The 288,358-nt window shown below is 42.0% G+C and overlaps 1 protein-coding gene across 1 annotated transcript; it reads left to right on the forward strand.

Annotated features, from left to right (window-relative positions):
* Window positions 1-26,980: 26,980 nt before the first annotated feature.
* LOC308626845 (uncharacterized protein) lies at window positions 26,981-181,352 on the forward strand. Its single transcript, XM_081252341.1, has 4 exons — window positions 26,981-27,113; window positions 50,236-50,405; window positions 61,204-61,346; window positions 181,092-181,352. The coding sequence occupies exons 2-4, from the start codon at window positions 50,241-50,243 to the stop codon at window positions 181,288-181,290; spliced, it is 507 nt and encodes a 168-aa protein (XP_081108467.1). The 5' UTR covers window positions 26,981-27,113; window positions 50,236-50,240; the 3' UTR covers window positions 181,291-181,352.
* Window positions 181,353-288,358: the final 107,006 nt, after the last annotated feature.

Raw genomic sequence — 288,358 nt, forward strand, 5'->3', positions numbered from 1 at the left:
CCACCTCCATCCACCAAAACGTCAGAGACAGGCTCCTGCTTTTTTCCCACTAACTCAAGGGGAAATCCACACAGTCCTTCCTACCAGCTGCATTCAACCTGCTCCAGGGGCTGATGGCTGCTACAAGACAGTGATAGGACCCCTATTGTAATCATTCATTTTCCTCATCTCTAGCTGCAGAGAAGATTACATTATTTTATCAGATGCTGTTTTAAATGGGTTCGGGTGTTCATCTTTAAGGTAATGTGACACGAAATATTATTGGGAGGAAACTGGGAGGAAAAAATGAGAGGTGATTTCTTCAGGGAGAATAAAGGAGAACCAACAGCGACCTACTGTATAGCATAGGGAACTGTACTCAATATTTTTTCATAACCTGTAAGGGAAAAGAATCTGAAAAAGAATCTACATATGTATATATATATATATATATATATATATATATATATATATATATACATATATATAAAACTGAATCACTGTGCTGTACACCTGAAACTAACACAACATTGTAAATCAACTATACTTCAATTAAAAAATGTAAAAATAAAATAAAATTAAAAAAATAAATAAAGAGAATGGAGACTGGGGAAAAGACTCCTCTTGGGAGGAAAAGCCTTTCTCTCAGGGCAATATATGGATCCTAGCGTCCTGGGACCCACTGACCTAGGGCTGCCAAATAATGAAGCCATCTGTGCACAGGCTGGGTTTAAAAAGACCCCAGGAACTTCCCTGGTGGCGCAGTGGTTAAGAATCCGCCTGCCAATGCAGGGGACGCGCGTTCGAGCTCTGGTCCAGGAAGATCCCACCTGCCGCGGAGCAACTGAGCCCGTGTGCCACAACTACTGAGCCTGTGCTCTAAAGCCCGTGAGCCACAACTACTGAGCCCGCGAGCCACAACTACTGAAGCCCCCGCGCCTAGAGCCCGTGCTCCATGACAAGAGAAGCCACCGCAGTGAGAAGCCTGCACACCGCAATGAAGAGTAGCCCCTGCTCGCCACAACCAAGGAAAGCCTGCGTGCAGCAACGAAGACCCAACGCAGCTAAGAAAAAAAAAAAAAAAGGATCACCAGTCACAATAAATATAACCGACACGGAGCCTTTGGTCCAGTCCAGAATGCCCCCGAGCTTCGCTCAGATCAACTCAGTTCCCAGGGAGAAGCTAACTCAGGGCTGCCCTTCAAGACAGACCTCAGCCTCTTCCCTGCCACCACCACCTCCCACCCGGATGACGACAGAAGCTTCCAAAGCAGAATCCCACCTTCTACCCTCTCAATCCTCCAGCTGCCTCCCCACACAGCAGCCGCTTTTCCAGACTGAACTGTTTTAAGTAAACAGAAGTAAGATAAAGTCACTCTCCTGCTTAAAATCCTCCAGTCACGTCCTACTGTTCTTAGGGAAAAACAAACAAACAAACCAAAAACTTGTTCTAGGGTCCTGGGAGGACCGCACGACAGGGTATCTGCGTGCGTCCTTAATCTGAGTCTGTTCCTTTCCAGCATTCACCGCGTCCAAGCCTCAGGGTCTCGTCCTAATTCCTGAAATAACGGGTTTCCTCCTGTCTCCAAGCCTTTGCCCACACAGTGCCCACAGCAGCGAGCTTTTCTCCCACACGTCCTTGTGCTCAGCTTGTAGGACACAGCTTAAAGCCATATTCCCATAGATTGTTTCAAACTGTTGACTGCAATCTGAACGCAAGTACTTCCTCTCCATCCGCACGGGGGTCTCGTCAAGGAAGAGGTCTGCAGAGCAGAGCTGCAGTGAACGGCCCCAGAACCTCACTCCCCTCTTAGGAGCAAGACACCCAGAGCCCACAGCCATCCCCGACCGATGTCCCAGGGGGCCACATCCTCCCCAGTATTCAGTTCCTTGAGAACAGAACAGGAAGAAAAGAGGAGCAACAAAGGAAGGGGAATAAAATCGTTCTCCTTGTCACAAACGCAGTGCGATGCCCTCACTAGATGTACTTATTCAATATCTACCGTGTGTCAAATGTTTTTCTAAAGAATTTTATTGAGGTATACATGATGTAAGATAGAATGCATGTATTTTAAAAAATTATTTACTTTTTATTTATTTTGGTTGTGCCGGGTCTTAGTTGCGGCATGCCTGCAGGATCTAGTTCCCCCACCAGGGTTCGAACCTGGGCCCCCTGCATTGGGAGCTCAGAGTCTTACCCACTGGACCCCCAGGGAAGTCCCTGCATGTATTTAAAATATATAATATTTTGTAAGTTTTGATCTATGTATAAACCTGCAAAATAAGGACTAAAATTGAGATAAGGATAAAGAAGTTTACTGGTACCACTTTGTCATCCCTCTATCCCACCCCTCCCTGGGACACTCACCCCCATCTGCACACAACTGCTGATCTGATTTCTGAAGTTATAGATTTGTTTTCACAGTCTATGATTTCATAAAAATTGAATCATACATCTTCTGCATGACTTCTTTCATTTAGCATAATTATTTTCAGACCCGTCCTCGCGAGTCAGGTGAGCTGAATAGGCTGCCCTGACAACAGGGTGCGTGTCCTACCCGTGGTGAGGAGAAGGGACGGCCCATGAGACTAAAGACAGCAAAGGCCTCCTCCTAGAGGTCATCCTCCTCCCCACTGGAAGGCAAATGTTACCCAGGAGAGAGCCAGGTGTCTGGAGACGCAGATTACCTGGTTGTTTAGTTCTTGACTGGCTGAGTGAGGGTCAGTAAGTTCTCTCAGAACCTTGGGAACGGCAGGATAAAGACCTGGAACTCGGAGGTTAAAATTGATTAGAGGATCTCCAAGGTCTCCATCCAAATCAGATACAGTCTGTGAACTCTCTGCCTTTGGATTCCACCTGCTAGAGGCAGGGATAAAGGCTCTGCCTTCACAGAGAGGCAGGTGGGTGAGTAGGTGAAGCAGGTCTGGATACGGTGTGGTGATGTGGTGTGATGATGGAAATGGGCATGCTGGTTCAGACTTCTGCTTACTGGATGTCTGACTTTGGCAAGTTCTTTAAACTGGGTTTCAGTGGCCGCCTCTATAAAATGGGTAACGAACAGCGCCTGCTCCTGAGGTGTGATTATCACCATGACCACTGGAGGGCACTGTCCTGTATACAGGGGGCTGCAGCTCCTGGGTTTCAGCTGCTTGCTCCCATAGGGGAAGGCAAATCCATTTCAGCAAGACCTTCATTTTTTCTTTTTCCCCAAGATAAGCCAGAAACTTTGACTTCATCTAACATTCCTAAATTCAAATCTTCAATGTACAAAAGCTGTAAAAAATATTGTGTGGGCCCAAATGCTTTGTTTGTCCAGCCTACAGATTGCAATTATATGTTATATGAAATGAGACAAGCATCCAATTTTAATGCTCAGGATAACTACAATTCCTGCCACTATTGCTCTATGACTTCTCATGCATTTACTAAAAGGCAGGGTACTCTGCTCACCACACCCTCTTTATTCTCTCAACAGTATCACCTCAACTTGGCAGATGGGGAGAAAAAAGGCTCAGAGAGGTTGGAGGATCTGGCTGAGGTCACACATCCAGGAAGTGACAAAGCGGGGATTTGAACCTAGGTCTGCACATCCCAGGAACAGTGGCTGGATGCACTCTACTCTGGCATCTTTCTTCCTGGTCTTTCTCTGGTAGATCTACCTCTTCGACCTCCCCTGTCTGTGGACAGATGATGTTAGTCAAACTAACTAACATGGGACCAGAGATCTCCACTGAGGACTGAACAATCTCGGGCAGGGTTTATGGCCATCACCCCAGACAGAAGCATCTGCTTTGCACACTCAGGTGTGTGGAAACAGCCAATGATGAAGTGGGTCTGAGTCTAAGGCATCTCATTCTGGCAGTGCTCCTGCTTTAGCATCATTAAATAGGGGCTGCTGTTTCTCCCACAGATGGGGCTGCTTTGGTGTGGGTACATCTATGTGCTGTATTTAGAAATCCCATTCAATTGAAATGTTGCAGTCTGGTTCAAAATATTCCCAGTGGCTGTAAGGATGCAAGCTCCATCTTTGTCAGCATCTTTACTGCAAATTCCCAGGTAGACACTGACCACATCAGTTTGCTCATCAACTTTGTACATCTCTCTCTGTCTCTCTCCTAAATGGACACAGGGTCAGGGACAGCACCAGATGGGATGGAAATAGTGGTTGGTCTACAAATACCTTGGTAAACCACAGAGATGAGTCTCTTTGTCAGTGATGATGCCCAATCCTGGGGGCCATTTCAATGGCAGGATGTGTGCCCTAGGATGTTTGGAGTACCACTGGCCAACCATAAAGCACTGGGGCTCATCTGAGATGCAAGAAGAGGCAATGGAGGCAAAGCTGACCTTGCTTTTGGAGTTGAATTCATGGTTCCATCATGGCATCCTCTTGGAAAAGTAATTTTTTGTGTTGTTGGGTTTGTTGATTTGTTTTTGCTTCAAAGGATATATCCTATTATAATGCGTCCCTTCTTGGGAAAATTTTTTCAACTTCAAACCATTTAATAGATAATAGATGCAGAGAAGAAGCAATCGTAGAACTAAAGAGTATGGGTATCCTGAAACAAATCAGTCTCAACACTGGTAGTGCTTCATTTCTTGAGCTGTGTTAATGACTCACTTTATTGCTGTCCTTTTCACAACATGGGTTTCTTTATTAGACTGTATATATTTGGTGTATACCTCTCACTCCTCTCTGCAGCCATCTGGCATCTCCATGCAGCAGAGATGTACACAGATTTGAGGGACTCTGTTCTGGGCCCCCAGTGCCTTCATTCCATGGCAGGTGGGGTGGGGGGAAGCAGAGTCAGGCAAACCGACATCTAACAAGCAGATTGCAGGGGCAGTCTCACACACTCAGAGGCAGCTCCCTCCCTCCCTGCGGAAGCGAGCTTGGTTTTACAAAGCTGCTTCCTCAATGGGAATTTTGAACAGCCCACCAGGAAGCCCCAAATGGGAACTCTGATTGGATGTCAAGTCACAGGGTGGCTGGCGGGCTTTCCCAGAAAATTAGACCGTGTTCTGTCCCATTAGGTTCCCTATGGCCTGGGCAGCTCATGGCACTGAGTAACTGTCTCCATCTGCCAACTTCCCTCCCCTGGGGAGAGACTGGGGCCTCGCAGTCATCATCCCTGAATCAGCTGCCTCATCAGCCAAAGGTAAGTATTTTCCAGAAGCAAGATGATTCTGTAGAGAGCAGGAAAGGCGCCCAAGTCTGCCTGGAGGTCCTCTGCAGCCCTTTTCTGGATCTTTCCCAAGCTTCCCTGTCCCTTTTTTCTGCTCTCAATTAAAAGCCTATAGCTTCCTTCATCTAATCTTGAATAGGGCACTTCTCTTAAGGGCATCAGAGTTTTATGCATGATCTTTAACTGTGGGGTAAAACCTACAACAGATTGATTGACCAAAAATGTCTGCAACAGTCACATTATCTTTTTATGTTTTTTAAAAATTTTATTGAAGTGTAGTTGATTTACAATGTTGTGTTAATTTCTATTGTATAGCCAAGTGATGCAGGGATACATATATATATATATTCTTTTCCATATTATTTTCCATGTTGGTTTATCACAGGATATTGAATATAGTTCTCTGTGCTATACAGTAGGACCTTGATTTTTATCCATCTTATAGATAATAGTTTACATCTGCTGACCCCAAACTCCCTATCCTTCCCTCCCCCACCTCCCCTCCCCCTTGGCAACCACAAGTCTGTTCTCTATGTCTCATTCACATTATCTTAATGTGACATTGACACTCTTACTATCCCAAGGTGAGGTCCACAGACCCTCCCCTTGACCTTGGACAGACTTGTGGCCCCGGTAGAAGTTACACTAAGTGACCTTTGAGGCTTAATCATAAAAGACCCACTTCATTTTTCAAAGGAGCAAAGTTTTGAAGCTCAGCAATGTTATTTGGTTTCTTGTTCTCCTGATAAATATAAATTAAAATAAATTTCCTGAACAGACTCACAGACATAGATGACACAGCCACAATATGACACCCCCAGAATCCACTCCACTCCTGCGCTCAAGGCAGACATTGCTCATCACAGAGCTCCTGGGTGCAGCCAATTAGCCTATGAGACAAAACCTGTCTTCCATCTTCAAAATGGACCCAGACTTTAAAGACTGCAGTGGGGAGGCAAAATTGGAAATGTGGATAAATATCCACAGTATGGAGTATTATTCAGCAGTTTTAAACATACGAGGAAGAACTATTCCATTGACTTGGAAAGTTATCCAAGACAGGTTGGAGTGTGCAAACCAATACACACAGTACACACAACACACACAAGAAGCCTCATCCAAGTCTAAAGACAAACAAGTAGGCGCCAATCTCTCTCGTTTCACTTCAAGCCCTGGCCTGTGTCACAAGGTAGGAGGTAGGTTTGGGAAGAAGGATTCACGCACGTGCAGCCAGACATCATATGCGTCTAATTAGCTGCCTGGGAGCCAGAAAGCAATATTTGGAGGATGCTGCGGGGAGCACGCTAATACACATTTACACAGAAGCCTTTGGATGGGATGTTGGGCGACAGATGAAAGACTGAGCTGTCATCACTGGTCTTCTTTGGCAGATCAGAGATCTGACAAATGTGCTGAAAATAGCCGTTCAGTGCGCTGGTTCCGTCAGGGTGTGGGGAGGGTGATTTCATGAACTATGGATCCCAAGATTCTCTCGAAGATGGGCCACTTTCGACCGGAAGGATGATTGCTCGGTTACTGGCCTCCTTTTCTTGTAACTTTCTGCCACTCCATTTTTTTTTTTTAACTTGGATGGATTTCCATCTTGACGGCTGTCTTTAGAGTTCTCTTTTTAGTCCGACCCTGTTTCACAGAAAAAGATGTTTCTCTTTTCATTTCTACCCCTTTAATGTGATCTTCTTGAAGTATTATGCTGTTTCATCCAAGGTGGGCTCAGAGAAAAAAACATCCCTCCACTTTGGGGCAATTGTGGAGCATTTTCAATTCTTCAAGGATTCAGCCCCCATCGACACCAGAATAATAAAGTGTTATTTAGCCAAATTCCCCATAAATCCCTGAGAGCAAATTACTGTTATATTCACTTTCAAAGCAAGCAAATTAAAAATCCAGAATGCCCAGATGATTACGTTTGAATTTCCACCCAATGCTCACTAGTTGATCGATATTAACTCACACTAATAAGAAAATTTAAGACACCCCCTATCAAATAAATCTTGCCTCAAAAAGGAAAAGATAGGGCTTCCCTGGTGGCGCAGTGGTTGAGAGTCCGCCTGCCGATGCAGGGGACACGGGTTCGTGCCCCGGTCTGGGAAGATCCCACATGCCGCGGAGCGGTTGGGCCCGTGAGCCATGGCCGTTGGGCCTGCGCGTCCGGAGCCTGTGCTCCGCAACGGGAGAGGCCACAACAGTGAGAGGCCCGCATACAGCAAAAAAAAAAAAAAAAAAAAAAAAGGAAAAGATAAATTCAGGTTCTGTTAGAAAAAATACATGGATTTTACTGAGAAAGATAAAGCAAGTGGAGTAAAGAGTTACTTATTTTAGCTAAATACTTTTCCAGAATTCTCCCTCTCAGAAGGCAAGACAACGGATTAACAAAGACAGAATATGCACCATAAATCAGAATAATTGCATTATTTCACTACCTTGTTGGCTCAGTTTTCTCCTGACAAAATGTTTAAATTAGGAGGGGGATCCTCTTTTGCATTTAAATCTTTTTTAATACACTCAGCCAGTTCTGAATCGTCGTAAAATATGTATCATTCTAAAAAGAAGGATGGGAATTCAGGTTTGATTCCAAACTCAATGGTCAGTAGTTCAGACCATTAGGACATAAATTATCATTTGCATGTGGTTGAAGAGGGAGCAGTTCTGGCAGAGATGGTAGTAAATCTGAATTAGAATAATGGCTTCTTGAGTCTGACTGTAAGCAGGCAGCCCCTTCTGAAATACACTCAGCTTTCCATATACGGTAAGTTCCCATCCACCAACAAGTATAAATTTGGGTGAAGAGGAAGATTAAATTTTATGACGTTCCAGACAAATCATTTCCAAGTCCTAAAACGGTGCACGTAATTAGATTGAATTCTCAGATACTTTCTAATCAACTGGGGCTGTTTATGAGAAAATCAAGCTTTTAACAGCAGGGGAGCCTAAGAAGTAGGCTTCAACTGGCCTGTGCATTAAGCTATCGATTTTTATAACTATTTTCAAACATTATTCCTTTTTGTCTTTTACATTTAAAAAAGCCAAATAGGCTCACATTATCATACTTTTAAATTCCATTTTTATTACCACTCTGTCCAAATCTTAACTCAAATGCATTGTGCTTGAAATATAAGATAGGCAGATAGATGGCATTTTTAAGATATCAGTCTAAAAAGAGTCTAAAAACTAGAGCTATGTCCATTTGCAGCTATTTTACTCAAGATTTATGAAAGCAATATTGGATAAAGTTTAATTAATGATGCAAATGACAACATAATGCTTTGGAGATCTTTAATTCCAACCATCTGCTTGGCACTAAAAAAAATTAATTTTCATCATCACAAAGGAAGGTACGGGGATCATTAAGATATTTCTTCAGTCTTTCTTCTTGGTCCAACATCTCTTTTAAAAATATGGACTGTTGGCAATTGGAACTAATTAAGATAAAAAGAACTAACATTTAATAGACATAGAAAACAAACTTATGGTTACCAAAGGGGAAAGGGGGGGGAGGGATAAATTAGGAGTTTCAAATTAACAGATACACACTACTATATATAAAATAGATGAACAACAAGGACCTACTGTATAGCACAGGGAACTATACTCAATATCTTGTAATAACCCATGATGGAAAAGAATCTGAAAAATGGTATATACATATGTATAACTGAATTACTTTGCCCTATACCTGAAACTAACACAACATTGTAAATCAACTATATTTAAATTAAAAATAAAGAATTAACATTTATTAATTGCTAGCTATGGATGTTCTATATACTTATTTAATGAACCTTTCCTCCATACATATTAGACAGGTATGGAGGACATCTCTCAGCATCCCCATGCCCCCCCCATCCTCTTGCTTACAACAGGGGGACGGATTGCATCATTAACCTCAGTCTTCATACCTGTTGCCATGGGATGATGTCAGTTCATCCCCCTGAAAGGTCCTTTTGACTTGGAGTTCAACCACGAGCCTTGCTTTGGCCAACAGAAGGAGACAGAAGTGTCAGTGTTCCACTTCTGAGCCTCGGATTTAAAAGGTAGTGGATTTCAACTGCTCCCGGGGCCTCTGCTGTCTCCATGAAAAGAGCATGACAGGGCTAGCCTGCTGGTGCCAGAGGAACACAAGGGACACAGCTGGAGGGGTCACCTTTAGCAAGAGCACAGCCCGCACCAACGGGACCCAGCCAACACACAGACATTTGAGGGATAGTACATTAATAATTTAAATATTTTTTTTAGTTTGAAATATTCACAAAGTTATATAACAGGTTTTTTTAAATAAATAAATTTACTTATTTATTTATTTTTAGGTGCATTGGGTCTTCATTGCTGCATGCAGCCTCTCTAGTTGCGGTGAGCAGGGGTTACTCTTCATTGTGGTACGTGGGCTTCTCATCGTGGTGGTGTCTCTTGTTGTGGAGCATGGGCTCTAGGTGCATGGACTTCAGTAGTTGTGGCTCACAGGCTCAGTAGTTGTGGCTCGGGGGCTCTAGAGCGCAGGCTCAGTATTTGTGGCGCACGGGCTGCGTTGCTCCGCGGCATGTGGGATCTTCCCAGACCAGGGCTCGAACCCGTGTCCCCTGCTTTATCAGGAGGATTCCTAACCACTGTGCCCCAAGGGAAGTCCCCTATAACACTTTTAAGTATAGTATAAGGAACTCTCTTCTCCCCTGAACCACCTGAGAGGAAATTGCCAATCTAATGCCTGATCACTTTGAATTACTGAAGTGCCTTCCTACAACAAGAATAAAACCTACAAACCCTCAGAACAGACATAAAATCAACAAATTCACATTGATATATTACTAATATTTAATTATGAAACCTCACTCAACTTTCACCCCATGTCCCAAGACTGCCTTATACAGCAAAGGGCCCAAGTCTGCATTATGGCTGTTCACAGGAGCCCTCGAAGTGTCTCTTTCTATCAGAGTTGCTAAGCTGGAAGGGAAACCTATAGATGCTGATGGTCATCTCTGTCAACACATGGGGAAAACCTGGAAAGGAAGAGTCTGGCACAGACAGTAGCAGAGCTCAAAGATGGAAAGAAGGAGAATGTAGTCCTACTGCCCATTCCCTGAACATCCAGATCCAAAGACACCCACAGGCGCTGGAGCCAGTGGCCACCAACTACCCTACTCAAGACCAGCTTCTCACCATATGATCCAGCAATCCTACTCCTGGGCATATATATGGAGAAAAACATAATTTGAAAAGATACATGCACCCCAATGTTCATAGCAGCACTATTTACAACAGCCAGGATATGGAAGCAACCTAAGTGTCCATCAACAGGAATGGATAAAGAAGATGTGGTAAATATATACAATGGAATATTACTCAGCCATAAAAAAGAACAAAATAATGTCCTTCACAGCAAATGGATGGACCTAGAGATTGTCATACTGAGTGAAATAAGTCAGACAGAGAAAGACAAGTGTCATATGATATCGCTTATATGTGGAACCTAAAAAAAAGGGTACAAATGAACTTATCTATAAAACAGAAATAGAGTTACAGATGTAGAAAACAAACTTATGGTTATCAGGGGGTAAGGGGCGGAGAGGGAGGGATAAAATGGGAGATTGGGATTGACATATACACACTACTATATAGAAGACAGATAACTAATAAGGACCTACTGTATAGCACAGGGAACTCTACTCAATACTTTGTAATGACCTATACGGGAAAAGAATCTAAAAAAGAGTGGATATATGTATATATAAAACTGATTTACTTTGCTGTACACCTGAAACTAACACAACGTTGTAAATCAGTCATATTCCAATAAAAATTTTAAAAATTAAAAAAAGAAAAAGACCAGCTTCTCCCTGGAATCCTAGAGCTGTTCCCTGGAGGATGGACCTGGATAGAACAATGTTCCTTTCTATTCTACTCAGGGAGTCTGAGTTTGCTGCTTGGGGTTTTATCCATTCTCTATCCTTACCAGGCCTATCTACTTATTTACCTATCAGGAAATGTTTCAAACTTAAAGTTACAGATACAAACCCTAGCTCAGCCTATGAGGTGGTAACTTCACTTTTCAGTGCCTCTGTTTACTCATCCATAAGATGGGTGCTGGAAGGACTGAATAGCCATATGAAGCCCTCAGCAGAGTTACAACCCACCATAAATGTTCTCTGATGTTGCATGTTATATGGAACATGATGTGTCCCATATAATTACTGGTATTATTATCCCTACCCCTCCTCAGGTCATCCAAGAAAACCACAGGCTCATGGAGCCTTGCTGTGCAGGACAGGATAGAAAACAAACAAACAAAAAGAGTAGGGCTTCCCTGGTGGCACAGTGGTTGAGAGTCCGCCTGCCGATGCAGGGGACACAGGTTCGTGCCCCGGTCCGGGAGGATCCCACATGCCGCGGAGCGGCTGGGCCCGTGAGCCGTGGCCGCTGAGCCTGCACGTCTGGAGCCTGTGCTCCACAACGGGAGAGGCCACAACAGTGAGAGGCCCGTGTACAGCAAAAAAAAAAAAAAAAAGAGTAAAATTAGCTTCCAAATATGCGGATATTTACTGTAAATTAAAACTGATCAGGGAATTCCCTGGTGGTCCAGTGGTTAGGAATCCGAGCTTTCACTGCCAAGGACCTGGGTTTGAGGAACTAAGATCCCACAAGCTGAGCAGCTCAGCTAAAAGAAGATCAAATCAGACATTTCTGAAAGAGAAGGGAAGGCTAAATCTGGACTTTAATCATCAAGAAGGGAGTCTCCCATGACTTATTCATTCCATGTTGCTAGAGGGAATTGTTTTATGATTAACTCTGTTTTCCGTTAAAACAATATTGGTCTGCAGAAGGATCATTAAGCCAGTCATACTTTTGATGCACATAACAGAAATAAACAAGTGTGTTAGGTCCTATTCCCTTCCGTTACTCCATGAAAATATTACATTTGCTTAAGTTAATTAAGCTTATTTAATTTTTGTTGCATTTTAATAAGTTCATTTATAAGAAAATAAACTAGAGGACAGTATATTTCATGTATCAAAACAAGGAAAACAAAAGACTTCCAGATTAGAATCCACAGTCAGGTAACAATCAGCAAATTCTTATTAAATTCATCATCTTATTATTTTTAAATTGCTTGGTATTTCAACTAATTTCAAGGATTAGGATCCAGATTAGTGATTCACATGCCATGTCTTCCAAAGCCATGAAATGATGCTTCAATTCACCATTGCCTGATCTTCCTTTTCCACTTTCAATAATGATTTATCAGCCCTTGAGTGGGATAAGCTATTCTAGCTGTTTCCTCACATCCTCCTTCTCATGGAAGAGAGGAGGTTCATAACCCCACAAAACCTAGATCTCTCCTGCTGGTGTCTACCAGGTTTCTGTTTAATCTGAGCTCAGCAGAGAAAAAGAAGGTGGTAGAATTCCCTGATGTCACATGATGGCATGTAATAATGTAATATGGTCTATCTATAATCCTTAGCATATCAGAAGGACTTGATTTTTACAAAGCTCAACCTGGTCTTGGTCCATGAGATGGCAGCCTAAAACAGTGATCCAAATTCTTTTCCAGCTCATTCTCCAACTGTGAATAGGCCAAGAAGAGATAAAAATTGTCTGCATCATCCATCTAAGTCGGCCACTGGTCAGTCCCTATAACTCAACTTCAGCCTCCTGGCATAACAGACTGTGATAATGTTGATTTGTTTGATCCACATATATTTATTAAGCACCAGCTATATGCCACACACTTATCTAGACATGGACGATCCTGCAGGGAGGAAAGCTAGACTTTGATGATAAAGAAGTTGTTTTATTTTTTTCCCCAGAGTGAAACAGACCACAATAAATAAATATACAACATGTCAAATGGTAATAAATGCAAAGAAGCCAAATAAAGCAGGATGAGGGAATCGAGAGTGAAGAGTTGTTTTTTTTCTTAAATTTGTTTTACTGAAGTATAGTTGATTTACAATGTTGTGTTAATTTCCACTGTACAGCAAAGTGATTCAGTTATACATAGATAGATTCTTTTTCATATTCTTTTCCATTATGGTTTATCACAGGATACTGAATAGAGTTCCGTGTGCTATACAATAGGACCTTGTTGTCTATTCATTCTGTATATAATAGTTTGCATCTGCTAACCCCAAACTCCCAGTCCACCCCTCCCCCACCCTCCCTCCCCCTTGGCAACCACAAGTCTGTTCTCTATGTCTGTGAGTCTGTTTCTGTTTCGTAGATATGTTCATTTGTGTCATATATTAGATTCCACATATAGGTGATATCGTATGGTATTAGTCTTTCTCTTTCTGACTGACTTCACTTAGTATGATAATCTCCAGGTCCATCCATGTTGCTGCAAATGGCTTTATTTCATTCTTTTTCGTGGCTGAGAGTTGTTATTTTAAATTGGGTGTTCACAGAAAGCTTTAACTGAAAAGGTGACAACCAAGGATGAGGATGATGAAGAAAACTGATAATAACCATATGGGTCCTTCATTGGGATTATATTCACCTAAGCCTTAGGATTCCGCAAAGTAGATTGTTATTACCTCCTATTTTAAGGGGAATGCAAAAGTTGAGTTGTCTTTTTCACAAGGTCACCTCCACAAGTAACTAGCTATCATGTTGCTGAAGCATTTTCTTTCTGAATCATGGATTGAAAGGAGGAGCACATTTCCTGGCTCCAAGGTGTGGGGTGATAGCAACCAGACTCTGACTCTTTCTTGTTGACTATTTTGGAATGGGCTGAGTTGAACCAGCCATTGTTACAGATTGATGTATTTCTAGATAACAGGTGGACCCATCATAGCATCATGCATCCCTTCACAGACTCAGTGCCTTACCTGATCAATGTGTGAAATATGTATTAGCTGCCTTATTCTAATCATCTCTATCAATGTCGATTTTATCAGTGCTATCTAGAAGTGCTGGGACATTTCTTCATCATACCTTGCTGTATATACTAGATGAATGACAAATTTAAATTTGATATACTTTCTGGGCAATTGCTGGTAACCGGGAAGGAATCGGGACACCAGGATCTACAAGGATTGAGCAGCAGGGTTTTCTTGTTCTTCTATGCTTTTGTATCAGCTGGCTAATCACACTAGGAAACTGGCAAGGAAGGTGGTATGTGCTAGATTGGGAATGGTGGAAACAAATTCCAGGAATCTGGGGAGGAGTCATAGGCACATTTAATTAATTAGATGCAGTCAATTCATAAGGAGATCACTTGAATGAAAGTTCAGTCCAGATAAGGACGATTAAGTCCAACCCATGACAATGGAGAACCCAGGATGCTACAGGTGGGACACTGTTTTGAAATTTCTGCAAGAGGAGATATCCCTGAAATTTATAATTGAAGATATTTTAAGAAATCAATACATTCCCATCTCAAGGATCTTTGTACCATTCTGTCTGCCTGGAATGTTCTCACTCCAAATTTTCTTTTTTAAAAAAATTAATTGATTAATTAATTAATTAATTTTTGGCTGCGTTGGGTCTTTGTTGCTGTGTGGGCATTTTTTAGTGGCGGAGAGTGGAGCCACCCTCCACCGTGGTGCGTGGATTTCAGTAGATGTGGCTCGCGGGCTCTAGAGTGCAGCTGCGGTGCACGGGCTCAGTTGCTCCGTGGCATGTGGGATCTTCCCAGACCAGGGCTCGAACCCGCGTCTGCTGCCTTGGCAGGCAGATTCCCAACCGCTGTGCCACCAGGGAAGCCCTCACTCCAAATTTTCTAGAGCTGACTCATTATTCAAATTGCCACTCCAATGTTACCATTCTCCGAGGGGCTTTCCTCCCAAAGCCACAAGCCCCACCTCAACTATATCATCTGATTGTATTTGCATCAAATTAACCTTTGTTTTATTATTCATTTATTCATTCATCTATGTGTTTTTTGTCTTTGCTGCTAAAATATAGCTCCAAGAAATTAAGAATCTAGTCTACCCCCATGGGCTGCTCTTGTCCTAATGCCTAGAAAAATGCTTGCACATAGGAGTTACCCAATAAATGAATGGCTCACTTATTTTATAAGTGAGCAAGTGGGAGAAAAGGAATGTTAAATAATTTGTCTAAGGTCATGTTGTAATAGGGAAGAACAAATCTGACTCCATATTAGATCAGTTTCTTTTACTTTAACCTTTGTATTCCATCGTTTTGCTACAAGTTAAGAATGTTGCCTATAGCCCAAAATATACAGGATAGCCCATCCTCAAGGCTGACCTTAAAGGTATAACACCTTTCCATTCACACAGAGATAAAAAGTTGCAGAACAGAGAATAACATGTGTCTTGTTGGAGGCTTACAGGAACGTGGTGCACAGCTGACCTGACCTAGGTGCACAGCTGCGAGAACAAAGGATTCCTGCACCAAGAAGTTAGCAACGACCAACCACACCTGCCCCTCACCTGGTCTTTAAAAATGCTTTGCTAAAACCCTTCGGGGAGTTCAGGGGGGTTTCAGGCACAAGTCACGTGTCTCCTTGCATGGCCCTGCAATAAGCCTTTCTCTGCTCCAAACTCCAATGTTCTGGTAGGGTTGGGCATTTGGTAACAATGCCTGATACCCAGAGGCAGAGTTAGGACTCAAATGTAAGACCCTTGACTGTTGGTGGATTCAGCTTTCCAGACTCCTAATGAAAAAATTCCTCAGAGTTGAATGTTTAATGGTGGATATTAAACTGAATGCTCATGCTTTGGAGATACACGAACATTGGAAAGACCATACTTGTTTTTTGTTTTCTTTTTTGGAGCAGTCAAGCCTTGTCACCCATGAAAGTTTAGTGTGGAGATTTTTCTGAAGCCCATACATTTCACCTCCAGAAGGAAAACTGGAAATGTTTTTTTTTCCACAGACAACATGAGCAATTTAGAAAATAATTTGCTACATAAAGGCATTTTACAGTAATGCCAATAAGATTGAGCAAATCTCATTAATGTAAAATATACTCACTTGGAAATTATCCCAATTCTATTTCACAGTGCAACTATTGTAATTAAGTCACAGTGTGTCTCTGTTATTTAGGAAAATAAGCAATTACACTATGCGTCCTTGTGACCTATTGCTAATTGAGTGCATTGAGCTTATACTCTTGCAGTCTTGTCTGGAACTAAATCTGATAATCTAATTCTGAGGACCCTGCTCAGGGCAATGGACTGCCTCATACAAAAGCATTATTAGTGTCTCAGCAACACTGCCTGATCCACTGCAGGTCACGCAGCAAACTGACCGCGGACATAGACTCAAGTTGTCTTTGATTATGAAACACACAAGTATACTCATTCAACAGAGAGTGACTGAGGAACTCCTACATGCTAGGCCTGTGAGGAACACAGGCCACACTGTGGAGCTTGCTACATAAGGGATTATAAAGAACCCAAAAAATCAACTCAAAGGTGTAACAGCATCACAAAATAGGGTATCTGAGGGCTGAAAAAAGAATTTCACCCTGTTATTCAAGGCAGACATGGCACACAAAGGGCAAGCATGTTAGAGATCTACAGAGCTAATGCACAGCGTGATGACTATACTTGACACTACTGGATTGAATAATGGAAATTTGCTAACAGAGGAGATTTCAGATGCTCTCATCACACACACGTCAAAAAATGTTAACCGTGTGGGGAGATGATACATGAATTACCTTGACTACAGTAATCATTTTACTATATATCTGTATCTATCGATAGATAGATAATTATCAGGTTGTACACCTTACATATGTAAGCAGCTTTTGGCAGGAAAGAGCTCTCTGCAGGAGGCCCCTTTTTTTCTCAACACTAACCTTCAACCAGGCACCCCCATGCTCCACTCATCTCCCACACAAGCACACTTTTCCAATATTTTGATCACACAATACCTTGCCTAACCTGTTGGTTCTTTCCGTAGATCAAAGTAGAAATGAAGAATAAGTAATTAACAGTTGACCAGATTTCTTTCCTCGCTTCCCTTTCAGTAATCTCATGAACGAACTGTGTGAACAAGAGAGCATCTAAAGAAAGATCACAAGAAGTCAACAAGCCTGCCCACAGTGGGGGATGGAGATGACTCTGACCCCCATCTCAATGATTAACTGAGATGACTTCCCTGTTTCCCTTTAAAAACTTTCATGGCTGAGCAGAATCTTCAGAGATGGTTTTTGGGGGACACTGAGTCCACCGTCTCCCCAGATGGCTGGCATTCTGATTAAAAGCATCTTTCCTTTCTACCAACATTTGTCTCTCTCTCTTGAGTATTGATTTTTGAGCAGCAAGCAGCCGGACCCGAGTTTGGTAACACATATATACAATTTTTATTTCTTAAAAAAAGAGGAAGGTGACCTGGCCAAGGATCTAAAAGACAGTCAACCTGTTGAACCAGTCAAAGAAAAGTTCAGACTCAAACTAACACTACCAGCTCTTGTCTCACTTCTGTCCAAGGCTTTCTAAGGTCTTGTGTCCCAGAGGAGATGATCCCTGGGGGTAGAAGAAGTTCAGCTTGTTTCTGGTTGATATGATTCACCACTAACATTGGGACAACCTTTCAATTAATGGGTATTAAGAGCTTTTGTCTGTGACTAAAGGGGAAAGAGGTAAACAGGCTTGTGTTCACCAGCCCTTCTAATTATACTCCTCCAGACGTTTTGGGCAGGTCATGGCTAGAAATCTTCTTTTTCAACAAGGAAAAGATGAGATTTCAGTGTCTCTGCCTACATGGAGCCAGATCTTTCTCATATTAGTTTTCCTATGAATTCATAGCCATGGAATGACTAGGCATCTCAATTACATACAGAGAAAATTGATTTCATAAATACGAAGAAAAATGTCCTATGATATGGGACAAATATCATATGAAAGACAAATATCATATGCTATCACTTATATGTGGAATCTAAAAGAATGGTTCAAAGGAACCTATTTACAAAGCAGAAACAGAGTCACAGATGTAGAAAACAAACTTACAGTTACCAAGGGAGAAAGGGGGGGAAGGATAAATTGGAAGATTGGGATTAACATATACATGCTACTATGTATAAAATAAGTAACTGATAAGGACCTACTGTATAGCACAGGGAACTCTACCCAATACTTTGTAATGACCTATACGGGAAAAGAGTATAAAAAAGAGTAGACATATGTAAAACTGATTCACTTTGCTATACACCTGAAACTAATACAACATTGTAAATCAACTATACTCCAATAAGAATTAATTTAAAAAAAAGAAATATGAAAAGGGCTCAAATGGAAGAAAGGGATATCTATATCTATAAACAATCAGGAGTTCTTATTTTAAAGAAGAGGAAATGGCATTCTGAAATGTCCATAATAGTGTAAACATTACCATCTATCCCTATTATGATAATATTAATAAGGGGGTGTAGACTATAATGTGAGTTCTCTTGCCAGTATCATGAATACTGGCAGATTACGAATATGCATTGAAAAAATATTCTTCCATCAACGAAAACCCACTTGTTACCCAAGTAAGATGTGAGTTAACTACTGTGGATCAGGATGGGATTGGAAGAGTTATCAAATGGAAGCTTTATTGAACTCATCATAATAACGCTCTTCCCTTTTACAATTACTCAACATATAAGAGCTAAATTCTTACCTTGTTGTCTTTAAGCCAGGTGGAGCATGACACTCCTGAGACCAAGGTCTAAAATTTCAATCACCATGATGAGCAGTGAGCCTTATAGAGGAAAAGTTCAATCCTGAAGCACAAATTCCACTCCTAACCTTGGCTAGTTCATTCACTAACAAGGGACATTGGATCTTAGGCAAGAAGATGTAGACAGTCCCACAGAAGAATCACCACCATCCATGGGAGGCCCAGTTTGAAGTACACAAGCTGCTGATGGTGAGGTATTTAAGCTTTTCATGCAGAGAAAGAAAGCACAATCGTACTGGTGGTACTCATATTCAGGAGTTCTCTAGAGTCATGTAACTCCTTTATTTATATATTACATATATTAATGTGTTATGTTATTATAATATACATGTTAAATATATATGTAGATATATGTAACATTTGATACATAAAATGATCTTTTTGGATAGCTTCTTTTGCTATGCATTCAAGTTCAACATTCTGCCATTAATCCCATCCAGTGTATTTTTCACTTGTAGTTTTCATCTTTAGAAGTTTGATTTGAGATCTTTTTTTATATCTTTCATGTCTTTAATTAACTTTTGAACATATGGAATACAGTTATAACTACTTCAATCTCCTTGTCTGCTAATTCTCACATCCATGCCAATTCTGGCTTGGAATTGATTGATTGCTTTTTCTCATATTGGGTTGTATTGTCTTTCTTCTTGGCATACCTGGTAATTTTTTTTTTTAATCCAGTAATTTTTCACTGGATGCCAGACATTGTGCATTTTATCTTATTGGGTGCTGGGTATTTTTGTAATCCTATAAATATTCTTGAGGTTTGTTTTGGGACACGATTAAGTTACTTGGAAATAGTTTGGTCCTTTGAGGTCTCACTCTTGATAGTTTGTCAGGAGTGGAGCAGTGTTCAATCTAATTATTCACCACTACTGGGACATGACCCTTCTGTGTGCATTATTCAATCTCCATGGGTCAGGAGGTTTTCCAGACTGGCTGGTAGAAACAAGAACTATTCCCAGCCCTGTGTGTCACCACTGTTCTCATTAATCCATTGTGCTGGTTCTTTCTCCAGACTTAGGTAGCTTTCTCACACCTTGGTGCTGATACCTACTCTTAAGAATATGCAAAGGAACCTTCTGCAGATCTCTGGAATTTTATCTTTGCGCTTCTTTCTTCTCCCCCATACTCTGAAAAATGTAGTTGCCTTTGTCTCCCTTGACTTCAAACTCTATTTCTTCAACTCAGGCAGTCCACCAGGCTCTGTGTGGCTTCTCCTCTCCCATGCTGTGGTCTTGGAATGCTCTCAAGTCAGCATCCCGGGGCAACTGAGGTTTTACCTCCTTTGTTTTTTCTCAGGGATGAACTTGCAATAATGACCGGTACCCAGGGTCTTGAAAACTATTATTTCATATATATTTTGGTTTTGAGTGTTTCAGGTAGAGGGTAAATTCATCTATATATTCCACCCTAGCTTGAAGGAGAAGCCTTCTTATCATAATTGTAGTTAATTATTTATGTCTTTAAGAACTTCTTTTTCTACTAGAATTATCCTGAATACAGGAACCATAGCTGGATTGTTCAGCAACATACATTATAATTCAGTGGAGGGGCCGGCACACAGTAGGTACTCAAGTTTTAAAAAATGGAATAAATAATGAATAAGAGACTAAATGATTACATATCTCTTTGGGAATTTAAATGATTAGATTAAACATACCAGTTTATAGACTCTAACTTAGCATTACTAATTTAGATGATGATTCAAGTGGACAAAGGTCTATAGTTTTAGCCCACCTGGCAACCCATTTACTTTCTTCTGACAGCAGCATATTAAACTTCCCATGGCAAATGGCCCCTTCCCCATTCTCAGTCCAGGAAACTAAAATGGGAAGGACACCACTGCCAGCTTTGGGGTTAGGCTGGAAACCCCGGATACGCCAATCAGTGGGTCCCATTCTATCATCACAGTTCAAAGAGAGACATAGGGTTCACCTGGATCCATAAAATTAAACCTGATCTTTTAAGTAATTCTTGAAAAAGAAAAGCTTTGCTTCATTCTGACTATACTAACCTGGTTGAAAGAAAGCTTGGAGCTTCTGGGGGCTCACCTTCCCACAGTAAGGAAAAATAATAAACCCCCAGAAAGCTGAGCAAAAGAAGATCCTAATAATATTATCTCAACATCTTGATCCACATGAATTTCTTATCATGTGAGTTAATGAATTGCCCCTCTGCATTAAGCCAGTTTTAACTGGGTTTCTACCATTTACAGTCTTAAATAATATATTAATGAAGCTAGAAAATAATATGAGTTAACATATAAACTGTTTCTAAAACATGTTGTATACATAGTGAAGGGTAAAATATTGAAGAGACAGTAGAGATCAATGTGGGTGTATCAGTTAGCTGTGGCTGAATAACAAATCACCCCCGACAAGTTGGCATAAATAATAAGCATCTATTATCATGATCACTGGTCTTCATAATAGCTAGAGCAGCTCTTCAGACTACAGATCTATGCATCTGTGGGTCAACTGAAGATGCACATATATTGATACTTTGACCCAGTAATTTCATTCCTGGGAATACTCAGGCATATCCAAGGCAACAGGGGCAACAATGTTCATGTAAGGAACAACCCCATTGCCAAGCTCTCTGGAGGTATCTAGTCCCCAGGCAAGAAGTCTGTTAGCTCAACTCCCACTTCCTTTGGCGTGGCATTAGCTGTTAGAACACTTTCAAATGAGCTCATTCTTCTAATCTCTTCTGTCCTCCTCTGTAATCAGGTGGTTTTCAAGTTCATTTACTCACATGGTCTCACAATGAATGTTCATTACAATACTATTTAAAAATCAAGATTTTTCTGCCTTTCTAACCCAATGCACTGGGTTTTTGCATTGAACAGCTTTTAGAATTCTTATCACAGTATTTCAGGCGGTTTCTATGTTATATTCTATTAAGATGATTCCACCCAAGGTTGTCACAATTCAGAGATTACAGCTTTTGCAGGCTGTTTTGTTAGGAATATATTCATATACTCACTCTGTCAGACACATCCCATGAGCCTGCGTTTAACATCTCATCCGATAGCATAATTCAACAAAAAGGATAAAATAAGCAATATTTATTAATATTATGGAATAGATTTTGCAGGAATGTTAGATAGGCACACACTGTCTTCCCAAAGCAAACGTTTCTGCATTTCTAGCAGCACAAGCAAGGACAAAGAGGAAAAGAGAAGGAATAGAGGTAGGGAGGAAGAGGCATGAAATGTGAGGACTTCTCCTAATTGTATAACTCTGGTTATAGATTTACTTTTTCTCGTGCACTCTTTCTTATCTCTTCTAAAAAGAATGCAAAATTTATTCTCACAGAAGTAATAAACACCATCTGGGTTGTCCTCTGAGTTTGACAACATCACTACTTGATCAAATAGTGTAAGAAAATATATCCCCTATGCAAAGTCCACAGATATCACGATTTTGTACCCAGACAGTATTTTCTGAGGGTGTGGAGTTGGAAAACCACATTTGGACTTCTCAGGCCCAATACCTGGATCGGTAAGACCACAGTGACCGCCTGGCCCCCTCTTGTTTCTGACCTCCTAGTATCTTCCCAACTAGAACACCTCTGCTGATTTCTAAGCCCAGGCAGGGTCCATCTACCCCCCGCCCACCTCCCTCCACTTCCAAGGCTGGCTACAGAGATTGGTTCTGGGTGCGCCCATAACCCAAGTTACTCCAAGCAGAGCAACTAATAAGCAGCCCCAGGACTTGTGCTGGACCTGATGAAGCAGAGCAGTGATCTCCCTGAAGTGACCAGGCTGGTCGGATGGACGCTGGGAGCTGCTAGTGACCAACTTGCCACCAGGAGGGAAGAGCCTGCAGGAGATGATGCCAACCCAGAGAAAAGACAAGGAGACCGGTCGCTAAGGATACTGCATCCAGACACCCCTGGTACCAATCCGCCCTTTCTGCTTGGGTTTTATTCGTGCAGTACCTAAGGCGTCAGTCGGACCAAGCCCACAGGATAAACACCGCAACAACCAAGAGGAAGTGTGGAAACAAACACCGAGGGCCTTTGTGAAAAACAGAGAATCAAACAGATACAACCTTTGGAGAGAGAGGAAGATTAGTGGCTACCTATCTAGCAGTCGATTCTTTCATTGACAACAGGGTCTGCTCCCGGCTACAAATCCTGCAAAGGTCCAATATTCACCTTACTAAACTCCTTTTAATCCAGGACAGTGGGATCCGAAGACTAGTGGAAGGCTTCGTGGAGAGGTTTTCTTTCCTGATAAAGAGATATACATGAGGAGAAACATCCTTCTTCCTGCCTTTGGATACAGCTGGGTGAGTGTGTGATATCCAGAAGAGCTGCAGCTATCTTGTGATCATGAGGAAACACACTGGAGAATGACAGCCAGTGCACTGGGTATCATGGAGTGGAAAAACAAAAACATTTGGTGGATGCTGGTGTGCTACTGGATTAACAAACCACAGAACCAACCACCTCTGAACTTCTGGGTATGAAATATAATAAACTCCTACCATTTTAGACACTTTGGGGTGGTATTATACTAACTGTGTCTGACATCATGGTAAGTAATACACAGATCTCAAGCCCTCTCCATGTGTTTGCAACCGAGACTCGGGGAATGCTCATCAGATACATGCAGGTTTCCAAAAACCCCGTGGCATAACAAAGATGCTCAATGATCTTACTAGTTGAAAGAGATCTTCTAAAGCAGACAGAAAACTGTCCCAGACAAGATTCAGTGGAGTCAGCCAGGACATAGCCCTGCTGTATAATTCCACCGGGAAAGGAAGCTCCAGCCAGTCTCGCATGCTCTCATTCACCTACCACTCACAAATTCCTTCATAAGACAAGTACCTGCCAGTACTTCTTTGTGCTTTACCTCGTACAACTCAAATATTTTAAGGATGGAAGACGAAAAAGAGAAGTTTAAGACTCTGTCACAACTACACAGCTCTTGTTGGAGCAGGAAATCAGCCAGAGAGAATGAATAAATGAAAATGTGCAGCTGTATTCTAAAAGTTGATCTACAAAACAGATGATGGGCTGGATTTGGCCCCTAACTGTCGTTTTCTGACTCCTGATCTCAGAAAAAGGAGGTTTCTGCACTTCTTACATGAAGATCCCTGGACAGGTAAGGTTGTGATGAGGGAAGTCTGTATGTGGATGGTGACCCCTGGGGCCTCTGTTCCCAAAGGGGAAAGGAGGAAGTGAAATTCTATTCAGAATTATGAATAGGAATCTTGGAAACTGAGTTAGGTCCACAAGTAGTTTACAAATGAGCACTATAAATTCTGAACTCCATTTGGTTTGAAATGTCATATTCCTCTTGGGAACTGCCAACAAATGACTCTACAAGATCCAAGGGCCTATCAGAGTTTGGATGGGGCCATTCTTTTTTTTATTTTTTTGCGGCACGCGGGCCTCTCACTGTTGTGGCCTCTCTCGTTGCAGAGCACAGGCTCCAGACGCGCAGGCTCAGTGGCCATGGCTCACGGGCCCAGCCGCTCCGCGGCATGTGGGATCTTCCCGGACCGGGGCACGAATCCGTGTCCCCTGCATGGGCAGGCAGACTCTCAACCACTGCGCCACCAGGGAAGCCCCTGGATGGGGCCATTCTTGCCCATCTTCCTGATCCCACCTCCCTGGACTCCTCCTTCCTCTGCTCCAGCCACTTGTTCTTGCAATTTCTCCAACAGAGCAAGCTTAGTCCATCTCCACTTGCCCTGCTGTCCTGCCTGGACAGCTCCTGCCCAGTATTCACAGCTCACCTCCCTCACCTCATTCATGCTTCCCTTCCAAAGTCTGCTTTCTCAAGGAAGCCTTCCAAACCACCGAATCTAAAAGAGCCAGATCTGGGAATTCCCTGGCGGTCCAGTGTTTAGGACTCTTAGCGTCCACTGCCGGGGGCCTGGGTTCAATCCCTGGTCGGGGAACTAAGATTCCACAGCCTCGTAGCACGGCCAAAACCAAACAGATAAAAATAAAATAAAATAGGGATTTCCCTGGTGATCCATTGGTTAAGACTCTGCGCTCCCAATGCAGGGGTCCCGGGTTCAATCCCTGGTCAGGGAACTAGATCCTGCATGCCGCAATGAAGAGCCCAAGCCACGTGCCACGACTAAGACCCAGTGCAGTCAAATAAATAAATTAATGTTTTTAAAAATTAAAAATAAAACTAATAAAACAAAATAAAATAGCCGGGTCCTTCGCTATTCATTCTCCTTCCTTCCTCTGCACCCTGATCCTGGAGATCTTTGCCTTTCAAGTTAACAGAAAAAAATTGCCTTCTCCTCACCTCCCCGGCCGGCCCCCAACCCACTCCTGCATACCTGGAGTTCCAGGTATTTAAATTTTCAATTTAAAAACGGTAGTGAGGATGTTTCCAAAAAGTGGGTCTAGTCACGCTGTCTGAGAACCTGCAGCTTCAAAGAAGCTGGATTTCCAGGTTATTCCCGGCTGTGCCTAGTGACCTTGGGAAAGCAAAAGCAACTTTTTCATTTCACTTGGCAATGCCCCTTCCAATGCGTTTATAGGCCAGCTTTAGGCAGAAAGGCCCCCGGGAGAGAGGCCGTGATTCTCACGATGTGCTCTAGGCTTACAGCAATCAGCCCATCCTAGGACGGGGGCGGAACATGCAGCTGCCCCGAAGAGGGCGCAGGGCGCAGGCAGTAACCAAGTGGGTTGAGCCTCCAGGGCCCCTCGCGCACTCGGAGTCCAGACCTGCAGGCCCTTCACCTCGGCGTGGCCATTAATCTCCCTTTTTCTGCACTTGGCCGGAACCCTGAGATCCCGGACAGGCGCCTGCATCCTAGGGGAAGGGCGCCCTCGGCTGACTGCTCCCGGGGCTCAGAGGGTGAACCCCTCCCCGCATCGTCTCGCCGCCGGCCCTGGTGCCCCCGAATCTACGCGGCCACCCCCGCCGCACGTGCCCATGATACAAACAGCAACAGTCACGCCACCAGCTGGCCTGCTAGTGGACGCTCCAGGCGCTGTGCTGTGTGCCCGACGTGCCCATCAAAATCCCTCTACTACACTTGGTCCATTTGCGCCGTGGAGTCCGGTTCCGGAGATTCGCACCCACCTCCTCCCAGCACAAACCACCTGGGAGCCCCCCAGTCTCCACCTGCACCCCCAAACTGCTTTGATCTCAATCTCAGATGCCTCCGGACGGTCCCAGATTTCTGGCAAGAGACTAGCGCTGTGATCGTGCCTTCCTCCGTGGGCCAACATCGGCTCTTGGGACCCCAGGGTTGGGGAGAAGGGGGCGCAAAACATTGGATTTCCAAGGGGCGATGGAGTGAGACCCCACGGCTGTAGGAATGGAGGCGCACAGATTGGCTCCATCCCCCGTGCTGACAGGTGGACTGAGCTGGGAGCAGGGCAGGGACCCCTCGTCTGGGGTGAAGATGAGCAAGAAGCCAGGACACTCCTACCCCAGAACCGCAGTTTGACTGACCCAGGGGTAGGCAGCTGGGAGACGATCCACAGAGCCTTCCCCTTGGCCACACCCCCTCATCGACCCTGGGGCACCACTTAGAGATGCGGGAGCAGCCATAGTGGCCCCCAAAAGCCGCAAGACTCCGGACAGGACCCGTCCATCCAGGGAGGAGGAGCTGTCCCAGCACAGGCGCTCCCGGGGCGACCAGCCAGCTTCGCCAGATTCCCGCGTACAAACTCCCGGTTCAGGTGCCCTCCACCTGGAAGCACCCGGAGATCGGAGGGAGCTTCCCGAGCCGAGAGCGCCACCGCGACGGCCGCCCGCCCTCGCCTTACCTCTGCCCGGGGGCGACCTCAGAGAGCGTCCTGCGTCCCCCGCCGCTTCCCCGGACTCCGGGGAGCCACCCGCAGCCGAGTCACCGGCCCGGCAGCATCTCGGATGGGCGCGCCCGGCCCCGCTCCCCTCGGAAGACCCCCCTCCCCTCAGAGCATCTGCCCGCGCCCCTCCTGGCCCACTGCTTCTGGGAGGCTAGGCTTCGCGCGCTTTGGACCGGACCGCCCCCCGACCACGCCCATACCACGCCCCGGGCACGCCCCGGGCACGCCCACCAGCTCCGCCCCCCGCCTACCTCGCCTCTCCGGTCAGCCTTGTCTCAGTTCCAACGGACCTATGACTCTCCGTCCTCACCGCCTCCGGACCCCACCCCTCTCCCCACCTCCCGTCCCGCTCCGTCTCCGGAACCGTCCCTCCCCACCTCCCTCTGCCCAGTCTGTTACTTCCGGTCCCGCCCACCCTCCAGCCACCTGGTCCGGCGGTGAGCGCCAGGGCGCATGAGGTGAAGCAAGCAGAAAGGAGCATCCTTCCAGAGTCTGAGGTAACGATGCCTACAGGGGAGGACGCGGTGCTCCAGTAGGATGGGCTCCTCCGACAGAGGGACTTCATGTGGCCACTCCCTTCCTTCCCGCTCTGGGTCGCAGCCCTAGAGAGTTCTACCCAGATACCCAGGGACTCAGACCTGGAGATGGCCCTTCCACCTTCCCGCGGCCCTTCAGGGCGAGTGATCAGCACCTCGTAACCCCCAAATTTTGGGTGACACCCTGGGAGCGGGAAAAGTGTGGGATTAAAAGTCCCATGCAGGGACTTACCTGGCGGTCCAGTGGTTAGGGCTCTGCCCTTCCAATGCAGGGGGCACAGGTTCTGTCCCTGGTCGGGAAACTAAGATCCCACAAGCTGGGCAGCGTGGCCAAAAAAAAAAAAAAAAAAAAAAAAGTCCCATGGGGCTTAAAATGAAAAGAGTTATAATTGCATTTTTTCACATTCTGCTTTTTAACAAATTATCATTATTGGGCATAATTGCATACAACATTATGTTTAGTTACAAGTGTACAACACAAAGATTTGGTATTTGTATACATTGTGAAATGATCACTGCAATGTCTGGTTGGCATCTGTCACCATACATAGTTAGAATTACGTGTGTGAGAATTATGTGTGTGTGTGTGTGTGTGTGTGTGTGATAAGAACTTTTAGGATTTACTCTCTAACAGTTGCATTTTTTAAAATAAGTTTATTTATTTTATTATTTAATTAAATTAATTAATTAATTTATTTATTGGCTGCGTTGGGTCTTTGTTGCTGCACGTGGGCTTTCTCTAGTTGCGGCGAGTGGGGGCTACTCTTCCTCGCACTGAGCAGGCTTCTCACTGCAGTGGCTTCTCTTGTTGCGGAGCACGGGTTCTCGGCATGTGGGCTTCAGTAGTTGTGACATGTGGGCTCAGTAGTTGTGGCTCACAGGCTTAGTTGCTCCGCGGCATGTGGGATCTTCCCGGACCAGGGCTCAAACCCGTGTCCCCTGCATTGGCAGGCGTATTCTCAACCACTGCGCCACCAGGCAACATTCTTAACTGGGAGCAAAAGCAATAGAATACAAAGGTTAAAGTAAGCAACTAAGGCCGCGAGCCACAGCTACTGAGCCCACGTGCCACAACTACTGAAGCCCATGCGCCTAGAGCCCATGGTCCACAACAAGAGAAGCCACCGCAATGAGAAGCCCGCACACCGCAACAAAGACCCACTGCAGCCAAAAATAAATAAATAAATAAATTTATTTATTTTAAAAAAGATTAAAGTAAAAGAAACAAATCCAATATGGTGTCAGATTTGTTCTTCCCTATTACATTGTTAGAGGTAGAAGGAGCAGATGGGAAGGCAGAAACCTGCCAAGAGAGGCTTAGACCCAAGTTGCTGCCACCTCCCCAAACCAGCAACACCTGGCCGTCCCCCACCCAGGGTCCCTGCTTCTCACCCACAGGGCTCGGGTGGCCCCGCTCCCACTGAGTTGGCTCAGTGGAATATCAGAAAGGTAGAAAGGAAGACTGATTTTTGCATGTGTCATCCTTCCTGGTTACTAGAGAACCCCCAGGCATCCTGATTTCAATTGCTTTAAAAACAAAACAAAAAAACAAACAAAAAATCCAAGAAGAAACAATAAAGAGATCCAGAGCAACTGCAGATCCATTTCTTTTCCCCCAGACAGGTCCTCCTAGAGAACCAGGGGCCAAGCCTGGGAGGAGGGATGGATTTGAAGAGCTCTCCCCAGCATCAGTGGCCTCTCTCAGCTCCGTGGGGCTGGGATTCTAGACCCAGGCTGGGCGAGGAAGACAGGGCTGGTACTGTGCCCTTATCACTTTAAACCTTGGCAGATCAGACAGAATCCAGCCATTGGGGATTTCCAGACCCAGGGCCCCTGTTTCCTTGTGGCCGAGTGTTCAATCTCTAGGAGGGCCCAGTGAGAACTGCTTCTTTTTATTATTTTTTTAAGTGTTATTGGAATGTAGTTGATTTACAATATTGTGTTAGTTTCAGGTGTACCAAAGTGATTTAGTTATACGTGTGCATACATTCATTCTTTTTCAGATTCTTTACCCATATAAGGTTATTACAGAATACTGAGTAGAGTTTCCTGTGCTCTACAGAGAGCTGCTTCTTAAAATGTATACAGTATGCTGCTTTGGGTGGCGTGGTTTTGCTTTAGAATCCCAAGAGCCTGTGTTGTGATTCTCCCACCGGGACTTCCATAAACTTCATGCTGCATCTTCTTCCCCGTGGTTACCTCTGGGACCATGGAGTCTGCCTGATGGTTCGTCCCAAACATTAGAACTGGTTGCACCAAAGCCTGGACTGACCGCAGTGCCCTTTCCTGTTGTTGACTCCACTCAGAGCTGGTAGCCTTGCATGTCACTTGGTAGATGAGCCAGAGTAGCACTCCTGAGTGTGAAACGTGTTTCCTCTAGAACCCAAGGAGAGACCAACTAGACCCTGTGCTTTCCTCGTTGTGACATTAGATGCAGCACTTTGCCTTTCACTTCAGAGAGGATGTCTGCCTCCCTGTGACCACTAAATGTGGTACAGCTTCCCTGAAATGCGGGTCCCCAAATCTTCTTGCCCTCTGGAGCACATGTGTCTCTCCAGGGCCTCCAGTAAAAGGTACTAGCCACCTTTTTTACTCATTCTGTGCAATCAGCACGATGTCATTGATGTACTAGACCAACATGATCTTCAGTGGTGATAAAAGAAATTTTCACATATTGAGGTATAGGGAAGTCATTCTGGCTTACAGATGAGTTAACTTGAATTTTCTGCTAAGTAAAATAGCCCGTTTGTGGCCTATGAAACAGACATTGTACATCTGTTTTAGTTATTAGACCAAAAGTAAAGAATGTCCATGTTGAAAGTAAAGATTAAATGGCACTTCCCTGGCGGTTCAGTGGTTAAGATTCTGAGCTTCCATTGCAGGGGGCATGGGTTCGATCCTTGGTCGGGGAACTAAGGTCTCGCATGCTGCACAGTGTGGCCAAAAAAGAAAAAGATTCAATGCCTCCCTTCCTAGGACACCGATCTGGTCCTCCTTTGATGATAAGACTGCCTTCCAGGTGCCAAGGCCATGCTGACACGTTGTGTATGTGCTGGTCTGTGTGTGTGTGTGTTTCCCTTGAAATGTCACCCTGACTTGTTTAGTGTTCTTTGTTCTGACAAGACATAAAACTGTGCTGAAAACCCTGCTTCTCTGGAGCAGCTTCTCAGAGTAATCTGGGAAGCAGGCTTCTGGGCTAGTCCTCAGTTTGTCTCAAATAAAACTCTTTTCTATGCTTATTATAGATTGTTTATTGATTATTTTCATTGACATTGCAGTGTCCAGGGAGTCCAGAGCTCCGTAGGCTGTATTTTGACAGCAAGAAGGACTGTTAATCTAGTCCTGAGACCACACTGTCATTTCATATTTTTGTCCATCCACATGAATATAAAGATTTGCATGCGTGTGCACGGGTGCATATGTGTGCATTCTGAGTTGTCATGCAAAATCTTTTTAACAACGTGAGTTACAGTAGAAAAGGTGATGCCAAGACTTTAGTGTCCGTACATAGCAGTAGAATCCCTGCATCCTTAGGTGTACATGCATTTAACTTTCTGCGTTGCCAGATTGCTCCCCCAAATGCTTGTACCAGTTGGCAAGTTGTATTTGAAGTTAGAAGGTTTCTTTACTCTCTGAAATGAGAGTTTTCTGGAAGCAAGGGCATGTGTGTCTTATTTTGGGGTGATGCACATCTGGCTGGGTTTTATAGTTCTGCAGTTGTTGTTTTATTTTCCAGAGTAACACTCATGTTTATGGCTCACCATTTAATTTCCCTACTGTCAAGAGGCAAAATGAATTTATTCCTCTTTTTAAAAGAATGATATAAGTAGGGAATAATGAATGCAAAATGCTGTAGTTAAACATCAGCAGATAAGCTGATGGATCGGCTCTCACTTAGATGATGCTATAAACAGAAAGAAAGTAATATTTACTCGTTTGCAAAATAACAAGAACGGGTGATGGATTTGGTGTTCTTTGACTCTGAGTGACTCATTACAGCAAATTGTTATTTTCCAGTTAATAGAGGGAATAAAAAGTACAAAGCAGAGAAAAGGCATTGCTTTCAAGAGCACGCCGGGTCTCTTGCACTGTTGAATCACGTGAACTATTGCAAAGTTAACTGTTATGGGCGGACCTGTGTTCTCGCCAAATTCACCTGCTGAAGTCTTAACTCCCAGGACCCTCAGGATATGTCTATTTTCGTAGATAGGGTCTTTAAAGAGGGAATTAAGGTAAAATGAGGCCATGTGAGTGGGCCCTGAGCCAATCTGACTGATGCTTTTAAAAGAGGAAGACATACGACACAGATACACACAGAGCGAAGACCACGTGAGGACACAGGGGAAAGCCAAGAGGGGAAAGTCCTGCCCACAGGAATCTTTCCTTTCCTTTTCCAGTTTCTGGTGGCTCCTGGCATTGTGTGCTGTGTCAGCATACTTCAGTCTCTGCCTCTATCTCTATGTGGTCCTGCCCTCTCTTCTCTGTTTTTTTTTCTCGTCTTCTTACAAGGACACTTGCTATTGGATTGAAGGCCCACCTGGCTAATCCAGGGTGAGTGCATCTCAAGATCTGTCACTTAGTTACATCTGTAAAGACTCTATTTCCAAATACGGTCACATTCATAGGTTCCAAGTGGTCATATCTTTTAAAAAGACCATCCAACCCACTACAGGACCCACCTGGATAATCCAGGGCAGTCTCCTCATCGGCAAATATTTGATTGCATCTGCAAAGACCCTATTTCCAGAGAAGGTCACATTCACAGGTTCTTGGGATTAGGAAATGCATGTGCCATTGGGAGCCATGCCCATCACATCCCCCAATAGACGTGCTGGGTGGATTAAACTATTTTATCCATGTAAAGTGCTTGCACCAGTGCCTGGCACGGAGTGAGGGACTTATATGTATTGACTAAATTAACATTTTTATTATCCACACTGAATCAAAAGTGGGGGAAGGCTAGACAGGAGAGCAATGCATTTCAAGATAAATGAGAAAGCACATTTCTTAGTCACAAAGAAGCATATCCCTATATGATTAATATGCAAATGCCGAATAAAATGTTGAAAGAATCCATTTATAAACCCATTAGAAATAAACCTTCGCACCACTGTGATAAATACTCAGAAAAGATAGTTGATGAAAAACGTAATGAACCAATAAAAAGGCTGGGATTTCAGCAGGGCTGTTTTCTAAATGCAAATAAGTTGAGTGCTGTTTTCGAGACCCACACTTGTGTGTTGTATATGCAGGGGTCTCACCCTCTGAGGGTGTCTGCTGGCCCTTCCGGCCTTGAGACCCCCTGCACACCACCCAGCATCCTGCTCTGACAGAAGCAACCCCCAGTGGGATCTGGAAAGAATCTCTCAGATCCAGGGAAATGGGGGCTTTTTAGAGGCAGGTGTAGCCTGGGGTTTGAAGGTAGAGAGCTGTGTTCCTTGGTGACACCTCTGTCTCTGAACAGCTGTGTGAAATTAAATGACAAACTCTCTGAATATCTTCTATGAAGTGGCAATTTCCTTGCAGGTTCACTGGGGATTAAATGAATTAAAATAAAAAGAGCGGCCCAGCCTTCAAAACATTGTTCTTAAAGCTTTCTTCTTTCAGCAGAAATGGACCCTAAAGAATTGACTCCAAATGCAGTGTTTGTTTGTTTGTTTGTTTGTCTGTTTAATTTCTTTTTCAACCATGAAGAAAGAAATTACCAAAAAGCTGATTTTGTAATGAAAGCACACAATTAGGTAAATGAAAATAGAGCCTCAAAGATAACTGCATGCTGTATTTTGTTTTTCTTCCCAGAAACCCCTTTGGGTTCTCATTTTACCTGCTTCAAGGCAACAAATAAAATAATTGCTTTGTCAGAGCCCAGACCACAGTAGAGTCAGCCCTTTTTTAAAAATTTCATTGAAAAGGTAAAAGCAGTTTGGGTTAAGAGCAGAGACAGTGTCTGATGAGGGGCTTCACCCCCGTGAGCTGAGACCCTTGGAGGGTGTTTCTCTGTGGCAGCTTTTGATCATCATGTGTAAGATCATAGTGTGTCCTGTAACAGAGTGAAGTTTCTGACCAATAGAAATGCATAGCTTCATATGACATCTATAATTTTGACTTTGACAAATGCTAAGTAGGCTGAATGAAGAAGATCTGGGGGTCAGAGTTGGCCTCTGGTCTTCATTTGTCATTTCTTAGACACTGGCCAATTCCTATGTGTCCTTGACAGGGAGGAACAGATTTTCCTCTGCCCTTCTGGGTTCTTCTGGCTGGTCTAAGAATTAAACCGACATAAGACAGATTAACAGGAGAACATCAAAGTTTAAAAACATGTATGTATCCATGGGAGAGACCCAGGAAAACTGAGCGACTCGCTAAAATGGCTGAAACCCTCACCTTAAATACCATCTGCAGCTAAAGGCAAAAGAGGATATTAAGGTAGGGGTTTGGGACCTCACAGGGGAGGAAGGCAATTCATGTGGAGATGGGAAAGCAAATGTTTGGTAAACAAATGTTTGCTGGGCCAGGCAGCAGTGACAAGGGGGCACAGAGTGGACTCTGAACTCTAGCCCCTGCTGAGTTTGTCACCCATGCTAAGCAGCCCGTGCCCCAGGCAAAGAAACTGTTTTTACTTATACCAGCTAGTGGTGTTTTATCAACAGGATGCCCAGAAGGCCTGGGGCAAAACCAGACTGAAGCAGCTAGATCTGAGATAGAGAGAGAGAGAGGAAGGGAGGGAGGGAGGGAGGGAGAGAGATAGACAGACAGAGAGAGAGAGACAGAGAGGGAGAGAGAGAGAGAGGGAGAGGGAGGGAGGGAGGGAGGGAGAGAGACAGAGAGAGAGAGGGAGAGAGAGCGCACGAGAGAGAGCAAAGTAAGCTAGAGATCACTGCTTTCCTTGCCTTGATTTACCTCTGTGTTTGTTTCAAAAGTACATGGTGTTTGGCAAAGACGCTTTGCAGCTGTCCTTAGAGAGATGCAGTGGCTCGGGCTTGACCTCAGGAACGCACCTGCGCAGATGCAACCTGGAGGTGTCCTAAAGTCACCTTTGCTTCATCACCATGCTGAGGTCTCTGCCCAAAGCAGGGTTTACACTCTGCACAATTTGTGCCATGTGGAAAGGAGCGTGCAAGACTGTGCATGCCCCAACTGCCTGCTGGAAATCTCCACCCCTTTGCTAGAGCCCTGATGACCTGACTGCCTTCTACTCCTTAAATTCCCTTACTCCCCTTCTGATAGGGACCAGGGCTCTTGGCCTCCTTAATCAATAGAAATGGACTAGAGGCCAGGTAAGAAATTCAGGCAAGGCTTTATTGGGGCCCCTGCTGCAGCAGTGGGGAGTGAGAGCAAACAACAGCTTCCCTTGCTCACCTCAGGGGGGTGAGTTTATTCCTTATATGGGGTGAGGGTAAGGGTGTGTCCAGGGGTTGGGCTGGAGGCGTGGCTTAGGTGGTCTGCCCACCCCTTTGGTTGAGTTGAGTGCAGGGGGCATGTGCAGTGCCCTGCTTTGGCTCCTGCCCCCCAGCTTTTGCTCCCTGGCTCTTCAGAAGTGGCAGCTGAGTTTTTTGGTCTTTCGTATCTTTTCGTCCATAATTTGCCCCAACTGCAGATGCACACAGTTATTTTTAGTCCCATATACTTTCTTTGTATGTTGTGGCTCAAGGAGAGATTTGTCCAGGTGCAAGCCCTGCAGCAAAGGGTCCCACGTCCCAGGCCCCAGCCTGCCTCCTTCCCTCCCGGGAGCTGGTGCCTTTAGAGCATCAATTCCCCTTCTTCATCCTCTGACCATTGAGTAAAAACCCGCCTTGCCTGTGGCAAACTCAGTTTCCTTCTTGGCAGCATAAATCTGAGCAGGAAAGAATCCCTGACTGACCAGGGGGGATTCAGTTCAGCTGGGGCCCCAAGAGGTAACCAGTTTCCCTCACCACACCAAGCCCATATTCTTTGCAGGTATCTCTGGGGATAGCTCTCTTCCAGGAATAGGTTCTTTATCTAAATTCTTTAGCCAGCTAAGGGGGAGGTAAAAAGAAAGGCTTCCTGAGTCTTCTCTTTCTTAAAAATAATCAGCCTAAAATAATCCTTATTCCAAGTGTTGCAGGAAAAAAAAAAAAAACAGTGCAAAAGGATGGTCACACCCCATGTCTCAGGCGAGTCCCTGGGAAGGCCACCAAGTGTGGGTTCTTGGCTTTGTGCAGGAAAGAATTCAAGAGCCAACTATACTAAAGTGAAGGCAGGTATATTCAGGGAGACACATACTCCATAGACAGAGTGTGAGCCGTCTCGGAAAGCAAGAGGCCCCGAAATATGGGGTGGTTAATTTTTATAGGCTGGGTAGTCAGTGGGAGGATTATTCCAGCTATTTTGGGGGAAGGGGCGGGGCTTTCCAGGAATTGGGCCACCACCCACTTTTTGCCCTTTTATGGTTGGCCTCAGAACTGTCATGGCGCCTGTGAGTGTATAATGAGGTTCAAGGTCTAGTGGAAGCCAATCATCTGCCATCTTGAACCTAGTTTGTTCTAACCAGTTTATGTCGTGTCCTCAATGGCTATGTTATTCTTTTAAAGGTTGTGCCCTGCCCACTTCCTGTCTCACAAAGAGACAAAATTTGATGGCAAATTTTGCTGCCTCTACAGGGCTGAGCTAGTACTTACACCCAGATTTCATCATTATCCAGACATCATTCTCATTCCTTTGTGATGCACTAATGAATCTGTTTCCTCAAAATGAGGTTTTCCAGTTCTGCTAATGTGAGCTGAGCATCAGGGCTGGTTCACAAGCACTGGTCCCTGAACCCTTCTCTGGACCCTGCTTCCCTTTCCTGGAGCCTAGAGAAGTAACTGCTCTAATGATGAACACCGGGGTCATTTCCAATCCTGAGCCACCTCATTTTGGCTTTCTTTCACTGGCTTGAACAGGTTTTGCAAGACAAAAGAGAAACACACTTTTCTTTAATATGGTTTACCATGTCCTCCTGCATGATTCTAGCTGATACTTGATGAGCCAGACAAAACAATATCATAATCAACACATTCTAGATAAGACCACGTTTCCATCAAAAGAATGTTGGGAGCATTCGCATAGATATAATTAGCAAAGAAGAAGTTAGAGAAATCAAATGCACGCAATCCTTTTAAGTATGGTTGACTTAAGACCTAATTACTTTGGAGTAATTGGCCTATACTACCAAACATAAAATAGATAGCTAGTGGGAAGCAGCCACATAGCACAGGGAGATCAGCTCGGTGCTTTATGACCACCTAGAGGGGTGGGATAGGGATGGTGGGAGGGAGGGAGACGCAAGAGGGAGGGGATATGGGGATGTATGTATATGCATAGCTGATTCACTTTGTTATACAGCAGAAACTAACACACCATTGTAAAGCAATTATACTCCAATAAAGATGTAAAAAAACAAAAAAATAAGGTAATAATAGAAAAAAAAAAAAAGAAAGCTTTGGAGGCTGTTGCAGTGAATACAATGGGCCAAGTAGGGGACGGGATGGAATCATTGAGTTTTAATTAATTGGATACCAGGGAATGCACACTTCCTGACAGAGAGCTCTTCACTTATGCAGATTTATACAGTTTGGGATTTCAGGAGCCTATAAAAGTTTCTTCCATTGAATTCCTGCCCAACTGAGAGGTATTGAAAACCAGCAGATGGGTTGAAAGTTACAAAAATAACTTCTGGTTTCTTACTGGTGACACTCAGCATGTAAGTGTGCTCCCAAAGTTCTCGCTCTCTCTCCCTTTGTGTCTCTCTCTCAATTTTTTTTTTATTGTGGTAAAGTAAAAATGTGATAAACTTTTAACCATTTTAAGTGTACATTTCAGTGATATTAAATACATTTATAATTTTGTGCAACCATTATCATGCTCCATCTTGATAACTCTTTTCATTTTGTAAAACTGAAACTCTATACATATTAAATAATGTCACCTTCTCCACCCCATCACTCCAACCTTTGGCAATCACCATTCTAAGTATCTCATATAAGTGGAATCATATAGTATTTGTCTTTTTGTGACTGGCTTATTTCATTCTGCATTATGGCCTCGAGGTTCATACATGTTGTAGCAGATGCCAGAATTCCCTTCCTTTTTTTTTTTAATTTAACATCTTTAATGGAATATAATTGCTCTACAATGTTGTGTTAGTTGCTGCTTTATAACAAAGTGAATCAGTTATACATATGTTCCCATATATCTTCCCTCTTGGGTCTCCCTCCCTCCCACCCTCCCTATCCCACCCCTCTAGGTGGTCACAAAGCACGGAGTTGATCTCCCTGTGCTATGCAGCTGCTTCCCCCTAGCTATCTATTTTACGTTTGGTAGTGTATATATGTCCATGCCACTCTCTCACTTCATCCCAGCTTACCCTTCCCCACTCCCCGTGTCCTCAAGTCCATTCTATATGTCTGAGTCTTTATTCCTGTCCTGCCCCTAGGTTCTTCAGAAGCTTTTTTTTTTTTTTTTTGGATTCCATATATATGTGTTAGCATACAGTATTTGTTTTTCTCTTTTGTACTTACTTCACTCTGTATGACAGACTCTAGGTCTATCCACCTCACTACAAATAACTCAATTTCATTCCACTTTATGGCTGAGTGATATTCCATTGTATATATGTGCCACATCTTCTTTATCCATTCACCTGTCGATAGACACTTAGGTTGCTTCCATGTCCTGACTATTCTAAATAGAGCTGCAATGAACATGTGGTCCATGACTCTTTTTGAATTATGGTTTTCTCAGGGTATATGACCAGTGGTGGGATTGCTGGGTCGTATGGTAGTTCTACTTTTAGTTTTTTAAGGAACTTCCATACTGTTCTCCATAGTGGCTGTATCAATTTACATTCCCACCAACAGTGCAAGAGGGTTCCCTTTTCTCCACACCCTCTCCAGCATTTATTGTTTATAGATTCTTTGATGATGGCCATTCTGACTGGTGTGAGGTGATACCTCATTGTAGTTTTGATTTGCATTTCTCTAATGATTAGTGATGTTGAGCATCCTTTCCTGTGTTTGTTGGCAATCTGTATGTCTTCCTGGGAGAAATGTCTATTTAGGTCTTCTGCCCATTTTCGGATTGGGTTGTTTGTTTTTTGAATATTGAGCTGCATGAGCAGCTTGTATATTTTGGAGACTAATCCTTTGTGAGTTGCTTCATTTACAAATATTTTCTCCCATTCTGAGGGTTGTCTTTTCATCATGTTTATGGTTTCCTTTGCTGTGCAAAAGCTGTTAAGTTTCATTAGGTTCCATTTGTTTATTTTTGTTTTTATTTCCATTTCTCTGGGAGGTGGGTCAAAAAGGATCTTGCTGTGATTTATGTCATAGAGTGTTCTGCCTATGTCTTCCTCTAAGAGTTGTATAGTGTCTGGCCTTACATTTAGGTCTTTAATCCATTTTGAGTTTATTTTTGTGTATGGTGTTAGGGAGTGTTCTAATTTCATTCTTTTACATTTAGCTGTCCAGTTTTCCCAGCACCACTTATTGAAGAGGCTGTCTTTTCTCCATTGTATATTCTTGCCTCCTTTATCAAAAATAAGTTGACCATATGTGTATGGGTTTATCTCTGGGTTTTCTATCCTGTTCCATTGATTTATATTTCTGTTTTTGTGCCAGTACCATACTGTCTTGATTACTGTAGCTTTGTTGTATAGTCTGAAGTCAGGGAGACTGATTCCTCCAGCTCCGTTTTTCTTTCTCAAGATTGCTTTGGCTATTCAGGGTCTTTTGTGTTTCCATACAAATTGTGAAATTTTTTGTTCTAGTTCTGTGAAAAATGCCATTGGTAGTTTGATAGGGATTGCATTGAATCTGTAGATTGCTTTGGGTAGTAGAGTCATTTTCACAATGTTGATTCTTCCAATCCAAGAACGTGGTTTATCTCTGCATCTCTTTGTATCATCTTTAATTTCTTTCATCAGTGTCTTACAGGTTTCTGCATACAGGTCTTTTTTTCTCCTTAGGTAGGTTTATTCCTAGGTATTTTATTCTTTTTGTTGCAATGGTAAATGGGAGTGATTCCTTAATTTCTCTTTCAGATTTTTCATCATTAGTGTATAGGAATGCAAGAGATTTCTGTGCATTATTTTTGTATCCTGCTACTTTACCAAATTCATTGATTAGCCTTAGTAGTTTTCTGGTAGCATCTTTAGAATTCTCTATGTATAGTATCATGTCATCTGCAAACAGTGACAGCTTTACTTCTTCTTTTCCAATTAGTATTCCTTGTATTTCTTTTTCTTCTCTGATTGCTGTGGCTAAAACTTCCAAAACTATGTCAAATAATAGTAGTGAGAGTGGGTAACCTTGTCTTGTTCCTGATCTTAGTGAAATGTTTTCAGTTTTTCACCATTGAGGATGACGTTGGCTGTGGGTTTGTCATATATGGCCTTTATTATGTTGAGGTAGGTTCCCTCTATGCCTACTTCCTGGAGAGGTTTTATCATAAATGGATGTTGAATTTTGTTGAAAGCTTTTTCTGTGTCCATTGAGATGAGCATATGGTTTTTCTTCTTCAATTTGTTAATATGGTTTATCACATTGATTGATTTGCGTATATTGAAGATTCCTTACATTCCTGGGATAACCCCCAGTTGATCATGCTGTATGATCCTTTTAGTCTGCTGCTGGATTCTGTTTGCTAGCATTTTGTTGAGGATTTTTGCACCTATGTTCATCAGTGATATTGGCCTGTAGTTTTCCTTTTTTGTGACATCTTTGTCTGGTTTTGGTATCAGGGTGATGGTGGCCTTGTAGAATGAGTTTGGCTTGTTCCTCCCTCTACTATATTTTGGAAGATTTTGAGAAGGATAGGTGTTAAGTCTTCTATAAATATTTGGTAAAATTCGCCTGGGAAGCCATCTGGTCCTGGGCTTTTGTTTGTTGGAAGATTTTTAATCACAGTTTCAATTTCAGTGTTTGTGATTGGTCTGTTTATATTTTCTATTTCTTCCTGGTTCAGTCTTGGAAGGTTGTGCTTTTCTAAGAATTTGTCCATTTCTTCCAAGTTGTCCATTTTATTGGCATATAGTTGCTTGTAGTAATCTCTCATGATCCTTTGTATTTCTGCAGTGTCAGTTGTTACTTTTCCTTTTTCATTTCTAATTCTGTTGATTTGATTCTTCCCCCTTTTTTTCTTGATGAGTCTGGCTAATGGTTTATCAATTTTGTTTATCTTCTCAAAGAACCAGCTTTTAATTTTATTGATCTTTGCTGTTGTTTCCTTCTTTTTTATTTATTTCTGATCTGATCTTTATGGTTTCTTTCCTTCTGCTAACTTTGGGCTTTTTTTGTTCTTCTTTCTCTAATTGCTTTAGGTGTAAGGTTAGGTTGTTTATTTGAGGTGTTTCTTGTTTCTTGAGGTAGGATTGTATTGCTCTAAACTTCCGTCTTAGAACTGCTTTTGCTGCATCCCATAGATTTTGGGTTGTCGTGTTTTCATTGCCATTTGTTTCTAGGTATTTTTTAATTTTCTCTTTGATTTCTTCAGTGAGCTCTTTGTTATGTAGTAATATATTGTTTAGCCTTCATATGTTTGTATTTTTTACAGATTTTTTCCTGTAATTGATATCTAGTCTCATAGTGTTGTGGTTGGAAAAGAGTCTTGATATGATTTCAATTTTCTTAAATTTACCAAGGCTTGATTTGTGACCCAAGATATCCTTTATCCTGGAGAATGTTCCATGAGCCCTTGAGAAGAAAGTGTATTCTGTTGTTTTTGGATGGAATGTCCTGTAAATATCAATTAAGTCCATCTTGTTTAATGTATCAGTTAAACCTGTGTTTCCTTATTTATTTCCATTTTGGATGCTCTGTCTCTTGGTGAAAGTGGGGTGTGAAAGTCCCCTACTATGAGTGTGTTACTGTCGATTTCCCCTTTTACAGCTGTTAGCATTTCCCTTATGTATTGAGGTGCTCCTATGTTGGGTGCATAAATATTTCCAATTGTTATATCTTCTTGGATTGATCCTTTGATCATTGTGCATTGTCCTTCTTTGTCTCTTTTAATAGTCTTTATTTTGAAGTCTATTTTGTCTGATATGAGAATTGCTACTCCAGCTTTCTTTTGATTTCCATTTGCATGGAATATCTTTTTCCATCCCCTCACTTTCAATTTGTATGTGTCCCTAGGTCTGAAGTGGGTCTCTTGTAGATAGCATATATATGGGTCTTGTTTTTATTTCCATTCAGCCAGTCTATGTCTTTTGGTGGGAGCATTTAATCCATTTACATTTAAAGTAATTATCTATATGTATGTTCCTATTACCATTTTCTTAATTGTTTGGGGTTTGTTTTTGTAGGTCTCTTCCTTCTCTTGTGTTTCCTGCTGAGAATTCCTTTAGCATTTATTGTAAAGCTGGTTTGGTGGTGCTGAATTCTCTTAGCTTTTGCTTGTCTGTAAAGCTTTTAATTTCTCTGTCGAATCAGATGAGATTCTTGCTGGGTAGAGTAATCTTGGTTGTAGGTTTTTCCGTTTCATCACTTTAAATATGTCCTGCCACTCCCTTCTGGCTTACAGAATTTCTGCTGAAAGATCAGCTGTTAACCTTATGGGGATTCCCTTGTATGTTATTTGTTGCTTTTCCCTTGCTGCTTTTAATATTTTTTCTTTGTATTTAATTTTTGATAGTTTGATTAATATGTGTCTCATCATGTTGCTCCTTGGATTTATCCTGTATGTGACTCTCTGCACTTCCTGGACTTGATTATTTCTTTTCCCACATTAGGAAAGTTTTCAACTATAATCTCTTTAAATATTTTCTCAGTCCCTTTCTTTTTCACTTCTTCTGCTGGGACCCCTATAATTCAAATACTGGTGCATTTAATGGTGTCCCAGATGTCTCTGAGATTGTCCTCAATTCTTTTCATTCTTTTTTCTTTATTCTGCTCTGCAGTAGTTATTTCCACTATTTTATCTTCCAGGTCTCTTATCCGTTCTTCTGCCTCAGTTATTCTGCTATTGATTCCTTGTAGAGAATTTTTAATTTCAGTTATTGTGTTGTTCATCATTGTTTGTTTGCTTTTTAGTTCTTCTAGGTCCTTGTTAAATGCTTCTTGTATTTTCTCCATTCTATTTCCAAGATTTTGGATCATCTTTACTATCATTACTCTGAATTCTTTTTCAGGATGACTGCCTACTTCCTCTTCATTTGTTTAGTCTGGTGGGTTTTTACCTAGCTCCTTCATCTGCTGTGTTGTTCTCTGTCTTGTCATTTTGCTTAACTTACTATGTTTGGGGTCTCCTTTTCGCAGGCTGCAGATTCGTAGTTCCTGTTGTTTTTGGTGTCTGCCCCCAGTGGGTAAAGTTGGTTCAGTGCATTGTGTAGGCTTCCTGGTGGAGGGGACTGATGCCTGTGTTCTGGTTGATGAGGCTGGATCTTGTCTTTATGGTGGGCAGGACTGTATCTGGTGGTGTGTTTTGGGATGTCTGTGACCTTATGATTTTAGGCAGCCTTTCTGCTAATGGGTGGGGTTGTGTTCCTGTCTTGCTAGTTGTTTGGCATAAGGTGTCCAGCACTGTAGCTTGCTGGTCGTTGAGTGGGGCTGGGTCTTAACGTTGAGATGGAGATCTCTGGGAGAGCTTTCACCATTTGATATTATGTGTGGCTGCGAGGTCTCTGGTGGACCAATGTCCTGAACTGGGTCTCCCACCTCAGAGGCTCAGGCCTGACACCCAGTCGGAGCATCAAGACCCTGTCAGCCACACGGTTGGGCAACAGAGGTCTGTTACTTCAGTACACAGCATTCCTCTCCCTGCTAGTGTTGCAGGGTCTCCTGCAGAGACGGGGGGGGGTGGTGTGTGGCTCACCGTGGTGACAAGGACACTGGCAGAAGTTCTGGGAAGTACCCCTTGGCGTGAACTCTCCCAGAGCCCGCCATTGGCCCCACCAAAGAGCCCACCCTCCTTTTTAAGGCTAATAATATTCCATTGTATGGACAGACCACATTTTGCTAATCCATTCATTGGTCTCCGAGGACAAGGACGCTTGGGTTGCATCCATGTTTTATCTCTTGTGAATAATGCTGCTATTGTTCCTGGTGAATTTAAGTTTCTTGCTTTGTCGAGAAAGAATTGGGAGACTAAGTGATAGGTAAGAAATGGATTTACGTAGAGAGAAACACACTCCACAGGCAGAGTGTGGGCCATCTCAGAAAGTGAGAGAGCCCAGAAATATGGTGTGGTTAGTTTTTATTGGCTGGTAATTTCATCAGCTGAGTGGGAGGATTATTCCAATTATTTTGGGGAAGGGGTGGAGATTTCCAGGAATTGGGCCACCACCCACTTTTTGGCCTTTCATGGTTGGCCTCAGAACTGTCATGGTGCTGGTGGGTGTGTCATATACTTGCTAATGTATTACAGTGAGTATATAATGAGGCTTAAGGTCCACCGAAAGTAGGATCATCTGCCATCTTGGACCTGGTTGGTTCTCACCAGTTTTTGGCTTGTCCTATGGCTATATCATTCTTTTAAAGGTTGTGCCCTGCCCCGTTCCCTCCTGTTTCACTATGGATATGAGTCCACATGTATTTCTTTGAGACCTTGCTTACAATTCCTTTGGGTATCGAACCAGAAGTGGAATTTTGCTGGATCTGATGGTAATTCTAATTTTTTGTGGAATCACTATAATGTTTTCTATAGCGGCTGTACCATTTTACGTTCTCACCAATAGTGAACAACAGTTCTAGAAGGGAACAGAATTTACCACTCCAAAATATTTCTTTGGCATGCAAATTATTTTGAGCTGAAAACAATCAAGGCCCATAAGACTCACACAAAGAAACTTTGATCTTCCCTCTAGCTGCCTAAAAATTTTAGACAGAGGTTCTAGTCCCAGAATAGAGCTATCACCGGAGATGTCTGCAAAGAATATGGACTAGGTGTGGTGGTGGGGAAACAGGACCTAGAGATCAGAGTCCACTCTGTGTCCCATTGTCTCTGTCTGGCCCAGCAAACATTTAGTTACTAAACATTTGCTTTTCCATCTCCATGTGAATTGGCTTCCTCCCCTTTAAAGTCCTAAACCTCTACCTGCAACTTCTTTTGTCTTTAGCTGAAGATGGTATTTAAGGTGAGGGTTTTAGCCATTTTGGCAAGTTGCTCAGTTTTTCTGGATCTCCCTCATATATATATAGTTTATTAAAGTTTGATTTTCTCCTGTTCATCTGTCTCATGTCAATTTAATTCTTAGACCAGCCAGAGAACCTGTAGTGTAGAAGAAATGTTATCCTCCTGGACAGTTCCTGCCTCAGCCAGGGCTGCCTTGTTCCCAAGTCCTGAGTGTGGCTCACCCCTTCCCCTCTGGACTCACAGAAGGATGGTCCTTGCTGGAGCCCGTGGTCAGATGGGGCCATGTGACTTGTTCTGACCTCACTTCCAGACCATAGCACTTCATTGCCAGGGAGAGAATGACCAGAGCTCTCCTTTCCCTTTGGGTGAGAGATCAAATATTCTAGAGATAGAACAGAGTGTGCAGTGTACACCATTTCTGTAAAAACAAGGCAAAAAGAATCACTCATGTTCAGGCTTGTAGGTGCCCAGACTATCTGTGGAGGACCAATGAGAAAATGAATAAAAGTTCTGTTTGGCTGATGGTTTGGAGTGTAGCAATGAAAGGGAGCATTTTCAGTTATCTTCTTTTAGGCTTTTGGATTTTGAATCCTGAGAGTGTATTATTTTTATTCAAAAAGTGATACTACAGTATACAATTAAAAATACAAATCCCCAGCTCTGCTCTAAGACAAACCCCCAGACCCATGAATAGTCACCCCCAAATTTTTAGCCCAAGATCCTTAAGGAGAGTTAACAAGATCTGAAAGCCCTTTCCCTGTGCATGTTGCCAGCTTATACTACATCATTGCTTAAGTCACGCAGACTAGGATGTTTTTCTGACTTAGGGAGATTCATTCGGAAATGGATTCCATAAGTCTTTCTACATAATAAGTATTTTTGTATCAAGAGCAATAACAGGAGGAAACAAAAAGAAAGAGAGCTTCCAAAAATTGTATTTAGGGAGTTCATTTTCAATAATTTTGAACCATCACTTTCTGGGGAGGTTTGGGATATTGTCAGAAAGATAGAGGCAAAGAAAAAAATAATTACAGCGGTTGTCTTAGCTGTGTCAGGACTTGGTCCTGCTGCTGCTGATGAAATCAGCTAGGCTGGAAGTGAGTGTGAGTTGTTATCATGAGAAATAGCTGTGGATCTGGCAGCCAAGAAAGCAGAGTGTTTGTTCATTATCAAGATTTATTGTTTTCAGCTCTGGGAAGTGTTGGCAAAGCAAAAATAAAGTCACAAGGTAAAGTTTACTTAAAAAAAAAAAAAGAGCGTGAGAGAGAAAGGAAAAAGATTATTTTCCTGTGGTTGGAAAGTAGGGCAAAGGGATGGATTACTTGTTAGGAGATAATTAAAGAGTCAGATGGGATATTTCATAGAGTACACATGCTGGAAAACTGTATTTGATATTAAAATAATAATAACAGAATCCACCAAACAAGAGAGATTTGGCGATGCAAGCTTTCCCTGTAACTACACATGGCAGAAGGGGCTTGGGAGCTCTCTGGGGTCTTTGTAAGGGCACTAATGCTACTCATGGGGGCTGCACCCTCGTGACCAGATCACCTCCCAAAGACCCCACCTCCTAACACCATCACCTTGGGGGTTAGGATTCAACACAGGAATCTGTGAGAGACTCAAACATTCAGGCCATAGCACCAGGCAGCCATGAATCTGTTCTTTACCTCTACAATGGTGTCATTTCCAGGGTGTTATATAAAGAGAGCCACCCTGTATGTAACCTTTTAAGATTAGCTTTAAATTTTTCTTTTAGTCACCCTAATTCCCTTGATATCCATCCAAGCTGTTGCTTGTATCAATGCTGCTCCTTTTTGTTTCTTGGTGTTCCCTGGTATGAATGTACATACTACAGTTTTTTTTTGTTTGTTTTTTTTTTTTTCTTTTTGCGGTATGCGGGCCTCTCACTGTTGTGGCCTCTCCCGTTGCGGAGCACAGGCTCCGGACGCGCAGGCCCAGCGGCCATGGCTCACGGGCCCAGATGCTCCGCGGCATATGGGATCCTCCCAGACCGGGGCACGAACCCGTATCCCCTGCATCGGCAGGTGGACTCTCAACCACTGCGCCACCAGGGAGGCCCCATACTACAGTTTTTATAACCATTGTATTTCAGCAACGTTCTAGTTTGGGGCTGTTTCAAATAAAGCTGCTATGAACCTTCTTATATAGGTTTATAAGTGATTCATTTTCTTTGAGCCCTTGACAGCATTTGGTTCTATCTATCTATCTGTCTATCTATCTATCTGTCCATCTATCTATCTTTAATTTTAACCATTCTGATCGGTGTGTTATGGTATCTCCTTGTGGTTTTAATTTGCTATTTAACTTTTTAATACAAATTAAACTCCTCTGTTTGATTTTAATGATAACAGTTACTGCTATTTGTGATTAATTTACATGATTGCTAAGGCAGGGACTGCATCTCTTTTTCAGCTGCATCTGTATTTCCATTTTCTGGCACTTAGCAGGTGCTCAGTAAATATTACTGAGCAGGGAATTCCCTGAAGTTCCAGTGGTTAGGACTCCACGCTTTCACTGCCGAGGACCTGGGTTCAATCCCTAGTCAGGGGACTAAGATCACACAAGCCGCGGTGCGGCCAAAAAAAAAAAAAATTACTAACCAAATAAATATACCAGTTACTAAGCTAAACCCTAGAGTGACGAAGGTGTTCATAACAGGCTCTGACCTTTGAAAAACACAGTTCAGTGTAGGGTTGCTCAACCCTGGCACCATTAACATTTTGAGCCAGAACATGATCACGGAGGGTGTGAGGCAGCTGTCTTGTCCTTCCTAAGATATTTAGCAGCATCTCCGGTCTCTACCCACCAGTAGTGTTACCCAAACTGTGACTCCCAAACTCATCTCCACACGTGGCCAGATATTCCAAAAACTGCCTGCAGTTGACAGCTAATGTTCTTTTTTTTCCCCTTTATTGTAACTTATGTAGTGCTTTTATTTTTTTTAAAACTTTTTATTTCATGTTGGAGTATAGTTGATTAACAATGTGTTAGTTTCAGGTGTACAGGAAAGTGATTCAGTTATACATACACATGTATCCATTCTTTTTCAAATTCTTTTCCATTTAGGTTGTTATGTAATATTGAGCAGAGTTCCCTGTGCTGTACAGTAAGTCCTTATTAGTTATCCATTTTAAACATAGCAGGGTGTACATGCCAGACCTAAACTCCCTACCGTCCCTTCCCCCACCAGAGAACTAATGTTCTAATAGGAGAGACAGAAGTCTCTCCTGGGAAGGAAAGTGTCTAAATATACTTACCAGCCATGCACAAGGATAGAGTTCAAGACTCAGTTGGCTGGTAGTTCCTTGCCTCCCAGAATGTAAATTACATCCCCAGAATTTTACAGGATGTTCTGCCAGAACTTTGAGGATATTTAATTAATTAAACAAATACTGAATGAATTCCTGCAATTGCCAGGCACCATGCCAGCCCTTGAAGATGGAACCGGGAACCACACAGACACACTTTTGTTCTCATAAAGTTACTGTCTACAGACAAAGTCAGAGGTTGAACAAGTTACCTTGAGGATGAGGATCATTTGGGACATGAAGTCAAGGATGCTTTGGGTTCGTTTGATGTAAGTCATCATTCAGTATTTACCTTGCTTTTGGTCAGCTCTTAAGTTTAATGCTCAGGGAAAAACACTAAAAAAAAAGAAAGAAAGAAAAAAAATAGTCCTAAATACCAGAAGCAACCTCTCTTGTCCCATTTCCAGGACTATGGAAAGTAGGAGAACCTTTGTCATCTCAGCCTCAGCACGTCCTGAAATCCATCAGAGTGAAATAATCTATTAGAGGACGTAATCATTAGATCATTAGAGAGCAAGGAACGTTTTTCTCTCTCTGTATCTCTCTCCCTTTTCCTTTACAAAACAACCTTTATTGTCACTGTGAGTGATAAGCTGAGTAATGATGGCTGGAAGGGGTCCCTGAAGACAAGCTGGTGGGTTTGGCTGTGGTACCCACATCTTTTATTTTCTGTTTCTTGATGCTGTGACATCTGGGCCCTTGCTGACATGGAAGGGACCGCCCTTCCCAAGATCAGCCTATTTCTAAGATAGTAGGGAGCCCCGAAGGGTGCTTTACAAATAAAACCCAGTCCCTCTGGAGCCTCTACCCCGACCACTTTCCTTATTGAGCTCTCACACTCAGGGCCACTCTCCACCCGCCTTCATCACCCCAGGGACAGGTGCCAGGCAACCTGGACAGTCTTTTTGTCCCAGGTCCTCTGAAATCGTTCGAATTAGTGGAACCTAAGCCTGCTTACTCTGCGTCACCCATTCCTTCCCATAGAAACCAGAATAAAGGTCCTTGCTGTCATATTCCTTGGATCTGGGTAAAGCTAGAAACATGGTGATGGACACAGACTTACGCAACAGAAATCATTCACAAATCCTGTGCTGGGTGGCTTTTTGTTTGAACTCTCTGTTCAGTGCAAGAGTCAGCCTACAATTTACAAGTCCATGTCCATGATGAGAGGCTCTCCCTATGTAGAAAGGTGCTGAGAAGGACACTGGCCCTCTTCACGTACACGTGCCCCGTCTGCCTCCTTCCCCCTCCTCCAAGCACACGTACAGTGTTGTCACTCCATGAATGAAGGCAGGCGGGGGGTTCTTTTTATTTATTTGTTATTAACTTATTTATTTTTATGAAGTAGAGTTGATTTACCATGTTGTGTTAATTTCTGCTGTACAGCAAAGTCATTCAGATATACATATATATACATTTTTTAAAATGTTCTTTTCCATGATGGTTTATCACAGGATATTGAATATAATTCCCTGTGCTCTACAGTAGAACCTTGTTGTTTATCCATCCTATATAGAACAGCTTACATCTGCTGACCCCAAACTCCCACTCTATCCCTCCCCCAACCCTGACCCCCCTTGGCAACCACCAGTCTGTTCTCTAAGTCCGTGATTCTGTTTCTGTTTCATAGATAGGTTCGTTTGTGTCATTTTTTTAGATTCTACATTTAAGTGATATCATATGGTATTTGTCTTTCTCTTTCTGACTTACTTCATTTAATATGATAATCTCCAGGTCCATCCATGTGGCTGCAAATGGCATTATTTCATTCTTTTTTATGGCTGAGTAATATTCCATTGTACATATGTACCACATCTTCTTTATCCATTCCTCTGTTGATGGGCATTTAGGTTGTTTCCATGTCTTGGCTATTATAAACAGTGCTGCTATGAACATAGGGGTGCATGTATCATTTTGAATTATTAGTTTTGTCCAGATATATGCCCAAGAGTGGGATTGCTGGATCCTATGGTAGTTCTATTTTTAGTTTTCTGAGGAACCTCCATACTGTTCTCCATAGTGGCTGCACCAACTTACATTCCAGGTGGGGTTTTCTTCCATTACATCCCATCCCACTGCAGGCTGAGGACATGAAGAACGCAGCAGAGCTCCTTATTCATGTAGCTCATAGTTGGTGTCACGGACTATGCACCTTATGGGGTCCTTTCCCATCCTTGGTCTCACGATGCTTTCACAAGCCCACGTAGGCACCAATATTCTCCCCAAATTCTAAAGCTCAGAGTTTGCACCACGGGTCCACAGCCACACAGGTAAGTAGAAGTAGAAACAGCCAGAATCCAGGCTGTGCCTCACGACTGGAGTAATGGTGGCCCTAGATGAAGGTGTCGGGCCACGTCCCATGTGCGGTGCTTGGATTGTGGCATCTGCAGGCGTGGGGTTGGGGAGGACTGAGCGGTGACGGTGCCCAGAGAAGCAGTGCTGTCTGAGCTGCTCATTCAGGGAAGGACAGGGCCCTGAAGACGGATGGTCTGTCCACTCGGAGGTGTGGGCCGTCTGTGGGCAGCCTGTGAATCAGGCTCTATCGACACCGCCTCGTGAGCTGTTGAACTTGGCGAGCCTTCTTTGGGTTGACAAAGAGGAATGTGGCAATTGATCGCGTTCTTGACATTCTGCTGAGTCTCGGGTTTTAAACTGCACTTTCCTGTGTGTTTGTTTTGCAGAACAAATGGCTCCTTCTATGAGATCTTGCAAGTGGACTTTGGAATTGACAACAGCAGTGGCCTGGCCGGCGCCCCGCAGATCACCTGGCAGGTGGAGTACCCGGTGGAGGACGCACAGAATGCATCTCTGGCAACAGCCCAAGGATGCACTAAGCTGTGAGCTGGTGCAGGTAACGGCCTTGGGGAGTGACAGAAGAGCAGGTGTTGAGGGGAAGGGCGTGTAGCTCTGAGCAGCCTGAAGAAGGTCGAGTGGGAGAGTTGGGGTCCTGCTCGAGGCAAGTGAGTCTCATCCAGCTGGCCAGCGAGGGTTCGGCTTGTAGACAGACCGTTCACTGAGCGCCAGCTGTGTACGAGGCACCGCACTAGGTGCTGGAGAAACACCTGCTGAGCAAACAAGCAAAGTGCTTGTGATCCAACAGGGAAGCAAACAGGTAAGCATGCATTACAGACTGTGATGTGATCTATGAGAGGGAATTACAAGCGAGCAAGAAAAGGAGGAAATAATTTAGCCAGGTGGTCAGGAGAGGCCTCTCTAAAAGCTGGCCTTTGAGGCGAAAAGGGACAAAAAATTCAGCCAAGCACAAAAAATCCGGGGCCAAGGGGCCCTTATATATTGGGTTGGCCAATAAGTTCGTTCGGGTTTTTCCTGTAACTTTTCTGAACTTTTTGGCCAACCCAATATAAAGAACTCACAAAACCCAGCAGAAAAACAACAACGACAACAAATCCTTTTAGAATATGGGTGAAAGACATAGATATTTTGCCAAGGAGGGGATATGGATGAGAAATGAACACATGAAAAGATGTTCAACATCGCTCGCCATTAGGGAAATGCAAATTAAAACCACAATGATATACCCCCACACACTTATTAGAATGGGCTAAACTAGAGAACACTGATACCACCAAATGCCGGTGAGGGTGCAGAGAAACCGCTTCTCTCTTACATCACCAGAGGGAATGTAAAATGGTGTAGCTACTCTGGAAAACAATTTGAGAGTTTCTCACAAAACTACACATTCACTCACCAGACAACCCAGTAATCATCACACTCTTTGGCATTTAACACATAGAAATGAAAATCTATGTTCACACGAAAACCTGAATATAAATGTTTATACATAGATTTATTTGTACTGGAAAAATATAGGAAAATAACCCAAGTGTCCTTTAGTAGTTGAATGGAACATAGGCTGGTACATCCATACAGTGGAGTACCAATTTGTGAGGCAAAGGCATAACTAGGGACAAAGAAATGCCTTGATGGACATGCAGGAACCCTGCTTAGTGAAAAACAAATACCAATCTAAAAGTGTTACATACCCTAAGTTTCCTTTTATGTAAAATTTTTGAGGGGGATTTACTATTATATATTATATTTTATTTTAAATTATTTTTATTTTAATTTTACTTTATATTATTTTATTGACCATGCCACACAGCATGTGGGATCTTAGTTTCCCAACCAAGGATCAAACCCTTGCCCCCTGTGTTGGAAGCATGGAGTCTTACCCACTGGACCACCAGGGAAGTCTCTATGTACCATTCTTGAAATGAAAAAACAACAGACATGGAGGAGGGATGAGTCGTAGCCAGGGGAAATGGGCAGAAGGTCGGGTGGTTGGTGGGTGTGGCTACAAAGGGGCAACGTCACAGAGATCCTTTGTCATGATGACAGAGTTCTGCATCTAATTTACTGTTGGGTACACAGATCTGTACACGGGATTGAATTGCATAGAAATGCACATGTATACACACCAATGAACACAGGTTAAAAAATGTTGGAAGTTGAATAAGGTCTGTAGTCAAGTTAACAGTAATGTTACCAATGTCAGTTACCAAAATGAAAGGGGTGAAAGAATAAATTAGGAGGGTGGGCTTAACATATACCATATACCACTGTACAGCAGAGGGAACTATACTCAATATTTTGTAATAACCTATAAACGAAAAAATTCTGAAAAAGAGTGGGTATATATCTATATCTATTTCTATTTTTTTTACATCTTTATTGGAGTATAATTGCTTTACAGTGGTGTGTTAGTTTCTGCTTTATAACAAAGTGAATCAGTTATACATATACATATGTTCCCATATCTCTTCCCTCTTGTGTCTCCCTCCCTCCCACCCTCCCTATCCCACCCCTCCAGGCGGTCACAAAGCACCGACCTGATTCTATATCCATCTATTTATAAACTGAATCACTGTGCTGTACACCTGAAACTAACACAACATTGTAAATCAACTATACTCCAATAAAAACAAACAAACAAACAGTAATGTTACCGAAGTCAGTTTTCTGGCTTTATGTATTTTACTTTGGCTATGTAAGATGTCACCGTTGGGGGCAGTGTACACAAGATTTTTTTTTCCCATCTTTCAACTTTCCATGCGTCTATAGTTACTTCAACATAAGAAGATTAATTGTAAAAAGTAAAACAAGGGTACAGAAGTCACTTAACTCTAGCTACAATAGGCAGCATCTTCCAGAAGGCTACCATTCAGCAGTTTATGGGATTTGGAGACAGCCAAAAGAGCTGATTAAAAATTAACCAAGTTAAGAAGCAACACTACCTACTTTGGTCTCACTTTATTGAATAGCTCCATTGACTTGCAGCCATGTCACAGCCAGTTTTCACAGTGAACCCAGCAATGCACTGTAACACACATCGCCACCCCAGCACTGGGTACTTCAAACTACACGCAAGCCCGTGCTCTCTCTAGAGAGCCTCCCTAAGTAAAACTCAGCCCTGAAATGCGACAGAAATGCAGTGTGCACAGCACACATAAAACTGGCCTCCCCAGAGAAGCAAGAAACTCAGACAACACTGAAGCAGGAGGAATCATGCCTGAAGGGTAGAGTCAGCCTGTGGCTAGGGCAGTGCGGTTGTAAGTGATTCACTATGTCAGGTCCTTTTTAAAAATTCTGTTCTATTCTATTTTATTTTTTTTTGCCCCACTGTGCAGCATTTGGGATTTTAGTTCTCCAACCACCAGGGATCAAATCTGTGCCCCCTGCATTGGGAACTCGGAGTCTTAAGCCCTGGACTGCCAGGGAAGTCCCCATTATCTTGTGGTTTTTAATCTACAAACTTACGTTAGGCATTCAGGCTGCTGGACCAGCAACTTGAGCCATCCCATTCGACATACTGAAAATCGTCTTCTATCAGCAGGTTTGTTTCTTCCCTCCCTGAGCCCAAGTCACCCAGTGAATACTCTGTGCAAATAACCAGCATTAACCAACATTCTTGGATGATCTTGAAAACCCTGCACTTTGTAAATGCTGCTGTAGAACCTCTGCACTTGGAGGTGTCCCGGGCGATTCAGCTACCCACAGCTAATGACCCAGCACGTGGACACCAGTGAACACATTCAGCAAAACTGTTACTCCAGTGTTCACTTAACGGGGGGTGGGGAGAGGGTGAGGAACGGGGGATGGGGAGAGGGCGAGGTTATGCCATATACTAGCCCACAATCAAAAACTGAGGAGTACAAAGGGCTGCAGAGCAGAATGCAGGCGAAAGTCAGCTAAATCAAAAAGAAAAAGGAAAAACCCATTGAGATGTTGAATTCAGGTGACCTGTGTCCACTCCGGAAAACCTTTGCTGATGGAGAGTTTCTGAAGGTGATGGGAAAAACACAGACCCAGCTAAACAAGTTCAGGAAAGAAAGTGGTGGCTGTCAGTCGGAGGAGCAAAGTGACAGAATTCTGGGTGTTTCTGTTGCAGGAATGTGACATGACAAATTTCTAAGGCTTTGTCAATACTATTAATATTTATGACGTATCTCACAAAAAAAGTCTGTCAGGCGGTACATACATCAAAGACTCCTCTCAGGAATTGTTCTGTTGTTGGGTGATGAGCCCTGAATGACAAAATTGAGAGCGATTATGTGAAGGGTTTTATGTTTCTGTTTGACTCGCCCTCAAAGGTGGTAAAATCATCAGGAGGCTGTATTCTGAGAAAATAATTTTCCTTTTGAAAAAAAAAATCACCTTGACTGTTGAGGGAGAAACTGAGTTATTTATCACAAGGTGGAGTCATAAATATGCAAATGTTTATGAGCGCTGAGAGACATCAACTCTCTCCCAAATCCACCTCGTTCTCCTTTAATTTAGGGATTCTGCTTAGAAATGCCAAACCTGGGCGCTGCCTACAGTTTCTTTGCCCCTCTGTGCTCATCAGTAGAGGAACTGTCCCTCCTTCTCTGCAGCTGGGAAAGTGAGGCTGCCTGTGTGGCCAAGTGAGGACATTTACCGATGCCATGGGATCTAAGACAGCTCATCCTTCTGGAGCCCTGCTTTCCTTCTCTGTCAAGGGGGTAATAGGACAACCTCAACAGGTTACTTTGAGGATGAAATGAGGCAACATATGTACACTTCTTGTTACAATGTAAGAATATCATAGATGTCATCAACTTTGTTTTTTATTAGTATGCCAGCACGATTAAACGGGAGACACTTAAGAATAGTGGTGAAATTAAAAATATAACGGGGTGGCATTGTCACGTGACCCATGGGACTAGATGCAGCTTGTAATTGTCGAAGTCCCTCCCCTCCCCCCAGGGCACACCAGCTATACATCGGCGCCGCCTGAGAGAAACGGCAAATAAATGTTGCAATGCTTTTTTATTTTTTTGCATAGCTTATCGCAGAGTCCAGCACATCTTTTTCTAGATAACTTTAATTTTGCAAACTGCCAGGATGGCGTTTTTGATGGGCTTGAACTCTTTCCGAGGAGAGGGGACCACAGGCGGCAGTCCCCAGGGTGCCCACTAGATGGCGCTCACAGACCGACCAGCTCTGGGCCTGCGCTCCCCTCCCCCAGAAGGCTCCCGAACACACCTGCCCCCCCGGGCCCAGTCTTCTCCCCAGTCAGCTGACTGCTTCATCCAGCCCTTTGCTCACTTGCGAGTCCCGGTCGCCTCAAGTGTGAGAAATGAAGGCCCCTCCCGCAGCCCCACCCAGCGCTCAGCACAGCACCTGAGACGCACCTGGCCCGCACCTGGCCCGGGGCCTCCGGCCCCTTGGACAGGTGCTGCCTCTCCGCCAGCATCACCGCCCGCCCTGCTGCTGGATGGAGCCTGCGAGTAGCTGCTTTTCTCGAAAGGCTTTATCATTTTAATGTGAAATAATACATATTCATTATAAAAATGTTAAACATAATTAAAAAAGCCCAAATCCCAACATCCCCCATATGACATTAGTTATATTGGAGAATCATCATTCTGGGCGGTCTACATCCATGAATCCACAGCGAGAGGAGTGGCTGGCTGGATAAGTAGATGGTGGTTGGACACCATATTTTATAGCAACGAAATCCTACTCTAAAGCTGTATTTTATTCGTGAAGGTGTTAAATTCCTTTTTATTTATAGATAAAGAGGACAAAGAATCCAAAGTAGGGTTGTCGTATTTCATAAAAGAAATGAGCAAAAATAGAAAAATTAGCTGACAAGAAGAGATTTTGATTTTTAAAATAGCTTGGTAAATTTAAGAAAGAAAAGTTTGTAGAAAAAAATCATACCAAGGTTTGGAACGATTATTATCATTACTATTCTTCTTATTACTGTCACTATAGCTGCTATCGTCGCCTCCACGTCCATCGCCACACTGTCTCTATTTCTTCCATGACACAATTTTAGCCGGTGATGGCGGCTCCTTGATTTGAAAGTAGAAGAAACGGCACGCTGAGATTTCTTGCCATTTCCCCCATCCGGATATTTATTGGTTTTGCAAGTTTTACATTGTTAAAGTCTGTAACGTCGATACCCTCCGTGGAGCCTAGTTGCTACATTCCTTCATTGTCAACTCTCTGACTATGGGAAGCCGGTCTTGCTTGCTTCATCTGCTTCATCGGTTACCCCCCAGCCATCTGCTGCTTTCCATCCTCAGAGACGGTGCATGTCTTTTATCTGCCGATGGCCCTTTCTTCTTGTTGTTAGGGGATTACATTTTAATGCATTTATTCCCGCTGTAATGCGATCTAGAGGATAAATGAGGTTAGTCCAGTGGTTCATCCACCATAATCCCAACCTTCTTTAGAAACCGTAGCGTGCGGTTCCGGTTTAAGGGGTAGGTTGTCGGTCACTCCTTCTCACACCTGCCTGTGTGCCAGGCACGGGTGGTGGGGGGGAACCAGGACGGATGGAAGACACAGTTCTTGGCATCAGTGGTGTCAACAAGGACTTTGTGCCCAGGAACAGAATTCTGTGAGTGTGTGTGTGTGTGTGTGTGTGTGTGTGTGTGTGTGTGTGGAATTGCTTTAAAGAAGGATGAAATAAAACGAGGACGACCCTGCCACGTCCTCCGCGGGGGTGTGATGCGCTGCCGCTGGGGGGGGGGGTGTGATGCGCTGCCGCTTGGGGTGGTCACACGTCAGAGCAGAAGCGAAGCTGCTGGTAATGAGGAGGCATCGTCCCCAGGGAGGAGGCCATCAGTCTGCATCTCCCAGGTGGAAAGGGTAAAGAGCCAGGGAAACAACAGGAGGCGCAGCACGTGGCCAGGTGCCCCCGCCCAGCGGCTCCTCAGGGTTCTTGTCTTTGGGATCCTAAGCCTCCTGAGGACAGGCACACAGTCACACGTTTATAAAACGCTGCGGTGCCTGCAACGGCACTGCCGGTAGTGCAGGTCATGGGGCTTAACATCAGATCCTCCAGCACCTGGTTCCCACCTGGTTGGCTGGGCGGTGGGCGTGAGAGCGCAGAGCGCGGATGGGGACAGAAGAACAGGGCTTATTCCCACAGAAAGCGGGCGCCGCCACTCAGCTCCACTCTCTTCACGTGAGAGTCGGAGCCCAGGGTGGCCCGACATTCCTGATGTCCATGACCAGCCAGAAACCTGAAGATGAAAAATGTTTCCAAGTTTTAACTGTTATCTAAAACTTTTAAAAAGAAGTAAAGTCCAGTGTGGCCAAGTGGCAACATGTCCAGGCAGGTGGTTGACAATGGATGGTGCCCTCACTGAGGACAGGGACTATCCAGTTCTTCATTCTGTATCCTTCCTTCTCCCTCATTGGGAAAGGAAGGAGGGAGCTAGAGAGGGATTGATTGATTTCATCCCTGGCTGTTTCCATGAGATACAGGCAGAGGGAGGAACAGAGGTGGGGGGTCCGGTCCAGCTGCTGTTTTGGCCACTTTGAGCAGAAGAGGTGAAAGACGGGATCTATCAGAGAGACAGTAGATGGCAAAGCACTAAATTACAACGATTAAGAGCATCGGGACCTGGGGTCAGACCAAAACACAGGTTCAAATCTTGCCTTGACACTTCCTGGCTGTGTGACCTGGGGCAAGACCCTGGACGTCCCTGAGCCTCAATGTCCCCATATGCCAAATGGAGATGATAAATCAATAAGGCACAATTACTCCAGCCAAGGATGTCCCCAGAGGCGGCTGGGAGGGTCCAAGGCAGCTTGGCTCCAGAATCCATGCTCCACCCCTGCCGCCCCAATTTTCTGGTTCTCTGCCCGGCCAACCCCACCCCATCCCTACCGGGCCTGCTTCACTCACTTTCACACGCAGCTCTTGCTGACAATGGAATTTATATCCGTGTCTCAGTCAGATGTATTTCAATAGCTGCAGGTTGACAGATGGTATTTGATCTGGATGTGGCATCATTGGAGACCATCTGATAAGCTCAACCTCCCACAGAAACTGAGGCATGGGGGGGTGACTTTTCCTGGTCACTTATTTGTTCTTCTCCAGATTCAGAGAGTATTTGTTTATGATACTCAGCTAGGCAGAGCTGAACTGACCCCAAAATTCCTATCTCCCAAGTCCCAGATCTTTCCTGGGATGAGGAATAGCCACATGGAGTCATGTGTGAAGAGGACCATGGCTCTGCTGGGTGGTTGTCCCTCCTTTTAGAGGTGCAGCTCCTGGATGCCACTGTCCCAGGCAATGCACACAGACCTTCATCACATCAGACCAGCCAATGCCTCACAAGTCATTCATTGTTAAGACAGTCATTTGGACAGAGGCGATTTGTGTTTCCCCCAAAGTTCATTCTCTTTCCACTGCCAATTGATTATGTGTTTTATTCCCGGTCCGTGAGTGATTACTCCGTGATGCTGATGTGAGTTCCAGTTCAAAGGGCTTCATTTGTAACTCAGAGAACAAGCCTCTAATAGAGTGAAATTCCTGTTAATCAACCCTTTCAGTAGCATTGAGTTTTGGAAATCTAATTTGTAAAGGGTTTACTAAGCTTTTGGTCATTCCAGTGTTGACAGCGTTCTTCAAGTCCTATTCTTTGTGTTGACAGACAGAATTTTCCCACCAGTTTTCCCTGTCTCAGGAAATGGCGCCTCCCATGTGCTTGGAATAAAATTGAGTCACAGAAGTAGAAAACAAACTTATGGTTACCAAGGCGGGTGGGGGGGATAAATTGGGAGATTGGAATTGACATATACGCATGACTGTATACAAAAGATAACTAATAGGAACTTACTGTATACACAGGGAACTCTTATTTTTTGCTCTGTAATGACCTATATGGGAATGGAGTCTAGAAGAGATTGGATATATGTATAGGTGTAACTGATTCACTTTGCTGTACTAACACAACATTGTAAATCAACTATACTCCAATTTAAAAAATTAATTTAAAAAAAAAGGACTCAAAAATCAAGGAGACATCCGTGACGGTTCTCCATTTTTAACCATCATGTGGAACCTCAAAGATCTATCCAGAATCCAACCATTTCACTCCATCTCACCTGGCAACACCTGAGCCCAATGGCATCATCTCTTGCCAGGGTGACCACAGTGACCCCCTGGCCAGTCTCCTTGCCAGTTCTATGACACCCATCCTTTTAATTTTCTTCATAGCACAGCACTCCAAAATCATCTCGTGACCTTGTTGGCGAACTTATCTCTCTCCTCATGGGAATGTTTAGTCTCTAAGGGAAGGTCATGTTTGTCTTTATATACTTCTGTCTTCTCACTACCTGGAAGACAACTTGACATCTGGTCAGTGTTCAATTAATATTTGTTGAAAAAGAAGCATCAGAGAGAAGGACAGAAATAACTATTTGAGCCACTTTGGCTTCCTTAAATGGATATGGTCTTCTGAGGAGTGTCCACCTCCATCTGTCTCCTTTTCTACATCTTCCCACTGCTTTTCTTCCCTTCTTTCTTTTGCTTTCCCCCCTTTCCCTCCTCTTTATGCTCTCTGCTCTCCCATCGGTTTTTTTGTTTGTTTGTTTGTTTGTTTTTATGACAGTGCATTTTGGTTTGTTCCATGGGTGGTAAAAGGAGCAAAAAGAATGTTCTCTTACAAAGATGCACACGGGACTCGGACGCAGAGAGTGCGTGAAGGGACATCATTATATCGTCATCTCAGTAAACATACGATCATAAACAGACTTGATGTCCTGCAGATGGCTGTTGAATTAATAAATGGAAACAGGACAACTAGACAAAGGGGATGTGGGACGAGTATTCAAGGCCAGTGAGGATAAAGACGAAGGTAGAGAGAGAGACGGGGAAAGACTATGTCGGGCCTGGTAGGTCCTGTGATGGGCTCTTGACTTTTTTACTTATTTTATCAGTATTTTAAAAAATTGAAGTATAGTTGATTTACAACGTTGTGTTAGTTTCTGCTGTACAGCAAAGTGATTCAGATATATATATAGATGTATATACATCTATATATACATACATTGTTTTTTTGTTTTTTTGTTTTTTTGGCCTCACAGCGCCACATGTGGGATGTTAGTTCCCTGAACAGGTATTGAACCCGTGTCCCCTGCAGTGGAAGTGCAGAGTTTTAACCGCTGGACCGCCAGGGGAGTCCCTACATTCTTTTTGAAATATTCTTTTCCATGATGGTTTATCACAGGATATTGAATATAGTTCCCTGTGCTCTACAGTTGGACCTTGTTGTTTATCCATTCTGTATATAAACGCTTACATCTGCTGACCCCAACCTCCCACTCCATCCCTCCTCCGACCCCCTCCTTCTTGGCAACCACCAGTCTGTTCTCTATGTCCATGATTCTGTTTCTGTTTCATAGATACATTCATTTATGTAATATTAGAGATTCTACATATAAGGGCTATCATATGGTATTTGTCTTTCTCTTGACTTTTGATAAAGACCTTATGTTTGTGTGAGATGGGGTTTGAGGAGAGAAAGGCCTGACAGGTATCTTAATGGTCTTACTCTGACTGCCGTGTTGAGCAAAGACTGAAGGGGAATAAGAGCAAAAGCCAGATTCCCTAGGACTGTGCTGCAATAAATGGTAGCTTCGGCCAAGGATGTAGTTCTGGAGGTGGAGTTGGTGAGGACGGTCCTATTCTGGATGTGCAAAGGGAGATCTGAGAAGATTCACTGAAGAATTTCATGTGGGATGTGAAAGAATGATAGCAGCAAGATTTAGAACTCAGAAACAACAGAAAGGGTCGTCCATGGGCGGATGAATGGATAAAGAAGATGTGGTATATATATATATATATATATATATATATATGTATGTATATATATATATATATATATATACATACAATGGAATATTACTCAGCCATCAAAAAGAATGAAATCATGCCATTTGCAGCAACATGGATGAACTTAGAGATGATCACACTAAGTGAAGTAAGTCAGACAGAGAAAGATAAATATCATAAGATATCACTTATATGTGGAATCTAAAAGAAAGAAGAAAAAAGATACAAATGAACTTATTTCCAAAACAGAAAGAGACTCATAGACATGGAAAACAAACTTATGGTTACCAAAGGGGGTGGCAGAAAAATTAGGAGTTGGGATTAACATATACACACTACCATATATAAAATAGATAACCAGTAAGGACCTACTGTGTAGCACAGGGAACTCAATATTTTATAACAACCTATAAGGCAAGAGAATCTGAAATATATATATATATATATATATATATATACCGCTGGTGACCCCTCCCGGGGCTCACGGGTGTGCCTGTGACTGACACACGCCCTCTTTTCTCCCTCGCAGGACACGGAGGTTCTGAACACGGCCATTCTCACCGGAAAGGTTGTTTCGGTTCCCGTCAAGGTCGGGCCGTTCAAGAGGATGGTTCGGTGGTGGACGTGTCGGAGGCTGTGGAATGCAGGTTTGCGGATGAAGACGTCGTCAAGGTACTGCGGGCGTTACCTCCAGATTCCCAGGTGTTCAGTCCTTTCCCTCCCCTTCTGTCCCGGGGCTGCCCTGAGCATCCCAGGCTCGAAGGGCTGAGACTGGGATGAGGATGCTGAGGACGGAGGGAGTGATGCCAGGGACTCGCCTGGAATCAGAGGAGGCTGCACGCACCGTGCTGCTTCCTTCCCCCGGTCTTAATTGTGAGCGGAAACAATTCTCTTCCCCTTCTTTTGCTCATAGGACAATATTTCCTGAATTTTAGCCAGCTACCTGCCATCTTCGCAATTTTTGCCAACTTCCTGTGCCAAATAATATAATTTACTCATTATATTTTCTTTAAATGCCTCACTTTTCAACCTTAAATATCTTAAATGTCTCATTAGAAGACAATAAAATCCATGAGCTTGATGTACTAATTTTTTCTTAATACACATGAAAATAAACGACTATTAACTTTTTAAAAAGTCCATCCATGTGCCCCCTAACTTCATTTGGGTGCCAGTGGGACACAGCTGACAGTCTGGGGAAATCTGGCCATGGCACATTTCTGCTGCATCCTCCATCCTAATTAGCTGGATTTAGGACTCCATATTCAGCCAGGAACCAGCCCATGATGTTTTCTCATATCTTTTCAGGGGTCTGTTTGAATCACTGAATTTAGAGTTTCTGCCCGTTTTTTCTTGGCGCCCTGATTGGCAGTTTCCTCTTGCAGCAGAGACCCTGAGAGAAAGACTTACATCTTTAGAATGATCCTTTCTCTTTAAGCTGCTAAGAGAGCTCCCAGGTCCTATGTCTTCATTCATTTTAGAAAAACACTGTAATGCTGAGTTCTGCCTTCTTTCTGCTCTGCTGGCTCCTGTTCAGAGGTGAAATGAAACTTGGTCCCCGTCTGAAGAACTTTGTGGTGGACAGAAAATCCTGCAGGGTTTTCCCTGTGGTTGAAAAGATCTGGAAGGGATTCCTTCCTTCTTACAGTGACCTGCAGGAGGCTGTGCCTTAAGCTGGAGATGGTTTTGATAAGGAAGAATTGATGTGTCTGTGAGGCCTAATTAAAAAAAAAAATTAATCCTTAGGAAACCCCAATTTGGCATCGCCTGCTTTCTGGATGGAATGCTAATTCTCCCCTCGAGACCGAAGGTGGACTGGCTTCAAAGTACACACAGCCTTGCCCTGAGGCTCCTGGCAGCCTCAGACTCTGTGGGCAAGTTCGATTAAACAAATCTAAAGCCTTCGATATTCTGAGTCTAGAAAGATCTGAGCCAAGTCATACAAACTCATCTGCACAGAATGAAAAATATTGATTCATTGCCCTTGGTTGCCTTTGAAAATGCATGTTATTTACCATCCCAGGAGGGAGACACTGGTGTGGCCCACGGAGGTGGCATCTGTGTGATTATGCCACCCCGGGCTCAAACAGATGGCTCAGCTCTCTAGACCCCTCAGCCTTGTTCCCTCCCGCGAGCCTGGCGTGGAGCCGCCCAGGGCGGGACCTCCACTGCCCTGCCTGGAGAGCTCTACCCACAGAGGCAAGCCCAAGTTCATGGGTCCCATTGCTGCCGTGTACTTGGTTGTCTTCCCTTCGCAGAAATATACTAAAAGTATCCTCCCCTGAGCCCGAGAGAGAAATTGCTTTGGAGGACAGTAGTTTCTGGCTCAGCGGTCGCGTTCGTGGCCTCATGAAGCTGGGGCTGTCTTCTAGCGAACGGTGGCCTGATCTTAGGAAATGAGAGCCTGCAGACCCCCAAGCACAGAGCTGCTGTAAGACGTTTCTAGGGGAGCCCAGGCTCTGTTGCAGATCCCAACGCCTGGGTCAATTGAGGGGGATTCACTAAATGGCTGTGATGTATTTGTCATTGCTTTCGTGCCAATATTTGTCATAAATTTTGTCATAATGCTAAGATGTACAGCGTCATCCTCAGAGCTGTCCGCTGGCCTGGGCGTCACCCCAGGGGCACCTAAACACGTGGATGCTCATTAGCACCCCAGGGAGAGACCCCCTTGGTCTGTGGATTTGTCACCCGGTCACTTCCTCATGGTGCAGGAAAGGCTGTGTGATTCCCCAGTGAGGGTCTTGCAGGTTTCACCAAAGGTCGTCATGCGATGGAAATTCTGAGCGTTGGCATTGTGACTTAGGTAAGGGACAAAGTATAAATTTAGGATGGTGTAAATTGTAGTGATACACAAATTGGCTGCTTTGACTTGGGACCGTATGACATCAGGGGGAATAAATCTGAGGACATAAAGGATTTTGAAGGGCTGGAGCCTTGGCAAGATTGGAAGCGATCTGTGTCACATTTTAAGTGGACAACTACTTTTACGTTAAAAAAAAAACATACATAGAAGATGCATATTAATTGCATGTGTGTGTGTGCAAGAAACCTTGGCAGTTTTGTTCACAGTGAGATCTGATGAACCAGCTGTGTTTTTTAATTGAAGTATAGTGGATTTACAATATTGTATTAGTTTTAGGTGTACAACATGGCGATTCCATATTTTTACAGCTTATACTCCATTAAAAGTTGTTACAAGATCATGGCTCTAATTCCCTGTGGAACCACCTGTCTGAAGCAGCTGCCACAGGCTGATATGATTTTTGTTGGCATTAATGGGTGTGTGACCCCAGAACAGAGGTCACAGGTAGGCAGACTGCAGGCTGCATCTGGTTCAGAGGAGTGTGTGTGTGTGTGTGTGTGTGTGTGTGTGAGTGTGTGTGTGTATTTAATTTGCTGCCATCATGTAAAAGTTGGCAAATCACATAGAAATCTGGATTTCCAGCTTCTGAAATTCACAAGGTCGAGTAGCCCTGGGCCCACACTGCTTCCTGTGACCCTCAACCTGGAAGTGACCAGCGGACGCCCCTGTGCGTAAGGCTGATGCATCCAGATCACCGCAGTCTCCACCCTTTCCTCTTGCCTCCCACATGGAGGTGGAAGGATATTTGTGATTTCTCATCACACTTGTGCTGCTGGTTTTTTGATAGTAGTTTTCAGAGGAAAGGGAGCTATTTCTTGTCCCCTGGTCTCTATAAGTCAAAGATGGTACATGTCACTCGTTCCTCTGATGGAGAATTCTGTATCTTTCTAGGCATAAGAGGAAGGCTGGAAATTGGATCGTATTGGATCAAAGAGCGTCTGAGGGGCTGAGGGCCCTTGAAATCAAATCACAGGAGAAATGATTGAAGGAAGTGTGAGTGTTGAGCCTGGTGATGAGAAGAAAAGGCCCAGGGAGAGGTGAAGAGGGAAACATGACAGCTCTTTTGAAGTCTTTCAAGGGCCATCCTTTGGAATGCGGAGTAGATTTGTGCTTCTTAGGTTCCAACAGTGAAAGTTAAAGAGGAACTTTTGGTTCCCTATAAAGAAAAAGAATGCAGGGGGAGTGAATTCCTTGGTTAAGCTTTCAGGCAAATGATGTTGGTTCCAATCCTGGTTCCATCTTCTTTTCTATTTGACCTGGGGAAAATGACTGAGTCTCCTTGAGCCCAGTTTTCTTCTCTATAAAATGGAATGATAATAGGACAGTGGAAAGATCTGCAGAGACTTGTTAGCACATGTAAGGCAGAACTACCCATAGTCAAAGTAATCCTTGAAAATCCTTTAAAGAACACCTGAGCTTTTACAAGTTCAAAAGACATTTGGGGTTTGTTTGTTTGCTTGATTTTGTTTTCAATTTCTTGCATTTGAGCCTTGCAAACTTCCTGTGGCAATGTGTGGCGAGGTCTACTTTTACAGGTGGTGTTGAGGGGAATCTTAGATAAGATTTGGGAGAAGTTGAAGATAACTCGAATTTTTCCTTCTTTATTCTAGACTTGTCTTCTTCATATCTTCTGATGGATGTGTTGTCAGATGGAAATCTACTCTTATTCTTATTTATTCTTATTTATTACTCTTATTCTTATTTATTAACACAAATAATTGAATTTTCATTAAATGGTTGAAATGGTGTGTGATACAATCTCAATGTGGAATTTTGGAGGAGGATAAAATATACTTTTTTTAATTTTTAAAAATTTTATTGAAGTATAGTTGACTTACAATGTTATGTTAATTTCTGCTGTACAGCAAAGTGACTCAGGTATACACATATTCATTTTCATATTCTTTTCCATTATGGTTTATCATAGGATATTAAATATAGTTCCCTGTGCTATACAATAGGACTTTGTTGTTTATCCATCCTATATATACTAGTTTGCATCTGCTCATCCCAAATTCACAATCCTTCCCTCCCTCACCCCCCTCCCCCTTGGCAACCACAAGTCTGTTTTCTATGTCTGTGAGTCTGTTTCTGTTTGATATGACAGATATGTTCATTTGTAGTATTTTAGATTAAACTTATAAATGATATCATATGGGGAAAATACCATTTTAGAGCGTGACTATATTGTAATTTTTAAGCATTTTATTTATCGATATTTATTTATTTATATTGAAGTATAGCTGATTTACAATGTTGTGTTAGTTTTAGGTATACAGCAAAGTGATATATACATATTTTTTCTTTTTCAGATTCTTTACCCTTATAGGTTATTACAAAATATTGAGTATAGTTCTCTGGGCTATAGAGTAGGTCCTTGTTGGTTATCTATTTTATATTATATTGTAATGTTTGAGTGCCTTTCTTGTTAGCCCATGCTGGTGGGCTCTTGTTTTTCTGCAATTAATAACTGTATTGTTTGTCAATGAACTGTAGTTCCCAGAACCCCAGAAACCAGTCATGCATCACTGATAGGGGATGAACTCTTTACTCTGGGAGAGAAATAAAAATACAATCATGTGTACTGGTGGGGTGGGTGTACCGTCTCAAGGATGCTGCCCTCCGTCTTATCCCTGCAACAGTTCAGTTTCTCAGCTTCCAGCATCAACTGGACTAGCAGCAAAGAGAAGCAAAAGGACTAACAAAAGGGCATTCACATCCTAAAGCCCTCCCATCCCCTGGGAGGTATCGTATGTTCAAACTTGGCCTGCTAACATTGAAGGCAGAATCTTCTGATGGATGGGCTGTCAGAGGGAAATCAAAATTTCCCTGCTGCTTACACACACTGTGCGGTTACTAGCGTCCCATGTCACCTCTGGAAGAAATATCAGCTTTGATAAATCAGCAGAATTTCCTGGGCTAATTTTCAGCAGCTGCCAAAGGGCTGTGGGACTAAGTCTTCCTCAAATTTGAATCTGGAGAGTTATAATATTATAGGGAACATATTTCTTGGAATCGGTGCTCTAGAGAGCCATAATTGAACTACACTCATTGCGTGAAACATAGCGTTATCCAGTGGGTGGGACTGCACAGTTGTGATAGCCCATGGGGTCTGGCAGTTATAACTTGAATTCCCTCCCTAGTTATATCTGGGCATTTTGTTTGTGGATAAGGAACAGAAATCCAAATCTCACTTACTTGAACCAGTAAAGAAAGTATATTGGTTCATGTAACTAAAAGTGGCCATAATGACCTCAAGCAAAATGGATCAGAAGCTCGTTAGGTTTTGGGTTCTCTCCATCCCTTAGTTCTGTTATCTTCTATCTTGTATTTATTCTCAGATGGACTCTTTCTATACATTTAGTTTTTCTTGAAATATAGTTGATTTACAATGTGTTCATTTCTGCTGTACAGCAAAATGAGTCAATTATACATATACATATATATATACACATATTCTTCTCAGATTCTTTTCCACTATAGTTTATCGCAGGATACTGAATATAGTTCCCTGTGCTGTACAGTACGAACTTGTTTTTTAGCTATCCTGTAGATACTACTTTGCATCTGCTAATCCCAAACTGCCACTCCATCCCTCCCCACCCCCCTCCTCCTTGGCAACCACAAGTCTCTTCTCCATATGTGTGAGTCTGTTTCTTTTTTGCAGACAGGTTCATTCATGTTGTACTTTAGATTCCATCCGTAAGTGATATCATATGATATTTGTCTTTCTCTTTCTGACTGACTTCACTTAGATGATCATCTCTAGTTGCATTCCCGTTGCTGGGACTCTTTCTATATATGGCCTCCGACGCCTAGAGGTTTATGTCATTTCATATTCAAGTCCAGAAAAACGAAGCTTCTCTTCCCTAATGCTTCCAACAAGATCCCAGAAGTGAATGGAACTGACTCTTGTGTCCATTCTTGATCCTGTAGTTCTGTGGCCATAGAAGAGAATATATGCCTTGGTCTTGCTTGGGTCAAACGCCCACCTGTGGGTCTAGAGGTGGCACCACTTTAGCCGAAAGCACCCGGTCTAAGCATGAGAGAGCGAGGGAGGGTTTATTCACCAGGGATATTCCTGTATCCCAAGAACACTGGACTCCTACCTAGGTCCCTAAGCAGGTGGAGGCTTTGCGCATCTTTTTCCTGGGCCCGTGCTACTTCCTGGGCCCAGTATCCCTCCCCGACTCCCTGCATCTGGACATGCCCCAGCTGTCCTCTGGACTCTGGCTCAGGTGCCCCTGCTCTGTGCAGCTACCTCCTTCCTGCCGTTCTGCATCCCGCCTCCCACACCGGGGTCCTCACCTCTGTGCTTCTGTGCCCTGTGTAGATGCACGTATTAGGGGCTCAGCATGTCGTGTGCCCCTGTACAGGTGGCAGGTTTGCCCCTTGAGGCCAGGTCCGTGTCTCACTTCTCTTCCTGCCCTGAAGGGTCTGTTAGAAGGAGCAGCGAGAACAGCCACAGCCCACGGTGACACCGTGCCAGACTCTGGTCCACTGGTTCTTTACACATTGAAGCCTCCGACCCGCCCAGCACCCCGACAGAGTAGGTACCACTCTTATGCCCATTTTACAGCCCAGGAGACTGAGGCGGGAGAGGTTTAAGTGTCTGGGCTCAGTGGGTGATGAGTAAGCATTAGTCCACTGCATGTGCAAATTCATGGTACCGAAAAGTGGACAAACAGTCCCTTCCTATTTCCTCTCTCCTGTGAAGACAGAATTAAAGACAGGTGTTTCTGAAAGTCCACATTTTATGTAAGACTTTTGGTTGTTGGCAAGTCATCCAGTTGAAAGAGATGTGCAGACGCGTTTTGCCCGGGGGCTGTGGTTCTCACCTTCCACGTGTCCTGCACTGTAGGAGGAGATAAACCTAATGGAAGGTGAGGCCCAGGCACCTGGGGGTGGGATTGAAGACCTCGTGAGGATCCCCGCAGTGTTGATGAAATAGGTTCAGAACAGTCTCTCTGCACTGACTTCTCTCCAAAGGGTCCTTGTCTGCTGTGGGCTCCAACGGGCTTCCAGAGAAACCCTCAGACGGATCCTAATGTTCCTAGAAGGAGATGGAGAAAAATCCAGAAGTGGCTTAAGCCCATTTCTTTCTCTTTTGGCAAAGGCTTGGCACACATTCCTGCAGAAAACACTACTCTTCTGTTTCTCGGCATGAATTCCCTCCCCTTCGCCCATCACCGGGAGCCAGGCAGCTAAGAATAAGTTGTCAGGCAGTTTGGATGTTATTGCCTAATTTTGTCCTTCTTGATGCTGGTAATTTGGACTCTCATTGTTCCATTCTAATGGGAGATGTGTCATATATTTCCTGTTGGCCAGAGGATAGATACTGCTCCATCCCCAACCTTTTGTTCCTGTCAGCATCGTTCAGATTTCAATATTAATGAGATCTTTTGTTCCTTTCTGTCTTTAGCATCTCTAATGAAGAACTAACATTCTGGAATTGTTTGGGCATCATGTGGAGAGACCTTGGGACTAGCCAGTGTAGATCTGCAGGCGCCGGGCTTTGAGCCCTCAGTTGTCAGAGCTGCAAGCTCCCTCCTCCTCTCCTGGCTGCCTCTCCCCTGCTCTTCTCCATCAGGCCTGCTCGGGGAAAGGCCGGGGGCGGGCGGTTACTGGGGTCCTGGTCTGTGACTATCTCAAATATCAGGCAGGGTCAACTACAGATACTACGCCTGTGTCCCCTGGAGACACATTTATCCTTTTTTTAAAAAAAATTGAAGTATAATTGATTTAAAATATTGTTTGTTTCAGGTATACAGCAAAGTGATTCAGTTATTATGTAATATAATATTAGTATAATATAATATAAAATGAATCTATTCTTTTTCAGAGTCTTTTCCATTACAGGTTATTACAAGATATTGAATATAGCTCCCTGTGCTATGCAGTAGGACCTTGCTGTTTATCTATAGTAGTGTGTATCTGTTAATTCCAAATTCCTACTTTATCCCTCCCCCTCCTTTCCCCTTTGGTAACCATATGTTTGTTTTCTGTCTGTGAGTCTATTTCTATTTTGTAAATAAGTTCATCTGTATCCTTTTTTTTAGATTCAACATGTAAGCGATATCATATGGTATTTGTCTTTCTCTGCCTGACTTATTTCAGTTAGTGTGATAATCTCTAGGGCCATGCAAGTTGCTGCAAATGGCATTGTTTTGCCCCCTTATATGGCTGAGTAATATTCCAATATATATATATGCCACATCTCCTTTATCCATTCTTCTATTGATGGACACTTAGATTTCTTCTCTGTCTTGGCTATCGTAAATAGTGCTGCTGTGAACATTGGGGTGCAGAGATACATTTATCCTTGATGCTTTGGAGCTTGGTTCACAATTTCAACTCCTGACCTTCAGCTTTGATGGTGGGTATCAGTTCTCCTGATTAGGGAGTAGAAGAAAGCAACACCAGGACTGAAGCATCCGAACCTGGGCCCAGCGAGAGGGCAGGGCGGGGGAGTGCTCCATGGGTGATGTTTGTGCCATCAGTTTGGAGAATCAGCACCCTCATTTTCCAGTGGAGGAAACTGAGGCTCAGAGGTTAGGCCATCACATCAGCATTGCACAACTAGAGAGGGATGGACTTGGACAGGAACCCAGTCTTAGGTTATCCAGAGTCCTTCCAGAGGGCACTGTGACCTTGCTCAGCTGGAGAAGGGCTCCATGAAGGAAGGTGGACTTGCCTTTGACCAGAGCCTGAGGTCAATCAGTGCCGGGCACTTTTTCCTTGATAACATGGTCCCTGGGGACCTTGGGCTCCAGCTGATGGACACCTCTGGCCACCTCCCTCTCTGCAGGGCTTCCGGCTGGGACTCCAGCTGAAAGTGAAGGTTGAAGTTCACGTGCCCTACCCTGAATGTCACCACGTGCTGACCCTTGTGGGAGGAATAAGGAGTAACTTGCCAAGGTCATGTGTAGGCAGTGGCTGAACTTAGGTCCAACAGAGGACTTTGTGAATCCATGTCCCCCCATTGAGGCTGGCAATGGCCACTTTCTCCTTCCTCGGACCCATGAAAATACCAGACTCTTCTAACAGGTAAGGGAGAACCAGGAGCCAGGTCATCACAGCTGCAGGAACCAAAAGGATGCGAATCCACTGACCTCCTTGTGTCCAGCTGAGCACACATTCAGAGACGGAGCACCCCACTGAAGTCACACGGGCAGAACCAGAATCGGAACCCAGGCCGCCTGCCTCCCAGCCTGGGGCCTTTGGGCCACATGGCCTTTGGGGTTACCCTTGAAGAGGCTGGCTTTTCTTTCTCTTTCCTGCAAGAAGCCGGCAGGAGTCTTTCAAACCAGCAATCCTGAGTCTTCATCTGATTGCTCTGCCCACAGAGGTGTTCTAGCCAGATCGATTTAACTGGGGTGAAGTTCTGTGGCATGGGAGTACATTGCACAAAACCAGAAACACTTTAGGCCCTTGGATAACTTTTAAGAATGGAAAAGATTAAAAAGTTTTAGAACTACGTGTTCTAACCAAAGGAACAGGTCTTTTGAGACAGATATCTAGAATGGCCAAACTGCAGCCCAGTGTATAAATACAAAAATATAGTAATACAGTAATAGTAATCATATAGTAGTAATACTGTAGTAACAATGATAGGTAATAAGAGTAACACTAATAATAGTAAAAGAGTAGTTTGAGGATTTACCCTGTACCAGATGCCCTGCTATGTGGGCGCCTGCAGGCACAGGGTCTCATTTAATTCTCGCCCCGGCTGTACCATCTGGGCACGTCATTATCCCCATTTTAGGGGCGGAGGGAACCGAGGTTCAGAGAGGTGGATTCCTTGTCCAAGGTCACACAGCGAAGGGAGGAGTTGAGATCCTAATCCAGGGACACCTGCCTCCGAGACACCCCGAGACGATTTTGCAAAGGTCACTGGACTCAGTGCAAAGCTCCCACCAGCGACCCCAAAGCAAAAGGCGGCCTCGGGATTTGGAAGAAGTGCGCGGGTCGCGGGGCGGGGGGGGGGGGAACCTCCCTCCGGCCCTCCGGCCCCGCCCACCAGCCCCAGGGCCGCGGAGCCTCCCTCCACCGGGAAGGTGGCCGGGCTCAGAGTCTCCGGGTTGGGCTCCGTCCGTCCTTATATAGCGCCCCCTGTCGGCCCCTTGGAGCGTCTCCGGGGTCCGCGCGGGGCGGGCTGTGCGCGGGCGCGCCCTCTAGCGTCGGCGGGCGGTAGTGCACCGCGCGGCGCCAGGACCTGCAGGTGGGCGCACACCTGGGGCCGCAGCATCCGGATGCAAATTCCCGCCTGACCTCACAGCGCTGCCTTCTCTCACCATGCATGCGCCTCTTTCTTTCCTGTTCTGCCCTTTCCAGCCACTTCCCATGATCTAATTAAAGCAATGGAAGTTTCCCCAGGAAAAGGCACAAAATCATACAGAATTCAGCCTGTAATTTCAGGATTTCATAGGCCCTTCTTTATCTCAGCCATAAATGTCCTCACTCAGTACCTTAGCAGAGCTTCTTGGATGTAACAAAAGAACGAGGGCATTTTAAATACTGCTATTTCCCCCCCAAAGTCCAGTTTCAATAAATAAATGGAGAATAGACAAAATCAGGTTTCAGGATATTGGTATAGCATGACTGCCCACAATGAACAAGTGAATGCTCTCAAATGCAAACGTTACAATGAAAAGATGTGTTGGAGATACAGTTGGCCCTTGAACAACACAGGTTGAACTGCACGAGTCTACTTATACATGTTGTTTTTTTTTTTTCAATAGTAAATACTATAATACTGCACCGTCTTCCCTTGGTTGAATCCAGGGGTGTGGATACAGATAAACCATTTATACCAGGGCCGACTATAAATTCTATGCAGATTTTCGACTGCGTGGAGGGTCAGTGCCTCTAATCCCCAAATTGTTCAAGAGTCAACTGTTCCAGTTTCAAGGGGAAATTGGGTCTCGTGATGGGTGCGAGTTTTAAGTAGCACGATGAAAGGATTTTGCAGCAATCCACCCTGTGTGATCTGTCACTGGGCTTGCAGCCTCCTTTGGAGACAGATTCAAAAGTGTAATTCTGCCATCTTTCATGAATGTGAGGCACAAACCCAAACTTCTTGACGTCTCCAGGCAATGTGGTCACAGGATGAAGGAGTCTGGGTCTTGACTCCCGTTGCTAGCGGGGACCCAGCACGGGCTTATGGGAAGCTCCCTAGAAAATATGAGTGACCTCAGTGGAGCTTGGGGAGCCTTTGCTATGGGTCAGGTGAGCCCTCGAGTGTTTCACCTGTGTGACACCCTGTAACCTTCACAACAGGAGGTGTTATTGATGAGGAAGCCGAGGGGCTGAGAGATATAGAAAACTGCATCACCCCCCATCGCAGGGGCCACAGTGGGGTGAGGACTCGGACCCGCCTCTCTCTTACCCAAGGGTCACCCCGTGAGTCTTCAGGAGGAGGGGAGAGGGAAACACAGCACCTCACTGAGCTGCAATCTGAGCCACAGGAGGTGGGCAGGGGGCAGCTCCCCATCCTAGAGCCCAGAGGCAGACAGGTAATTAACAGAAGGACCCTGCTGGCTACTCTATTGGCCTGAAGAATGTGCCTCCACTTTCTCCCTGGGATGCAGGGTCCTGGGAATAAACTACCAACTGCCCTGGGATGCAGGGTCGTGGGAGTAAACTACCAATTGCCCTGGGATGCAGGCTCGTGGGAATAAACTAAAACTGAGGCATAGGGAGTGGGGCTGGCTGATCTCACGGCAGACAGAGAATCGGCACCACCAGCAGCCATAGGCCCCTCGCTGGGGTGTGATTGGCGAGACTGTCAGTCTTGTTAGCGCTCCCAATGCAGTACTGATGACCAGGCGTTTTTTCTGTGTTGTTATTTTTCTAACATAATCACTATTGAAAACATCTGTTGTTGAACTCGGCACTGGGTGCAGAGCCTCGCTTGATTGATCTATTAATTTCATCCATAAATTATGCATTAAGGTGGTTGCAGAAGCAAAGAGGAATGGGGCAGGAGCCGGGGGAAAGTAAGTCAGCCACGGCCCCGGTAAGTTGCGGGAACCATGCTTCTGTTGGCTGATGGCTTTCCCTTAATTTGCATTTTCCTCCCAACTCAAGACTGATAAAAATCACAGACAACTAATGATCCATTAGGAGTCCAGGAAACACCAGGTCCCGGGAGGCTACTTCCCCAGCCTGCACTGTGCTCTGTGCAGATCCACCCAGATGCTGGGTCCTGAACCCCATGGGGAGGGCCCCTCCCAGCTGAGCTCTGAGCTACAGACATCACACTCAATATCTCAGTTCATCCTCCTGATGCTACTGGGAAGGACCAGTCAACTCCATAGAATCAGCCACAGACTCTTCCTTCCTATTGGTCAAGGCCGAGGACCGGGCTCCCTGCCTGGGTGATGCCAACCTCTGCTGCATCCTGCAGCCTGCAGATCCAGCCTTGCCTCAGGACACAGACGCCTTCATTCAGGGAGTCTCCTTACTTGCACTTTCCAAGGCCTTACCCCGCTCACGCCTCCTCCACTGCCTGCTCTGGCCCCTCCAGCCTCTGAAGTCCGAGTTATCAGGCCCCCTCGGCGTTCTGCGGTTCATTTCTGGAAGAAATTCCGCACAGAGCAGAGCTGGGGGCCACGTGCAAAACCAAAGCACCCATTAGGCAGCACGTTATGGAAAACTAGGTGTATGGTATCGTCCTCAACTCTATACGGAGCTCCTAATTTATTTATTTATGGTACCTTTGTACAGTTGATGAACATACATGGACACATTCTTATCTCCCAAAGTCTATAGGAGCTTCTTTAGACTGTGATGGAGTAGCAGCCATGGGACACGAACCCCGCAGCGCCTTGGGTCTGACGCAGCGATGAACAGCGTCCTGGGATCTGTACAGTTCTTTTAGCACTGTCTTTTGCGTGGGGCATTACTCTTGTTGATGTATCTTCATTTTTCAAAGTGTGGGGTGACAGCCCAGGAGAGAATGAGAAGACAGATGTCCAGCCTGAGGGTCCCATCATGGGAAGGGCTTTGTCCTCGGGAATGAAACTATTAGCTGTGTTTCACTAATTATTAATGGAAATGTTAACTAGCACAAAACAGGGGAACTGGTGCTGTCTGGGAAGCAAACTGTCTTTACTGTTGTCAGAGCAGCAATTCTTTTTATTTTACTGCAAAAGTATATATCTATATACATATACATACACATACACTTATCTCTACAGGAATAGACAGATAGATATAGTGTACAGGAATATGTATATCTATATGAATGTATATATAGGAGTATATATATATTTATGTAGACAGATAATAGGAATATATATTAGGTACATATTTAGGAATATATATATGCATACATATGTACACATGTATGATACACACATATGTGTATGATATAGGTCTCCCAGACACTGTACATATGACATTATCCTGGGGAAGTTGTGACATGGCAGCCAGGCACTCGTGGAGATGAGTGATGGCTGGGCAGAGGGAACCTTGACCATGAGGCAACCTGGCCAAGGGACCACAGTCTAAGGTCCCTAGGGAAGCCTTAATGAGCCTTAATGGAAATCCATCCTAATGATGCTTCCCTCTCTGTGAATGAGTGTGGGAATCTCCCAACACATGTCAGTAGGCAGATAGCATTTAGGCAGCTGATATGTGATCAGCATTTACTGATCGTCTAACACTTGGACCATCTTCCCCCAGGACCCCCATCCCTGCTGCTCTTAAAAATGAGTGATAGTGGGTGACCTGAGGTTTGACGTGGGCAGACGTGGGTGCGTGGCATGGCCTGCAATCTATCTGGTAAACAGTGTGAGATCCTTTCACCGTCCTGTGTAGAAAAGAACATTGTTTTCATTTTTAAAAAAACGGTTTAAATGGATTTTTCCTTATTACAAGGAATGCCTCCACACAGATGGATACAAACATTAAAATTGAACATTTTCATTGAAACAGAGTTTCAGTAGGAAAGTTCTAAAGGTAATATAAAATATTAAAATTAAACCGGAATCTAATATAAATAATTCAACTTGATGTGTCTCTACCTTATCCTAGCGCCCAACTGAGAGATAACCATTGTTGGCATTTTTGTGGGGATTATTCCAAATCTTTATCTGGGCATTTCTGCACATATATGGGCCTGTAGAAAACACAGATCATCGCTGTGCACCTCTGCTGGCTTTGTTTTTACATAAAACACACAGAGAGCATCCGTCTGTGTTTCTCTCCACCTGGCTCTCTCCACGTGGCGTTAGGGACAGAATTGGTGTCCTCATTCATGGCTGGTTATTACTCTACGCTCATTACTTGCCCCAGCTCTGCTGTTTCTATGAGCACCTGACATCAGGAGGTGTGTCTTTCCTCCCTGAGTCTTATTCCAGGGCAGGGAGCAACAGAGAGGTTTCTCTCTGGAGCAGGATGGTGGAATCACTGGGGAGGATGCCAAGTGCCCTCCAGGCCTGGCCCTGACCCAGCCAATCAGCTTCATCTTCACTCCATCATCCATCTGCTCCCTCCAGGGGAAGAGGCTGCCCCTGAAGCAAATTCACTAAGGAAGGCTTGGGTTAAACATTCAAGATCAAAGCACCCTTTTTAGTGACCAAGCAGGTTGCAGAGAAAAGAAAAACACACACACACACACACACACGCACATTATAGTTATATTGCCTCTGGGAAGCATATAGGGGTCCAGGATTGAGAGCTCTGGTAAGAAGCATGTGTGGACCATCTGTCGCGTTTCCTTTTCTGTGGTTTGCTTGTATAAATTGTCCTTGTGACGTCATGTGTCATATTGCAATGGAAAATTAAAATGCGCTTTCACAGTTGAATCCTGCCCAGTAAAGAACAGCATCTCGATTCTGTGTACCTGCAGCTACCTCACTAGTAAAGCAAGAATGGTTTTACTAAAGACTCAGGCGAATCAATTTTGAACTTTTTATTTTAGATTACTTTATTTTTATTTTTTTTTTTTTTGGCCTCGCCGCACGGCATGTGGGATCTTAGTGCCCCGACCAGAGATGGAACCCATGCCCCCTGTGGTGGAAAGGCAGAGTCTTAGCCACTGGACCACAGGGTAGTCCCCATTTTGCACTTCTTAAAGTGAAAGGCAAACTATTTGGGGTAATGAATGGATTGAAAAATCACAAGAAACGTTTTTAGATTCTTCATCTTTTCTCCTGCCTGGGGAAGTTTTCTGTGATGCCACAGGCTCCCTGACCTCAAGGTCCTATTCATCGTGTGATGTCACCTGCCTGGTTCTGAAAGCCACTTAGGTTCCTGGCCTGGCCCTAGGTGTGAGGGGGCATGAAAGTCGCTTCCCTCAAAGTAAGGGGCTAAAAGCAACAGGGCTGTTCAGGTGCATTAGGGCCACAGAATCAGACCTGGGACAGGTCAGATTTCATGACCTTAGCCTTGAGGTCTTTCCGATTTAATTTAATTAAAGTCTATATGAATTCATTCAATGAAGTGCAATTCATAATTGAAACAAACTTTGAATGAGTGCTTGCTCTGTGCCAGGCCCCATGTCCCCAGCACAGAGATAAATAAGGCTCCATCTCTGCCCCTAAAGTCCTTCCAGTCCGGGGAAAGCAGTGGCCACACAGATGGAGAGCCTCTGAATGTTCAAATTCCACACCGTTTGCAAATCACCACTGGCTTTCCTACTCTCTGGAATAAATGCATAACCTTCTCCTGAGCAGGGTGACCCACTGTCCTGGCTTTCCCACGATGGCAGTGTTCCCCAGGTCTCAGGAATTTCCGTGCAAAAAAAGAGGAAAGTCGCAGGCAAACAGGAATAAGTTTTGCTCTATTCCTGAGGCTGTATTATAGTTCTAGTAATTTTTCCAGTAGGGGCTGGTTTGTAAGACATATGGCCTGATCAGTCAGCCTCATTAAATCATCCTTGTTGTGAAACAGTTTCCTCGATCACAGCAAACTGTCAACCATGGGGCCAAGGCCATTGGCTTTCCCTTGGTCATTTGTCCTTCTTCATGATTAATTTCTCTTTCAACCAAGGAATCTATTATAGAAACAAATAAGAAGAGAGACCTATTATGTTGCTCTCTCTGTCCATTTGATTGTGAATTTTCTTCCCCTCCGCTACCCCAGTTCACATCCTCAGAGAGCCCACATCGTGGGCACTTTTGAGCAAAATCCTAATTATTGTTCCCAGGCTTGCAAGCCACTTTTTCCTCCTACGCTGTGCCACAAGGCTAATTTTCTGATTATTATGTATTATTCCAGAACACAAAGGAGACAATTAGGTGAACACGGGATGTGGCATGAGCAACATTTAATTATTACTGGGATAAATTCCCAGTAATAAGAGCCTCTTATTTATTTAATTTTTTTATTTATTATTTTATTTATTTATTTATTTAAAGAGTCTCTTCGAAAACCATCACAGAAATGGTGCAAAAGTGGATACACATTGAAGAGAAGAAAGAGAAGTCCCCATTTGTGAATCTTAGCTCGAGAATATGGCTTTCTTACCCACACTGTTCTCTTTAGGTTGGGGTAAAAGCATGGGTGTAATCTTTCTACAAACACAGTGGTATGGAATCATAATAATTTAAATAATTGTCATAATAGGTGAGACCTGTGAAGCATCTTCCTCCTTTGTGCTAGGAGTTTTTTAAATATTTTAAGGTGTAATAATCATACCTAATAAAAGTCATGGCTCATATGTGTCACCTGCTGTCCAGCCAAGTGGACTCAGGTGAGAAATGACCATGGCAGAAGAATCCTGGGACCCTGGATGACCTCAGGGGGCAGTCACTGACCATATTAGACCCTGATATGAATGAGAAATGAACCTTTCTGGCGTTCAGCCATTAGCTTGAAGGCTTGTTATAGCAATTCATCTAGGTTGATTGAGATCATTATTATAGTCAATTTCCAGATGAGAAAATTGAATATTGAATAGGGTGAAATTTATTGAACCAAGGATATTTATATAGTAAGTGGACGTGTTAGAATTTAAATTTAGGCTCACTTCAATCCAGAGTCCACACTCTACCAAAATTTGAATCTGGTTTCTGTGCCAATGAGTGGCCTGTTTCATTTAATCTTTCACCTTTGGGTTATACTACGGTTGCAGATTTGGCCAGTAAAACTACTAGATGCTAAAGTAAATTTGAATTTCAGATAAACAATGCTTTTTAGTATAAGTATGTCCTATGTGATGTTTGGGACACATTTATACTGAAAATGCATTTGCCATTTAACTGAAATTGAAATTTTACTGTGTTATCTTATATTGTATCCAACGATCCTGGTACCATGTCCCATTAATTCTGGTTTCTATATCCCAGAAACTTGCTGAATCCAATATTTGCCAACATTCCTTCCCTGTGGGTGGAAGTGTTGCCAGAAGCTGTGGAATGGAAACATGGGGTTTCAACAGTTGTGTACTTCTGTTTCCACCTCGAAACCTACTGCTGAGACCTCACTGCCATGTGGACTTTTTTGTTTTGTTTTATTTCCTGCACTGCAAATCCTCCACATCTGCCTAGGGCAGGAAAGAGGGAAACTCCTTTGACTTACTGTATCCATATCCTAAGTACCGCCAAAAAATTCCCTTTTGAAAACGATGCCCACTATAAACACTCGGATGTTGTTCTTATTATTTTAGATAAACAGCATTCTTAGGCTGCCCATGAGTTCTGTGCCGTAAATAGGCTAGTGAAGGCACTTTATTTGTGGTGTTCATTATAGAGGATGTCTGATGCAGATGGTGACTCTTTGGTACTTAAGTCTTGATGCCCCTAATTGAGACGGAACTTGGGGACAATGTGGACTTTTCATGCAGTGTGGTCCAGCCTAGGGTTGCAGCTGCTCTGGTTATTAATAGACAACAGTCACATGGGACAGACCCAGGGCACCTATTTGATCAGGAAGAGAGTATGATCATCAGTTTGTCATTGGTCTTGTCTGTATAACATCTACACACACTCCACTAATGACAAGCATTTGAACTTGGATTTCAAGAGGTAAAAGATGAGCAGCAGATGGTGTTTAATAGCATCCTGCAGGGGTCAGAGAGGCTGTTTCCTCTCTACCTACTATCTTTTCCCCCAGCCTCAACCCCCCTCCCACAACTGCTGCTGAGTGGGTTTCCCATCCAAAGACAATTTAGGAGGGTTTGACTCTGGGAAGGGGCATCTCTGGGCAGAAGTGCAGTGGGAAGTTAGGGAAGCTGCCCACAGCTGAGACAGTATTTCCTTGTCATGCTGCTGTAATGCACCACCCAGACCCTCTCTTAAAGATGGAAGGAATTATTGTCCCAGATACCGGGTGTGCATCTCTTCCTGGGGAGGCCTGCCTCAGAGCTCCCCATGGGATTAACTGAGGCCAGTATTGATGTTACAAGGTAGCACATCTCTGCTTCTTCCAAATAATGCCACCATCCTTCTGCAGGTGTTCATCCTGGGGGCACTTGCAGGTAGACTTCCTCTGTGCTGATCTCCACCTGAGAGTTAACTTCCCATGAAACACAACCTTAACAGCTCGTTACTATTTTCTTCAAGCAAAGCTTTTATCCTCTTGTTATCTTTCACTTTTAGGTATTTTATTCTTCTTGATGCGACTGTAAATGGGATTGTTTTCTTAATTTTTCTTTCAGAAGTTTGTGATTTGTGTATAGACATGCAACAAATATCTGCATATTAATTTTGTGTCCTGCAACTTATAGAATTTGTTGATGAGTTCTAATAGTTTTTGATGCATCTTTAGGATTTCCTATATATTGTATCATGTCATCCTAAGCAGTGACAGATTTACTTCTTCCATGCCAATTTGAATGCCTTTTATTTCTTTTTCTTGTCTTGCTGTGGCCAGGACTTCTAATACTATGTTGAATAAAAATGGTGAGAGTGGGCATCCTTGTCTTTTTCCTGATTTCAGAGAAAATGTTTTCAGTTTTTTACCATTGAGTATGATGTTGGCTGTGGGTTTGTCATATGTGGCTTTTATTATTTTGAGGCCTATTCCCTCTATACCCACTTTGTTGAGAGTTTTTACCATAAATTGATGTTGAATTTTGTCAAAAGTGTTTTCTGCATCTATTGAGATGATCATATGATTTCTATTTTTCATTTTGGAGAAATTTTGCTTCTAAGGATGAACATATTAGATGAAAAAAATTAAGATTTGCAAATGTGTTGGGGTCATTCAGCTTGACACTTAGCACAAACACTTAAGAGGGGCAGTAATTAAATCACAGTGTTGTATATTTATATTGAACATCTCACACTTTCAAAATCATTTCATATCAATTATCTCATTCGCTGGCACATCAAGGGCAGCCTCTTTATGTCTAAGGATGACTCCCTTTCAGGTCTCTCATAGCTGCTTTTATGCTGCCTTCCCGATTTCATTACCTGATTTTTACCTGGCTGAAGTAAACAGCAAAGGTATCATTACCTTCGTTATAAGATGAGGAAAGTGAGACTCAGAGGCTGACTTACTCAGATCAGAGTCCAGCAAGGATTGAACCTGTTTCCTGTTCCCTAGTCAACTGCTTGCCTTCCATCCTGTGCCACCTTCATGCAGATTCCTGACCCTCACACTACAAGGACTTGGCCAAGGATTGTCTTATTTTTTGTTCCCACCTCAGTCTTATGAGCTGAACAAGTATCTATTTGTGGTGGAGATTTCAGAGGAGAAGAGGCAGGAGGAGATCATATACTCTTCTGAAAAAGACTATGGGAGTCAGGGCTTTGGATTCACATCCTCACCGCTCCACACACAATGTTGGGTGAGACATTTAACCTCTCTGAGCATCTGTGTCTTCTCTTGTAGCTATAGACTGTGACGACCACATCCAGTTCAAAGTGCTGTTGGTGAGGACCTGAGTGCAATCAGAAAATGAACCCCACCATTTAAAATACATCCCACAGTTTTTGAAGCAATGGAATACAAATCACAAAGTATATTGTATAGGAAATCTCTGAAGCATGAACTACAAATGGTCAAAGGATGCATTATTTAAAGTTCAAATTCAATAATCATTAATTAAATATAAATGAAAGCAATTACTAGATCTCAATTTATGCTAACCAGATTGCCAATAACTTTACAAAAATGCAGAAGTGCATTTCAAACCTTTTTGTTGGAAGTGCAAATTTCAGGAAAGAATTGTGACAATCTTTGTACCTATAAGTGAGCATGCCTTTTAACCAAGTAATTTTGTTTCTTTGGAATTATGCTAAGAAAATAGAGATGTGTAAAGACATGGACAGAAAGCTTATTTGTAGTGCTTTCTTATAATTTTGTATGACAGTACAAAATTTTAAGCAACATAAATGTCTCAAAATAGAGGTTTAGTTAAATATTATATTATTGATGTACATACATATCAATCAAGAAAAATAAAGATCTATCTAAATATATCTGGATAAATAGATAGGTGGATAAATTGATAAGTAGATAGAAAGATGATAGATAATAGATTGATAGGTAGATAAATAGATAATAGGTAGGTAGATAGATAATAGATAAGAAGATAGATAGATGATAGATGGATGATAGGTAATACACAGATGGATGATAGATAGACAGATAATAGATAGATAGATAGATATGATGGATGGGTAGATAGATAGATAGATAGATAGATAGATGACAGATAGATATGGAAAATGATACCACCACCACAAACAACAGCATGGACTGTCAGGTTGTCTTCTAACCTGTGCCCCCATGGCATGACTGTCCCCCAGTGCATCCTCTGGCTGAGTCACCCAGTCTAAGACCCTTTGCAGAAGCTGCACCAAATAAGTCCACATATTCCTGTGGCCAGCTCTCAGCCCCAAACCTAGCTGTAATGGAGACTGGGAAATGAAGTCTATTAGCTCAGCACATCTCCCTTCTCACCAAATAACTTTAATCTCAGTTACAAACGTAGAAGAGGAGAAGGGAAATTGTGGGACCAGCCAGCAGGCTCTGGCCACTCCTCTTTTCTCTGTTCTCCTGGACAATCAACATTTTCTCCACCACAGAGACCACCCTTTGTTGTGATGTTCTAGGTTTCTGAGGAGTTGCATTTAAATCAATCATTTTGTTAATCAAATTAGGCTTTACAGATACCCAAAAGGCTTTAATGAATAAGGATATTTGGCCAAATATCTTCTAATTCAAATTCTCAAATTGAAATCCACAAGTACATTCCCCATAGCCCATTGTTTCTATGATGATTTTTAGTCACACTGCCATTATTAATTTTTCCCAGTAATACAAGCACATTTTGGATCACTTTGTTAATCTTTGTGGCAGATTCTTCTGGTGCCCTTTTCTGAGTACATAGCAGATTGATTTCTCCATTTTCCCTACACTCACCAGAGCCCTATCATTAGTTCTTACCAATGGGATGTGAGTAGAGGTCATGTGTGACACCTTGGGCTCAAGTAATTAAGAGCAGGTCTGAACTTTCCATATTCTCTCTCTCCCATCCATTGGCTGATTGTAAAAGAGGGTGAGTCCTAAGGACACAGCAGATGTACAAGATAAAAGGTGCCTGGGTCTGTGAATGATGCTCTGCAGCAGGAAACCCCACTGCCCTGCGCTGGACAGTGATGTGCTGAGAAACAGACCTGTACTGTGCTACGCCCCCAAGGCAATACAACCCCATATAACTGAGTACTGATGTGTGATTTCAGCACCCAAATTGGTATTTTATTCTACTAAGCATGTGGCTAGACCCAAGCAGTGGACTCTTGGGCTAACAAAATGTTAAAAAAAACTTTTGAATAGTTGTCAATAATTAAAAATTCAGAATTTTACATAAAATGTAGATGTCATTGGGTTTCTCAGAAGTTTGGTTCCTATGACTTTTTCCCCTGATGTCTCACCTGGGACTATGTTACCTTACATGCAAGAAAGACTTTGCAGCTATAATTCAGGTTACTAACCAGTCGCTCTGAAAATAGGGCAAACAGCCTGGAGGTGCCAGGTGGGTCCCGTGTAATCACTGAGCCCTTAAAAGCAGAGCTTGCTTGGGACTTCCCTGACGGTCCGGTGGTTAGGACTCGGTGCTTTCACTGCCGAGGGTCCAGGTTTGATCCCTGGTTGGGGGGCTAAGATCCCACAAGCTGTGTGGCTTGGCTGAAGAAAAAAACAAAAAGCAGAGCTTTCTCTAGCCTGAAAGAGAAAGAAGTCGTAGGACTCGGAAACACGAGAAGGATTTGATGTGTGTGTGGTTGCTGGCTTGGAGACACAGAGGTCATGTGGAAAAGCCCAAGAGGGAAATTAACTCAGCCAACGTTCCAGATGAGCTGGTGAGCAGATTCTCCAGTAAGGAGAACCCCGCTGCCGACATCTTGACTTTTGCCTTGTAAGATGCACAGCAGAAAACCCAGGTGACCTGCCTGAGCTTCTGACCCAGGGAAGCCATGAGATGATAAAGAGGGCATTTTAACCCAGGTTTGCAGTAGAAAACTAATACATTTGTGATAACACCTGGCACACCTGGAAAATACTCACGGGTGCTAAGTAGTGGTCTGACTTAAGGTGAGTCCTGAGATCCCTGGATTATCACTTTCCCTGGCCAACCTCATCGCTCATGCTACCTGCCTGCTCTTCTGACTTGCTGGTATCCACCCTAAAATAGCACGGAGCTACGATGCATTCAGTGTTTCCAAACTGTGCCTCTGAAAAGTGATCCTGGGTTCCATTTTTTCTCAGCTCATAAAAGAGGGTAAAAAAAAATTCCTAGGGGTTTCCCTGGTGGCGCAGTGGTTGAGAGTCTGCCTGCTGATGCAGGGGACACGGGTTCATGCCCCGGTCTGGGAAGATCCCACATGCCGCAGAGCAGCTGGGCCCATGAGCCATGGCCACTGAGCCTGCGCGTCCGGAGCCTGTGCTCCGCAACAGGAGAGGCCCGCGTACCGCAAAGAAAAAAAAATTCCCAAATTTGTAAAACTGGTCTTCATTCTCCTCTTTTCCATGTCTGCCTTTCCCCACCTTGCCTCTTTCAAAAACCAGGGATGCCCAGACATTTCTAATTTTCTAAAAGAAGTTTTGCTTGAATACAGACCCAGAATCCTTCATTTCATTTTGCTCTGTGTGGTCATACAGAACTGAAATTTTAGGATCAGTGAGTTAGCAGTGGGTTGCCTGTGCTGAGGTTATAAATATCTCCCACCTGGGTCCCCTATGAGACCTCCACGGAGGGTTCTCTTGATGCATGAATAAAGCAATTCATTTTTAATTGTTCTTAGAAATGGTTTTTCTGGTGTATCAGTTTAGAACAAGCTTGTTTATCAAAATCCACTGATCCAAATAATTCACAATCCAACTAAAATTACTTTTTGAAACAATAATGAGATTTTAAAAGAAGAGGTTTAGGGCTTCCCTGGTGGCGCACTGGTTGAGAGTCCGCCTGCCGGTGTGGGGGACACGGGTTCAGGCCCTGGTCCGGGAGGATCCCACATGCCGCAGAGCAGCTGGGCCCGTGAACCATGGCCGCTGAGCCTGCGTGTCCGGAGCCTGTGCTCTGCAACGGGAGAGGCCACAACAGTGGGAGGCCCGCGTACCACAAAAAAAAAAAAAAAAAAAGAAGAGGTTTAGATGTAAAACACCCATAGGACTGTGATATAAAGCTTATAAACAGTGCCTTTTATTTCATGGGCAGCATCTCTTGGGGTAGAACAAGTGTTTTTGGAGATTATCAGGCTGCCAGCTTATATCCTTTCTATTTCTTAGTTTGCCTGTTCAATTAAAATCTAAAAATCACTCTTGCTACATCTTCCTTCCTTTTTTTGTCTTTTCTTCATCATTCCCTTTTTTCTTCAATATTTTCTCATGTTTTAAAAGCCAGAGAGACCAAGATAAATATGTGGTCCTGACTTTATGGTATCATGTAACTGTTTTGTAAGTGACACACAAAAATAGATATGGCTTTTAAAAAGGAGGATTTTTAGCTCAGGTCCTGGAACATCTGTTGGCAACCTGGATTGCAGGCACAGCTGTATCCAGGGGCTAATGAGACATGGTTTCTCTTGTTCTGTCTCCCAGGTCTTCCTTCTGCTGTGTTGGCTCCACTGTCAGACAGACTCCTCCAACATGTGGTAATCTGGGCTGTATGCAGATCTGGGCTTATGTCCAGTGGAAAAGAAGCTATTTTTCTTCCCTTTCACTAGCACCCATCAAATTCTGGGTTTCACTCTGATTGCAGTATGGGTCCGGCCTTCCTGGGCTTAGCCCTTCTTAGGTCTTGAGGTGGTGGTGTCTGTCCACAGACTGGGTATTGGAATTAGTTGCAAATCATCTGGGAAGATGTGCTGTCAATTAATCAGTGTCCATCACATGTGGGCCATTTAGAAAGATGGTACAGGAAGGGTAGTAAGAAATGGAGGGCTTCCCTGGTGGCGCAGTGTTTGAGAATCTGCCTGCTAATGCAAGGGACATGGGTTCGAGCCCTGGTCTGGGAGGATCCCACATGCCGCAGAGCAACTAGCCCCGTGTGCCACAACTACTGAGCCTGTGCTCTAGAGCCCGCGAGCCACAACTGCTGAGCCCGCGTGCTGCAACTACTGAAGCCCACACGCCTAGAGCCCATGCTCCGCAACCAGAGAAGCCACCGCAATAAGAAGCCCGCGCTCCAAAATGAAGAGTAGCCCCCACTCACCCCAACTAGAGAAAGCCCGCGGGCAGCAACGAAGACGCAATGCAGCCAAAAATAAATAAATTTATTCAAAGAAAAAAAAACAGTTTATTTCTGTCCTTCAAGTGGCAGCAATTTTACTTTGTTGTGTCTTGTTGTTTATACAGCTTATGAACATAACTTAGCATCCTTCCAATAAGAGTCATTTCCTTCTCACTGAGGATCTTTTTGCTGTTGTTGTCTTCCGTTTTGTTCAATGCTGGAGCCTTGTAGTTTGAAGAAATTTTCTGCTTGTTAATAAATTCGTGCCCATTCTGCTTCTTGATCCCCCCAGCTGTGCCCAGGCCAGGTTCTGCCGCAGGGCAGCACCATCATTCAAGAAAGATTTCCGTGACACTACCACAAACTACTGGCTTCAGAAATAGTTTTGAAAAGTCCTCTGTGTAGAAACTTCCTTTGAAACAAACAATTCAGTTTATGACTTTAAATCAACTGTGGAAAACATCAAAACAAGCCATAGAAATATTCCTTTTAACGGCTACATTTTCTTGCAGTGCAGCAGAGAATAATTTCACTACTTTGCCTCTCTTTACATCTCATCATTCCTAGTAAAGAGATTTCTTTGAAGTTTTTGCTGCATTTGTATGCGGAATCAAGAACAGTTTTCTCATTCCTAATATGGAATGATTCTTCATGACTGTATCATCAACTCTTTTGAGATCCACATGACTATTGGTCTTTGTGCAATTAATTTTATATCTTGATATGAAACCATATATTTTTAAGATAGTTTTGAAGTTGATTTTGTTGAAAAGAGTCCAGGTTATGAGCTCACACCCATGGATTGATGACTCAGTTGTCTGATTCACTTTTTCATCTTTGAGTCAACTGTGTTCTGACAGACCTTCAGTTACCTTAGTGGAGATTCCACCTGAGAAGGGAAAGAGATTAAGAGAGACAGATGAGTTCGTCTGACCCATACAGGGCTTTTCTGGGAGACTGTTCACATTAAACCCTAATCAACACTAGGAAACATCTTTCATATGATCATGTATGTGAATAGAGCCTTCTTAGTTGAGCAGTGCATGACCTGTACAACTGTTTATGTACAGTTACAACACCTCAATTTCAGACCCTTCCTCATCATGCTCTTATTATTTCCTCAGTGATAAGGTGCTTGGGCATTAAATTCATAAGCAGTTACTGAGAACCTGCCTTGCGGTCATCTCTGTGTTGGAACCTAGTGACACAGCCATGAATACAATATCGCCTCTGACTTTAAAGATTCCCAATCTGTTGGGAGAGGTGGACTAGTCAACAGAAATTTTCTATGAATTATGGTAACAGAATGGTTTATTGGGAGCTTGGACCAAGGTACCCAGAAGGGATAGATACCAGATCGCCCGGTGAATTTTGAGACAGTCCACCATGTGGACGTCTCAGAGTCACTCACTGATGACCAGTGAGATGACTCTCCCTTGTTGGAAGTGGTAGTGGGCCAGGATGGGGTGATGGAGGAGAGGTGGGGAAGGTTCATTTGGACAAAGCTGGACTGTAACCCTAACCCTAACCCCAACCCTAACCTGGCCTGGGGAGAGCATCTTGACTAGGCCACTTGCAGAGCTGGAGGTGTATTCCCTGTGGGGAGGCGGGCATAGTGAACAGGGGTCCTACACACTGAGAAACCTAAAGCAGCCTTTGCTGGCAGCACAGAGAGCTGTTCCTGAGGAAGCAGAGGAGAGAGGGTGCCTGTCTCTGATGGGGGCTAAAGTTGTGCAGGTCCTGGGACCCATAATAGGTCCCACATAGGGGTAGGGATACTAGCCTGGGAATATTTCATATGAGACCCTGCCCAAGGGGGCAGCATGCCCAGGTGAGAGGAGCCCATTATTCTTCCTGGGACAGAGCTGAGCGGGGTTAGGTTTGAAGCGATCCGCAGAGAAAAGACCTTATCTGCTCCAGCGGGTACATGGCCATCTCCCACTGGACCAAAGGAGTAAGGGGCTGACTTACCTGCCTCACCTCTCTGAGTCATTCTGGTTAGCAAGCTGGGCCAGGAGGGGTTTGCTTATTGGGTCTGTGATCTGTAGAGCCCTGGAGGGACCTGGTTTGTTGTTTATTTCTTTTTAGGGTCTCCATGAAATAAACTGGGTTTCTTCTTGGACTGCCTCACATTTGGCATTTGCTTTAGTTTCCCAACTGTGTCCCTCTTAATCCCCTTCTGTCCTTATATATTATATTTGGCCCTAAAAGAAAAATAAGATTAACGTATGTTCCCCTTAATCTTCATTTGGGGAGAAAGTGAAAATCCTGATTCCCTAAAGTCTTCACATTTTTGTTTGAATGATTTCAGTTATGTAGGTGATCTCAAAACAGCACCAAAAATGTGAATATCTAAATGACAGTTTGACTCACTGGTAGTTTCAAGCCTCTTCTTTCAGCTTGTCAAATTTCTTAGATTTTAGTGCCTACGCATCAGTATAAAGTAAAAACAAAAGAAAAAGAAAAGACGAACAGAAATAACAAAAATTCAAACCATGGATAAAAAGGAAAAAAAAAAGGAAAAGAAGGAGGAAAAACAGAGCTAGCAAGGAAATAAACTCGGGTGCACTTATTAATTTTCTGTCTAGGCTTGCTAGAGTGTGTTCCCTATACACTCCAATCTGCTAAATAGACAGGCAAATCCGTGTCCAGCAAGCTACTCACGTGACTTTGCTCCCTGGAGGCTACAGAACAGGGGCAAGGGGTAACTGCCTATACAGATTGCATTTTCCACCTAAAGCTCAGTTGGCTGGATGAACTTCTGTGTCAAATAACAATTAATCCCAAAGTCTTCAATTGCTAACACCGCACAATGATGAATGACCCCATGTTAAATAGCAAACATTTGCATGGTCTGTAGAGATTCATCTTAACAGGGAAAGGAGATCACATTTGAATATGGAAACTGTCCAGGGAATAAACTGTTCATTTTACTTGAATAATTCAAATGATTAATTCTCTTGGCATCTTTTAAAGATTTTATTTGACTGTTATTACCCTATTAGTGTACTCAATCCATACAGATTGATACATTCCATATAAGATGGTGGATTTGCGTATATTTCACAAGTTTAATACTACATTATTTCAATTATTTACAGGATTATTGGCTTTTTATTGACAAGATTAAAAGCAAAACATCAAAGGCGATGCATATATTTCTCCCTTATTTCCTCCCACACTCCTCTGCCACCACCTTCTTACCAAACACTTAGGTATTTGGTCTTTTTCCATGAAAAAAGTAGAAGTAGATGAGAGAGGGTCTAAGGAACCCTGATTACCGTTTTTTATGACTAGTTGACCTTGTGTCCTCTAACCCAGCTCTCACCTTTAATTTCAATTTCTATTTGAATTTTGGAAGGTCACACACTTTCTCACTCCATCTACTTTACCCTTTGAATACAGCCAGGATCTGAAATTCATTTTCATAAGAGTCACCTTTTTTCCTCTACTTGACTTATTTGTGCAGTGATTGCTTTCTGCTTCCCTGGATAACAGAGGAGCTAATGCAATCTCACACAGTTAGGACTAATTGGTACCAATCTGGAGGATGCGGGTGAATGTGAGATGAACCATCCCCCAGAATGCAGTTAGCCATGTGTCTGTGACGTCAAGAACCTGGGGTTTTAAACATCCTCATCCTGGGATTGGTAATACGTCGACCAATCATCTGAATACTGTGCTGACATCTGTACATTTCACATGGATGTCTGGAGTATTACAGAGACAGATTTTAGTCCTGCTCACATTTCTGGGTCAGGGTAGTTAGCAATGAATGTTTCAGAAAATTCAACGATATTTTACACATTGCAACAGTGGGCTTCTGCCTACCTTATAGCTAGGTGTAGTTCATCATTTTAGAACTCTTTTCTGGATAGCAATGTTGGCACTTAGCTTACCCCAGCCTGAAGATCTGTCCCCAGGTTGCCATGCAGGCATGGTTCTGCTTTTAAAAATAAGTTTAGTGATTTTAATTCCTAAAGGGAATATGCCTGACTGCCATCTGTTTAATTAAGTTTCCAATTCTTCTTCAGTTATAAACCTATTCCTGGAAACAAGTCCTCAGTTCCTAGGATTTGTTTTCTATTTATACACTTTCTCTGAAATGCCATTATATCCTTTCAGTCATCTGCAGCATCGGGGCAGGGTGTGTGCGGGGTGCCTTCACATGCATGTTCCTCTGGTCTCAGAATGCAGGTTTGTGCTTACAGAACAAACATGGGGCTGTGGAAGGGTCTTCCAACCCTCATCTCAATCTTCCCATCCTTGATGTGGTGAATCAGTGGACACGATGGTATATCAGAGCCACTGGCCAAGTTGGATGGACAATAAAAAGTGGTCTAGGTAAAATAGCCATGGACCTGGCATGCCATGATGACAAAAAGAACTAGACTCTTGTCAGATAATGATGAGAAATCTCCTGTTCCCAGCCATGTTAAAGCTGAGTGATCCCACCATGAACTCATTTACGAAACAGAAACACTCACAGACATAGAGGACAAACTTATGGTTACCAAAGGGGAAAGGGGTGAGGGAGATAAATTAGGAGTTTGGGATTAGCAGATACACACCACTACATATAAAACAGATAAGCAACAAGGTTCTTCTGTAGAGCACAGGGAACTATATTCCATATCCTGTAATAAACCATCATGGAAAAGAATATGAAAAAGAATATGTATATATATGGATAACTGAATCACTTTGCTGTACACCAGAAACTAACACAACATTATAAATCAACTCTCCTTTAATAAAAAACTGAGTGATTCTATACCTATTATAACAAAAGTGAATGCCTTTGAATATTAATCGTGTTTCATGGAGCGTCAACCGACTTAAACGCATTCCACTTCCTTGCCATCTTCGTGGAGGGAGGATTTAAGCTAAATTCAGGTGCAGGCCTGAGGGTCACCCTGTGGGCACTGGTTACTGCTGTGACCCATGCAGAAAACACTGACTGTCACTGGAGCCGTTGGTCTAAGCCAGCTTGTTGCCTTGTAAATGACCCAAAGGACGAGCTCTTTGGAATTTCACCTTTTTGCTGTTTATGGTGTTGCTGCCCTCCACTGTCTGCTGACACTTCTCCCTACCCCTGTTTGTTTTTTCCCCACATCAGGTCCTACACTGACTGTCTAACTTATAAACCCCGTTTGCCTAGGAAACCACACGACCTCTATCTAGACTGTAAGCTCCCCAAGGAAGAGTCTGTCCGACTGGTTGAGCCAGCACCCAGTTAGTACAGCACCAGGGCATTTTTAATTCATCAGTAAATGTTTGTTGAATCAATAGTCCAATGTGTCCCAACTGTGTGTGAAGTAAGAATACATGGGTCTCGGGCTTCCCTGGTGGCTCAGTGGTTGCGAGTCCGCCTACCGATGCGGGGGACACGGGTTCGTGCCCCGGTCCGGGAGGATCCCACATGCCACGGAGCAGCTGGGCCCGTGAGCCATGGCCGCTGAGCCTGCGCGTCCGGAGCCTGTGCTCCGCAACGGGAGAGGCCACAACAGTGAGAGGCCCACGTAATGCAAAAAAAAAAAAAAAAAGAATACATGGGTCTCAAGAATTCAAAGGAATGCCCTTTGTTCAAAGTTCAAGGGTTTAAGACACAAATTTCTTTGAAGAGGTTTTAAAAATGCTTGTTGATTTTTAGCTCTTTCCGGGGGGCGGGGGATGTGATATTGCACACCATGGGTACCACAACTTTGCTGCACCCTTCTGCTTTCCACATTTCTTGGGCAATTATTTTTCCCTCTCCATCTATGCAATTCAGTACACATCTTCTGCCTCAATATCCCCAGACAACAATTACACTTTCCTCTGTGTGTTGTTTTGTATTCAGACTAGGGAGAAGCCCTCACAGAAAAATAATCACCCAAGCTTCATGGTTTTTTTTTTTCCTCCACAAAACATGACCTTCGTAACCATTCTCATATTTTAAAGTTTCAAGTATTTTAGTGTCTTATTTGCTGCCAGTTACATCAATTCAAATTTCTCCAAATCAACAGAACCCTCTTGCTTTCTTGCCAGTAATTTTCTGAAAAATTTGAAACTGATAACAGCATCAGCACCCGAGTTAAAACTTTCTTGGGTTCTCTTTCAGAATGTCCATTTTCAGCACAAATGTTTTCTGCTAAAAACAAGGCCCTAGAGATAATGGGAAAGTTGCAGACTTGAAAATTGGCATGAAATCCAGCCAGTGTTGCTTTGACACATTGGGCTGAGAGTCTGCTGGGGAAAAAAATGGACATTATATTTTGCTGAATAGGTTCAGGTTCTGTACTAAAAGATATAAACCTGGAAAACGTTTATTTTTTCCAGAGCTGTTCTTTTTTTTTTTTTTTTTTTGTGGTTTTTGTGGTACGTGGGCCTCTCACTGTTGTGGCCTCTCCCGTTGCGGAGCACAGGCTCCGGACGCACAGGCTCAGTGGCCATGGCTCACGGGCCCAGCCACTCCGCGGCATGTGGGATCTTCCCGGACTGGGGCACGAACCCATGTCCCCTGCATCGGCAGGCGGACTCTCAACCACTGCGCCACCACGGAAGCCCCAGAGCTGTTATTTTAACCACAAATAGAGACACTTTTCAGCAAGTCCTTTCTTAGGGGTGGGGCTGAGTAGCAAAATCCTGGAAGGGACAACGTTCAAAATTCGAGAAAGCCGTAAATTAAGCCACTTAACGTTACTGCCGGTGGTTGATGCCAAGCAAACGAAATCACACGAAAGGGTGGAAGAAAAATGGCCAGTCAAGATATTCAATTATCTTAAAATCATGCGCCATCATCAAACTAAAATATCTACCATGTGTCCCTAATTCACATTTTCAAATGTCATGGTTATCTTGCGAAGAGCATATTTACAAAAAAAAAAATCTCTATGTGTTGAATTATTTTGGGAAATGTGTATATTTAAAATGTACCACGGTTTCTTAAACCATCGATTGCCATTTCTTCACTGAAACATTACAATATTTTCTGTCTTTAAATTATTGAAAATATTACTGCATCTTCAAAATGGGATTGTCCAGACCTCTCTAGACCCTGATATAGAACACAGCTGCTCACTGTGATATAATGTATGTGTGTAGATGATGTGGATGTCATGCTAGGAGAAGGTCACCATGAGGATGGATGAATCCAGTTGCCAGCAACAACTTGACCAATCAACAAGCAGGGTGGGCCCATGTTCATAGCAGCACTATTTACAAAAGCCAAGATATGGAAACAACCTAAATGTCCACTGACAGATGAATGGATAAAGAAGATGTAGTGTATATATATATATATATATATATATATATATATATATACAATGGAATATTACTCAGCCATATAAAAGAATGAAATAATGCCATTTGCATCAACAGGGATGGACCTAGAGATGATCATACTAAGTGAAGTAAGTCAGACAGAGAAAGACAAATAACATATGATATCACTTATATGTGGAATCTAAAAAAAATGTTACAAATGAACTTATCTACTAAACAGACTCACAGACATAGACAACAGACTTGTGGTTGCCAAGGGGGAGAGGGGTGGGGGAGGGATGGATTGGGAGTTTGGGATTAGCAGATGCAAATTATTATATATAGGATGGATAAACAACTAGGTCCTACTGTATAACATAGGGAAGTATACTCAATATCCTGTGATAAACTAGAATGGAAAAGAATATGAAAAAGACTATATATGTATAACTGAATCACTTTGCTGTACAGAGGAAATTAACACAACATTGTAAATCAACTATATGTCTATAAAATTAAAAAAAAAGCAGCACAGTGGTCAGGGTTCTATTCTTCCCACTCAGCAGTGAACTAAGGACACCTTCCCTCCAAGCACACCATGAAGCTCAGCTGGGCAGCCCCTGTGTCCATCAGGCTCAGAGATACCTGCTGGACCTCGATCCATAGACACAGGCAACCCTGGTCAGAGTCCACTGGTCCCTATACCACATTCACTTATTGATTCCTGAAATATCTCTCTCGCAGAAATCAACATATGTTGTGAATTCCATTTGCGTTAAGAAGAAGACTTTGCCTATCTTGGAAATGTGGACCATTTCCAGTGAATAGAATACTGACCACAGAAGCTTTTCAGTGTAAACTTTTAGCCTGGTTGAGGCTGAACAGGTTGGAAAGTGACTAGTGAGTATTGGTAACACTCTTATTGTTTTTTAAAGAATATTATTTCTAAGATCTGAAGAATTAATTGGGAGTTGATCCAATGGCTTCTGAACATGAAATGTCTAAGTGTAGAGTTGTTTGATCTAGATTTTGCCACTTTAAAGCATTTTCGGGCTGTTTCTATATAGCTCTCAATTACTGAATAACAATGTCTCTAGAGAGAAACTATCCTAGCCATCACACCCCATCCTCCAAAGAGGAATATATTGGTTTTATGATCACATTTTTAATGAGAAAGTACTTGTTATCGTCTCTGAGGCTTAAATGTGTTGTTTCCTTTGAGTTCACAAAATAGTCAAATATTTTTAAAGGTATTTTTCACATATTTTCAAGGAGGTTAAGTGCTCCAAGGGGGATAACATACATATGTGGTCTCTGTCAACATTGAACAGGTCCCTGGATTGCTACTTCCCATGCCTAGGCTCAATAAATAATTCTTGGGTTAGAAAGAAAGAATGAAGTCAACACAGCCCTATTTATTCCAAAACTGCAGCAGTAATTCATGGTGCTAAAAATTCCCAGAGCTTTCAATTTACCTATCTGAATACCTGAAATAAATTGCAATTTTTGACAAAAAAAGTTACTCTGGGTCACATACCACCAACAATCATAAAGCTGAAACTAACATCTTTTTGCTGAAATAAGCAATGGGAATTCTCCTTGTAGCTTCCTGTTACTCAGACACGTTTTAATTTTTTTCCTCTAAAAGTTGTTTATATTTCCCCTGGAGTATTTTTATCTGTTTATTTTTATAAATTTATTTATTTATTCATTTATTTAATTTTTGGCTGCGTTGGGTCTTCGTTGCTGCACGCAGGCTTTCTCTAGTTGTGGCGAGTGGGGGCTACTTTTCGTTGCAGTGCGTGGGCTTCTCATTGTGGTGGTTTCTCTTGTTGTGGAGCACGGGCTCTAGGCATGCGGCCTTCAGTAGTTGTGGCTCGCGGGCTCAGTAGTTGTGGCTCACGGGCTCTAGAGCACAGGCTCAGTAGCTGTGGCTCACGGGCTCAGTTGCTCTGCAGCATGTGGGATTTTCCCAGACCAGGGCTCGAACCCGTGTCCCCTGCATTGGCAGGAGGATTCGTAGCCACTGCGCCACCAGGGAAGCCCCTTCCCCTAGAGTATTTTTAAAAGAGTGGCTAGCAATGGCCTGTCCTTGGAGAACACCTACCCTCCCCCCTTTATTTTTGATGGAAGTGTGTGTGTGTGTGTTTGCGTGTGTGAGTGGTCAGCAAATGTTGCCATTTTACAGAATCAAATACCTGTCACGTTTGAAGGAAACAGTAATTATGAATTATGGATCATTTGCAAGAAGCGATACAAAATTAGCTTCTGGGCCTGTTTCCAAAGTTGGAGTGAATTTATGAGAAACTGGATATTGATGAACGGTTTCTAAAATCTGTTGAATTTGTCAGCCTAGCCTGTGAATGAGGATTTTTTAGGTCAAATAAATGAAATGGTAATGAAATAGATTGTTTCTTTATGAAAAATGAAAATGCATGAGATCTGGCCATTGTTAATTCTGTATTTGAAATTTCAACTTTATGGGTACTTTTTTTTTTTTTCAAATTGTGAGAGATGTGTTTAAGCTCTCATGCCAAGAAGCCCACCAAACCCTGAAGTTAAAAGAGCTACGAAAAATGACAAATATCAAATTCAGGATGGTGATGGACAGACAAAGCATATTCAAGTGGCTATATTTGTATCGTTTTATTTATGAGTCACTATGGAAAGTCGCTACGTTATTCTGACACGTCTTATAGAATATTATAAAGGGATGCTTCAGGGTTCAACAAAGCAATGGGGACGTGAGAACCCCAACTTTCCAAAGAGAGATGCTAGACCATCTTTGTAAAGATGGCGCCTACAAATCTTGAGGGTGCACAAAGAGTGACAGTCCAGGAAGCCAAACATTAGAGGGGATTCCTCTGGAGAACATCGTGTTGTAATCCCTGCTTCTCCCTGCGCTACCAGCAGGGGGCACCTGCCTTTCACCTTAAACTGGGAGTCAGATGGATTTTTGCCTCAATTTGCCCTCCCTCAAAATCAAACCTTGAAACAAGTATTCCAATACAAGTAATTTATGTGGGAGGTGTTCCCAAGAAACATCGGTGGAGAGAGGAGTGACTCAGGGAAGGGAAAGAAGACAAGCAGGGATGCTTTAATAACTTCTTTTTTAAAAACTGAGATAAAATCACCATTTCATAGGATTCACCTTTTGAAGTGGACCATTCCATGTGTTTAGTATATACCTAAGGTTGCCACCATCACCGCTATGTAATTCCAGGACATTTTCATCACCCCCCACAAAAGGAACCTCACACCCATTAGCAGTCCCTCCCCTCTTCCTCACCCCCTCTGGAAACCACTCGTCGGTTTTCTGTGTCTCTGGATTTGCCCATTGTGGTCATTTCATATGCATGGAATCACATAACATGTGGCCTTTTCTGACTGGCATCTTTCACGTAGCATCATGTTTTTAAGGTCCATTCATGTTATAATATGTATCACTAATTCATTCCTTTTTATGACTGTCTACAATTCCATTGCAGGGATACAAACTTTTGGTTTATTTTTCAGTTAATGGACATTTGGGTTGTTTCCACATTTTGACAATTATGAATAATTCTGTCATGAACATTTATGCACAAGTTGTAGTGGACATCCATTTAAAAATATCTTGGGTAATTACTTAGGGGTGGAATTTCTGGATAATAGGATAACTATGTTTAACTTTAAAAAATTTTAAATATAGTTTAAAAAACAAAAAATAAATATAGTTGATGTACAATATTGTGTGAGTCTCAGGTATACAGCAGTGATTCAGTTACATATATATATTTTTCAGATTCTTTTCCATTATAATTTGTTGCAAGATATTGTCCTGTGCTACACAGTAGGTCCTTGTTGCTTATCTCTTTTATGTACAGTAGTTTGTATGTAAACCAAAATCTGTGCTATTTCTACCACTGAACTCTCCTACTGATCTCTGCACCCCACGAGGCTTTAATCATGATGGGCTTATGACAAAAACCCTAATGAAAGCGACAGCTTAAAACATGTCTCAAATGTCAACAAAAATGACTCCTTCCTCTATAGGTACAAGTAGACAACACATCACCTGGGAGCAAAGGTGTACTTTTCCCTTCCACATGGTACAGTTGAGGCACAAATCCCCAAACAGCTCTCTGTTTTGGTGTCACTGTAAACACAAGGTTTCTGGAAGATTCAGATTAGAGAAAAACCAACCTTCGCTGAAAATAGAGAGACATCGATAAAATGGCAAGTGACTGTTTTAATATTCCATATAGTCCAACATTTCTCTCTAATCCTTTATAAAAATGTGTTGGAGGAGGGGACACCCAAAAGATACAGGAAAAGCCTGGTGTCTATAGGCTATCTTAAAACACACATTAACATCTGAAAATTCAACACTGGAGAATTTTTCCAATGTCCTCAGCCTGATACCTGCTTTTCCACAGAGAGTGTATTTTATGATGGAACTACCTACAACACACAGTAACAGAGTCAGTTATGGACCAAAGTGAACTCAATTTATTAATTATGTATTTAGCATACTGTTCAAAATTGACTTGCTGTAATCTAATGATGAAGTCCCTTAGAATAAAATTTTATTTACTCCTTTGTATTCTAATTAAAGAAAACCTGAATTCCCAGGGTCTTAGTCTTGGTTTTCACAAAGCTATTAATTTGAGAATGGATTCCAACAAAGTACTAAAGGTAGAATTCAGTACCATTATTGGAAATTTTACTGAAAAAGAGTATCATCAATCATGTATCTAACATTTTCTCAACTATTATAATATATATATGTATATATATACACATACATATCCAAATTAGGATATGTATGGTCAAATATATGTTATTACCAATTTGGATACGTATGGTCAAAATTTTATATATATATATATATACATATATATATATATATATATATATATATATATATATATACATATATCTGTATATATTTAATATGTAATATATATTGTAATAGTTAGTTGAGAAAATACTCTTTTTCACTTTAGGGTTAAGTGTTAAGGGCCAAATGTCAAGTCCAGACCTCTTTTCAGGAAAATTAGTGGTATTCTGGGTATTCCCTCTTGGTATTTAATTTAGCTGTTTACTTGAGCCTATTGGCAGACATTCATTCCTGGGCTAGAATTGCTTGCTGATTTCATTCCATAAAAGGCCATCAGAAGCATCTTTTAAAATAAAAAGGACCAGGAAACTTTCAATGTGAGTAATCAAATCTTATCAGAAGTCTCTGTATCAGTGTCTCACCCATTCCCCAGAAGGCCCAATTGAACATTCATGAACAGCTGTCCAAAAAGGTTTAGAGATTAGTTTGCAGGCAACATGAGGGATTTTCTCCCACGAGGCTCTGTGTGTGTCTACATACAAGACCAAACACCTGGGCAACTGCCAGTCCCAGCCATTCTAGAAATCTTCCTCTTGCTCGCTTAAAAAAAATAGTAATGATCCAACCTATAGCAGACATACCGTCTAATTCAGAGTCTGGGCTGCCAGGATGACACAGGGTATGTATTAGTACAAAGAGGTAGTAGGTGTGTTTTTCAGCTTTATGTTTGCAGAAAGGAAACCCACTTTTATTCTCATTTATGAGAGTAGAGAAAGGGTGTGCCACACCCCAACTTGATTGGAACCAAGTGTGTATGGAAAGTATAGTCCCTATTCATGAGCAAAGCAAGGGCATCACGGTAGGGAAAGTTGTCCGTGCACAGAGAAAAAATAAGTAACCTTGGTTGTCTCTACTTTTATTTTATCACATATGGCCCTTGGCCAAATTCTTCTGACATCTAAGTATCAATTCTCTGATTGCAAGGGGTGAGCAGTGATGCTGTCTGTCTGTGCAGGAGTCATTATGGGGAGGAATGAGAGGAAAACGTTGTTTATTACCGGTCATACTATTGGACTCTGAGATCTTTACTTGTTACTCAGGAGTTTAAAGCTCTTTTCAGCCCTGATGGATTATCTCACCACCCTCTACATTAAATCATTTGCTTGTTAGAATGGTATAAGGGCTCTCACAGGAAATTTGCCTTTGTTAGCTTTTAAAGCTCTTCTCTTTCCCGGTCACCACCTTATCAAATGCCCTAGTTGGAAAATCTGACTTCCAGGTCTGATGTTTAACTCAACAGGTACCTTTTTTTTTTTTTTCAAACATTTGAAAATCGAAGTATAGTTAATTTACAATGTTGTGTTAGTTTCAGGTATACAGCAAAGTGATTCATTTATATATATCACTTTCATATTCTTTTCCATTATAGGTTATTAGTGTGTAAGATATTGAATATAATTCCCTGTGCTCTAAGTAGGTCCTTTTATCTCTCTTTTTTTCTTTTATCTCTACAGCAAAGTGATTCATTTATATATATCACTTTCATATTCTTTTCCATTATAGGTTATTTGTGTGTAAGATATTGAATATAATTCCCTGTGCTCTACAGTAGGTCCTTTTATCTCTCTTTTTTTTCTTTTATCTCTTTTATATATAGTTGTGTGTATCTGTTCATCCCAAACTCCTAATTTATCCCTCCCTCCCCACTATCCCCTTTAGAAACCCTAAGTTTGATTTCTATGTCTGTGAGTGACTTTCTGTTTTGTAAATAAGTTCATTGGTATCATTTTTTTAGATTCCACATATAAGTGATATCGTATGATTATTTGTCTTTCTCTGTCTGACTTACTTCACTTAGTATAATCATCTCTAAGTCCGTCCATGTTGCTGCAAATGGCATTATCAACGTGTATCTTTCTGATTGCCAGATTCTACAGCTTTCAAACAGTGATGATGATACTTTTCCTCGTGTGTAGACTGGTGATCATTTCATACTTATCTGAGTCTCTGGAAACATTAAGCATTCTTTAAGAAATGTTCACGTGAGAGCACGTCCTCTTTTACTGCTTATCTCTTAAGGATTGTCATTAACTAAATGCTTCAGTAAGATGCACCTTCACATCCTATTACAGCTGGTGGAGGGAGAGGAGATGATGGAAGTGGAAGATATGTCCTCTCCTTTTAAAGCTATGACCCAGAAGATGTGTGCATTGCTTTCCATATCCAGAGGACCAGAATTTCATCACATGACTACATATAGCTGCAAGGGAGGTGGGTGAATGCAGTGTTTGTTCTGCACAGCCAGCTAAAATTGGGGATATTGTTAGTGAAAAAGAGAAGACCAAGGATGTGTGTATGATGGGGTGGCAACAAGCAGGCTACCACAACAATACATCAGCGTTGAGAGCATAGGTGATTGCTGGGTAAATACATGCTGAATGAGATAAATTATTATTATTAATATTATTTTATTACTATGATTATCTGATACTGGCAGACAATCTCTGGTGTTAAACAAACCAGGAACATTTTTCAAGCCACCCATTAGGACTGCTTACATCTACTATAAACCTGTGGATTTCACTGCACAGGAAGTTATTTTCTACATACTGAGAAAGCTACTATTTTCTATTTTCCAATGGTTGGCAGAAATGAAAGATAGTTTTCCAGCTCATGATTAATAGAAAGTAGGAAAATTAAATGTGAGTTAATAAGATACAAATTTCAAAATAAGCTGTAGCCTCATTATTTTTTATACACTTTCAACACCACTGCTCTGTCACTGAGGAAGTGATAGGATTTCGAGAATGAGCTGAGTTCTACTGATTCTCATGATTAGAAATGCTTTCCTCAAGCTGCAAAATTGCAAGAACGGATAAAGCTAAACATGGAAGATGATGCATAACAGAACAAATGGACCAGATGTGTGCTTCCTGGACTTATATTTAGAAATAAGACTCTTGTATCAATTCTCCCATCTTAAAAAGAGACCCCTCTCCCCACCAAATAAAAAATTCCATGTTCTGTCATTGTTTGTATGCTCGTACACACTAGTCCTTTTCTCCTTTGAGCGTAAGTGCAAAATTTAATTTGTGTGCCAAATTTAAATCTATTTCTATAAATTTAAGTAATATCACTGGAATGAAAAACAGATATTTTAAAAGAGGGCTTAACATCATTTAAATGCAGAAATAAATTATTATTTAGGAATTTTAGACTTATTATATTTTTAGTATATTAATTAATTTATTATATTATTATATATGTAATATATATTATATATAATTAATTATATTAATTTAGGAATTATAGGAATTTTCTGACAAACATGTGACCCTATTTAAAATAAGAAAACAGAGTAACTGATTTGCTTAATCTAACTTACTTTATAGTTTATCAGATTAATATTTTCCATAGGCTACTTGTTTCCTTTTTTAAAAAATATTTATTTATTTATTTATTTATATTTTGGCTGAACTGGGTCTTAGTTGCTGCATGCAGGATCTTTAGTTGCAGACTCTTAGCTGTGGCATGTGGGATCTAGTTCCCTGACCAGGGATCGATGCAGGCGCTCCCCTGCATTAGGAGCGCCCAGTCTTACCCACTGGGCCACCAGGGAAGTCACTACTTGTTTCTTAAAAGAAAGACAATCAAATAATTTTCAGCTTAGGGTTGGGTTGACAAGTTTACCTTTCCGATGAGTTACCTAGGAACATGATTTTCATCTATGAACAGCTATGCAATTACATTGATAATATTACAGTCAGGGTTATTAACTGGTGTAGAAACACATCATTAACTTCTCAAAACATGCAGCCTTTGGCAAATATCAGTTAGAACAGCAGTCTCTCAGCTGTATGAATGCCATCATAGTATTCCTTTTTTTTTAGGATTTTATTTATTTTTTAAAAAACGTACTTTATTGAAGTATCGTTGATTTACAATGTTGTATTAATTTCTACTGTACCACCAAGTGATTCAGTTGTACATATATATACACATTCTTTTTCATATTCTTTTTCCATTGTGGTTTATCACAGGATATTGAATATAGTTCCCTGTGCTCTACAGTAGGACCTTGTTGTTTATCCATTTTATATAATATATACTAGTTTGCATCTGCTCATCCTAAACTCCCAATCCATCCCGCCCTCATCCACCTCCCCCTTGGCAAGTACATGTCTGTTCTCTATGTCTGTGAGTTTGTTTCTGTTTCATAGATAAGTTCCTTTGTGTCATATTTTAGATTCATAGAAGTGATATCACATGATAGTTGTCTTTCTCTGTCTGACTTCACTTAGTGTGATCATCTCTAGGTCCATCCATGTTGCTGCAAATGTGAATGCCATCATAGTATTCTAAACTGGAGTTGAGAAGTCATAGGATGAAGGCTCTTGTTCAGCCCTCCCTTGGGCCCGAGAGTCACCACCAGTCAATCACACACTCTTTGAGATCAAACCTGCTCTCAGAACCCCTCTCATCACCTAGCCTTAGGACAAGTGGACCAGAATGTGCCCAGGAACTTGTCCTGACTGCCTGTCCTAGATGATTCTGCTCAGGTTGCCTGCTCTGCCTGTATGCTTCTTGGTGTGAAAGACGTGACATCTCCTAGATCATTAGGACACTTAGTGAGAAAAGCATTGATGACAGAGTTCCTTCAACAAAAATCCTTTCTTGAATACAACAGTCACATATATCATCTTTGGAGAAGAAAATATTCATTGCTTTTAATCCCACCACTAACCTGCTGTTGCCGTCTCGGTGTCCTGGCTTCCAGTGGGACGTGGTGGTGAGGGATGATTACTGTGCTCGTTTCGGTGAGGAGGGGCTGTGTTATGAATCTCACATTTCCTTGGGAGAGGTCACCTGTGAGGAAGTAAGTAAAGAAATAAACCAGGTGGTTTCAGAGAATAATATACATGGGAAAACAGTAACATAGGGTCATGTGATGGAAAGCGGCTGAAGCAATGGGGCTGCTCTTATGTGGGGTTCTCAGTGAAGGCCTCTCTGAGGAGGGCATTGGAGCAGAGACCTGAAGGATATGAAAGTCAAATATGCTAAATTCAGGGGAAGAGCGTTTAGACACAGGGAATAGCAAAGGCAACAGCCCTGAGTCAGCCACAGCCTGATGTGTTTTAGAAAGATGAAGTAGCCTGTTTTTCTGGCCCCAGAAGATGGTCAGGGTAGACAGGAGAGGTTGGCTAGAGTTGATACTTTAAAAGTGTATTGCGAAGCTGTTGATGGTTTCCCAGCAAGAGAGTGAAGTTAAAGACACTTTACAATTTACAAAGATCCCTGTGACCCCTGTGTGGAGAATGGTTTGATGGGACCAGAGTGGACTGTGATAGAACGGTTGGGAGACTACTGCACTAGTCCAAGCATAAGAAGATGAGAGCAAAGAGTAGATGGAGAGAGGAGGACCTTTCACTGGTTCAAATGATAAAACTTGCTGCTGCCTTGGATGTGAGGGATGCAGGACTCAAGAATGACCCACAGACAGACAGGAAAGTGGCACAACAGAGCTAGAGGGACCTTAGGACGTGCTGTGGGTGTATAGAGGAAGGAGCATGGAAGATTCCATGCCAGGGAATTCCAACAGGGTTTCCCAAAACTTCATGCTGTGAATTAGGCTGAAAAGAAGACCAACAGAGACACTAACACACCCATCACAGCACTGATATTCACATTTTAGCCACACATGATACTGGTCAGTGTAGGAAGCAAAACTGGGATTTGAAGTAGAATCCCTGTGTGAGAGAAAGGAAGAGCCCTGAACTCTGGGCCACAATGTCTTATCAGCTCCTTGTTGTAGGCTGGCCTGTCCAGCCGTCTTCTCTTTGGGCTCCACAGTCTTTTTATCCTGCTAGGGCCTGGGGGAAAGCCTGTTGGCATGTACCAGCTGAGAGCCTGCTCTGGGGTCCTGGGAAAGATGGTGGGATGGCACTTTAGGATGTCATTCATCTCAGAGGGGGGACCCCAAAGCAGAAGAGTAGGGCAGGTTCCAAGTAAACACCTACAGCCCCCAAGGAGGAGATGAGTCAGGTGTGACAATAGGGAGGAGTGGGGACTGTGGCATCAGAAAAGCAAATCCCCATCTGACTGTGGCCGCTGCTCGCAGCTCAGGATTATCCTGGGAACGTGAGCCCAGAGCACCAGATTTTCCTTCTTTTTAAGAGAGGCCTGAAATGTAGATTTTTATGTTAAGCAGTGTGGTTTTCCAATGTTGGCTAATAATTGTCTAAATTAATACTCATAATGGAATGGAAAACACATGTCACTGGATGACTGAAGACCCCTGAACAGTCTTTTTTTTTGCAGGTAATGTCATGATCACTCGGGGACCGTATGGCCTGGTGGGTGGAGGGCAGCCCCAGTGTACAGCCACCATCCTGCCGTGGTTACTCAGTGTGGCCCTTTCATTTTCACAAGTGTCCCAGTTTGGATGATGAAGCATTTGGTCATCCTAATTATAAAGTTCTTTCTGAGTCTACCTTCCTCAGTGAGTTTAGCATCATTTGACGAAAGAGGCTTTTCAGAAATGGGGTCTTAGTCTGTTTGGGCTGCTATAACAAAACACCATCAAGTGGGTGGCTTCTAAACAACAGACATTTATTTCTCATAATTCTGGAGGCTGGAAGTCCAAGATCAAGATGCCCAGATGTTCCATGTCTGGTGAGAGCCTGTTTCCTGGTTGATAGATGCCATCTTCTCGCTGTGTCCTCAGTGGGGAAGGGGGCAAGGGAGCTCTCCGGGATCTCTTCTATAAGGTCACTGAGTCCCATAAGGCGTGGGCTGTGCTGTCACTTGCTGGAGGTGGGATTGGAATCAAGGAAATCTTGCAGGTGAGGTTGGAGACTAACAGTTCGGGGGAGTGGCGTTAGCTCTGGGGGCTGGTGTATTTGTGCAGGGGTTGGTGTTATCCCTAAAGATGCAATGGCTTAGCCAGGCCACTGGGAGCATCTGCTGAGAAAGCGGTGATGATGATGGTGGTAGTAGTGTGGGTAGTAGCGTGGGGTCATGTTTCTGCCTTGAAAATAGAAGCTACGCCAATCCATCCCACTCGCACTGGGGAGGAGAAGATGCTCGTTCCTGCTGTCTACAGAAGTGTAGACGAAGTGGCTGCTTCTGCTCAACTCATGCCATGACTTTTACCAACAGCAACTCAGGCCCTTCAGTATCTCTGCAAGAGGATGAGTAATAAAGTTACCAGACAATGGAAGATCTCCTTACCTTTTGTAACCTTTTAGTCAGTGTCATCTACCCATCTAAAATTTCCAGGGAATTCCCTGACGGTCCAGTGGTTAGGACGCGGCACTTTCACTGCCCGGGGTCCCGGGTTCAGTCCCTAGTGAGGGAACTGAAATCCCACAAGCTGTGCGGGGCGGCCAAAAAAAAAATTTTTTTTCCATGAGATTATGCATTTCTTACTATCTGCCTCCATCCTGCACTCCTTAGAAATTTAGAAATTTCATCTTGCTTTTTGAAGAAGAAGAATTTCGATTATAAGAAAACGCAGGGCCTGGCAGAAGAAAGAATCACACAATTCCACAATGAAGAATCATAATCTGTCCTTGTTCATAATTTTCCACAAGTGATCTATTTATATATATATGTATTTTTTTCTTTCAAAAAAGGACATAGTTTTGTTATTTTGCTTGTTGGGTTTTCCAGTAGACTGCTTACATTTCTGATGAAAACTTTCCAGGATGGAGGCAAAGAAGCACATGGACATGGAAAAAAACAAACAGCATAACTACTTGTATATTAGCAATTTGTTAAAAAGCTGTCAGCCAGGGAGAAAAAGAGAAAAAAGCAGGGAAAACTGAATGGATATAAATTGCAGCCACCTGCTTACCCATTTCCAAAGCGTTTGTGAAATACAGATCAATTTCTTAGAAGCAATGTTGTTGAAGCTTTGCTGTTTAAGCCCCCATTGCTCACCTCTAACCTGACCCAGCCACGTCAGTCTGTGAACAGCAAGTGGCCGTCTGTAAGTGGTCAGCTTTTAGGGCCAAAAGGCGTCTGGCTGAGACCATTTAAAATAGCATCACATTGCCCAGATGTAGCGAAGCCAGACAATGCATTGTGTTAATGGGTTACTGATTTCAATCCTGGGGACACATTTATAAGATGTTGATTTGGCCTGTGACTAATTACAGAATGGCTTATAAAGCTGAGTTAAAGATGCATAAAGCTGCAGAGAGTCATGCCTTTTAAAGCTGCTTCCAGAGATGTGGTTGAGCTCACACAGAAAAGGCAGAGTCGGTCTGTAAAATATGCATTTGTCACATCGACACCAGCCCAGAACCCATCAGTAGGAAAAGTGAGAAACCATATCTGATTATTTTGTATTTGTGATATTATTCTTGAAATGCTATTTGTACACACCCTTATTTTAGTCACTGAAGGCACCCTGTGGTTAAAACACACATTTTATATATTTTATATCCATCCACATATCAGTGAAAAAGATTACTGGCATATAAACATCTTTTCCCCTGGATGGTTGGAATTTAATGATTTTCATTATCTTTTCTAATCTGTGTTTAATGTTATTTTAAAAATAAATGTGTATTTATGTATTAAATATTTTTTAAGTAAAATAAAAATATTTTTCAAAGGAAGGATAGAGGTCACTAATTTGCAGAAGGGAAGTTGGAGGCCTGTCTCTGTGGATGTTCACATCTAATGTCTCCCCTGGAACTGAGGCTCATGGGCAAACAATGCTTGCCATGACCGTGATTCATTCAGGTCAATTTCCACCACCCTCCCCTGGGCTCATGCTTCCTGTGACCTCGCTTAAAAAAAAAAAAAAAAAAACTCCCTTATGGGCTTCCCTGGTGGCGCAGTAGTTACAAATCCACCTGCAATGCAGGGGACACGGGTTCGAGTCCTGGTCCGGGAAGATCCCACATGCCGTGGAGCAACTAAGCCCGTGCACCACAACTACTGAGCCTGTGCTCTAGAGCTGGCGAGCCACAACTACTGAGTCTGCGTGCCACAAGTGCAGAAGTCCACGTGCCTAGAGCCTGTGCTTCACAACAAGAGAAGCCACTGCAATGAGATGCCTGCGCACCAAAACGAAGAGTAGCCCCTGCTTGCTGCAACTAGAGAAAGCCCGCTTGCAGCAACAAAGACCCAACACAGCCAAAAATAAATAAAAATAAAATAAATAAATTTATTTTTTTAAATCCCTTAAAAGTTGCAGATACATGAATCACTGACTTCACAACTGTTGCAGAAAGATCTGAATGAGTGTGATGATTATTTCCTGATGTCTCTCATCAGTGATTTAGCTATCCCCGTAACCACAATAAGCTCATCAAGGCTCGATCCATGTGGGTGAATTCCACATCCCATCTGAGTCATCCAGGAAAAATGAATGTGATCCTCCAAAATTAGGACCACCACAATGCATGAATTTTGCATATTATTTGTCAGTATATATTTGACTTAATTGCGAAGTTTATCATCATGGTTGTGTTTCCACTTCTCAATGAACCACCCTGAACTCCTTACATGACTATGCTATATGCTTTGTCATGGAGTGATCAGAATTAATCTGGAAAACTCAACTGATAATGTAATTACAAATCATATCTCTTTGTTTGAATATAAAATAAAATTTCCCCCTCTGCCTAAAAGTGCTTCATAGTTTCTTGGTTTGCTCAGGAAATCATGAAAGAATTTTATTTGTCCACACTTCAAAATCAAACTTTATTTTTAAAAAAATTTTATCATTTCACTCCTCCAAATCTCTCTGACTACTACTATAGACTGAATGTCCAAATTCACGTTTTGAAGCCCTATTCCTCAAGTTGATGGTTTTGGGAGGTGGAGCCTTTGGAAGGTGGTTAGGCCATGAGGGTGGAGCCCTCAGAAATGGGATTAGTGCCCTTATAAAAGAGACCCCAGAGAGCTCCCTCACCCCTTCCACCAAGTAAGGACACAGAGGGAAGGCAGCTCTCTATGAACCAGGAAGCAGGTTGTCACCAGACACCAAATCCGTGGGCATCTTCATCTCGGACTTTCGGCCCCCAGGAGTGTGAAAAATAAGGCACCCAGTCCATGGTATTCTATTATAATGGCACAAGGGGACTAAGACAGATGTTAATGGATTGATGTAACTTTGGTGATCACATTTAATTTGAACAAAGAGCTCAGTTTTTTTAGATGAGACATGGCCAGAAAGGGAACTTCTATGAAAATGCAGGCTTAAATTAAGAAAGCAGTTCATTACCACCTGTATTGTTTTTCTCCTTGAGGGCAAAGAATGACTACAGGCAATGTTTTATCTTAATTGGTGATCATGAATGGCCCTTTGGATAGTTAACACTCCTAAACATCTTTCTTCATCACCTCCCCATCCATCTGGAAACGAAATTGTGTTTAAAATTATTCAAAGCTACTATCCACCTGTGGCCAACTCCCAGAAGCCATTCTTACCTTCTCCCAGTTTACCAAACCTGATCAAATAAATTTTGACATGCTGCATGTCATTGTCATTCAGTTCAAAACACTAATGTCTGGTTTGAGTTCATCTTTAAAATTGTGTTATTTAATTCCCAAATATCTGGGAATTTTTCATAGATCTGGTACTGATTTCTAATTTAGTTCCATTTTGGTCAGGGAATAGAAATCATATTATTTTAAAGCTTTAAAATTACTTGAATCTTCTATTAGGATCCAGAATATGATCTATATCCATAAATCCATGAATACTTGAGAATACGTTTTCCACTTGTGTCAATCATCAAAAGAGTTACTGAAGCATCTCTCTCTCTTTTTTCATCTCTCTCTTTCCTGAACCCAGTCCACAGATAGATCTAAATGAGGCCAAAGGGAGCACCGTGTTTAATCGTCTTCTTGTGCAACAGAGATAACTCTTGTGATGAAGCCCAGACTCGTCAGACGCCAGGCCTCTAGACTCTCAGCTCTTTCTTAAACCCATCCTGATCTTCTGAGTCTCAGTCCCCCCTTTTATCTCATTTTCTTCCTCATTTACCATAATGGAGAGTCAAAATAAAAGATTAAATTATTTATCATTATATTATTGAGCAGATTTATGTTCCTTGCTCTTCATTATGAAAACTAATGAGTAAGACATTTTCTAATTCCCTAAGCGTATCAAACTAATTTGATTTTTACTTTTATGAAGTCTATAATTATTCTCTTCATGGTTAATTGTCCACGGTAGGAAAAAAATGATTTCTCACACTATTACTAAGTTGCAAAATCTCATTTATCAATAATCATTTACATTAATATTAATTCCTAGCTTAAATATGCCAGCTCTTACCAGTCTTATGCTAGACTTCAGTAAGCCTATTGCTTCCCAGGACCAGCAACAGGGTAGGGATTCATCAAATGAACTGAATCTAATTTCCTTTATGGATTCTGGTTCTTAGGAGACTTCTTTTATACTCTGATGGGCACTGAAGCACATTTGTAAATATTAAGCAAAGATAAGAAGATGGCTATTCTTGGATCAGCTCTTGCCTTTACTTAGAAATGTCTCATCTATTGTCTTGGTGCACAGCTGAAACTTCCATTTTTGGAATCCTGTATCATTTACACCATTATTTAGAAAGGTTCATTTTCCTGCTGCCAAAAGACCCATACATGTAGTTTCCTTGACTTACTGTGGCCACATCTGCCCCTGATGGAAGGTGGGATTGAGTTCCCAGTATGTCAATGTGTCAACATCAAGGCTGTTACATCTCCCACCAGAGGTCAGCCTCTGAGTCAGGATTTCCGGGACAGTAAATTCTATGCAAGGTGCATAGTGTCTTCTCTGAATTCTCAGAGAAGGAGCCTTCCCAGCAGCTCTACGAGGAGTGCAGGGATTGATGCCTTTGCTTTTATCTGTCTGTTCTTTCTGGAAGGATTTTCATGCACAACCCTCAGACTGGGGGGAAAAAGCCATTCTAGTAATCGGATATCAGCATGCACGGATACATAGAAACAGAAAAAAGGTACAATTTTCATAAAAGTTCCAGGGGATGGAGTGAAATTCCTTAATCAGGTAAATTTACAGTGGAAAAGGTTGACAGAAGCTGAAAGGCGTTGTCAGTTTCACATGGTCTGTGGGTGTCTGCTGGTGGCCTGGGACTCTGTGTCCTATACCATCACCTCCCCAACAGCAGCGAACCCTCACCTTATAAAAGGCATCACTTATCTTGGACAGGATATCAAGGCGACTTTCTTTACTTTGCTTCCTTTCTTTCTTTCTCTCTCTCTTTCTTTTTTGCCATGAGGTGTGGGATCCTAATTCCCCAACCAGGGATGGAACCAGTGCCCCCTGCATCGGGAGGGCAGAGTCTCAACCACTGGACCACCAGGAAGTCCCCAGGGTGAATTTCTTAACTGACCAACGAAGAGGGAAGTAACCTTTGTGAGACTACTCACTATCATTACATTCAATTAAATTTAATAACACAGTTGCTTCCTTGAACGATTTAACACAAAGAGACACAAAACAGATGGGTGCTTAGAGATGAGGTTATTCACCTGCAAGCTGATCATGGCTTCATTGTCTCGGCCGTGCTATGATTTCCATGTTACTGCCCTGAAAGGTGATGATCACACCTGACAGATAGCCAGTGCGTTCCCTGAAGATCGTGCACCTTGAATGTCTTGTCACTGAGGAAAAAAATGATCGCTGTGCCGAGTTCACCGTGGCAAGGTTTACACAGGCTTGCTGTAAAACCAGCGGCATGCCCACCTTTAGGTAATTAGCTAAACGCTGCTTCCAATGCCCTGTCCATTGATTCATCAGGATCGGCCCCTGTCCAGTGCCGGGTACCATGTGATTCCCAATTGATACCATATGTACAGGATAGGCATGGGACATGCTTAGACTAAAAATATATTCTCTGTTTACCTGAGATTCAAATTGAGCTGGATGTACTGCACTCTTATGTACGAAAGCCTGCAACCGTAGCCTTCCGTCAGTATGCAATCTATCGGGGACGGTCAAATACACAATCGAAGTGCCGTGCAATCAGCAGTATGATGGCAGCTGCAGGTACAAACGGAAGTAGAAATGACAATGAGAACTGGTCCAGACAGAGGCAGTGAAGCTGGATCTTTAGGCAGAGGGAGAAGGTATAACAGACCCCGTGGGTCATCGGTCCATCTGCACTTCACATCACTCCTGGACCTTTCAGCCTGTACCATCCACTCTTGCCCTCGACTTTCACATTCTGGTACATGCCCCTCTGTGCCCAAGGGCTCTCCCTCCTACCCACAGCTGTGAAAACGTTTGCCGTGTGACTGTGGGCTGGGCTGGGAGAGCCGGGCAGTAATTGCAGCCCCCTCCCAGGAGCATCCCTTCACCAGTGAATCTTAGGAGTGGAGTATAAATACCCCTGCCCCCTAACACCGCAGATTGGATCATTCTGAGGGGAGTGTGTGTGTGTATGTGTGTGTGTGTGTGTGTGCTGCAGTTTTCCCCAACATGTCACCACCCGATTAAGGTCCAGTAACGCCCCGGGGCAGCTGGCTCGAGGGAGCACCCTTAGTGCCTGCCTTTCCTTCAAGCCCTCAGTTTTCCACTTCTCATCTGCTGCTTCCAGAACTTCCCGAAGAAGCCCTCTTCACTTGAATCCACAGTGTTGGATTTTATAGCCTAGGTGGAGAGCGTGAGGAAGAGAGCGGCCCCATCAGTGAGTTCCTTCCGTCTGTTTATCATCCATCTCTGGGCCAGGGAGGAGCATCCGTGTCACCTGCGGAAGCAGACGCTCCACTGCCCTGGAGTCTGGAGAAAAGACGACGCCAGGATGAAAGTCCTGGAGACTCTTTCATCTCCCTGTGCTCGCTGCTTAATCAGCATCACGGCCTCGCTGCCAAGATGGATGAGATGCTTAGAAGCGTCCCAGCTCCTGCGCTCTATGTGCTGTCTGCGCTCGCAGCTGCCACCTCGTCCTACCTGTGACCCACGCGTGTCTTCCCGGAACGGCCAAAAACAAACTTTCTCCACCCATTTGGCTTTTTACACAGAGTTGCTCAAGACAATCAGTCATGAATCTCTGGAGGCCTAGTGAGGTGTTTAGCCTTTCTCATATAAAAGCATCCGAAACCAAGATTCTCTTTCTGAAAAGGTCAACGTTGCTTTGCATCCAGGAATTAACACCAGGTAACTGTGGTCAGTGAGGAAGAGGGAGGCGACAGGAGAGAGAGTGAGTGGGGTCGAGTCACTCAGAGCCTCAGAGACCACTTGGGATTTTTAAAAATTCTAAGTGGAATGGTACGTCCTTGAAGGCTGGGAAGAGGGATCGTGGCATGCTGCCATTTCCCATTTAAAGGTATGTTTCCAATGAACCTATCTACAAAACAGAACTACGGACATTTAGAGCAGAAGGGTGGTTGCCAAGGTTGGGGGGAGGCGTTCAGGGCAGGGAAGGATTGGGGGTTTGAGATGAGCAGATGCAAACTATTCTATATAGAATGGATCTACAACAAGGTCCTTCTGTACAACACAGGGAAGTATATTCAACATCCTGTGATAAACCAGAATGGAGAAGAATACGAAAAAGCATGTATATATATGTATAACTGAATCACTTTGCTGTACAGCAGAAATTAACACAACATTGTAAATGAACTATACTTCAATAAAAAAAGAAATTTTTAAAATTAAAGTGATGTCTCTGTCAAAGGGCAAAAAAGGAATCATGGAAACAGATTGGGGGTTCTTATAAATGTCCCAGAAGGGATGATAGCGGTGTGGGTCTGGATGGTGGCAATGCCCATGGTGACATGTAGTCTGATTTGCCAACTATTTTTGAGATGGAACTGATAGGATTTGGTATTTTATTATATATAAGGAAGGATTTAAAGCCTACTTAATGTTTATACATTTAAATAAAATCAACATATCGTTGCTGTTGTACGATGTGACATTATCAGGCTTCAGAATCTCAGCAGATGCTGACCGGTGACCTGAGGGGACTGTTAGTTGGTTGACCAGTGACACCTGCACACCGTTATTCCCTGACAACCACGGTTTATGATTTTGTCTCATTAAGTCTGCTACTCAGAGGTCACCAGGAGGAGCCCCAGCTTTGTCCCTCCTGAAAGTGGCTGCCATGCATCCAAGGTCCATGGCAACAGTGCTGTTCTCTGCTGTTACCAAGACAGGGATCGCCAGGGTAGGTCACAGAGGCGGAGTCCTAAGCCCTTGCCCTTCTGGGCTCCATCCCACACTTGGACATCTGAGTCCTGGGCAGTCAATCCCATGTCAGCTGTCCTTGCAGTTTTTCATTGAAAAACCTCAAACTCACGTTTCCTTGTTTGTATGATTTAGCCTAAAATACATTATATAATGTTATTTTCAATATAAAAGTGTATCGAGGCGCTGGGGGAGGGAAGGATTGGGAGGTTGGGATTAGCAGATGCAAAGCTATTATACATAGAATGGAGAAACAAGAAAGTCCTACTGTATAGCATAGGGAACTCTATTCAATATCCTGTGATAAACCATCATGGAAAAGAATATGAAAATGAATATATATGTGTATAACTGAGTCACTTTGCTGTACAGCAGAAATTAACACATCATTGTAAATCAACTAAACTTCAATAAATTTTTTTTTTTTTTTTTTTTTTTTTTTTTTTTGCTGTACGCGGGCCTCTCACTGTTGTGGCTTCTCCCGTTGCGGAGCACAGGCTCCGGACACGCAGGCTCAGCAGCCATGGCTCATGGGCCTAGCCGCTCCACGGCATGTGGGATTTTCCCAGACTGGGGCACGAACCCGTGTCCCCTGCATCGGCAGGCGGACTCTCAACCACTGCGCCACCAGGGAAGCCCTCAATAAAATTTTTAAAAGTGTATTAAATTAACAATTTAAATGTTTTCAGTAATAACAGATAAACAAAGTGGGAGATAGAAGAAGCAAAGCTTTCATTTTTCTGGGGGGTAGTAGCCCCATTCTTCCTGCACCCCATAAACACATCCATAGGCCGAATTCTTTTCAAAATTCCTCTAAGGAATATTATATCTTTATTATCTTTGTTTCTCCATTGTTTTATTGTGGTAAATACACATAACATAAATTTTACCCTCTTAACCACTTTAGGTGGACAGTTCAGTGGTATGAAATACATTCAAAATGTGTCTAAAACTCTTTTCACCTTATAAAACTGAACGTCTGTTCCCATTAAACACTAACTCCCCTTCCACCCTCCCCCCAGTTCCTGGCAACCACCATTCTACATTCTGCCTCTATGATTTTGACTACTGGAGGGACCTCATGTAACTGGAATCATACAGTATTTGTCTTTTTGTGACTAGTTAATTTCACATAATGCCCTCAAGGTTCATCTAAGTTGTAGCCTGTGTCAGAATTCCCTTCCATTTAAGGCTGAATATCATTCCGCTGTATGGCTAGACCAAACTTTGCTTATCCACTCATCATCCATCCATGGACACTTGAGTCCTCCCACCATCTAGACGATCATGCTTGTTGTTACCATTTTTGTGACTGTTGATAAAATTCTCACCCGCACAGCCCGCCTTACATTCCCCAAATTTCCCTTTAAAATGGAACTCTGTCTCCTGAATTCAATCAATCTGCTAACAGTTACTGAATAGGCTATTCCAAATAAATTGCCCTGTTACCAACTTGCCATCTTGGGAATGGAAAAGGGATATTGAGATGATACAATGAATGGATGAGTTTTGATGTGTGAAGTCACTGGGTAGAAAGTTGCAAATACCTCAACTCATTTCTTTTGAAGCTGTCAATACTTTGACTTCCCAGTAAAGTTTTGCTCTGGTTAACATGAAAGTGTGCATGTTCATAAGTGATATTTTGCAAATGAAGGGAATGTCAAAGTACTGGAGGAACCTCATCCTGTGATTTCTACTGCATGATGTGGTGAGTTCTAACCTATGACTGACCCCCTCAGAGTGTCTGTGTTTGATGGTGGAAGAATTTACACTTGGGTTTCCTCATAATACAATAGCAATTAAGAGTCCTAGCTTGCAACTGTAAAACTAAAATTGAACAGGAAGGATTGATATTTTACCTTTGCATATGGAGGGTCTCAAGTGTGTGACTATGTCTTTAACTTTGAACACGAGGTAAGAAATTCCTTACATTTGGTGTTGACTTCGGTTTCTTACATGGGCCTTGGGCAAAATTTTACTAACACATAATGCTCTTCATGAAGCAACAGCTGGAATATACTTGGCAACAGCTGTTCATATAAATAATTCACCACTAATTGGTTCGAAGGGCACTCCTGAAATGGGGTGCCAAATTGGATAATAGGTGGATGGTGCAATGGAAAGTGATAATATTATGATTATTCCCATCTGCCCTCATTGGTTGCAACAAAGAGAAGGGTAACACTCTATTTCATACGTCTGTGAACCTGGCATATTCACAGGTTCTGGGGTTTAGGAAGTGGAAATACTTGGGGGACTTTGTTCAACTCAACTAAATGTCGCCACGTGGAAATGCAGGGTGGGTATTGATGAGACTTCTGATTTTTCAAGAGAAGCCAGGGATCTGGATTTTTGCATAGAACATTCTGATGTTTCAAATGTTATCAAGTTTTCTTTTTTGGCAGTAAGACATGGCCCAACAACAGGACACAAAACCAGACCTCATAGCACCATGTTGCTTCCTCTAATTTATAATCTCAGATTATTCTGTTTTGTTCTGGGGAATGAATCTTATCTTCTTTAGCAGAAATTGGGTTCCCTGAAGGCTGGAACTGGCTGGGATGCCCTCTGTGTGTTTTCCTCTTATCCTGACTCTTAATGGGCTTTGCTTGGGGGTTGGGGAGTGGTTATGGAGGGTCTAAAACATTGCTGAACTCCCTCCTGGAGGGGTCCCATGGTAACCTTAGAGGGAAGAGAAGTCCATCCTGATTGACAGGCACCCCTGGAAAAATTGATAAGACAGATGATCTTGTTTTCAAAACTGAAATCAAACCACCCAGCAATATCCCACAGGACTCGTGTTTGCTTTGAAATATCATGAGGAAGAGGGAACCTTCGAAGATGCTCTCCCAAATTATTGTTTATTTTTATGACAATAGGTGAAAATGTGACTTTTGCAAATACCAGTTGTGAGATTTATAAATATCAGTGAGTCTCAATGTATGCATATACTGTGAAATGATGCTTACACAAAAAGCAGTCCTTTTTATAATTGCACAAATTTAAAGTGTGCAGGTAAAACTAGTTGTAGAATGTGGTTAAGCCATCACTGCAGGGCAGCACCACTTGGGCTGAAAAACAGAAACATCAGCTATTCCTGCACAGAATTGAGAGGTTGGTCGTTCTCCCAGGTGATTTCAATGTGTACCCAAAGGTAAGAACCAGTGTCCTGGGATATTTCTAATCATCCTATCCCCTCATAATTCATTCTTATACCTAATAATCACATTATATTTATATAGGGAGATTTTTTAAGAACAGATCTTGTTTAAGATGGTCAATATAAAAGCAGTGGTTAAGAACAGGGACTCTGGAACAAGGCTGCTTGGGTTCAAAGCCAACATTTGCTCCTAACATGTTAACTAATAATAATATATGTATTAGGAACAATATATTATGTAGCATATTGTATAATATATTATTATTTATTCATTAGGATATATAATATAATTATATGCATAAGGATATATATTATATAAATATTAGGATATATATATGTCCTATATATATTAATATGTATCTGTTCTATATATTATATATAATCACATAATTTGTCAAGTGTAATCTTGACAAATTTACCTCTCAGGGTTTCTGATTCCTTCCTGTAAGACAATGATTCTACTAGTCCCTATTTGTTGAACTATTAAAAGAATTGTTTAAAGTAATGCTTTTAGGACAGTGCTTGGCACCCTGATCTCTGACTTCCAGCCCCCAGAACTGTGGAAGATAAATGTCTCAGATCCCTCAAAACAGCAGACTGAATGGACATGGAGTGGTCGGCTGTGCTCCCCTAGTAATGGAGAGCTGAAAGAGAAAGGCACTCAGAAATCCTGGAAAATGTAGGAGAGTTTTTTCAGACAGCCAGGCACCTGACAGAGATCAAAACCATAAAGAATGTTAGATGGTACCTCCTCTCTCTCTCTCAGCATGTTATTTATTTTTATTATTAGAGTAGAGTTTATTTACAATGTTGTGTCAATCTCTGTTGTACAGCAAAGCGACTCCATTATACATATATATACATTCTTTTTCATATTCTTTCCATTATGGTTTATCACAGGATTTTGAATATAGTTTCCTGTGCTCTACAGTAGGACGTTGTTGTTTATCCATTTTATGTACAATAGTTTGTATCTGCTAACCCCAAACTCCCAATCCTTCCCTCCCCTCCCTCCCCTCCCCCTTGGCAACTGCAAGTCTGTTCTCTATGTCCCTGAGTCCATTTCTGTTTTCATAGATAAGTTCATTTGTGTCATATTGTAGATTCCACATATAAGTGATATCATATGGTATTCATCTTTCTCTGTCTGACTTACTTTACTTAGTATGAAAATCTCTAGGTCCATCCATGTTGATGCAAATGGAATTATTTCATTCTTTTTGATGGCTGAGTAATATTCCAGCACGTGTGTGTGTGTGTGTGTGTGTGTGTGTGTGTGTATTTATATATCACATCATCTTTATTCATGCATCTGTCGATGGATATTTAGGTTGTTTCCATGTCTTGGCTATTGTGAATAGTCAGCATGTTACTGAGTTATTTTGTGGCCAGCCCTGTTCTGGAGGCTGCAGAAATTAAGGGGGCACAGACACCCTCTCTATCTTCTGTCACTCATAGTCCACTGGGATAGATCAAAGGCTTATGAGCCATAAAGAGGGCCTGTCAGCCCATCATGGGAGAATAGCAGAAGAGGTGGTGTTTACTTGAACCCCTGCTGCAATGTTTCCAGACTGAAAAAAGGGAAAAGCATCCTGGGGATCTTGGAAGTAGGAAGCAGTGCTTTCAAGGTACAGAAGCACGAGAGAGTTGGTTGAGGGTAATTAAGGCACAGGGTCTGCCCTGCGTGTATTTGTCAGGACTCCTCTATGCAAGTGAGCAAGACCTAACTCAACCATGAGTAAGCAAAAATCAAAATTAAATACATAAAAATGAAACTGCATTGCTGCTGTTGCTGAAAAGTGCAGGAGAGAACCAAGCTCTCAAAAATTGTTTTCAGGTAATGGGACTTCCATCTTTCTGGCTCTATTTTATGCTGGAATTCTCAGGTAGACCCTTCCCAAGTGAAAACAAGATAGGCCCATGCAATTCCAAACTATCCACCTATCAGATGAGAAACTTGAGTGAAATAGGAACAACTTCCTCTCAATAGACCCATTTATATAGTCTCTATGGGGTGTGACGCACTGATTGGCCAGGTTTGGGTCAGGTGACCTCTTGCATCCTGAGGTTGAGATCAGCCCCCCACTCTGAACCAGATCCAGGGAGATGCAGTGGATGGGGAAGGTGCATCCCCAAAAGAAATCAGGTGCTAATACCAAAAGGGGGATTGGCTATGGGAAGAGAGAAAAACTAGGAACACAAAACCAAACCAAATAAAGACTCCAGGGCCATGTCTTATTTTAATGGAAGGGTGATTTAATACGGTCTTCAAAGATAGTATTAACACTTCAGGAAAGGACAGTGTGAATACAGTGAAACGTAATAGGCTACAAAATACAGGACATTGGAGACAAAAATGGATACATAGGATTACTCATTAGAGGAGTCTTTCTCCCTCCTTCAACAGGGACTATCAAGTAAAACAGGTTCTTATTGAGAAAAAAAAGCATATTTATTGATCATAAAATGTTTCATGAGCCTGGTCTGATCAGAAGGTTTAGGGGTAAGGAAAAAATAATAAAAAAGAAAAAAAAGCTTTAGTATTAAATTTCAAGGACTTTTCCTGATCACAGCAAAGAGGAGAATTTACACCTGTTACCTGTCCCATCACTCCATCCTCAAATTCTCTCTCTCTGACTCAGGCAGGGCTGGGCTGTGCAGAGACCGGGGTGATCACTAGCCTGATGTACCACCCTAGTTAATGCACATGGGGACTGGCTCTCCTGGTTGGCTTTGTAAATGTAGACTCAATGGACCTGGAGACTGGAGTTTTACCCCAGAAGAAAAAGGAAAAAAAAACACCCTATGTTTTTCTCTTTCGATATTTTATTTGCTCTTGTATTCTGATTGGTTTCTGGGCTGAGAAAAGGGAAGTTGCTTTTAATTGCCTCTGTTCTTAAATGACTAAAGTCACACTGTTATGCTTTAGATTGGGGGAATAAAAGCATTTAAAAATGGTTAATAACAGAAAAGAAGCAGACTCAGAGACACAGAGAAGAAACTAGTGGTTACCAGTGGGGAGAGAGAGGGAGGGGCAAGATAGGGGTGGGAGGTGGGAGCTACAATCTACTGGGTGTAAGGTGGGCTCAAGGATATATGTACATCATGGGGAATAGAACCAATATTTTGTAATAACTGTCAATGGAAAGTAACCTTTAATGTTGTATAAAAAATTTTTAAAATAAAGTGACCACGAAAATAACCTTTAATAATGTAAAAAAGAATGAATAATGTTTACTTATTTTAAGGGAAACATTATTTTAGTCCTATTACTCTATTGCCTTCTAAGAAATCATAAATATAGATTCAATTTTAATCAGAAAAATGAATCCAGAAACTATTTAGGCCAGCAGCAAATAGCTCTTTTTTGCTCTGTTGCTCTGGGTTAACACACAGTAGGTGACTAATTCACCATTCCAGACAGATCCATTCTCTACCTTAGTTTCAGGAGCAGAAATAGCCTTTATTTGTCTGCTTTGGGGGGCTGTTACATAAAGCTGCTGTTTATGCTCATTCTTGCTTACCTGCAAATATGCCTGTGGATGTTTTGTGCTTCACAAGGCTTTGGAAGAATAATTCCCATCCTTGAAAGTGAGCTTCTGTTTTAGCCCTATTGTGAGCCTTCAGGGTCTTGGGTGCACAGTGGGTTTATACGGGGAATCATTATGGGGGGTGCTGGTCTTAATTTTCTTTCCTTTCTCTATTTTCTCTCTTCCTTCCTTCCTCCCTCCTTCCCTCCTTCTTTCTTTCTTTTTCTTTCTTTCTTTCTTTCTTTCTTTCTTTCTTTCTTTCTTTCTTTCTTTCTTTCTTTCTTTCTTTCTTTTTCTTTCTTTCTCTCTTTCTCTCTTTCTTTCTTCTTCATTCATTCACATTTAGTTCTGATTCATTTAGAAGTTTTTCTCGTGCGGTGTGAGGAATGGATTATATGGTCTCTGACTGAATGCCTCTTCCCTTATTCTGACACCATTTATTTTAAAGACTATTTTTTGCCCTCATGTTTTGAAAGACAATGTTAACCATGGACTAGCTAATTACATGCAGTTAGGTCTATTCTTCACTTCCTATTCCATTCCACTCACCTGGCTATCATGTGTCAATGCCAGCCCCTCACTGCTCTTATTTATTTATTTATTTTGACTTGGTATGTCTAATTCCCCCTCAGACTTACTTCTCAGTAGTATTTTCCTGGTTATTCTTATGTGTTTACTTTCTATATAAAATTTAATGTCAGTCTGTGTCACTCCATAAAATGTATTAAAATTCTGATGAATTAAAATATTGATGATCTTGAGATGTCCTACTGAGAACAAGAGAGACGATATCTATTCAAGTCTACTTTTGTCTTGAATGTTTTTTTTTTCTTTTTTCATATTGGCTTTGCACATTTCTGCTTACGTTTATCCAGAAATATTTACCTACTTTGTTGCTATTACAAATGAGATTCACGGATTCATTTTATCTTCTAACTAGTTATTACAGATGCATATCAATGCTATTGATTTTTGTAAGTTAATTTTGTGTGTTGCTGTTTTGCTGGATTCTTACAGCCTTTGACTTAGTTTTAGCATTGATTCTCTAGGTATATGGTTAGGTCCTCTACAAACAAAGATGGCTTTGCTTTTTCTTCCCAATTTGTGTACTCTTAACTGTTTCATTTGGTCTAATTGCCTTGACTATTACCTCAAGGGTATGATTAAATAATAGGGGAAATGGTGGACCCTCTTGCCTTGTTCATGATCTCAGTGGGAATCCTTCTAAGGTTCCCCCATGTTATAAATTATTGGCTATAATATCGAGGTCTACATAAACCACTTTTATTTTCTTGACATTTTATATTAGGAATGTGTGTTGAATTGGGTCAATGTTTTGTGAAGCATCTGTGAAGATAACCACTCTATTTTTTCTCCTCTCCTTCTCCCCACTGCCCAGAAGGGATGAAGGGCAAGGGAATTCTGGGAAAAGGAGCCTGTGTGTCTAGGTGGGATGGGAGTCTCTGGGTCTGAGAGCTCCAAAGGGCAGAAGTGACCTCTGGACTGTCCATGCTGAGGGACTTCCCAGAATGCAACTTGTCAAAGTGCCATCGAAATAAAGGTGTACTACTGCTACCTTGGGATCTCTGTTCCTTGATCAACCCAGAAATCCTTCCAACTCACCACCTCCTCCCTCCTCCTGCATCTTTTATGTTCCTGAAATCATTGAAAGGCTTTAAGAACTATTGAACAAGTTCACAGTTGCACCTTTGAAAATCTGCATTCTGGTGTGTGGCCTTATTTTGGAAATCTTGATGTTTTGGTCGACACGTCCTGCTTCACAGATGTTGAGCATCTTCTATAGACAGTGGTATAACATCATAGGACACTTGTTTTACAGGATTAGTACCTGATGCACAGGTGAGGTGTGACCCTAAATAACCTCACTGAATCTTCCCAACAAGGAAATGTACTAACATGTGCTGAGATTATAGAGGCTAAGCATTAAGATGGAAAGGAAGAAACCTCAAGGCAGGTTGGTATGCTTGGAAATTCTCCACCATCACTCACTGACAGCTAAGGACTTGATAGTTATCCTAAAAGAACAATTATCTGCACCTTTAAATGTCTGCTTACAGTCTTTGGTTTTATTTCTTTCTTTGTTGTGTCTCAGTGATTTCCACCTTTTATGAGCTTCATTACTACAAAGAACAATGTTATGTATACACCAAAACCTATGTACTGCATACTATAAGGATATTTAAAGAGATTTTCGAGGGCCATTTTCTACAGGAGGTTTCTACTTGTGTTCTGAATTTACAAACCACGCACCAGTGTAAGATATGACCTGGTGTAAGATATGACCCGGTTGTGCCAGTGTGTAGGAAACATCATGGAAGAAACAGAACTATGTCAAGTGCTGTTTCTGCACCCAAAGGGCTTTTATGTTAACAGGGGAGCTGAGTTGTCATCGTAGAGGGTTTTATGCTGATAATTTGTCTACAGTGACCCAGTGGGGTTGATGCATATGAAGAAGTCGCTGTGGCTAAAGGCAGTGAGCAGAGGGTGAAGACGGAGATGCAGGTACAGGACGGGAGGCAAGAGTGAGGTCACCCCAGGCAGCCTGGTGGGTGGTGGCCAGGTCTTTGCATTTTACTGTAAGTGAAAATGAGAAATCCGTGGAGTTTTAATCATGGAAAGACAGTACCTGACTTATGTTTCAAATAGATCACTTCAGCTGCTCCATGGAGAATGGATGGTGTGACATATATTAGTGAACAGGTTGGTATGTTGAAAGCCTTGGAAGACAGGTTACAGATCCGGCCTGAATTCAAGTCAAATGTGTGCTTCTTTTTTTTTTTTAGGTACTCGGGCCTCTCACTGTTGTGGCCTCTCCCGTTGCGGAGCACAGGCTCCGGATGCACAGGCTCAGCGGCCATGGCTCACCGGCCCAGCCACTCCGTGGCATGTGGGATCTTCCCGGACTGGGGCATGAACCCGTGTCCCCTGCATCGGCAGGCAGACTCTCAACCACTGCGCCACCAGGGAAGCCCTGTTGGAAGATTTTTAATCACAGTTTCAATTTCAGTGCTTGTGATTTATCTGTTTATAGTTTCTATTTCTTCCTGGTTCAGTCTCAGAAGGTCATGCCTTTCTAAGAATTCGTCCATTTCTTCCAGGTGGTCCATTTTATTGGCATATAGTTGTTTTTAGTAATCTCTCATGATCCTTTGTATTTCTGCAGTGTCAGTTGTTACTTCTCCTTTTTCATTTCTAATTCTGTTGATTTGAGTCTTCCCCCCTTTTTTTCTTGATGTGTCTGGCTAATGGTTTATCAATTTTGTTTATCTTCTCAAAGAACAAGCTTTTAGTTTTATTGATCTTTGCTATTGTTTCCTTCATTTCTTTTTCATTTATTTCTGATCTGATCTTTATGATTTCTTTCCTTCTGCTAACTTTGGGGGTTTTTTTTCTTCTTTCTCTAATTGCTTAGGTTTAAGGTTTGGTTGTTTATTTGAGATTTTTCTTGTTTCTTTAGGTGGATTTTATTGCTCCAAACTTCCCTCTTAGAACAGATTTTGCTGCATGCCATAGGTTTTGGGTCGTGTGTTTTCATTGTCATTTGTTTCTAGGTATTTTTTGATTTCCTCTTTGATTTCTCCAGTGATCTCTTGGTTATTTAGTAGCATATTATTTAGCCTCCATGTGTTTGTATTTTTTACAGATTTTGTCCTGTAATTGATATCTAGTCTCACAGCACTGTGGTCAGAAAAGATACTTGATAAGATTTCAATTTTCTTAAATTTACCAAGGCTTGATTTGTGACCCAAGATATGATCTATCCTGGAGAATGTTCCATGAGCACTTGAAAAGAAAGTGTATTCTGTTGTTTTTGGATGGAATGTCCTATAAATATCAGTGAAGTCCATCTTGTCTAATGTGTCATTTAAAGCTTGTGTTTCCTTATTTATTTTCATTTTGGATGATCTGTCCATTGGTGCAAGTGGGGTGTTAAAGTCCCCTACTATTATTGTGTTACTGTCAATTTCCCCTTTTATGGCTGTTAGCATTTGCCTTATGTATTGAGGTGCTCCTATGTTGGGTGCATAAATATTTACAATTGTATATCTTCTTCTTGGATTGATCCCTTTATCACTATGTAGTGTCCTTCTTTGTCTCTTGTAATAATCTTTATTTTAAAGTCTATTTTGTCTGATATGAGAATTGCTACTCCAGCTTTCTTTTGATTTCCATTTGCATGGAATAAGTTTTTCGATCCCCTCACTTTCAATCTGTATGTGTCCCTAGGTCTGAAGTTGGTCTCTTGTAGACAACATATATATGGGTCTTGTTTTTTATCCATTTAGTCAGTCTATGTCTTTTGGTTGGAGCATTTAATCCATTTATATTTAAGGTAATTATCAATATGTATGTTCCTATTACCATTTTCTTAATTCTTTTGGGTTTGTTTTTGTAGGTGTTTTCCTTCTCTTGTGTTTCCTGCCTAGAGAAGTTCCTGTAGCATTTGTTGTAGAGCTGGTTTGGTGGTGCTGAATTCTCTTAGCTTTTGCTTGTCTGTAAAGGTTTTAATTTCTCTGTTGAATCTGATGAGATCCTTGCTGGGTAGAGTAATCTTTGTTGTAGGTGTTTCCCTTTCATCACTTTAAATATGTCCTGCCACTCCCTGTGGCTTGCAGAGTTTCTGCTGAAAGATCAGCTGTTAACCTTATGGGGATTCCCTTGTATGTTATTTGTTGCTTTTCCCTTGCTGCTTTTAATATTTTTTCTTTGCATTTTATTTTTGATAGTTTGAGTAATATGTGTCTTGGCATGTTTCTCCTTGGATTTATCCTGTATGGGACTCTCTGCACTTCCTAGACTTGATTGACTATTTCCTTTCCCATATTAGGGAAGTTTTCAACTATAATCTCTTCATATATTTTCTCAGAGTCTTTCTTCTTCTCTTCTTCTTCTGAGACCCCTATAATTTGAATGTTGGTGTGTTTAATGTTGTCCCAGAAGTCTCTGAGACTGTCCTGAATTCTTTTCATTCTTTTATCTTTATTCTGCTCTGCAGTAGTTATTTCCACTGTCTTATCTTCCAGGTCACTTATCCGTCCGTCTGCCTCAGTTATTCTGCTACTGATTTCTTCCAGAAAATTTTTAATTTTGTTTATTGTGTTGTTCATCAGTTTGTTTGCTCTTTAGTTCTTCTAGGTCCTTGTTAAACGTTTCTTGTATTTCCTCTATTCTATTTCCAAGATTTTGTATCATCTTTATTATCATTACTCTGAATTCTTTTTTAGGTAGACTGCCTATTTCCTCTTCATTTGTTTGGTCTGGTAGGTTTTTACCTTGCTCTTTCATCTGCTGCATATTTCTCCATCTTCTCATTTTGTTTAACTTACTGTGTTTGGGGTCTCCTTTTCGCAGGCTGCAGGTTCATAGTTCCCATTGTTTTTGGTGTCTGCCCCCAGTGAGTAAGGTTGGTTCAGTGTCTTGTGTAGGTTCCTGGTGGAGGGGACTGGTGCCTGTGTTTTGGTGGGTGGGGCTGGATCTTGTCTTTCTGGTGGGCGGGGCTGTGTCCAGTGGTGTGTTTTGGGGTGTCTGTGACCTTAGTATTATTTTAGGCAGCCTCTCTGCTAATGGGTGGGGTTGTGTTCCTGTCTTGCTAGTTGTTTGTCATGGGGTGTCCAACACTGGAGCTTGCTGGCTGTTTGGTGGAGCTGGACCTTAGCATTGAGATGGAGATCTCTGGGAGAGCTTTCGCCTATTGATGTTACGTGGGGCAGGGAGGTCTCTGGTCATCCAATGTCCTGAACTTTCCTACCTCGGAGGCTCCAGCCTGACACCAGGCCGGAGCACCAAGACCCTGTCAGCCACAAAGCTTTTGGGAAGTCTGAGGTCTTCTGCCAGTGTTCAGTAGGTGTTCTCTAGGAGTTGTTCCACTTGTACATGTATTTTTGATGTATTTGTGGGGAGAAAGGTGATCTCCATGTCTGCCATCTTGAACATCCCCCTCAAAGGTGAGTCACTGAATCACTGCAGAAACATTCTGGAAATGAAGCATGCTAATATCCTAAACCCATTTAGAAATACCTTGGAGAAGAATCATGGAGTCCCCGCAGTCTGGTTTTCCTTTCTCCTTCTGTCGTACGGCACTCTGGCCAGTTTGCCCATCTACCTCTCACTCAATTTATTGTTACATGAAAAGGGTGGGCTCTAATTTTACATATACAGCATGATAAAGAAATATATGCATTTATACAAATACTATAAGCATACAAGAATATACAATCAATACAGTTATTCTTGGTGGGTGTATGATTGATATCACAAGTTATTTACATTTCCTAAATTTTCTGCAATGAATATATTTTTCTTTTGTAGCCATTAAAAAAGTGTATGAAGGCTATTATTTCTGTAACAAAGTTTTTGAAACTGTTAATCTGAGGCTACAATTAAATTGTATCAGTGGTAGCAATTATAAAACCCCTTCTTAGCTTAAAATGTCCATGTTTGTTTGTTTGCTGTTTGGTTTGTTTTGCTTTTAGATGACTGCCCTTTCGTATATGACCGATCTGAAAGAAACAGTATAGATTTCACACCATATTAGTTATATCTCAATTTTATTTTTGCTGTGCATAAATCATTTTACACAGTTGGACTAAGATATACAGGTGGTTAGATTAATTTACCATGGTAGTGATAAATCACTTAAAATATAAGAAGAACCCTTCTTTTCTAGTTGCCATATGCTGGTAAAACGCTGGATAAGAGTCTCTGAATGAATTTACGAAGCTGTTTTCTAAAATTCAGAAATCCTTCTGGGGCCATTGCCTCGTTCAGAACCCGGTTTGGTCCCAATGAGTCATATAGAAAGAAGGAGTCTTAATCTGGCTCTTTCCGCCAAACCTCAACATTGTAATTTAGTTCTTCCATGAACAGAGAATACAAATCGACACTTTCATCATGTTGCAAATATGATGTCATTTGAAACTAAAATACATTCTTTCCATTGCTAGAGTGAGGGTAATGAATACAATGGCCAGATGGCGTTGATGAATGTCACTTTTCTGGAATCCTGGGGCTGCCTCTTGTGGCTGGCTCAAGTTTTATAAAATCCTAACTCGGACTATTCAATTGACTCACACTGTCTGGCCAGTGGGAAGGTCAAGCCTCATCTCTAGATTTTGGCTTTCCTTCCTCTTAATCTCCATCCCAGAGAGCACTCTTTTTTTTTTTTTCTTCCCTGAACATTGAGACCTCTGCAAAAAGTCACCTGAATAGGGTTCTCCCAAGCTGGAGTCTCGTGGGAGAGCAGCGCTGCTAGCGAGCGTGGAACACAATGGATCGACAGGTCACACCCAAAACTCTTGCCTTTTGCTGTCAGGTGGCAAGTAACAAGCTCTGAACACAATAACTGCTTTTTTTTCTGCACAGAGTTTCAATAGTGTTTTTTTTTCTATTATAGAAAGTTGGTGGAAACTGACATGCTACTTTGAGATTTTTCTCTAAAGGGTCACCTGTCCAGAGCCAAGTGAATAGGGAAGGAAGAGTCCATAATTACCTTCAAACCCTGCAGCCTCCTGTGGTTGTATGAGGCCAATACATGCTTCACGCCCTTGAAATTCAAGGCACAGAGATAACATGGGACTTCTGAATTCCTTAGCCTAATTTCTTGACCTACTTTTAAACCTGGGTAGGGGAAAGCGGGTATTTAGTCTTGTTACATGTGGAATCTTAATCCTGGACATGCTGTCAGAAAAATGTTACTATTTTCCTCCAGCTGTGGTGCTCATTTGTTGAGTCAGCAAAGTGTTTTGGAGGGAATAATAGACATAAATCCCCAGGCATCTGAAGACAAGGAATTCAGGTGGCTTTTCTTAAGCAAAGTAGGTTAAATCTGAACATGGACAAGGTTTCCTGAAAAGTGACCTTGACTTTGGCCATGACTCATGGGCCCAACCGCTCCACGGCATGTGGGATCTTCCCAGACCGGGGCACGAACCCGTGTCCCCTGCATCGGCAGGCAGACTCTCAACCACTGCGCCACCAGGGAAGCCCATATACATATTCTTTTTCATATTCTTTTCCTTGATGATTTATCACAGGATGCTGAATATAGTTTCCTGTGCTCTATAGTGGGACCTTGTTGTTTATCCATTCTCTGTATCATATTTTGCTTCTGCTCATCCCAAACTCCCAAACCTTTCCTTTCCCACCTCTCCCTCCCTCTTGGCAACCACAAGTCTGTTCTCTATGTCTGTGAGTCTGTTCCTATTTCATAGACAGGTTCATTTGTGTCACATTTTAGATTCCACATATAAGTGGTATCACATGGTATTTGTCTTTGTCTGACTGACATCACAGTATGATCATCTCTAGTTGCATCCATGTTGCAGCAAATGGCATTCTTTTGTTCCTTTTTATGGCTGAGAAGTATGCGGAATCTCCAGTATTGATGAGGTGCTGTACAGGGAAGCTTGAGACCTGAGTGCTGCCTGGGTAAACTTAACCTCTCTGGGCTTCATTTCTATCATCTGTACATATGACATCACAGCTTTTGATAATCGTGTCATTAAAAAATAAGCTGGAGGGAAACACAGATCCATTTGGGTCACCTGCTTGATTTGTTAAGGACAGAATGAGGGGCACAAGGAGGTTATTGAAAGTAGACGTCCCTGGGCTTCCCTGGTGGCGCAGTGGTTGAGAGTCCGCCTGCCGATGCAGGGGACACAGGTTCGTGCCCCGGTCCGGGAAGATCCCACATGCCGTGGAGTGGCTGGGCCCGTGAGCCATGGCCGCTGAGCCTGCGTGTCCGGAGCCTGTGCTCCGTGACGGGAGAGGCCACAGCAGTGAGAGGCCCGCATACAGCAAAAAAAAAAAAAAAAAAAAAAAGGGAAAGTAGACATCCCAAATGTATTACACTACCCTACAGGCAAACTGCCCTCAGACACACTGGGCTGTTTCCTCTCCCTGCAACATGACAGGCTTCTCTGTGCCTTTGCTTATAGTCTTAGCTCAGCCATATTTCCCTGGGCCCTCCTTACCTGCTTGTAGAATTTCCGCTCAGTTTCTAAAATGAGTTTTCAGATTCATTTCCGTAATGAATCTTCCTTGTCGGTCTGCATTCTGTCCTTCAGATTTAACTTATCTTTCCTTCTGCTAGCACTTTGCCTTACGGTGTTAAGAATTGTCTTTACATCCCCACCTCTGATTTAGTTGTGGGTGGTGTGGTAGCAAAGAGTAGCTTAAATACTTCCATGAATCACCACTGCCCAGCCCAAGACCTGGCACACAGTAGGTGCTCAATAAGCACATGCTGATGTAGCAGGAAACCCTTCTCATCAGGGATGAAAACATGTGCTCAGCTTCTTGGTTCTACCCCAAGCAACCTTTCAATAGAACTCTTCCTGCATAAGTTCTGGTACTTTCTAACCTTCACTGAATCTTTCTCTCTCAGCGATAGCCATTTTACACAAAGAAACCAGAGTTTACTTTATAGCACTTAAAGAAAAATCATTTCTGGAGAATCCTTGTCTGCTCAGCGGTGAGCAGAGAGAGGAGACTCAGTGAAAGGAAGTGGAGGAGAGTGGGGTCAGGCTGGACCACTGCCAAGGGATTTATTCCTGTGTTCAACACCTGCAGCAGGAGACCCAAAAGTATGTCATAGCAAAATCCCAAATTACTCTTTCTCACAGTTCTGTGGGGTGACTCAAGAACAGTCTAACTGCAAATAAGTATATTTCATCTGTGGGTACAGAAGTACTAACACCTGTTTCACTGCAGATCACATTACTGAGAGCAGAGCTGAATTCATGGAAAGGTCTTAGAAATGCGTGATTGCTGTTTCATCTTGACAACAGCATTGTACTCCACAGAAACAAGCAGTCCATGTGATGCTGGTGGGTTCACTTTTTACACTCGTAGGTGTAAAGAAAAAATGCTTTTTCTCTTTCATTTACTTTATTTTTAAACAGCGTTATGGAGATCTAAATGACATATCAACATTGCATATGTTTACAAATACATAAATTCTCTGAACAGCCAAAAGCAATGAAAACAGTCCTCTAGGTGGTAGGCTAATTCCTACAGAGTGGAAGGCAATCACTGCTGTAGTTCCCATAAAATAGTGGGCTGCACGCTGCAGAGAGGGGTGACAAAAGAGAGATGCAGGCCAGAGCCTGTAAAACTGGGGTCTGCATTCTTAAAAGGAACTCTGCATTCTCCTTATCAGCTTAAATAAAAAGTTGTCTTGTGGGCTTCCCTGGTGGCGCAGTGGTTGAGAGTCCTCCTGCCGATGCAGGGGACATGGGTTCGTGCCCCAGTCTGGGAAGATCCCACATGCCGCAGAGCGGCTGGCCCCGTGAGCCATGGCCGCTGAGCCTACGCGTCCGGAGCCTGTGCTCCGCAACGGGAGAGGCCACAACAGTGAGAGGCCAGCGTACCGGAAAAAAAAAAAAAAAAGTTGCCTTGTGACTTTCCAGAAACCTGGAAAGTTTTCTTATAAACTTGTATTTAAGTGTTTTAAGTTTTCTTATAAACTTATATTTGTATGTAATAAATATATAATCATGTATTTATTACATATAATAGAATCAAAACAAGATGATTAGCAATTTAAGGCATTTCTTCATTTTCACAATGAGAGGATAAGAAAAACCTTGAAGGCATCAACTTTAACCATATAGAAAAAAAGTCAAATATCTATTTCTAACAATTACTTTAGCAAGCAAATCACATAGCCGTATTGTAAATTAGTACACGTGGAAATATTGTCTTTTCTGCTGCCAGCTTCCGTCCATGTTTTTGACATCATGTCAGTCTAGAGCACTTAAATGCAGTTTTGAGGAACACAATCATTTTCATGTTTCGCTAGATTGTTTGCAAGAGAGAACATTGGAAATCGGTATCTGAGTCGTCAAGGTGTCTCAAGCTATGCACACCTGTTTGTGTATGTAGACACATTTTTCATGCCCAGGAGGCATGCACATACGATTGTACTGCCATCACTTGCCTATTTCTTTCTCTCAATAATCTTTTTATTTTTATTTTTTGGCCTTGCCGCGTGGCTTGTGGGATCTTATTTCCCCCACCAGGGATCGAACCCGTACCCTCGACAGTGAAAGCTTGGAGTCCTAACTACCGGACTGCCAGGAAAGTCCCAATAATCTTTTTAAAGCTTGTGGATAACAATAGCGTTGAATACTTCACAGTTGTGAAGTCATATCCCCAGAAAGTGCAAACTCTGTAAAATTGCAATCTCTCTCTCTCTCCTCCATCCGTCATCCCTTTCCCCTTCCTGTCTTTCCATCTTTCCTCGCTTTCTTCTCCTCCCTCTTCTCTCTCATCCCTCTCCTCTTCTTATTTGGCCAATTATATTATACGATCTCTAAGCATCTAAACTCCGCATTTAGGTCATTTCAGGTTGAATCTTCTTTCTCCACACAGTATTTTTTATTGCTGTCAACTAAGATAAAGTGTCAGAGAACTCAGCCATGTAAGGAGCTTTACAAAGAACTCTAATGTCAGATGCTTCCCTCTTTCTGGAGAGAAATATGGTTTTAGGAAGTAAAATCTCTCAGCATTTATTTTGGCTTATGCTGTAGTTATCACATGTCAACAAGTTTTGAATCAATAAGGTGAGAAAGGCAGATGGAAGGCTGATGTGTCCATCCAGTGGGTCCCAAACCTGACTGATTTCAGTTACTTGGGAAGAGTGTGCAACATACAGATTTATATGAACTAAATCAGAATCCCCCAGAAACTGTTATTTCAGAAAATCCTCCATAGATGATTTCAATGCTTAGCCAGAGTTAGGGTCCACTGGTCTGTGCTATAAAGGACTCAATTTTCCCAGCAGGGGCTACTATTTTCCCTGACTGATGCTCCTGGCTATCTGTCACCTTGAAACTCTCCAAAAGGGTTTCCTACTAGTGTTCAAGTCAGTCCCTCCTTCAGATGAATTATACTTTCCTGGAAATAGATCCTAGAACGATTACTTCAAGCTGGTTGCTCACCATGTGAAAAAAATGGGGATCCAAAGAATGAAGCAAAGACAGCAAGGTATTTATGTTGAAAATAAGCAATTAACAGCTCAAGGTAATTCCAGCAGTCAAAACTCAAATCAAATAAGCTTGAGAAAACTGAGGATATGCCTGTGAAAAACATTTTCTCTCATCCCTTTTATCCCAAGTTATTTCCGGATATATCTTGATGGAAATCCCGAGTGCTTAAAGTACAGCTGGTACCCCTGGGTTCTGCATCCCCAGAGCGTATTCATCTTGTATCTGGAAGTTTTCACATCTTGCCATCTTCACCTATTATCATTAATCATTATCTACCTTTAGCCTGGGCATAAAGTAAACTTTAAAAATACCATTTGTTGCTTTATCATTCCTGTTCTCCATTCACCTGGTGACTTAGAGAAATATTTTTTTAGACGACAACATCTGCTCCTCTTTCTTTCATTAACAGACACCTAGGTTTTTGTTTTGTTTTGAAATAAAACTCTCTCCACACTGAATTTTCTCTTGGTGGAAAAGGCCAATAGAGATGTATGTTAGCCAAGACACATCACAGGATTCTGTCCCCTGGAACACAGAAACTTGAACAAAGTTGTGCAAAAATGGAAAAAAAATGTAAAAAGACTCATTCCTTTAGCATCAACCACAGTCTCAGCTCCCCTTTTCCCCATAATGTTATCAAGCTTCAGATTCTGTTACATTAAAAATAAAGAAAAAGAACAAAATGCTTTAAAGAAGACTCTCTGGGTGGCCTGGGGGCGTGGTTGGAAGTAAATGAGATTTTCCAGAAATTGAGAGTAAAACGAAGTCTTTTTTTTTTTTTAATAAATTTTATTTATTTATTTTTGGTTGTGTTGGGTTTTCGTTGTTGCGTGTGGGCTTTCTCTAGTTGCGGTGAGCGGAGGCTACTCTTTGTTGCGGTGTGTGGGCTTCTCATTGCGGTGGCTTCCCTTGTTGTGGAGCACGGGCTCTAGGCGCACAGGCTTCAGTAGTTGTGGTGCATGGGCTCAGTAGTTGTGGCTCGCAGGCTCTAGAGTGCAGGCTCAGTAGTTGTGGCGCCCGGGCTCAGTTGCTCTGCGGCATGTGGGATCTTCCTGTACCAGGGCTCGAACCTGTGTCCCCTGCACTGACTGGCGAATTCCTAACCACTGCGCCACCAGGGAATTCCTAAAATGAAGTCTTGCATGACCGAACTGAGCATTGCTCTGTAAACATGATCATAAGATTTCACCATTTATAATTTTCTGGTTTTGGAAATGTTTTTGACTGTCCATTGTCATCGTTAGCACCCCCTGGTGGACATAGCTGCAAAGTGACTGGCGGGGGTTTAGGGGTCCACTTGTCTTCTTCACGTGGGGCTAGACCAAGGAGCTGGAGACTGTGATCCTTTCTCAGCCCAGCATCGAGCAGACCACAGAGAGGAAAGGTCATGGCCAAACATCTGTGCTCACTTGCGCTGGGCCAGTGAAATGTCCTTCCGTGCTGATTCTTTACTGAAGTTTGATTTCTGTTGATAATTAAAAGCATACAGAGAGAGCAAAAAACAAACGCCACACTTAGGATAGATTTTACCTCTGGAGGAGAAGCAGCAGAATGAAATTTGGAAAGCGTATACAGAAGGTTTAATAGCACTTGTACTTTTTATTTTTATATTCTTTGAGGTCAGTGAAAAATAACTTTTCTGTTATATTCTTCTTTTTAAAACTTTCATTGAAGTATAATTTATTTACAGTGTTGTGTTAATTTCTGCTGTACAGCAAAGTGATGCAGTTATACATATATATACATTCTTTTTCATATTCTTTTCCATGATGGTTTATCACAGGATACTGAATATAGTTCCCTGTGCTCTACAGTAAGACCTTGTTGTTTATCCATTCTATGTATAATAGTTTGCATCTGCTGACCCCAAACTCCCAATCCATCCCCCACCCCATCTTCTATTATTTTTTATGTCTTTTTGTACACTGGACATTTTTCACAGTAACTTCTTAAAAAGGAATTTGGGGAACAAAGAGAGAAATTTTGTTTGGCTAAGTAGTCAGTAAAACAATATTTTTAGATGGATGATCTTTGCAGGTTCCATTAAATGAATAAGGTGTTTCTGATGAACATAATTTTATTAGAGCAAAATCCTTCAGTCTCTGGAAACACATCCTTTACACTACTCCCCACATATTCGGGAGCTTTGAGTAGGGTTGGAACTTAATGGATGCTTCTGATTTTTCTCAGCAGTTTTCGCTTGATCGGAAGCACAGTGCTGTCAAAGGCAATGTGTTTCCCACACATCTCTTGAAAACATGAATAGGCAGGAAGTCAGAGACATCAATACACTTGATTGCTCTTCCCAACCACCTGTGAGAGTGCCGGGGAGAGACATGACTCATCCTTGCTGGTGGAAATTGGATTCTAAGTGTTGCTGAAGCCAAAAGATAATTTTAAAAGCCAAGTCCATTCCTCCCTTTACAGCTGGATGACCTACAGAGGATTTGTAATCACATGTGCCACAGTTTTTAGAGATGGGGTTTTAATTCTAAGGTGGGCTACTGTGTTCTTACATCTCTGAGTTTTCAGTTGTTTCCATAATTACCTAAACTTTCATTTAAAAATACCTTAAGCAACTATACTTCAATTAAAAAAATAAATTAATAAAATACACCCCCAAAATACTTAACATCATCTTTCTCACAGATACATCTCTTCAGCCTGAATGGAAAATGCTTGAAGAAGAAATTTGCATTAAATGAATGGAAAGATATATATTTGTCATCCGTTTGCAAAATGCAGAGTCCACCTGGTTATGTTTGGGTTTGCCTGGCCTCCAAAGGTCTTGGGGATCCCATCGCACTCTTGTTAAGGAATTAAGAGTAATGAGTTGGTAACAGTGAATAAAATGTGGAACAATATCTACATTAGCTTTGGAATAAAGTGATCAGTAACAGTAGTCCAGGTGGCTGGGACATCCATCAATGACATAGATCAATCCGAATTCAGTATCTAGTACCTTCACCCACTGGGAAGCAAAATCTACTCTACGCTGGGTGCCTTAGATATAGTAATCAACCTCCTGGTTGCCACTTGGAGACCTTGCACTTTGGTTGGGAAGACAAGACACAAGCACATAGATAGTATAGACAGAACTCAGAAACAAGACCAGTGTAGACGGTGTGTGCCATTTGGAGTCACAAGGTTAATGGGGTCCTTTAAGAGTGGACGGTCCATAGATGCCTAGAGCGAACATTTCAAGTGGAAGAAGTGACAAGAGGGGAGGGATGGAGATGCTTTGGTGCAGAGGGCAGCATGAGGAAGCAGCTCACCCAGATGGGTCATGTGTGCTGGGCACAGAGAGAGGGGCAGAGAGACAGGGCGGCCCAGGTGGAATCAGGCACATAGGGCTGCCCAGCCTGGCATGAGTAAGAGGCTTAACCTCTAGTGCCCAGGCTATTACAACTTGACAACCTATATACTATCTCAATGATATTCACAAGTTAAACAGTGTTATCCCATGATACATAAGGGTATTTTTAAGATTCAAGGTCACTTGGGAATTCCCTGGTGGTCCAGTGGTAAAGACTCTGCACTTTCACTGCCTGGGACACGGGTTTGATCCCTGGTTGAGGTACTAAGATCCCAGAAGCCACGCGTCAAGGCCCAAAAAAAACAGATCCAAGGTCACCTGGGTGCTGGCTAGCCCAGCAGGCCCTCAAGTCAGAATGTGGACAGGAGCTCAGACTCCAGAGCCAGACTGCTGGGGTCTGATCCCAGGTCTTGCTCCTCCCGGCCCCATGGACCCCCCTCAGCCTCTCTGCACCTCAGTGTTCTTGTCTGTAAAATGGGGGTGATAACAGCTCCACGTCGTCCCATGACATCTGGGGTTGTGGGACTTTGCCCTGGAAATTCCATAGACCCAGACAAAATTATTGTCCATTTCCCCCCTGTGGTTGTAATCCTTACCTTTGCTGGAGTAGCTGGAAACTTTGTGTTCAGTTCTATTGTGATGAAAGTTGATTTTACTTCTTCCAGTCAATACTTGAATTTTCCATAAGGATGATGACAAAAAACTTTTAGACAAAACCAAGCGTTGTTTTCTCTGTTGAGCTATTTAGATTAACTCCAGCTACAAACTAAGCTCTGTCAGAACAATCAGCCATGAGCAGTTTAGAGAAAACTAATCTAATCCCAAGATTTGTTGAGTTTAAAGAAAACAAGCCTGACATTAATTTGGGTGGGGGGCGAACCCATATTATCTACTTACGATATAACTAAATTTGGGGTATTTTTTATATTTACAAGAAATTGTAATACTAAGAAGTATTCATTTTCTTTTTTTATTGAAGTACGGTTGATTTACAATATTGTGTTAATTTCTGCTGTACAGCAAAGTGATTCAGTTACATATATATATATACACACACATTCTTTTTAAATATTCTTTTCCATGATGGTTTATCACAGGATATTGAATATAGTTCCCTTTGCTATACAGTAGGACCTTGTTGTTTATCCATTCTGTATAGAATAGTTTGCATCTGCTAATCCCAAGCTCCCAATCATCCCTCTCCCAACCCCTTGGCAACCACAAGTCTGTTCTCTATGTCTGTGAGTCTGTTTCTGTTTTGTAGATAAGTTCATTTGTGTCATATTTTAGATTCCACACATATCAGTGATATCATATGGTATTTGTCTTTCACTTTGAGAAGAATTCATTTTAAATGAGATAATTATATTGTGGTTATTTTCAGGTGTCCTTAACTTATAAGTCCTTGAAAGTATGCTTATGTGTGTCCTTAGTCATAAACTGAGCCATATACTTATGATATATCAAATAACTATTCAAAAGATTTTCAGAGCTCATAAGAACCCATGGTCTCAGCTTATCTCCAAGGTTTTCCTTTCTCTGGGAAGACTTATGCTGACCTGACAACTATATTGGGAGTTTAACACAATATTTCAATTCTGCTACCACCCAGACCACAACCTTTAAGTGTTGAATCTAAACTTTGAGCTTCTCTTCTTCTTCAGAAACTGGTTCCTCCTTAAAGCCTTGAGCCACCATTTGGTTTCTGAATACACAGCACCCTAACATTTACAGCAGGCTCAGATTCCCATTTCCAGCTTCCAAATGGGTTTCGGCCATCGTGAGACCCCTTACAGAAAAGTCCTCTGAATGAAATAACTGAATAGACACAATTCCAGGGCTCTGTGCCATGTGAAATTGTAAGTAGCACTGACAATGTAATTTGCACTCATTTATGACACAGCAGCTCATAATGGCTTCACTTTTCATCCCCTTTATGAGCAAGCTCATCTGTTTCTCTGATAGAAGCCCATTTTGTATGAAATGTAGCTCTTTGCTCATAGAGATGCTGGGAATGTAGATTGATGAGAAGTGGGCACGTGTGGTGGGATGGTGGGATGCATGGCAGAAGGGTACCCCAAAAGCGTGTTTTCACCCCATCCAGGTAGAAGCAGATATTATAGGACATGGCGTAAATCTTGTACACTGATTCATGTGCACTATGCTTGTTTCAATTGCGGGGAACTTGTATAATAGATAAATGATTAAATTAGCCACTTCCCTGATCTGCGTGCATCCTCTTGCAGAGGTAAAAGGGAGAGATTAGCCACTGTCCGGGTTTCTCACCAGACAGCAGGTGGGAAACGGCCAAGGAAGTCCATTACTGTGAAGAGAATCTCTTGGTCACTTTTACCTGGAGAAGGCAGGGAGATACACTGAGTCTTCTGCAATCACGTGGCGGGTGGAATTATAACAACTTTACCCTCTGCCACACCTCATTCCAAAATATCTACAATTGATAAGCTGAATCAGGTGGTCATGAGGGTGAAAATGGGCAAGCGATGCGGGAAGTGCCAGCTCTCTGAGCACCTCCACAGCACGGCACTCCAAGCCCCCCTGAACCACATCCCGGCCCTGTTTCTTGCCACTTTCAAGCACATTTACTGGAACGGGGTGGGGGGAGATCAGGGACGGGATTTTAAGACAGATTAGAGCTCAAATTCCCTCTGCCTGGCAGTTCTAACCCATGCCCTGCAGCTCAAGGTATTTAATGAGAGTTCTGGGAACTTGGGTGAGATCTATAGCAACAGACGCATCTCAGGCATCCCTGCCATCCTCTTTAGCAAACCCAAGGGTGCACAGAGTATAACCAAACAAGGTTTTATTGTGACACTGGTTAATAATAAAATGCAAAGGGAATGCAACAGACTCAGCTGACTCAGTTTGTTCCATGTTTTATTGGCACAGAAATCTCCCTTGTTTACTGCTGAGGAGCCATATCTCAGCCATTGAGGATCTGCTCCCTGGTGAAGGTATTTTGGATGAACCTGGAGATTCAGGATCCCCCGAATTCCTGTTATTCTTCTTAGATTTTCTCGGCCAGTGTCCCTACATGAAAATACATAGGTTAGGTAAGGGGGGTGTGTGTGTGTGTGTGTGTGTGTGTGTGTGTGTGTTACAGAGAGAGATTAAGGGGTGGGAAGACCAAGACAGAGAGACAGACATAGAGAAATATTTAGGAAAATGAATTTCCCAAAATATTTTCTATGATTTTGTTTTTCTCTTATTTACTTCTGTTTTTAAAAGTCCGGTGTTTAAATGCAGCACCAGGGGCGTAGAGCTTGAGTGGGTGGAGGTCGCTGCCTACCCCTCCTTATATGATTTTCATATAAAGAAATGAGTAATTTAAAGTTCAACCAGTGCATTTTCGTGGTTATAAATACTCATCCCCTTGCAGTACCTGCATCCTAGGAGATAGCACATAACCACTAAAATTTCTGTCATTTTGGTTTTTTTGTTTTTTCCCCACCGTGATCTTGATGTCAGTTTTGGCTTCGACTGTTCCAGGCCTGAGATTTTCATTCTGGAGAGAATGATTTCTGCACTATTTTATGAACAGAATTTGGGGCCAAAGCTCTCTTCACTGGGTCATGGGTATTGCATGTTTGTTGCATGCCAGCCTTACAAAGTAGTGTAGCATCCGTTAGGTAGTATCCATAACTTGGTGCAGACTTCTCATACGAAGAAATAAGGTACTTGTTGTCACTGTTAAACTGGATCAAAATCTCACTCACCAATTTAGGAAAATATGTTTATTTCCAATGTGATTTACTCTTTACAGATTCTTAGATCACACATCCTGTACTGGTTTTCTGGCACTGTAGCAAATGGCCACAATCTTAGTGGCTTAAAATAACACAAGTTTATGATCTTATGGCTCTGTGGGTGACAGGTCCTACACAGGCCTCTCTGGGTTAAAAGCAAGGTTCCAGAAGCCTGCATCACTTCTGGAGGTTCTAGGGGAGAATCTGTTTTCTTGCCTCTTCCAGGTGCTAGAAGTTTCCCGCCTTCCTGGGCTCATGGTCCCTTCTTCCATCTTTGAAGCCACGGCCAGTTGAAACTTTATCATATTGCGTCTCTTGTCCACATTACTTAAATTCCTTTATCCTTATGATTACACGAGACCCACCCAAATAATTCTGGACAAGCTCCCTGCTTTAAGGTCAGCTAATTGACAACCTTAATTCCATCTACTCCCTTAATCCCCCCTTGTCCTGTAACATAACACATGTATGCAGGTTCTGGGGATTTAGACATGGACGTCTTTGGGGAGGGGTCGTTATTTTGTCAACATTATTTTGTCACACTCTCCTTTTTCATCTCTAAAACAATACAATTTGTATTTCTCAGCCCAATTTCTCAGCTCCTCTATTGAATATTAGCTCTTGCTACAAATAGTAAGAAGTTTCCCCAGACCCTATAATTGAAGTAGAGCAGAAATCATTGCCATAGTTAAAAGCAGTGGAGGATGGGGCTTCCCTGGTGGCGCAGTGGTTAAGAACCTGCCTGCCAATGCAGGGGACATGGGTTCGAGCCCTGATCCCGGAAGATCCCACATGCCGAGGAGCAACTAAGCCAGTGCGCCACAACTACTGAGCCTGCCCTCTAAAGCCCGCGAGCCACAACTACTGACGCACGTGCCACAACTACTGAAGCCTGCACGCCTCAATGAGAAGCCCGCACACCGCAGCTAGAGAAAACCGGTGTGCAGCAATGAAGACCCAATGCAGCCAAAAAAAATTTAAAAAGCAGTGGAGGTTTTTCTATAACTATTAAAAAATATGTTTTTGTGTTTGCACACTTTGTATTTGCAAAACCACCCCTGACCTTTCCGACTAATCATGGAATCTTCACCATTGAAAATTAATGGTCTTAGAGTTTTACTGCTATAAAAATAATTCCTTTTAAATCACTCTAAACACAACGTCTTTTGTGAAGGTCTCATGAAGATGGTATAATCTCTGCTTTTTAGTTTTTCCTTTTTACATTTACATATAAGGCTCCCTTTGGCTTTTGCGATACAAATTAATGAGTTATAGTAAGTTCGGTTGTAAAGTGAAATTCCTTATGTTGAATTCTGTTTCCCCATTGAGTGCCCCTTTATAAGGACAGACGGGTTACAAAGGGCTCTTTTCTTCAGCCCCTACAGTAATACAGGGATGTAAACAAAGCCCCAGTGAAAGTTTATTCCTGGAACCCAGATTATGGTGCATATAACGAGTCCCTTTCAAGGCAATATGAAAAGAGTCTGTCTCTTTATTCATAAAGCCTTGCCCGCATCCTAAATTGCTGCTGATGGGGAATAACTTCATTGACTAATATACTTCTGAAACAACTTAGTTATTTTGTGTTACAAAATAATGATAATAATTTATGGAAAACGTCAGATAAAAGTGAGGTCTTATATAAAATAATTGAATCAATTTTATCAGACAAAAAATTTCAGAAGGCAGACGTTTTGTTTAACAACTCAGTTTGTAAGCTACACAAAACAGTTCAAAACTTTTCGACAATTTTTGTGGTAATGAGTTATTTGGAAACCTCCAGTTTAAAAAAAATAATCGAACAATCCATACTTTTTTTTTTTTTTTAGATGTTGGGGGTAGGAGTTTATTAATTAATTATCTTTTTTTTTTTTTTGCTGTGTTGGGTCTTTGTTTCTGTGCAAGGGCTTTCTCTAGTTGTGGCAAGTGGGGGCCACTCTTCATCGCGGTGCGCGGGCCTCTCACTATTGTGGCCTCTCTTGTTGTGGAGCACAGGCTCCAGATGCACAGGCTCAGTAGTTGTGGCTCACGGGCCTAGTTGCTCTGCGGCATGTGGGATCTTCCCGGACCGGGGCTCAAACCCGTGTCCCCTGCATTAGCAGGCAGACTCTCAACCACCACACCACCAGGGAAGCCCAATCCATACTTTTTTATTTTTAAAAATGGATTTTTTAAAATAATTGACATAGAACTGCACATATTTAATGTGTACAATTTGATGAATGTAAACATATGCAAACACCTGTGATACCATCTCCGCAATCAAGGTAACACTCATAATCAACACCTTGATGAGTTTCCTTTGTCCCTTTGTGTTTGTTTGTTTGGAGCCATAACTTTTTATTTGAATATCTTCTTTGTCTGAAGTACACTATGTTTCTCTACAACATAGGGGAGGAAATTCTATTAATCTCCGTAACAACATTGCTCGGTAGTAGTGAGCACCTCTATTTTACACATAATGCATCTGACATATCAAAAGATTAAAAGAAGTGTCCAAAATCATTTGGCCAGTATCTGCTGAACAGGGACTCAGAATCCTTTTACAGGAGGATTTAAACAGACTCAAAACAGAATCCTTTTAATTTGGTGGATTAGTTTCCACATATGTCTCGCTAATTTTTCATGCCTTCTGATACAATTCCCAAATCAGAAACAATATCCACAGCTGTGACTTTTGTCTAATTAAACCTGAGGATATTTGAGGCAAATTGTGCCTGAGTCAGTGTCTGGTACATCTCCCTGGTGGGGAGTTCTAATTACTATTTGTTCTAGTTTTGAAAAATATATATTATCCATGCCCAAGAATTGAAATTTTTCTGTAAGAGTGTAAAAAAGACAATTTGAATATTAGAATATATCAGGAGGAATACTCACAGACCCAGGAACACAATTTTTTTAAAAGGGAATATGAATTTTGCTATTAAAATTGCCTAGGTGAAACCTAAATTGTGTTTAAAATTTTAAGATTCACCACTAAGCTAATATAAATAAAACATAATTTGAAACCAGTGGGGAAAATAAAATTGAATACAGAAAATGTGATGAAGCCATTAGAAATCAGAGAATAAGGAAAAGTAAATATACAGTACGCTTTGTGGCTCTAAGAGCCCAGATCTCCTTCTAGGGTAGTGTCTTTCAAACCACAGTCCACAGCACACTAGTGGTGTAAAATAAGTTAATGCATTGGGACCAACATTTATTTTTCAAATCAGATAGAATATCCTAGGTTAGAATAGAATAGAACTGAATAGAATAGGATGTACTTGACAACCTTGCAACTAGTAAGGATAAAAATAGTTTTGCGAGATTTTGTTTTAGTATGTGCATGTATGCATTTTTGTGCAGACATGTGTTGCTCAAAGTATAAAATGTAGGGCTTCCCTGGTGGCGCAGTGGTTGAGAGTTCACCTGCCGATGCAGGGGACATGGGTTCGTGCCCCGGTCTAGGAAGAAGCCATGTGCCGCGGAGCAGCTGGGCCCGTGAGCCATGGCTGCTGAGCCTGCGTGTCCGGAGCCTGTGCTCTGCAACAGGAGAGGTCGCAACGGTGAGAGGCCCGTGTACTGCAAAAAAAAAAAAAAAAAATTATAAAATGTATTTCTTTAGTGAGTTGTGGCCAAAATATTTGAAATCCACCTCTTTAGAACTTATAATCGGGGATATTCATACTAAAAGCAAAGAAAAACTATGTGTTGAGTGATGGTGATAACACAGGTTCTTACTGAATGTTAAAATAATAATAACAACCTATAATGATAATAACAAATATATAAAATTCTCATGTACCAGATTTCTAACTGCTCTACATATATTAGCATTGAATTCTACAACTCAACTCTGAGGGGTAAGTCTATTACTATCCCAATTTTAGGGTCAAAAAATATCAGTATAAAGAAGGTAGCAAGTTGGGAAAACAGAATTCAAAAACAGGTAGAGGGTCTGTTTTTCTTGTGATGTGGCTGTTCGTGCTGTCTCCTTGGCAGTGTTTCCTTCTGACCCAATGGAGACTGAAGGTTCACTTGTTTTAGGTCTCGTTTGTTTATTTTTCATTTATTTATTTATTTTATTTTTTTGTGGTACTCAGGCCTCTCACTGTTGTGGCCTCTCCCGTTGCGGAGCACAGGCTCCAGACGCGCAAGCTCAGTGGCCATGGCTCACGGGCCCAGCCGCTCCGCGGCATGTGGGATCTTCCCGGACCGGGGCACGAACCCATGTCCCCTTCATTGGCAGGTGGACTCTCAACCACTGCGCCACCAGGGAAGCCCTCATTTTTCACTGTTGAAAGTAGTGATCAGGAAGGACTAGGAATGACTTTAACATTCATACTAGCATCTGATCCATTGGCGTTCTGCAGTTCTCAGTCACAGATATTAGACCTGAGACCAGCAAGGATGGTGTTTCCTAGTCATTAGCAGTTCCAGTGCCTTCATGGTAGCTTCTGGGAGCACCAGGTGGGGAAGAGTTTTCAAATGATAAGCCTACCTAATGGGAAAATGGAATCATGCAAGTGATTAGACATGTCTGCTCTGAGCACAGGTAGGAGAGAAGAGATACACATAGCATTCTTCCATTTTTCATTGGTTTAACAAACGTGTGTATCAAGGTCCCAGCCTGTGTCTGGCGTAGTGATGCTGTGATACACTGTGACTCAGAGGGACAAAGTCTCTGTCCTCATAAGGCTTATGTTCAAGTAGGAGAAGATGGTCAATAAAACAAATACACAGACAAATATGTAATAACCCCCAGAGGGTGATCGTGCTGTAAAGAAACATAAAGCAGAGGAAAGGCAGAGATGCCTGGAGAGGGAGTGGTCGCTATTTCAGTTAGGGTGGTCAGCAAAGTCTTTGTGAATGCAATATCGTTACCGAGTCCAAGCACGTACTGCTTGCCACACGACAGGCTGATAAATCGAGAGATGATGTGTTGAGGCAGGGAATAGAGACTTTATTCAGAAAACCAGCAGACTGAGAAGATGGTGGCCTCGTGACCCAATGGCCCATCTTCCCCAAGTTAGAATTCAGGCTTCTTTTATACTAAAAGGGGAGAGCATGTGGCTAGTTGTTGAAAACTTATGGTGTCAGAATCCTTTGTTCTTGCAGCTGTCCAGGTAGGTCTGGTCACCATGTTCCTATAAACCTCCAACAAGACAAATGTTATTCTCTGTTCTGCAACTTTTGATCTCTATGTGAATGGGAAAGTGTTACACCTTTAAAGGTCAGAGCCTTGAGAATGAGCTCTCCTGTGTATTTCAGGCTCTAGGCAACATTCTTAACTTATAGCAAAAGCATTAGAATACAAAGGTCAAAGTAAACAAAACGGATCCAATATGGAGTCAGATTTGTTCTTCACTATTACAATATTTTAGCAAAAACTTGAATGAAATGCAGGCGTGGGAGAATAATATATTTCAGGCAGAGGGAAGATCAATCGCAAATATCTTTAGAGTATCTGACATAACACCATATAAATAAAACTTACCTAGCTCTGTTAATCATCTGCTTTTGTCTGAGTGAATTTGGGCTACAAGGATGCACACTGGAATGCCAGCAGTAGTTATTTTGGGGGGATAAGATGGTGGGGGAAAGAGGGACATCTTTTATTTTCTTTACTGTGCATTTCAAAATTTTTAGAATCTTTTCCAAAAATCACATCAGACTATAATAAAAACATTAAATTACCTACTTTATTTATGCATCACATACACTCTACCTCAGACTTAATGCAATTGGTCTTGAGATTGGACGAACAGATATTTGCCTGACTAGTTTTCCTATGACCAATAGGAAAGCTTCCAGGCAATTTTTTTTTTTAAGGAAAGGAAGCTAGTGGTTGTTTGCCAACTCAAATACTTGTGTTCCCACATTTCAGTGACCTGTGTAAAATTATTATGCCCTGAATTCCTTGCTCCCTGGCCCTGATCTTCTGATGCAGTTGCCATGGAAACACATACAGATTCAGTAGATGTGCAGAAGTTCTAAGGTCTGAGATAAGAGAAATAAGACAGATAGCAAATGGACTGGCACAAATGATGCTTGCAGACTGGGTCCTCAGGTGTAAGGATTTTGTCCATCACTTTGGAGGAGGTGCCAGGTGAAGCCTCATTTAAGCATCAGAAATTCTGAGTTAGCAGCTGCAAATCAGAGGATGAGAATCCATCCAGAAGAACCCATATTTTCTCCTTTGGACTCAAGTTCAAAGAAGACACAGTGCATGAGGGAACTTAGTCCAGAGTCGACGTTAAGTGACCACAGTCGTCATAAACAGGGCTGTTAAAAAGCACAGATGACTCTGGCTGGGTGGAACTGTGTTTCCTGAGAAATCCATACAAACTGGAGACTTTGGTATTTTGATAACAAGAACTTTGAATCACATATCATTTTGGTAAATCTGCCATAGAGCCAATCTCTGTTGATTGTTCTGTCTGCTTCTAGGATCATTTTTCTATTTAAGTCTATCATTTCTTCTAAAAATTGATATTGATCTTTCCACCAGTAAAAGAGAGGAGTGTCTTCATTTTCAGGGGTAGTTAATAATGCTTCAAAATGCTAGAATGAGAGAGTGGAGCAGTCTGATTACGTAGCATCAAAGTGTTAAATCTCCTCCGAAAAAGAAGAGCTAATGCACAGGTATAATTTTAGTGATGATTGAAATCTGAACTAACAGGCACTTGTAGGTTAATTCACATAATGAAAGATCTTTAAGTATCAGGGACTCAAATCGATATTCATTATCTATTTTATATTTAAATTCCTTATAAAATTATTTTTAGATCTTTTATCTTTTCCATTTTAAAAGAAATGATACAGGGGTAGAAGAAAAATAAATTTGCATTATTAAACCATTAGAATCTAGAATAAAGGAAGCTTAGTGTAGGGTATATATAGAATCTCTTACTATCCTCTCAGTTTTCTTTAAATCTAAATTTAAACTGAACTCAAATCGAAACTAAAATTTTAAATTTGTTTTCATTGATAAGGTCCATTTTTAAAAATAAGGTAATTATCAACATGTATCAAAAGATTTTCAAATTCCATTTTCCAAAAATTTCCCTTACTGATATTTCTAGTTTCCCATTCTCTCCAGAACCTCATGACTCCTCCATCCAGAGGTGGACTCTGTTTTCCTTTCCCCTGAAACTGGGCTGAATTTGTGATTATCTCAAGGAAGAGAAAGCAGGGGACATGACAGTGTGTGACTTCCAAGGCTGGGCTGGGAAAGGAGATATGGCTTCCCCTCGGCTCTTGCTTAGCTCGCTTGCTTACCCTTGGGACACAGACCTCATGGTGTGAGGAAGCCAAGTAGCTTCTTGTCTGTGGTCCAGCCCCATCCCTGGTGATCCCCACCATCAACGACCAGCATGTGAGAGAGTTACCCTCAGCCTCAGCTGATCTGACCCCCAGCTGGCACCAAGTGAGCAGATACAAAGCTTCTTTTCTGAGCCCTGCCCAAATTGCAGGGGACTGCAGGAAATGGTTATGTAGATATATATACCACATCTTTTTTTAACGTTGTCTTTTATTGTGGTAAAAGTCATATCATATAAAACATACTATTTTAACTATATTTATCTGTACAATTCAGCGGCACTAATATGGCAGGCCTGGGAGCAACTGCCTTACAACAGCTAAATAATCAAATACTGTAATGGCTTAGCATCTTAAAGTTGAAATATCAGGATTTACATCATTCTCAGCCACAGGCACATTGTTTCAACAGCTTTAAAACCCTTCAGAATAACTAGAACGTCCCAATCAGCCTGGTGCACACAATTTCTGATGCATATTAGCTCATGGAAATAAATGTATTTAGACAGAATAATATGTACATCACCAAGCAAAGATGAATCCCAATTTAATGGGGCTTGAAATTCCTTCTCTGTGTCAAACACAGTGGGAAGTTTCACCTGCCAGCCGTGTCCATTGTTTATACCTTCAACCTGACTTCGTGGAATTACCAGGGGTTGAAACTGACCCAGGTAAGGTCCATCTTTTATATAACATGCTGTGCAAACTCCCTGTTGTTTTTTGTTTTTGTTTTCCCCTTTGTAGCACGGATCATGGGTGCAAATAATACACTATTTGTGGAGTTTTCTAAGGGTCCCCATCAGCCAAGAAGTGGCTTCAATGAATGAATGAACCAGGTAGACTGCAGTCAACTGGAAGATTGTGCAAACAATACAAGGTGGCTTATAAACATCACTTGAAGATATGACATGTGCCTGTTTTATAGATAAATAGAAGTTCCAGAAAGAATAACTCCTACTCTCAGAATATTAATACCATGTTTCACATGTATGCTCTGTCAAGCAAATCTCTATCTTAAATCATTGGTAATGATTTGGTAATTGGAAATGATTTGGTAATTTGGAAATTGGTAATTTCCTAAAGTAGAAAACATATTTTAAGGTATAAATACTCATGGCATGCCATACCTATACCCCATTAGACAGCTAAAGGAGCTTCAACATTCTCTACCTCCTCAGCCACCTAATAAGCAAGGCTATCTATGAAATTCTGATACCATGTATTCATACCCATTAAAATACATATTTGTTACTTATTTGTAATTATTCATATATTTGAATAAGGTACCAGTAACTCAATATATCCTACCTTAGTAAACAATGGTACAAAGAAATGCCTATATTTTTCATGAATTTACTGCCTAGGAGAAGGGAAGTAGGTAATACTACTACAAGGGAAAGAAGTTGCTATAAAAGGTCTTAATAAAATTATCCAGTAGCATAAATAATGGAAGACTCCCTGTTAAGTTGGAATCTTCAATGAAAGTGCCACGAAGTAGGAAAAAAAATGTACAGGGCTCTGAAAATCAAAGATAGGGAATAGCATCCTGGAGGTAAGGAACAGTCTATGCAAAGCTGCGGAGGTAAGAAGATCATGAGTATACTAATAGCCATGAAAAAAAGAATATTTTTGAAAACATCTCTAATCCACTAAATACCAAGCCACAATAAACTCACATAAAATAATCATCTTTATTAAATATACTAAGCAAGACAATCAGTTCTTTCTAAAAATTGAATTATATTAATATTAACTACCGTTTTGAGTATCCATCCTAGATCAGAATCTCCTTCTGGCCAAAATTTACTTCTGTTATTTAGAACACCTCAGCAAGATTTATATTGTAATATCCTGTTCACAAATGGAAAACAAAACACAAACAATCAAAAAACAAAAAGAAAAAACAAAAATGAGATTCAGGTTAAGAAACTTGTTCAAAGCCACTCTTATTCTGGTACCTTTGAAATTCAAACCCAAGTCTCCTTAGTACCAAAGCATTTAACCATTTTTAATGCTTCATGTTATTTTATGGTATAAGGAGAAGGAGAAATGAATGACCTACTTAAGAAAAGAAACTTTCTGATGATGCTATGAAGCAATACTTGACATCAAATTGAAAGAACATTCTATTTGTATTGTTAATCTATGGATTTTCATTATCCTCCCTATGTCAATGGTCCAACCGTAGCAACAACTGAGAAATATCTGTTCTGCTGGAAATTAGCCAGTCCACTCTGGAAATAGGTAGCATCTGTAGGGACCTAGGAACAATATGTTTAAGACAGAGGGCTGGAGGATCTGATCATTATTCATATAATTTCTAAAATGAGCTTGGCTTTAGATTTAACAATCATCACTTACTGTCATGGCCAAAATACAGCATCTTTATCTGCACTGTCCCAGTGGTGAGAATAGAGGTCATTAGAAATACTTCTGGATTGATTAATTCCCATGGGTAGGATATTCAAAAATATAATTATCAGAAAATAGATAAAATGGCTACTAAGCCTATGGATAATTATCAATTTTATAAGAAATCATGATACGCTAAATAAAAAAGCAACGTGTACTCTGTATTTATGATTCTGGGAAGGCCAATGCTCTCAGTGAAGACAGTTAGAAATAGATGAACAAAAGTAAACAAAGGAATAATTGAAAAATTTCCGTGAATGCAATAGGGCACTAAGACATTAATAATGAACTCCAGGCCTGGCTCTAGGGAAATACAGAGACCCCAGGAGGTAAGCACAGCTTTTCAGCTGTGGCTGGTGACTTTGCCTATCAAAATGCCAGCCCCAGTATTTATTATACTATTTCATTTCATTAGTCACCATTAATTGTCTAGAGTGCTTTTCCAAAGTCATTAGCTGAGATCCTCCAGCTCACTCAATGATGCTTTCAACTAATGCACTAGAAGAGCTCTTTGTACAACTAACATGTGCTTGCAGATGGGCGATTAGTGAGTAGCGTCCAATTTTCTCCTTTCCAAACAGTACAACTAAGTAGAAACAGGGATGATTTATACACAACCAGAGAGGATTTTGTGAACTCCTTTTCAAAGTAGTGGGAAGAATAAGAGATTTAACAGCTATTTTTACATCTAAACCTTCCCATGGTTTTTAGGGGGGAGAGAAGTTGGTATTCATATGGTACAGATATTAATTTTCAAATCTCTCTGCAGTCTTCATGCATGAAGTTGAGGAGGACCATAATAAAACATTGAACAGAAAAGCAGAAAGAGCCCTGTTTACCACCTTGCAATATTCTTTTTTTTTTGTTTTTTTTTTTTTTGTTGTTGTTGTTGTTGTTTTTTTGTTTTTTTCCTTGCAATATTCTTGCATAAATGTGAGATGCATCTTCTAATGAATTCTGTGCCTGCCACTGATTCATTCTCAGTAGCAGGCCCTTGGCTCTCCAAAGTTATTCTGGTAGAGATCAGAACTGGTACATTTCCTTAGGGTGGCCAGACATAGAGCAAGACAATCTGAAGTAGACAAGGGAAGGGCTGAGCTGACCATGTGCCGGTCAGACGGGGACACCAACCTGGCAGCAAATCAGCAGGTAGCTAACTGGGAAGCAGATCTGTGTAGCTGAGTCACTGAGCTCCCAGATTCTGGTAGGACAACTCACAAATCTAAATTGAATTCCTGCTTCCTTTACTTATTAACCTCCCTAAACTTCAATTTCTTTCTTTCTTCTTTTTTTTTAGTTAAGATTTTGTTTTAGAGTACTTTTAGATTCACAGCAAAATTGAGGGGAAAGTGCTAAAGGTTCCCATATAGAAGAGGGGCTTCCCTGGTGGCGCAGTGGTTAAGAATCCACCTGCCAATGCAGGGGGCACGGGTTCGAGCCCTGGTCCAGGAAGATCCCACATGCCGCGGAGCAGTTAAGCCCATGCGCCACAACTCCTGAGCCTGTGCTCTAGAGCCCGCGAGCCACAACTACTGAAGCCCGCACGCCTAGAGCCCGTGCTCCGCAACAAGAGAAGCCACGCAATGAGAAGCCCGTGCACCCCTACGTAGAATAGCCCCCGCTCGCCGCAACTAGAGAAAGCCCGTGCGCAGCAACGAAGACCCAACGCAGCCAAAAAAAAATTTTTTTTTTAAATTTCCTTGTGATGAGATCTCTTAGGATTTACTCTCTTAACTTTCGTATCTAACTTACAGCAGCGCTAATTATATCTATCACGTTGTACATCACATCCTCAGTACTTATTTATCTTAGAACTGGGAGGTGCAATCTCTGCGTTATAAGATAAATAAGTATTGAGGGAGTACTTGACCAACTTCACCCAATTCCCCCTCCCCCACCCCTCCTTCTGGTAACCACAATTCTGATCTCTTTTTCTATGAGTGAGTTTGTTTGTTTTTGAAGTATAATTGACTTACGATACTATGTTAGTTCCTATTCCACGTCCTAGTGATTCTATATTTCTGTACATTTCAAAGGATCACCATGATTAAGTCTAGTGACATTAAATATGTCACCATATGAAGATATTACACAGTTATTGACCATATTTCCCACACAGTGCATTTCATCACCGTAACTCACTTATTTTGCAACTGGAAGTTTGTACCTCCTACTCTCCCTCACCTATGTCCCTCCCCCCACCACACCTCTCCCCTCTTGAACAACCACCTGCTTGTTCTCTGTATCTATAACTCTGTTTCTGTTTGGTTATGTTTGTTCATTTGCTTTGTTTTTTAGATTCCACATGTAAGTCATATCATACAGTATTTGTCTTTCTCTCTCTGACTTATTTCACTTAGCATAATGCCCTCTAGGTCCATACATGTTGCCACAAATGGCAAGATGTCATTCTTTTTTATGGCTGAGTAATATTCCATATCCACTCATCTATTGATGGGCACTTAGGTGGCCCATCTTGGCAATTGTAAATAATGCTGCAATTAACATAGGGGTGTATATATCTTTTCTAATTAGTGTTTTCTTTTAATCTTCAGATAAATACCCAGGAGTGGGATTGCTGGATCATATGATAGTTCTATTTTTAATTTTTTGAGGAACCTCCATACTGTTTTCCACAGTGGCTACACCAATTTACATTCCCATCAACAGTGCACAAGGGCTCCCTTTTCTCCACACCCTCACCAACAGTTTTGTCATCTTTTGGTGAGGACTATTCTGACAGGTGTAGGGTGATATCTCATTTTACTCTGGATTTGCATTTCTCTGATGATTAGGGACGTTGAGCATCTTTTCATTCACCTGTTGGACATCTGTATGTCTTCCCTGGAAGAATGTCTGTTCTGATCCTCTGTCCATTTCTAAAATTCTTTTTTTTTTTTTTTTTTTGCTGTTGAGTTGTATGAATTCTTTGTATGGGTTTGCTCTATTTTCACTCCTGCCTTCAACCTTTCTCATGAGCATGAAGAGGAGGGTCTGTACAAAAGATTCTGCAGGTGCGTGCAAATTCCCCCATATCCAGGGCAGTTAGAGGTTCCATAATGTCACAGTAGCCCAACTCCCAGCTTTGAGCAATTTGTTAAAATTGCTGTTACCCAGTTCAGGTAGCCATCCCTCCCCCTCAAGCTCTGCTACAATAGAAACAGATTATGCCATCCAATTGTCCTTAGCTGAAGGGCTGACCCTGAGCGGACTTTAGGATGTATAACTACCCAACGATATCAATTCTCTGAGAGGTTAGATAAAAGTCGTGATTTTTGGTGTAGTTGACCTTTTTCATTGCTAAGTTGAAAGCAGTGCTCTTTCCAGTGAAGCAAAACCTCTTTCATGCTTTGAAAGGAATGAAACAGATGAGTGAAGGAAGAGCCCCAGCAAGGGTGAATATAAATTGTTGGAAACTAATTGTAGCCATGTAAACAGTCATTTTCGATTAGACTAAAATGCAACAGCAAGGAAGATACATAGTAAATATGTCATTGCTGTTTGACAAGCCTGCAGTTTTCTCCTTTCCAAATTAATGAAAAGCCTCTCTCTTTTAGAAAAAAAATGCTTTAAAATATTTTTGAAATTTAAAGCATTTCAATTAGATAACATATTTTAGAAAGAAATTGAAAATGAAAATTAGAAAATAAAAACAAAATTAAAATGATTAAAATCCTACCTCCCAAAGGGGAAACTGTATTAGTAATTGGCCAGTCTTCCCGTTCAGTAGTAAATGGTTATCTAGGGTTTTATGAATGTGAATGTTGGCTTCAGTTTCTAAATAATTTGGTTTCAAATAGCTTTTCCAAAATAATGGCATGCATACAAAAAGGTACACTTTCAGGCAAAATGTCACATGGGAAAATAAGAAAGTCAGACATTTCTTGGACTTATTACTGATGAGTACTGGACCTGAGTTTACAGGATAGATATCTATATATACATATATGTATATGTATATAACATGACTACAGCATGGTTTGCTATTCCTTATGTACCTGCATGAAATCATATCCAAATTTAAAACTTGTAGCTCTCTGAACCTGTATCCCTCTTTACCCAGCTCTATTATAAGTCATACTGTAGTTTTCACAAGCCAGTCTAAGACCTTTTGGGCTTTTTTTTAATCATTCTTTATTTTTTATTAAAGTATAGTTAATTTACAATGTTTCAGGTGGAGAGCAAAGTGAATACATATATATATTCGCTTTGCTTTTTCAGATTCTTTTCCATTATAGGTTATTACAAGACACTGAATATACTTCCCTGTGCTATACAGTTGGTCCTTGTTGTTTACCTTGTTGATATCTAGTAGTGTGTATCTGTTAAACCTATGTTCCCAATTTATCTCTCCTCCCCGCCTCCGCTTTTTCCCTTTGGTAACTGTACGTTTGTTTTCAATCCAAGACCCTTTGAGTCTGTCCTCCTATTTCAAATCAATAACTAATTACCCAATGGCTTCTCTAGCTCCTCATGGCCTGGGGAGTGGATTGCCCTTTGAAATGGGGTTGCTGTTTTGACTTCTAAGTCAGTCCCAGATGCTCACATGCTGGTCAGATGGTGCAGGAGCCAAGTGGGCTGGATTCAGGAGATTTAAATAAACGCCTAAGCAACAAAGATGGCCAAGCGACTTTTCTTTCTTACAAAGAAATTACTCCATTGCACACACAAAATCCTTTCCCTCGGAAATAAGATAAGCAGGTGGCTGCAATTTATATCAATTAAATTGTGACCTTGTTTCTGTAATTTGAATTTTTTCTTTCTTAATGATAGCTTTTTATCAAAACTGCTGATGGATAAGCACTTATGAGTTTGGATTTTTCTATGTCTGTCTTCTTTTTTGCACTACTTAGAAAAGTTTTAATAAGAAATATAACCACGCTCCAATTGAAACTTAATGAATGAAAGACTAATGCATTTTCTTTTGATTTAAAAAATTGCAAAGCCAAGTAGAGCACTTTTGGAAATGATGAATATGGAAATTAGGATTCTGCATGTTGGTCTTGAAAAAGTTTCATCTGAGTGATCATTACAAATCAATGTATTTCTCTTGAAAAAAATTTCAAAACTTGAAATAGAGCATAAGGCAAGTTAGATAGCAGCGAATGCAAGGAGTTAATGCAAAATTGGATGAGTTGATTGAGTGACTAGTTACAAATAATCATGCGAGTTGTTTTTGTTAGGAACTAATTTTCCATGATTTTATTTTATTCTACTTTTCCTGCTGTAGTTATATTGATGTGTCCCAGTACCCTGGGCAACAACTTGATTTGTGGAAGTCATTAAGGCAACAGGAGGATGGAATGAAAAGCTTGATTTGCAGTTTTGTAGGCATCTGGGATTCATATCGCCCTCCTCTCAGCCACGCAACGCTCCATTTTGCATCTAACAGTTTCACAGTTTACAATTTCAATCAACTCCACCATTAGCATCATCGCCATTAACACGACTTCTTTTTCCTCAAGTCCTGCCTAAGTCTTCAAAAACCACCAGACAAACAAAGGTAGCCTAACTCTATCGCTAATACAATTCCCGAAAGCATTTTAACAACTGTATATACATGTATACACATATGTACTTACACACATATAATATGCACGTGTATATACAAACATACCTATATGCACATGTAATATTCATATTTTAAGTATATAATACATGTTATAATTAGACACTCAATAATATGCATACACAACATATCTTTGTACTTTCTTTGAAAGTTCTAAGACTTATGTTCATCCACTCAGACAGCAAATATGTCCTGGGGACTATCTATCTGCTGGCCACATTGTCACATGGTGTGAGGTGTTATAAAAAAGGCAAAAGCCCATCCCTTATGTCACTTGCAGTCACTGACAATTTAGTGCAATTGGATTTTGAGGGGCAAGTGAGGACCATGAAGCAGGTAATGAGGGTGTTCCGATGGGAAGGAGGAATAGTATTACTAATGAGAGCAGTGAATAATAGTGACAGACAGTGATAGTGATTGTGATTATAATGGTGATGTCATTCATGAGGAAGATCATTCAGCAGAGAGCTCTTAGGGCCTCCCCCAAACACATGGGATAGGTATGATTTCTGCCCTAGTGATGTCCAGCTTGACCGTAGATTTACTTTGGCCAGTGCAACGTGGACAGGAGTGGTAGGGTGCCAGTTAAAAAGTATGCCAAGTTTCTGCCAGTCCTGCTTTTAAAAAATGTCATTGACAACAGAGCTTTTCATCATATTTTGATGGGCAGAAAACTGCTGACTTTAAGGCACGTCTAATGTACTTGCTTATTGTCAATGATGAACAGGAAAGACCCACAGCAGGGTATCATTAAAAAAATGTTTGCATGTAAAGAAAATCGCTGGCCCACATATTGATTCCACATTTTCAAAATAAAGCCATCCCCTGGTACTGAAATTTGCAAGGTTCAACATAAAATAGTGAATAAATAGAGTTCATGTATAAGGAGATAGACTAAGAACAGTTTTCCTCTATTTCAGTGTTTCACAGTTTTGTTCAGCATTCATTCCCTGGTGCCCTGTATACTGTCTGGTACAGAGTAAGTTGTTGATAAGTATTTCTCAGTAAGTGAATCAAGTTCGGAAACAGCACTCAGTATTTGATCAATTTGTTCATTCAGCAAGTATATATTTGTTGAGTATATAGGCAAACCTTAGAACTATTCACAGGTACCATTTCTGGTGTCCTTCTAAGAACATGGCTGGTCACCTGATTGCCCTTTTTTGCAGGGAGGTGGGACCATGTGAATTGTTTGAGCTGATGCAAAATGGAAGATTAAAAATGGAAGCACTTTCTTGCTTGGTCTTGACTCTCCACCTCACTTCTTTGCCTCCATGATTATGAAATCTTGGTGTGTTTTTTTTTAATTTATTGAAGTATAGTTGATTTACAATGTTGTGTTAATTTCTACTGTTCAGCAAAGTGTCTCAGTGATACATATATATACATTCTTTTTCATGTCCTTTTCCATTATGGTTCATCACAGGATATTGAATATAGTTCCCTGTGCTCTACAGTAGGACCTTGTTGTTTATCTACTCTATATATAATAGTTTGCATCTGCTAACCCCAAACTCCTAATCCATCCCTCCCCACCCCCTTCTCCCTTGGCAGCTACCAGTCTGTTCTCTATGTCCCTGAGTCTGTTTCTGTTTCATAGATAAGTTCATTTGTGTCATATTTTAGATGTCACATATAGTGATATCATTTCATGTTTCTTTTTTAAAAAACTTTTATTGGAGTATAGTGGATTTACAATGTTGTGTTAGTTTCAGGTGTACAGCAAAGTGAATCAATTAAACATATGCATATATGCACTCTTTTTTAGATTCTTTTCCCATATAAGTCATTACAGAGTATTGAGTAGAGTTCCCTGTGCTATACAGTAGGTCATTATTTGTTATCTGTTTTGTTTATAGTAGTGTGTATATGTCAGTCCTAATCTCCCAATTTATCCCTGGCCCCCTTTCCACCCTGGTAAACATAAGTTTGTGTTCTACATCTGTGACTCTATTTCTGTTTTGTAAATAAATTCATTTGTACCTTTTTTTTTTTAGGTTCCACATATAAGCGATATCATATGGCATTTGTCTTTCTCTGTCTGACTTACTTCACTCAGTATGACAATTTCTAGGCCCATCCATGTTGCTGCAAGTGGCATTATTTCATTCTTCTTTATGGCTGAGTAGTATTCCCTTGTATATATGTACCACATCTTCTTTATCCATTCATCTCTCGATGGACACTTAGGTTGCTTCCATGTCTTGGCTATAAATAGTGCTGCTATGAATATAGGGGAGCATGTATCTTTTCAAATTATAGTTTTGTTCAGATATATGCCCAGAAATGGAATTGCTGGATCCTATGGCAACTCTATTTTTGTGATATCTTGTTTTTTAATTGAGCCTTCACCACCCTGGGTCCATGAGCAACTACAGTGACAGAACCTCTCACCCCATTTATCCATGTTAGTCATTCAACACATTGGATAAGTATTCTTTTGTTGTTATATGCTGGTGAGATTTTGATTTGGGGGCACAATCTGGTTCACTCTGACTGATAGGTGCTCTTCTCTCTGCTAAACGTTATATTAGATGCAATAAATAAGACAGGCTCCACCCTACAGGTGTTAACACCCAATTAAAATGCCTAGTAGAAAGTAAGCAAGAGATACGGTACAGTTGGCAGATGGATGTAGTTGATATCAATCTACCTGTGTATGTATGTATGTGTATATATATAGATACACACACACACATATATCATCTACTTTATATATGTATATAAAGTAAAGCTTATATATATATAGATAGATAGAGATATATATATATATCTACTTTATACTTATATATAGAGTTGAAGTTTACCATTTTCTCTTCCCTAGCTGTGATCTTTTGCTGTAAGATAACCGCTATCCTGAATTTGATGTTTGTCATTCTCAGAAGCTTTTTATCTAGCAGTTTGGGTGCTCCTGGTCATAAGAGCTTAAAGCACCATCTGCAGCTTGACTTAAGAGTATCCACAAAGGGGAGATTACAAATGTAGACTTACAATGACCAGAGTTAATGAATATTAATATTTCATAAGAAGTCAATCTATTTCATTACATTTTACATTGGTTCTAATAAATCTTTTCCCACCAGCAGTCCTGACAAATTTAATAGACTTTATAAATAATCAGCCAATACCAAATCTGTCATAAATTCACCCCAACTTTGGAAAGAGTCCCAGTCACTACTTTTATGCTGTATTCTTGCAAACAAGCCATAATTCACAATTAACTCTGGTTTAAAATGTGACAGCTATTTGATGCTGTCAAAGGACGAGTTTTGCTTAAGTGCAAAAAAATAGTTAAATTCCCTATAATGATAGGTCTGAAGAATGCTAATTTCAGTGTCCTCTAGCCCCCGTGGTAGGACTTTGTTAAGAATGATTTTAATGAAAGGTACTCTGTGGGGCAGGTCGGGGGGAGGGGAATCCAAGTTCAGAGAAACAGCTGAAATGTAAATCAGAGTCACAGAAAGCTGCAGTTCTGTAATCAGTTGTACTACTTTCTCTTCCATCAGAAATTTGGTAATGTCACCTCTGCAAAGTATTATATGTGTTTCACCTATTGTGTGCACCTCTTCTGTAAATGCAATATGGTGATGTATCCTTCAGATGCAGCCATGTCTTTTTTTCTTCTAATATGAAAAAAAGCACTAATTAAGTTTTGACTTTTAATAAGCACACAGCATCTACATTAAAAAGGTTCAATTCCCTCTTTAGACTCTGAAAGATGACAAAATCTGCCACCATATTATTATTTGAGATTTTCTAGGGAATAAGACAACCAATTAACTCTTATAAAGCTAAAGGAAAGATAGATTTTGTCATGTTTTGTTTCTCATTTAAAGGTCAAGCTAGATTTTTTTTAGTAGGTTTGTTCCTTTCATGAGATAGAAAACTAGCTCCTGTCAGTTTCAAGTTTTTCAGCATTTTTATGCAGATTTTAAAGCTTTAGATTGAAAAAAGCAAATATTCAAATCTCCATTTCAAAATCCAACTATTCAACTTTAAATATAAGAATACTATCTTATAAATAATATTCTGACATGTTAAAAGAAAATATTATTGAATCATAAAATCACTTTTCAGAAAAGACTTTTTGGAAAGAATTAATATATTGTTTCAAAATAAGGCAGCAGTACATTTCTTGTCTTTTCTTACAGGTTCCAGGAAAAGTTTGTGTTTTCACAATAATGTTTTATTGAATGAAAGGGAAGTTGCAAAGATTTAGCTAGTAGAGCTAAAGATACATAGTACAAGCCCAGTGAGAGTACTGAAAACAAACTGAGTTATTCTCTGGAAATATGCATACCTTTGCTCCGAATTGTCTACTTTAGAACATTTTAGAAAGCACAGGAACACACGGAGACATCCCATTAGTCTTGACAGTGGTGATGTCATCACACATCACGTAGCCTCTAGAAAATTCCACTGTATTATTATAAACATTTTTCTGATCTCACTATCTTCCTAAAGTGGTTTTCTGAGACCCTCAAGGGTTTCCTTAATCACATTTGGAGAAGTACTGTCCCAGCACATACAGTTTAGAGGGTTTGAATAATTAAAAATGCTTCCTTCCATTTATATGATCTCTGTCCATGTTTTGTCACATCTGATAACTTATTTGCTTCTCACGCTATTTCTGTAAATATGTAAGGCAGAGATCATAAACCAATTTCTAGGTGTGAAAAGTGAGGTCCCAAAACTTGCCCCAGTTTGCCTAGTAAGTCTCTCTTCCAAGACAAAGCTCCCAAGTTTCAGAGTTCTCTTTGCATCATTTATCACATCCATGATAGATGCCACATGTGTGCACATGATGTCAGAATCTCAAAATCAGAACAGAAGTATCACAGGAAGAGCCCGCTAAACATACTAAAGCACACATAAAAATGCAAACAGAAAAGTTAGACATGAGTTCTCTTTTTACCTGACTTGAATAAATCCCTCATTCCTTTCCTAACTTCTCTCAGAGCTAATTCACAGTCTCTCAAATTGTAAAATATTTCAAGTGGTAAAATATTATAAAATATTTCAAAATTTTCCTAGTGTGTCATTCCTACCCCTGTAGACCAAAGCATCACCTACCCATGAAACACCTGCCCCTTCCTACCACGTTTTCTAGCAAATATGCCAACAAGTCCTGCAAAATTATTTCCATCTTAGCTTATGCCTTTCTGGCGTCTTAGAAATGTCAGCCTACAGAGAATGAGATGCCTGGGAAAGGTAATTTAAATAACCTACTTCCATATCTGTTGTCTGCCAGCTTTATTCTCAAAGAATAAAAAAACCAAACAGGAAGAAAACATATAATCCATAACCCAAGGCAAATGCATTTCCTTTGACAAGAAATGGTTTAGAAAACTATAATTTATGAGACAATGTTTTAAAAATGATAACAATGAATTATTTGACATTTACCATTTTTGAAGTGAATTTCTCATGGGATAAGACAAATATAATATATTTAGGGGAAACATCTTAGCAATAGCAATTGTTAGTAAAGCTCATTATCAAATAAAATATACTAAGATGCTTACTGTACATTTTCAAAGGGACAAATAACTTTATAGAAGACATGGAGTTGGAATCATCTTCAGTCTAATAGAACTTTAAGAAGACTTCTGAAATTGAAATATTAAATTGAACAAAGTAGATAATTATAATTGGATTGGACAAAACGATTGAAAGATAATCTTCCTTTTAACAATAAGAATCATCATCACGTTACATCATTGCATTCAAGGTGAGAAATCTCCATTAGTAATATGAAAGGAAAATTCTCCAATAAAATGGAAAGTGTTGGCAAAAGAACCTATCAACTGTCCCCCCATAATGTGAGCTCCCCATGTTTTCTGTAGAAGAATTGATACACAGCATAGAAAAGAAAAAATGCCAGACCTTGGATTAACTTGCAAAAAATCTGCAAGCAGTAACATCTGGGCCGGTAAATTACCCGGACAAAATAAGTGGCTTTGTTGATGTGGAGAGATTTAAAATGGAATTAAACAGCTGTAAATAAGCCAGGAGGGCACTCAAAGAGTTTGGAGAAGTGCAAGGGAATTAAAGTCAAGTGGAGTAGGAAACAGATGCCAGAGGGAATGAGTGTTCAGATCTCTTAGAGGATCAATCCCCCAGTGAAGTCCCTGACTGGGAATCTCTCACAGGTCAAGCATTACAGACTTTTCTAGAACCACTTGGATGGAGAGGAGGAAGGAGAATTCCCCAGAAGTGGGCAAGGATATTTGGATAAAAATAAATACATAAAATAATAATAACAATGATGATAATGTTAGGAGAATTTGTGACAAGAAAACACACTTCCCAGTGGCATAACCCAAAACTGAAATTTTTCAAAAACCCCTTAGAGGCCAATATCGACCCACCAGGTATGTGTTTAAACTCCTAAACTGTGAGCAAAGTAAAGCCACTTGGACTCTCAGAACTATTTATTCTTACTTTGCACACAACTACAATGGAATTGGTTATGTGTGAAAGGAATATTAAAGGGCTCTCAGTATAGCCTAGCTATGTGTCAGGTCCTAGATGAGCAAGAGAAAAGAGATCCTTCTTTTTTGGAACTTGTAGAAAATAAATATTCTGAGGCCAAAGTCATTTACAAGAAGCAGATTTGTATGGGTCGAACTTTTAAGAAAGCATGTTAAAAGCAATGAAAAGGGACAGCACATGGTAGTAAGACTGGGAGGTGAAACTATAAAAATCAAAGAGAAGAATCTGTAAGGCTTGTTTGTCCAAGACAATGGAATAAAGGAACAAGCAGGATTAGAGAATTAGCTCCAGAGGTAATCGCTTCATCCAAGTGATTATCCAGACTGCCAGTGTGTATAGTGATGATTCTCAGTGACACACACACACAGTCACATACACAAACACAAACCTTATCCTATAGTCATAAAATTCTGCTTAAAGAGCATGAAAGGAGAACACATTTTGGAAGGATACCCATGAAAGTAATTGAAATAGAGTTTGGTTGCTTAAAGGGTGTATGAATCCCTGAGGTTTAATGAATTATGTGTTTTTAATAATGATGGATGCATGGGTTGTCCTGTCTTTAATTTGACCTCTGTTTTGCTCTCTTGTCTGCTATGGCATTCCACATATGGCATTCCTATCTGACTCAGGTGTACAAAGATATCGAATAGGACTCACCATGCAGGCTGGTTGGCATGTCAGAAATAAGATCCAGAGGAGAGTTTGGCAGGAGGGCTAACACATGAAATCAACTTCACTGTTACTGTGGATTTAGGAAATAAAACTGCAAATCCCTGGGCAGGATACAGTGCCATCAATGCCAAGAAACCGTAATCCAGCCATTGGTTCCTGACTCCATCACACAAGGTCTGCCTTGATGTTCCCTGGGCTCTCCTAGGACCAGAGGAAATGCATTTGGAAGGATGGCATGAAAGGGCTAATGTCTTCTGAGAACATAGTTTTAGATGTAAAATGAATTCTGGTAACTGAAGGATGCATTTACAGAAATAAACTTCCAAAAAAGAGTGAATTGGACATTTTATTATGAGTCTATGGTAGAGAGATGCCATTTGGAATCTGAAGATGCTAGTAAGGGTTCCCCTTCCCAATACTGCAAATTACCAAATACGTCTAGTTCTCCATATCATTTATTGATGCTCCTAAAATCAAGAAAGGTGAGCTGAGTTAGCTACTCTCTCCATGAGACTCTTAAAAATCCATATGAAGAGAACATGTTCCCATCCCAATGTGAGGATAAATGCTCAGATGTTTAACAGCTCAGATGCTTCCTGCCCAGGTTCCCTCTGGTTCTGAGGATTGCTGTCCTTAGCCCAGCACCTTCAGGTAGATGAAATCAGTCTCCTATATGTGGGATTTCATCAGCTTCTCTTAACTCCTTTTTAATTAGGGAGGTATATAGCAATCATTGTAAAATTAAAATAGAGATTTGACTTCCTAGTAAATTATAAAACGTGACTCCTAAGACAGTAAAGGAAAGGAAGGCTTTAGGGGAAGGATAAAGTTGATGGAGGAAAACAAAGTGTGGCTAAGAATTTCAAATACTGGATACAAAATTAAAATCATGGCTGATTCATAAAACACAAGAATGAGTTAATTTGAGCTAATTGAGTAGTTTTTCCTTTGGTCATTTCTTTTTTCTCTCTCTTTGTTCATTAAAAAAAACACTAAGGTGTATGTGAAGAAAGAGAGAAAGAGAAAAGGGGGTGGGGGAGGGAGGGGAAGGAAAGAAGGAAGGAAGAACCTTCCCTATGACATTGCACTCATAGGGGATTTTGCCAATAAAAAGCATATAAGTCTTTAATCATTTAATATGAATCTTGCAAATCATAATAAAATGTCTTTATCCTGTAGAGAATGTATCACTTTCTTTGAAGCTAGTGACAGCTAATAGGATGAAAATAGTAATAAAGAGAAAAATGTGAAAAGAGTCAAGTATACAGACATTATTTTAATTTACAAGCTACAGTGGTGCTTTCATTCACTGGGTGAGCTGAATATCAAAAAACATTCTCTTATTTCCCTGTTGGGTTGGTGGTATATAGAAAATGAAAACGTTACTTATTCTTTGCAAGCTCATTAATCATGGCGTAGCATTAACATGATAAGACTTAGGGATTAGGTCTAGTTATATCATTACTTGGCATAAAATCCATTCAAGAAATATATCTTTAGAATGAAAATGTGCATTATGAATATATTTTGACCTTTTGCCTGTGCTCCACAGGACTTCAGGGAGTAAAGTTATGGAGGTAGCTTGATTAAAATGGTTTTTTTAGGGGTTCAGAGCATTGAAGGGCACAAGGAATTATGAATCAAGCAAGTGCAGGCAGGAAAAATATGTTAATATGTTTTTACATTCTTGTTCTTTTTCTCCCTCCCGCTCCATAAAAGCTTGTTTTACAAACAAATTGTACCTACTAGGAGGAAAAAAAATGGATTTTGTCATCATGAACACTCAGTGCTTAATTTTTATGTTTTTTATTGGCAATTAAAAGGCACTAAAAGCTGAGAATGTGCCATAATGGAATAATCAAGAAATTGATAGTAATTAGAGGGGGCAGAAAATACATTAAAAGTTGCATTGTGCAACCCATTATAATGCAGTCTGCACAATATTAAATTATTCGGATAAAAATGCTTAATACTCAGTGAATCAGCTTTCAGTAAAATGTGAAAGTTAACAGTTTTTCTTCTCCCACACCTTCCCAAACACCACTAAAATAAGAGTATTGGTTTCACCTTTAAGGCATAAATCCAAGGGAGAAATGGAAAGGGAGAAGATGTAATAGAAAAAAACAGCAACAATTATTGAAAGTTGATGATAGTAAGAAAGCAGAATCCTATCCTAATGGGGAAAGAGAAGGGAGCCACACAGAAATCTAATTTATTCCACAGAGTTCTACCTCCTTCCAAGTCCCATGCATCTGGGTACTTGCCCCTCCCTGATGCTGGGATTTTCACTGCAGACAGTCAAATAGAGTCTAGGGCACAGTGAGCATCCCATAGGGAACACAAGCTTGGGCATTGCCTCGTGGAGTCATCCGAGTGGAGTCACAAAATGTGTACTTAATTCCTCCAGCAACATGTAACAATACAACTGAAATGTTGTCTACCAGGGAAGCTCATTAGTGACTCATTGCCCAGGTGTTTTTATCGGGGAGCTGGTCATGTAGGCATCCTCTGCTTGGCATATACCAAAATCCCAGACTCCCTTAAGGAGAGCAGGTTGTCAACATAAACTATATTGTCTACATAAATCATTTTGACAAAGTGAGCCATTCTTACCAGGGAATGGGGGGAACCCTCCTGAAATCCAACTTTCAACATACCATCCAAAGGCTAACCTCGTAAACTGGCCTTTCAAAGGACAGCACTCTCAGGACTGCGATGTTATTTTTTACTTCACCCAAGATATGTTCAAGCTCAGGGAAGAAAAATAACTTTCATTTCCACTAGACATTATGGCTGGAGGAGTGTGAGCCTGGAACTTTAGGCAGCCCATATTGCCTTTACTAAAAAGTGTATCTCTCCTGGGAATTGACACAACAGAAGAAAAAATTGAGAGATGGAAAAAGAGAAACCACATTCTGCTAAGCCACTAGATACAGCCATACCTGCACCTCAAAGCCTCCCTGGATGCTTGTTTTGCAAGCCTATATAATTCCCTTGTTTTGTGTAGACCAAATGAATTTTTTTTCACTTGAAAATGAGACAAAGTTTATTTATCCCATCGAGTCAGGACCTATTAGAATTAATCATGGGATACTGTTTTCTTAGAAAATAAGAGAAGACATTGAAGAAAGGTTTGAAGAAAAGGAGGGAGGAATAAGATGAGTGGTAGAGATGAGAGTGAGAATAAAGCTTGTTTTAGCTGAATAGACGATCTGACAACCAGGAGGGTTTAAAGAGGAAGCCTGAAATTCTCCATAGAAATCTTATTCTTCTGCCCCAAAAGACGCCACCCATTAAATAAAATGCACAGTCAAATACATTAATATATCTGAAACTAAAACACCACCCTCAAAGCATCACTCTTATGAAAAAGTAAATTTTAATTGGATTATGAATAATACAGAGCAGTAGGTTTGGGTAAAGAAGCTTGTTCTAGGCTGATACCCTAGGGAAATAATTTCTAAAAACAATAATGAATTAGATTTCATGCTTCAGGAGAACCCTTAATCAAAGTCTCATATTGAATCTGAGATGGTGGATATTTATAACCTTAATACAAATGACCTATTCATTGGACATTAGTCCTGGATTTTTTTTTTAATTTATTTATTTTAATTATTTTAGTTTTGGCTGCGTTGGGTCTTCATTGCTATGTGCGGGCTTTCTCTAGTTCTGGCGAGTGGAGCCTAATCTTTGTTGTGGTGCCCAGGCTCCTCATTGCAGTGGCTTCTCTTGTTGTGGAGCATGGGCTCTAGGCACACGGGCTTCAGTAGTTGTGGTGCATGGGCTCAGCAGTTGTGGCTCGCGAGGTCTAGAGTGCAGGCTCAGTAGTTGTGGCGCATGGGCTTATTTGCTCCACGGCATGTGGGATCTTCCCAGAACAGAGATCGAACCCATGTCCCTTGCATTGGCAGGCAGATTCTTTTTTTTTTTTTTTTTTTTTTTGCGGTACGCGGGCCTCTCACTGTTGTGGCTTCTCCCGTTGCGGAGCACAGGCTCCGGACGCGCAGGCTCAGCGGCCATGGCTCACGGGCTGAGCCGCTCCATGGCATGTGGGATCTTCCCGGACCGGGGCACGAACCCGTGTCCCCTGCATCGGCAGGCGGACTCGCAACCACTGCGCCACCAGGGAAGCCCGGCAGGCAGATTCTTAACCACTGTGCCACCAGGAAAGCCCTCCCCTTTTTTTTGGTCTTGCCACACAAGAGAAAAAGAGAGAAGAGTTATGGGTCTGGATTTCAACAAAACTTCTTTTAGGAAAGAAATCAAATGGTTAAGTCATCCCTTGCTTTTGAGTGAGCCAACTTTTAGAAGTGCAGACGTGGAAAAGAGATGAATGAAGCTTCTATGTCCTAAAGTTAAGAAGCATTTAGACTCCTTTTAAAGGGTAGAATAGAATTTTTATATCGCAGGAATAATTCTCTAATTACAAGTAGAGAAAAACCCAAATTACTAGTTATTCACTGTCAGTTTGTGGCAGGTGTCACAAAGTCAGGAGAGAGAACAGGGAATGTAATTGCGTGAGGGTGACCCTGAGTGGGTGAATGCGAAATTTAGTGTATTACAAGGCACTTGCTATTCACCTCCTATCATTATATGATCCTGATAGCGGCAAACTTTCCACAGAGTACTAGAAATCCATATTATGTATAAAATCTCTGGACTTTAAAAAATTTGTAGTTAATTCAACATTGTGCTGACTGAAGAGAACAGCTCTGAGGTCCAACCTGCTTCTGAGAGGTTGCAAAATTTATTTTAGGGCATATTTGGTACTAACATGACTCCAAATAAGATGCCAGGTGGGACACTGAGGTCACATAGGATTATTCAGTTATTGGGGACTGTATGATCTCACTGGATTCAATCAATGAGGTTGGGTTTTTGCTTACACTATAGCTCAGTGTGGGATGGTGGGCATTTCTGCTCCATGTAGTCACTCAGGGACCCAGGTTCCTTCCCTCTTGTGGCTCTGTCATATCTTGGGCTTCATCTTCCTCTGTAATCAACTGATGGAAAGAATAAAGGGAAAGGGAAAGACTATGGAATAGACTCAACTCTGTTACCCCAAAGGTGATATAATTTGTTATCACACTATTACTTTAATTTCCATTTCATCAATTACTAGTGAATTTACATTTTTAAAATTAATTTGACTGGCCATGTGCAGTTCACCTTTCATGAGTTACTTATACAATGTACTTTATAATCTGTATTCAGTTTTTCAAATGTGGAATTCATTTATTTTTTCTTTTGAACAATTGGAATAAACTAGCTTGATTGCCTTCAAATCCTCACAAACTGCTTTATGAGTTACACTTGATCATCACCATCTGCTTTCACAGATGAGGGAAGTGGGGCTCAGATAGGGGACTGTCTTACCCAGATCGTGTAGCTGAATGGGGAGGAGAGGGGAATGGAGCCCAGGACCCTAAATCCAGACTTTTCCACAGAATTTGATGTGTCTTTCCTTTCCTTCTCCATCTGCAATGCCCACCACAGAAGAGGGTAGGAGGGGGAGAGGAAAATAGTAAAACCAAGAACTCCTGATGGCCCTGTAGCGTGGGAAAAGGGAATGTGTGTGAAGACAGAAAAATGCCTCCAGAGAATTTGAGGAGTGTGTGACTTCAAATCTTGGTCCTATGGCATCATCATAGAAGTAACCCTCCCCTCAAAAAAACTTAGTTCTTAAACCAGAGGTTCTTAACGAGAGAGTGCTTTTTCTCACAGGAGAATTTGGTAATGTCTGGAGAAATTTGGGTTGTTATAGCTGAATGGAGAGTGTTTGTGGCATCTGGTAAGTAGAGGTTAGGGCTACTTGTAAGCATCCTACAGTGCACAGGGCAGCCCCTACCACAAGAATCCTTCCCGAAAGCCAATCTTCTCAAGATTGAGAAACCTGCTTTATACCAGATATACACAACCCAGAGCCCTCTGAACATTAATATTTTTGTGCTTTGTATTAAACACATTTACTTAGCCTCAGGAAATTCTCCTTCAACTCAGCCATAAAAAAGAACAAAATAATGCCATTTGCAGCAACATGGATGGACCTCAAAACTGTCATACTAAGTGAAGTACATCAGACAGAAAGATATAGATCATATGATATCACTTATATGTGGAATCTAAAAAAAGTGGTACAAATGAACTTATTTACAAAACAGAAATAGAGTCAAAGATGTAGAAAACAATTTTATGGTTACCAGGAGAGAAGCGGGGGGTAGGGATAAATGGGAGATTGGGCTTCACATATACACACTACTATATGTAAAATAGATAACTAATAAGGACCTACTGTAGAGCACAGGGAACTCTAATCAATGCTCTGTAATGACCTAAATGGGAAAATAATCTAAAAAAGATGAATATATGTATATTTATAACTGATTCACTTTGCTGTACAGCAGAAAGTAACACGACATTGTAAATCAACTATACGCCAATAAAATTTTTTTTAAAAATATGAGCAAAATGAGACTTGTGTCATCAAGAACTTTAATAACCAAGTACACCCCCCTTTCTACCTGCCCCAGTGATTAAGATCTTTGGGGCCCCAATAATTCCCAAAGGTCAAGAGCAATCCAGTCTCCATAAAGCCTTTTTGTGGAGGTCCATACTTTGGTCCATTGAAAATGACCAGGAATGAAACACAAATCTGAATGCTGCTGATTCAGTTTCGGGAAGGATAACAACTCACGTGATTGTGGGAATGTGTACCTGTGCCTGCAAAACACAGTCTTGCATTTTGAAATCTATCTGGGCAATAAGGGTCAGGAATCCATTCACTGAGCTCCATCTTCATTAAAGAAAACGGAAATAGGTTCTTTGAGACATTATTGACTATCGCACAAGAGATAATACATACATCTGCATCAGATGACACAATTTGACCACAAGAAAATGACTTGAAATTTTATTTCTTTTGCCAACATTTGGTAAATTATAGGCATTAAATACATGATTGATGAATAAAGGAATGAAGTGTCCCCTATATTTACTCTCAAATATGGCAAATATTTCCATTTTTTAAAAGTGAAGCCAGATACCAGGGTTTAGAGATGAAACTTTACGATTTAAAAATTATAATTAAATAAATTTTTTAGGAATAATATGTTGCGTGGCTTAAAAAAAAACCCAAATTCTTCTGATGGTCTAAGACAGAGTGACCCACCAGTATTAAGGCATGTGTATTTGCTATGTTTGTATTTATTTTCCTCCAAACAAAGGACTATTATACTTCAGCATCATTAGTTGCAGAGAAGAGTCACTCTACTTAATTTAATCAGGAAAGGACTTATTAAGGAATACTAGGAGGCTTAAGAATGGTTCCAAGCAAGGGGAAACAAGACGAGGTTCTTGTTTAAGCTTCCAGCAACAACTTTCAGAGATACTCCGTAGAGCCAGAATGGCAAAGAAAGAATGAAGAGGGGCCAAGCCATGAGATGGGAGGGACCATGGGATAGGGGAGCCACCTTATTGGAGGAACCATGGGATGGGGGAGCCATTTTATTGGAGGAGCCATGGAACAGGGGAGCCATCTTATTGGAGGAGCCATAAGATGGGTGAAACCATGGGATGGGAGGACCCTCCAAATAGGAGGGAACCATCACAGCTATGACACTTGGAAAGCCACCACCACCACTGACCCAAGAAATGTGCTGCACATTCACCATGCCTGCATCACACCTGTCTATCCTAATATACCTCTCATATCAGAATCTCACAGAAAATTGTCTAATTAACAAAGCCCAAGTCACATGCCTACACATTCTGGACAGTGAGGCTGGAAAATAGAGGGTTGTTTTTTTTTTTCTATTTTAGGGAGCTAGATTCACAATGAACAGGTCAATCAAAATGTACAATGAATGTGTATCCTATATGTCTACAATATCGGATTTTTTTCTTCCTGAGTACACAGGTAAACTACATTTCACAGCCTCTATTGCAGTAAGTGGAGTATGTGACCTGGTTCTAATTAGCTAAATGTGAGCAGAATCTGTATGTGGCATAATCTCTAGTAGCCTCCCAAATAATTATCTTACCACTCTCTTTCCTCATCCATTGGCCAAAGGCAAGGAAGGCAGCCAATGTCTTTGAGATCAGAGAAGATGCTGTAGTCACAAGATGGCAGAAACCTAGATCCCCAAGGGACCATATGGCACAGAGCCCCTCACACCCCAGCAGCTAATTAGAGTCTAAATATGCTTCCTTGGGTTGACAATTAATTTATCTGTTACTGCTGCTAGGTTGCTTTAATTATTACAGAGTACAATGATTTAATCTAGTAATACACAATTAAACCTTGAAAGAATTAGGATAAACTATGACAGCACTGAAAAGACAATCTCCATCATCCCTCAAGTTTAATCACTAAAGTTTCATAAAGCCGGTGGGGTTCAGTCTTTGTCTTAACACCCCATAACATTCATGATACTGTTTGTGCTGCAGTGGTGAGAATCATCAGAAACGCAGATCACAGAATATAATACAACAAAGTCTTAAGCATTCTCAGTAACCCAACTGTCTCTAAAAGCTTCGTACAATTTCCATTAAGAAAATGCCATAAACTTCTTACTTTTGCATACTCTACTAGATATTATATCGTTTGTATATTTATAACATTTTACTGAAAAATAATATTTCTTTTTTTTTTCTTTATGGGTCATTTACTTTACTGTGTTAAACTAAGGAGTGAAACAAATGTCTAAGATGCCATTCACCCTAATATGTCACCTGACACAAATATGCATGAGCTGCAGTGGTTTGGTGAAGTAGGCATGAATTCCAAAATGTGTCTCTCCTTAAGATTCAGAAAAGGTTCTTGGGATATCATGATTATTGACCTTTTCCTGTGATTGACATTCTAGTTCAATTGTTCTATTGTTCTCTAGATACTAATCACTCACCACCTTTTATTCATTAAAGAAATGTCACAGGAGGTTGCAAAACTGTAAAATGTCACCCATGCAGATGATAATGACCTTTCCTGGAATGTAAACCTCTACAACAAAACCATTAAATCTGAATGTCCCTAAACTTTGATTCCTTGATCTATTTGTGTTTGTGGTAAGGTTGATGCAAGGTGGCAAGTTGGATTTACAGTATGTTAATGGATATCTATCTTTGACATAGCTGAGTAGTTAACAGTCAAGTTCTGGATTTAGAGGGCTTGGATGTGACTTAGGGTTCCAACACTTGCTTACTTTGTGACCTTTGTCAACTAATCATAGAACTGGTTCATGCTCCAGAGGATGTAATATGGACCCACACCCGTCTCTGGGAAGAGTGGCAAAGATTATGTGACCGTCTTTAATCTAACACAGAGTGTGAGAGCTAAATACCATCATCCCCCTCTTACTCCTTCTCCAGGATGCCTATATTCAGTGATCAACCTGAACCACTGTTCATTACAGCCCTGTCCATGAAAATCCCATGAATGAACATCTCCTATCCTTCTCAAAATATTTATTCTTTGCAAGTGATTTCCCCCTGACTGATCAGGAAGGAGAGCTGAAAATCACAATATTCTAATCTCAAGTGTGGCCAGATCAAGAGACATTTGTTATTATCTAAATAGATTTATACAAAGAACATCTTTTGGCTTCTAGAAAATCATTTTGGGTAATGACATCTAATGAACTTGATGAAATAATGAAGTCCCAGTTGCTGGCCATCCCAATCCATCTTCCCCCCTGGTTTAAGACCAATTTTTACTTTAAATCAGCTGAATGAAACTAATGAGAAACTTACACATAGATAAAATTATACAATAGAAAATATGTTATGTCTGTGCTAAACAGTTCAAGAATAGAAATCTAATACCAGTCAGATACAGAGTGTGTATGTGTGCTTCTCCTGGGTGGACCCTAGATGGTCTGGTCTCTACTGGCTCACTCCGAATTTGTGGGGTTTTATAATTCTTGATATTCTCTCTTTACCTACCGTGGAAGCCAATGTTTTTTCCACCAGGCAATGATCGACATGTTAGATTTCTGACATACAAGCATTGAGAAATTGCCTTAGAATTAATGCCTTTTGGTGACAGCCACAGTGGAGAGGGTCAGGACCATGGATAGAGTCCTTTTAATTGTATCTGATACATACAATTTGGTAGTCATATCTCTGAGTATAAACATCCATTTAGACATCATGTTCTCACCTAGATGAGTGAAACTTTCAGCAGAGCTTGGTCCCTGTTGCTTCAGGGTACAGGGTGACTCTCTCAAGGGTTCTTTGTGACCCGAGAAACCAAAGGAATATCCCAATGGATTAGAGCCCCATAGCAAACAGTACAGGAGCCATAATGCTTGAGTGGGTTGAGTGCAGCCCCAATATCAAGGCTGGAATGTCAATCAACATGACTCCATTCTCACCTGGTCTCCATGGCTGGTTGAGGCAGATAACCCAAGGTCATCCTTGCATAGCACTGCTCCGGCCATGGGACTAGGGTAGGCAAGTAACCTACCCTACCCTAGGGTCAGTCAGTGATGTCAATATTTTTCCTGTACTGAGGGAGGGGACTTCAGGGCAATGTGGTTCAGTGATGCTGGAACTGAAGCAGTAATGTGGACCAAGGCGGCAGAGCTAAGAGAATAACAGAGAAACTGAGCCAAACCTCTGATCAAGCATCACCTCTGGCAGCCTTTATTTTTCCTCATCTGGAAAATGGGCATCATAATTATGTCAGTTAAAATAGGATGACTGAGTCAACAAACAACCACAGACTCTCAATGGTTTTATGCAAGAAAGATTCACTTTTTTTTTTTTTTTTGCGGTACACAGGCCTCTCACTGTTGTGGCCTCTCCCGTTGCGGAGCACAGGCTCTGGACGTGCAGGCTCAGTGGCCATGGCTCACGGGCCCAGCCGCTCCGTGGCATGTGGGATCTTCCCGGACCGGGACACGAACCCGTGTCCCCTGCATCAGCAGGCAGACTCCCAACCACTGAGCCACCAGGGAAGCCTGAAGATTCACTTCTTACTCGTGGTCCAGTGTGAATCGGCGAGGGGGTTCTACTCCATGCAGCCATTCAGGGGCCCAGACTCCTTCCATGTTTGGGCTCCTCTATCTCTTATGGGCTACTCAGAGCCCTCCCCTGGGTCAGTTGCAGCTGGCCAATCAATAGGGGAAGAGAGAGAACAGGATAGACTGAGCAGGAGGTTTTATAAATCCAAAATGGAGGTGACATCACTTGCACCTGCACTTCATTGGTCAGAAATAAGTCCTATGGCTTCTGAGAAATATTCTCTGCGTGTGGCCCAGGAGGAAAAGGGAAATGGTTTGGTGACCTTGAAACCAGCCTGAGCCACAATAATATTACCTGCCCCATGGGAGTAGGGGGTGAGAAGATTAGAAGGAGAGAATGCAGGCCAGGGTTTCTTAACCACTATTGGCCTTTGGGACCAAATAGTTCTTTATTGAGAGGAAATATGCTATGCATTGTACCATATCTAACAGCATCCCTGGACTCTACCCACTTGATGCCAGAAGCATCTCTCCAGTTGTAACGACCACAACTGTCTCCAGACTTTTGCAAATATCCCCTTGGGGGCAAACTTGACCTCAGTTGAGAACCACCTATGAAGGTGACGTGCTTAGCACTGTGCCCGGCATATAGCCTAATAGATATTGTTATAGTCCTTAAGTGTGAGAATTAGATTTGAAAATCTTTGTAGGAGGACTTATAATAAAAGACGATGCTTATCAGTATTGATTATTATTATGTTGTTGTGGTTGCTATAGACCCACTGTTGCTGTATTTACACCATGTCTGATTCAGAAACTTTTTATATAAACCACTTCCTGCAGGGTCAGGAAACCATAAGTAGCAAGAATAAACCCCTTTCTCCCTTTCTTCCTTCCTTCTTCCCTCTCTCTCTCTCTCTCTCCCTTGTTTTCTGAAATACTTTGATGCTAAGTAGTTTGATATTATTATTTTCTAGAGAGATTATTTAACACAGATAAAGAAATATTTAATTGCAATGAAGGCTCTTCCTTTATCATAATGCCAATTCTCTGATCATTTAACAGGTCCCAGAGCCAAGATTTTCTATTTTCCTCAAAGCCCAAAATTCTCCATGTAGAGCTAATGTATATATAAATAGATAATAGACAGATAGAGAGAGAGGCTAATAGACATTTCTATATTCCAGGGTAACTAACAGACCCAATATACTGAGATAGTAAAGAGGACTCATTTCAATTACTGCATGATCTCACTTGTGTGTGGAATCTAAAATAGTCAAACTCGTAGAAGGAGAGAGCAATATCATGCTACCAGGGGCTGGGAGGAAATGGGGTGATGTTTCTCAAAGGGTATAAAATTTCAGTGACGCAAGTTGAATAAATTCCAGAGATCTCATGTACAGCATGGTGACTATAGTTAACAGTACTGTATTGCATACTTGAAACTTGCTAGGCGTGCAGATCTTAAGTGTTCTTACCATACACACACACACACACAAACACGCACACACATGCACACACTCAAACTATGAGAGCTGATGGATGTTAATTATTTTGATTGTCGTGATTATTTCACAATGTATATATTTAAATGTATTCCAAAACGTGAAGTTGTACCTGAAATGAGACAATTTTTATTTGTCGATTATACATCAGTAAACCTGAAAAATAATAAAAGTTTCCTTCTTCTCCAACAAAAGCATCCCATTTACGAAAAGACGCTGTTTCCTTCCCCAGGGGAGAATAACTACTATTAGAAATACAAACACTGATCTAAAAGTGTCCCCCACTGTCCTTCACGTGTCATAGTTATGCATAACAAGGTGAGATGTATGTTACTTAACTGGATTTGTTAGTGGTACTTTGGCACCTTAATTATTGTAAAATTGTATTCGGAGCCAACAGTGACTGAAATTGGATGTCAAGTTTGATTGTGGCTTAAAAATGAAATGTCATGTCCTGGGAGGCACTGTGTCCTAGAAGAGGTACCTGAATGTCAAGCTCCTCACATGGGCGGAGTTCTTCTGCAGGTCTGGGAAAACATGTTGTATGGTTGGTGTCGTTTACATATATGCAATGGGAAATTGGGCCGCTCCCCAAAGATCTGACCCAGCCAGACCATAGCATTCACACCTGAGAATCGGAGACGTCCTCTTCTGCCTGCCATGCAGAGACAGCACATCTACAGCACCACAGGGCAGTGCCAAGAGGGAAGAGGCAGAGACGAAAACTGCTGGGGTTCCGCGAGCTTCCCAGTTCCCTGCTTCTGGGGCCACGTTTCAGCGTCACCTGCGTATCCCATGGGACACCCTGTTTCTTATAACTCATTCTCCTTCTGAGCTTTGCTAACTCGCTATGGTCTCTTTTACATGCAAATACAGAACTTCAAGTGGCCAGTGGGTCTCGGATTGGTAATGGCTAAAACCAGAGAGCCTGGTCCATTAAACCCAGAGCCATAATCATTTGCCATAAATCAGCATAGTTTGCTTTTCCTTGCAACTTAGAGAGATTGTACACACTTCTCCTATAGATTCTAGCTTTAAATACTTTTTGCTTATAAGCTTAGGAAGACATTTTGAAGATTATCTATTCTATAAAGTATCCAATTCAGAAGTGCTTTCCATAACACCTCTCCCGTTCAGGGATGTCTGGCCGGTTTGGGAAGGAAGGCTGCCTTGCATCTCATCAGACTTTCTTTGCAGGGTGAATCCCACCGCCTGAGTTTTGATAAGGACAGGGCTCTGCTTCTCTTTGAAGGGGTCCAAAGAGGCCAGCAATTCTCTTCCTCCTTTCTGCCAGCTCAGGAACAGAAAGGGGAATGAGACCTGACTCACCGAACATCCTGCCCTGATATTTGAATCCAGAAGGAGGAATATCAGTGTGGGACAAAGAGTGAGTGCCCAGTGGTGGCAGCTCTATAGTCAGGTGACGCCATGTTGCAGGTGTGATAGAACTAGGCTACATCATCTAACTACCCTCCAGCCCATGGGTCCCTGCTGGTTTCCTGAGTCATGGTGTCTTCTGCTCTTGTGGATTCTGAAAGCCGCCCATTAATTTCAATACATTCATTTTCTATTTAAGTTACACCAGCCCTGCTGCCATTGTGTGCCACCCAGTACTCAGGCTGACACGATAGCAGGGGGTCACTCAGCCTCCCTGGGTCCTGCCAGAGACTCACAGGGAAGTCCAGGTCATCTTTAGGCAGCTCTTAAGATGTTCTTTCCCTAACACTCTTTTTGTTGACTTTCACAAAAGTAAAATAAATCTGTGGCTTTATTCACAGGCTGAGGTATGGGGGAAGGAGCATGGAACTTCCATGCCCTATCTGGACTTACCATCCTCCCAGCACCTCCACACGTTCAGCAACCAGGAAGCTCATCAAATCCCATTGTTCAAGAGTTTTTATAGAGCTAAATCTTCCTCTCTCCAACCTTCCCCTTCCCAGAGGTCAAAGCCCTAACCCTCTAATCACTTGGTATTTCTGGTGATCAGCTCCAACCCGAGGAGCTGATCAGTTCCAAGAACTATAGGTATCTTGGAATTACATAGTCATATATGTATAAGAGAGTGAGAGAGAAAGAGATAGAAAACAACAACAACAACAGAGAAAGGGAAGCCATGGAAGGAGGAATCCATAAAGAGAAAGATGATCATCTAGGTGGTTTAGACAATGCTACCCACTCACTACGCAGTGAGCAAATGCCCCCAGCTGAGCACAGAGTACGTGAAGGGATCCTGCTGCCCCTCTGTTTTGGTTCCTCGACAGCTCTTAGCCGGATCATGGCATGTTCATACAACATGGTCCTGAGGTGTCAGCCATCCTGTGCATTTGGGACTCGGCTGTAGATACAGAAATCTGCTCCAATACGGGAGGGGAAACTGGCTGCACTGGACTTGCAAAGAGATTCTCTCGTCTTGTCCTTTTTTTGAGATGCCCAAGGAAAATTCTGATTTTTAGCATCAGTGCTGAAACAGTATTTTTCTGCAGATGGTCGCATGACTCACTCCCTTTTCTCCTTCAAGTCTTTGCTCAAATGACACCTTACCAAAGGGTGTGTGTTGACAATTACTTTGAAATAATAATCCCTGCCCTGGCCGCCAGCTTTTCATATGCCTTTTTCTTGGTTAATTTTCTCAAAAGCACATTTTACTATCTGCCCTATCCATACATATTTACTTGCGAATTTTTATGTGTTTTTTTCCTCTACAATAATACAAGCTCCCAGAGGCCAGACATCTTTTCTGTCTGTTCTGTTTACTTTATATCCCCAGCACCTAAGCAATGGCGGTCAAAGAGCAGGTGTTCAATAAGCATTTATCATCGGACACATAAATATCTACCTCACAAACCCAACTCACCTGCAGTTTGGGAGATATGCCCTCCCCTTCTCTCTCCTGCTTCCAAAAAGGTCCCAATTCGGTATTATTTCTTCCTGTGAATTCTATTACATTTTCCAGCTGACTCGTGAAAAGCTTTGATGCAGACTAAAGAAATTGCAGCTTCCATGAGGAAGAAGGGTTGAGGGGTCTGGCTTGAGAAAGCGGTTAGTGGGTGATCACAAACAAAAATATTCTACTAAGTCACAATGACTAAAGAGATAGCAGCTTGACTTTCGACACAGAGCTGCATCTTTAAGAACCTCAAAGAAGTCAAGCAAATCTCCAGGCTGGCTTTCGAGGGTTGTTTTGATGGAAATATCACCATTGGTTCAAATCCCAACTCTTTCACTTACTGGTTACATGATCATAGGCTAGTCAATCATTGCCCTGTGTCTCAGTATTCCTATCTGTAAAGTAGGAGTGAGAGTCTACTTCATAGTGTTAGTATGAGATTATATGCCTTCCTATATTCTGCAAATACTTATTTAGAAACTGCCATGTTCCAAACACCGTTTCGGTAATCAGAGGCACAGCTGTGAATAAGACAGTCCTTGCCCTTAAAGAGCACAGATAAATAAATGACAAGGGTTTTTCAAGTAGTAAGAAGGTAACTGGGGATTTCTTCAAATTGATGGTGATTTCTCTTGGGAAAATACCTAGAAGTTAAATTGCTAAGTCATAGAATATGTGTATGTGGTATAATAAGAAATATGTTTGGTCTTTGTGCCCACGTCCTGGCACAGAACTCCCCAAACCCTAGGAATTTCCCGAGTGATAGAAGTATTTTTGGTAATTCATAAAGAGCTCCTTTTGAGCACACCTGAGACTTTGCTAATGAGGTGACTTAGGGTGGGGCACCTAGGTAACCTCAGGGTGGAGCTGATCACCAGAAAGACCAAGTGATTAGAGGGTTAGAGCTTTCAGCTCCATCCACTGAGCTCTGGGAAGGGGAAGGTTGGAGAGCTGAAGATTGAACTCTGAAATCTCTTGAACAATGAGGTTTGATGAGCTTCCTGGTTGATGAATGTGTGGAGATGCTGGGAGGATGGTAAGTCGAGATAGGGCATGGAAGTTCCATGCTCCTTCCCCCATACCTTACCCTCTGCATCTCTTCCATCTGAACACTCCTGAGGGGTGTTCTTTTATAATAAATCAGCAAACATAAGGAAATATTCCTTGAGTTCTCTGAGCCACTGTAGAAATTATCAAACCTGAGAAGGGGATTCTGAGATTTATAGTCAGTAGGTCAGAAGTACAGGTGACAACTTGAACTTGCAATGGGGTCTGAAAGTCAGGGGAGACCTTGACTTTGATGCTGTCCCTAGGTAAGTATTGTCAGAACTGAGTTAGATAGCAAGACACCCAGTTGGGCTCTAGAGCATCAGAGAATTGTTTGGTGGTGTTGGAAACACTCCAGAGTATATGATTAACTTAAAAAGAAACTGCCAACTAATTTTCACCAGCAATAAAAGAGAGCTTCCTTTGATCCACATTTTCACCAACATTTCTTGCCAGGCTTTTTAACTTTGGTTATTGTAGAAGATATTTTGGGGTATCTTATTGTAGTTTTAATCTGAATTCCCTTGGTGACTGATGTTATACTCTTCTTTCTTGTGATTTGTGGCCACTTACATAACTTTCTTGATGAAAAATCTGTTCAAGTCTTTTGCTCATTTTTATATTAGCTTGTCTTTGATTATTGACCTGTAGAAGTATTTAAGAAAATCTGTATGAAATTTGTCTGATAGACGTATTGCAAATATTTTCTCCCAGTTTGAGGTTTGCCTGTTCATTGCTATGATTACATCTTTAATCAGCAGAAATTAAAAAAAAATTTTTAAAGGTCAACGATTCTATTCTTTTATCATTAGCAATTTTGAGTCCTGATTAGGAAACTTTTGCTAAACCCAAGATAACAAAGATTTTCTCTTCTGTTTGCTCTTAGAAGCTTTATTCTTTTAATTTTAACTTTTGGGTCTATGACCTCTCTCAAATGAAGTAGTAGGTCATTTCAGTTCCAACTTTAACAATAAAAAGTAGAAAGCTGAAAATTACCTCTCTCCCTATATTTTCACATTATCTTTGTGCAAAGAAAGCAAAGGGAAATGTATCATGTAAAATGTGACTTAAACCATCTAATGAAGCAAAAAGTCATAATCACATGGACAACAAAATTAAAAGCATTGTCCATTTTACTGTTTGCAAAGTGCCTTATTCCTATGGGTAATGCAAATGTATAAGAAGTTTTTTTTTTTTCCTCTCAGCCTTTGCAGGACCTAAAGAGACAGGCTCGTATTTTGAAAAAAAAAATTTTTAATATGTATGTACATATATAAATATTTATATATAAACACACATATATATATATTTCATCTGAAAAACTGACCTAGTGTAGCAACGACATTTTGAAGGCATCTCATAGAACATGAAGATGGTCCAGTAATACGAATTGAAAATGCTATTGCTTTCTTGGACCGGGAGGATAATTTCCCTAATGGACTACAAAGCCCTTGGATCTTTATTTTCCATCTGGAAAATAGTAGTGACCTGACCATCTTGAGTCAGAGTGCCCTATAAAAATACCGAAGCCCAGGTCATATTGTTCTGTGAACTTTCCCTTCTATTTAAAAAATCTAAACCGTAAATATACCAGAATAACTTAAATAAATTTTATAAATTCATAGATATCATTGGTGGGTACTAACAATTCGTCCATAAGAAATCTAAAATGTAGTGTTTGCATTTTGTAAACAAGAAACCCTCAAAATAAAAGGTGTTCATTTTTTCCTGAATGCCATTTTCAAAATTCCACTTTCCCTTCTCTTTTTGGATCCACATTTACTTACAAGCATAGAGACACCTGGTGAGGACTCACTGGTGTCTGTGGCTCAGGCCTCCAATATCCCAGGACCAAAAGGACCGGATAAAGCTGTTAGTAGGAGACAATTATATAAAGTGCTGAGGGCTTCCCTGTGCAGTGGTTGAGAATCCGCCTGCCAATGCAGGGGACACGGGTTCGAGCCCTGCTCCATGAAGATCCCACATGCCACAGAGCAACTAAGCCCATGAGCCACAACTACTGAGCCCGCAAGCCACAACTACTGAAGCCTGTGTGCCTAGAGCCCGTGCTCTGCAACAAGAGAAGCCACCGCAATGAGAAGCCCGCGCACCGCAAGCAAGACCCAACATAGCCATAAATAAATAAATAAATAAAGTGCTGAGCAAAAAGGTGGATGGGAGAGAGAGTGGATTTGCAAAATTGGGAGAGCAATTTGGTTCCTTTCCTGCCAGCTTTTTAGAAGCATGAAACCATGCTGCTTCACAGATTAGTGTCACAAAGGCAATTTTTATGTTGTATGTCCATCATTATAGGATACCCGCAAGGTCTGGGGAAAGAGCCAAGCTTGGTAAGCAGCGATAATGAAGACGTATGAAGCTATCCAAACGCTGGATTGCCAGAGAGGCTCCCTTTCCATAATAACGACAAGGGACGGCATTGACCACGTGGCAAAGATGATGCTATGATGCTGCCAGGCTCCTGAAGCGCACACATGGACAAAAATAGCCCGAGAAGAATTTGCTCAGTAACATACCATGATCTTTCCGTTGAAATGTCTGCAGCAATCTTTGGGGATCCAAGCAGAACCCCCAGTAGTCTTGAGCTTTTCTTATCCCTCCAGAGCTCTGCGTATCTGAACCACCAGCACCTTGTCACTCCTGGCCCCATACGAATTCCCTCTCCCTCCTCTTCCCACAAACAGACAAAACCAAACCAGTAACTCAAAGCAAGAGGGAAAAGGGGGCCATGACCTCATCTATCACTACACCTGAGTGGTAAGGTAGTTTGGTCTCTGGCCTGGAAAGTGAGAAACACTGGGCCTCTTTCTCTTATCGCCACGTTGGAGCATCTGGAAACATTTTTACCCAGGCTGCTAGGGAAAAAAATGAAAGATCAGTTTTTAGAGGTGACATTTCTTTTTAAAATCTGCACCTGTTATCTCAGGTTCTGAAACACAGGCGCTGAACTCTCTGGAAGGAAAGAAATGCATGCCTAGAAAAGTAGTGTCCAATCATATGGAGATTTGCTTTTCCTCATTTCAGGCAGCTGGAAAACGAGGAGCAAAAGCCCAGCTTCGTGAACTCTGAGCGTCTGGATGAAGCAAAGGTCCCCTCCTGTTTCCCAAACCTTGAACGTGAGTACCCACATGTTACCCGTATTTCACTGAGATCTGGAGGGGTGTTCAGTGTTGGATGTAGACCCCAGCACTCCCCACAGCAGGGACGGTTCCTTTCTGTCTGAACTTCTGAGCCTCTCCCCTGCGTCCCAAGCTTGTGTGTGCCTCAGGCGTTGGGAGATCAGAGGGGTTTCTCCCTGTCGTGATGTGCTTGTGAATGGCTGCATTTGAAAAGCAAAAATATATGTGGATGGAATTCAATAGAAGAATGTTGAAATGTACATTTTCATGTTAAAAATGATGATTTACCCTGTGGTGAGAAGAAACATTTATCCTGGAAAATGAAGTCATTTGCCAGTTCCATCTACAACCCCGACACAGGCCACACCCTTTCCAGGTGAGAATCCCTGGAATCGGTGCCTTTTGTGATGTCCTCATCCAGTACGTGTCTTTCCTCCATCGGCTGAAGTACTGCAGAGTGGGATGTTGAAGGTTTAAAACACATAGCTTTATGGATACCGGGGGAGAAGGGACGAGGGGTGGGATGAATTGGGAGATTGGGACTGACATTATACACTACTATGTAGGAAATAGATAACTAATGAGAACCTACTGTATAGCACAGGGAACTCTACTCAGTTCTCTGTGGTGACCTAAATGGGAAGGAAATCCAAAGAAGAGGGGATATATTTAGACGTATAACTGATTCACTTTGCTGTACAGCAGAAACTAACACCACACTGTAAAGCAAATATACTCTAATAAAAATCAATTAAAAATAAAATGTATAGCTTTGCATGATATAATATAAAAATGTAATTATTCCAAGACATACACCTTTCAGTGTTTCTGTTTACTGCATACAAGCAATTCCATCATCCACATTTTGCCCTAACTTTTCCACCACCCATTTAATGCGCTGCTCTTTTGTACAAGGAATGACATGTATTTCATTCTACAAGGTGATTTTCCCAGAGGAATCGTCACTTAGTTTAAAAACCTTTTACCCTGTGTCAACACAGAGACTGAAGGCAGGGATGTGATGAAATGATCGAAGTGGCTGAAATGGAGAAAAAACATAACCTTATGGGTTCAAAAATGTGTGAGGTGTGTGTGTGTGTGTGTGTGTATAGGTGTGTGTGTGAACACGTGCATGCAGAGTAGTTCTAACAGCTACAGCTTACCCTGGAATTCCCAAAATCTGCACATAAAACAGAACAACATCTTTACAAAAGGGTTAAATAAGAATTATGATAAGAATCTGCAATACCTGGTTTTCAAATAAAGGTTAAATTTTTTTTTAAATGTACATAGTCTAAAGATGTGGTAACAAGACAAAACATACATTTTTCTATCTGTGTTGATGTTCTCGATTTCCCAGATATTCTGTCTATATGGCATATGGACCTGTGATAAACATAAAAAGCATAGAAGAGGAAGCCTCACCACGTCATGGAATGCTGCTCTCAAAGACATGCCAGTCTCAGCTGCGAGTCTATGCTGCCCCCCGACCTTGTGGGATATTGGAGTTGAAGGATTAGTTACCCATTATCCAAGGTCTCAGGATGTCTGGGAATCACACCTCTTTAGAAACTTAAAGAGAATCCCAGGAAACCACTGTTGTCTTCTAGCCAAAACTCCATCTCTGTACCCCGAATTAAATCTCAGAGACAGATTTTTGGGTGAAGTAGAAAAGAATGGCTTTATTGCTTTGCCAGGCAAAGGGGGCCATGGTGGGCTAATGCCCTCAAAACTGTGTGTTCCCCCCACCAGGGCGTAGTGAGGAGTTTTATAGCAATGGTTCAAAGAGGAGGGCATGGTCAGCTCGTGAACCTTCTTCTGATTGGTTGGTGGGGATGTAATTGGGAGTTGGCATCATCAACCTTCTGGTTCCTATTGGTCTGCGGTCTAGGTGCTTGTGGGAAGCATGCAGTTAACTTCTCCCACCTGATGGGGGTTTCAGCATCTGCACAACAGCTCAAGATATTGTTCTGTGTATCCCTTGAGGCTGAACCAGGACCCTGCCCCAAGGCTGCACCCTTGTCTCTTGACTGCTCCTCCCTTGTCTCTGCATCCCCTCCCTCCCCTGATTAGCAACTGTTTGAACGTGCGCTTTGGAACTCAGGGAAGATCTTGGAGGCTGAATGAAGCCTATTTCCTGTAATCAGAAAATGCGAGACACAGAAAGACTTTTGTGCCCAGGAGCCCCCCAGGATCCTGCTTGGTTTCAGACGGCTTGGTGGAGATTCAAGGAGAGAGGTAAACCAGCTTCCAGCTGTGCACCCAGGTCTGTGATGGTTACAGGTTTTCAGGAAAATCACTGCATCTCAGCCACGATGGAGCTAGAGAGGGAGAGAGAACATTCAAGGTTGAGGAGGAAAGTGTCTGCTTCACATCGTCCTACAAACAAAAACTCCTGAAGCTGAAATTCAACGTGTAAGAAAATCAACCATTATAATCCCATGGATGTTTTATTTTTCATCACAGCTTTATTATAACCATTTCCAACTTTCTAACTGATATTTATACCAAAACAGTTTCCTAATTGACTGCCAAAAGAACACATTTGCTGAACTGGTTTATTAAAGCATTTCATAATTATCTGATTTCACCTGCCAAATAAAGGATTTCTAAAAAGAACAACCTACTTCATTTTTGGTCTTTGATTCAAACGACAATAACAGTGTCTCCTTTATAAAAGTTTTGGATTATTTTAGTGGCAGTAATTTAAAATTTCAAAAATAATACACATCTTGGCACAGGATATTCAAAGTACATGAATCATTACATTAAAAAATGAATATGTATGCTCAGAGAATGATACAAGTGTAATAAATCTGTTTAAAGGATGGTGTTTAGCCATTGCCTTCTGCTTCTGTTTGGCTCAGATATTTATGAAACAATGATGGGCAAGCCCTGATGACATTCTTGAGTGCCCCAGGAAATCACAGTGGAGACGAAATCTTAATCACCTAAAGACATCAGTCCTTTCAGTTAAACATCTATTTGAAAATTAATTCTGGAGAAGAAGGCATCACCACTAAACTAGCTTTGGGTAAAACAGACATTAGAAAACAGTTCAGTTGTGGACTAACATTTTGCAATATCTTTTTACTGTTTTATTAAGAATATCTAATATTCAATCTCCAAACTATTATCCTATCAATATTAGCCAGAAAAGATTTTCAGTAGTATAACAGAAAAGATAGAACATAAGACTCTGGTAATTTTTTAAAACTTTATTTTATTGATGTATAGTTGATTTACAATGTTGTGTTAATTTCTGCTCTACAGCAAAGTGATTCAGTTATACATATATATTATTTTTCATATTCTTTTCCATGATGGTTTATCACAGGATATTGAATAGAGTTCCCTGTGCTCTACAGTAGAACCTTGTTTTTTATCCATCCTATAGATGCAAGTTTGCATCTGCTCATCCCAAATTCCCAGTCCATCCCTCCACCACACCCCTGCCCCTTGTCAACCACAAGTCTGTGCTCTGTGTCTGTTAAGACTCTGGTAATTTTATATTTTGTGTGAAAAATGGAATCTTAAACTTTCAAAAAGTGGGCTCCACTGCCCAAGTCCAAGTACAGCAAAATGGTTCAGCTTCAAGGTTAGACAGTAAAAACATTCAGAGGTTCCCTATCTTTATTTGTAATACACAGATAGTAGAGAGTCATATTGGTGGGAACGTGCTGGTTTCATCTATGTTGTAACTTAGTTTTTCCTGCAAAATGAGGTCCCATCACCAGTGTTAGTTTACTGTTTCTAACCACAATCCAGTGGGATGGTACTGGCTCGTGTTATTACTCTCATTTCATTGTTGATGAAGGACTCAGAGAGGTTAAGGGTTTTGCCTAAATCACCCATCTGACCCATGACCTTTTGCCTAAATCACCCATCTGACCCATGACCCATCCCCAATTTTTTGAGCCCAAATCTTAAGTCTGCCCATGTCTCCATGTGGCCATATTATGAATCGGGTTCTTTAAAGCTGTTTGCTTCCCGAAAGTCAGTGGTTTCCTTTCAGTCAATAACAAGCCTGAACTGTGAACCTGTCTGAAGGGCACAATCCACATTTTCTGAGCAGCCAAGTGCAACCGATGTCTTATACTGACAGCTGCATTCAAGATACTCTGTCTCTTTCTCAAATAAATGGTTTCCCTGACTAGAAAGGCTCAAGACCCCAGGACACAAAGTTGCTACTTTTTCTTCTCTGCTGCAAAGAGAAGCCTCTCTAATCAATCTCTAACTGTGCAGTAAGCCTACTTATATCACCAACGTAAAACACACCCATGATAAGATAGGTGGTGAATCAGTTTTCTATTCCTGCTGTAAAAAATTTCCAAAAAGTAGGGGGCATGCATTAACCCCAGTTTATTCCCCTAGAGTTCTAGAAATCACAAGTCTGTCATGGGTCTCACTGGGCTAAAGTCAAGGTGTCAGCAGGCTGCGTTCGTTTGTGATATCTGTAGAGGACAATCTGTTTGTTTGCTGGTTCCAGTACGCAGAGGCCCCCACGTTCCTCCATAGAGGCCACTTCCTCCATATTTTAAAGCCAGCGATGTCTCATCTCTACAGCTGGACCCGCCATCACATCTCTTTCTTTGACTCTCCACCTCTGCCTCCCTGTTCTGATTTTAAGGGCCCTTGTGACTAGACTGGGCTCCCCTGGATAATCCAGGATACTCTCCTGACTTTAACATCAGTTTATTAGCAATCTTAATCCCATCTGCAACCTTAATTCCCTTTTGCCATGTAAAGTAACATAGTCACCCATTCTCCGAGTTTGGACATGGGCGTGTTTGGGGCTATTATTCTGCCTACCAAGGAGGGAACTAAAACTTTGGATAAGTCATCTCACTTGGCTGAGATAGCAGTGGATGCTGCTCATTTGACCTAGAGCCCCAGCCCCTCTTCTGTCATCCAATAACAGGCTCTGCATACTGAAAGGAGTGGGCACAGGGCAGACCAATCATCGTGTCCACCCCCCTAGCCACCGTGTTGGGTGAAAGTGTTACCAAAAGTGGGGTCTGGCTGCTCACCACTCAAGAGGCAAGGTTGGTGGAAAGGAAAGTTTGCTTTATCTTGGAAGCTGGCAACTGGGGGAGAGGATGGACCCATGTTCAAAGGCTGGCTTCCCCCTCTGACAATCAGTGGACAGGAGCTTTTAAAGGGGAGTTTCAGGGATGCACAGGCAGAGGGAGGGGCCTACATGCAGAAACAGCACAGGCAGCTCGGACAGTCCTCGTGAAATTGGTCATGTGGTGGTCTGATCGGTGTCATCTTGATTGTTTTCAGTACAGTTAATCTTTAGCTCCAGGGTCCATTTGAGGCCAGTTCTCGGAATTGTGGCAGCTTATGTCATGGCTACAGCCTGGTCATCATGTAGTTAACTTCTCCACCTGATAGGGGTTTCAGCATCTGCAAAACAGCTCACAGGACATGGCTCAGAATATGATCTATAGCCCTTGAGGAGGAACTAAAGGGCTTTGACTTTGCGTAATGACTAAACTATTATTACTTGGTCTTGTTTGACTGTTTACCTTGCCTTCTGCATTTTCTAACTTCTCTGATTAAACATATTCTTTGGCTAAAGTTTTTCTACAGACAAAAGGCAGGCGGAAGTCATGAGGGGAAGGACTGTAGGGTCCTGCTCTGTTTCAGAAGGATAGGCAGGGGACCCATGCTGGCTCACTCACTGTCCTTCTCTAGGATTTTCCAACCTGAAGCTGGTAGAAACGACCCCCTTGCCCCCCACCCCCCGAACCCTGAAGGTTCTGCTACTATTTGAACAAAGGGCTTCATGCAGTCACATTTTCCTTAGGTTGGAAAGAGCATGTTTGCAACACAGAGAATGAAACCAGTTTGTAGAAACGAGGAAGGGAAGAAAGACAAGAGGGAGAGATGAGAAGAACAATTTCTAGCGGTGTTTAAGTCCCAGAATCCGAGGGAGTGTTATCAAGGCCAGCTCACCTCCACATAGAACAACTTTATGAGGCCAGAAATTATGCAATTTTGCTTAAGTTGACCTAGTCTAAGCTTTCCTCCTTTGCTACCAGAGTCCTGAGAAACCCAGACAGAATGCCAAGATGATGTCTTGAGGAACATCAGGGTTCCTAGAAAAAGTTGGAGAAATGCTGGCCTGAGGCGTGAAGGCAAAACAGGTCTCAGTAGGGGATTCCGTGATCTTCTAAGAGGGGGAGATAGACATGAAATCCTTCCCACTCACAATCCTGAGGAAAAACTTCGGTAAAAGAAGCAAATATTATTTTCCATCTGGGTTTTGGAAATCAAGGTCAGAGGCAAAGCACTGGAAAGAAAGACATTTAAACCAGACCTAGGAGGGGTCACTAGTTAATCTCAATCCATGAACCCACAAAGAAGCCTCTGCTCCCTGGAAAGGATAGTTACTAAGAGATTGATGTGTTGAGATGCTCAGAGTGTGAGTTCTGGACCACAAGTTCACGGTTTCAAATCCCAGCCTTTCCTGGAATAGGACAGCAGTGCACCTAAACTTCCTGGGCCTCCGTTTCCGCACCTGAGAAATGGTGATAATGCCAGAACCTCAACTGAGGAGATTATTGGGAAGATTAACTGAGCTAATTCATACAAAATGCTGCTTAGAACAACCAAGCTAGAGCTGACACATCTTCAGAGCTCAGTAATGCATTCGTTTTATCATCCTTATCACCTAAACATCCCCAATGACTGGGCTGATCACAAAGCATGTGTCTGTTCTCTGCTATCCTTTTTATTGTTATTACTATTTTTAATCTGACCAGCTGCTTGAAGGGAGATGAGCAGGCCAGCCATCAGCAGCAAGCCAGGCATTCTTAGACTGTATCATCCACATCAGGAGCTAAAGACCTTCACTGACACTTTCTTTTCCACTCACCCACTCTCTGTTTACCCAAAAGGTAGATACATTCATGCCTTCACTTAAGCTTTTCTCCTGCCTTAAAATTAGATATTCAGCCCCAGCAATCATTGTCTCCATATCTCTCATCTCACTCACCTGCTGGCGAATCCATTGACGCAAAACTGTTTGATTTCTTAAGCCAATAACTATTTCTAAAGCCAAAGCAAAAACAACAACAAAAAACCACTAATCACATATTTCTTTATTGGATTTGGGGAAGTTTTCTTTTTCTTTTCTTTTTTCCCCTCCAATGTGTTGACATGAACCTACCTGTCTTTAATAAGCTCCTTGAAATAATAGCTAAGGAAATACTATGAGCAAAGTGAATTGCTGTTACTGGAAAAAATTTTATGACAAAGTTAGGAAGCAAGAAGTCACAAATGCACTTCAAAGCAATGAGCAAACTCTGCTATATAATCAGCTGTGCTGTATTTTAGTTTTATAGCCAAGGTGATCGTGTGCCACACCAGCCTTCAGGTCAAAGGAGCATCGGGGACCATGCTTGGGTGCATTTCTTTTTTTAAGTTCTTTTTCAACTGAAGTATATTTGATGTACAATATTATATGTTACAAGTGTACAATATAGTGATTCACAATTTTTAATGGTTATACTCCATTTATAGTCATTATAAAATATTGACTCTATCTCCTATGTTGTACAATATATCCTTGTAATTTATTTTATACATAATAGTTTGTGCTCACTTCCCTCTCCCCGCTGGTAACCCCTAGTTTGTTCTCTATATTTGTGAGTCTGTTTCTTTTTTGTTATATTCACTAGTTTGTTGTCTTTTTTTAGATCCCCCATATAAATGATACGGTATTTGTTTGTCTCTGTCTGACTTATTTCACTTAGCATAATATCTTCCAAGTCCATCCATGTTTTTGCAAATGGCAAAGTTTCATTCTTTTTTGTGGCTGAGTAATATTCCATTGTATGTATGTATGTATGTATGTGTGTGTGTGTGTGTGTGTGTGTGTGTGTGTATAAAACATCTTCTTTATCTCTTCATCTGTGGATGGATGCTTCCATGACTTGGCTATTGTAAATAGTGCTGCTATGAACATTAGGGTGCATGTATCTTTTTGAGTCAGAGTTTTGTTTTGTTTTGTTTTTTCAGATAGGAATGGGATTGTTGGGTTATATGGTAGTTTTATTTTTAGTTTTTTGAGAAATGTCCATACTGTTTTCCACATTGGCTTCACCAATTCACATTCCCATCAACAGTATACGAGGGATTTGGGTGTGTTTCTTGCCCTCGCCTAGTGGCAGATGGTTTTTGCTTTGTGCTGGATAAGGATCCAAGGTGTGCGTGTGTTCTGTGCCTGTCACCCAGCAGCATCTGTTCACCACCTGTCTCCGTGGACATTCTGGAACATGAGTCAGCTGCTCCAGGTGCTACTTCTTCATTCTTAAACCTTGGTACCTGAACCACCAAGTGGTCTCCCAGGCACCCTGCCTGGTCCCCAGTCTTTTTCATGAGCACCAGATGGAGACCTGTGAGAAAGAGATGGTCACTACATGCAAACTTCCCTTGTATCTGGGGCTCCAAGGACTTCTTAGGTATGATGTTATTCCACAGTTGGCCTTTAAGAATCAAGACTTCTCTTGTTGTCTACTTAGAAGCTTTCCCATCAACCTTTCCTCTGTGCTCTGACTGACTGTGGAGTCTGCAATGATGGCGTCCAGTTATCTCATATGGCAGGAAGTGTGGAGAAACGTGGTTCCAATAGGTTCAGCAGCTCTGGGATGTCACTTCCTGCCTTTGCATTCTGCCATTTTCAGAAAATGTCTTTGTGATATGGAGCTTGTTGTCTGGTGGTTGTAAGCTCCTGCTACAGTCCTATGATACTGACCTCAGCAGATGGATAAATGGCTCTTTCTGACCAAGATTCTCCCTGTCCAGGAAGAAGATATTTCCCAGAAACCTCCCAGAGCTTCCCCTTGTATTTCATGGGCTAGAAATAGATTGCATGCCAATCTCCAGACCCATGGAGAAAGGAATGATTAGGACCAGTTAAATGTACAGATCCACGAACCTCAGTGAACCAAACAAGATAAACTTAAAGAAAACCACACCCAGACATATCATAATGAAAATGCTGAACACCAGAGATAAACCTTTTAAATCTTGAAAGTAGCTAGGGAAAAATCACGTTACATACTGGAGGTGGGGGAAGGGGGAAGGGGGATTTTAATTATTGTAGCTTTCTTATCAGAAACTATGGAGTCCATATATGTATAACTGAATCACTTTGCTGTATACCTGAAATGAACACAACATTGTAAATCAACTATATTTCAATAAAGAAATTAGAAAAAAAACCCAGAAACTATGGAGTCTAGAAGACATTGGAATTATGTTTTTTGAAATACATGTTATTTTATTTTAAAAACAAAATCTGAGGATTGGACCAGGGAGGGATGCTTCCTTCCTTGAGAACAAGATTCTCTACCTACAACTAAGCAAAATCAGAATTTGGTGGGCAAGAGAGAAGTGGAGTAAAATAATATAAAAACAGGCACATGTATATCCTACGAAGGTCAAGAGACAGAACATTACAGATACGTGGAAAACTCCCGTGTGCCCTTTCTAACCTCGACTCCCACTCTCCTCTCCCAAGCAGTCAGTGATGACTGTCACAACACAGCTAAGATTTTATTAGGAATTTAAAACAGAATCTATGTTAGAGGTAATAAAGAGCTATTTCCCAAGCTTCAGATTCACCAAAGCTATTCTTGGCCCAGCTGCTGATTCTGAAGATCTCCCAGGTACGATGCACCAAAAGAAAGTCCACTCAGCTAAACTTGACCACTTTGTTGGGTGTAGGAATCTTCAGTCCCTCTTTGGAAATTTCCAGCATGGAGTAGAGAGTGAGACTAAAGTTATAGGTTTTACACTCTGTTCTTTTTTCTTTTTTCCCAGTCTTTTTTCTCTCTGTGTTTCATCTTGAATTACTTGTACTGCCATGTCTTCAAGTTTACTGGTCTTTGCTATTCTGTATTATCTGTTCTGCTGTTAATCCCACTCAGTGTCATTTTCATTCCTGTTAATGTCATATTCATCTCTGATAGTTCAACTTGACTCTTTTTTACATTTTTCATGCCTCTACTCAATCTTTACCTTAAACATATGGACTATATTAATAATGTTTTAATATCTTAGTCTACTAATCCTATCATCCATTTCAATCTTTTTTGACAGATACTGAAATTTACATACTTTAAAATAGATTTTTTCTATAATTATTCTTGAGTTGTGTTATGAGACACACTTAAGCTTATTCAAAACAATGTGATCCTTTCAATGCTTGCTTTTTAGCTTTGTTAGTCAGGACACAATTATCCTTTAGTCTACTCTTTTTCTGCATTTTCCCATAATGTGAGGTTTTTACCTCACATTTATGCACTGTTCAGGACTTTGCTGAAAGTTTGAAGAGGACCCCCTGCAGATCCCTGGGGAGTTCTCTCCTCCTGTACTCTGTTCTATGAGCTCTAGCTTCTTTCTCCTCCTCAGACCTCTATCTCTAACTCCTCAGCTCTGGAAACTACCAGGCTCTGCTTGGAGTGCCCTCTCTGTGCTGGGAACACAGCAACAAGGTAAGGCCATCACAGGACCCAATTAATTTGCATCCCTATATCAGAGATCAAAACCCTGTGTTGCTTTGTCACCAATGTCTGAAAACCATTGTTTCCTGTATTTTTCCCACTTTTTCATTGTTTCAAGTAGGAGGTCTAATCCAGTTCCTGTTATTGCATCTTGGCCAGAGATGGACCTATCCCATTGCTCTTATAGTTATAGCATTTTATCCCTGGATTTGGACATTAAAACACCATCAACACGTGTTAGCTTAGGAAAGGATCCAAGCACTTCTTATGCATCAAATGATATCCTCAAAAGGGATTAAGACCCATTTGCCTGGTTAAAACCCAGCATATGGTACCATGAAGCTTCTTGCACCACTCATATTGCTGTAAACATTAAACCTGTTTATAGAAACACTTTTAATTATGTGCTGTTGGCACACGTGCTGAAACCACAATCTTAGGGTTCAGAGTTTGCACATAAATTTATCACAGGAAAAAGAGAGAAAGATCTGTAGGTTTCATGTTTTCACACTTCTACCGAAGAGATGCTTTTAAGGGAGCACGTCAGAAACACTTGACAAAGAGGCATAGTAAACCTGACTGCAGCCAGGAAAAAATTGGACACCCAGCTATTTTTCTCTGAGCACCCCAAGAATTATCCTCTCATAGCACCCAGGATTTCTCAGCATAGTATTTCCACAATTTGCAATTATAAACTTAGTTTTGTTTTTATAAATCCATTCTTAGTGGCAATGATTATGTCTATGAAGACTCAGTCCCATAGCTTTCAATACCAGCATTGTGGCAACCCCTCAGATGCCATCTTCTCCCATTATCTGTGCACATATCCTGGGTAAGACAGAGCCCAGGGCATCCACTCACAGATTTGAGTTTGGACACATAACTCAAGTCTAAAGAATCACGGTATTCTAGTCCCTGATTGATGGGTTCAGGTGTGATCATGTGGCCTGAGTCAGATTAATGACATTAAGTCCTATGATTTGGGCTGGAACTATTTTGGAGAAAAACAAATAAGCAGTTATCTTTCAATGAGGCTTTCTAAACTCTAAGGGTACAGGTTGGGATATGCTAGAAGCCTTTCAAGGTAAAGATCTTGCTTGAATTCCAAATGAAGGAAGTCATATTCAAGGGGTGGAGACAGTCATATTCTTGGGAACAATGTCTGAGATGCTGGATCAAGCTGTGTCTGAAGCCCTTATCTCTGGAATGTCAGCTGTGTGAGCTGCCTTGTATAAGTAGGTCTGAATTAAATTTTCTGTCATTTTCTACTAAAAGTATCCAGCCTAATGAAAGCTATGTGAAAGCATCATGCTAGGTATCAGGAAACAGAAAAATATAAACATTGATTTTTTTTCCAAATAAAAGTCTCCATCCAAGAGAACCTATATTAATGATCATTAACTACGATTCAAGTTAATGACTGATTCATGGGGCATATGATAGAAAACTCAGAAGTTTCTTGCCTCAGTGGTGGGGAATAATTATCCCATGATCTGTGCTTCCTTATCTATACTAGGGATTATAATATTCAATGACCTAAAAACTCAGGGCAATCTTAAATGTTTCAATTTTACTTCCAAAGGGTATATCCCAGGTAATGATGCTTGTCTATTTTCATGAAAGGAGAGGACTCTTAACTTCTGTGTCTTCACAGAATAGCACTGTTCTCTCAAATGCTGTCAATTACACACACTTCTCTGAAAAAAAAATTCACACCTGGGATTCAGAGGTCAAAAACAACTGCCGGTTGGAGAAACCTGTTTTATAACATCCTCTCAGTGCCATACAGAGGGAAACAATTACTAATCTGTATTTAATAATAGGAATATTAACTCTGCAAAACTCCTGGGGAAAAGGAAAAGGAAAGTATTTATGGTTACACGAGGGCCGGTCACCAAATGCAGCTCAGCAATTCCCTGTCCATTAATTCTGCCACCTCCTAGAGAAATGGAAATAAAAACAAAAATAAAAAAATGGGACCTAATGAAACTTAAAAGCTTTTGCCCAGCAAAGGAAACCATAAACAAAACCAAAAGAAAACCCTCAGAATGGGAGAAAATATTTGCAAAAGAAGCAACTGACAAAGGATTAATCTCCAAAATTTATAAGCAGCTCGTGCAGCTCAATAACAAAAAAACAAACAACCCAATCCAAAAATGGGCAGAAGACCTAAATAGACATTTCTCCACAGAAGATATACAGACTGCCAACAAACACATGAAAGAACGCTCAACATCATTAATCATTAGAGAAATGCAAATCAAAACTACAATGAGATATCATCTCACACCAGTCAGAATGGCCATCATCAAAAAATCTAGAAACAATAAATGCTGGAGAGGGTGTGGAGAAAAGGGAACACTCTTGCACTGTTGGTGGGAATGTAAATTGATACAGCCACTATGGAGAACAGTACAGAGGGTCCTTAAAAAACTACACATAGAACTACCATATGACCCAGCAATCCCACTACTGGGCATATACCCTGAGAAAACCATAATTCAAAAAGAGTCATGTACCAAAATGTTCATAGCAGCTCTATTTACAATAGCCAGGACATGGAAGCAACCTAAGTGTCCATCAACAGATGAATGGATAAAGAAGATGTGGCACATATATACAGTGGAATATTAGCCATAAAAAGAAACGAAGTTGAGTTATTTGTGGTGAGATGGATGGACCTAGAGTCTGTCATACAGAGCGAAGTAAGTCAGAAAGAGAAAAACAAGTACCGTATGCCAACACATAAATATGGAATCTAAGAAAAAAAAAAGGTCATGAAGAATCTAGGGGTAAGACGGGAATAAAGACACAGACCTACTAGAGCATGGACTTGAGGATATGGGGAGGGGGAAGGGTAAGCTGTGACGACGTGAGAGAGTGGCATGGACATATATACAGTACCAAGCGTAAAGTGGATAGCTAGCAGGAAGCAGCCGCATAGCGCAGGGAGATCAGCTCCGTGGTTTGTGATCACCTAGAGGGGTGGGATAGGGAGGGTGGGAGGGAGGGAGATGCAGGAGGGAAGAGATATGGGAACATGTATATATGTATAACTGATTCACTTTTTTATAAAGCAGAAACTAGCACACCATTGTAAAGCAATTATACTCCAATAAAGATGTTAAATATATATATATATATATATATATATATATATATATATATATATATATATATATGAGATACTTTTCTAAGGCAAGGTTTGAGGCTCACAGACATGAACTCCTGTAAATTCCATTTGGCAGGGGAGGGGCAGACAAGCAGATATAGATATCTGATCTAAGCTTATCTGGCTACCAGAAAGGAAGAAAAAAATCCATGGCCTCACTTAATACTTCAATTTAAGGAGTTGGTTTGTGCATTGAGAAGGCATGTGGACTGTGACCAAAGAAAAGAAATGAAGATACCGTGTCAAGTAATGAGACCGTGTGATGTTCTGGAATCTCACAGACTCCCTTAGTGAATATAATCTCTATTTTCATTTGTGAAGATGGAAATTGGAAATGGATTTCAACAGTGCTGCTGAAAGTGCTGTGTTATAAACTCCACAGAGGAAGAAGGCAGGTGACATTATTTCAGGAGAAGGGGCAATGTCCACATTTAGATGAGTGTGGGTAGGTCAGAGAAGCACTGTCCGCCAGTTTACCCTGATTTCCTTCAGCCTCAAGGACTTGGTCACCATGGACCCAGCTCCAAAAGTGAGGTTTGGGATCCAGATCCCAAATCAATCAGAGCCTGGAATTATTCTGGCCCTTTGTGATTGGTTCAAAACAGCATGTGGCTCCATTTATCCAATCAGAATGGGTTTCTTATTGTAACAGAGAAGAGAAATCCTGATCCATATGGGATCTATTCCTTTAGCTCTAACCCTTGTGTCCTGTTGCCTGTGCTGAGTCATGCTGGCTCTGCACATTTTGTAAAAGAATGGTGCCTAGAGCCTGAAATACACAGGATAACCCACTCTCAAGGCTTTGCCTCCCAGTCTTGATCGGTAAAAGTATAGCACTTTCCACTCACATAGAGATAAAAAGTTTCAGAACAGAGAATAACACTTGTCTTGTTGGAGATTTACAAGAACATCTATCTTGACCTGACCTACATGGACAGCTGCGAGAACAAAGGATTATCACATTCCCCCCAGGTCTGGCCGGCACCGGGAAGTTAGCAACAACCAGCCACACCCCGTTCCCTTTTAGTATAAAAGGAGCCTGAATTCTAAGTCACTGAAGAAGGTTCTTTGGGACACTAGTCCACCATCTTCTCTGTCTGCTGGCTTTCCAAATAAAGTCACTATTCCTTGCCCCCAACACCTCATCTCTTGATTTATGGGCCTGTTGTGTGGTGAACAGTATGAGCTTGGACTTGGTAATACCATCATTTGCCACCCAAAACTTTCTGCCCAAAGACAGGCCTTTAACCGACACTGCGTCATCACCACCCCCATGCCCCACCAGAGATCTCACTATCTGATTTCCTATGGGGGTGCTGAAGATAGATCTGCTGGGCGTGCTGCCCAAAGCCACAAAGTCAGAGAGTGACAGGGCTGGAATTCACCGTCCGAGCTTCTGACTGGCTCCAAAGTGTTGTCAATTGTTCCAAATGTCAGCAGAACCAAGTATGTCAGCCTCTGATCCAATTTGCCAGCAAATACAGGGAAACCCTCTTAACAAGTATTGGCACCAATTCAGTCACTGCCTAATTGAAAATGGAATCTTCATTTAGAAAGTCAGTTTCATTTAGAGGCAAGAGCCCTTCTCTTGGTTTTCTGTGAGTCCACACCACTGGACCTGCATGCACAAACAGCTACCACCCATTCCCTGACCTATTTGTACCTCCACTCACCTCCCACCTTCTAATAAGAGCCATGCCTTCATTTCCACATGTCACACCTGTCAAGCTACCTTCACAGCTATGGGTCCAACAACAACCCTGGGAGGTAGGTATAGGGAAAGTGCTATTGTAATTACTAGGTGAGCACATTGAGGATCAGAGACATTGCCTGGTTTATTCAAAGTCACACAGCTTGTTAAGTATAATACTGCCAAGGCAAGAGCACCCCTATCTACATACAATCATACGTCTGCAACCACCTGGGATTCTTTTTCCCATCATTTGCTTCTGGAAAGACACTGTCACTTGCTCATCCTTGGATCTACCCTGGATAAGTCCACATGCCCTCTCCCACCATAGCTACTGTGGGCAGACATCCGTGTTAGCATCTGCAACATGGAATGCAGAGCCCTGAGGTCAAATTTGTCCTCATGTTTCCTCTGACTCAAGAAATGAGTTTCTGCAGCACCTTTCCCTTTGAAGATGGGCTTATCCAGGGCTGGTCATGATGATCACAACAGAGACCGGCTGTGCTCTGTGGTCCCAGCCAGGGCTAAGCTGATAGTATTTGAAAACATCATAGATTTTCATAAGAAAAACAGGTCTTATATTCAGGGTTGGAATGTGCACTCATTGAGTATTTTTGCTTGTACCCCTGTGAATTAGTACTGGCATCACTGCCCTCATTCTAGGCAACAACAGTACATGCACATGTGTACACACTCTCATGCCCCCATTTGTTCTGCTGGACAAGGGTATCATGTAGAAAAGGGTGAAGGAATTTTTAGGCTCTCCATAAGGCTGCTCCCCAGATGCTCCTTTTGCTTAGAGTAAATCTACATTCATGACCACAGCCCACAAGGTCTCTGTCATCTGCTCCCTGCCCAGCACGCTGTCCACACTCATGCCCTCCCTCCTTCTGCTTCAGCCACCTTGGCTTTCCGTTGTCCTCATGTAATTGGAGTGTACGTGAGGCAGGGTGTTTGCCTTGGCTGTTTCCACTCTCTGCAAGATTCTCCCCCAGGTTATAGCATGACTGTCTTCATTTTAGTCTTGATTCAAAGGCCACCTGCCAGAGAAGCTGTGCCTGACCACTCACCTGACTTCCCTTGGCAAACTGTCATTTTCCTAGACATAACTCGTTTCCTTTTGCTTTTTCAGCATATCTATCAGTATCTGATGTCTCCACTGGCCTCAGGTTTTAGGCACTAGTTTCAACTAAGGATCTACTTCTCTTTCAAAGTACAGCAAGAAAAACTCCCAACATCCTCAGCATCAAACCTTTTTTTTTTTTTTTTTTTTTTTTTTTTGCCATACGTGGGCCTCTCACCGTTGTGGCCTCTCCCGTTGCGGAGCACAGTCTCCGGACGCGCAGGCTCAGTGGCCATGGCTCACGGGCCCAGCCACTCCGTGGCATGTGGGATCTTCCTGGACTGGGGCACGAACCCGTGTCCCCTGCATTGGCAGGAGGACTCTCAACCACTGCGCCACCAGGGAAGCCCAGCATCAAACCTTTTAATACAAAATGTGCAGCGCCTGGCATGTAAGACTGGTTTGATGCATGCATGTTCATTAAGAAGCTCTTATTTTCTTAATGAAAATACTGCTGGTCTCCTCTGCACTTCTTATAAGCTTCTCACATTTTGAATGCATGTTCCCTTGCCCCTTCTTCTTTCACTCAGATCAAATACTAAATGCTTCAAACTCTGTCCCTAAAGAGTTGAATGCACGAGAACTGTCTCTTAGAACTGGATCTAAGGCTGAATCTCTTTTTTTCAAAGGAAACAGTCCCTCTGTAATGCAAACAATGAACCCTAATTTGGAATGGTAAAATCTAAACTTTTCATAGTAAGCCAATGAAAACTGGAGCTGCTAAGCATCTAAGATTGCAGTTGTTTTGTTTTTAAGCCATCAAGTTAAAAAAAAATTCAGATTGCAATATCAGGCAGCGTTGATGTTACGGAACCAAACTTGGATCTGCTTGCCTAAGTGCAGTAAAGCCAAACTACTGACACCTGGTTGTCATTAAGGAAGGAGCAGCGTTTACTGCAGGTATGAAATAAGGAGTTTAGGCAGCTAGTGCTCAAAAGACCCAAGCTCCCTGATGGGTTTCAGGAAGGATTTTTTTTTTTTTTTTTTTTTTTTTTTTGCGGTACGCGGGCCTCTCACTGTCGTGGCCTCTCCCGTTGCGGAGCACAGGCTCCGGACGCGCAGGCTCAGCGGCCATGGCTCACGGGCCCAGCCGCTCCGCGGCACGTGGGATCTTCCCAGACCGGGGCACGAACCCGTGTCCCCTGCATCGGCAGGCAGACTCTCAACCACTGCGCCACCAGGGAAGCCCTCAGGAAGCATTTTTAAAGGCTAGGTGATGGAGGAGGAGTCCCAGGGTATGTGATCGGCTCATGCACAATTCTCTGATCGGGTGATGGCAAGGTAACAGCGGTTAATATTATCAGTCTTTAGACACCAGTAGATTGTGGGCTACTTCCTATTCTGCGGATCCTTACCCTATAATTGATAGAACTCTGCTCCGTATGAGACGATTTGCTAAATGGTTAGTTGATAAACTTGGTAGAAATTCAGTTTCTCACGGAGGAAATGAAAACTGTGAGGTTGAGGAATGTGCCCCCAACCATATACCAATTCAGCCAAGGAGAGAAACATAAAATGCATCTCCCGGCACAGTGCTTAGTGCCCTCCATCCTGTTTGCCTTTCCCATGATCCTTTAGATGAGGGTGATGAGTGATCAGTGTCTCTGGAAGATTCAGAAGCTTTGTGCCACTTTTCTCCGGAGCATGGAGTGTGGAATATGGGGCAAGGAGGGGGTTGCTAGCATCCTTTTCCAACTTCTCTCTTCAATGGGGCAAAAACCCCTAACCCTCCCTCCTAAACACTGTGAATAAGCAACTTGACAATGAAATCCTTAACTCACACAGCAGGGTCTGAAAGGAAGACTGATCTCAAGTTCAGATGGGCACAGGACACTGAACTTCCTCATCTCTAGTGCCATAGACCCAGGGAGGCAGGCACTCAGAGATGCATTCATCTTCATTAATAAAGGAGACTAACCTTAAAATTTCCTGGCAGCTGTTCCAACAGACTGCTTGTTATCACAGCGAGCATTTTTGTAAAGACCCACAATGATACCCAATATGTCACAACAGCTGCCAAAGTGTCTCTCATGTAGTGACTTTCTGTGCACGTCTCAGAAGGGTTTCTTCTGAGAATCTTCCATGGGGCTCTTCATTTTCTATTGGTTGAAGGCAACTTTAAAGTGGATGCCCTGAACATAAACGTGACTGACCATTGGTGCTTTATTTCTACATAGTCCAGTCCAGAACACATAGGTGCTTGACTTTCATGTCAACTCAGGTCACAGGGACACCTGAGCTAGTGGTCAGGGTCTCCCCTTGAGGAGGGGTCTTGTCATAGGGAAAAACAAATCTGACTCCATATTGGATTCATTTCTTTTACTTTAACTTTTGTATTCTATTGCTTTTGCTACAAGAATGTTGCCTAGAGCCTGAAATACTCAGGATAGCCCATTCTCAAGGCTCTGACCTTTAAAGGCATAACATTTTTCCATTCATATTGAGGTAAAAGTTGCAGAACAGAGAATAATATTAGTCTTGTTGGAGGTTTACAAGAACATCTATCTTGACCTGACCTACGTGCACAGCTACAAGAACAAAGGATTCCTGCACCAAGAAGTTAGCAACAACCAGCCACAGCCCTGCTCCTTTAAGTATAAAAGAAGCTTTTCTTACAACCCCCAAGAGCTGAATTCTGCAACTACCTGAACGAAAGGGAAGCAGATGCTCCCCTAGAACCTCCAGAAACACAGACTTGTCACCACCTTGGTTTTAGCCTGTTAAGACCCATTTTCAAATCTTTGACCTGAAAAACAGCAAAATGATATAGTCATGTTGTTTTAATCCACAAAGTTTTGGTAAATGTGGTAGAGTTTAAAAACTAATGCACTAGAGGACCTAACTGTCTCAGCCACCCTTGGCCTTTTGTTGTACATGACTTTATAAATAGCTTAGCAGGGCGATGCAGCAGTGGCCCGAGGCCTTTGCCAGAAAATCACAGTGATATGAACATGGTCCCTCACACCAAGCATCATGATAGGTGATGTGCAGGTACAGAAATGGAAAAAACAACCACACTTAACAGTTTGCAAAACTGGCCACTCATGGATGTTTGTGTTTGTTTGCTGGCTGAAGTCACATTTAATAATGGGAATGTTTCACATTAAAAACAATAGCTCGGGACGTCCCTGGTGGTCCAGTGGTAAAGAATCCGCCTTCTAATTCAGGGGATGCGGGTTTGATCCCTGACCTAGGAATTAAGATCCCACGTGCCGTGGGGCAACTAAGCTCACGTGCCATAACTACTGAGGTTGCGGGCCTCAACAAGAGAGCCCACGTGCCTCAAACTACAGCACTCACGCCCTCTGGAGCCCACGTGCCACAACTAGAGAGAAGCCCACATGCCACAACAAAGGGACACCCTGCTGCAACTAAGACCAGATGCAGCCCCCAAAATAAATATATAAATAAAATTAATAAATAAAATAAATATTTTTAAAAAGAAAAAAAGGATTATTAAAAAAATAAAAATGAAAACAATAGCTCAATAATAGATTTCAGGTTTGTTTTGAAAGCCCTTGAAGGAACCAACAATCTTGGGCCACACATGGAAACAAGTGGTTATGTTCTCCAGGTCTCTGTCTCCTTACTTCCTATTTCCTCTCACACCCATACTTGTCCTTCACTGAGCTTACAAGCCTGGTTGCCTGGAGAAATGTTATTTTAAGCCCTGACCTATGGCACTCTCAGCACAGAAGGCAAAATGGAAACGCCAGTGAACAAGAGGAACTAGCCAGCCCCCGTGTTTGCCTATTTGAGTTTTCCTGTTCCTTTATACTTTAAGAAATCAGATTGATGTCATTCTCCTTGGTAAATGATGCATTTGAACTTTGACATCTCGTTATACAGTGCAGTCAACACCTTGTAGCAAAGATGGATGCATTTCAGAACACCTTGAGGGACACTGTTCTGAGCACCCGCCCCTCATGTCCCCAGCAGAGACCAAGCTAACAGGAAACAGGAGTCTCTTCTATAACCAGACCCAACTCATCTCCCTGCAGAAGCCAGCCTGGTTTTACGTGACTGTCTCTCAACTGGGATTTTTGAGCAGCCCTAGAGGGGACCCCACAGGGCAAGTCAAATGTGGCTGTAAAATCCCAGAGTGGCTGCACAGATCTCCCAGGAATCAGACTGTGTTCTGTTCCATTAGGTTTCGTTGTGCTGAGTTGCTGCCTCTCTCTCCAAGCTCCCCTCCCCAAGAGAGAGAAGAGAACTTTACTTCTGTGTTTTTATTGAAGAACAGATGATTTACAATGTCTTGTTCATTACTGTTGTACAGCAAAGTGGTTCAGTTATACATATATATACACTAGTTTCTCTTTTTAATATTCTTTTCCATTATGGCTTATCACAGGATATTGAATATACTTCCCTGTGCTCTACAGTAGGACCTTGTTGTTCATCCATTCTATATATAAAAGCTTACATCTGCTAACCCCAAACTCCCACACCATCCCTCTCCCAACCCCCTCCCCCTTAGCAACAACCAGTGAGAACAGAAGTTTATAATCATCATCTATAAATAGGCTGCCTCATCAGCCAGAGGTAACAATTTTTCAGAAGAAGAGATGTTTCTGGGGAGACTGAAAAGACTGGCAGATCAGCCCTGAGGTCCACAGCAATACCTGTTTCTTCTCCTCCCCCTCCCCCTCCCCTCTCCCCCTCCCCCTCCTCATCTCCTTCTCCTCGCTCTTCTTACTCTTTTTTCCTAAATATCCCTCATCCTTCCTTCTTCTGTACTCTGAAAAGAACCCAGCACTTCTCCACCAGATTCTGAATAAATGAAGTCACAGTTACTTCCCCTGGGGGGATCAGTGTTTCAGGCTCAGACTTTAATTATGGGATAATCCTTCATTTCTGATTAGAGAAATTTCCTCCAGATAGGAGGAGAAGTCTGTTATTGGGCAGGAAACACTTCTCAGTGCACTCATGGATGCCGACAACTGAGTAATAAACGTTGCCCTAGGCTCAGCCTGGCACACAGGCCACTAAGCAATGGTTATTGAACAGATGATTGAATGGAAATACCTTATCATTATATAGCATCTTACTTTTTAGACACCTTTTGAGATTTCCAATCCAGCGCAGTGGATTGAACCCATGGTTTGATCTCCTTTTTGCCACATAAAAATGATGGTGAAGGGAAGAAATGATGAAATCCCCCTCTGCAAGTTATTTGAGGGGACTTGCTGAGGAGTCACAGTAGATAAAGAAAACACCTAAAACACCTCTGGCAGATGGAAAGCAGAGGAAGCCAAGGTCAGTGATGGAAGAGTCAGGATAATCTTCATATAGGACTAAGATTTCAGGAATGGGGCAATTGGAAATACAATACGGTATATAAATGTTATAAACTTTAACAAGTAATGCAGATCATAATGATTAGTAATAGAGGGAAGAAATAAGAGGCTGGTCATCCCTTCACCTTCTAAAAATGGGACTCAGTTTATTAGCTACAGTGAGCTCAAGACATTGAAGACAGTAACAGAACCAACACTTTCAATGATGGCTCTAAACATTAATTTCACCATAAGCTTTCCCCGCCTCAGGCTTACCAAAATGTTTTCAACACCAGTATCTCTGGGTTCAACTAACATTTACTTGAAGTCGAGCAATTTCATTTTGGATACTCTGTCTTCTGTGAGATACAAGCAATGCTGAATTTAGCACATTTTATCAAGCACACACAGAATATAATTTTTAAAACATATATTATGTCCTTCCCTCTATGCATTCATATCTATCTCCTTGTAGCCCTATGTAGCCAAATTATGGAAATGATAACTTGCTCATACTACTAATGGTTTTAGGGTGCTTTCATCTGAGAGAATTTTTGGTCTCACCTTGTGATGTTATTTAGAATTTTTTATAATAAAGCATTATTTTAATATAAGTGCTAACACGCCAGTGAAAAGTGCATAAGTCCCTATCTATCCACAAGCTAGAAATGGGATAAAGCAAGCACAGTTAAAACAGTCATCTGGACAGTTTGTAAAATTGTTAGGGAACCAAGCTAGGGTCCGCTCACCCACGCACAGTAAAGCCAATCTACCATCACAGGGTTGTGGTGAAGGAAAGCACAGCGATTATTTCAGGGTGTCCAACATGAGGCCAAGCAAGGAGCACAGGCAGCTCATGCTCAAAAGACCCAAACGCCCGATGGCTTTCAGGGAAGGTTTTGTTTGTTTGTTTGTTTTTGTTTTTAATTGCTTCTTTTTTTTCTTTCTTAAATTGAAGTCTAGTTGATTTACAATGTTTCAGATGTTCAGCAAAGTCATTCAGTTATACATATACATATATACATGCTTTTTCAGATTCTTTTCCATTATAGGTTATTACAAGATATTGAATACAGTGCCCTGTGCTGTACAATAGGTCCTTGTTGTTTTCTAGGGAAAGGTTTTTAAAGACAGTGTGAAGAAGAGGGTTGCCGGGTACCTGATCAGCTCATAGACACTCTTCTGATTGGTCAGTGCTGAGGTTATCAGGAGTGAACATCATCAACCTTCTGGTTCCACCCGGTCTGGGGTCTCCATGCTTGTGGGCAGCATAAAGTTAACTTCTTCTGCCTGGTGCGGGTTTCAGTACCTGCAAAACAACTTGAGGATACGTCTGAGAATAGTATCTATAGCCCTTGAGGAGGAACTAAATGTCCTTGACTTTGTTTTATGGCTAAACCATTATTATTTTGTCTTGCTTGACTGTTTTCCTTCATTTCTGCACTTTCTCATTTCTCGGATTAAATTTTCTCTTTGGAACTAGGGGAAGCCTTAAGGAGGCTAAAGGTTTTCTACAAACAATAGGCAGACAGGAGACACAGGGGGCTGTCCCGGGAAGGCCCCATTGGGTCCTGCTCCATTTCAAAATTAAGACCATGAAAGAAGTTTACCAGGCTCTGGAGTGCACTGTGATTGAAAGTGTTTTGCAGTCTTTCTCTGCATCTCTTCTGGGCAGGGCTGATGCACAACCAGCAGCCGTGGTCACAGCTGTGCCACAGGCTGTGGGCTGGGGCCATTTCTGATTGGTCCAAGCTCTGGTATCTTTGCTGATAAATATCTTGGCAGGCCCTCCTCTTTTATAAGCACACAGAATTCATGATGAAAGTAATTTCATTATAAATTAACCGTGTTCCCCCTGCATATTGGGCATTTTGCCAAGAGCTATGCCTGAATTACCACATTTAATCCCCCAAATACACCAGTGGGGATATTCTAGTAGGAATTATCTTACCCTGTTTAGAAACCAAGACTCCAGAGCTTGTGTAGATTCCCTAAGGTCATGGAGCTAGTAAATGGAGAGCTGGGATTGAATCTAGGCAGCTGAGTACAGTAAGTCCCCTACACACAAACAAGTTCCATTCTGAGAGGACATTCATAAGTCCACTTAGTTCGTAAGTCCAACAAAGTTAGCCTAGGTACCCAACTAACACAGTCGGCTACGTAGTACTGTACTGTAATAGGTTTATAATACTTTTCACACAAATAATACGTAAAAAACAAACACAAGAAATAAAGAAAACATTTTTAATCTTACAGTACAGGACCTTGAAAAGTACAGTAGTACAAGCTACATCACCACTGCTTTTATATTTGCTTCCAGACATCCTGGGCTTGAAATAAAGGTACTGTACTACTGTACTCTATACAGCACTGCATCGTAAAGTACACAAAAGCACAACCACTTGTAGAGGATGCACGCATGTGACAATGTACGCCAGACACGTGAACTAGCTTACGTGATTGGACATGCGCACGCATGTACGCATCTTTGAAAGTTCACAACTTGAAGGTTCGGATATAGGGACTTACTGTACAGGTTATCAGAGGTCAGCAAACTTTTCTCCATAATGAGCCAGTTAGAAAATAATTTAGACTTGGGGCCCCACCATCTCTCTCTCAACTACTCTGTGTTGTAGTGTAAAAGTAGCATAGAGAATACATGGTCGTGGCTGTATGTCAATAAAACTCCATTTACAAACACAAATGTTGAAAGGGTGTGCCACTCAATAGCAGTTTTTTGAACATATAAATTTTTTTTATTGGAATGTAGTCAATTTACAGTGTTGTGTTACTTTCTGCTGTCCAGCAAAGTGATTCAGTTATACATATACATACCTTGTTTTTTATATTATTTTCCATGATGTTTTATCTCAGGATATTGAATAGAGTTCCCCATCAGTATTAATATATAGTATCAATAAAAGCTCTAAAAATGTGTCACATCACATTCCTGCCATAGAAATACCCAGAATCTATCACTGACTAAGACAGACCAACAACGACCAATTTCTTTCCTCAACGTTTGAAACTGGCTTCGTTTTCCCTCTTCCACCTTGAAAAACTATGTGTTAGCAAAGGTTTGTCTGAATACAGGCAGATCAATACGACCCACACCTTCATGGCTTTTGTCTGTCTTCTCCACTTTGCTGAATCCAGTTCATTCTCTGGGAAAAATCCTTTTATGCTTTTATATTTTGATGTGTGCTAGGAAATTGCAAAACATCTAAATCTTATTATGTGCACATTGACATAATAAGTTTACTGAATACAATCATTAGGGCTCATATACTGAGGCAATGCTTAGCTGTAGAGAGTTGGATACTATGGGAAGATTTGAAGTGTAGCCACCCACTCTTGAGCACACGCATAAAAGAACACTTAGAAAGTGCACAGTGTTTGGGGCTTCCCTGGTGGCGCAGTGGTTGGGGGTCCACCTGCCGATGCGGGGGACGCGGGTTCGTGCCCCGGTCCGGGAGGATCCCGCATGCCGCGGAGCGGCTGGGCCCGTGAGCCGTGGCCGCTGAGCCTGCGCGTCCAGAGCCTGTGCTCCGCAGCGGGAGAGGCCACAACAGTGAGAGGCCTGCGTACCGCAAAAAAAAAAAAAAAAAAAAAGAAAGTGCACAGTGTTTAATCTTGTCGGACAAAGGTGGTTATATCTGGTCATGTGCTCGGTGTACCCAGCGGACATCCACTCTCCTTGACATTTTACAATTGCTCCTTTCAGCTGTGAAATCATTTTTATACAACTGAGATAACAGCTGTTTGTGGAGCACCTCACTCATTCTGGTTTATAGGAGAACATAAAAGCACCACCTGCTTGAAGTTTATTCTGGAAACCCTCCCCCAAACAGCAGATAGACCACTAGATGCTAGACAGCCTCAAAAAAATCACTGACCAGCTTGCTTTGCAGCAAAGAGAGATGCAGGCAGTATCTCAGTGGTCTTATGGAGTGAGAGTTAAAGTAAAATAAATTCCAAATATATAAAAACCTATTTCTTGTTTGACACACAGAATTCAGCCACACCACTAAAGGTAAGACTTTCTTATGGTTGTTGATGATCACTGGCTGCCTTTGGAGTCATGATTCTGAACGTTCATTGAGGGACAGGGAAGTGGGTCGATCCCAGAAGCAGATGCAGAAACAGCATGGCAGACACACGGTGCCAGAAGCATCATGGCTCACTTCCTGCGGACGAGGTCAGGATTGCTTATCAATCCTACAGTTCTCTCCATTGAACCCAGCGTAGACCTGAGAATCCTTCCAGCCCAAGGGTCAAAGTGCCACCCTTCAGCCAATTTTCTCCCCCCATCAGATAGGGCTTAACAAGACTGCACTGTAGCAGCCAAAAAATTGAAAACAGAAACAACCTAAATGATTATCAATAGGAGAAATCCGAATACATGTTGGTACAACTATACTCTAAAATACTATGCAGCAGGTGAAAAAAAAAAAGGAGAGACAGATCTATTTATACTAGTAAGGAAATTCATCAGAAACATATCATTGTACCAAGACAAAAAAAGACAAAAACCTTTTTTAAATTAAAAAGAGGAAATTAAAGCAAAAATATCATATCATTGTATGCAAAGATTAACTCACATAGAGTGACTTATTCTAAAAATGTACATTATTTTTAAATGTATATTTTAAATAATATACATAATGTATTATTTCCAGCCTCTACACAGACAGCTCACTCCTCAGGGAGGGCTTTGCTGCCCCTTATTTACAGCAGTAAATCCTACCCCTCCCCTCTCAAGCATCTCTCTCTGTGCTATTTGTTTCAGAGCTCTTACACTATGAGAACCACATTTTCTACCCATTCATCTGTTGACGGTTCACGCCCTAAAAAAATAGGCTCTCCGGGCTTCCCTGGTGGCGTGGTGGTTGAGAGAGTCTGCCTGCCGATGCAGGGGACACGGGTTCGTGCCCCGGTCCGGGAGGATCCCACGTGCCGCGGAGCTGCTGGGCCCGTAAGCCATGGCCGCTGAGCCTGCACGTCCGGAGCCTGTGCTCCGCAACGGGAGAGGCCACAGCAGTGAGAGGCCCGAGTACCGCAAAAAAAAAAAAAAGAATAGGCTCTCCGTGAGAGTAGGGACTTTGTTTTGTTCATCTTTAACTCCTTCGCACCTAGATGCTTCCTGGTACATAGTAAGGGCTCAAGAAATGTCAGTTGAGGAACTTCCCTGGTGGTGCAGTGGTTAAGACTCTGCACTCCCAATGCAGGGGGCCCGGGTTCGATCCCTGGTCAGGGAACTAGATCCCACATTCATGCCGCAACTAAGGAGCCTGCCTGCTGCAACTAAGATGCCGTACAACCAAATAAATAAGTAAATATTTTTTTAAAAATCCGTTGAAGGGATGCATACACGGAAATGCACCCAGAGAAGGGAAGTCACAGGACAAGATCCCTCAGCTTGTCAGTGGTCAAGGCACAATTAGAACTGGGTTGTGTCGAGAACCCGAGGTCATCCTGGTCCCACGGCCCTGGCCATAGGCTCACATACTTCCCGTTTCCTCTGGGTGCTCATAACTGCCAGTTGAGAGGCACGATGCTCTCCTTTAAAATTCCCCCTCAGCAATATTGGGGGGCTTCAGGACCCACAGTGAGTGGAGGCTACAGGTGAAGCGTGGAAAATTCTTCCACCTACTTAGGATTCATTCGTGGGAGTTTAGCTTAAGGAGATGACACGTTTCTCAGTCCAAACCACGTTCTTCCAGAGAATTTACAGAAGAGCTCCAAGGGGCAAAAATGCAGGACAGCATCATTCTGCCTTAAAATCCACAACCATCCATCTCTGCCCTTTACCAAGTTCGTTTCCTGCTGTGCCATGAAGTCAACAAAATCAAAACACAGATCCTGCTGATGGGGACGTCTTCCCTCAGTCCCCAAGAACTAGGTGTCCCTGGAAGCTTGAATTAAAGCATGAGGTCCTCTCATTCGTTCATTCATTCATTCAACAAATATTTACAGCATGCCTACCTGTGCCAGGTATTGTCGGAGGTGCTGAGACAATGGGGACAGCGCCCCACTGTGGGTACAAAACAGCCAAGTCCTTTTCCTAATTGATTTTACGTCTGGGATGAGGACACACCAGGAACAAATCTCTTAAAAGAGTCATGCAGAAAATAAAAACAGTGTAATAAACTGAATAGAGCGATGAGTGAGGAGGAGCAGACGGAGCTATTTTAGCTGAGCAGGTTGGGGACGGCATGTCTGAGGAGATGGCATTTCTGCTGAGAGCTTATTAAAGAGAAGGGGCCAAGTCTGGGGAAATTTCGGGAAGCAAGTCTCTGGAAGAGAAAAGAATCAAGTACAACAGCCTGAGAATCGCTTTTGCAGAAGCAAGTCTTTTTTGTTTTTAAATTTATTTATTTATTTATTTATGGCTGTGCTGTGCGGCTTGTGAGATCTTAGCTCCCCCGACCAGCGATCGAACCCGCACCCTCGGCAGTGAAAGCGCAGAGTCCTAACCCCTGGACAAGGGAATTCCCTGCAGAGGCAAGTCTTGAAACGTTACGTTACTTGATCAGTTTTGACTAGAATGCAAAATGGATCTCGATTCTGGCGTCTGACACCTGAGTGATGGTGTATTCATTTCCTAGAGCTCTCAAAACAAGCTGCCACCAACTTGGTGGCTTAAAACAACCAAAGTGTACTTTCTCACCACCTGGAGGCCAGGAGCTTCAAATCAAGGGGTCGGCAAGACCATGCTTTCCAAGAAAGAATCCTTCCTGCCTCTTCCAGCTTCTGGTGGCCCCAGGCATCCTTAGCTGTGGCAGCATCCCTCCAACCTCTGCCCTGTGGTCACACGCCTTCTCCTCCCTGTGTGTCTCTAACTGTTCTCGCCTCTTCCTGTAAGGGCATCAGTTATGTGATTTAGGTACTTCCTTAAATCCAGAACAATTTCATCTCAAGATCCTGAACTAATGATATCTGCAAAGATCCTATTTCCAAATAAAGTCACATCGGAACTTCCAGATGGATGTGCATCTGGGGGGGACACTATTAACTCTGTCTGAGTAGTAAATATTCTTGCTGATTCCGTTATGATCATTTAGGTCTGTGACCTTATTCTTTGGTCTCATCCAGGCAGGGAAAGACAGGCTAGAATACATTTGGACACTTCTTAAAAGTCACAAAAGGCATTGAGCATGGGGCATTCCCATGGGTTTATTGTCTTTGTGACCCATCAGCCCCTTAGGTTTCAGGTTCTGGAACCTCATGCATCACTTTGTTCTCAGATGTGGCCTCTGAGCCTTGTTGTATAGGGAGCTTCAACCATGCTTGGGAGAAGAAATCTGGTCACATCCAGGCCAAAGAAACAGAAACACAAGATGAACTCTGGGACCCTCTCCATACTCAGCTGGTCAGCTCCCCACAAGGCTCTTTAAGTGCATTTGCATTTCAGACTTTTCCATTCCCTGAGAGGCTAGGACATTCTCAGAGCAAAGCTGATCGCCAAGGGGCTGGTTTCCTGACTTACAAAACTGCTGTGTCTGCCCTGTGTCCCGAATACCTTTCAATGAAACCATCTTCAGTAACTGTAGACCTTCATCTTGATGTACATGAAGATGCAGGTCATACACAATAGGTTCTCTACAGGAGCCAGTGCTGTAATATCTACAAATGAAAAAGGATTTAAACTGACGAGCTGTACGGTTCCCAAAGTGCATTCATGGCGTAAGTGGTCAATGAAATGCGACTGGAATGTATCTTCCTCGTTTGGACAACTTGCATCACCTACTTGGGAAATAGGAACTGTAAAAGATTTCATGTGTCTTTCAATAATAAAAGAAGGCAAAAGAATTATTGCTGTGACACATGCTTTTCAAAGCAAGGGTGCGTGTCCGCGAATGTTATCTGGTGAAACATGCGTAACAGTTGGTTCGGTCATCAGACGATTCCCCTGCCTCCTTCCCGGGGGTCCCCAGGCCAGGCCACTGTTGTTGTCAATTCCTAAGCCCACCATTCTGATCCTCTGGAAAGGGTCAGCTGCGCTGTGTCAGGCTATCAGGTGCTGTCGACATTCTGCCCGTATTCAAAAGGATTGCTAGAACTGGTGTCCCCTGAGTAAATGGAGAGAAAGCAGAACTCATAACCCAAGACGCTAAGGGACCTCATTCCACCCTAAATATATGTGCCTTTGCTCATGCAGAACACAAGGAATCCAGTCCCCAAGTAGCCAGGGGGTGCAGATCACACATACCAGGGCCCTGTAAAGCCAACAGGAGGAGCATCAGCTCTTCCCAGGGATTTGGGGGGTACCACGTCAGCTGTACAATTCAGCAGCCACAGAGTCAGGGATCAAAGCAAATACTTTCTCAGCACAGATGGACTCAGAGATTTCAGAGCTAAACTCTACAGTTAAGAGCCCCATGGGTCTTGAACAAATGTCTTCCAAGAACTCTCCCATCCCCAGCATAATCATACTCTGAACCCTCGGTGGTAACTTCTGAATTCCTCTACTACAGAATTAGCCTGGTAAATTTTTAAAACTCTAGTAACGAGACATTGCATAATTACCACCTAATTGCAGCCATTTCTTTGCCAGGAAGTCGTATATTGTTTTCCTAAGACATTCCGATAAGCCTATTCACACAAGATTAAATACTTCTAGCGCCAAATGGCTATTATGCTTGACAGCCTGATTAGTAAGTGTAGGGAAATGCAAAGTACAATCTGAGTAAATTGGAGGCTTTAAAATTCACTAGAAGGATGCTTTTCATTACACTGGCATATCGAGAGTCTATATATATGGGTTTTTTTCTGAGTAAAATAGATTGTGGCACCATATGCGGTGCAATTTCTGACTAATAATGCTTAATGGAGGCATGTCAAGCCAACAACTTGTAATATTCTCATTGTTGTTAAATCATCCCTTACTGGTTTTCTAATTGTTCTCCCAGCTCTATGGCCGGGACACTCTCCTAGACCACAACAGAACTTCTGTGTCCAAACGAGCTGAAAATACGTGGGTTCTTAAGAATTCAAAACCATGAGGTTAGGGGAACAAGCGAAGGGGTTTCTGATGGGGCCTGACTTCTGGTTTTTCCATTTTAATACTGACAAAGACTCCCTCCTTGATCAAACTTCAGCCAGACTACTTTGTAAAGGAGTCTTCTTCTCTACACGTTCTGAACGTTGGCCTCCCATGTCCTGAGGCTGCTAAATCAGTTCGTCAAGGATCTTCACACCCTCGATTTCTGTCTTAGTCTGTTACGGTTGCCATAATGAAAATACAGTAGACTGGGGGGCTTAAACAACAGAAATATGTCTCTCACAGTTCTGGGGCTGGAAAGTCTAAGATCCAAGATCAAGGCTCTGGCAGATTTGGCACCTAGTGAAGGTCTGCTTTCTGGGTCACAGATGGCCATCTCCTCAATGTGTTCTCACATGGAGGAAAGAGGTGAGGGGGCTTTTGAGGGTCTCTTTTTATAAAGGCACTAATCCCACTCACAAGGACTCCACCCCCATGACCTAATGACCTCCCACCAACGCCACCTCCTACACCACCACATTGGGGCTTAGGATTTCAACATACGACATTTTTTAGGTGGTGGGAGAGACAAACATTCATTTTCTCATCACATTCCTCTTCCCCCATCTTTGACATCTAGGTCTTTGGCTTGTCTTTAGCAAGAATCTTGTTAAGACAGTTTAGCCAGAAGCCCCCTTCCCTTGACTTCCGATTTCCCACCCACTGATCCCCCTCAGCCTGTCCTTTGGCTATTAATCCCCACTTGCCCTTAGTGTGTTCAGTATTGATTTCAGTCTCTCTTCCCTATTGCCATAAGCTTTTTTTTTAATTTTTATAAATGTATTTGTTTACTTATTTGTATTGAAGTATAGTTGATTTACAATGTTGTGTTAGTTTCAGGTGTACAGCAAAGTGATTCAGTCATACATAGAGAGATAGATATATAGATTTTTTTTCAGATTCTTTTCCATTATAGGTTATTACAAGATACTGAATATGATTCCCTGTGCTATACAGTAGGTCCTTGTGGGTTATCTTTTTTATATATAGTAGTGTGTATCTTTCTCTTTGGACTGGGGTAGAAACCTGGGCGCTGAAAGCAGACCTTGTGCCCCACGGAGAATGAGTTTAACCCACAGGTCCCACCGAGATCAGAGCCAGGAACCTGCAGACCTTTCGCCCGGTGGCGAGGGAAGTGTTTTTCTCACCTCATGCCCGCGCCCAGGCGTCCCGGGACCCCTGAAGACCCACTGTGAGCACAGCCTCAATCCGGATGGAGGCGAGCCTCTCTCCTCCCCAGCCCCGCGCTCACCCGAGCCTGAGCGGGGCGCGGAGGGCACAAGTGGTCAGCTGCTCCTGGGCGTGGAAGCCGCCTCCTTCCCTACTGATCTGGGTCTGCTCGGCTCCATCCCGGTGCCACGTGTGCATCATAAAAACAGCAAAGGTAATAAGCTCGCCTCTGATCTGGAGATGCACCCACTGCTCCCAGAGAGCAGCGCCACTGAGCCCCACAGTCCAGACGAGCGACCTCCCAACCGCCTTGGACCCGGGGAGTTGCCCGCGGGGATGATCCCACACCTCGGCCAAGAGGGGGGCTCCCCGCGAGCTGCGCTGGGAGCGCGAGTCATCTCTGAGGGCCTAGGCCGGCTCTCGCGACCAGAAGGCTGGGGAAAGACGGGTTCAGAGACCGGCTCACCCCTTGGATTCCCAGTCCCAGTTTGACATAACTGAGGTGAGAGACGAATGGGGCCCCGGGATTTGGGGAAAGAGTGCAAAACACTCGGCTCCCCATTCCGAGTCCCACAGTCCCTCAGGGTATTGGGGTGCGGGGCAAACCGTGTTCAGCACCCCTTCCTTCGCTGCCTTGTACACCCATGGATCAGGAACCGACCTGCAGGTGGTCTCAGGTGGGGGAGGCCGGGTACGCAGAGCCCAATGGAGTCTTCCAGGGATGGGGCCCCCCGCCGAGGTGCTCCAAATGGGACCAACGCCCTTGCTGGAACCCGGAGACTGAACTCAAGTTCAGGTTCTCTCCGGTGTCCCTGGAAGCCCGGAGGAAATTGCCCAGCGCTGGGGGCGGGGGGAGGGGGTGTGGGGAGAGACAGCCGCGCTCCTGTCTTGCCTTTCCGGCGCGCCAGCATCCAGCTCAGCGGCCGGCACGGCCTCGGGGCGCATCCTGAGGTCCCGCCATTCGCATCCCGCCGCTGACCCGCGCGAGTGGAAGACCCCGCGGCTGAGCCCCAAGCACGGCAGCCCGGTCTCGGATACCTGCGCCCCGGTCCCGCGGTGCCCTCGCCGCTGCCCGCACTCCGCCACCAGCACCTTTTCTACTTCCGCCGCCCCCCGGTCCCACCCCCGTTTCTGTCCCCGCCTGGGGCCTCCAGGACTATCCCCGGCCCAGGGGCGGGGCCCAGCACCCGCACCATCCCGCGCGGATGTTGGGCTGGAGGTGAGCGGGGCGCAGGGGGAGAAGCGCGCGGGCGGGGATGCAGGGGGCCTTGTGCGCTGGGGAAGTGGCACCGCCGGAGGCAGGTGGACGTGCCAGGGCGGCTCTCACCGGTGACCCGCACAGCTCGTCCGCGCAAACCGGCTCCACCCGCAAGGAAACTGCGAGTTCGCAGACTCGGTCCTTCGCCCCTGCGGCGCCGGAATTCTGCGCCGGGTACCTGCTACTCTGATGCGGATCCTTTCCCCACCGGCCGGCCGTCCCTTGGGGCAGGCGGTGGGCGCCTCCCACTTGTAAATTGCTCCGCTGTCTTGGGAGCTCGCGATTTCAGGAATTAAAAATCCCATTCGTCTGATGCGTAACCATCTTCGGGCCACTAAGGGAATACACAACAGTGAACAAGGGATCTATGCTTATATAGATGGACATGTACCTGTATTTTAGGTGTGCGTATGTAAAGACTCAAAACATACGTGTAGAAATACACCGTTAACTTCTAATGGAAGAAAGGTTAATTGTTCACTAGTGACCCTTATTTACTCATGGAGTTTTAACGCAATGTGCTTCAGTTAACTATTCAGGAGGGAAGAGCCCCCTCTCCTGCAGAATTGTTCCCGCAATAGCATTTTCAGCCCAACTTCCCACCGCCCCTCATCCCCTCTTCCTTCCCCCAGCTTTTCACCAGCGCCCTGAGCTTCTCCCCTCGCGGTGGCCTCAGGTGCCGCCCGATCAGGTGCTTCCTGTTCCTGTCGGTCTGGGGGTGAGTGGGAGGTAGAGCGACACCCCCCACCCCGACACTACAGCAGCGCACAGACAGCACTCAGACCCCTGCTGCCACTCCCTCCCCGCGCCCCTGGCCCAGCACTGGGACAGCCACCTTCGTCTCCTGTTCTAGGACAGGGCTCAGGCCACCCTTCTCTCTCCCGGGAGGCTCAGTCCAGCCTCAGAAAGGAAGCCAAGCTGACTGTGCCCTGTGTCACCATCTTTCTGCAACGGAGGGCAGCCTGAGCCTAGGAAGCTTTTCAAAAGAAAAGAAAACTTAAAATCCCGTGAGTGGATGAGAATTAAACAGAGAGATTGAGCAACTGAAAATTCATCTGTGTCCCCAGACTCAGGCGCATGGAGGTGCCGGGCCTCGGAGGAGCTGGGGGTGGGCTGGGGAATGCGCTCAGCATGGAGCAGGTCCCCCAGGAGATCACCTTTGGAAATCCGGACCCAGGCTGGGGTGAAGGCAGCTCACTGGGTTTCCACGTTGATCCACTTGGTGGCGGTGGGAGAAGACAGCCTGGAAAACAGGACACAGGCCAGGGGGGTCATAGTTTAATGCCAGCTCTAAATGCCAGATTAATGCCATCTAAATGCCAGTTAAATGCCAGCTCTAATAGGTCTGGGGAGCACAGACTTGCAGCTTTTATTGCTTGCTTGTCTTTGTTTAAAAAAAAAAGAGAAAGAAAACTCTTGCTGATAATTTCCCAAGATTCCTTCAATTTGGCTAGCCTAGATGTGACCTCAGAAGCAGATGCTGCTATCAAACACATGTGGGCTGTCTGGTGCTCCTAAAACAGCAGGGCTATCTTCTTCTGTATCTGCTTCTGCTACTCCTTCTCTCTCTCCCTCTCTCTCTCTCTCTCTCTCTCTCTCTCTCTCTCTCTCTCTCTCTCCAGCCCAAACACACACACACACACATGTTTCTCACCTTCTGAATTCATCCAGGAGTGCGTTACACCTGGCTAGTGAATCAGGCTGTTCACCTTTCCGCCTCCTATGAACAACAAAACCATAAAAATAGCCCTAAAAGTGTACCCAGCTTTCCCTCCTGCCTTTCCCTCTTCTTTGTAGGCTTACAATCTGCAGTTCCTGCTTCCCTGTCATCTCTAACCTTCCAGCGCTGAATATTACTCTCTCCAAGTTGTAGAATTAATGCAGTTCCCAGTCCAAAATACCATGAGCAAAATAACAAAACCCCTTTCTGACTGTCTGATGCCCACGTTTAGCTTCCTCCTTCCATATCCTCACACCCTCTGTTTCTCTCTCTCTCTCTTTCTGGATAAAGATTTAGTACATCCTATGCCCCATCCAGTTGTAACTACGATTTACTGAGCACTTGTTATGGGCCTTCCTTGCTTCGTTATGTTGTTCATTTATTTGTTTACTTGCTTATTATCTGTCCCCAGGGCCACCCCTCCAGCCCTCAATGGAAGCTCCGTGGAGCATGACTCGATTCAACCCTGCTTTCCCATCTCCTGGAGCCATGCCTGGCATCGTGTGTAACTCTTGACCATTTGTTGGGTGAATTATTCTTGTAAAGCTCTGCATATTATCCATTTTACCACTGAAGAAACTAGGATTCAGAAATATTAAATGAAAATGGCCTAGCTTGCAATGACAATAGGAGCACATAAGTTAGATGCTCTTCTGAGCATACTGAGTGAGCTGACTCATTGAATCTTTATGAAAACCCTACAAGTATATGCTCCCCTTAGAGCCATTTACAGGCAAGGAAACAAATGCTTAAAGAGGTCCAGTCGTTTGTCCAGGGTCACACAGATGGCGGGGGCTGGAGCTGAATCCATCCCAGGCAGTAGGCTTCTGAGTTCACATTCACCAGGCAGCTCGGTGCCCGGGTGTTTCCAGAAGTTGTGTCCCACCCTTACTGCATGACACACCAATGGCTTTGTTACCCACCAGGCTCCTTGGACTCTTTAATAACTAGAAATTGATAAGAGGCCAGAAGAGAAATTCAGGCAAGGCTTTATAGGGATCCTGCTGCAGCATGAGGGAATGAAAACAATAGCAGGCTCCCTTGGAGCACTCCCTGAGCAGAAGGGTGGGTCCAGGAGTCGGGCTGGAGGGGCAGCTTGGGTGGTCTGTGCACCCCCTTGGTGATGCTGTGTGCAGGGGGCATGCGCAGTATCCTGCTTTTGTTCCAGACATCTCAGAAGTGGCAGCTGGGTTTTGGCCTTTTTGTATCTTGTTCATAATTTGCCCCAACTGCGCCTGTGTGCGGTTACTTTTAGCCCCTTACAGTTTCTTTGTATCTGTTGCTTGCAGAGGCGGTTTGTCCAGGTGCAAGTCCTCCAGTAAAGGGTCCCAGGTCCCAGCCTGTCTCAGGTTCTGTTGCCTCCTATTTGCTTGCTCATCTCTGGGTCAGATTTTACTTGCTAGAACTTTCTACATCAAACAAAACTTTTTTGGTGTAACTTCTTCTTCTTTTCACACTCCTAGAACCAGCCTCATCACAAGCTTAGGAGACACCAGCCCACCGTGGGCAGGGCCACCTCCTCAGAAGTCTGGGTCTCAGCCCCAGAGGAGTTCCGTCTTGCACCCTCTGGAGGCAGCAGCAGCGCCCGGGTTGTGGTCTTTCTTCTGAGGTCCACACTCGTAGGTACCAACATATCCTCAGGGTTTGGGAAATTAAATAAAATATTTCATGCAAAGAGGCATGTGTGTCCAGCACACCCTGGTTCCATGTCACTCACTGAGGGCCCCTTTAAGAAGAAGTCACAAGTACTATGTTTTCCAACATTTAAAGCACACCAGAGTGTAAAACATTCTGATTTAATGTGAAATATTTGTAGGAGGATCTGAGTGATTTTTATGGTGAATTCGCTGAAAGAGCTATTAAAGAATTTTGTAGAGAAAACCCATGTAAATACATCATAATCTATATTGGAATGTAGCAGGGAACTGATTGGAATGTAAAATAACAGTCCATTAGCTCTGATTTTTAAAAAGGTGTAAAATTACATAAATAAAAGAAATATGTTGGCTTAAGTGGATATGGGTACAAATCAGGGGGAGAAATGCCACAAAATAATGCTGGTAAATGGATTCTTATATTTTATTTGTGGTATTATAAAAGCGAACGGCAGCACCGTGATTCAGAAAATATGGGTGCCTGAAGAGCAAGTCACAATATAAAATTGGATGGGATAAAAATGAATGGCTCTGTTGGCAAGCGAAGAAATTAAGCAAAACGAAAACATACATTGGACTGAATTCCCACACAGGTTTGCTGGAGGAAATGTTGACAAGCCAATGTTTCTGTATAAATCAGTGCAAGACATACAGTAAAAATTCGAGTTGAAGAAAACCCAAGGTCATTCTTATGCATGCAGTAAAAGCCAATATTTGTTTGGCTATTATTCACACACTAACAAGTGGCAGGGGAGAAAAAAAAGAATTGTAATAGCAACTAGCTTGAAACCTAGCATCAAGAACATCCTAGAAATTCCATTCCTCTTGGAGCCTTGGCTTGTAGTAGTGAGAAATTTAAATTTAAATCTAGTAAGGAAATAACCCAAATTCTAGCTCTGATTCGTTGAGTGGGTAACGGGGTGTTACTTATATAGAAAATCATGCTAGGATGGGAATGTGTCTCCAATCTTTGCTGTGATGTTTGTGTTTCCATTTTTTGCCACTAGAGGTAACGAGGTTACCATAGTCTATAAACCCACTATTCCTGTCTCCTTCCCTGCTGGGTTTTCAACATGCTATCTTGGTTCACTAGACATGGGGTAAAGATGTTGCTTTTGGATAAAGATGGATCTTGCTTACTGGCAAGTAGAGTAGCTCTTTACAAAATGAGTGATACATACACTCCATTCAAAAGGGTGATCAGAGACACTGTAAGCAGGTAGTCAACAGATTGTTGTACCTCGCTAATTACTAGAGAAATGCAAATCAAAACTACAATGGGGCTTCCCTGGTGGCACAGTGGTTGAGAATCTGCCTGCCAATGCAGGGGACATGGGTTCAAGCCCTGGTCTGGGAAGATCCCACATGCCGTGGAGCAACTAGGCCTGTAAGCCACAGCTACTGAGCCTGCGTGTCTGGAGCTTGTGCTCCACAACAAGAGAGGCCACGACAGTGAGAGACCCGCACACCGTGATGAAGAGTGGCCCCTGCTCACTGCAACTAGAGAAAACCCACACACAGAAACAAAGACCCAACACAGCCAAAAGTAAGTAAGTAAATAAATAAATAAATAAAATTAAAAAGAAAAAATCTACAGTGAAGTACCACCTCACACCCATCAGGATGGGCATCATTAAAAAGTCTACAAATAACAAATGCTGGAGCAGGTGTGGAGAAAAGGGAACCCTCCTACACTGTTGGTGGGAATGTAAGTTGGTGCAGCTACTATGGAAAACAGTATGGAGGTTCCTCAGAAAACTAAAAATAGAACTACCATATGATCCAGCAATCCCAATCCTGGGCCTATACCCAGACAAAACTATAATTCAAAAAGATACATGCACCCCTATGTTCATTGCAACACTATTCACAATAGCCAAGACATGGAAACAACCTAAATGTCCATCAACAGATGAATAGATAAAGAAGTTGTGGTACATATATACAATGGAATACTATGCAGCAATAAAAAAGAATGAAATAATGCCATTTGCAGCAAAATTGATGCACCTAAAGATTATCATACTAAGTGAAGGAAGTCTGACAGAGAAAGACATGTATCATATGATATCATTTATATTTGGAATTTAAAATATGGCACAGATGAACCTATCTACAAAACAGAAACAGACTCACAGACACAGAGAACAGACTTGTGGTTGCCAAGGGGGTGAAAGGTAGGGGAGGGATGGACTGGGAGTTTGGGGTTAGCAGAGGTATACTATTATATATAGGATGGATAAATGACACAGTCCTACTGTAGAGCACATGGAACTCTATTCAATATCCTGTGATAAACCATCGTGGAAAAGAATATGAAAAAAAAGCATGACTATGTGTGTATAACTGAGTCACTTTGCTGTACAGCAGAGATTGGTATGACATTGTAAATCAACCATACTTCAAAAAAAAACTAAATTAAAAAAATAAAAATAAATAGATTGTTGTAAACTAACCCAAATTTCTTTGATTCAGTCTGGGTTGAACATTAAATATAATACCAGCAGCTCAAATGTTTGTTTATTTTGTCTTGTTTTGGTGTTTCTTGAGTAAGCAACCTTGGGGACAACTCCAAGAAGCTATTGCCACAATTTTTTCAAGCATGCTATTCATTGGATTGATAATTAGCAAATTGAGGGATAGATAAAACAACACAAGTCACAGGAGTTTAAAACATTCAGGGCTCTTGATTCCTGGTGAACAACTTTTTGTTTGAGCCTGGAGGATTTATAGGGAAACAGTGAGAAATGCAAAATCATAAAGAGAGAATGGGTTTTGTAAGACGAAGTGTATTACGGTGATTTGCTGTGCCTTCTTGTGGCCTTTTTCTAAGCGGCTGCCTCTCCACATGTAAAAAGCAAAGTGATCTTGACTTCAAGCCAGTTTCCTCTCAAGCGTGGACTTGGGATGATTCCTCATTTAAGATGCTTCCTTCACTGTCATCTTTTACCAACTTTCTTTAGGTGACTGTGATCCATCTGAGAGCTTAGAGGCCCCTTCATGTATCAGGGATACAAAGAGCACACACGGATACAGGCTACAGACGTGGAAACAGTCTCTGTCCCAGCCACAGGCCTGAGACAGCTCAGAAGACGGCCAGCCCATCCCAACTTACTACCACCATCCTCGCTACTCATGAAAGAACAGCTCAATATTTAGCACACCTGTGCCTTTCCTGAGCATATTAATAACATGGAGATTCTGATTTGGTAGGTTTGCATTGGGACCTGAGAGGCTGCATTTCTCATTAATTTCCTGATGGAGCTGATACCTGCATCCCATGCAGTGACCTCTCTTAGCTTGAGGCAGGAAATGAAACATTCTAGCCAGCTAGACATCAAACACTGAAATGCAGGCATTTTCTGCTCATGAACTGTAACCGCTAGTACAACAATACTGATAACAGCCACCATTTGTAGACTCTGCATATTGTGTGGATATATAACATGAATGCTGTAAACCCCACCCCACCCCTGCATATGATGTTACAGATAATTAAGTACTAATACTTACTGACCTTTCCCATGAGCCAGGTATTTTTCTAAACATTTCATGTGCATGAGTCATTCTGACCTTCACAACAAGCCTATGAGGTGAAGGGTATTACTGTCACCGTTTCCATGGTGGTACTTTGAGACACAGATATGCACATGGCTAAATCTCTCCTTTTCTTCAAGTTTTTGCTCAAATATATTCTTTTTTTTTTTGAAGATATTGGTGGTAGTTGTTTATTAATTAATTAATTTATTTTTGCTGTGTTGGATCTTTGTTTCTGTGCAAGGGCTTTCTCTAGTTGCGGCAAGCGGGGGCCACTCTTCATCGCGGTGCGTGGGCCTCTCATTATCGTGGCTTACTCTTGTTGCAGAGCACAGGCTCCAGACGCGCAGGCTCAGTAGTTGTGGCTCACAGGCCTAGCCGCTCCGCAGCATGTGGGATCCTCCCAGACCAGGGCTCGAACCCATGTCCCCTGCATTAGCAGGCAGATTCTCAACCACTACGCCACCAGGGAAGCCCTCAAATATATTCTTAAAGGCTCTTGTCACCTCCTGTTTCAAATTGTCACCCACTCCCATCACTAGCAACCCCGATGGCCACTATCTGTTCCCTTTTGATTCCCCACTGTACTTATGACCTTTCAGAATTTAACACCAATTAATTACTTCTGAGGTTTACATTTTGTTGTTTACCCTTTTATGAACTGTAAGCTCTCTGAGCAAGTTTCCTCTTTTTTTCCACTGATGTATCTTCAGCACCAAGGAGAGCGCTTGCAATACAGTGGACAATCCAGAAACTATATGCTTGTGGAAGGTTGAATGAAGAGGTGAGGAATGTGAGTGAGGGGAGGGTACATCTGGGAACGGCTCTCAGCCGTGGCTGCTGCGGTGAGCGTGGTGATGTGGGACTCGTTTGGGGAGCACTGCCTACCTGGGTGGAAGCTAGGCTTGGGAAAGACTGAGAGTCCCTAGTCCCCCTGAGTGCCACTGGCAATTCTCTCTACATCACATGCTAACATGAAGAAGGTTGATTCCACCAATCCCCTGCAAGGAGAGAGGAAATCATTTAACTGAGTGGTTTAGCAACATTTAGATCAAAGAAATCAACCATAACATAAATTCCAACCCATTCAGATGGACAAATAATGGAATGCTCCCTGTTTCAGCCGTTTGTTTTGTAGCTACTTGTAGATCAAAGTGACTTCAAGATATATGGTAAGACCTCCCTGCCAAATAGTTTGTCAAAGGAAAGAGACTGTTGAGCGCCCCCGCCCGTGGCCTAATGTACTGACTCTTGCAAAAATTCATGGTTGGGGGGAAATTTTCATCATCTTCACTAATTAGGGGCTGAGGATCTAAGCTGTTGAAGAAGTCTGCTTGGGTGGTTACACTGTGCTTGGATACCTGATTGAGCATCCAGGATCAAAGCACTTGACTAGTGACTGAACATCACAGAGTGTGAGCATCAATAAACCCTGCACGTTATTTGTGCTGATAAAAATAAGAAGCGTCTGATCTGTGCATCAGTGGTGCTAATGGAGAAGGATCCCTGGGAGTGAATATCACAGAAGAGATACTGTATCCGTGAACCAGAGGCGGGCTTATTATCAGGGTCAACATGAGCACACCCAGAAGGATGCCGGCATCATTCTTGTAGCCCAGAAAGGGAGTATCTCTGACAGCACCTCCTAAATGCACAGAACAGGGACAGTGACAGCACCAGCAAATGTGTCCCCGTTGGGGGGGGATCCTGGACAGACTTGATTTCAGACCTGGGCGTGGTGTTTTTGTTTATGGAAATTTGAAATGCCAGAAGGTGAGTCAGTTGAGGTGAGGGGTTCAGACAGAGATGGAACTCAGACAGTATGAAGCCTCACGTGAGAAGGACAAGCCAACAAAGGCACACTCAGTAAATATCTAGTGAATGAATCAATGGATGGATGGATGGATGGATGAAAATGGCTAAATACAACACTTATTCTACCTTTTAAGACAAACCCCAGGTGGTCAGCATCCTGAGTACAAGAAGGGGGCCCCCATGCTGCAAATCCTTCAGACTACTTGCCTGACTATTTGAGCAACACAGAACATCTAATTCAAAATGGCATAGGTACAAAAGGGAGTTTACTGGTGTAACTGCCTGTGAGGAGCATTGCATTTAGACAGGGCAGGGACTGGGGCTCAAGCAAGGGCACCAGGGCTCATCTTCTCCTGGCTCTTCTCTCCTCCACGTTGATGTAACTGTCAAGCTTCACACGGCAGCAAGATGCAACAGGGAAGGGCTCTGTTTTCCAGCTCAAGTCCTGTTAAAGGCATGTCTTCCTTCGCAAAACTAGCCAATAACAAACTAAATAAAACAAAATAAAATAGATTGCTTTGCTTCCTCATCTCATGGGGTCAAAGCCCACCCCTGGCCTTCTGGGGCCATGCCAATAAGATGCTTTGATGGCTTTCATATAAGGCACGTGTTTACTTCCAGAAAAGAATGAAGTTATTCTCTGTAATATAATTAGATATTATAACTACTGAGTGATTACTGAGTGATTTTTTTCAAATCTACTAAAATTAGTGAATGTAAAAAAAAAAAAAAAAAGCCTGAATCTAGAATAACAGAACAAACATGAGTGAAATCACATTTGGAAAGGAATTATGCTCTGGCGCTGGAATAACCAATAAGCAGTTCTTATTAGGCTGGGCCTCATTATTAGTCAGTCTGATACTTTTCCTTCTAACTCCAGATGCCCCTTCAGAAAAATCTCAATACATCTCTGGGCACTGGACCATGCTTTTGGATTTGATATATGAACTGAAGTATCATTGTCACTCTTTATGGAAAGGATTGGAACTTGAGAGTTCAGTGGTTCTGAGTTAAAACACCAGCTGCACCTGTCACCTGCTATCCAAGTGAATGTATACAGTACAACTCCTGTAAGTCTCAATTTTGTCCTTCGGAAAATAAATCTTTCAAGATTAAATGAATATAAATAGCCACGTTCATAACCCATGCAGTGCTAAAATACAAGCTATTTTCCCTTCCCTCTCCCTAAGAGGTCCTATCTGCACTGAGCGGGAACGGTCTTTTGGAAACTGTAGCCAAACAAACCCCAGCCTATGATCAAGTGGCTATAACTCTCCCTCTGCAATCCAAGTTTGAGGGTTTCAGCTCTTGCAAATCTATTCATTCTGTGCAAACAGTCTTGGGACAAATGATATACTTGGAAGAGCCAGTGTGGTTTGGGATACTCAATCCATGATTGGAAAGATGCTGGCCAATTCAGTGCAAACAGTCATAAGATTTCAGTGGAAAACACCAACAATGGCACTACTGATGCTGGTTTTCTGAATGCTTTAGAGGAGATGGCAGCCTGCAGAGTACTGCCTGTCTTAGGGACCAGCCTTGCCCCTGGGACACTTAGAGAAAATCAATACCTCCTTGATAAGTTTCTCCTTTAGAGCCAATTTGTAACTTACCTCTGAAGACACACAATCAATAAAACATGAGCAATTGCTGAAGCCTGAACTGGGCACTGGTTTCTTATACATCAAAAGTTTGGAGGAATAATTTCAATTCCAAGATGTACTTTCTGTAGCTTGTTCACTTGGAAGGTGCCCGTTGCCTTTGAGTTGAAATGTAGCCTGCCCTGGAATTTGGTAACAATGTTCAATGTTTAATAGAAGTGTGAAATAACATTTCTTTGGCTCATCCAACTTTTATTTGACAGATATTTTTGAGTATCAACAATTTTATCAGGCCCTCCATTATGTGTCAGGGGATGAGCAAAACACTTGATTCCTGCCCCCTTGGTGAAATCTACTATCAAGTAAAAAGCCAGATATGAAACAATGAATTTCAAAATTAATCATTTAATTACATTTGAGATAAGACATCAACTAGAAGTGCATGATGCTTTTTTCTTTAATTAATTAATTTATTTTTGGCTGCGTTGGGTCTTCGTGGCTGCACGCGGGCTTTCTCTAGTTGAGGTGAGCAGGGGCTTCTCTTTGTTGCGGTATGTGGGCTTGTCATTGCAGTGGCTTCTCTCGTTGCGGAGCATGGGCTCTAGATGTGCTGGCTTCAGTGGTTGTGGCATGCGGGCTCAGTAGTTGTGATGCACGGGCTTAGTTGCTCCGCGGCATGTGGGATCTTCCCGGACCAGGGCTCAAACCCGTGTCCCCTGCATTAGCGGGTGGATTCTTAACCACTGCGCCACCGGGGAAGTCCCTCAGCTGGTTTTTGAGTAAAGTTTGGACATTGTTAGCATGAAAGAAGCAAGCAGTCTGACTCTTCTCATAAAGATGAGAAACATGAGTTGCCATACCTCACCACTACCAGCACCAAGTAATTCCTCAAGAAATACAAGCTTCATTAGTAAAGATAACAATTCCTGTCTTGATTTCCTCCCATACTAAAGCCTTCAGTATCCATGGTTGCTTTTATAGTTGAGAAACAATCGTCTTCTTTTAAGTATCAAGCAGAAAAGGAACTGCTGTCATTACTCCACAGGGCCACAGGGGGCAGTGTTGAAGAGAGGTTCTGTGAGGATCTGCAAACTAATTCGCTGCTGCTCAGACACCAAGGTTCAGGTCACGGTTGGGTGCCATGGTACTGGTCTTTTTAGTTCATGTGCCGTTTTAGCCATTCTTCTCTAGATCACCATTGTTGTTGAAACTCGGCCTCTGTTCACCGGTGCCAAATAGAACGCAGAGACAGTGTTTTGGGTGAAGCAGAAACGAGTAGCTTTTATGGTTTTGCTAGGCAAAAGGGGCCACAGCAGGCTAATGCCCTCAAAACTGTGTGTCCCCCGCCCCTGGAGGGGGTAGTGAGGGGTTTTATAGCAATGGTTCAAAGAGGAGGGCGTGGTCAGCTTGTGAACAGTCTTCTGATTGGTTGGTGGTGAGGTCATCGGGAGTCGGCATCATCAACCTTCTGGTTCCAACTTGTCTGACGCCTACATGCTTGTGATCAGCATACAGGTAACTTCTCCCACCTGGTGGGGCTTTCAAGTATCTGCAGAACAGCTCGAAGGACATGGCTCAGAATATTACCTATAGCCCTTGAGGAGGAACTAAGGGTCCTTGACTTTGTTTAATAGCTAAAGTATTATTCTTTCGTCTTGCTTGACATTTTCCTTTCTGCATGTTCTCACTTCTCTGATTAAATTTCTTCTTTGACTAAAGTTTTTCTACAGACAAAAGGCAGGTGGAGGACATGGGTGGGAGTCTATTCTGGGAAGGCCTCCTAGGGTCCTTCTAGGTTATACTATCTCTGATGAATACTCCCAGAATCAGCTGTGTGTTATTTTGAAAACAACTCTCTGAATGAATCTGTATGACCTTTAGCTGAGCCGGGTCACTGGCTGAGACTTGCATTTTCCATGAGTTATTTTATTTTAGGTAAATGTACCCCTCAGAGTAGAGGAATGAGGGTATTCACTTCTACCTGACCAGGAGGTCCTGGATTCCTTATGAAAACTGAGCCCTTTACTTTCCAGAATTAACTTTGTAAACCAAGAGAGTGACGCCATTTTTGCTCAGCCATTGGACTAGAAGCTTTATGAGGGAATACACTCTGCCCTTTTATAACCCCATTTACTGATTCGAGTAGAAGCCCAACCTTTTGATGAAATCAATGGATGATGAATGAAGCGACTTAGACATTTGTTATATGAGGATGTTAAGCAAATAGATATTTACATAACTAAGAGGGATGGTTGAGTGACCCTTGTTGAGTCTTCATTCCCATGGCTGGATGAAGTAGGGCCAGTATCATTTTAAATACGCTGTCAGGAGAACGAACCCCTATAATCTCAGTCTAAGAGACATCCTGGTTTGTACTATAACTGTCTCTGAAAGATGCCACGGGCCCCTATTAAAAAAAGAAAGACATTTTCTCCTTTTAAAATACAAAACACAAAACCTAAAAACATCTCAGCCTGAAGCTTGTCATGTGGACTAGCTTACTATCTGCCCAGTAACAATGCTTAAGTCTGCACCTTACATATGTATGTGTAAAACATTCTTGACAACACTCCAGACTCCCTGGCCCTTCTGTTTACAACCTTGAATAAAAATTATGATCTAATTTCTCTGCCTGGATCTAAGTGGCCAAACTCCACTGGGTAAAGTCATGCAAGAGGGCACATCTTCATCACTTGAAGTCAATGTCCTCAACGAGGTGCAGAAAGCCTGCCACGTTTTCTGCTCCCTCTCATGCTGAAAATACATTTCCACGTCCCCCTCTATGCCCTTCTATCCTCACATACCATCTTATTTTCATCAGAGGAGTGTGTCTCTTATTTCACAGAGGTAATTAAGCACTTCAGAATGTTCTCCCAGCTTCCTTTTACTGAACTTAGAGTTCTGCTTATAAATGCTCCCATGCATCCTTCCTTCTGTTAAAATGAAGGGACTGGGCTTCCCTGGTGGTGCAGTGGTTGAGAGTCCGCCTGCCAATGCAGGGGACACGGGTTTGTGCCCTGGTCTGGGAAGACCCCACATGCCGCAGAGCGGCTGGGCCCGTGAGCCATGGCCACTGAGCCTGTGCTCCACAACGGGAGAGGCCACAACAGTGAGAGGCTCGTGTACCGCAAAAAAATAAAATAAAATAAAATGAGGGCTATAATGAATGCAACGCAGATACAAAGATTTTTTTCAGGCAAGTCGTTACACACGCAAGCTGTGATATTGTTTACGCTGATGGAATTCTCCTCTCATTAATAATCTTATAGGAAGGATCCTGGTTAATGAGGAATGGGGCTGAAAAGGAGGCAATGAATGGAATAAAGAAATAAACAAAAATGCACGGTGTACATAACATCTTAAAAGCCAACTGGGTTGCACAGCTAGAAGGTCAGAAGGAATTTTGGCTGCAGTAACTGGATCTGGTCATACACTGAAGTCACATGAAGTCTCCAATTTTCCAGTCCTTTTCTGAATCTGGATGCTGGTGAGTAACCCAGGCAAAAGCTGACAGCCCTGTGTCCTCTGGTGCATTTCCATAGTGCTGAGCCCTGTAAACATGCTGGGACCACCTGGGCTTTAGTCTGCATCTTGTGGTTTAAAAAGACAGAAAGCTTCCCCCAACTGCGACCTCTCTCTGGGCTCAGATCTCCCAGTGTGTGCCAAATTGTTTTATAATTTCTTATTAAGTAGCAGTGAAATAAAAACACACAATTAGGACCAATTTTAATTATATGCTGCTCTCCCAAAGAGGACTTAAATTACAGTTAAAACTTAGACAGTCAAATAAAACCCAGGGAAGTAACAAGGAACAAAGAGAAATCTCCAAAGATCCTGGCACGGAGAGCAGGTTTCAGATAATCAGAGATAAACTCGGAGATTTGACTGCTTGGCTTTACTTCTAAGATGGTGATGTTCAATTTAGAACGTAAGTCTGATTTTTTTAAAAGAATCAATAAATCCTTGTAGTGATGGGAAGATATTAAAATAATTCATTATATTTAAATATCAAAATGGAAATTATAGCTTCATGCTAGCAAAAGTAGCATATGATAGCAACATTTACATTCAGGTATGAATCTTTCAAACCTGCTATCAAAAAGTCTCATGACCAGGCTTCCCTGGTGGTGCAGTGGTTGAGAGTCTGCCTGCCGATGCAGGGGACACAGGTCCGTGCCCTGCTCCGGGAGGATCCCACATGCCACGGAGCGGCTGGGCCTGTGAGCCATGGCCGCTGAGCCTGCGCGTCCAGAGCCTGTGCTCCGCAATGGGTGAGGCCACAACAGTGAGAGGCCGGCGTACCGCAAAAAAAAAAAAAAAAAAAAAAAAATAGTCTCACAATCCATAACAGAACTTTATTAATTTTAACTTTATGAAATAGGCAATATTACAGTATTGTAAAAAAAAAAAAAGTAGACAAAGGAATCCAACATTTGCATATAGATAGAAAAGAATTCAGCTTCAGATGACTAGTGAAAAATAATGATTTTCAATATTTCCAGCTAATTTTCAGTAAATTATCATTTAGGAATGTCACTGTCATGTTCTTTAAATATGTAGATTGATTCTCTCTTAGCTTATCATGTAAAAAATAAAAATGAGATTGCTTTCTCCAAGAAACTGCTACACGATGTGGTTGAACCCCAGGAGAACATCTTTGGGTTTGCCACGTTTTAACCAAAACCAGACAAAATCTATAAAGTATGTATTTTCCCTTCACTTCATTTCACTACTTTTGACTCAAATTCATAGATTTCTTTTAAGATTTCACTGTATATTTTATTAGTACATAAGCACAATTAATAACAAGTATAACAGGTACTATGTGCCAAATGCCAAGAAATCCTGCTTATGGAGGCATCATTGTCCTTCATCCAAAGTCATGGGGTCGCTGAGTAGTGGGGGACAGAATCTGAACCCGGCTGGAGCTGGTTTCAAAGGCCTAGCTCTTTTTTGTTTGTTTGTTTGTTCATTTCTTTATTTTTTATTGAAGTACAGTTGAATTACAGTGTTGTGTTAATTACTGCTATACAGGTAAGTGACTCAATTATACATACATACATATATATATATATATATATATATATATATTCTTTTTCATATTCTTTTCCATGATGGTTTATCACAGGATATTGAATATAGTTTCCTGTGCTATACAGTAGGACCTTGTTGCTTATCCATTCTATTTATAATAGTTGGCATCTGCTAAACTCAAACTCCCACTCCTACCCTCTAAGTTAGTTTCTGCTGTACAGCAAAGTGAATCAGTTATACATATACATATATCCACTCTTTTAGATTCTTTTCCCATTAGGCCATTACAGAGTATTGAGTAGAGTTCCCCGTGCTATACAGAAGGTCCTTATTAGTTATCAATTTTATATACAGCAGTGTGTAAATGTTAATCCCAATCTCCCAATTTACCCCTCTCTTCCCTCACCCCCAGTAACCATAAGTTTGTTTTCTACATCTGTAACTCTATTTGTTTTGTAGATAAGTTCATTTGTACCCTTTTTTTAGATTCCACATATAAGCAATATCTTATGATATTGAGAGACAAAAGTTTTTGACAATGGGAGTTCATATTTTCTAATCATAGGACATATTTAACTATAAAAAGAAGGTATCACTGGTATCATTTATTGCACAGACATTTAAGGAGCCCCTGGTACCAGGGTTAGGCTTGTGACCTTTGAACCTGCTGAAAATGACATGTGCCTGAATACACAATGTTGGCTTCTTGCTTTGTGCTGTTACAGATTTCCACGTTCTTGACATTCTACTGAGATTCTATTAAATGATGGGAAAAAAGCACACAGACTGCCTGGTACTTTTTCCTCAAGAGCAAAGGTATTATATACAACATCTGGGTATTCTCCAAGTATCATACGAGGGGCTGCGGAGGCCTCCAGCTGTGGCAGTCTAGACTTCCCTTGGGAGCCTTCTCGGGATCTTCGGAGCATGCCTCCCAGAGGTGGTGGGAAGTTTTCCACTTGGAGCTGTGCTTAATGTTTATGTGTCTGATTCTGGGCAGGCGGCTGGCTGGGACTGCTGTGCGGACCAGGAAGGGTTTCTGCAGGAACACGACTCAGGTGGCTCTGAGGACCCGATTCCCTGTGTGTCAGAGGCTCAAGCCCATGGTGATCAGGTACAGGAGACGGTCAGCAGACCTGGAAACTGGCATCATCACTCTAAACATTCTGTGCCGTGAGTAAGTAGCACAGACACCACAGCACATGTGGAATAAGCCTGGCTCCTTCTCTCTGACTTGTGGAAATGTCAATATTGGGTACTGTACTCGACCAAGCAATGCAGTGCAAAGCCATCGAACTAGGCCCCTCAATACAAGGAGAAAAAGATATATTTGAAAACCAACGAAACCACTGAAATGAAATATGGGACGGAGCAGGACTGCTCTGATATCTCACACCTGCTTCCCAGGCCCCCGGCTACTTGGGCTGTCCTGCATATTAGAAGTGGTGCTAGGAGAGAATGAATTGAATTTGTTTCCTGTGAGCTGATGACTTGTGTTCTACAATATGCACTACCTACAAAATCAACTGAATCTAAAAATAAAATGAATGAATACTCTAATTTGAAGCACAAAATGGATGTAAACAATATGACTATCTTTTAGGCCAAAGAAGGCAAAATCCCTCCCCCCTTCCCCCTCCCACCTCCCCTCCCTCTCTCCCTCTCCCTCCCCCTCCCCCTCCTCCTCCTCTTCCCCTTTCCCCTTCCCCTTCTCCCTCCATTTCCCCTTCCACTTCTTCTTCTTCTCTCTCTCTGCCAATCCACTGGTAAGCCACGATTCATTCATAAAGGTAGCCTCATTTAATGTCTTAGAAAATGCAGTTTATTTGGCCTTGTTATTTCTAACTTGGGGGAAAGGTTTGACAAATTACAAGTCCCTGTACTCATTTTCTGTAGAATAAGGAAATGAGTTTATTGCCTCCATGATGGATCATCCATAGGTCTCAAACATAAGCAAATTAACCCTATATTTATACATAGAGGTTCTGGCAATTTTTGTGCTATGTAGAGTGGAATACAAACTACATCCATTTTGGAAGATGTGCATTGTATATTTTAATACCTGACAATATTATTCCATGATCTTCCTCGTTTTGCCTAGAGAGTTTGACTCAACTGTGCTCCAGTACACTGGGAAGGAAATACTAGTATTAAATATGTGCAACGTAATCCAGACTGACAGACCCTCTAATCTCAGGATTACTGACTGGAAGGGGCCGTCCCACCACCATCTCTCCCCAGAACTCATTTAGATTTAAATTATCAACATGTATTTATTTAAAAATTCACTGATTTCTTCAAACCCTTGCTTCTCAAGCAAAGCTCTTCTTCTCTAAAGGGTTTTCACAATTGGATTTGGCTTCATCAGCTCTAGGCAGCGCGGAGGATGGTGTACACTTAATCATAAATTAATGCATTTACAGCTGCTTTAACGGGATTACCGGGACTCCGTCTCAAATGCCTCACAGGTGTTCTCATATTCTCATAATTACCTGGAAGGGTTTTTTAGGTGGCTTGTGCCTTTCATGGGCCATAAAAACTTGATATAACCTAAACTTTACCTGCCACATTCCATTTATTTCTGTGGTAAATGCAAACTATCAGAGTAATTTAAGTTCTTAAGCAACACGTGAGAAAATGAGAAGACAAAAATGGGAACGGCCTGATTTCTGCCTTTTAAAATTCTAACGAAATAAAATTAACATCTCAAGTGCACAATATAACACATGCAATGAGAACCAACGCTACGTGAGGAAAACATAAGAACGTGCATTATTGAAAACCAAAGTAGGTAAGGAAGAATACCAACAAGGCTGTACTGATCTGGGTCTGATTACACTCGATCGGTCATGAGACCAGGTCTGGAAGGAGAGGAGTCTTGGGGGAGCAACCTCTGAGTTAGAAAGACTTAGATGGAACTTTGTCTTTTGGACGAAGGTGTCTGGATCCTGGATGCTGGGTGAGAGAGTGGAGGAGCCCCAGCGCCGGAACCTTAACCTGCCCTTCTCCTGCCTTCCCATCAGCCTCCTGTGCAGAGGTGGGTACTTTGCAGATTCCTGGCCTTTGTCTACCCTCCAGTACTGTCAAAGGAAGAGAACCATCCTTATCACACACTGGCTTTCAATACTCAGAAGAACACCATGAAACAGGTGGTCCCTCAGTTTATGTACGATTAACCCCTGCAGGGGTGAACCTATGGGAAATGACCCATAATCACACAGCTGGCAAGACACCTTGTATTTTCATTTTGGGAGAAGTCAAAGAAAAGGAGGGCTTTGCCACAAGGGCCAACGGAAAGGCAGTGGGAGGCTCTTACCCTGACTTTTCCATCAGGCTTCTTGGTGGGGCATGAAGAGGGGGGTCTCATCAAGAGTGAGACCCCCTCCTTTGAATCTCACCTCTGCCTCGGGCTGGCTGTGTGATCTCGCTCACGGTGCTTGACTCCCCTGTGTCTCGTCAGTAAAATGGGAACAGTAACAGCTCCTAGTCTATAAGTGTGCAAGGATTAAATTTAATGATATGGCATAGGGGAGGGGTCTCCTTCAAGGTGGGCTCTGAACACATGGTGTGCAGAGAAAAGTTATCATAGGGGGCCCGAGACTGTTATCCTTGGAACAGGATAATGCCTTGCAAGGTTGGCTGGCATCAGAGAGCTAAGCTGACTCTCAATGTCGAATGGCTCCTGGCCGATAGTTAATAAAGGGCTCAATGTGCCTAGGCTGTCTGTGCAAATGATATGGTTCGTGCTAAACACCTGCTTTCCTTGCCATTGTCTGGAATTTTGGGCCAAGCCAGGCAGACGTTGCCCTAAGTCACCAGCCCCCGATAAAAGCCCTGAGTCTGAGTCTGGGCAGAAAGCCAGTGTGCATGCTGCTGCATTCTTAGAGCCGGGAGCAAGTGTGTCTGTGTGGCCCTCATTGGAGGGAGAGCACAAGGGGGCTGCACGTGGACACCCCCAGATCCACCACTGTCCCTTACCACCCCCCTGAATATCCTATCTACGTCACTGAGATACACCTCAGCTGTGCGAACATCTCTCTGCCGATTCCTGTGAGTCTTTCTAGAGGATCTCTGAACGTGGGGCTGGTCTTGGGAACCCCTGAAACACATGGGGACCAGCATTACTTCCTTATTTTATTCTTTTATGAATCTCTCTCAATTTTCTAATGGAAAAAAAAAAGCTTTTGTAATTGAGCTGAATTTACTTTTTTTTTTTTTTTTTTTTTTTTTTTGCAGTACGTGGGCCTCTCACTGTCGTGGCCTTTCCCATTGCAGAGCACAGGCTCCAGATGCGCAGGCTCAGCGGCCATGGCTCATGGGCCCAGCCGCTCCACAGCATGTGGAATCTTCCCGGACCAGGGCACGAACCCATGTCCCCTGCATTGGCAGGCAGACTCTCAACCACTGCGCCACCAAGGAAGCCCTGAATTTACTTTTTAAAAAAAAAATTTGAAGTATAGTTGATTTACAATGCTTCAGGTGTACAACAAAGTGATTCAGTTATACATATATATATTCTTTTTCAGATCCATTTCCCTTATATGTTATTGCAAGGTATTGAATATAGGCTCCTATGCCATACAGTAGGTCCTTGCTGTTTATTTTATATATAGTAGTGTGTATCTGTTAATCCTTCCTAATTTATCCCCCCCTTTCCCCTTTGGTAACCATAAGTTTGTTTTATAGGTCTGTGAGTCTGTTTCTGTTTTGTATATAGATTCATTTGTATTAGTCTTTAGATTCCACATATAAGTGATATTATATGGTATTTGTCTTTCTCTGTCTGACTTACTTCACTTAGTATGATCACCTCTAGGTCCATCCATTTTGCTGCAAATGGCATTATTTCATTTTTTTAATGGCTGAGTAATATTCCATTGTATATATTTACCACATCTTCTTTAACCATTCGTCTCTTGATGGACATTTAGGTTGTTTCCATGTCTTGGCTATCGTAAGTAGTGCTGCTATGAACACTGGGGTGCATGTAGCTTTTCAAACTAGAGTTTTCATCTTTTCCAGATGTATACCCAGGAGAGGAATTCCTGGATCATATGGTAGCTCTGTTTTCAGTTTTTAAAGTGACCTCCATACTGTTTTCCACAGTGGCTGCACCAATTTACATTCCCCTCAACAGTGTAGGAGTGTTCCGTAAAACCAGTATTTTTAATCCTTATTTTACAGACAAGGAAACCAAGGTACAGAGACATTAAATTCACCTTGAATACCCCAGCTGGAAAGTGACACAAGCCAGCACTCACTCCCAGGGCTAGGTCTGACTGCACACTGCTTGCTCTTCACTTCTATAGGGTCTTTTATCCAGTGATTTTAACATACAAACATAGATTACAGATGGAACGATTATGTTCTCTTGTTGGAGAAGTAAAGCAGCAACACCAGTTTTCTCACACGTGTAGACATATACAACACTATTAGGAGAATAGCTCTCATAACCAGGGGTAAATGTTCTAAAATACAAACCTTGGGAAAGCTGCCTCATGTTATACATTGAGGCTCTTCCAGTGATCTTTGAGGTGACCTGCTTTATTAGTCCAGCTTCTGCAAAACCTTCTTTGAGACAGAACTATGTCTTCTTGAGTTCAGAGCAAGGAATTGGAGAGAAATTATTTTTATCCTCATACATTGGCCATATCTTTGAAACTCAATATATATGGTGGTGATATTTTTTTACAGCTCTGTAAATACATTTGAGTCTGGTGAAACACCAGCCACATTTTAAAAAATTTCTATAGCTTTTTATGATAAGCATTTTTATTGTTAGCATTTTTCATATGATGTATTTCATTTATTTTTGAAAGGGCAAGAGGAAAAGCCAGTGTCACCAGAACTCAGGGCTGGAGCCTTGGAGGAGGGATAATCTTCCTCTAGGGGCTGTAATCTTGGAGTGGTGGGATTACTGTCAGAGTCTTGTCACCAAATCAGAGAAGAAGGAAAGAAATACCGTGATATGTCTCTCCTCCTGCCGTCTGTGGTCTGGTTGGTGCTTCCCATTGGCCAAACCCAATTGGAAGGCAGAAGATAAAGGTTAACTTTCTAAGGTTCAGAAAGGCTGTACACTTCATCGTACAGCAGAACCTAACACAACATTGTAAAGCAATTATACTCCAATAAAAAAAAGAAGTATGTCATAGTTGCAGTGTAATAGAGTACATCTGGATTGGTAAATGCTAAATAATCAGGATTAAAAATCTGACATACAAAAAAAAAAAAAAAAGGCCAGAAAATAGATCTTGTTGAGAATGTTTGGGAAAGGGAGACCGAGTTTTCCACGGGGTGTTTCCCACTTGGGGGCAGGGAGGCCAGTTCTGAAAAGCTTCTGAGTCACTTCTGTCTGCTTTCTGGTATTTGCTGGCTGAGAATCTCCACCGTTATTCAACTTCTCTGAGGTCCTGAATACTGGAGATGCTCACCCCAGCCTTGCTCAGTTATGGGTGTGAAATGCCTTATATACTAAAAAGGGCTGTCTGTTCTAAGAAGATCACCGCCCTCACACAAACCGCTTTCCCCCGGGTTCAAGTCAAACAGACTCAGAAATTAGCAAGTCACTCCCACTGCTGATTGTGCATTGCTCATCTCTTAAATGTGGTTTAATGAGTCGATTTAACTTTAACTGAAAAGTCATTAAAATATATTTGCTCTAAATAAATATTTAAATGAATATAACACACACTAGGGAAGGAAGAAGCTTGTTTAATCCCGTCTGTCTTCTCTCTGGGAGTAATCTTGGTTTTCCCCTTATAGGCTGATTTTTCTATTAACCACAGCATCTCCTGCCCTGGGGGAGCCACACTGAAATTAACCAGGCCCCACCCAGATAGAGAGCATATGGGTTTGGGATACAGAACTCTGTTGGAATTGGCTGCCTTCCAAGCGTTTGTGGTCCTTCTGTCATCACACAACTACATCTGTGTCTGGATGATATGAAATATTAAACCAGGTATGCATTTTCCCCACATTCCTTTGCGCTTTTGTTCACAACCAGGCAGCTGGGACATTTCTGGCTTATTGTCCAAATGACAGCCGTTATGGAAGAGATGCAAATAAAAGGTAAAAAAAAAAAAAGTCTATGGCCAATTTTTGAGATTCATCACAGAAATTTTAAACTCAAGACAGAGCCAATGCTCTCCAGACAGCACAAAGTCAGAGGATGGGGAGAGGGGTGGGCGTTGAGTCAGAAGAATCTTGTTCTCTTGAATTTCAGATTTTAGGTTCTGATCTAAGCAGTAGGGAAAGAAGAAAATGTGATTTGTCAGAATGAGTTTCTCTTGTTCACCTGGAATAAACAATCCAGATGCCTGGGGGAGGGTGAGAGAGAGTCTGAGAGAAAAGAAAGCAAGATTAGGAGGTGTTCTAAGCTGATGGTAGTTGGGTGATGCATCCCCTAAATAGTTTGGGAGCCTGAAAACGGAAGCAGCCTGTTACCCATCCTGTTTGCTCTCCATTCCTACGTGGAGTCTCTCATGCCTCCTTGGTACTGAAGGGTAGTAATGGCCACATGTGGGTCTCTGGCAGAGGGGCCTGGTGTAACCCTCCAGCCCTCTTGTTTCCCACCCAAAAGAAGGCACTAAATACTCTCTTGTGTGGCTGAGATTTGCCCACACGCATTAGCAAGAGCTGGAAGAGAAGCCTGGGTCTCCTTGCTGGGACTGGGTCCAGCACCATGGGCGAGGGGTGGTTGTCCTTCCCAATTATCAGGCAAGGAATATTGAAAGTAGAGGATTCACACGAACATAGAGAACAGATTCGGTTGCCAAGGGGGAAGGGGTTGGGGGAGGGATTGAGTGGGAGGTTGGGTTTAGCGGATGTGAGCTTTTATATGAGAATGGATAAACAACAAGGTCTTACTATAGAGCGCAGAGAACTATATTCAGTATCCTACAATACACAATAATGGAAAAGAATATATTTAAAAAGAATGCATATAACTGAATCACTTTGCTGTACAGTGGTAATTAACACAGCATTGTAAATCAACTATATTTCAGTTAAAAAAATTAAAATATTAAAAAAGTAGAGGATTCAAACCTCTTTGACATCTAGTCAAAATGGAAATTCTCTATTATGAGTTTACCTGACTACGCAGCATGTACTAGGATAACACATCATATATTTTTTCTTCTTTTATGAAAATTGCACAAAATAAACTTTATCAGAAAATGCAAAGCCATACAGCAAATAGCAGACATGTCACATGTACTAGACATCATAAATATCAATGTTAAAGAATGTAGAGGAATGCTTGATTTGTATATCATTATACAGAAATTGTATTTCAAAATCATTGTCATGTAAAGAAGCTCTCAAGGAGTACTCAACAAAATATGTGTAAGAACAGTATGACAGAGGTGCATCAGGCCATTACTTAACGATATTGCATCCATTTCCTGAAATTTTGTGATATTTGTGGCATTGATCAACTTTTTAAAATATTTAACCTGCTGTGATTTAGGTTCTCTTCCTAAGTAAATATGCACATCCATTCCTGGTTTTTATTTGTAATTTTAATTTTTTTCTTAGAGATGGTCCCTAAAATTGTATACTCTCAAGACTTAAATGAGAAAGTCAATGGGATTAAAGTAGATTCCATTTCTTTTTTTAAGATTCTCTTTTCTATACATCTTGGTCTTTAGATTCATATTTGCACCCCTCCTTCCCCAAAGTGTGGTCCTCTCCATAATCAAAGGAGCCTTACAGTTACACTTACAGAATTTGGAGATCACTTCAAATGAGACCACACTCTATAAAGTCTGGCTGCTGTATATGAATCTGTTTACTTCTTACCTCCTGGTAATCAGAGCCACAAAGTTGAGATTAGTTAGAGGGACATCCACAATATGTGAGAAATTGGCCTTTTCTGGTGTGTGTTAGGCTGCAGTGATTTGTGGGTTATTTGTTACTCTGTATATGCTTGCCTTTGCTGACTGCTACACTCCCTAAACTCACTTAACACATAAAGTAAACATAACTAACCTTTGCAGCTACTTAGATTCAAGCAATTACTCAGCTATTGTATAGAATAATAAGTTTGCCGTGAAATAATTAGGATGTGCAGAAATAAATGTTGTTAATAGAGTCGTGTTACCTATAATAGTGTAATGAACTAATTGCAGAGTTTAGAAGCCTTGTTTGTTTTGAAGTAGTTAAGGTGATGATTTTTAACATTGTCACTGCCCTGGTATAGTCTAGAGATGAAGCAATTTCTACCTCTGGCGTGGGTGTATCCTGGCCAATGTGCTTCTCTCCATTCTAACTCTATTTTCTAAAATGCCTGTCAAGGCATTTTAAAAAATAAATAGCCTCCATCCTTATGGAGAACAGATTTACATACCTAAAAATTCAGCAAGGCACATACATAAACATCACAAAACTCAACAAAAGTACCTTTCAAGCTTTTGTCAAGCACAGCCACATTTTTATAACAGTGCTTAAATCAAAGGTTTGCGTGGCTTATTTTAGCCTTGGGTTTCCAAGCAGTTGACATTAACAGTGGTCATAGAATCAGCGTCTGTATTTTCGCATTCTAGATTATTTTTCTTTTTAAAGTCAAATATTCAAAACTGCCTCAGTGAACATACAAACTTTCTGAAAAGGCCACTTAATTATCACCCTCATTGATTTGAGAGTCCTCCCTTATGGCACCAAGACTGTTTCCTTTGTGTGGCCAGTGAGGTTTCCTGAAAGAGTTGTGCCTTGTTCATCAATTGCTATTCAGAACCAAATCTTTAGTGTCTGGTGATTTTTGCCTTTCTGAAGAGCTACCTGTCATTGTACAAGATTCTCTCGCTGTTAAAATGGGATCACCTAAGCATGCTAATCTTCCAAAGTGACTTGCGCCTGAAAGAAGGCCAATGAGTGACTTTCTTTATGTGTCAATTAGCAAGTGTCTGCTTCTCAGCTGGAAAGATGAGAAAGATGGGGAATCCAATATGGTCCTTATTCATCCAGAGAACAGCTACTGGGTGACTTTTACGTGCCAGGAACTACGGGACAAGGGTCCTTGCAGAAGGGTACTCAGGAAAGAGGAATTTTAAAGCTAAGCTTTTGCATTTATTTAATGTTTCCATTTTTCTCCTTTGGAACTTGAAGGATCAGGGGGAAGCCTGAGGGGAGAGACAGCACGATGATGTGTGTTTCTTGCTTTGATCCAGAGAAAGGGAATTTAGAGAGATGAGAATATCAGGCATGCAAGCACGGGAAGCCTTATCATCTCAAGGTCATAGGTGATTGTTTTCCTTTCCTACTTTGTTGTTTTTCTTAAATTTTCAGGAATAAAGATGTTTTACCTCTGTCAACTACAAATTGGCACTCACCATCTACCTCTACAAGGATTAAATCATGTGATGCTACAGCTGTTGACTTTCAGCGCCTGCTGAAAGGAATTCAGGGTGGAGAGCAGGAAGGAGGCCCTCTGTGCTCTGGGGAAAACTGGCAGAACAGGTCTTCAGAGAGAGATTTTCAGGAGCCAATTTTATGAGCCCAATTCTTGTGTCTCCTCGTATCTAGAAAAGCCCTAAAATCCTTCAGGGTGATGACCGCTCCTCGAGACTAGAAGAAACCTTCTGCAAAAGAATATGTGCTCAGTTGCATGTACACCCCCTTCACCAAAATCCCATATATTCTGACCTTCTCCCCGCCTCTTTGAGCAGGTCCTCAGAGCTACCTGGAACGCTGTCTCCCGGGCTGCAGTCCTCCTTTTGCCCCAAATAAAACTTAACTCACAGCTCTCACGTTGTGCTTTTTTTTTTTAAGTCGACACATCCAAGGTTAAGAAAAAAAGAAAAACAAAATCCCATCTGTATCCTGTAGGATATTTCACCTATAACAATAGAACAACTTAAAGCAGTGGTGATTAAGCAATAGACCAAGAAATGTTCCCTTTGCAGGGAGTGCAGAGGGTGGTGGTTTTGTGACTGTTCAGCCTCTCTGTGATGTCACGTGGCCTGTTTCCTTCCTTTCTTGCTGTCATACTTACCCAGCTGGCCTTTCATCCTCATGCTGTCGCCCCACGGTAACAAGATGCTGGAAGCAGGTCCACACGTAACTTCCTGACACTTGTGTCTCCTGGAGAAGGAAACCTGAAGTCAAAGCGTGGCCTCAGTTTTATCAAGTAGGGGCTGGGTCTCGGCCACTTCCTGCTACATCTTCTCAGGTCACCTGACCACTGCAAGGAAGGACAAGAAAATGTCCAGCAAAGCCATCTGGAGTGCCATGACTAACCACAGCCAATCAGAATCCACACCCTGAGACTGGACACGTCATTGCTCAGAGGCAGTTAAAAAGGGAGATAGATAATGGATGGGTTGACCACCCAGGGTCAGCTCCGTCTTCACCCTCCCTTTATCCAGAGACCTGAGAAGACCGCCAGTCCCTGAGTCCAGCCTGTGGCTCTGTCTTATGTGTGTGCTGCATCCACATGGCACATGAAGCCTTTGGTCTTGAGTCCATTGGCTCAGCTTTGCCACTCCACACCAATGCTCCCTCCCAGTCCCCATCACAGTGGCCTGGATAGACAGGCCATGGGCTGTGGCTCCTGTGTCCTGCTGACCCCTCTGCTGTGTCTCTGCCACCTGAATACCTGTGGGTGGACCTTGAAGGTTTAGACAAGTGCCACCCTCCTCCCCCGTTATGGTCTTTGCATTCTTTAGTAAAAGAAAGCAATTCTCCTGGGCAAGCATGGGGGGCCTTCCCCAGGGGAAATGAGAAATTATGTCTCTTACCCACAACGTCCACCAGGAAATGCCCTGCTTTCCAAGAACCGAGGGAGAGAGAAATAGCATTCCCAGCCCCTTCCTGAAGATGAACCATTGTCTTTTCAAGTCTTCTCTCTTGAAAGTAAAAGCACTTCTTATTGGGATTTGGAAGAATAAATCATGCAGGAATTCCCTAACATATTTCAAGGGTGGAGATGAAAGAGGTTTGATTCCTCGTGGAAGAAATGGGCAGAAAGAGCATTCTGGACACAGTGAGAAGATGGATAAAGCTGCATCCTGTGACAGGTCTGGGTTCTAAAGAGGAAAATAAGGTAAAAACCATGTCTAGTCAAAATAACTCCATAAGCCCAGCAGAACCAGGGTTACTGCTAAAGTGCAAATAGATCATTATTGTAATTGTTAAGGGATTATGTCGTATAAAAAATGCAGGTCTTTTCAATATCAAAAATGCACTCAGTGCAAAAAGTGCTTCCTTTCATGATACCCACTTCTGCTGCCTTTTAGTGGACACATCTACAGAAACTCATGGCCCAGGGAAAGTGGGTGAATGCAGAAATGTGGGGACCCATCTATCCTGGCACCAAACGCTGTCTGTGTGTGTGCTAATTGGTTAGAAATAATATCCCCAAACTAGGGAAATTCACAAACCTTAGATCCCTCTGCAGTACAGACTCCAAATTTATTTATTTTTTAAATAAAAAGAGCCACTTGTTCATGAAATAGATCACATTTGGGAGAGTAGCTGTCTCGTGATGTGTTAACCACAGCATAATAGCAGTAATTATACTTCCTATTAACTGGCTTTCATTTGATTGTGGAACAGACCTATTAAGTCCAAAAAAGGCATGCCATCATTTAATAACATACAAGAAAATCTGAACTGTTCTGTAATTAAGTTTTCAGGGCAAAGATGACTTCAGTAAGTGACCTAAATATTTCTTTTTGACAGAGGAGAATTTTTTTCTCAGCAAACAATTTGGGAAGAAATAGGAGGATTAAAAGACAGAGTAAATTGAATAACCCTGGCAGCAAACAGAGAAGTTGGATTTATTCAACCTGTTGAACAAATGTGATCTTAAGTGGTGCTCACAGAATGCATCTTGGGATTAAAAAAAAAAATAAAGCCTAGGGCTTCCCTGGTGGGGCAGTGGTTGAGAGTCTGCCTGCCGATGCAGGGAACATGGGTTCGTGCCCCGGTCCGGGAAGGTCCCACATGCCACGGAGCGGCTGGGCCCACGAGCCATGGTCGCTGAGCCTGCGCGTCTGGAGCCTGTGCTCCGCAACGGGAGAGGCCACAGCAGTGAGAGACCCACGTACCGCAAAATAAATAAATAAATAAAATAAATAAATCCTCTCCTTTAGCCCCATATGATTTAAAGAAATTCCTGCTATAAATTAAAGATTAGTCTATGTATTTGTTTTGACTCAAAATCCAAGGTGACAGCCAATGGATTAACTGGACAGATGTGCAAGGAAATTGTGTTAGGTTTCCCCAGGTAACATAAAAGTGGTTATTAAGAAAAGTGGTAACATTCTAGGCAACGGTGTTCCCCCCAAAAAGCATTGATGTGACAAAATATAACCAACAAGCACACAGAGCACAGTCATAAAATAGCCCCTTCCAAGAGAAGCTGTCTTTTTACCCCACTGAAGCTGCTGCCATGCTCTGCGTCTGGGAAAAACCACATGGAATGAGAATTACAAGAGCCTCCAGAATCGGAAGCACCAAGTAACTGTAACAAGCCATTCTATACATGCCTTTTTCTCTGGGGACTCAAATGCCTGGAGGATCCAGACCCAAAATATAAGTAAATGATCCCCACGAAGTGACGAGTGTGAAACCAAGTCCCCCTAAAGCTGAGCTCCTCTGCTGAGTTCATGATTAAGCACTCTTCCCAAAATGTCACTCCCTTTCTCATCCAACACGGTTCCCCTCAAGACTGAGGCGTATCAGAGAAAAGAGGGGATGGAAATTGCACACAAGCCCCTGTGTCCCTGTGTCTAAAGTAAAGGCTTTTGCTTTAGTCTCCCAGGTCTCCCCTGAGTCTCAAAACACTGGCTCAGGAGTGAGTGATTAGGAGATGTGAAGATGGGAAAACAAAGAATGCCTGTTGGCCCAGGAAACTGGTAACAATTTAGACCACAAACCAGCCCCATAGTAGAGCCACTGAGCTCCCAGTTTCCTAAAAGATGGAGATAAAGGTCTAACACACATTCCTAAGTTGTTTTCTTTTGTACCTCCACCAGCTGAAAATTTCTGACCGCAAGCACGTAGACCCCAGACCAGCTGAAACCAGAAAATTGGCGATGCTCAAAGCTTCACCTTGATGCCAGCCCATCCAAGAACTGAGCACGAGCTGATCATGCCGCCTGCAGCCCTCTCCCCCTCCCTCCCACTGCCTTTAAAACCTTTGTCTCCCAACTGGTAACTTGGAGGTGGTCTTAGGACATTAGTCCAACATCTTCCCGGGTTGCTGGTCTCCTGGATAAAGCAACTTTCCCTTTTCTACCAACACTTGCCTTCAAGCAGCGAGCATCTAAACTTAGGTTCGTTACTGGCCTCACCAGGTTACAAGTTTATCAAGTAGGGACCATGAACCATCTCTAGGGGAGGGAGACTTGAGACCCAGTCCTGGGTCCCACTGTCAGGTGAGAAGATGGACATGGGGCGCCAGATCCTATGATTTCAACAAAATCTAGAAACCTCGATTTTTATGTGACACCTCCCACCCTTACTTTTATTAACTAATTTAAACATATTTTACCCTGCCCATTGGATCCAGACTACGGGAACCTCTCTCCATCGCCTTATGGCAGAAGACGTTTTCCATAGGAGTTGAGAAAGAGGACTTCCCTGGTGGCACAGTTGTTAAGAATCCACCTGCCAATGTAGGGGACACGGGTTTGAGCCCTGGTCCGGGAAGATCCCACATGCCGTGGAACAACTAAGCCCATGTGCCACAACTACTGAAGCCCGCACGCCCGCCTAGACCCTGTGCTCTGCAACAAGAGAAGCCACCGCAATGAGAAGCCCGCACACCACAACGAAGGGTAGCCCCCGCTCGTCGCAGCTAGAGAAAGCCCGCGTGCGGCAATGAAGACCCAACGCAGCCATAAATAAATTTATTAGAACAGGACAACCCGGTATAAAAAAAAGAGTTGAGAAAGAAAGGCTGTGCTTGCAACTTCACAAGGATGTTGAGGATATCCTAATTCACCCTAATTCACCCCATTCTAGATAGCTCTGCTTTTTGACTCAGTTGATGAATATCAAGAGTGTTATTTTTGCCCCCAATTATCTATGGATTCTGTTCCACAGGAAGACAAAGGTTCCAGGTCGCCTTCCTTGTCCCCTGAAGCAGCCCTGTCTTCTAACTTCTGCCCTGTGTCCCCAGGAAGTGTGACCTTGGGTCGGCTGCCCAGCTTCTGTGTCTCCTTGGATGTCCCTCGGAAAGAGGACAGACGTCTGTCTTCTGCAGATATTTGCCATATTTGTCTGTCTGAGAAACATAGCAGATATTTGCTTAAGCCACTCAAATTAACTGGATTCCGTTCACCTTTGAAAAACCACATAAAATGAGTTTCTCTAAACACTTCCCATGAACAATGTGTAGAATTCACCATCCTTTGTTTGGTGGTACTGTTGACAGTTCAATGTCTGCCATTAGGGCTGAGACTAAACCACCCTGTACATTCAAGACAATGTTGACCGAAATTAGGAAAAAGCAAAAAACATTTCCTCTCTGCCACCTGCCACCTTCAACTTATATACACTCCCGCTTCACCTCCTGGCCCGAGAAGAGTCTGCCTCATCTACTTTAAGAATAGTGCATTTAAGAAAGTGCATTTTCCACTAAGCTCTGACCAGGGCTATCAGGGTAATCCTCTCAATTTCAGCAATTGCACAAGTTCTCTTAAGTGCCTGCCTGTGTAAGAGGGTCCTGTAATTACAGATGATATGCCAATCAGCTTTCAATTTTGAACACATGGGGTGGGGGGGGGTAAGTTTTCCACGGGGTCTAGTAGAAGTTTATCTGCTTGTTTATTTTGCTAATGCATTTCTATCCCTAACCACCATAACTTGTTGGGGAGCTCACTCTTAATTAAGGGAAAAGCTGGTTGGGCAGCATTAGAAATATTGCTGTTTTTTTTTTTCTTTTTCCAGAAACAAGCTTACTTAGAGGATCATCAATGGATGACAATATTCCCAGACCCCAGCTTCTTGGTACCTAAGAGAACAGAAAAAACGTATATCAATTAAAAAGCCTTATGAAGTAAATTAACCTCCAGAAACTTTAGGAAAATAAACTATTCATGGGGGTCTCCTGGGAGGCCCCGATGGGGGTTGAGTGTGTTGGAAAACGGCCAACTTTCTGCAGTTGATAAGAAATGGAATGAATGAAGCTGGTGAATATTGGCACAAACAACACAAAATGTTACAAAACATTTTCAGAGAAAAGACTTCCCTGTCCAATGTAAATCTTCTTCTGTGTTAGAGTCCATGGGGGTTTTATACTCTAGAAAGAATGGTTATACTGTGGACAAAAATAGTAACAGTAGCCAATGTTACTTGAGCGGCATGTGAAAAGCACATTCCTACTAATTTTCATGGACAATCTCATTTAGTTTTCTCATCCCTGTGTGAAGGAGATAACAATCACCTAGACGTTAGAGATTAGTTACTCCGTGATGTCAGTTCACTCAAGGTCTCAGCTAATGAGTTAATGTGAGAATTCGAATCCGGTATCCTTAATATCCCAAGACTCTTGTAGCTCATTGCCTCCCCAGAGTTCATGTAAATCCATGTCCCTTTCCTGTGTGATCTGTAAGGATTTATGGATGAAGCAACCACTGGTCTTCCAGATCCACATCCCATCAGGGTGGGTCTGGGTTATGGTTCCCAAGCAGTTGCTATTATAAATATGCTTTCAACTTCCATTCATTTGTGTGTGTGTGTGACATTTGTTAGCAGGTGCATGTATGCATCTAGCCTACTCAAGCCTGATTGCCTGGGTCCAAAATTAATCATGCACTTTGACTGCAAACAGAGAGATGATATTGAGTAATTATAATAGATTCTTTCCTTAGGTTCTTCATTTTCTGTAAACACCTCTTCACTCAAATTGGGAAGTTTACTCACCCTTTACTCCCGAAATCTGTCTGGGCGAATAAATGTTAATATTAATGACTTGCACCAGATGACAACAAAAATAACTGCTATGACTTAGATGAGAATGAAGCCCTCACTGACCAGAAAGTCCTAGGATCTTGAGGTTATTGAGAAGATATCCACTTTGCAGAAATTAAAGCTAAAACCACAAATAGCCAACATGCCTAATATGTGATTTCTATACTGGAGTTTTCTCAAGTACATTCAAGTACATTTATTTTCTGGGTTTTCCACCCTGTCATGGTATTTGCAGTCATTTCTATAAGTGCCCTCAGGGAGGTTAAATTAGCATGGTTAATAAAGGCGTAATGAGCATTCTCAAGCTTGTTCTCAACCACAGACCCTCCACGACAGTACGTGAGCATCCAGAAATGAAAACTATCTTGATACAAGCCAACTCCACTCCCCAGGACCCTACTCCAGGCAAAATGAAAGAGGAAAGGTCATAGTCTCGACAGCTCATGCCTCCTGCCTTTCCCTTGTTTTAGATCTGCAGATAACTTCTCTTGTTGAGATGCTTCTGTTGAGATGCTTGTAAGCTCCTTCCTGCTGCCTTGTAACAAGGACAGAAATGCTTGTTCCAGGGCCTTGTGGAGAAAGGAGCCTCCTTCCATCTCCAGCCTATGCCTCTCCATCCTATATGTCCTATAGCTCCCAGTCACGCCAAGCCCCCAGACATCTCCCTACTCCCAGCTCCTAGTGCATCAAGAGTCTGAAAACATTGTATTGAATCCTTCTGAGGATCTGGGGTGTATTGGGAATGCAACAGCAGTTCCATGAACATTTGTGGAATTATCTTATAAAACACCCGTTGTTTTCTTTTCGGTTTGGATGCTAGCTCCTTTATCAGATAGATGGTTTACAAATATATTTTCCCATCCTGTAGGTTGCCTTTTCATTCTGTTGATGGTTTCCTTGGCTGTGCAGAAGCCTTTTCATTTTATGGAGTCCCACGTCTCTATTTTTGCCTTTGTTGCCTGTGATTTTGGTGTCATGTTATTGCCAGGACAGCTGTGCCATGACAAGGTTTATTATGTGACACCACTTCCAAGCCTTGGGAACAAAGCACAGCAGGAGCTGAGGGGGATCCCTATCCAGCTGCCTGGGCTGAGTCAGGACCTCAATTACACCCAGGCTCTTGAAATTCCTGAGAACGTTGGAATAGTTACCCCAGTCCCTGCCCCCCAGAACACAGACCCGGTCCCCCCATCAGTGACAAGGGGGCCACGCGGTCAGATTTGTGGGTACTCTTGCTCCCAAGTGAGCACTTCCTGTGTGTCGTTGGATGCTAGGTCCTGCTGAAATTCACCACTAGGAAAGAAAATCTAAATCTAAAAAATAATTTTAACGTTTTCTGAAGTGTAGTGCAAGGGCATAGAGCATTCATTTTAATTTTGAAAAGCTTCTGTTTATAGGATAATATTGCATCACATGGAAAATTTGAGAAACTCAAAGCTTTTGTGAAATACCCTCTGTTTAAGATTCTTAGTTTTCTGAGACTCAGTTTCCCACACTGAGGTCATTCATGTGTCATACTCTGCTCTGTACAAGGACCACATGTTCTATTATCTACCTTGTTCTTATTTTTTTTTACTATAAATTGACTTTTTTAAACTTTAATACTTATGTTCCCTTTGTAATAGGCCAAAAATCTAAACAGTTATGCATCTGATGTCCCAATTATGCTTCTTTTTATATAGAACGAGAATGAACGTGACCATAATGATGAAATCAAATGTTTAGCCTTATATCTTAATATCTCTCACACCTCGTGGTCTAAATGTCACACTGGGCTAAATATTCTTTTAAGTTTATGCATGTCTGTAGAAGTCGGGGTTTTATCAGAGAAGAAGAGATAAAGCAAATGATACAAAATATAAGATGGATTGTAGGGATGAGATCACGTGAGTCCTGGGAACTGCCTAAGAATCCTATGTAAGGATTCAGTCCCTGCTTCTTGAGTTTGACCAGAAGTTGGGAGGAGAAGACACACAAGCACCTGGGGAGACTCAGGACAGACTAGCACTTTTCCTGGCTTCCTCTGTTGATTCATCTGAATTCCTTCTTTTTACATTCTCCAGGGTGATGCTTCAAAGTTGAATTCTGACCTTGACCATCTATTTTTTAAAAAATCTTTGAAGGCGCCTCATCACTCTTGGCTAGAGTCCAAACGCCTTCATTGTTTATAGGTCCCTGAAAGATCCAGCCCCTCTTTCCCGTCCTGTCTGGTGATACACAACTGTTTTCTTTGGAGCCCAGCCTCAAGACACATTGAAATCTCTGCAGGTCCTGAGCTAAGCAACTCCCATCTTTGAAGAACGAACATGTCCTTTTCCTTCTGTCTGGTCCACGCTTCACTGTTCAAATACATCCCCATCTGTTTCTTCTCCAACCTTAATTTTCTATTATTCAACCTAGAGGCATCCTCCTTAGAGGAATGCTCCCTTGACCCTTCCTAAATTTTTTTTAAAGAGATGTCAAAGTTAAAAATTCTTCTGGGCTGAATAATTTCATTTGTTTGGTCCCCAGGAAATGGAGACAGAAAGTGGTCCAACGGTGTTACCTTCCACTCATTTGCTGTCACATGCAGCACCCAGACTGCTACCTTCTCCATGGAAGGAGAAACTTCTAGTTGTCGGTCCTGAATCTCTGAGCTGGCTTTGCTTACAGCTGTGGGTGGGAGACGGGGGACACTGAAGCCCACTACCTAAGTGCCGTGGGGGACCCTCTGCCCTGTTGGGAAACAAAGGAACTTCTTCTTCCAGGGAAGAAGCTGTACATCAGTGAAATTTGTTAACATCCTCTATCTAAGCCCAAATCCATTATTTCCTGCATCCATAAAACCCAGCTTCAACTTTCTTTTGCGTCATTTGAGACACAAAGAGGTATGTCCCTCTCTGATTTATTCAGGGCCACTTTTCTGCCAAAAGTGCTTGAACACATCAAAGGAGATTTAAGAAATGAATCGCATCTTATCCATGTGCCCTGTGTGCTGTAATATAGATATTTTATAGGAATGAGTGTGATGAGTTTGACACCATCTATTACCCTCATCTCTCCCCTTGGAGGGGTAAAAAAACATAAATAAAAGGTAGATGGGAGTCCAATTTGGGAACTGAGATTTTCCTGAGAAGCCTCCAAATTACATTCCTAGAGCTTCCTGAGATACCATGTTCAGGGTCTGGATAAAGTACTCACCGTGTAATAGAACCATCTCTTCACTAGTCTTCGCCCCCAGGAGCTTATGAATCAGGAAACCTAACCAGCAGGTAATATTAGACACTCAGTAAATGCTTAGAGAATGAATGATTGCATGAGATTGTTTAAATTCTTTGTTCTGATCAAAGACATAATTTTGTTTTAAGAATGGATGGTAGCTCTAGTTTTAGCTGTTTGAGGAACCTCCATACTGTTCTTCATAGTGGCTGTATCAATTTACATTCCCACCAACAGTGTAGGAGGGTTCCCTTTTCTCCACACCCTCTCCAGCATTTATCATTTGTAGATTTTTTGACGATGGCCATTCTGACCAGTGTGAGGTGATACTGTAATTTTGATTTGCATTTCTCTGATAATTAGTGATGTTGGGCATCTTTTCATGTGCTTTTTAGCCATAAAAGAATCTAAAAAAGAGTGGATATATGTATATGTATAACTGATTCACTTTGCTGTACACCTGAAACAAACACAACATTGTAAAACAACTATACTCCAATAAAAAAAATTTTTAAAAAGAATGGATGATCTGTGAGTCTCTTGCCTACCCTTAGTTCAAGACCACAGTTAGGCAACTCTTGGGTGTATTGTTTTTCCTAGTAATACCCCAAACATTTTATTCTTCCATATATATATATTTTTTAATAGCAGGAAGATTTCAGTAGTGGCTTCTGTTTATGTGAGAGATGTGTGGGCAGGAGCTCAAAGCATAGGCATCAAAAACGAGTAAAAAAAACCAAACAAGTTTTCATTAGCCTATGAAGTTCCATGGAATAAGGAACATTCCACCCATCCTGCTGGGTTGCCTGATTAGCGTTGGAGTCTGATTTAAAAGACAAAGAATCTAAATAAGAGGTTCCTTTGAAAGGGATGTACAAACTCAGGAACCAGTTTAAAACCCTTGAAAAATGTGCTTCTGAGCTGTATGTAAGGGGGCTGGAGGGCACCAGGCCACCCCCATTGCACCATTGAGTTGGAGGCATAGGAAGTAATTTCCATTCTTTTTGTCTAATAACAAGGTTCTTGATGAGTACGAGGATAAAATTGCAATATTTGGCAATCCCTTTCCTTCAAGAAGCCTGGATCCCTTAGCTGGACCTTAACTTGTTAGGAGCTAATGGGAAATCTGAGGGTGAATTTGACCTACGATGGATTAACTTTTGACACCTAATAAAATCCGAGTTCATAGAGTCTGTGGATGTGAGAAGTGTATCATTTTCATCATCAAACACCTTTCCATTTAATCGATTGCATTCCCTAAATACAACTGCAAATGAATGGCTTCAACCCAGCACATCCATCACCTGGAAACTGGGAGGAGGTGAGGAAGGGCAAGATCTCCTTGTTATATGTGGACCAGAAGAAAATCCTCAGTCAGTTTCCACGTCAAAGAGCTTCCATTTGGCTTTGCAGAAACAAGTCATAGCAAGCCTGTGATGGGGTCTGGAAATGTTCAAAATTGTCCTGCAGAAGCAGTCGTTTGGGGAAAATCCTAATTCTCTGAAGTCATTTATGCCACTTAAAGCCCCCAACATGCTTGTGGCTTCTTTGAAACACATAGATAATTTGTGTGATTTTAATTATAAAGGTACTTTTCAAATTTATTGCATTTTAACTGATTTTTATTGTTTGTAATTGCAGAAGTCATACCCAGTTGATTCATAGATATATAAGGAGAAAGTCACCCAAGGATCATTGGACCCAGAGCTCGACAATTGGGCCCAGAGCTCAACCAGAGCTTCCAACTCTAGTTGGAAGTACTGTTAAGAATTTCTTACATGTTCTTCCAAATCTCACTCTTTCACTCACTCTGCAGCCCACCCGGCCATTTCTAATAAAGCTCCCTTTCCCTAAATATTTACATCAATGTAATTTGATTTCTCATATACAACTCCATAGCTCACCCAAGTGGTACTTTTAAAGGGTGGATTAGAAAAAAAAAAAAAAAGGCAAACAAATAGAAAAACGCCTTTCTCAAGAAAGTTTGCCACAGTCTGCCAGAATATTGTCCTGAGTATTTTGAAAATCTAAGATCACTGTGAATATGAACTATGACCCCCCAAAGTTGCTTGCAACCTGCACAACTGTACGTGGTGACCCTCGGCCAGAACATGTGATGCTCCCATCCCTGCACCCACAAACACCCCTCCCCAACTCACACACCCCATCTGCAAATACCTGAGGGCCTCACTTCCCCATGGTCACTTCTGTGCAATTCTTCTGTCCAGTGTTTCTTTCTCTTTTCCCTGTGTCAATCCAGACACCAAACTGAGCCCGATTTTCTGGTTTAATAATGTCCCATCCTAACAAGGATTTCAGAGGTTTAGTTCAGTGGTTCCCAAACGGGGTAAATTCTGCACCCTTGGCCAGGGAATATTTCGCACTCTCTGGAGACATTTTTGGTTGTCATGACCTGGAAGGGGATGACTGTAGGTAGATGGAGGCCAGGTATGCTGTTAAACAGCCTACAAGGCCCAGGACAGCCTTCCCACAACAAAGAGTTATCCAACCCCAGATGTCAATAGTGCCAAAGTGGACACACTCTTATTTAGTCCCTTTACTGAGGGCATCCAGGGCTGTGGGAAAAAGGCCCATCACTCTGCCTCCTGCCACGCCCCTGGTTCCCACCCCACCTGTCTCCACCCTCACATCCCTCTGCCCTCAGAGCTCTCCATTCCCCTTGACCTCAGGACAAAGGGGCTCTTTGCCAGAGCTCCCCACTGGGCATCACCTGGCCCTACATGAATCTTTATAGCCGGTCACTTAGTTACTGGTCCCACAGAGACGTCCCCAGCCCAAGGGGACTTGCCAAGACATTTTCCTGGGAAAGGTCTCATGTAAACCAATAAGGAAGCAGAAAACTTCCAGCTTTGCAAATACACATGGAAGTTATATTTTATTCAAATTTGAAACATAGTTTAACCAGTGTGTGATAGGAAATGCTAAATAGAACTGTATTTGAATAATTGGAAATAACGGGTATCACACAAATTAGTAAGAAATCTTCAAGAATCAAGTTATTTCACAGCTGATTGGCTGAATAGATTGTAAACTTAGCTAATGATACTGCTCCATTATGGTACCAATTTCGCCAGGAAAATAAAAACACCAGCAATTTTCAACTAATTCTCTTTGACGTCAGGGCTTGGGATCTGAACCAGAGAAGGGAGACATTATGTATGAGTCTTTTTAACAATATGATCTCAGTTTACCTTTATGCTACTCAGTGATGTGGGTGTTATGATGATCTTTATTTTATAGACCATTTAACCCAAATTCAGAGTAGTAAGATCACAGTTTCTAAATCAGTTCATATGATCTCATCTATATAAAATTAAATATTTTAAAATATATAAACATGTGAAAAGAAAATATTTCACCTGAGAGGATCATTCCTGGAAAAAAAACCCCAAAAACCTACAATTCAGAACATGAGTAAATCCGAAGTCATCCAGGAATGACTAGCATGTTTTCTTTTTACTGGCTAAATGGGCACCTCGCTGACACATTTAGCCTCGGGAGGGAGACAAGGAACCCCTTAGGCAAGGCGCGGAGATGAACTCAGAACCTCACCCCAGCCTGGCGTGTCCCTGGGAAGCCTACAGAATCCTACGGATCACATGTCAGACTTGAACCCTGTCCCACCTGCGCAGACCCTCACTGAGATGCTGTAACAGTGAACCCTCATCCCAAGTCACACCCACTCTAGGCAGCACCACTCTCCTGCACTCCTTCATTATATCTGCCCTTAAACCTCACAAAGCCCCATTCTCTTTCAACCCTTCCCTGTTTTTCCTGTGTGTTACATCCCTTCTTGATGAACTTTCTGTCCTGTGTGGATCTCACGAGCAATCCTCTTAATTATCCTTGTACAAAGACCATCCATGACCTGGTCCTCTCGTCTTTCCACTATGCTTACCCAGCCAATTAAAAACTCCTGAGGACTTCAAACACCTACCTAGGCCATACCCCTGCCCAGGCCATCAGAGGCTAGAGGACAATCTCTCAAGATATTCTTGATTTCTCTACTAGTTCCTGGTCTCCAGCCCTGAGCTGACCCCCAAGGCCACTCAACTCTCCTAGGACATGAATCCAGGCATCTTCCTCACCAAGTCCCTTTCCCAATCTCTGAATCATTTCCCACACTCCCAGCTCTCAGGGAAACTCCTGCCTCCCAATTCTCGGAAGCAACAGAGACTATTAGGTGGAATGCCCTTCATTTCCTGACTCACTCCTTGTCCTTATCTGCTATCACATTTGGGAAATTATCACCTTGTTGGTTTCAATGGACCAGGTCTCACCTCAACATCCTGTCTTCTCATTTATTCTCCATTCTTCTCATTCTCATTCTCATGCTTCCCATCCAGACATTCTTTTGAAATTGCCCCTAGAAGATCACTGATGACCTTCTGGTGGCCAAAGCGATGTGCCCTTCTTTTCTCTCTTCTCACATATCTTGCTCCTGCTTTATTCTGATTCCTTTCCCTCTCCCCTTCAGACACGTCACTTTGAGAAGTTGAGGGCTCAGACTCTGAGATCAGACTCCTTGGGTTCAAATCCCAGCTCTACTATTTTCTCACCTGGGGGCTTTGGGCAAGTTATTTATTGTCTCAATGCCCCAGTTAGCTCATCATGGAAAGAGTGGATAATAAGCAGTATCACAGGTCATGAGGTTGATGTGAATGTTGAATTCTTGGCTTTGATGGCTCTAGCCAAGATTTCTTTGTCGAACACTTAGCCCCGGGGAATCCTGATGTGAACAACTGGTTCCATAAGTCAAAAGAATTTCCTGTCATTAATTTGTTTAAAAACCCAATTAATTAAAAAACATATCTTTACTCTTGTTCTCCATCAAACAGCTATCATGGCTCCTTTATAGATCTTCAAAGGTCACTCCTTTTTCTTCTTCTGCACGAATACTGGGACTCCTTTTATTTTCAAAGGTATATTTGATCTCTTTTAAAAAAATACATTGACCTCCTTTCAAATGCGTATTAAGTTTCATTGCAAAGCCAGCTTGTTGATGAATGAAAAGCTCTTTCTCCCCTGAAGATCACAAAGAATCTTTGGAATGAGTCAAGGAATGGGTGACATTTGGGGCAAATTCAGGTGGAAAAGAAAGTCTGCAATTTTGACGTCTTGGGATGTAGATTATAATGGACTCAACCTGTGGGTGGTGGGGACACCTCTCCTTTCTTACTGTTCAGTCTTTATGAATCAAAAGTATGTGTCTTAAATTCTGCACTTCCACTATCTATTCTCCCACAAGAATATAAATACAGTCGTTATATTGTAATATTTGATGTCTCTTAGTGTGTGACAGTCTTGAGGGCATCCTGTCTGTTGTCACATTTCTTTCTCACCTTGGTTCTCCTCCAACTTTCCAAAGCCCCCCGCCTTTTTTTCCACCTGTATTTATCAAGGAGAATGTTGAGAGGAGAGGAGAGAAGCACCGTGATCAAAGACATTTAACGGTGCTTGTCAAGGCCAAGTCTGAATCAAGTCTTCTCCATGCCAAAGACCGTGCTTGTGTTCTGACTCTGAACAAGGCATCAGGGACAGCGGGGGCAGTGAGTAGCTCTATCGTCTAATTTCAAACCAAACTTCGACCCCAGGTCATGAAGATACAGGACGCACATCCTATTCCAGCAAAGATCATGGAAAGGAAATTCCATCACATCTCCCAGCACAGATAGTTCAAGCCTGTGGTGTTCCCACTCTGTTGGCATGAGTGGGACGCCAGTGGTCAGTGACAAAGGTGGTCCCTGTCTCCTCTCTGTCTCCTGTCCTCCACCTCCAGCTGTGTCTGCCGTAGGCAGCACTGGGGGGACCCTGGAAACAGAACCTCCAAAGCATACAGCGACCTTTCAATCCAGTGACTGCGACTAGACTTTTCACGGTTTCCAATCTAGATAAATTTGACTTTCTGTTTTTTTTAATCCTATTATATTCTCCAATATTTTGTTAATTTTCTAGGCTATTCTCTTATATTTTCCAGATCTGCCTTAATAGTTCAGGCCCTCAATCTGTAGACTTCTACAAATGTGTTTATCTACACACTCAAATGTTACTGATTTCATTCACAAAGGCCAATTATAGCCCAGAAGAGAACTGTTCCTAAAGACTTTGAAAACAAACAGGGAAACAGCTAACGTGGATTTCACTGCGGTCTTATATGGCATGCTTGAATTTATGCCAGTTGCATTTACTAGACGAAAAAAAATCAGATTTCTTTGAAGTAAAACACCTTTTATCTCTGGGGTTTAGTTGAAAGCTTAATAGAAAAGAATGTGCCAAACGTAGGGCTGGTAAGTCTCATTAAATTGGAAACTGGAGAATTATTGACTGTGTTAAATAATTCACCTTCATTAAGAGGAGAGGGGAAAACATCAGAAAAAGATGTGCATCTTTTCACCCTTGAAATGCATGTGTTTGATTGTTTTTTCCAGGTTAACGTTTGTACTAAGGCACTTCTCCATCACTTCTGCAAATCATTTCTGACAAGTCTTTTCCTTCTTTCCACTGTTCTGAAGTGAACTGCAAGGGGCATGGCAATGGAAACATCTGCAGCTTTCTTAGAGGGTGACTGGGACTCCAGGAGCTCCACATCTCCTCCTTTCTCTGCAAATTGTGGGCCATCCTACAAGACTCACTCCCAAGAGCATCTTCACTATGTAACCTTTCCTGTCTCCTTCTGGATATACACACACAGGCAGAGCCGATGTCTCCCATATTTGTGTGCCTATAGACTTTTTGACATACCAACATTTACAGATGTGTTATATTTCATAATTTATACTGGGGCCCACCAGCCGAATCCAGCTTACAGCCTTCAAGTTTAAACTGGTAAAACAGCTTCTAAGGAACTCCTACAACTCAATAACAGAAAAAATAAATACACAATTAAAAATGACAATTAAAAAACGGGCAAAGGACCTGAATAAACGTTTCTCCAAAGACGATATACAAATGGCCACCAGGTTTATGAAAAGGTTCTCAACATCACTAAACCCTAGGGAAAAGCAAATCAAAACCAAAATGAGATATCACCTCGCATGTGTTAGGCTGGCTATTATCAAAAAAACAAAGATAACGAGTGTTGGTGAGGAGGTGGAGAAATTGTAACCCTTGTGCTCTGTTGGTGGCAGTGTCAAATGGTGTATCCACTATAGAAAACAGTGTGGAGTTTCCTCAAAAAATTAAAAACAGAGTTACTGTATGACCCAGCAATTCCACTTCTGGGTATATATTCAAAAGAACTGAAGGGGATCTCAAAGAGATATTTTACACCTATTTTCATTGCAGGATTATTCACAATAGTCAAGACATGGAAACAGCCCAAATGTCCATTGACAGATGAATGGGTAAAGAAACATGATACATCCATACAATGGAATATTATTCAGTATTTAAAAAGAAGGAGGTCCAGCCATATGTGACAACATGGGATGGACCTGGAGGACATTATTCTAAGTGAAATAAGCCAGACACAGAAGGATGAATACTGCATAATCCCATTTATATGATATATCTAAAATAGACAAGCTCATAGATGGAGGTGGGGAGAGGGGAGGGAAAAATGGTGACTTATTGTCCAATGGGCAAAAAGCCACAGTTATACAAGAGGAATAAATTCTAGAAAGCTGCTGTACAATGTAGGTTCTATGGTTAACAATACGATGTTGTGTACTTAAAATATTTTTAAGGGGGTAGATCTCATGCTGACACAAAACAAAACAAAACCAAATAAAAGGGACAAGAGGAAACTTTTGGAGGTGATGGACATGTTTAATACCTTGATGGTAGTGATAGTATCGTGGGTATATCCAGTAAGTCTCCTACATACGAACAAGTTCTGTTCCGAGAGTGCATGTGGAGGCCCAATTTGTGTGTAAGTCCAACAAAGTTAGCCTAGGTACCCAACTAACACAATTGGCTGTATAGTACAGTACTCTACTAGGTTTATAATATTTTTCACACAAATAATACACTGTACATAAAAACAAACACCAAAAATAAAGAAAACATTTTTAATCTTACATTACCATCCCTTGAAATGTACAGTAGTACCAGTACAACAGTTGGCATCCAGGTGCTGGCATCGAGTGAACAGGCAGGAAGAGTTACTGACTGGAGGAGGGAGAGGAGGAGGGAGATGGTAGAGCTGAAGGATCGTCAGCAATAGGGGACGACGGCGAGCTGCAGTTGCACTCATGCCTGAACACACGTTCGCATGTTTGAAAGTTCTCAACTTGAAGGTTCGTATGTAGGGGACTTACCATACATATGTCCAAACTCATCAAATCATATGTGCGACTCATGCACAGCTTCTTTTGTGCATCAATTACACTCAAGAGTTCTGCATGTAAAGAAGTTGTCCTTCCCTCCTAACGAGTAAAAACCGGAACAGACTGAAAAATCAACAACTCTCCTTGAATCCATAAGAAAGGGGAGGACACAGGTCAAACTGCTGTGGCCATTAGGACCACAGTGAGGCCATGATCTTTCACCCTGACAAGTGTTCAACACATTCTTGTTAAACATTTCAGTCGTGTTTCATCAATCACTCCAAAAAAAGGGTGGAAAAGATAGAAATGACAATCCCTATTAAAATATAAAATAAAACTTCTAAAATTCAACCCTGGTGGCACAGTGGTTGGGAGTCCGCCTGCCAATGCAGGGGACACGGGTTCGAGCCCTGGTCCGGGAAGATCCCACATACCGCGGAGCAACTAAGCCCGTGCGCCACAACAACTGAGCCTGCGCTCTAGAGTCCACGAGCCACAACTACTGAGCCTGCATGCCACAACTATGGAAGCCCTGGCACCTAGAACCCATGCTCCACAACAAGAGAAGCTACCGCAATGAGAAGCCCATGCACCACAACGAAGAGTAGCTCCCGCTCACCACAACTAGAGAAAGCCTGCGCACAGCAACGAAGACCCAACGCAGCCAAAAATAAATAAATAAATAAATAAAATTCAACACAAGGAAATTAAGATTTGTAAATAGAAAATAATAAGCTGAAAATGTAACATCCAAGCACTTTATTCCACCGTATTTTATAGCAGAAAGGATTTCACTCTCTGAATTATGTCCCTGCTTGGTTACTTCAACTCGTGATGCAACTCTAAGAAAATTAGGAATTATACCAGAAGCACAAGAGAGTCTCCACTGTGAAAATAAAAATTCTAAAACCATGATTTACAAGCCTGTTTGTGATAGTAAAGATTACTCAGCCATCCTTAATTCCAGATAATGTAATAAAAATGCCGGTGAGTTAACCATCAGTGAAGATGTCTATGTATAATTAAATTCATTCAATACAGATATGCATTGCAATAATGCCTGTCTAGGGGAAGCAGGCCTATTTTCAAATTCTTTTTCTTTAAGCCAGCTTCATGAAGGTACAAACTCTTGAAAAGCAGCACACTATTTGCAATCTTAAAATTAAATACGCCAAATAAGTAATTTTATTCACAGTTTTCCAGAAAGCCCCTTCACCCCGCATCTGATTGTAACCATGAATGCAAAATGGCATTTTACAATTTTATTGGCTGAATGAGCAGAACAGATTTAAATACATGCGTAATTCTTCTACATGGTACATACATATTGTAGCTCTGATTTCTCACACTGGATTTACTTAATTTTCTAACACAAAGCGTGGTTTCTGATAGAAATTGAATTTCCCCATATAACTACGTCTAGCCATATAAACATTTTTTAAAGTTGAGTACAAAGTACGTTGGAATCATTATATCAACTTCATGGGATGGAAGGGGAACTTTAATCTAATGATACCATAGTCTCTAAAAGAAGCTTTGGCTTTTTGAAAGAGTGAAAATATGGAGGTCAGAGATTGAAAACTGGCAATTTTCAGATAAATTATAGGTGCTCTATAAAGCACTGTTTAGGTGCACTGTGTTTAAACTTGCTATTAACTAGTTCCCAATTTTTTTTAAGAGTGAGATTTTAGATAAACAACCATATTTCAGCCCTCTCTCCTTCTGTTAGATTTCCTTAATCCTGGCCTGAATTCCTATGTGGCAACAATCAGCTGGATCTGAGAATAAGGACCCCCAGTTCACCCCAGTCCCGATGGTTTCCCATGCCTCCCACCCACCCCTTGCTTCTCACTCAGGTATAAGTGTTCACTGCCCCAATAAGATTTTAAATTGTTTGTGGCAGTCTAGGAGTTAGGTGCACTTAGAATCAAACCCAATACAAAATTTGCCTGTAAACGGATGCCTATATAAGCCTTAGAGTGTATCAGAAGGAGAAATTAAGAAAACAATTCTATTTGCCATCACAGCAAAAAGAACGAAACACCTAGGAAGACACCTACCTAAGGAGGCAAAAGACCTGGACTCTGAAAACTATGAGACAGTGATGAAGGACATTGAAGACGATCAAATGCATATTTTAAAACAATACATGAGCACGGTTCGTGCCGTCAGTTCTTTGGAAAAGCAGTGGGAGAGACAAACTAAACAGATAAATGGGGACGTTAACAAACTAAGAACAAACTGTGAAAACTTTAGGAAAGATATAAACGTGGTCGCTTGGGAATAGTGGTGTGCTAGGTGGGAGGGCTTCCCTGAGGAGGCGACATTTGGATGGAGACCTGAATGGTAAGAGGGAGACACTAGTTGAAGACTGAGAAGAACTTTCCAGGAAAAAGATAGCACATTCAACTGGTCTTCAGTTTCCATCACGAGCACCCATTCTTCTGCTCTTAACATGTCCTAGGGCTCCATTTTTCTTTCAGTGCAAATATCCTTCTCTTGTTGACCAAGGAAGATGAAGGCAACAGTGACAGAAGATTCAAAGGAACCTGATAGGTCAGCATGGGAACACACCACTTCAAGCTTCAGAAGACCTTGATTTCTACTGCCAATTTGAGTCAAACATCTTCTTTTAGAATACAGCTGGTGCTTTTCCAGAAACTCACAAATCATTTGTTCCTGGTCCTCACCTCCTGTTAATTATCATCCCTTTAAGCCATTCTACTGAGCACAAAAATACCTCCACAAAACAAAGATAGATTGTTGACCTTCAAAAGCAAAAGTGTAGAAGTTACCATCTGATTGCAAAATAAACAGAGTTCGTTCCACAGAAGCATCCCATCATGTTGGGGTGTATGACAGACTCTCTCAGAAAGCAGATTGTATTTAAATGCTGTAACACACTCAGGTCTCCACTGGATGGCAAAACATCATCCCACTGTTAGCTGCATTAGCTCTCCACACGTTATCCATTTATTTTTGAGTGGCGTTGAAGTGCTACATACCTAGTAATTAATGCCAGCAATTCCTTTTGCTATTTCTCTTTGGGCAGTGATTTCACATTTCGCAGTAATTCTTCACTTCTGTCCTCTGATTGTCTTCTCCCCCCACACACTCATTTTAATGGATGTGTGCCTCCCAAAACAATCAATTGCCTTTGGTTAATGGAATGCTGATAAAGGAAGCTGTCAAGATAGAGTTCCATCAGTATTCACGATCATTTCTAAGATAAGATGAAATCAAATTCACTGAAAGTAGAGATTAAAATTTTTGTTCACTCTTTCATGGTCTGGGAGCATTCCTTATTTTACTGTAGGACTCATTTCAGTGGTAAACACTTAGAGTTGGCCACCTTACAGCCATCCTGTTCCTTCCCTGCAGTTCTTTACCACAGAGTCCGGAAAGCAAAAATATTTTCTGGATTCTCTTGTAACTAGGCGTCATGTGACCCAGTTTGAATCAAGGTCACATACTTGAAATTTTTTAGGGAAAGCAAACCTATTCAAATAAAAAGCAAAGACCTGTGAGAAGAAGTCTATTGGCACCACCCCCTTTTCTCTCCCTGGAATATAGATGTAAAGGATGGAGATATAGCAGTCATTTTGTGACCATGTGGTAGGAATCACCTGTTGAATTGGGGGGAAAATGAGGGAAGGATCTGGACTCTTGATGACAACATGAACGACTACTTCATCTATAAACTGCCCATATCCAGGCTTCTTATTACACGAAAACCTAAGTTCTTTATATATTTATAAACTGTAACAGGGATTTATGTTACCCAGAGCTGAAAACATAATCTTACCATACCTCCCCCTCATTAAGAGCCTTGGACTTAATTTTCTATGTTCTCTCAATATAGAATCTCCCCAAAGCATACCTTTTCTTATTATCCTTCTCTATGGTTACTAGAAAACTCCATTTCCTACCCATCAACACACGTGCATGGGGTACAGTGGAAAGAGGACGATAAGTGAAGGTTGAAGTTTCCTATCTGCGTCTCCCTTGCAGTATCTGCCAAGTTTGTGCCAATTGCTTTATATCTTGGTTGTTCTGTGTTTGTGAAGTCTTATGCAGTGTACAGATCAAGGATAATTAAAATATTCCAGTTCTCTAAACATTCAGTGTTGCCCTTCTAATCTGCAGGCATTCAAGAAGCCTCTTTTTATGTGATTTAGCTCAGAAAATATGAGCTTTCATGTTTGGGGGGGACACATCCCAGGAAGCCCTGTGGTCAGTTCCCCATGTCGTAGCTTTTTGTTCTCTTCCTACTCAGAGGATCCTAGTGGAAATTAACGAGTATTACATGGGAGATAGTAACACACCATGACTGCATGTCAATTACTGGCTTGTGACAACTGCCTCACAGAGGGTCTGTGCTTAAGAAATTAAGAAAACACCCATGTGAACTTGGCTTATCTAAGCTCCTGCAAAACGAGAGTTTTGGAAAACAGTATTAAATTGTCATGGGCCAATTTTCCCCACAATTTCATAAAATAATGGTTTCTATATTAGCCCGACTTAATAAAAATAGTCTCCTGATGAAAAATGTATGTGATGAATAAAAGATGAGCATTTTTTAATCAGTTCTTGCTCTTCCAAGCCCTAATTACAATTATTTTTTGTATTCACGCAAAGATTTTTATTTTCAGAAAAGTAATCATGGTTTAGTCAACTCAACAATGTTGAACAGTGAGGCGGATCATTTTTTTTCAGTTTTGGTTTGCAAAGCATTTCATTAAAATGCCTTTTGCTCCAGGTTCCACCCAGTGAATGGAATCTGTGAAAACAGAATAAATGTGACACCTCCTCATCACCTATTTTTAAAAGTGCCCTTGCATAGCTTCTAGGTGATCATTAAGCTACTTTCTGACTCTGTAGATTTACCTGTTCTAGACATTTCACACAAATGAAATCATACAATATGCGAACTTTTGTGAATAGCTTATTTCGCTTGGCATCACATTTTTAAGTTTCATCCATGGTGTAGCACATACTTCTTTCCTTTTTTTTTTTTTTTTTTTGTGGTACGCGGGCCTCTCACTGTTGTGGCCTCTCCCATTGCAGAACACAGGCTCCGGACGCGCAGGCTCAGCGGCCATGGCTCATGGGCCCAGCCGCTCCACGGCATGGGGGATCCTCCCGGACCAGGGCATGAACCCGTGTCCCTTGCATCGGCAGGCGGACTCTCAAGCACTGCACCACCAGGGAAGCCCCTTCTTTCCTTTTAATAGCTGAATATTATTCCACTGTATTTTCATTATCTATTCATCACTGGTGGACATTGAGTTGTTTCCATTTTTGGCTATTATTAATAATACTATTATAAGCATTAAGGCCCAAGTCTTTGTGTGGATATGTGTCTTCACTTCTCTTGGGTAAATACTAGGTCATGTTGTAATGCTATACTTATTATTTTCAAGAATTGCCAAACTATTTTCCAAAGCAGCTGTACCACTTGGCATTCCTATCAACAGTGAACCCGTGTTGAAATTCTACCAATGGCTCATCAACACTTGCTGTTATCGGTCTTCTATTCCATTTATCTGTAAGTTCGTCCCTTGCTTCTGTCCTGTTGTTCTGTATTAAGTCTTGAAATTGAGAAATGTGAATCCTCCAACTTTGTTCTCCTATTTTCAAGATTGTTTGGCTATTCTGGGTCCTTTGTGTTTCTATCTGAAACTTACAGTGAGCTTGTCAATTTCCACAAAGAAGTCAGCTAAAATTTTGGTTGTGTTTAATCTTTAGATCAATTTGGGAGTATTATCATCTTAACAGTTGAACTCATTTACTATTTCTAAGAGTTTTTATATGGAATTCTTAGGATTTTCTATGTATAAGATTATGACATCTGCATGTAGGTATAGTTTTACTTTTTCTTTTCCAATTTTGATGTATTGTGTTGTATTTTCTTGACTGTATGCCTGAGCTAGAAAATTAATTTCTTTCAACACTTTTTTTTTCAACATCTTTATTGGAGTATAATTGCTCTACAGTGATGCATTAGCTTCTGTTGTATAAAAAAGTGAATCAGCCATACATATACACATATCCCCGTATCCCCTCCCTCTTGCGTCTCCCTCCCACCCTCCCTATCCCACCCCTCTAGGTGGTCACAAAGCACTGACCTGATATCCCTGGGCTATGCAGCTGCTTCCCACCAGCCATCCATTCTATATTTGATAGTGTATATATGTCCATGCCACTCTCTCACTTCGTCCCAGCTTACCCTTCCCCTTCCCCATGTCCTCAAGTCCATTCTCTACATCTGTGTCTTTATTCTTGTCCTGCCCCTAGGTTCTTCAGAACCTTTCTTTTTTTTTTTTAGATCCCATTTATATGTGTTAGCATATGGTATTTGTTTTTCTCTTTCTGACTTACTTCACTCTGTATGACAGTCTCTAGGTCCATCCATCTCACTACAAATAACTCAGTTTTGTTTCTTTTTATGGCTGAGTAATATTCCATTGTATACACGTGCCACATCTTCTTTATCCATTCATCTGTTGATGGACATTTAGGTTGCTTCCACATCCTGGCTATTGTAAATAGAGCTGCAATGAACATTGTGGTCCATGACTCTTTTTGAATTATGGTTTTCTCAGGGTATATGCCCAGTAGTGGGATTGCTGGGTTGTATGGTAGTTCTATTTTTAGTTTTTTAAGGAACCTCCATACTGTTCTCCATAGTGGCTGTATCAATTTACATTCTCACCAACAGTGCAAGAGGTTTCCCTTTTCTCCACACCCTCTCCAGCATTTATTGTTTCAACACTGTTTTGTAGCTTTCAGAATACACGTTTCGTGATTCTTTTGTCACATTTCTCTTAAGCATTTTTTTTCTTATGAAGCTGTTGCATATTGAATTGTTCGCGTGATTTAATTTATATTATTCATTCCTAGTGTATAGAAATACAGTTGATTTTTTTGTATATGTATCTTATCTCCTGCAAGCTTGCTGCATTACTGAACTCTTTCATTGGTTCTAAAACGTTTTTTAAAATGAATTTCTAAGCAGTTTCTAAATACAAAATCATGCCATCAGCAAATTGCACCATTTCACGCCTGGTGAAATCTGGATACCTTACATTTTTATTTTCTTGCCTAATTGCCTTGGCTAAAACCTCCAGTACAGTGTTGAAAGGAACCTGCAGGAGGAAACTTCTGTGTCTTTCATGATTAAGAAGAAACATTCAGAACCATCAAGTTTGATGTTAACTGTGGAATGTTTGTAGATGATATTTTCAGTTTCAAGGAAACTCTGTTACGTTCTTATTTTGTTTAGCTTTTTATTATGATAGGGTACTGAATTTCACAGAATATTTTCTGAGTCTATTGAGATAATCATTGGGTCACTGACATTTATTCTGTCGGTAGAGTGTACTACATTAATTGGTTTCCAGATGTTAAAATGACTTTCCTTTGCTGAGAGAAATCCCACTTGGCCATGGTATATATTATTTTCCATATGTCACTGGATTAGTTTACTACTACTTTGTTGAGGATTTTTGCATCTATACTGAAGAGATATTGGTCTGTAGTTTTCTTTTCTGGTGAGGTGTTTGCAGGATTTGGTATCAGGTAATCTGGGCCTCAAGAATAAACAGAGAAGTGTTCCTTCCACTTTAAATTTTGGGAAAGATTTTGTGAAGAATTAGTATTAATTCTTCTGAAATATTTGGAATCCACCAGTGAAGTTCTGTGTCTGGGCCTGGGCTTTACTTTATGAGAAGGTTTTAAATGTATAATTCAATCTACATAATCTATTCTCTTCCCTTATCTGCCTTCTCTCCTCAAGCTCTGTGTCCTGGTGACTCAGCACCCTCTCTGGGCTCAGCCATTGACTTTTCCCAGTGCAGAGTAGGAAGGAGATCATTCTAAAAGTTCCCTTTTCCTCTGACTGTGTATGTTTTTATGACACCACCTTCCTTTTTATTTTATTTTATTATTATTATTATTTTTTGTGGTACGTGGGCCTCTCACTGTTGTGGCCTCTCCCATTGCGGAGCATAGCCTCCGGACGCACAGGCTCAGCAGCCATGCCTCACGGGCCCAGCCGCTCCGTGGCATGTGGGATCCTCCCGGACCGGGGCACGAACCGGTGTCCCCTGAATTGGCAGGCGGACTCTCAACCACTGCACCACCAGGGAAGCCCCACCACCTTCCTTTTTAATCTGTATACCTACATTTTTACTTTCTTGCATAATTGCCTTGTCTAAAACCTCCAGCCCCTGAACCAACCAGCCATGGAACACTTTGCCTATTGTACACTGGACTCATTATGTGAAAAGACAAATTTCCTTCTTGCTTCAGGCAGTTTGAATTCAAATTTCTGTTAGTTCTATTTTTTTTAATATGTGAAATAACCTAAACTTATAAAAGCCAGCATTCTTCCACATACATAGGAAACAAAACAAAACAAAAGTTGTGTGTCTAGTACAACAGAGTAGATCTAGGAATTGAACTTAATTCTGCAGGTGAAATCAGATCAGAAGGAATACCCTTATATAAAATGGTTGAGCATATGGACTCAAATGTGCATTATATGCTGGTAGAATGTTCAGAAAATGCAGTAATTTCAGGCTCATGTTTCTCCATGGCAACAATTGCCTAGAACTGGGCCCAGCCCTCTTTCAGAAAGGAGCAAATACTTTTAGTTCAACATGGTGTGCACAATTCCCTAATTATGGATAATAACCCCATTTCCCTTCCTTGCATTGCCTTCCCTGGGACCTACTGGCGTTTGAGTTTCCACAAGTAGGAGCTATTTCAAGTCAGCATCCTAATCTCTTTCCCTACTTGGTGGGATAACTAAACCCCCGATGTCCTGGATGGACTCTTCCTCACTGTGAGCCTGGGATGCCAGCATACCACATAAGGCAAGGCCGAGGTGAAGGCCAGACAGGTTGCAGTGATAAAGACACAGAAGCTGCATTTAGATTCAGACGGTGTATCACTCACATAGATGGAAAAGGACAAATAGATATAGTGAAACAAAGCAGGACCCTATGGTCCTTCCCCCCGATGTCCTCTGCCTGCCTTTTGTCTCTGGAGAAACATTAGCCAAAGAATAAGTTTAATCAGAGAAGTAAGAAAATGTGGAAACAAAGGAAAACAGTCAAGGAGACCAAATAATAATAGTTTAGTCACTAAGCATAGTCAAGGACCTTTAGTTCCTCCTCAAGGGCTAGAGATAATATTCTGAGCCATGTCCTGTGAGCTGTTTTGCAGATACTGAAACCCTACCAGGTGGAAGAAGTTAACTGCATGACGACCAGACTGCAGCCGTGACAACATCTGCCACAATTCTGAGAACTGGTCTCAAAGGAATGGGAACGAACCAACCAACTGTGCCTAAAACAATCAAGATGACACTGGTCAGACCACCGATGATCAGTTTCAAGATGCCTGTCGGAGCTGCCCGTGATGGTTCTGCATGCAGCCCCTTCCCTCCATCTATAAAAGCTCTGGCCCCCAATTGTCAGCGGCGGGGGAGTCGGCCTTTGGACGGGCGTCCCCCTCCCCAGGTTGCCCGCATCCAAAATAAAGCAAACTTTCCTTTCCACCAACCTGGCCTCTTTAGTAGCTTTCGAACAGTGAGCGGCCAGTGCCCACTTCTGGTGACAGTAAGAGCTAGTTCCTCATAAGCCTTGTCCTGCACCTCAAGGGGCCAGGTGACTGCCACCCTGTTCCTGAGGCCTCCGCTCCATTTTGACGGAGGTAGGACAAAATGCCATGGGCGGTGGTCTCAGACCAGACCCTACAGGCATCCCACCCTCTTATGTTCTGGGCAGATAATCGGGGGTCCTCCCAAGCTCTTCCTTATGTGGCCTCTGGGGATAAGTTCACGGATATTCACACTCTGGTGCTGTCCGCCTGTTTGGGAATATGGTCAAAATATCCATGAGTGTCCAATTAAACTATGATAGCGAGAAGAGTCCGAATAGTTCTTTCACTGTTTCACGCTAATAGAAAATTTAGGGAACTAAAATCAATAGTCGCCTGTCCCTTCTGTGAACTGACATTTTTCACCGAACTATCTCATGGTTGAAAAAAATATTAATATTTGGGCAGGAGCGTACAGGTTTCCTTATAACGTTTAATCATCTTTAGCTTTTCGTTCTCTGAAAATATCTGGTACTCGTGATGCCAAGGTTTGGTTTCTTAAGAGTTGAATTAGGTTTTTGCAAAATTTTTCCAGGGTCACGTATGGATATATTTTTTCTCCTTAATACATAGATTTATGGAAGCAAAGAACATTGATTTGCAATTGAGAGCCCTTAGTGAAAGCTGTCAATTATTGAACCCTCCTTATTACCCAGACTAATCTTTAAAACCCAATCTCAACATGGTCTACAGAGTAACTTGGAGCTTTTGATTACAAGTCCCTATACAAGTCGGTCACCCACTGCTAATTCTTGCTGCCAAGAAGGTGCTGAGAACTTAAACTCTTTGCAAAGAGGAGCACTTCACCTTTCTCTCGGGGAATGAACAGAAATTTGGTCATCATCTCCTGGGAGGGCTTGGAGCAGCGATGACCACTGACAAGAACATGTTTTTAAAATAGTTTTCACCTCATGGAAAGAGAGTGGCTTCCTGATTCTCACATGGTCATGTCTCCCTCAAGTGAAAAATCTCTAACATTTAGATCGTTTAGGGTTTCCCAACACGAGCACTGGACACTGGGCTAGATGGTTCTTTGTTGGGGGCCGTCCTGTACATTGTAGGATGTTGCCAACATCCCTGCGCTCTACCCTGTACTCCAAACCCCACATGGGCATGACCAAAAATGTCTTCACGTTGCCAGATTTTCTCAAGGGGACCAACTTTCCAGCCCCCAGGTGAGAAGCACTGGTTTCGATGCTTAGTGGTAGATAAGGCCACTGATTTTTTTTCCCATTAAATAACAGTGTTGTTGAACCCAGCTTGGGTCCACTCACCTGTGCACAGTAAAGCCAATCTACTGACACCAGGTTGTGGTGAAGGAAACTGCAGTGTTTATTGCAGGTGCCAAGCAAGGAGTCCAGGGCCACAAGTGCTCAAAAGACCCGAACTTCCCAATGGATTTCAGCAAAGCATTTTTAAAGGCTGGGTGAAGGAGGGGGTCCCAAGGTGTGTGATCAGCTCATGCACAGTTCTCTGACTGGCTGACGGTGAGGTAACAGGGTGGTGTCACAGGGGTTCACGTTATCGACCCTCAGGCTCCAGTAGATCTGGGGGCTGCATGCTCGTGGTCATCAAGTGGTTAACATCTTCCATTTGGTGGGGGTTTTAGCATCTGTAAGACAACTCAGGAATGTGCATCAGATACTATTATCTGTGTACTTCAGAGAGGAGTTAAAACTCAGGATATGGGGGAGGGTCTGTCCCCAGAAGATCCCAGAGGGTCCTGCTCAGTTACAATAGCTGATACAGATTTGGGGTTCTGGTCGTTGTAAAGTTTAGAGACAGACAATGAGCAAGGTTCACCTTTTTTTCAGGCGGCAAATCCCTCTGGTTTAGCAATTGGAATATCAAAGTGAAGCACTCAGGGTTTTTCTGCAAATAAATAGTACTTCTCACCAAATTGTGAAAGAAAAAGGGAAAACAAAAGTTCTCAATATTATTTACTGGAAATGGAGAGTTTAAAGGTGAAGCTGAAAGGTGGAGTGCATGCTTTAAATTAGGAAAGTGAAGGAGAGTTATGAGCCACAGACTTAGAACACAGTGAGTATGAGAGTTAGAGTTGCATATACTAATAACATAGAACAGGAGAGGCTTAAATTAAATAAGACAGACCTGTTTTTTCTTCCTTTTATCTAACATGGAATCCTGCAGTGGGGAGTCCAGAGCTAGTGCAGAGGAACTTCATTGCCATTATTTTTTAGACTCATTCTATCTTTCCACTTTGCCATCTTTATCACCTGCTTTTATCCTCACAGTTGTCTCATTGTGGCAACAGGCTTCTGTTGCACCAGCCATTGCATCAGCATCCCAAGGAATGGGCAAACTATAAAAGGCTAAGTGCCAAACGGAGTCAGCATTCTTTTTTTTTTTTTTTTTTTTTTTTTTTTTTGCGGTACACAGGCCTCTCACTTTTTTTTTTGCGGTATGTGGGCCTCTCACTGTTGTGGCCTCTCCCGTCGCGGAGCACAAGCTCCGGACACGCAGGTTCAGCAGCCCTGGCCCACGGGTCCAGCTGCTCTGCGGCATGTGGGATCTTCCCAGACCGGGGCACAAATCCGTGTCCCCTGCATCGGCAGGGGGACTCTCAACCACTGCGCCACCAGGGAAGCCCAGGAGTCAGCATTCTTTTATGGAGCTTTCCTAGAAGTCCTACTCAATAGCTTCCATTTAAATCTCACTGTCCAAAAATAGTCACCTGGCCGTTTCTCTCTGTAAGCAAGACTGTGAACACTAGTCTTTATTTTTACCTTGGCCTATGGCTACCCCGACCTGTCAGAGCACCTTAACTATGACACCCAGGATGAATGGACATTGCTTAGGTAACATTGGAGCATTGGCCTCAAAAAGACTGAATGTTAAGGTAAGACTGGGAGGAATATTAGAGTTAATTTTAATATTTCACAAGCATGCTAATTATGCACGACTTAGAGATTTTTGACATTTTTTGAGTACCACGTCTCTCTTCCTTTTCTTAGTATTTGCCTTTGAATGTACTCATTTGTTTAACTTGATTTTGTTTGCAAGAAGAATTTTATATTACACAGTAAATGGAAAACCGCTTTGCCCCTAGGGCAGAATCACAGCCCTTTACAGATGTTTCCACACTTTACCAGCTACTCTCACAACTCTATCAGGCATAGTTTTTCTGACAGTATTTTCAGTATTTGGGAGCAGATAATCTTTGTTGTGATGATCTGTCCTAGACAAGGTAGGATGTTTAGCCGCATCCCTGGCCTCCACCATGAGATGCTAAATGCAGGTACCACAAGCAAAAATGTCTCCTGGGGGAGCAGCCGACGTTTCCCTGATGGAAACACTGGTATCACCTCTTATTCCTGTAATTGATTCTTATTCTACAATACTCATTTTAGCTATGCTTCTCTGATGGGATTCTGATGGATAGAGAAGATAATTGTAAAATACAATAAAATTATTCAACAATATAAAATTCTTGTGGGACTCTTACATAGAAAAGATTCCAAGCCTGAAGTGCGTCTCTCTTTGCTAAATAGGGAGATTAAAAAGTGTAAAAATCCTGCCAGGACCAAAGACACTCTCCTCTTAAAGGAACCAAAATCAAAAGGTAATTGAAATGGAGATAATTTCTCTCTAAGTGATTTAATGTTATTTTATGCCTTGCCAAGTGCCACCTAATAGTAGCTTGTATGGTGACTGAGCCACGCTCCTCCATGCTAGGAAACACTGATCTGATCTAACAAGTGGAAAGGAAGCCCAGGAAGGGAAGGAGATTTATCCAAGATTTGGGTGGAGGCGTAACACATTTCCGTAATTTCTGTATTTTCTAAATCTCGGACATCTCTAAATTCACGAACATCCCAATATGTGTTTAAGAGTGTCAAAGTGTTCAGGTATGCATGATGCTTGGACCCTAGAACACAAGCTAAGAGGCCCCAAGCAACCACAGCACGACATCACTTGAGTTTGTAAACCAGCTACATTCCTAGCATTCTGCAAGGTGATTTGCATTAGACTTTGGTTTATCAAATGGTTTTTGGTACCTGCCCTTGTGGAATGTAAAACCTAATGGTTGATTTCTTTAAAAAGTACAGTGAAACAAGATTAATAATAACCTAGCAACCACACAACACAAATTCTTATTCCACATCAAAGTAAAAGCACGTAGTTTACTTCAAATAAAAAAAAATTGCACTGACATTATTTTTTTCTTTTTGTGGACATTTATTGATGGATTTCAGTTCCTAAAAAAAAGACCATGACCCTCAATTCGACTCAGTCTTTCACTGAGATGCGGAATCATTTTTCTTCTTTGGACATTCAATTGGAATTGGCAGAGAATAGTATTTCTTTGAGTTAAAAAAAACATGAAATTACCTTATTTCTTTCCACAGGAAAAAAAAATCAATAGACTTTCAAGTCAAACTTGATTTTATTTTCAGTGTTTTGCTAAAACATATGCCATGGTTCTATTTAGGATTACAGGAGAGCAGTGAAAGGTTAAATGGGGACAAGCTGAGGTCAGTGGCCTCATACAAGGGCAGCATCAGACTTTGGGACCTCATTTGTTTATGGACCTCATTCGCATAAGGACCTCAGTGGCACTTGCAAATCTTTTTCGTTTAATAGGAACTATGCCCGCTCATAGGCAAGGAAACTTGCCCTGAATCTAACCCAGGAGAAACTTGTGTACTTACTTAAACTTACTTTTCCCCATCATTGGTATTCTTATGAAATTTTTAATTCAAAGCTGAGGTTTAAATTCCTCGCAGAGCTGAGACATTAGTGGAGAATGGAAAGACATCCATCCATCTTCAACTGATAATGCCTTTAATATGCTGGGAGGCTTTGTGCTCTGTGGCTAATGATCAATTATGCAAGTTCATTCTTCCACACCTCTGGGCTCAGATGTGAAGTCCATGTCTTAAGTAGCTGGAGCCCGTCTCTATGGCTTTGAGTTAGGAGGAAGCCACCCAGAACCCACAGCCCCTGGGCCCATCCGGCTGTGCTCACAGCGTCCAGACCACTCGTCTGAAACTATTCCCTGCAGCTCACATCCCAAACCAGACACCGTATCTGGAGGTTTTAAACTGATCTCCACAGGCTGTAATTTCTCTAAGGGCCGCTTTCTCTTTCTCATAACCCCTTCAGTGTTAACCTGTGCCATATTAAAAACCAAAAGAGAGTTGGATAGTCTGAATTTGAGACTGGGAGGTTTCACATTCAACTCTGTTTCTCTTGGAGAAACGATTTTACCTGATAACTCTGGGCTTCATATCTGCAGAGCAACAAACCTGAGAAGTAAAGAGACAGTGTCTGTGTCTAGACGGCTGTGGGATGTGCCTCCCCAGGGGCCTTACCGCTTTCTCTTTCGTCTGGTCAATTTACTTTTACTTGTCTTGTCCTAGTAAGCATGTGGGTTCAAAGTTCTTAATTCTCTATATACCACCCAGATGCAGAGTTTCATATTCACCTGTCTTATTTGAGTCCTGTTGGGCAGGAAGAAATTTTCCTCTCCCCTTCGAGGTCCTTCTGGCTGGTTTAAGAATGAAATTGACATGAGACAGATGAACAGGAGAAAAATCAAACACAAGTTTAATCCCATGTATACATAGGACAGACCCAGGGAAACTGAGTAAGTTGCCAATGTGCCCGAGACCCTCACCTTAAATACCATCGTCAGCTAAAGACCAAAGAAGATGTTGAGGGTAGGGGTTTGGGACCTCCAAGTGGAGGAAGGCAATTCACATGGAGATGGAAAAGCAAATGTCTGGTAAATAGATGTTTGCTGAGCCAAGCAGGGACAGTGGGACACAGAGGAATTTTAACAGACTGCTGGGTGCCCCCCGTCTCCACGGCTAGTTCATACTATGGTTACCTATGGTGATGCTCCCTTCCTGGAACAGGTCTTCAATCTATAGTCTTTTAAGAAGTTAGGGGGAAGGTCAAAGTTTCTTCCTGAGTCTTTTGGGCCTTGATTGTTTTCGGCTGGAAATCATCCACATGCCAAAACACTTCAGGGTGGCAAATTTTGTTCGCCTGCAGCCTGATCACATATTCAATGACGTGATGTACAACCCTCTATTTTATTTAATTTAATTAATTTATTTTTTTTTTAAAGAAGATGTTGGGGGTAGGAGTTTATTAGTTAATTTATTTATTTTTGCTGTGTTGCGTCTTCATTTCTGTGTGAGGGCTTTCTCTAGTTGGGGCAAGCAGGGGCTACTCTTCATCACGGTGAGCGGGCCTCTCACTATGGCAGCCTCTCTTGTTGCGGAGCACAGGCTCCAGATGCGCAGGCTCAGTAGTTGTGGCTCACGGGCCTAGTTGCTCCGTGGCATGTGGGATCCTCCCAGCCCAGGGCTCGAACCCGTGTCCCCTGCATTAGCGGGCAGATTCTCAACCACTGTGCCACCAGGGAAGCCCCAACAACCCTCTATTTTGGAAAGCAACTACTCTTTGTGGTTAAGAGCAGTTGCTTAACTTTAGCTCAAGATGGTACATAGGCCCCAATTACCTTACAGCCAGGGAGTTTCACATTTTTATGGGGCACCTATACATACAAAATTTGTTTTTCTCCTGTTACTGTCTTATGTCAATTTAACTATTAGACCAGCCATAGAACCTAGAATGGAAGAAGGGAAATTTTTTTCCACCCTATCTGGTTATTCTGGAGCCTTTGCATTTCTGCATGAAATTAAGACTTGATATAGTGGTATCCACTGCTGCCTAGCACGTTACCAGAGATGTGCAACTTAAAACAATTCATCTATGGTCGGACAGGTTCTGTGGGTCAGGAATCTGGCACATGTTCCTGGATCCTCAGCTTAGGGTCTCACCAGACCATGATTGAAGGAGGCTGCCAGGGCCGGGTCCTCATCTGGAAGCTTGACTAGTAAAGGGTCCACATCCCTGATTCCTCAGGTTGTTGGCAGATTCATTTCCTTGCAGCTGGATTCACAGAAGCTTGCTTTTCCGAAGCCAGCGAATGAGAGATTGTAGAGCTAATCTAGGAACTACTACTAGCAAGTAGCAGTAATCTAGCAATGTCTACTAGCAAGATGGAGTCCTACCTCATACGCAATTCAGAGTGGTGTCCATCACTTTTGTTAGAATCAAGTCACTGATTCGATCCACACTCAAGGGGAGAGGACACACAGAGGCATGAATATGTGGAGGACACAATCATGGGGGTGTCTTGACTCCTGATGCCACACTCAGCTTGCAGAAGCCTTCCAGGATTGTGACTGGATTTCACTGTATGTGTAAATCAGTTTTGGGAAAAATGGCATCTTAACAATATTGAGTCTTCTGATCCCCATAGCACTATGTTTATCATTTCTCTTAGGGATTATTGTAGCTTTCCTTTTGGATCATAAGCTATAAAGATAATAGTCATGATGATCTGTAACCAACTGCATAGGACATTTTGAACTTAAGATGATTATTTTTTAAATACATATTTTTTCTCTTTTGGATCAGAAGCTATAAAGATGAAGTTTGGAATTCTCTGAAGATATCATTGCCACTAATTTGAAGGAACTTCATAGATTTGATGCCATCACACAAAAGAAGGCAGATCTGTTGATGTGTTTGCCACACCTCCCTCCCCTGGAATTTCACTTTGCCTGAAGCCTGTATCACACCTGGTTTTTCCAGTTACATGAGACAATTTGGCTTTTTTGATTTTAAAATTTAATAATATAGTTTCAGTACTAAATAGGATCTTAGAGACTTCTCACTTCATGTACAAGGAAACTGAGGTCCAGTAAGCTGAATTGGCTGGACTAGAAACTCACTCAGCTGGTCCCCTAACTTGCAGTCCAATAGTATTTCTGGTACCACAGGATATTCTTGAACTATCCCGAGGGAGTAATTCGGGACAGTGAATTTAGCCCTCCCTGTTTCTGCAGTATTTGACACGCCACATGGAATGTACTTGAAATTCAGGGTCTCTGCCAGTAGCTGCTTCCTGTTACACCTGAGCTGTGTCAAGGAAGAGAGAGAAGAACTTTTACAAGTAGCTTCAGAGGCAAAATGCATAACTAACATTGTCCCATTCTGCCTCTCCCAAAGGCTCAGATTTCTCTCTGTTTTAACCTAGAGTCTTTCTGGAAGACAGAAACTATATGATGAATGTGAATTTCCATAGAGTTTGGAGAAGTGGGTAATGAGGCAAAAAGAACAGACAAGTCCCTTTAGCTAAGAGTGGAAATATATTATTTCAAGGACTGAGTCTCCAGATCCTTCCATGGTGTTCACAGTTCATGTTTCCACAGTGGGAGAAATCACAAAAAGGAAGATAGTCCATTCGTAGTAAGATCTGCCAAAAAAGACACAAACCAGTCAACTACTGTGGTCGCCTCCGTTTATTTTGCTAAAATACTCATGCATATCCCATTGGCTTGTGTCCTGGGCTCTGCGAAGGCTGCCATATTGCCACCAGGGCTTGGACAGGCTGATTGGAAAATCATCCCAGGTTAAACACGATTTAACACGGCCAGTTCAAGAGCTCTTCCTCACACCAGCCTACATCACTGCCCTGTCCAACGGTCCTTCTGCTACTTTCCAGCATTCTCTTTGATGCCGTCTTCAAATGTACTCTGATCTCTATGATAGCTATGTGCTTCTTGTAAAATCTCCAAAACTGAGGTGTCCTTTGTCCATTTAAACCCATGACTACATTTTCAGCATGAGTTCTGCCTTTTAATGTGCAGTAAGAAAAAATCCTTCCATAGCTATCCATTTCCATTGTGTTTCTGCAGAATTTAAGTATTCTCTACACTCCAAGTGACAATATCCATGTTTGTGTGTGTACATAGATACACGTGTGTGTATGCACACACATACATATACGCATATCCATGTGCACAAACACATACAGAAGAAGCGTGGAGAGGCAGGAAGGCAGTGTAGGAGGGTTCAAGCCTGTTCACACTGGTTTTTCTTTCCTTATTTAGCCATGAATGGCACTGGCTGAAAGCGCATTAAAGAACATCCTCTCTCAGTATCCTCCTAATCTCATTTATTTCCTTCAACAGAACTTGAGGTACAATGGAAGCCTCATCTATTGCTTAATTTTTCAAAAGAATTTCTATGGTAGCACGGTAAAATAGAAAAAAAGCCCCACAGCCTTTTCATAAATATGCTACTATAAACACACAGTTTTGAGATTTAAACACATATTATAAATCTGCCCAAAGTGAAACTCTATGGTTGATTGCTTCATTTTTTTTTAAAGAAATGAAAACGAATGTGTTTTTAAAAGTTTTTCAAAGGTCACCGATCTGCATAGCACTTGCCAAGCAGAAGCTGGTATCCTACTCTCCCTAATTTTAAGAATAATGGAGATAAATTAAATAAGTGATTAAAATGTGTTGAACGTTTATATCTATGTATACACACAAACATGGAATTATTTCATTAAATCATGAAAATAATCCTGAGAGATAGGTGCTTTAGCCCTATTGTAAAATTAGAAGTTGTAAAGCAGCCATACTCCGATAAAAATTAATTAAAAAATAAATAAAATTAGAAGACTTAGGCAATCAAAGGCAGTAAATGCTGTCACGTGTTACAAAATTCTGATATTGATCCTAATGATCTGAAATTGGCAAGTCTAATTGTCCCACTGGCACCTTCACTTGGAAACTTTCTACTACATTGACACTGATTTTATGTAGCATGTTTTTAAAGAGTATATGATGTAAACATGGTAAGAACTAATGACCTGTGGTATAAAACCCCAGTAGGATAGCAGATTAAATTTATGCAGGAACTGAAAGTATACCTTGTTTATCCTACCTTTAGTGCATATAGTTCTATTTTATAGTCATTGAAATATAGTGTGCATCTCAGTCAAAAGACTGCAAACAAGAAGAGAGTGCTGATTTTTATCAGTTGCTTATCATGTAGGCAATTCACCGTTTTGTTCCGATGAAATAAAAATTCATCAAAGGCAAGAGAAAAAACATTAAACAAATTTTTTTCTCTGCCCGATGTGGCCTCCTCCCTCCCCTCCAGTGTGCCTTGTGCAGCTGCAGTGTGCATTAACCAGACCTCCCCAATGGCAGAAATACCTGCTCAACCATAAAGATCAATTTTTCTCCTTCTGGCACCAGCCATGTAACTGGTTAGAAGCTAAGATCCCTCTTTCAATCCTATAAAGGCTCATGATGACCCACCATTTGCCTTGTCCATGCAGACACCTTTGGTGAGCTTTATGTATGATGCCAATGTATCATTTCCCTTAAAGATAAAGATTGGTGCAAAGCAGGCTGGTCAGACGACCTGGGGGGATACTGGGACACACCTAATGGAAGTTCTTAGCTTAAAGACTTACTTATGACATTATTAGTGTCATTAGCTATATCCCTTGTATTCTGCCTATTTTACAGGATTATTGTTTCTGGCATTTAGCCTCCAATAAAAATAATGATGACTATGCAGCTTGGAACAATTGACCAATTATATGTTTCTATGAGATCAATGATTGTAATAGTGTAACTCTAAATATGGGAGGAAGCAACAAAAGGGAAGCATTTCCTGGACCATAACAGACCAGTATGACAGGTGGCTCAGAGGCCTTTGATTACTGCTAACAGGGGCCTAGTACAGTAAGAGCACACTGAATGGCCGATCAATGAAATCCTCACCTGAACTTGGAATGAGCATTCCTTGCACCGTGAGACAAATAGGTCCTGAAATGCCTCCCAAACCTTGGTTGAAATTAAGACCAAAAGGTGGGGGGGATTGTAAAATAAAGAATGTTGCCCACCATCCAGTTTGACAAGAATCAAGTCGTTAGTCACTTTGTCTGCTGACATACAAGACACCCTGAAAGGAATTCAGGGTGAAGATCAGGATGAGGCATTTTGTGCTCTGGGAAAATGCAGAACTGGCCATAAGACAATTAGATATTTTCAAGAGAAAATGCTATGAACCCAGTTTCTTGCATCTCCCCATACCTGGAAAAGCACTAAAACCATGAACTAAAATATCTGTTCCTCATGAACATAGTAACATTTTATCAAGATGTGATTACACATACCCCTTGATTAGAGGTACCCCTTCACCAAAATCACATCTATACTGATCTTCCCCCACCACTTACCTCTTTAGAAATATCCTCAGAGCTTTCTAAAAGGTTGTCTCCCAGGTTATAACCTTCAGGTTGGCTCAGATAAAGTTTTGAATTTCTTTCTTAGATTGGCTCTTGATTAATTTTTTTTTTTTTTTTTTTGTGGTACGTGGACCTCTCACTGTTGTGGCCTCTCCCGTTGCGGAGCACAGGCTCCGGACGCGCAGGCTCAGCGGCCATGGCTCATGGGCCCAGCCACTCCACGGCATGTGGGGTCTTCCCGGACCGGGTCACGAACCCGTGTCTCCTGCATCAGCAGGCGGACTCTCAACCACTGTGCCACCAGGGAAGCCCTCTTGATTAATTTTTGTGTCTACATTTTTCATGCCAGATGCTCACCAAATTCAGTCATTGTTTTTCCCGAGCACAGGAAGATTGTATTCTGTAGCTCCTGTGATTCTTTAAGGTCCATATGACTAAATTCTAGTCAATGAAATATGGGCTGAAGTGATACATGTCACTTTCAGCCTTCAAAAATGCATGGGCTGCTGCCCTACGCCGTCCTGTCTCTTCTGCATGCAGGGTTGGACTAAAGGCTGGTGAGATGGTGGAGCCACACAATAGAAAGAGTCTTATCTCTGAGACACCACTTGGAAGGGAGTGCATGGAACAGTCCCCAGCAGTGTTACACCCAAACGTGTGCCTGGCAGAGTTCCAAGGCGTCTGCCTCCCTTTGCAAAGACCACAGCTCCTGACGGGCGTCTCATTGCATTCTGGGAATAACGTTTTCCTGTTGCCCTTTAAGCTTTGGAGGAGTAACTGCTTCCCACTTTTGCTAGGTCTTGGGGGCTTCATCATACTTTGGTTACCTTAATCCTGTCCACACCCGTTTAAGGGGTCCTGCATATTAACATTTGATCATCCACTTGAGTATGACATACGGTCTTTCTAGGATCATGACTGTTACATTTCATGTGCAATTGCAATATGGAGGAACAAATCTGACTCCATAATGGATCTGTTTCTTTTACTTTAACCTTTGTGTTCTATTGCTCTCCTTACAAGTTAATCACTAAAGGGATGTTGACTATTGCTTAAGGTATACATAATGGCCCATCTCCAGTCCCCTGCCTCCCACGCCTGAGTGCTAAGCTAAAATATCTTCCTTTAAGCTCACAGGAAACATCCTGATCAGGCCCAACTGTGAATGGCTGCAGGAAAGAAGAAATGAATGCATCGCCTCTGGAGTCTGATGAGAACCAGGCGATATATGCAGCAATGTATTGCCTTTTTTACTTTACTTCCTTCCTCACTTCCACCTTTTTGTTCTTTAAAAGAAACTAGCATCCAAACCTGGGCAAGATGGTTCTTTGGGACACGAGTCCACCATCTCCTAGGTCTGAGAGCTTTCTGAATAAATTTGCTATTCCTTGCCCCAGCACCTCCTTTCTTGATTGTTGGCCTGTCATGCAGACAGAAGGTTGAGCTTGGACCCAGTAACACAATGATAACTACAGCTGGCACTTGCCTATCACTTACTTCATGCCATGTTGTCAGAAATGCTTGGGAACTATTGATACTACACCCATTTTACAGATGAGGAGACTCAGGCATATAGATTGTAATTTGCCTAAAGTCTAGCAGGTTAAGTAAGTAGCATATCTGGGATTTGACCTGGGACAATTTGGCTTCAGGAAATTGCAGTTTTCTACTTCTAAAATCCGAAATGGGGACTTCTCAGGCTAGTGATTTTTCCAATTGCAATGTCAGTGGTAGAATTTATTACACAATTTACTTTTCATTATCACCATTCACTGTGAGAAGTGCTTGTTCAAAGTTATTTGCTGAGTTCTCCAAGCACCCAGTGATACTTTCAATGAATCCATTAGAAAAGCTTTTGCTGCGCACCAACCAATCTGCTCTTATGAATGAATAATTAGTGTGCAGCGTCTAACTTTCTCTTATCCAGACAATGAAAAAACAGGCAGGAACAGGGATGATTTCTATAGAATCAAAGAGGATTATGTAAACCCCTTCACAAATTAATGGAGGTAATAAAAAAATTCACAGCCATTTTTATGCCTAAGCCTTCCCATATTTCAAAATAAAGGCAACTGAGTTGGTAAGAGTGATATGCTGAAAGCCAGGTCATGCCAGCTTGCAAGAGCTGATTCCCAAGCATTCTGTGAGCTTGTTGTAAATACAACCATCATCAACTAATTTAAAACCAAACTATGATCCAATCCACTGCAACTATTCCAAAGGCAATAGAGATAGTTAGCGTTACTGCAGTGAGCTGTGCTGAAGCTGAAAGAGGTTTCAGTCTAATGAATCTAAGTCATTTGAAGGTGAAAAATCATTTCAGGTAGATCACAGATCAGATACAGTGACAATATGCTTAATGGAAGAGCAGAGTGAGATGCTCCACCATCAGTCAAGTTGTAGTTAAGCTGCAACCATGTTCTGTCTACAGAAACACAAGATCCACAAAAATCCACAAAAATATTAACTGAGTATCAATTAGTTATATGGAATTTACAATAAATAACATCATATGTTTATTATTAATTGTAAATGGTGTTTTACACATATTTTACATCAGAACAACTCATAATAAACTTATATAGGAATACACATATATATGGTTAACAATTATATGTATTTTCTCACTACCCCATAAAAACCCAAAGCATGTTCACTTTATTTTAAAAAATGGCCATGTAGATAACAACAATATAAGAAAATTATAAAAGTCATCATATCATCACCTGTTCTACTTTACTGTATCTGTGTAACAGAGTCCACCAAAACTTACTGATCTGATTGTTTACTACAACTCACAGTGAAAAACACATACAGTCACCCCTCTGTATCCATATCTACAGCTTCCATATCTGTGGATTCTACCAACCACGGATCAAAAATATTTGAGAAAAGAATATCAGCAAGTTCCAAACAGCAAAACTTGAATTTGCCATCCCATTTACATTGTATTAGGTATTATAAGTAACCTGGAGGTGATTTAAAGTATAAGGAGAATGTGCATAGGTTGTGTGCAAATACTATGCTATTTTATATAAGGAACTCCAGCATCCATTGTATCTGTTATCCACGGAGGGGTTTCCTGGAATCAATCCCCCAGATCCACAGATCCACAGACAACTGTGGTAAGAAATACATTTCATGTCTCACTACCCATGCAAACACACGCTCTTGTACAATGGAAGCAAAGTTTTACAAATCTTTAATTTCTTTGTTATATGCAATGAGCTTCAATATTTTCTTCTTTCTTTTCTGTTCTATTTTGTTCTGTCCTGTTCTATAATACTTCATGTAAAATGTTGGTTTCAATAAATAAAGAAATCACATACACATACGTACATAAAATGTTGGTTTCAGCTCTTACTGAATGGCAGCAAGCCATTATGACCTGTAAGAGATCCATGGAAGAGTGTTCCCCAACAAATAGGTGACAAGAAAAAGTCAGATTTTCATTTAAAATAATACATGTACTATTTCAATAATCTTTTCACAGTATATGCTAATCAAGCCATCACACTGTACCCCTTAAACTTAGCGACGTATGTCAATTATTTCTCAATAAAACTGGAAAAAATACTCATAGACTAGAATAGAGATTTTAAAAGAAATGTGCTACAGAGCTATGGTGAGACATGGAAGGACCTTAGCCTGTTATGTGAAAGAAGTCAATCTGAAAGGCTACATACTGTATGATTCCAACCCCTGTCATTCTGGGAAAAGCAAAGTTATGGAGACAGTAAGAAGATCGGTAGTGGCCAGGAGTTGGGAGGAGAGTGACGAAGAGGTGGAGCACAGAGGATTTGGGGGGCAGTGCAACTTACATGTGTGACACTGTAATGGTGGATACAGGGCATTTTGCATTTGTCAAAACCACAGAAATGTACAACACAAAAAGTGAACCCTAATGTAAACTATGGACTATAGTTAATAATGACACGATATGAGTTCATCCTTTGTGAGAAATGCATCACACTAGTAGTAGAAGAAGCTGTGTAGAGAAAAGGAGCATATGGAAACTTGCTGTATTTTCTGCACAATTTTTCTATAAACAAAAGGCTGTCTTAAAAAATAAAATTTATTTTTAAAATGTAGACTAAGATGGAGATTAAGTGTGGTATTTCCTACGGCATTTGTGGAAACATTGTTTTTGCAGGACTGGCAAACTCCATCTTTACTAGTGGTGACATTTTAATACACTCCCCACAGTTCTGACTGTGCTGAAAGCCTTTATCTTGACAAGGATGTCTTTCTAGCCATACTTTTAGGTGACACTTTTATATACTGCACAGAGATGTGAAAATTCATTAATGGCTTTCAAACCATCCTCCAGTTTTCTGTGCCTCTGTGCATTTCCTCCTGATCCTCTATCTGTTTATGTTTTGATGGCTTGTTTGGGGAAAGTTCCAGAACATGAGAAGGCTTCATCTCAGTTATCTATGAAAAGGAGATTGGATGACAGAAAACAATGGTGTGCAGAAGGAAGTTGAGCCAAACCTTTAGTAAAAGCAACAAAAACTGATTTTGGCTAATATAACAAAAAGTGGGCAGGGATTCTAGGAAAGACAGTAGTTTTGTTGCCGTAGCAGAGTTAAAAATCCAGTGTCCAATGGCACCTAATTTAGCACAGAACACTAACTTGGCTATTTTCTGACAATATCATGGATCTTTCTTGTTCTGCAAAGAGTGCTGTGGTTTCTCGATGCTTTGCCACTTGAATAAGTTTTGCGATAGAGAAGGGGGTCCAATTTAGAAAAATGAACATCCAGAAAAATGAAAATTAGTGAACAGGTGACTGTGCCTTGAACAAGATGGCAGGAGGAAGACAAATTCTCTCTGGTCGTAAAAACACCATTATTTACTTGTACTTGAAAATGGGCTTTCCGAGCGTCATATTTAAAACAAAGGAGCTCATTTTTAATGGTTTCTGTCCTAGACAGTTTGACATGAGGTGCGTGTAATGAATCATCACAGAACAGCAACTACACTTGTAAACATCAGGCAGAGAGGCAGGGGACCTGGCAGCCAAGGTGTGGGAAGGTTAGGGCGGATATTGAAACAAAAGCTCTTAATTTTTCTCTCTAACCTCTAATCCCTCAGGACACATCAGATTGTCTCTTTGATCAGGAGGACATGCCCTCCCATCATTTTCCCAAGAAGATTTGCAAGAGGAAGTGCAACGGTCTATTTATATTGTCTCCTTAAAACTGACTCATTTCATTCATTAAGAATGTCTTACTAGTGGCAAACGGTTCATTCCAAGGCTTTTTTGTACCTGTGATTTTGAATAAGCCATGAGAGGATTCCCCATCGCATATACAAACACAAAGCTTTTTTTTTTTTTTTTTTTTTGGCGGTACGCGGGCCTCTCACTGTTGTGGCCTCTCCTGTTGTGGAGCACAGGCTCCGGACACACAGGCTCAGCGGCCATGGCTCATGGGCCCAGCCGCTCCGCGGCATGTGGGATCCTCCCAGACCGGGGCACGAACCCGTGTCCCCTGCATCGGCAGGCGGACTCTCAACCACTGCCCCACCAGGGAAGCCCAAACACAAAGCTTTAAACTCAATATTGGCATGTTAGGGAAGGGACATTCCAATGTTTCAAGATTACACAAAACTGCTCCTGAATCCAACACTGGCAGATTGCTTGAGCTGCAAATATCAAAATGGTTAGCTCACCATTCTCATCTTAGGGATGGGATGGGAAATGTGAAGGCCAAATGTTAGCAGGTGTTTGCTAGCATTTTTTTTGGCCGCGCAACATGCGGGATCTTAGTTCCCCGACCAGGGATCGAACCTGTGCCCCCTGCAGTGGACCCGCGAGGTCTTAACTACTGGACTGCCAGGGAAATCCAGATGTTTGCTAGCTTTGAAAGTCCCTTCTGATGTTATTTGTTGTTGTCCGTATCATCCACAAATATGTACTAGGCTACCATGTGTACTTCAGGCTCTAGGCACCATTCTTTTACAAAAGGTGCAGCGCCAGCATGACTCAGCACAGGCAACAGAGCACAAGGGTTAGAGCTAAAGGAACAGATCCAGCACAGAGTCATGTTTGCTCTTCTCTGTTACACTTATAATTGAAAGAGGAAATAGAAGAGGGGTCAATGTCACAGAGGGATTTGAAATGCTACAGGACTTGTTTTCGAGATGGAGGAGGGGCCGTGAGCCAAGGAACGCGGGCAGCCTCTAGATGCTGGAAAAGGTGAGACACAGATTCTCCCCTGGAGCCTCTGGGAGAAACTAGCCTTGCCCGACACCTTGACTTTACCCACAAAATGCCCCTTTCATATTTCTGATTTCCAGAACTGTTAGACAATAACTTTGTTGTTTTAAACCACTAAGTGTGTGATAATTTGTTATAGCACCAAAGGACATCTAATGAACTATGCATACTGGGGAAAATCACAGGCACCTGAGTTAGTCTAAGTGCTCTAACTAGCTATGGGTAGTCTGGAGCAAGCCACATACATTTCCATGGTCAGGGTTGGTTCAGGCCTTAGAGACCATCGAAAACAGGGTCAGCAACTATGGCCTGCGGGCAGCCTCGAGTCCTGCAAAGCCCACATGCTATAAACGTTTTTACCTTTTAAATGAATATAGAAATAATTATATAATGTTCTCGATTTTGCCTTTTTTTGGCCCACCAATAGATTTCCTATTTGGCCCTTTGCGGAAAAAATAATGTTCTGACCCTTGATCTAGAACAAGCAAACAACAACAAAACAAAGCAAAAACAATGCGTCCCTTTGAGCTCTTTGCATTGTTTAACCGGTGGCAAAAGCTACACTGAAAAGTAGGTCTTCCCATATTTAATTCCAAGCACTTCTCGGGAGTCCACCTGAAGACACTTATGTGTGGGGAAAATGATAGACTGTAAATTTCATAATTGATTTTTCAAAAGGAATAACAACCTAGAAACCACAGACCCAGGATCATCTTGGAATGTGCCACGGATCTTGAAACTGTGGCATATGCAATTAAAGATACCTCCGCAGGCCGTTCAGCCATGAAGTTAATGGCATATTTTGCTCTCAAAATTTGCTTTCTGCTTCTCCAATATTTAGAATCCAATTTCCACCAGCACAGATGAATAATGACCCACCCCAACCTATATACTCTATGTGGAGAAGAATGATGATCAGACATATTGATTTTCCTTCCTCCTTCTTCTTGTGTCTAGAGATTGGAGGAAAGATAACCTTGTTTTCCTTGGACCCTGCTGTGCTTCAGATGAAGTAAATAATGTGCAACTCCAAGAAGCAGCCGTTAAGTTCCAAAATTAGTAAATATATTTGGGCAACAGTGTACAGCTCTAGGTTTGGGGGGAGAAACTTGGGAGTTTTCAACTAACAAAATGATGTTCAGGACAGCCCTCTTATGCATTTACAGAAAATTGGAAAGAATATTACCCAGCGTAGAAAAGATGTTTTGTATAACTTGAAGCTGGTTTCATTTACTAGTTGCCAAGAGTCTTTATGTGTTATCTCCATTACCTGTTTTAAATCAACTTTGGGGAGTGTAATTAATAGACAATAAGATGCACCCACGTTAAGTACAGTCGGATGAGTTTTGACACCCCTGGGCCTGGGTCTTGGGGTGCAGAGCCCCCCTTGTCCCCTCCCCTCCCACTGTAGACTGTAAACGTCCATCTTTATGAGAAAACACAGGGATAACAGAGAGAAACCCCTAAAGCTATAGGTGGTACCTGAGTTCTCTACTGGCCAGATAGTGGGAGCCCCTGAGCCTTGGTTTAATAGCTTGAGTTTGAATTGAATAAAGCTTCAACCAGTGACACCAAAGAGCACACAGTTTCTGGAGAGTGATATTGATTAATGTGGATAAAGCCATTGTACTAATCAAACTTCTTCTAGCACTTAGAGTAATTAGTTTCAAATACCTTCCATTGAGGGGTACAGCACAACAGACACTTTAATATATATTTTCCTTTAAAAACCATAAATTAAAATGTTGATTTGTGTTTGCTTTGGTGGTCAACCTTCAGTGCAATCCATCAGGATAAAATTGGCCGTTAGAAGCCCAGTGAATCCAGTCTGGATACCTGAACTCAATGACAAACAACCATAAATTATTTTAGAAAGTTCTTCAATATCCCATCACCTGATTTCTCTTTTTTTTTCTTTTTTCCCCTCTTTTTAGTCAGAAATATTAGTTTTCAGAGTAATTCTTTTTGCTGTGACATAACTACAAAGTTGGATTGTTACATGTTTGTGCATATAATTTTATATATAACTAAAATATTATCAGTAGAGATGGTATACTTAATACGTTTTGTTATTGGAAAGGTCAAAGTTTATTTTTCAGTTCTTTTCCTTCTTGGTTATATTTTCTATCTATATCTTTGTTTTTTCCTTTTCCACTTGTTAGAGTTCTTTATCTATTACACATCAACCAAGGGTTTATAGTCTATACCATATTTGGAAACACATAAAATTCCATTTTAACACAGATTTCGTACTTAACACTATGGACATGATATTTCTTACAATGATCTTCTCCTCATTGTAAATGCTCCACAGTTTGAAATATATGACATTACATTCCAAAACACAAGGACACTATTTGAGGATTGGGCCATCTGTGTATGATCAGGGATTTTTTTTTAACATCTTTATTGGAGTATAATTGCTTTACAATGCTGTGTTAGTTTCTGCTTTATAACAAAGTGAATCAGTTATACATATACATATGTTCCCATATCTCTTCCCTCTTGCATCTCCCTCCCTCCCACCCTCCCTATCCCACCCCTCTAGGTGGTCACAAAGCACCGAGCTGATCTCCCTGTGCTATGCGGCTGCTTCCCACTAGCTATCTATTTTACATTTGGTAGTGTATATATGTCCATGCCACTCTCTCACTTTGTCCCAGCTTACCCTTCCCCCTCCCCGTGTCCTCAAGTCCATTCTCTAGTAGGTCTGTGTCTTTATTCCTGTCTTACCCCTAGGTTCTTCATGACATTTTTTTTCTTAAATTCCATATATATGTGTTAGCATACGGTATTTGTTTTTCTCTTTCTGACTTCTTCACTCTGTATGACAGACTCTAGGTCCATCCACCTCATTACAAATAGCTCAATTTCGTTTCTTTTTATGGCTGAGTAATATTCCATTGTATATATGTGCCACATCTTCTTTATCCATTCATCCAATGATGGACACTTAGGTTGTTTCCATCTCCTGGCTATTGTAAATAGAGCTGCTATGAACATTTTGGTACATGACTATTTTTGAATTATGGTTTTCTCAGGGTATATGCCCAGTAGTGGGATTTCTGGGTCGTATGGTAGTTCTATTTGTAGTTCTTTAAGGAACCTCCATACTGTTCTCCATAGTGGCTGTACCAATTCACATTCCCACCAGCAGTGCAAGAG

This window comes from Mesoplodon bidens, assembly GCF_964165515.1.
Source record: "Mesoplodon bidens genome assembly, chromosome: 13".
Classification (NCBI taxonomy): domain Eukaryota; kingdom Metazoa; phylum Chordata; class Mammalia; order Artiodactyla; family Ziphiidae; genus Mesoplodon; species Mesoplodon bidens.

Excerpts from the sequence above, each read along its gene's own strand:
- LOC308626845 (XM_081252341.1), top strand. The coding sequence starts at position 50,241 with ATGGCTCCTTCTATGAGATCTTGCAAGTGGACTTTGGAATTGACAACA. Across the intron at positions 50,406-61,203 it reads TAAGCTGTGAGCTGGTGCAG|GACACGGAGGTTCTGAACAC; the intron begins GTAACGGCCTTG and ends TCTCCCTCGCAG. Across the intron at positions 61,347-181,091 it reads CGGATGAAGACGTCGTCAAG|GCAGCTGGAAAACGAGGAGC; the intron begins GTACTGCGGGCG and ends TCCTCATTTCAG.